Genomic DNA, 288,358 nt, shown 5'->3' with positions numbered 1-288,358 from the left:
TTATTTCAATAAGGGAAGATCGTTTTCTAAAAGGACTCAGATAGCTGTGTATTTTTTAGTTTCTCTTATACCAATCCTTCTTCAGAAGAACAGAATTCTTTAGAGGAAAAAAAAAAAGCCTGATAGACAAAACTCAAACTTCACAAAGCCCAGTGTTTCACTAAGCTTGTTATGCTTGAACGATTTAATGCGGCGTTAGCGATAAGCAATAATTGTATTCAGTCAAAAGGAAAACAAGGACCAAAGACTTGAACTCTTCATCACCATAGGTCTTAAACAAGATCAGAAGCATACCCTTGGTAGTTGCAAGAGAGTTACTCTCTCCTTGGGCAGTCACTAGAGGGCAACATCACCTACTCAATCTACCCAGCAGACAGGATCACAGCATCCACACCCTTCTCTCCCAGAGGCTCACCAGGCCCAAGCTGGCTATGCTCATGTTGCCCGTAGGATTGCCACATGCTCAGCTCTGAAAACTCAACTTTCCAGTTGCTCACTCAGCTTTAACACAGGGGCACCTGCAGGGCACCGTGAAAATAGGCTCCTTGGGATCCCAGGGGAGAGGAAAACTCAGGAGTACTTGGCTCTCCACACCCCTAAACTTTCAGCATGCAACAGAGGAGCCTGGAGGACTTGCTCTCTAGTTAGAGCTACCCAAGCCTTCTACCACACGCACAGTAAGCCAACAGTCACTATTTTATATCACTGTACCTTCACATCCTGTCCCAGCACTCAAATGCCTGTAGAGACGGTTACCTTGTTGTTAATTCTGCAGCACACTCAGGACACCCGCTCTGCATTCTTACTAGGCTGCTCACATGTCACAAGAGCACAGAGACATTCTCAAGAAGGTACTGTCTCCCAGAACAGGGGGAAACTGATGGCCACATCCACTCCCTCAGTTATACACACGAGCACAGCTTGTGGGCAGAACAATCAGTGGCCCAGGCAACCTACCTTTTCACTACCTCAGCCCCACAGCTGAGGCACTCAGCTGGACTAGCTCAGCTCATCAGTCAGCCCTGACACTGCACCAGGAGAAGAAAGTCCAACTGAAGTGGTCTTTGTTTGCATAAAGGAATTCCACAAGTTGTACTACTTCCACAGCCTCCTGTAGTTCAGGCTTTCCTGTGCTCTTCTCTCCCTGGACCCATATTGCAACAATGATGTGCTGCAGAAAATGGCACAGCACCCCAGTGTCATTTTTATTTCTGAGTCAGGAACTGGGGAGGCCAGTCTTCAAGCATATCCAGATGGAGAGTTAGGATGGGTTAGATTGCCAGCAAGCAGGAATGGTCACACATCAGAAATGTAAGAGTGATGTCCTCTCTTCACCACTCTCAATCAAGTTTTATCCACATTTTATTTTTTTCCTACTCCCTCCACCTTACAGTAGTCATTTTCAAGCAAAAATAAAGGAGAATGCTGATGCTAGCTTTCTGCAGTACAGTTTGGGGCTGGAAAATGCCTTCTGGCCATGTGGCTGAAGGAGATGCAAATTTGAAAGCAGCTGCAATCCACAGAGATTGTCTCTTCATCTGCTCCACAACAACCCCTGCACAGCAGCTCTATCTCAACTATCTCTTAAAAGTTGCACTCCTACAATAAAGATGTCCATCATCAGCCTAGTACTCTCACTTCTATGTGGGGTTATCTGTAAAAGTACTCACCTAGCGACTTCTCCAAATTGCTCTAGCAACCCAAGGACAGATGAAATGCTGAATATACCATAAAATGTTGATTAGCTTTGTCAGACCAAGGGCAGAAATCTCCTACAGTCTTCCTGAATGTGTCTACTATGCAACAGTCATACAACATCCTCATATAAAAGAGCTGGTAGCTCTTCAAGGATACCCTTCTGAGCACGAGAGCTCTTCAGCCCCAAGCATAAGAAATCAAGCAGTGAAGGTAGAAAGCCAGCGTGGCTGAGCAATGGCCTGGTTGCCAAGCTGAGGGAAAAGAATGAAAAATACAGGCAGTGGAAGCAGGGATGGGTAGCCTGGGAGGAATACAGGGATGTCCCCTGGACATGCAGAAATGGGGTTACAAAAGACAAGGCACAGATGGAACCGAACTTAGCATGGGATGTGAAAAATAACAGAAAGGGATTCTCTAGGAACACTGGTCAGAAGAGATGGGCAAAGGAGAGTGTACCCCCTCTGATAAATGAGAAGGGAGAACTGGCTTCAACAAACATGAAGAAGGCTGAGGTATTCTATGAGTTCTTTGCCTCGATCTTCACTGGCCGTCAAGTTTTCCATGCCTCTCACATCCCTGAACCCCTAGGCAGTCACTAGGGGGCAAAATGTCTCCCGCTGTAAGAGCAGAGGAACTCAGAGACCACCTCATAAGTCTGAATGTGTACAACCATACGAGGCCATATGACATACATCCCAGGATCCTGAGGGAACTGGCTGATGTGGTTGCCAGGCCATTCTCCATCATATTTGAAAAGTCATGGCTGTCAAGCAAAATCCTTGGTGACTGGAAAAAGTGAAACATTACTTTCATTTTCAAGAAAGGAAGAAAAGACCCAGGGAACTACAGGCTGGTGAGCTTCACCTCTGTGCCTGGGAAAATCGTGGAACATCAATCTAAAAGCCTTCTATGCTGGAGTGACGGTATTAGTGGAAGGGCAACTGATGTCATCTGCCTGGACTTGTGCAAGGCTTTTGACATAGTCCCACACCACATCCTTATCTCTAAATTGGAGAAATATGGATTTGAAGTCTGATTATTTGGTGGATAAATAGTGGGTTGGATGGTCGCAGCCAGAGTATTGTGATCAGTGGATCTATGTTCAGGTGGAGACTATTTATGAATAGTATCCTCCTTGGATTGGTCTTGGACAGTGCTCTTCAGCATCTTGATCAATGACATAGTGGGACTAAACATGCCCTTAGCAAGTTTGCTTATGGCAACAAGCTGAGTGGTACAGTTGATATAATAGAAGGCAGAGATGCCACCCAAAGGGATCTAGACAAGCTTGAAATGTGGCCCCACAAGAATCCGATGAGGTTCAACAGGGCCAAATGCAGTGTGTTGCACTTGGGTCATGGCAATCCCAGATACGTCTAAAGACTGGGAGAAGAACTCATTGAAAACAGTCCTGTGGAAAAGAATTTGGGCGTTCTGGTAAACAAAAAGCTGGGTGTGAGCCAGCAGCGTGCTCTTGTAGCCCAGAAGGAAAATAGTATCCTGGGCTGCATCAAAAGAGGGGTAGCCTCTCTGCTCTGCCCTCTTGAGGTCCTATGTGGAGTACTGCATGCAGACCCAGGCCCCCAGCACAAGAATATATGTCACAAAGGTCTTCCCAAAGAAGCTTTGGACGATCTCCAAAGCCTGGAGTACCATGAAAACCACCTGAAGTTCCAGGGTGGGAAACACTTGTTTTACAAGAAGCAGGTCTACAGGTCATAAAGAGTTTGGGACATTTTGAATTTTACCTGGGATTTTCCCTTCGGAGAGTGGGTACCTGGAGCTGCTCTACCCAAGTCAAATTCTTGAGTGAGAATGTATGTTTTAGTTTAGAGGGAATGAATAAGCAGTAGGTGTTTATCTGCTCTAGTAGTAATGCACTACCTACACTATTAGTAATGGTGTATCTAGTATAATGTGCTAGATAGCAATTTCATTAACTCATGAGGAATAATACTTGCATGTTGGAAGAGCCCCAGGAACTGGAGAAGGAGAATTAGAAGAAATAGTGCTGTTTATTGCTAAAAGGTGGACGGAGGAGCAATGGTATAAAAGGTAAATAAGTAGGGAATAAAATGAAAGAGAAAACATTGAAACTAAATCCCAATTAAAGAGGTAATATGTGCAAATCTAGGGCACAAATGATCTTGTTAGCTGCATTGTCCACGGCCTACATAAGGGAACACATTTGCATTAGAAAAATCAAAAAAAGCAGACTCGAATGTTTTCAAAACTTGTGAGTTGTGATAACTTTAGATCTCCAAATCTCCAGACATGGTTAGAAAATGAGGAAAAGCTCTGTGAAAATTTAACAGAACTTTCTAAGATGAAAAAAAAGTCAATTATGTTTATACAAGACGCTAAGAAAGATAAACGTTAGAGCAAAAGCTTCCTTTATGTGTTGAGAGATGATGGTCTCTCTGCACTGGAAAGAGTAGCTCTTATCTTTCTGCATACATACAACAGAAGGATACTTGGTCATTATTATTCACTAAAACTCCCATACTAGGCAAAGCTACCATCTGAGTCACTTTAACAGAAACCCACCCATTCCCAGGCCTACAGCACTTACTAACAAGCCAGCATTTAGATATGCAAATAATAACATATTGTAATCAGCAGCTTGTCCAATAATATTCCCTTTGTTTCATCAAAAAGGCGTATCAGTTTTGTACAGTTGGCAGTGAACATGCAAAGAGGAATTTGAAAAAGCAAGAACAGCCAGAACAGCAGCTCCTGCCAGTCCGATTGCAAGCATCACTGATGTCAGATGATGCATCAGAAGCTTAGGGTGCTAATGACTTGTTGATGTGTTTATCGCTATGTAGCTATTCCTTAGCAGAGATTTTCATGGTAGGTTTTGTTTTTATAGATGTTGCTATATTACTCATGAACTGGAAGGTTCAAGGGAAATTTTTGAAAACAAGATGAAAGCTTGAGGGTACTGGCACGATGGGAGAGAGAAAGTTTGTAGGAATCTACTGTAGGGAACCTGGTTTAGCAGAGGAGTTGGACTAGATGATCTCCAGAGGTCCCTTTCAATCTTTATAATTCTGTGATTCTGCAATTTTCACATATACTTTGTCCAAAACACAGAAACAATAAATATCTTGTCCCTAGTAACAAGCCTGTTACAGGATTAAGAGTACAGGACACTTGGCTTCATCTGCTTAGCTACAGTCATCTATTTATATTCATACATACATACATATAAATATATACATATATATATATATAATCAGCTGTAGTCCTTGAACAGAAGTTAAAACGTATGCAAAAAATTAAGGGAACTAAATTATCATCCTGAAATAATTCAGCTAGTTTATCTTCTTTGTGTGGGTTTTTCTTTTTCTTTTTTTTTGTGTCTGTCTTTCCTTTGGAGATTTGCAAGACAATTTTCAGAGCCTAATTAAGTTTTTTCATGAAGATGCACTCCTTTCATTTTGGAGAAGTAATCACATTTAATCTGCAGACACCTAGCCATTATAGCAAGTCTGTCTGTTCACTATGACAGATAGATTATGAGAAAATAAATGGAAAGTGACATTCATATTAGACAAAGTGTGTATTTGGCAGCCATCAACGAGCTTTTCTAGTTGCTATGACTTTAACACATCATCGCTTTCTCATTACAACCTGATTGAGTAAGTTAGGTCACCAAGTGGCTTTTGCAAACATTTATTATGACAGTAACATTGAAGTTATGGTTGAAGTTATCAAAATTCTTCAGAATGAATTATTTTCTTGAACATAGGTTATCCCTCTATCAGCTAGAGACTAGCTATTTATAGGGGAGCTTGGGATTCTAAGCTCTTCAGGCATGGAGCAGTGCAGATCCAATTGCAGATTGAGTCAAAGAAGCTTCCACAGCAGCTTATTCCAATAGAGTAGGTGCTGGAAAAGACAACATTCTTAAAGGGGCTCTGCATAAACCAAAATGTGTATACATGAGAAGACAATCAAGAATACTAATGCAGTGAAATATGTCATAAAAAAAGGCAAGAAGAAAAGGTTTCATTGTAGATAAAATGACTTAAAGTATGAAAAAGATGTTCTAAAAGATGAACTATGCCAAAGAAAAAGAGATACAGGTGTTGTTTTGCCCTTCATCCAGATGTGCAATCAGTACTTTGCAGAATACGTGCAGAAAGCAGGGCTGCTTAGGAGAGCATGCATTCTAAGGTGATTTATATCAGCTAAATAAAGGTAATTAAAGATATAAAGGACTGAAGCAGTAAAAACAAGACTGAGCTATTTAACCAAGTGTGACAGCTTTGCATGACTGATTATTCATGAACTACTTCTAGGTAGTTAGGAAACATAAAACGTGATTCATAACCTCTAGAAAGAAAACAAGCTACTTAGTAAGAAAGTTAATTTTATGATACTCCTAAAACCAGTGTAAATATTTGAATTCCTTTCTGAAAAACTTTCTGAAAAAGATGAATAAATACATCCATTCACATAGCACACAAGCATCTATATACATATATTTCATAACTAGCAATTAAAAAGTAGGCACACCTATGTATGCAGTATGCATGCATTTAAACGCATACTCCAAAAGCATTAAATAATTAGTGATCATTTCTACCAGACTGCTGTCATGTATTTTTATGGAGAACAACACTGTCTACGAAGGAATGCTAAAGTAACAAGCCTTTAAAAAGAGAAATGATCCATAGAATTATCCTCTGATCAGGCTGAAAGCTTCTCTTCACAGGTAAATAATCGAGCAGTACACTAAATGCTGATTGCAGAGTGTATTAACAGCTCTTCATTAACTCTTCACATGCAGTAATTTTACCTCATTTACTCCATCAGTTAGCTACCAACACTGACAGAGCTGCAAGTGTATACATGTAGGGGGTTAATGTGAGAGTCACTGCAGCACAGTGAATTACTAAGTCACTGCCCAGCATCTAGGAAATCCCTGGCTGCAATTCACAAATTAACTAAATATATATAATTCTGCAAAACAATCTAGTAATGAAAAAAAGTGCAAAATAATTCCTGTTTATTCATATAGTTATCATAGCAGGAAGAGAGATAAATGTTCATTTCCATAAGATTTTGGGGATTTTAAAAAAAAAACTATCCCCTTTATTTAATTTCATCTGCCTGGTCAGATACTAAGTGTGACTACTTCTCATTTCTTGCACTGATGAAATACAATGTATACATATATATTATTATAAAATTATGAGCATGCTCTATTATGAGCCAGATTTAAAGTAAACATAAAATGAACACCAAAGAATTACTAGGAAATTGGCTGGCAATGGGATGTTCAGCTTCCTCTCTTTTTAGGTTGGACATTAGGAAAAATTTATTCTCCAAAAGTGCGGTGATGCATTGGAACGTGTTGCCCAGGGAGGTGGTGGAGTCACTGTCCCTGGAGGTATTCAAGAAATGTGGAGATGTGACAGTGAGGGACATGGTCAGTGGGTATGGTTGTAATGGGTTGGTGGCTGGACTACATGCTCTTAGTTGTCTTTCCCAACCTTAATTCTATTTTATTCAATTCTATTCTATTATAAAGTTCTTCCTTCTCTTACTGTAATCGAGGGATAAATAGTTACTGAAGTCATAATAAGGGTGTATATTTACATTAAGAAGGGAAGGGAAGGGAAGGGAAGGGAAGGGAAGGGAAGGGAAGGGAAGGGAAGGGAAGGGAAGGGAAGGGAAGGGAAGGGAAGGGAAGGGAAGGGAAGGGAAGGGAAGGGGGAAGACTAATAATTTGAAAAAATCTCTGCTGAACTTTGAGTATTTCCCATTTTCATTTCAGAAAACATATCCTCAGTGCTTAAACACAGTTTTGAAGCCATGCCTCCTAATTACACTAACGTCTGTAAAACAACTCAGTAAAATAAAGCCAGACCTAGCTCCAGAAGAACATTCATAGTTAGGCAATGGGTAAATTAACAGTATGCTCATAGCATTTAGATATGAAAGATAGCCATGGAGGTTTTCTAAGCTACCTAATCCATTAGTGAAGATTTGAAAGGGTTAGGGACTAATATAACCAAATACCAGAGCTGGTAACCTTCTGCGGTATCTGTTACTTGGACAGTTGAACTTCCCCAGCACAGAGCACCTGCTCTGAATTATTTTCCAAACCTGCTTTGTTTCTAGAAGCCTTTGTAATAGCAAAACAATTAGCCTCAGTGTTTTCATACTGCAACACTGTCAGCCCAAGAGAGGAAGATACACAATGCAAATGATGACCCGAGGACTCGGGAATTTAATAAGCAAAAACACCACATGCAAACTTTGGTGGGTAGAGATTCCTCTAATATGTATGAGTGTTGGTTTTAGACTGAGATGGAGTGATCTTGCTAGAATAAATTGTTGCGTAATGGGGGAGCATCCCTTCCTTACCTGCTGGACTTGGATGGCCCAGCTCTGGGCTGGCCTGTGCAGCCCTGAGCCTGCAGCCATGCCATGGACACGCAGGAACACCCTGGAAGGAAGCCAGCAGCATGGGTTTTAGAAAGAGTCAAGGCATGCAGGCAGTATGACATAAGCATTTGTGCTGCATGATAAAAGGTGTTTGTGGCATCTAATAAACTCATTGTCTGGCTCATGAGGGTGCTCACTGTTGTTATTATTGTTATGGTTAATGGTAGTAGCGCTAAATTAGCGTAGTAACTGCTACTCTCAGTAGAGACCAGGCTCTCTGAAATATAAGCTTATAACAATTAAAAGCCAGCTGGTCTCACAGAGTTTACATTGGAAACATAGGAAATAGAGCTTCAAATTTGATCTGGCTGCAGCTGAGGGGTCACAAATTGCTGCCACATTCCAAGGCATGGTAATACAAACCAAAAGCAAAGCATCCATTCATGTGGGCTTATCAGCCTGCGCCTTGAAGAGCCTTTGGAAACTGATCCTCTGTTGCCCCGTTGCCCTCGTGACAGGGCAACAACCCCCAGCAGACAGGTGTGGCTGCCAGTTAGAGTGGCTAATCTCTTGGATCAGCCTGGTGTGAATGAGTAGAGCACATGATTCAGAGTCCAAAGGGTGGGTGTGAGCTTTATTTTGCTGCTACCCAAGTGGAGGCGTCTCTCGTGCAAGCAGGGCTGCTTCCCCAATGTGATCAGAGCATGGGGCCTCCTTGGCCAGGAAATGAGAGGAGCAGCTTAAATTTGGCACTGCCAAGGCAGGAAAGAGATTTGTACATTGTACCTTCAGCCCAAACCATACACAGTCTTTGAGGGGGAGCAGCTGGTCCCAAAATGTGTCTGGAAACCACTGGAAAGCCTGGTAAAAAGCATACTGGGAGTGTCATGTCATAAACAACACTGTTTCATTAAGTCGTTTAGACATAGCAACCGAAGCCATCACGTACACATTTACTTGCCACGAGAAGTTCAGAGAGTGTCTGTGACCTAGTACCTATCCTGTGCAGAGCTGACCACATCCACCTCTGTCATGACTCTCTTCGCTGCAGCCAAATTACAGGAGGTTGTTCTGCCAAGAGAAACGTGCTGATTTGGGATGCCCCAAACTCATGAGACTTTTTGAGAACCTCCACTGAAAGATGGCCTATTGTAGAAGTACTTGTCATTCTCTTCACTGTTCCTAGTTAGATGTGTTCTCTGAAGTGTGTCCATCCAAACATTTTTAGCTCTTTATTTCTCCTGAAGTGTTTTACTTCAACTTCAAATTGCAAAGTTGGGTTGGTTTTTGTTTTTGTTTTGTTTTGTTTTTTAAAGACTGTTTATTGAAACGGGTGAATGTATAATGCTTCAAAGGGTGAATAAATATGGTCTTTTTCCCCCATAATTAACTTGCCAAAATCAATTCTGTAGCAAAACTATTCTTCCTCCAATTCTGCCCTCACTTCTTTCATCAAGCTCACACTGAAAAAACACTGTTAATCCCCAAGAAGCATCAATATTTTTGCTGCAGAGCATTGCACAACTTGTGGTATGGACTAATGCCATGCATTAGCTGTGAAGCAAGGTTTGACGTAGCTAGAGAACATCAAGTACAATACCACATTTTATCAAAACCAAACAGCAGAACAATGCACACAAGGCTCTCGCAAATACACCAGACCCATCAGATTTCCATCAGATAAAGTCAGTACAGAGAAGAAATACAGGTACACTCTGTTTTCATTAATGCAGGAATAGGCTCAGAAACTCTACTCTTCCTCTGTACAGCGCCCTTAAGCCAACAGACCTCAGGATGAGCCTTTTGGACAGAAATATTGTCAGTCTGCACTTCAAACCACAAAGAACCATGCTTTTCCCACATGCATCGGAAAGGATTTGTCCAGCTTCTCCCCACTGTGCTTCCCAGTGGCACATTTACCTCAGCATGTCTCCCCCAAGACCTCTGAGACCCCTTCTCAGCCCTGCCTGAGGCTCCCAGGAGGCAGCACGGGGTCAGTTCCCTCATGGACATGAGGTCTACCCAGAGGGACCAGCACTTCTGCCAGACAACCAGATAGCACCACACAAGCGAGCCCAGCCACTGTGCACAGCACTGCTCAGAGCAATGAGCCACCTAACGATATCAGAGATGAGTCCTGCTAATCAGGGGGCTGCAGCAGCCCTGGCCAGCCAGTGTGGGGCCACGTGGGATGTGTATGCCAGCCATGCATCAGAGGGACTGGGCTGGTTTTGTGGCCTGGTTGCCTCCATGGATTTGGGCTGCGCTTCCCAAGGCTCCATAGGAACGGCTGGTGCTCTGGGGCAGGCCTGCAGGCAGGAGGGATGCAGAGAAATGCCCAAATATTGTGACACGCTAATCGACACCTTCAATAGAAAATGATTCATTCTCAACTATGTGCTGGGCTGATCCTGGCTGGAAAAGCCGAGTGGAGAGAGAATCTCTAGAGTAGAGATGAACAAGGAAACACACACGACTGAAACTCATGCTATAACTTGTTAACAGTAGAGCTAAGGTTTTGCTTAGTTCAGTTAGTATCCTAATTCAGACACCAATCCAAATCTCCTTTAACAAGACACTTGGAAATCTTGCAAAAAGAGCCTTCCCAAGCTCCAGACACTGGGAAGTTTGAAACCTATACTGCAGAAGTGATTTTCTCCACATTTTCTCTTTCAAGCACAACAGAAGCCAGAGAACACAAAAGGTGAGTGAAAATATTTTTAAAAGCAAATTTCTAAGCCTTTCTTGCATTTGCTGTGGGCAAAGACTCAGTCTCTCTGAACAGGTTTGTTCTATGCAGTAACAAAAATGATTTATTTTCTCTAGCCTCGTTTTAAAAGGCCATTCTGTTAGTTCATGGACATTCTGTTAGTTCATAAAAGAATAAATATACGAAGACAGTGGCTCACCTGATTTATGGCTGAGCTGTCTGGTATATGTTATGGCTTGAATTTACATTGTGACTTACAGTAAATTAAATAGAGACCATAAATGGAAAATGTTTAAAAGGCCATTACATAACTGAATAAATGGGCTGAACATGTTGCTTGCATGCCTCTCCCACACCCTGATTAGTGGAGGATGATGGCTTCATCTCAGATTGAATCTGCACTGTTGCCGCTATACGTATTGCCAGGCTACAGCAAGTATTACAAATCACATGTCATTATTTTTAAAGAACAGCAAGGGAAAACAAATACAATCAGATAAACTGACTACTTCTGCAACTGTACCATATCCTCACTGAGTTTTGTCTAGTATCACCATGTATAAAGGGACAGGAAAATGAGAAATACAAAGAAAACCGTATCTTTAGAAATAGAGGGCTAAGGAGATAAAGTTTTACACTGCAGGGGACTGTTAGCACTGACACTTCAAGGTAAACACAGGTTTGCCACCAGCCATCAACAGACAAGCCAAATGCTGCACAGCTCAGGCAGAGTGGGCATGGAGGTTCAGTATATGGGGGGGTCAGGAAGGTAAAGCTACTGGTTATGCCTCCTACTTAGGCCTCCTATTAGAGGCATAGTAGTGCTACTACTAGAGTAGTGCCCCTCCACTACCAACAACATGTGTGATCCCAGCCTGTAAATAAATGAAGGAAAACAACATCAATTTGGAAAAAAAATTCCAGCTATGTTTGGCTGCCCTATTCAAATGTAACCATGGCTGTGCATTGACAAACCAGCTCCAAGGAACGTGGATGTGCTTCTCTCATCTAGCAATAATTCTGCAGCAAATGTTATGGCACTGAATGCAGCCTCTTTCTGTTAGTCACTCTTGGGATTTTGTTCAGAGGTGTCCAAAAGGCTACAGGGATTACTATCCCTGAGCAGCTACCCAGCAAGCTGCACTCTCTTCACCAAATTCTTCCTTCTGACAAAATAGTGATTTGGTGGCATTTTCTTCTTATTTCTTAATTCTCTTCAACACTTGATGACCTGTGTTTTTTTATAAAAATCTTCCACTGCTAGTTTAAACTACCTTCTAAAATTCACTCATCTCCCAGGCTCTCCTTTTAGACTTCTTCTGTAAGATGAACAGAAATACATCAGATTGACAGAAATGAGCCAGTAACTCTCTCCCAGCCAAGCACTTTGGCACCCAAAAAGTCATCCAGGACAGCCTCTGTCCTTTCATGCAAGTGTGTCACCAGTAACAGGCAACTCCAAAGCTCAGAAAACAGATAAAAAATTATGGACCTCAAGCAGAGTGGTTGGAATCCAGAGAAGTTCCCATCAGGTTCAGCTGGGAGATCTGAGCTGCCGCTCTCTGCAAGGGAGGAAAAACTGCAGGCAAGGAGGGTCTCCTGCTCGGAAGAACGGCTGAGCACTAAGGCCATCCCCAAACAGGTCCCTGCTGTGCCACATGTTCCTTGTGTGGCCTGGGGCAAACCAGGATTCAGGCTGGCCAGCTCTCTTCTCTGCAAATCACAGATAATCTTGTTCTCTACCCCACAGGACATGATATGCAGTCAACACTGAGATGGTAGTGGGGTGCTCACATTCCAAAGACAAGACTCCTTTTGTATTTGTTTTTTGTTTGCTTGGTTTTTTTTTTTTCCTTTAAATTCAGCTATTGTAGCATGCTGACTGACATTTCTGTGCACCACTTCTTGTCTATCTTGACTATCTCATCATGTATCATTACAATTTAGTTTTACAAAAGGAAGCTAGTTTATCTGTCCATAGTTCCATAAATATGGATCTGAAGTATTTCAAAAGAATACAGATAACTGTTAAGATTTATCCCCTAACCAACTTGAAATGTTTCCTAATTGTTTTTACCAATATCTTTATTTCGGAGACAATTCAACTAAAATCAATGTTGAAAAGCAAAGTTGCAGCACATTTTAAATTTCAGGCGGTTTTTCTGAAAAAAGAGAAAATCCTTGTATAAAGAAGTTTCCAGTTTCTACGTCACAGTGAATCTGCAAACCACTCAAAACCCAGCGGGATGATTTGGTACGACAAGAGGCAATCCTATTAGTACATGATTAACAAATTGCCCAAGCCCTCTTTCCAGAATCAAGATCAAAATGTGTTTTTCTTACAAATTGAAAACCTTGGGTGTGTTGGATAGCTGAGCAGTGAGTAATTGGAATAGAAAGCCTTTCATGTGGAGCAGTCAACTCCTATTCACATCCCTTATTAGAACTGACTGCAGTTTCTTGCTTGATGGTGCCATTGCAGCACCATCAGCAGTGTGTTCATAGACAGCGACCACTGGGCTATCCCCAGTGCTGTCACTCCTAACTCCTCTCCTGCAGTGCAGGGGAGGTGAGCCAGGAGGTGACTCTAAGATGATAAAATATTTAAAAATCTGCAGAGAAATCACAAGCAAAATTTCCTCTTAATAGTTTCTGAAAATAGAATATTTTATGCCAAAATGTGGCTGCTTTTTGTCTGGAGTGGGAGAAGATGTGGGCTTTTCTCAGACCATCTGTTTTTCCCTTGAATGTCAGATTCTAGCAACAAATTCTTGAAGCTGCAAAGATTGTAATTATGAGCAGATAATTCTGCCACTCTTCCTACGTTACTAAAATCAATAGTCTATTTGTGAAGTGAAACAGCAGTGCCATGAAAAAAATTATATTTGGCAAGTGCTCTGCTTTTTCTTTTTAATGCTCCCAATTTACCTTGCAGTATTTCTGTAAGACTTTTTGGCAAGAGCAAGGATATGTAAATGTTGGGTTTTTTTCTATCGTTTCATTCACTAGTAATATCCAACTCTGCAGGCTTGTGCATTTAAATCCACATCCATAGCACAGCTTGTGGTCAAGATGCCAACTGTTCTTCCACATACATTTAATTTCCCTGGTTGAAATGCTGATTCAAGTGGACTTAATAAAGAAGTAAATCATTTAAGCATGGAAATGAAGGTGTTGCATGTGAGAGATCTTTCCCAGTCATCTCATTACTGCATACTAATGGTGCAGTTTAATCTCTACATCTTTTGTTTGGTCTGATTAGGCATATCCCAGTTCCCATTAAGCATCAGGAAGAGAGCAAGTTATCCTTAGAAGATAGCAACATGAGGCTCAGTCCTTGCTTCCTGACACACCCAACTCCCACATCATTTCATGTGCCTGAGGTTGGCAGTACCAGGTGCCAATCATTCTAGACAGCCAAGATCTTTTTTGCTGTGGCCTGGCAACATCAATAAGGCATTACCATCTTGTTAACTCAGGGTATCCTCCAGGTGTTTTCATTTTGCATTGAAATTCTCTGGACATCAAGATAGAGAGAGGTTTGTCCTAAGTAATAGGAGACAAACTCAGCAGCACTGAGTTAATTAATTGTTAGCACTTATAAATGAGTGCTACGAACTGATCAGATCTGGTTTGACACTGGAGTTTTGCATAGGTTTTTGATTCCTCCTAGAATGCCATGCAGAGAATCCACTGGCAGTTCATCTACTGATTTGTCCAACACACGAATCACATACCCTGTGTCCCCCCAGGCCCAAATCTTCCACTGACTACAGACAACCCTTAGGTGATCAGTCTCAGCAGGCTGCAGCCAACCTTTTGTGGCTACCTTCCTAAATACCAAGCATTAGTCATCTTAGAAAACTGATGCTACTGTATTTATTTCATATCAGCTGTATTCTGGATGGCCAAATCTCCTTTTCTTTCTGCTTTGTTGATGGCAACAAACATGAACTTCTCTGGAAGTTCAGGTGTTCCTAAAATTCTTTTTCTCAGCCTTGGCAGAGCATCAGGAGTACCTCTGACTTTGCTTTAAACTGAAATAAAAAGAAGTTCAACAAAGGAAATATTTCATAGCATTTAAGTTTTATAGGCTCTGTAGAAGAAAAGCTGGAACATCCTTTTAAAGCTGATTTGTGTCTAAATATCACTGTTTATTTCATTGGCTTGTTTTTTTTACAAAAAGCTGTTTTCCATCCTAGTTCTTCACTCAGCTCTTTAATTACTCATTCAAAACTTAGCTGAAGAATAAGAGAATTAAAATGTTGTAAAACTGATGCCCTGTTTTTTCCTTTCACTTGCAATGCATAGACCAAACTTATTTGACATATATATATTTTTTGTTTGGCATAGTCTCTTACCTATATCCACCTTCTAATAGGACTGTATCTCCCATTGGACAATAAGAAGAATGGGGTTGGCTAAAAGTTTGAATTTTCCTTGGAAAAAGCCAAAATAGGTGGATCTGTTTTTCTGTCAAGCTAGAAATATCCGTTATATTGTATTTACAGGTTTTTTTTCTTCACAATTTCATTATTTTTCTAAAATCTAGCACTATTCAGTTACCACAGTCCAGCTTTTGCAGCTTTGCAGGTTGCCATTAGAAATTCTTTGCAGCAAAAATATACTCAATCTTTATTTTTGTGACCATTTTAAAAAGAAACAAAAGCATTTTGTACCACTAGAATCACAGTGCCTCCTGTAGACAGCTTTGTGCTTCATGATGGGCAAATGAAAGGAAAGAACAACCCCAGAGCAGGGGCTGTTCTACAGTACCCGGCAGATGCATTCACATCCATAGAAACATCTCTGTTTCTATGACTTCAAGGAATTTGCTTCAATTCAAGTCTACATACAAGTAGATAAACATTTCAAAAGCAATGAAGAGATCTGGACTTTATCTTCTGTTTATAAGCTGCTTGTGGGAAGATGATAACAGTACTCACATTTCTGACAATAATACTATGAGGATAGGATCACAAAGTGTTTTAGGATTTTACACCAGTATAAGCTCTATAAACATTAGATGCACTAGGAAAGTCATGAAAGGGCTTGGGTTGGAAGGGACTTCAAAGATCATTTAGTTCTAAGCCCCCTGCCACAAGTAGGGTTGTCAACCACTAAATCATGAAATGAGATCAGGTTGTCTGTGGCCCTGTCCAACATGGATTTGACTATCTTCAGGAATGGGGGCATCCACAGCTTCTCTGGCCAGCCTGTTCCCACACTCTCGTGGTAACCCTCTCAGTGAAAAAGTTTCTCCCTGGCATCTAAACTAAATCTTCCTTCTTTTAGTTTTAAACTGTTCCCCCTTGTCCTATCACCATCTACCCACATAAAAAGTTGATTTCCTTCCTGTAGGGCAGTTGTTTGCAGCACACGATCCTGCTAGTGTAGAAGCATAGACCAATCTAGGTTAACACTCCCTACAATCTAATGGCATTAGCAACCTTTCTCATTTCCTTTTTAGACTTGAACTTGCTTTATCACTTACCTGCAGGGAAGAGTAAACAGTAAACAATTACCTAAGAGGCTAGATAGGTGAGACTCAGACATAATTCAGGGTATGTCAGTGTGACTTGTTCTCCCCACTGTCCTCTACAATCAGTTTTAATTTCACATGTATTCTAATTTAAGTTTTATGTCCATATGATACTCTTCTGTAAATTCTTAAACATTTATTGCAGAATGTACACCCAGGTGACAATGTAAAAGTGAAATCTTAGCACTAGGTGGCTTTAGGAATTGTCAATGCACGCAGCTAGAGGTGGCCAGAAGGCTTTTGAAGAAAATGTCTTTTCCCCCATTGAGACATTATTGTTTCATCCAAGCCTACATGACTTACAACACAAGAAGCTGTGCTAGAGGAGCTCTAAGATCATGCCAGTCCATCGCTCGCCCAAAGGAAAGATCAGCTGTGCTTATGTAATTCTAAGGAGTTGTTGGTCTAACCTGTTCTTTTTAATGTCGGCAGATGGGCCTCTTCTTCATACCATTGTAAATCTCTTGCTTGCATCTAACCTAAATTTCCTTTGCTGCAGTTAGGCTTGTTATTTCTTGTTTTGACTTACTGGAAGTAGAGAAAGATTCATCTCCTTTGTGACAGCTTTTTTTACATTTGAAGATGAGAACCACCTTTCTTTTCATTCTTGTCCTCTCCCTGTAAAATAAACCTGATATTCTAATCTTTCCTCATAAAGCATGTCTTCTAGATCTCTAGCGCTTCCTGCTGTGCTACCAAGACCATAGCGTTCCTGAAATAGTGTCCAAAGCCAGGCTTCATATTCTAGCTAAAGTTAGATTATCTGCAAGTGAGCAGGCTGGAAGAGCACTGTTATTATCTCACAGGTACCGTGCCCATGTGTTCTTGAATATTTTCTGGCACTGCCCTCTTACGCTTAACTTGTGATCCGCAGAAACATTATGTTCCTCTTTTTCTGTGAAACATCCAATAAGTCAGTTACCATCTTATTTTGTGCAACTGAGTATTGCTGTAGTGCCATTGATCTTGTTTGTGTCCGTTTAGAACATCTAGAACCTTCCACTTATTTCAGATCACACTTCTAATGTCATCGTTTTGACTTTCCATCCTGTGTTCCAAAGGGCTGGCTGTATTTTTCAGCTGTCATGACTTACAAACTCAGTAAATTGACTCTTTTCCATGAGTAAAGTCATTAATGAAAATATTAACCAGTACTTGGGCCCATGGCAGATCACAGTTGAGTCATATTAAATATAACTCAATTTGACAGCAGATCACTAATAACCACTCTTAGGGTGCAATTTTGCAACTGGTTTGAGCACAGTTTGGAGTAATTTCATTGAGGCTATGTTTCCAGACTAAAATGTCTACAAAACAGTAATAAGTCAAAAGCCTAGCACAGAATTCTCTCTTCTATTAAAGAAATGTTAACCTGACATGCTATCACAGAATAAAATTTGTTGAAACTGTACTTCAAAATCCATTTTGACTTTTGTAGGTATTTTGCAATGGCATTATCAGTACCAATTCAGAAACTGAAGTTACACTCGTTGACCTATATTTGCCTTAGCCATCTTCTGCTCACCACCCCCTGAAGTCTTTTGCGTTTAAAAACTTTATTTTACTACATTGCTGCTTTTTTATTTTATTTTATTTAACTCTTTTGTTAACAATTCAGGGTGCTCCACCCACTTTCTCGGGAAGTTTTGAACTGATCTCAAAAATCTCAGCAGATCTGAACCCCCTACCTCATATTTTTACCTTTCCAGTCTGAAGTCCTACTTCTTCTGCTAATGTTAAATTTCTTTGGCATTCTGATCAGAAGTCCAACCAAGTTTCTAGTGGGAGTGTTACTAAAGTTCATAAAGCACACAGAGTGAAAAAAGGATAAAGAAAACTAGTATTTTCCAATCTAAAATTTACCATATTTATATCCAAATGCATTTTGGAAAAAGCTTCAAGAATTTTTGTTTTTAATTTAAAACCTTAAAAATTGTAAATGATGGTTGCTTTTATTTACTTGTAACTTCTTCTGAAAAAGAATTTAAAATATTGTGATTCATTTAAGAAGAATATTATTTCTTCTGTTTTCCTCATTGACACATGCAAGAGAAAACTGATTAGCAACAATTTTCTTTTTTCATTCCATGCTACGTGCATTGAGATTTTAAAGCCGTGTTATTGCCTTCCATACTCAGTATCTAGACTACGATTTCCAAAGTAAAACTGACAGGCCCAAAAAAGGAATTGAAGGTTTGCAAGCAAACAACTCCAGACCTCCTTACCTGCAGCCTGAGCTCTCACTTGTGGATGATATAGGTTCACTGTAGCAAACTATTGCTTTCTCCATAGAGCAGAACAGTACAGCAAATAAGGCTGTGGAATAAAACAGAAAAATATTATCTACTTTATTTTCAAACTATTGCAGATCTTTTCAAACATCACACTCTAGAAATGATTTGAAAGGCTGGGTATTACAACTAGATCCCTTACGCATCACACGTATACATGTCACAGGTTAGCTTTCTGCGTGCAATACTACAGCTGTAATCACTTGAGACGTTGAGAAAGAATTGTGTCTGGAATACAACACTGATAAGCCTCTGTCTGAAGTGGCTGAGACCACTGACTGAGATCCTTCCAAGTGATCAAAACCAACACAGTACATTTTATGTCCCCATGCATGTAAACAGCCTCATAATAACCGTGTAGCACTTTTTTGTAGCTCTGAACATACTACCCTGCTCACCTACAGCCCGATCTGGTTAGGAAAAGCACATTTACAAATACTCTGAAGGAAAGAAAGCTTGAAGCCTCCAACTCCGTTACCTTAAGACAGCAGCTGAAGTAAAAAAAGATCACTAACACTACTGATGAGAAAATAAAAGGACACATGACAGAATGATTAACAAGTTAGGACTCCATCGTTAGGATAATTGGCTTTTTCTGGGAAACTGCTAATGTGTATGATCCCATGGATACATTTTCACATACTGGTGGCAATCCAGGTCATATTTTTGATTTACTCTCCATTACATTTTGTAGGTAGAAGACAATATGTTCAAGAACATCTTGAAAAAGTACAGTATAATTGCATCCATTGCTCTCCCTTTCTGTCACAAGATGCCTGCAGTGTACCTGCTTCTTTTCACCATGACATGGCGGGCACGAAAGGATGTTACTGCATTATCTCAGCCTTCTGAAGATGCTTATTTTCTGCTATCAAAATGCTTGGACCATAGGTCTCTTTAACTGCCGTGAACTTGTTGTGCAAGGCTAGATTGAAAGGATACATGCAGACATTTTGTTTGAAAGAAATCCCTCAGGACTGGTCAGTGAGGGTTGTATTTTTCTTGTTTTTCCCTGGAAGCAGGTCACACCTTTTACTCCCACCCAGAGCACTTTCTGATTCCCCTTTTCCATCTCCAAAGAAGCCCTGATGTGCTCCACCTCACCCCGCTCTAGGGATGGGGCATGGAGAAGAGAGATCTGACGCAGACATCACACCTCGAGCCACATTTGTTGTAGTTCCTCAGCATCAAGTGGAGGATGGTCTGTTCTGCCTTGCTCCTTCAGACAGGTGTGTAAACGCAGGGGATAATCTAGCTCCAAAAAATTAATTATCTGTAACCCAGTCATTGCCATGTTGTGGTGATCCACTCTGCCTGTGGTTTCTTTGTGATTTTTTTCCCTAACCAAACCCTTTGAGTAAGCTGGGGAATGAAGGTGTGGGAACTGACTGGGGAGCAGAGCTGTGTGGGTTGATCACACAGTATTATTACGATTTATTTTTTTTTAAACTAGCGTATCAGGTGAATACATACAGCCAAATCATAAAATTTTGAGATGGAAAAAAGCATAATAGGTCCCACCTACTCTATGCCTCTGCCAGTACCAGATTGTTATCTGCAGTTTATTTTCCAGCCTGATTTTTCCTGGGATAGGCAATTGCTCAGTGCTTCTGAAAATCAGGCCCTGCTGGTGCACAGATGGGGCCTCAACCACTTCCCTTAGGAGACATGAGGTAATTGTTCTCAGATATTAGCATGCAAATGCCATATCCAGAGTTCAAAAGGCCTAGACGCATCACTCTGCAATTTCAGTCATTACAGTTATAATGGTTTCTAATTCTGATCACACACTGTGAGCAAGCATGGTGCAGCCCAACCACCTCCAGCCTCGCAGCCAGCAGTTGGGAAGGACTCCCTGCACGGCCAAGAGGTTATTCCCCAAATCCTTCTCTTCGGTTCCTTCTTTTCTTAACTATATTTCCACCCCTTACCAACCATCTCTTCATTTCACAACATAAAACCCCACACCATTTATCAGCAGCTTTGATCCCCACTCACCCCTTGCTGCCCAGATGATGCAGGCTGTGCCTCACAGCGCCCTGTGACTCAACATGGCCTGCTCACCTTCATGGCAAACACCTGCTGGTGGGAGGGATCTTTCACAAACACCTTGTGCTTGCAACTCCTCAACAAGCTCATCCATGCAGTTCAGTCCAGGTTTGCAATCAGTCTGGGTCCCCCTGGTTTGCTTCAGTTCCCTAGTTTCACACCCTAGCCTCATCAGATCTGTGCTTTGCCAGACTGTAAAAGCAGACTGTAAAAGTCAAAGGAACATTGTGGTAAAAATGCAATGCAAAATCCTTTCATTGCTGTGTAAAATTTAAGGAAAGGTATCAACATGTTTGTCAAAGCATAATATACCTGCCAAATGCCCCTGCATGGCTGAGTCAGATGTCTTCTCCACAGAGCAGTTCCTTCACAGTGCTCACAAACGGCTGATGCCAACTTGACAAGTAATGGCTGCCCAAGAGACAGATCACCTCCCCCTCCTGCTCCTCTGATCACAGAGTTGTACATTCTCCTTCAAGTTGGACCCAACAACCCCACAGCCTCAGGGTGTGCAGATCCAACCAAAATCTTATCCTTTTCTACTTCAGACTAAGTTTTGGGTCCATCATCGAGCAGGGCCAGTCCACACAGCAGCAGGCATGGAGCAGAAGGGCACAGTAGCCATTCTTCCATCTGCTGTCTGAGGTCAACTTAAACAGACTGTGACTACAAACTGCAGTCAGGCTTAAGGTGTTTTGTATGGTGGCTAGGCTTAGGAGATAGGTCTCCGATAAGGCCCCTGCTTCTAGCCTTGTCTTTCTCCAAGCTGAGGAAAGACTTGTTGCTCTACATCCTTTCTGAGGCAGGGAATCAGCTTAAAAGCTTAAAGCTTCAGCTTTGCCTGCAGGTCCCTGTAATTCATAACTTTAGTGTTCAAACAAAATATTAGCTAGTAATATTTCTCCACGGTGTCGTTGGCTGCTACAGTGTGGCTTTTTCTTGACACATAAAGAGGTTTTAAAAATGCTGATGGCCCTTGGGCGTAGCTGCACAGAGTTATTATCTTGTGAAACCATTTATTAAAGGTGACAGCAAAGCTTAATAGCTGGCTTTGTACTTAACTTGACTGTAAACAAATGGGTTATCCATATGCAGTGCATTAAATTCCTTCTGCACACCAGAAGAAAGGAGCATAAGCTTCAGCACATGACTTTTCATTGTATATATATTGAAAAATTACATCTGATAGAAACATCAGATAAAGGGCAGGTCTCATCTACCACTGCTGAAAGTGACCAATCTCCATGACAGCAGAACATACTTGGGATGAGACAGTCCTTGGTTGGGTCCCAGGACACCCACAGTGGGTCTTTGTATTCTATTCCCTTAAATTCGATAGCACCAGGTTACTCCTCACCCATGCAAGCACACAGTCCAGTGTCAGTTACTTTCCTTCACTGAAGCCATGAGCTCAGGTTTCAGGGAGCCTAAAAGTGTTCTCAACCTCAACATTTATTAAGTTCCCCCAGTCCTTAACATTTTCAGCACTGACAACTCCAATTTCCGTTTTTATAGTAAAATGAATGAACAGCTGCATCTGCCACACTGCTGGAGGCAGAAGTGATGGAGCCTGGCATGACAGGATAGCTTATACTCTCATCTGGGTCAGCTTGAGGAGAGCTCTGGAGAAGTGAATCTAGAGGCAGCCCCAAAACAGGGAAGAGCTGGGAAAGAACCACACGGGTAGGTAGGAGCCATGCTATGTCAGGGATGGCTGCTGGGGTGGGAGAACAAAGTGAGTCCCTCTTCCACGGGAACGTGGTAACAGAATGGATTAACTTTACCATCTAACTAATTTCCTTGAAAGCAAATGTGCCTTTCATTACCCACAAACCTAGCAGGAAAAGAGCTGTGTGTGGCTGTATGACAGCAACTGAGCACACCATGCATCCTCAAGCAGAGTGGCCTTCTCCACTAAATGTCTTCTGGCATGCCAATGATTTCAGTCTGAACGTATTAAAGTGTCTAGCTCATGATCTGTAAAATACTGAAAAATATTGGTTTGGCATGAATAACTGGTGAATCATCAGCATTTGTAATTGTGTAGGGGCATGGAGGTAGTTCTGTTATTTGTATTCTGATTTCACATGAGAACATTGATATGAAACAGCAGTAATTGAATCTGATAAGCACCAGTGAGCCTTTCCCCAGGAGAGGAGGTACGATTCAGAGAGAGATAGAGGAGTACAGAGAGAACTCTAGAAGTAGGCATGGAGACTTGCAGGTTGCCTCATATCACTACTCATAGATTTTATACACTCCCAAAATGAGAGATCATCAGCTCAGGCAAAGCTAATTACCTGAAACATTATGATTGTATCTGCCATAAGAAGGATGAGATTCAAGGCGTTTCCCTTCCCCCTTTTTTAATTAATTGTCTGTCTATTTAAGCTTTCTTTGAAAATATAGGGCTCTTAGACAGCATAGGATTGCAGTCTGCACATCTCTGGTGGCTCGCAGTTGTCACTGGTTGTTGTTTCTCCTCCTATTGGTCGGTGGCCACACTAAAGAAAAGTACCACTGAGCAGCATCAGGTTCTGGTGTTGTCCTCCATTTCCTCCCAGATGCACTGACTGAGAATGAGAGAGCCCCTGGAAGCAGATTTGGTTTGCACATTTAAATTTCCCTGACTTGGCAAATCCAAAGCTTATAACTGTGTAAGCTAGAGCCAAAGGGCTAGTTTGTTCTTAGCCTGTGAAAGCCAGCTAAAGGCTGGTGGCTTCTGGGGAAAGGGCAATTCCCATGGGTACAGCCGGGATTAAAAGCGCCCATCTGGGAAAAGAGGGTGGAAGAAGAGAGCAGAGGCAGGATCTGACACACAGCAAGCAAGCTCGCAAGACCTGAAGGAGAGGGTGCAGTCCCCTCATCCCAGCATTCCTCATGCTCTCTACTGGAGGGCTACATCAAGCATCCTCACAGCAGCAACCCAGACCTTTTCCAGACCCATCTGTTTTCAGACCTTTCTGCAGCACTCGCTGTCACTCGCTGGCATATTAAAACACTTTGGCATACATCTTTGATCAGGCCTCAGGAGGTGAGGGCACTACAGCCCTGCACTCAGTCAATCCTACTTTCTCCAGGGGCTGCAACCTGGATCAGTTTGATGCTTCTCCTCACCTGCGGAACTATGGAGCTTTCCTCTAGCTGCCTCTGAGAGCTGAGAAGCACAGTAATCTCATCCCCACACAATCCTATAGATCACGTTATTGACCAAGATTCTCTAGGTGCAGAAAGGAGCTTTGGAAAGAAGCATGTGAGAGAGTCATGTCAGCCCCGAGGACTCTTATTTCCACCAATGGGTCCTGAGATCCTTGAGCTTTCAGTCCCTTCACTGCTCTGAAGACACATAGAGGGAGAGAATCCTCTGCAAAGCACACAAGATGTGTCATGACACTGAAATCACTTCTTGAAAAAGCAGTCACACCTCTCTGAATTACCCATAGCTTGAAATGAGGAAATCCCAGTGCATGGTTATGCAGAAACCTGGAATCAGTCACAAAACATCTGCCAATGGAAAAACAAAGTGACTTTCACAATGAATGAAAGTTGCAATAAATAGTCCACCTGTTAATCTCAGTTTGCAATCAATTCATTCGAACAATAAATCACTTGAACTAATTCACTGGAAGAAGAGACTATCTTAACATCTAGAGAGGTGTCAAGCTGCAGGCTCAGATACAAACAAACAAGTGCAATACATACATGAAATTTATAACAGTAGAGAGCAAGTGTTTATGAAGCCTTCACACCTCCCTGGGGCCCAGTAGTGCTGCATAAGGAGCAAGCTGGTTTGCAAAGGCAAAAGGCAAAAGCACATTTTGTGTAGTTCTTCTGTTCTTCTTCTTGCAGGCCCACTCTAGGAACAGAAACTGCATTTCTGGCCCATCCTGTCCTCCTGACCCTAGGCAAGATCTGAGAGGAGAAAACAATTGCAATGCTGAAAATTTGTAGATTGCATCCAGATTTTCTCACTTTTAAGTTTGAATTCAAAGCACTGCTTGAGATAAAATACTCTGATTCAAATAGGTATTAGTAACGTGCATTGAATATGACAGTGAAATTGATGGCCTGTGGTAAAAAGGACGGTAATCAAGGCAGGAGCAAGGATCCATCAGGATGTAAAATTTGTGGGACGGATCCTTAATTAGTTTGATTAGAATGAAAATATATGCTGGGTTACGCCAGATTTATCAGCAAACCAGAATACTTTAAGCAAAATGCAGTTTTACAGCTGCCATGCTGTTGACTTCTACCCAAAAAGTTTCATTAATCAGATTCTCCTAGAAACACCTTGAGCTGGAACATGCAGCTGAACAGGGAGCTTCCGATGCAACATAGCACGCGTGTGATTTTTGTGCAGCCTTGAGGTTCGTGATTAATGATACAAATCTGATGTATTTTTACCTTTGTATCCTCCAAAAAGAGGTGAATTGCTGAAGAGGTGCAAGTGTTTGGCCAACTTCTACAGAAGCAGTAACACTATCTTCATCTGTGTCTTAGAAAACACAAAATACTTTTTAAAGAATAACTCGATTAAATCAGATTCATTTCCAGTGTAATTACTACAATGTAATAGGCAAAAACAAAATGCAGAAAGTTATTACTAAGCCTTTTCTCAAAAATTAAAGTAAAATGACAAGAAAAATCTCTCCTGTTTTACTTTATGTTATTTGTTCTCCTGACATGTTGGACATCTCTTTGGTTTTCAGTTTAAAAAAAAAAATTCTCCTTCATAGGTTAAAAACTAAAAAAATAAACACTAAAATACTCCTGTGAAATACATGTTAGTGTTGGGCTTTTCATGTGGAAACAATTCCAGGTTACTTATGTCAAAATGAAAACACCTGAGGATGCTTAAAAATTCTCACAGAAATAACCAGCAATTTTCAACTAGATTTAGCTATTCAAGTCAGCAGCCTCAAGAAAAATAATCCTACCAGTACAGAAACTGCTTGGGAGAGATGCACTGGAGCTTCAATGGAAAAAAATTCAGATTTTCTATCTTGAGAAAAAATGCAATTTTCCTTTTTATTTTAGTGACATCTCATATTTGCTCTAAAAGTAATCCCCCACCACAAACAAAGTATCTCTTTTCCAGGAACATTAAAAACTGTGATCCAAAACGATCCTATAAGTCTGAGAAGAAGAAGCTGTAATTTGCCTCTTCATTTTGCAGGATGTGGTGCAGCATCACAGATCATCCCTCTCAACCTCATTCCCCATGTTGAGACTAAACTTCGTTGCTAGAAATTCAAAAGTTGATGAGAGAAAAGGAGAATATTATACCATTTTGAAGACAGAGGAGAGAAATTCTTCAGTAGAAAGCATATTTTTAGTCATTTTGCTTCCATAATTTTTTTTTTAGCCTCAGAAGATTATATCATGCATATAGGTGTATTGTTCTCATTTCTTCTCCTTACAGTTGCAATTAGACTTGTAAACACTAATTTGTATTTAATTTTTGCAACCAACCTCTGGTGGGAAGAATATAAATAGACTGATTTGGATGTCATCAACTCTTTTTCTGCCTTTGGAATTCCACACAGAAGCACTCAGTGCAGCAAGACATGGCCATGCACTAAGTCTCTTTCTCATGTTCTTTTTTTTGTTTTCCTGGCATTTTCTTGAATTTTCTCACATGTTTAAACAGTGTCTGGTGACTGAAAGAGCTAAATATCAAGGGAAAGGCAGCAAGACTGCTTGCTGGAGGAAATTCCCGACTGGCACAGAGCTCAGCCGAGTTGCCTACATCTCAGGACTTGGGCTGCCTGTGCAAAACTCCATCAGCCCAGGAGAAAACGCTGCAAACCCCAGTAGATTATCTGTCATTTAAATTGTTGTCACTGCTTGGGAATCATTGGTATTGGTAACTTTAACTGCTTCTCTTTCTGCAGTACCAGATTTCGCTTAACTGAAGCAATTCTCACTCAGTCCTGTCACAGACATTCACACAAATTTATACTGGGTTTACATGAAGCCTGGAAGACTATTTCCAGTGCATGTTTTACTTACTTTCAATTTCCATAGGATTTGCAAACAGAACATTTATTTCACATGGCCTCAGAGCGTGGCCGTAAACTGCAGTCTTGCTTTATTGTAAGTCACAAGCAGACAAGGTTACTTTTCAATATGTGTTTATTTGCATGTTTCCATGTATTCTTATTTGTCTTTGGCTCAAATATTGGCCTCAGCTTGAGTGAAACAAAAGCCCAGCCATTTTACGGAAAACTAGCTGTATGCTTATTTAAAGCAGCCTGAACCAGTGTGATATCTGGCTCCTGTTCCTCCTGAAGGCTGACGCGGGACTCCCGAGCCCTCAGACTGCAACAGCCCTGTGGGGAAGCAGCCTGGTTCTGCGGGCTGAACGTGAGGGCTGTGCCTGTGTCTGAAAATCAAACTTTTTCTCTGATACAGCCACAAGGGTGCAAACGCTGTGCGAGCCTACTCTGAATTCCTCCCAAGTATCAGGTTTTTCATTTTTTCCCTCAAACTGAAGACCGAATTAGGAGAAAGGTATTCTCTTTGTTCATGGACTGTTTTCGTAGCTGAAAAAATAGCACAAAGGAAAGGACTTTGCCACTTTAGCTGCTTTGATTCAGTGAAGGAAATGCTAAGTGCGATTAATGCCAGCTGTAATCAGACAAGCCCTTGTACGTGCTCCAAAATGCCTTGAAGTTAAATGTGCAGTGCTGAAGTAAGACTTTGTGAAGTTCAGCAGCCAAACAAGAAAGGCAGTCTGGCTCTGCTGACAGCACTGACAACAAGCCTTGTGGGACGTGCAAGACGTTTGCAAATCCAGTGGCTTCACCAGAGGAGGCTACACCACCAATCAGTTCAGCAGGCTATTGGATTCTGTGGGAGTCACATTTTTTTTCCAATACTGAAATATTCTCCAATATCAAAAAGAATTCATTGTAGCCATAATTCCAGTCTCAAGAGATAAAAAACAAAAAACCAAAAAAAACAAAGTAAATGTTCACCAGAAAATTTCTTTCACGAGTCATTTATTTGAATTTATATCATGTCCACAAAAATAGAAACAGTCTTCAGAACCATTCTGTGATACATAGTCTCCAAGTTGAGATTTACAATGGCAATAGAGAAATATCTCATGTGGGGTTTTTTCCACATGTGTATGTTGAAGAAGCTGTGAGAAGCAAGCAAGAATTATGCATTTCACCATGGAAAGAAAGACAAAAATGTAACTAAACATGTTAATGTCTCTGTAGTTCACCAGCCTACATATAGTTTCTCAGGATGTTTTAAGAGTAAGTTGCTCTAACTTTGTGCAGAAAATAGAGTTGGAGGGGTGCTCACGCTTACACCTCTGACATTCTGATTTGCATGTATCTATATAAATATAATATACTTTCCTATCTAAAGCTTTATACATATGAAAAATTATGGTACAATAAAAATCTATACACATGGTGCTACCAGTTGAGCAGCTGCTAACTTATAGGATACATCTAAAAATATGATTGCTCAGCTTCTGAAATACAAAATAAAAGAGCAATCAGAAATGCTTTTTGTTTAAATAGTAATTTACATAAACATTCATCTCTTCATTTTCTCCATTTGCTTAGGCCTTGTAAAAAGATTCCCTTTGGTTGGTTGCATCTGTCCTTGGCAAGAACTGCAGATTTAAACAGTCCTTTGTATTTGTCTTAGGCAAGGGTTAATACATTTGTGAAACAGAGTAAAAGTTGGCTGGCTCCTATTCCAGGTTTGTGCTATTGTAATGCTGAATGACAAGTACCTAGTCTGAAAAGTTCTACAGAATGGGAACATAAACTTGCATGATTTCCACTTGCTGAAAGACCTGACAGTAAAAGGCTGGCATTTGTACTGCAACCCAGCATAAATCACTATCCGGATTTATACAGTGGGCTTTAAGTGAAGCTACTTATTTTCAAAACCTTTACAAGCATGTTTAGCTGCTGCTCAGTAAAAAAGGGGTGAGACATCTATATTACAAGTTCAATGAATTTCCCAGTAAGTTGCTGAGAGATCTGGTAGAAAGCAGTTTTATGAAGGTATGTTAATCAGTAAGACATGAGTTAACCTGAGATCTAGCACAACAGCATCACTATGGCCATCAGCTATACCTTTTTGCTTCCAGAGCAAGAAAGGATGAAATCTGGGTGCCAGGGGATTTGTGACCGTGGCACTGATTTCAGGTTTTCACTGAAGGAGTGGATTGGAATGTGAAGGGGGATAAGCCTGGAGTACCGTGGTGATGGTTGGACTAGATGATCTTAGTGGTCTTTTCCAACCTTAATGATTCTATGATCCTATGAATGGACTGCAAATAACTGTGGGGTTGGGGGGGTGGAAGGTGATGATCTTTGGAACAAAGTGAAGGTTCTCTCCTCATCTGGTGGCATGGTTCTTGCTGTATGAACTACAAAATGATGGTAAATGGAGTGGAATGTAGCCAATCAAGCTGAAAAAAGAGGAAATTAGTGAGTTGCGCAAAAGCAAGCAAGGCTGGCACAGTCAGTCCACAAAAAAAAAAAAAAAAAAAAAACTGAGAAAAAAAAAAAAAAGCTTTGAAGTACAGAGGCTTATAACTTGATTTGTAAATTAGATGAACCTCTCTCCACCCAGGTTATGAAAAGTAAAAATTGTCATGTACAGGTAATTGATGGTGACAGCTTTGGCACACACACTGTAGGAGGTGGTGCTATTGTTAGACATGCCCTACATGTGTAGATAACAAGCTAAGCTCTTATGTTTGCCTACAAATTGTTGCTAAGCACATTTGATGCCATTTATATTGATACTTCTGTTGTCTCTTGGTTTCATCTGCATTTCCTTTTAAGACAAACAAAAAATGGAATAGCTTACAACCTCCAGCTGCGCCCTGCTGAATTTCTGCCTAATTTGGATTCAAATCCAAGAGATGCCTGAGGAAATGGATATTGGATGGATTTAATATTCCTTTTTCTTTTCCCCTGGATTTTTCAGCCCCTGTAATTGCCATTGCTTTCCAAATTCCCAATCCTTGAAATAGTGAATAGGAATCGATCTTTGTTTCACCTCTGTTAACATCACCAAGAAAATCCTGTTTTTCAACTCCCACATCTCACGTACTCAGTGACCTGGTGAAGAACTGCCTCCTCTAGATTTATTTCCCCATGTAGTGCCTGTGCCTGGTGCCAGCAGGAAGCATTCGTGAGTTGGAGAAAGAAAAAGCTGCCAATGAATGTTCAGTCTCTGCATGGCACAGATAGAGACAAGCCCAAAATACTGACCCAGATCCAAATACAAGTGTCCCCAATGTCTCATGGTCTTTATGTTGCTGGATTTTTCTGCAACAAAGAATGGAAAAAAAGAAAAAAAAAAAAGAAAAAAAAAAAGAGAAAAAGCAAACAAATACAAAGAGCTAGACTTGAGAAAAGCAAAGAGAACTCATATTTTACATGCAACTGAGTTTTACATTTCTCAGAGGTTATTTGAAAATAAATGTCCAAATGAGACTTGACCTGCCAGGAAGATCATATAACTTGAAGGAACTGGGGAGACTTCTCCCTCGTGCAATTGGATTAATAGATACTCTGCTTGCCCCTCTCCTCATTGCTTTATGTGTCGTGGATTTGAATGCTCTAGTTAGGAATATAAGATAGGGGAAAGTATTATCTCTACTGGGAAACTGGTGCTTTTTGGTAAGTTTGCCCAGTCAGAAAACAGTCATCTTCCTCTAATGGCTTTGGTCCCTGAGATTGACTCTCTTCCTGCAGTCCACTTCAAATACAGTTTAAGTCAGTTATAAACAAATAGCCCGTTTCATGGTGTGAGCTGAATGCCCTTTGGAGGTTAGGGAAGAAACTCAGTACCAGGCAAGGTCCAGTCCTAAACTTCTGCCTACAAAAGAAGGTCCCAGTGGTGGAGGTAGTATGGGTTCTCCAAGTAAATGCTCACACCCACCTTGATGAGCTACTGCTCTTACAGCCGGGACAAGCCAATTGAAGGGGAACCCACTGTCTGGATTAATAAAAGCAACTGGAAGCCAGCAAAGTGTTGAAACATTCAGAAATTGGAGGGAAGGAACAAGTGATATTGGCTAATGAAAGCTATAAACCAGCTGGTTATGGAAGAAGACTACTTGGCTCAGAGATGCTTTACAGTTTCTCCACTTACAGCCACCTTCCAAAGTGGATTACCATACTGCCTAAATGCCCTAGTATTTTGCTCCTTCCCTTTCTTTGCATGACTCGCAGCATTGTCATAAATCACATTATGCCTGTATGACTTAACAAAAAAAAAAAAAAAAAAAAGAAGAAAAACTTCACAAGAAGGGAAAAATAATCATAATTCTATAATGTTATCTTATATCACAGAAAACTGTGTACATTTTTTCCCCATACAGGACATACTTCAAATAAAATAATTTTAACGCCAACAATGATAATGTTCCTTCTTCCCGACAGAAGTAGAATTGTTTTTTCACCCCAGTTTGGTACATAAATATAAGAAAATAGTCTTTGAATATTTACATCCAGGTGTTTTAAGTGTTATTTCTTGAGATCCTTAATTCTCATTTTCTCTCCAGCCACGGGCATTCTTTCCAAATTTATATACTAATCTGCGACCATCCACACGCTCCAGGATTTCTCGTTTATAATAGTATCTGTTAAAGGAAACATGTAGAAAAGATTTAAACCAAATTCCTCTACAGTCTCAGAAGACCACAGTCAAATTGGGAATCACAAAGCTATCTGAAATGTCTTTAGTTTGTTTCATTTTACATTATTTTATTATATTTTATTACACCAAAGGTTGATCTAACTGAAAGACAAGGAAGAAAAAAAATCATTGTGTCTTTTTTTACTTCACATTAACCAACTTACAAATTTGAATCTCACCATTTTTCAAGTTCCACAGTATTGCCCTACTCATTACACGCTCCGATTAAATTTCATCTTGTTTTGTTTTTTTGGCGGTGTTTTTTTTTTCTTCTAAATAAGCCTGCATCTGAAATCTGACCAGGAAAGAATCTAAAATTCCATTTTGAAATACAGTTTGAACTTCTATGGATTATGGGAAATTCTGAGAATGTTAAATCAACTGGCAAAGAAGGTCCTCACAGAGGACCTGTAAGCCAGTTTTAAGATAAAGGCAGGGGAATGTTTATGTTCTGAACACTGGTGCAAAAAACAAGTTCTCTGTAATCTAAAACTTCCCAGTTCAATAGCATGTGAACTTTCAGCTTGCTGTAACCATTTTTCCTTTCTACAATCAAATATTTTTATTGGTTGGCAGTGTGGACAGAAACAGAATCTACTATGTATAAAATAAATTGTAAATGTTATATAATATGAATATTATAGTATACAGACACAGGAGGAATAAATTAAGACAAAGCAGAATGCAATGTTACAACCTCAAGATTAGTGGGAAAGACTTCGTTGTTGCAAAAAATAAAAAAAAGGAACTGCTGCTGCTTGCACTTCATTTTTAAAAGTAACCAGATTCTCCATTCAGGCAATTTCTTTATGTGCACTCACCTCATAGCCCGGCTGAGTTTCTCATAAGTCATGCTGCTGTTGTTCTTCTTCTTCCCCCAGAGCTGAGCCACAGCTTCGGATTTTAAAAATCTGAAGACACCTTCTGACCGGTCCTCCCACTTGATTAATCCTGGGTATTTCTCAGGGTTAAGAAGAATATCTCGAATAAATTCCCACAGATGAGTTCCTCGAGGGTCTGAAAGAGGGAGGGTGCAGAAGGAAGGAGTTTAAGGAGCTCTCCGGGCTATGTTCTTTATTATGCAGTTTTCTTACGGTGTGTCATCTATAAGCAAGGACCACTCAGTGAGGATGGGCCATGCTTTGTGGACTGCAGAACCACCACCTCAGAGCTACACATGTGAAAACATTGATGGCTTTTACACCAAGGCTAGAGCTGAGCATCAGCCTTTGGAAGGCTGAGCCCTGAGGCAAAAGGATGGATAAGAGCCACAACAACCAGGAGAGGTAGAGACCAAACCATCCCCTGCTGCCTGAACTAAACACCACTTTGGGACTGAACATGTTTAAGTCTTCCCCTCACCTCCTCCCTTTTTCCTGATATTTTTCCTGATATTCTTCTACGGCATGGCAGCATGTAACCTGGTGTTATTGTGCAACTCCTGAAACAGCCAGCAGAACTGTATGGAGGGCACTGAAGTGCCATGCATTTAAAACAGATAAACAGAAGGCAAATGAAATACAATGCTGTTCCACGTGTGCAAGTGTTTGGTCTCAAGTGTTCCAGGTAGACTTCAAGAAGAAGGTGTATACTGGCTAGAGGAATAGTGATAAAAATTGATAGCCAAAATTGTATAGGAAAATGGCATTAAAAGTTTGACTGCAATGGCAGAAAGGGCAAAAACAGATATCCAAGTTCAATATGGAGGCCCCATTTAAGCACAACTCTATTCCAGCTATTGCAGAGATGACACGAGAAAGCCCACGTAGGAGGAAAACAAACATACAGTCAAACAAGTGAGATGTGGTATATGAATGAAGAGTAACAGTGACAAGGTGGGCCAGGAAACAGTTGTCCTTTGGTCTGCTTTCAAATGCATGTAAGGCTTTGGACCAATGTAAGAAGGAAACAACCTCAGCAAAGATGCAGTGCTAAATAGAAACTGGTATACAGGTAACATCAGCATTTTTCAGTCAACTAATCCAGTATTTTTCTTTGCTATGATAACTGCTTTCTAGAGGCAACCAAATGTGGTGGATCTAGTCTATCTGGACATCAGCAACAGACTGTATAGATAAAGGTACAACGACTAATGATGAAACTGGAAATGTAGGGGATTAGCCCAGCATGGCAAAGTAACCTTTACTTTATGCCAAGACTATGATGGGGTTCTTCTCAGGTTCGTCTTCAAACCATTCCTACTTAATCTCTTCATTAGCAATCTTGATACACACACACAACACCACAAAAAAAAAAGTCTGTGTGCAGATAAAAGTTCTGGAGTTTTGAATGAGCAAAGTCACAGAGCAGGATAAGAAGAGAAGTCATGAAGGAAAACTAATCTGGAGACTACAGAAACAGGACTAAATTGAATACTGCAATACACATCAGAGGACAAATACTAATATGCTCTACTATAAGCACAGGATGAAAAAAAAACATATGCAAGTTGTTTTCAGGTTTGAAATCCCAGTAATATGCATTAAGAGAATGGTGTCTACGAATCACAGATATGGTAATCTGTCTTCAGACTCAGGTTGAATCAAAACTAGCAGAAAAAGAGGATGAGGGGAGCAGAAAGACCTCCGTATCAGAAGAAAAGGCAGCTGTAGGAGTAGGGGGCAGGTGTTTGCTCATGATGGCATGCATTAAAAGCTCTGGGAAGAGATGCAGAGCTGCATCTCTGGCATTGCTGCACCTAGCAGGCACAGGCGCAGCAGGGCCTGTGTACAGACCTTCCTTATTTAGTTCATCACCTCTTTTGTTATCCTATATTCCAGATCACCAGCTCAGCTCAACGAAGGGGGGAGGAAACTGAATTCTGGTGGTTTCCCTCTGGGCTCTTACTGATAAAAACAATTAGAAAAGTGCAAAACTACTGCATCAAAAATAACATGAGCAAACAGCACCAGAAACAGTGAGATCCTTGAAGAATTCTATCAGAGTAACCATCTAACTAGCTCTGCTTTCAAAATGAACTCAGAATGCTCCCTTTTCCTTCCCAATGGGTATCTACTCTTCATGCGTTTCTTTTCCCTCAATCAACCAACCATTATAAACCACGGATGTTATAACCATTATAACCATGGACTTACTGTGTTTCTTGGTGTGGGACTTTGGGGTATGATCTTGTGTTTTTTTCACATCTGAAGAATCTGTAGAGAGGAAAATGAAGCCTATTTGTAAATTTGATTAAAGGTTTTCCATTGACTAGCAGGTTGAAAGAAATAAAACCACAAAAAAGAACGAATATCTCTTTTAAAGATAATCACTTTTCAGAAGGCAATCTAAGGGAGGAGGAAGGGGGAGAGTTTTGTTTTCTGTACTGTATGGTAATCAGCACACTTCACAAAGAGACCATTGATGAATAAAGAATGAACGCAGAGGTAAACATTTGGCTTTTGAAACCTAAATTAGATTAACAAATACCTCACCCCATGCTATGTGTGAGAGAGAGAAAAATAAGAGAATCAAGTCTATAAAAGGAAGCCTGAATTGTCCCATTATGTCTTAGTCTTTGCAGAAGCATGTATCTTTGGGGGCTTATTTGTTTCCGAAGAGATGATCTAATGTGAAATATATGCGCTGGTACCGATGCACAGAACACCTACCTGACTAAAACATAATGAACTGGCAAAGCATGGTTGTTTGGGGGGCAGGGAGCGGGACTGCACTGGTAGGAGGTTTTGGCAGCTGGACGTGCATATATTGTTCCATGGCTCGCAGCCATAGAAACAAGCCATTTCTCATTGATGGTGCTTTATCACCTGCAGCCAGCCCCAGGAGGAATTGGATTTCTGGCACAAATGTTTCTTCAGAAACCAAGAAAATGAAAAGTTCTGTCTGTTCCTCGCCGTCCCCCACCTGGCAGCCTGACTGCATCCCGCTCTGCAGCTCCAAGGTCTCACAAAATCTGCGGGACCGTCCCGAGACGGAGGCCCTCCTCTATTTGCTTTTCGGCCTGCTTCGTGCCTGAATGCCACAAAGCAAAGCTGAAGGTCCCACGCACGTTTTCCCAGCTTCTATGAATGCAGGATTATCATACTTTTCATGGAAACGGGACATTTGCATGTGCAAATGACTCACAGGAAATATTCATTTGCATAGAAACTTGTTGGATTTGCACAAGCAACTGCAATAACTGCATGTGAAAAGGTAGATGCAAAGCTATTCACACAAGTCACTTTATTCATACATAACTGGATATGTACCCCGAGCAGGGCAGAAAGGATAAGTCCAACCTCCCCTGCTCTGAGCTGACATAATTACTGTCCTTGACCCCCCGAGCAGCAAATGTGCTCTGAGTCATTTTGCCTTCCCACTCCCAAAGAGCAGGAACCAGCCTGAACCTCACTCAGCTTGGGGGGAAAAAGTAAAATGAGGCCTATTTCACTGCCTTTCCTCAGATTACGATCCCCCGATGTTATTAAAAGCCTGTGGGAACTCCTGGTGAGGACAGCAGGACCAGGCCCTTTATTTGCCCTCTTATTTAAATCCTTTCCATTTTAAAATCCCACAGTTTGCTTGCAAATGTTTGTTATACTCTGTTTAGCTGGGGATTTATTCTTGGAGATTCAGTTGCCTTCTGCTTGGCTGGTGATTTACTCTGGGTTTCAGCTGTGTACACAGCCTCTCGCTCTGCCTCCCTCTCATGGAGACCGGTTTCAAACACGCTGTGTCGGGAGGCTGGGGCCTGACAGATGAAAAGAGTTACAATGCAGTTTCAACAAAGCTGCCTTGCAAAACTTGTGACAAAAGGTTGCAGGGTATTTGCATATGATTCAGGAGTGAGCCATATTCTTTACGGGATATACAAATTTAGTTTTTACAGGAGGCTGTGCCCTTGGCGTGCCACCCTTGCTCTAGGCTCAAGCAGTCAGCAGGTAAACACACCGCGCCAGGAGCTTGACAGGTCCCCAGTCCCACCAGAGCACTCTGAACTCCTGGCAGCCATCTTAGCAGAGTGGGTGGAGGCAGCGGCGAAAGCAAACATAGTGGGGGTTTTGGTGGTGGTTGGCTGTTTTTTTTTCTCTTTTTATGGTTTGGTGGTTTTCTTTCTCAAGTTAGGTTTTCTCTCTCTCTTATTAAATCGATTGCCAAATGCATGCATTTAAGCCACACGTCCCAGTAGTAAGCCCAGCGGCGCAGGGAGGCAGGGGCACGGTGGGCACAGGGGCAGTCACAGCTCGACAGCCCACAGGGCTCTGCAGAGACAGTGCCTACGAGGCCACATCCCTGCAGCACACCTCCCTCATTACTCCTCCACTTCTACCTGTCTCCCTCAGGCCTATCTGCTTGAAAGCTTTCTAAGACGACCGTGCCTTTCCTTCCCCCTTTCTTGCTGCCTCATGACCTCAGATTCCCTTTTCCCTCCACCTTGCTCTTGCCTCCATCCCGCTGCCTGCAGCAGGACGTGCCCTGCAGAGCACCCCGACATGTGTGCCCTGCCCGCAGTTTCAATGGGCGCTGCATCAAATGGGTTTGTGCACTTTTTCCTGCCCTTTAGCAGACAGATCGTATCTCTTCTGTGGCCTCGTGGAGCTCTGAGAAGGGTGAAATGGTGTGCTGGGCTTGCCTGGGGACAGGCTGGGCTGGGAGTAGGCAGGGGGTGCTGGGCCTGCCCTACAGTGCCCAGCGGCTGCCCCCAGCATGCCCCCAAACCTACTTGACATGAACGACCAGCTCAGCAGGGAACTGCAGCCGCTTCTGGGGAGGAATATGACAATTATTTGCCCACACTTGGCTACCCCACAGAAAAGCAGATGCCTGAGCTGGAACATCTTGTCTCTCTGACACTAACATCTTCCCCTTTGACTAAGTCACTTTGAAAGATATGTGGAGGCAGCAGATTGTTTGATCTTCTTTGTCTTGACAGAGGGAAGAGAGAAGCTATGGTAATGATGATAGCTAAAAGAGTTGTCAGAATCAGTACTGCTTGGTATAAAAATGACTGGAGGCTCAGATTCAATCCTACAACACAAGACCACAGAGACTATTATATGTCAGTAGCTTTGGGAGAAGCAACAATTAACAATATAATTACAAGTTCCTTACCAGGAGGCTGGTGACTCGGTGTCGACATGGAGATTTGAGCACGACAGAACGTTTTGCTGTCCAATAGCTCTGGAATTAAAAAGAAAACAGTTAAAGTAATGGTCCTCTTACAACCATAGAGCTACTTCAGAAAAGCAAGAAGTATAGTGAGGGTAGTTACCTACTGTGCTACCATAGCCACTATCATACAGGTAGTTGTCTTCTTTCCAGGACACCATTAACGATGGATCTGAAGGTGAAGGACAACGAGGGAAATTAGATCAACAAAAGGACATAAGGATGAATACAGACAGACAAAGCAGTAAGAAATGTGCAGAAGGTACAGTGAACTGAGAATTGAAGGGGCTAAGTGAAAAATTACTTTCTTTCTCTGAAATTGTGGATTAGGGCTTGCATACTCAGGCAAACATACTTACACAAAGCACTGACTTACAAAATAATGTAGCCGCCTTTTCCTTTTCCTAAGACACCATTTATACCTGCCCTGGAATGAATTTTCCTATGTCAGAACAACTCTAATTCTACCCTAATTCTCTAATTCTATGACAGTTCTTTGGTGCCATGAAAATGAAAGTGCTCTCAAATATCTAGTAGAACAAGAGAATGCTTATAATTAGTATTTATTTTTATAATAGTGGAACTCGAAAGTCCCCTCCAAGACAGAACTTCATGTGTAAGCACATAGTGAGAAACATCAAAGCAGAACCATTTTATTCTGGCACGTAAGTCCCCACCCTTAACCCAAAAGCCACTAGTAAGCTTAAAGAGTAATATGACTTAGTGACCTTCTGGTCAGGTGGATCAATACATACAGAAGTATTGTCTTTATAAGCCGTACAGTGAGCAGGAAATTACTCTTTTTACAGTGCATTTTTGAGGTTAGAAGCTTTAAACACTTATTTTTCTTTTGAACTCAAGCTCAGAAAGGATGAGATCTGAAGTTCAAATCCATGTTTTACTTTTTTTTTTTTCATGTTCACATAAATGGGGGGGGGAAAAAAAGAGTTATAGCTAAATAATCATGGTTGGCTGAGTTACCACTTATGACATAGGAATTTAGCAGGCATGCTAAGTAATAGCTGCATGTTTGGGCACCCAGAGCTTGTGTTCCTACAATAGCACACACCCTTTGCTTGTTTGGACACCTGATCTGCCCAGTGTTGCCTCTGAAAACAGGCCTTAGCCAGCCAGAACGTGGGGAGACAGCTTGTCTTCACATTTCATCCTATTTCAGTGCCTACAAGGCAGGCTTTCCCCCCTAAACCACCAGCCCACCCCTGCCAGCTCATATGGAGTCCCAGTCTGCACCAGTCCACCCTACCAGCAGGCACAGTGAGTAGCACTAGTCAATGGTGGGCTTTGATCTCTCCAGGATGTGTGGCAGAGGTACTGTGCAGAGCCCTGTGTATCTCTACTTGAAGGAGAGACTAACATTATATCAGGATCTCATAAATCAGGACTTGAAGAATTACTGTGGTTTCTTATAGGGCAAGCATCAAGGCTGCTGCATGCATGCCACCCATACCATGCGGGCACGGGCAGGGAGCCGACTGCAATGCTTGCTTGCTGCAAGGAGAAGGTGAAGAGTGTCCCTGACTGGGGAGGCTGTGCTCCTCCAGGATCACTGAATGAATTGGCTGGCAGTATTTGTCAGAGACACCTCACACTACAAGTCTGTACTCCTGCTGTCAGGAAATACTAAAATGTGGCTAATGAATATATCTACAGGCAAAGATGCTGGGACCAATGTGATAGACAGTGTTCAGATATAGACGGAGCTGTCCTGGTAAAAGCAACTGGCACAATAATTGTGCCCAGAGTGCACTGAAGTTCTTTCCCTGGAGAAACACGGCCCAGGCAGGAAAAGCATCTAGCTACAAATACAATGGAATAAGGGACTGCTGCAGGAAAAATGCAGACGTATGCTACCACGAATTTCAGTTTAACTGAAACGTGAAGAAACTGAAATGTAACATTTTAAATTTTTTACTCAAATATGTTTGGTTTGGAAATTTCCTCACATTTCAAAGCACTAACAGCACTTCTTCGCAAAATATTTTTCCTCTTTAGAAAAAAAAACCAACAACTTAAATTTCTGTGAACTGTTTTGCAATCTGCTGAATGAAGCAAAGAATGATGTTCTCTACACTCTCTGACTGCACTCTCTGACCACTGCACACTATACTAACTCTGAACATCAGTGTAGGCAGGTGGTGTTACAGTATTCTCCCAGCAAAAGTGGCCACATGAGAAGGTATTTTGGTGCTACCTGAAGCTTCAAAAAAATGATTGACTGATATCTGTGTTATCTCCTTAAATCTGTGTGAAATGCCGTTGCAATTAATGCTGTTGTGATCTCTCTCTTGCAATGGACAACTTCCCCTTTTCCCCATAAAAAGATCAGTTACCCAGCAATTACTTACCTGTTTGCTCTGTCTTCACAATGACGTTATGAGATTGGTACACGTCACTTCCACACTGACCTGCAAGAAAGCATATGGCAGATAGGACATGCAACAACAAGCAGAGAAGAATTAAAGATACAGTTCCAAGCACAAACCATTGCAGTTGAGCCAGAGAGCTAATTTTGGAGTGGAATACAAACCTTTCCCCTTGATCCTTCTGCCTTATATGTGACATAAGCAATGATACAGTAATATAGTCAGTAAGGCGTTAGCAATATAGCAAACAAAGCAAATGACATTTGCCAGGTGTGTTTCAGAAGTGGCTTCTGAAGATTCGAAAATTCAGACAATCGTATATGCGTCTCTATCCCCTGCGTAGCTTACTGTCTATTTACCATTCCATTTTAGGTGCTGAAGGTTGCTATAAAGCAACTGCCCTGCTGTCCCAGCTGCCTGCGTGAATTCCTGCAGACTCATGCTGCACAGATGTTCCCCGTTGATATCAAACTCCTGGAAGGGTATGCAGTTGGCATCTAGTTGGTTGGTATCAAGGAGATGCTGCAGCCATTCCCAGACCTGAAACTTCGTCCAGTACTGAGGATGTATTTCGTGCCACTGGGTTCCATAGAAACTGCTGGACACTGGAGAAGAAAATGAGTATTAACTGGCTCTGTTAACACCATGGGATTATTTTGAGGACAGAAAAGTTACATACATAAATTTCACGCCCTGGAAGTCCACAAACTTAGACTCTTTTCAGTCTTTAACACTAGCTCAGTACCTACGGCTGGAGAAAAACATCTTTTTGTTGTTGTTGTTTTTTTACTCAGTTTTCCAATTAAAAATGAAATATATTACTTTACACCTCTCTTAAGAAGTTGAATGAGTAGAAATGAATTTAGTAATGTTGGCTAAATATACCAAAGATTCTTTGGAGCAAGATAAACTGCAGGAGTACTGTCACAAAGGAGTGTTGATCTGTGCGTGGGAAAAGTGTATTAGTGCATAAGAAAACGATGGAAAAGCCTTGCAAAATCCACATAATGAGCAGTGGAAATTTTGTTTGTATAAAGATTGAATATGAATTGTGGAATTCAGCCAACGAACACTAAAAACAAGGCACTCTTAAATTGCTCTAACATAAAAATCTATCAGTACGGCCTACAATATCAGGGCAGAGCTGACCTTCTAACAAATGCATGTTATCTTTGTAGTCTGGTAAGATGATTTCTGAATATAATTGTAAAACTCATTTTGAAATTAAGGGAACTACCTAATTTTCTTCTTAGGATGTCTGAATCTTTTCTTGGTCAGTCTTTCAAACCACCCTCAGTTGTATGTCACTGCATGACAATAATTTATATGTACAAATGAAAGGAAACATATGCGGGGACAGGATAATTACACAAGATAAGATAAGATGTAAGATATACAAAGGTAGGACTGCCTTGATCCAGCCTCTCAGAGAAGTTAGCAAAAGGAGTTCAGTGCAATTTATTCCTTGGGAAAGGAGGACAGCGGGGAAGGCCAGGCAGAGACAGCGGCATGATAAAATGTTCAGAAGAGCAAGAAGGTTCATTTAAGGATGAAAGAATTACAGACTGCAGAGGTGGTTAAATTATGGGAAAAGGAAAGACTGCCATGCTCTGGCTCTGAGTTAGCTCCGCACCAACACATTGTTTCTCTCACTGGTACCAAATCTGGTCCTTCACAGTCTTTCCCACACAGCTGTGAGAAATACAAGTAGCAAGGGGTATGGCTAGAAGACTACAAGCTACAGAGCTGGCACATTTTAGGAAACTGTTTCAGCTAGACCTCAGGTCTCTTCAGATGAGATGCAATGCACAGTGTGAGCCCATGGATGAACACAGAATAAGCCCACAGTTACTTATGTTCCTTTATCAACGCTGGCCAGCAAAGTCTGCGTCAGTGCTTTAGGTAGATGTTACTCATCCTGCTGTTGAAGGATTAGGGGAATGAGTACAGAAATGACTAAGACTTTGGTATGTTGGCAAGTGAAGGTTTGAAGGAACCAAGAAGCGTTCCCTGAAAAGGAGGCTGAATTTATTCCCATCATTTCAGAAGAGTCAAGAATTTTCAGAGATTCTCTAATGTAAGCACAAGTCTTTAATGAGAGGAAGGAGTTAGCATGGGAAATGGACGTGAGGAGGTAGGTAACTGTAGAGGCTGGTCTATGCTTTCGGTTTCCTGTAACTTCAAACGATGTGTGAATGCTTGAGGATCTCTCAATGGGAAATCCAAATCCATATCTTTATGAGATCCTGTGCAAGATCAGTCAAGACTTTTTTTCCATTATTCTGTTACAGGCAGCTTATAGGCAGCTTGATACATTTACTCAAAGCTCACTTTTGTATTTCTTTGTATTTAGAAATTACACATTAAAAAAAAAAAAAAATCAAACACAAGTTTCACTGAATAGGAACTTTTGCTGTAAGTTTTTTGTACCACTCTGTAGATTAGAAGAACAACTGCAACACGTTTGCTTAGATTTTAAGGTTTACGCACTGATTTCAAAGCACTATTTTGGGTGAGGAAAACAAACCTAGATGAAACACTGCACGTCTATCTATGCATCTGTATCTACATTTTTATATATAGAGAGAATGTGTATCTGTGCAGCTAAATCATCACAAGAATAGAATAATAAATTTCACCCTGTGTGACACCTTGTAAGTTAATTTAGGTGCAAAAGTCATCACTAGCTCTTAGGCATTAGAAGGCATATATGGAATTAAAGAGATGGTTCTGTGCATAACAAAGAAGTTCTCAGATCACAAGCTATCTAGTGCCCTAATGCCAGTCTAATTAGATAGCTATCTAGTAATTTGAGCTGAAAAAGCAAATATAGTGAAGGAGCAAAAAGACTACTCCCCTGCAAAGCCGGAGGGGTGATTAGTGCTGAAGAGTAATGTCGGTTCAGAGAGGGCATGAGGGGTAAATGTGACAGAGAAAGAATTCTGGACTGAGGAGAGGGAACATTTGACTCTTCTGCTATCTTGAAATTCATTTTAACAAAAAGGAGCAGTAACAAAATAAACTGGACACTTTCAGAAATTTAAGTTTTGTGAGTTCAGCTCTGACAAAGAAAATACAAACGGAAATTTTCCAACATGAAGTGAAACTCCAGCAAACTAGTATCACTGAAAAGCAATACCTGTGCATATTTAAGGGTTAAGTAGTCCCTTCCACCCCTGCCTATCCTCTCCCACCAAAAAAATAAAATAAAAACACATAGCTCAGAGCTGTTGAATTCCTCCTACCATTGCACGTGGAATATCCATCTGTCCAGGAAGGCTGCTGGTGGAGTAGGTTGCTGCTGGAATTGATACTCATTCTGCCAGCTCCTTCCAAAATCATGATCTGTAAGTGAATTGAACAGCTTGCTTAGTGAGCAGTGTCTAGTCCAAAAGGTAAATGGTAAAAAAAAAAAATCCACTGAAGGTAAAGTGAGCAAGCCAATTCCATTTGTAGAAGATACAATTGAAATCAAGAACATGTTGCCACAACCCCTTTTCAGCTGCCACAAAATCTCTTTATGATAAACATTACCATGCTTGATTTGCATATGCAAGAAGCAAGTTTCTACAGCTGCCCATCCATAAATGAATAATCCGTAATCAGAAATGAAGCCGAATGAAAAGACAAGGATCCTGACAGAGCAATACAGGAAAATTGCCAAGCTTTGAGAAACGAAAAACAAAGTTGTTTGACTTTTTTTAATTTTTCTTCTTTTAGATTTAAAGCGAAAATGTGTTAAAATAGGATTTTCTTTTCTTTCTTTTTTCTTTTTTCTTTTTTTTTTTTTTTAGGAGAAAGAAAAGATTTTTCAATAACTGCAAATTAAACTATACAAGAACTCATGGTAAGAACTCAAGTTGAGAAACTCCTTCACACAGAGGGACCCACGTGTAAATGCTACAGGGAGGTAATGTTACAAGGAATATTTTTTCAGTTTGCTCAGTTTTGCTCAGTTTCTTTCTGATCTGCGTCAACAGCGTCCCTAACCTACTCTCAGCTGCAGATAGCAGAGATCCTACATTTGGAACCACTGAAGAACTGGGCAGTCAAAGATCTCAAAGATGAGACAAGTGAGACAAATTTTCCTTTCTACTTATGTTAGCTTTAGCATCATGGGCAAAACTGTTATTTTATTTGGTAAGACAAGTTTGAGCAAAATTACTTAGATGGTATTTTAAAAAAATGTCACATATTTATCACACATTAAATCATTTCAGTGAACATAGACAAAGCTCCACAACTACAGGTACTCATGACTTTTTAATTATCTTTCAATGGTTTCAAGTTGCAAGCTTATAAGTACACATTATAACCGCACAGCACGAACATTCTTCAAGAGTTTAGAAAAGTAATTTTTAACTAATACAAAGGTTTCAGAACAGTGCTGTTATATAACTGCACACAGAACAAACTGTTGTTCAAAACCTTCTAAATCAAAAGCCATGGAGGCTGTAAGAATAAAACTTTTAGAGCTCAGGAGGGCACGTGAAAGTAGCTGGATGTCACTTTGAAATTACAGAGAGGCTGAAATAAAAAAAAAATGCACCTATGAAAGTTAAAAAAGATGGTCTTGGCCTTTTCCCCACTGAGGAGGATGAGAAAACTTCCACTGAGTGCCCTGTCAGACCCTCACAAGCTCATACCAAGAACATTTTTGGTAGAAGAAGTCATTAAGAAGAGTCGCAGCCTTGAAAGAACTGCCTGAAAAAGATCTGGGCTGACACATACCTCCATCATTTGCAATAAATGACGACATTCGTAAAAGTTACTGAAGTGCACACATTTAGGAGAGCCTCTCTACGCCTTTTCCCTGACTCCACATTGATGTACATTTATAAATGGAGAGAGGTTGTTGAGAATCACTGAAAAATCCAAAGCCTTAAGAAATGTGTCACAGGGAATAATCCTTTACAGTATACCCTACTTCAGTGCTTTTTTTTTTCTGCTACATAGAATGACATAATGCTTTCTACTCTTAATTCTAACAAATCCGTGATTCAGTGACGACTGGTGAAATTTTTTTCTTGTATCAGATATGTGATGTTACAAAATGTCAGCAATTGAGTGATACCTATCGTCCCCCCATGGCTAAAATCCATGGCCAAATAAAAGATGACGGGGTATCAGTCAGTAAGTTTGTGCAGGTTAGAAAAGAAGACGTCTTTAGCCCTGTGTTAAAGTCAAGTGACTTGGTACTCTGAGATCAGGAAACATTTCATTTTCTTACACAGACTTTGTTCAGCATAAAACATGAATATCATTTATCTCATACACTTGAGATGGATGCTTTTCAGTGATAATGCATGTTTGAAAGTAAATACATACTCACTCCTCTGAGCAGATACAGACTGAAAGATTTATCAAATTATTTATTTCACTGACTCGTTTTTTAATCATTTAAGATTTAATTATGTTCTTAAGATTTTATACAAGTGAAGTATTCATGATACAAAACTTATTACATTATCAAATAAAGGTGAGGTAGAATACCAGGTATGCTGGGAAAACCATAAAGCTTGAGGATTAACAGAACTCTCTCAGGAACGTAGTTTGATGAGTTCTCTTCTTTTTAAAAAGTCCATTAGGCATTTAATATTGAATTTCAACTGATAGATCTCCAGTCAAATTTTCAGCAGAGATCATCAAGGATTCACATGTGTTATGTCATTTTAAACAGTTTCTACAGTTTATGGAACTCCACACAATTTTAATGCCTGATACTTGCTCAAATAAAAATGTCTGAGAAAATGTATGCTTACAATCTGAAATGCTTTCCATGTTCAAGGCCCTGTGTACCTTTGCTCTGAAAACTCTACTACGTAAATTCTTGTTTTATTTTCTTTCTACCTAATCAGATGAATTTCCAAACCAAAAGACACTATGACACTTTGGTTCAGAGACTAAAGCTATAGAAAGTTAAATAAACAAAAAATTAAGTCTTGCATAGTTTCCAGCATAAAGCAGAAAACGTCAGAACACCAACTAGAAGCACTCTGAAAGCCTTTTCCTTAGATTCTGATTCCTGACATGCTCCCTTGAAATCTTATTCCCCTGTCATAGTCTAGCACACAATTGCTCTTCACAGTATTCCTTACAACATTAATAGTATTTCCAGACAATGTATGTGGAACTTTGCAAATTAATCAATCAGTACATCCTCTTTCTGAAAGCTATACAAATTATTTTAACCAAAATAACTTATCTTTCCACATCACTTGTGGAAACAGCTGTTCACGAGCAGAAGAAATCATGATACAACAGTAACCACTGGCACAGGACTAGATTCAGCTTTGACCCAAACTTTCCCAAAGTTATGGGTGCTATTCAAGGTACTGGGTTGGGTTTTTTTGTAACTTGAAAATTGCCATGTCACCTCCTGTATCTTAATGCAAGAGCGTTGCTTATTTGGAAATGATTTCCAGCACTTTGTTCAGAGTGAATATAAAGTTCCACTAACATAACTTCCATGAATTTGCTTGGAAGTGTGCACATCTTGCTCAAGAATATTTTCTCTATGAAAATGAAATTGTGATTTTCTTCGTTTCATCCAGTGTATGCCTTTCTTTGATACGAGTTCATGACAGATTTATGCTTAGAGCAGTGTCTCATCTCATACTTGGAAAGATTTTGAGTCAGGATATTGGAACGGGTGTGCTCTTCATTAGTTTGGGGCCAAATCCTCAAGTCTCCCTTGTGTACAGACAAACCTGGTTAAAGGGTGTGAAGCCTCAAGGGGAAGGACACATAATATGTTCAGTTTTCTTTTAATCGTATGCCATATATCAAAGTGAACGGTGGAACTAATGAAGCCTGGTTTCCTATGAATGTGTATCTTGTGGTTGGATTCTCGAGTGTCTAGTAAGATGTGAGCGCTGATTGAAGTTTTTCCCACGGTTGGGGCATTCATAATATCTCGTTGTCTTAAAGGAGTGAGCTCAAGCTTCACTCCTTCTTTCAGACAGGGTATTAATAGATTTTTCTCCTCCACTTGGCAGCTTGTTTTCATTAATCCTGAAAGAACTTCATATCTTTCAGACTTCTACCCCATATCAAATTTAATTAAAATTGGCAATGGGACTCAAAGACTGTTACAGGCCAATTGCAAAAGCCAACAGACAGAAAAAATAACCACAAAAGCCTCATTTCCTCAGGAAACCGTGCTAAAAAGGGATTCTAACTAAGATGAGATGTTGGAAAACAAAATAAAAGTCTTAGGATATGTCTCAGTACTGAATAAGACGTGGTACATTATGAATGAAAGCGCACATGAAATGTTCTGTGTGTATGTACAAATACACATATGCGTATACACATATTTGCACACATACACTCTTGTGTGTGTGTTGCAGGTATCTGTACAGACATTCCTAGTTTCTTCCACTAGAGATGTGACACCTTTGAATTACAATCTTAAAACACTACCAGAAACATGGCACAGTTGTAAGCAGAATCCAACAATGCTCTACTCAAACAGCAAGGTTAAATATAGTTGTGCATTGGTGCTAAGCAGCACTCATTTCAGAGAGTCCTACTAGAGGGCATGAGTGCACCCAGAAAAAAAAAAAAAAAAAAGCTCTTTCACCTACATTTGATATATCAGATGGTATTCAAAGTCCAAAGCCTGAAGGCCTCTCTTAATGAAGCTCTTACTGGAGTCAGGAGGAGCTCAGACCAAGCCACAACCTGGCCACTTTGCAGCCATAAGAGCTCAGATATTCTGGTCCTCTCATCTGTCCTGGCTGCCGGACTAATCTGAGTACATGGTGGTACCAGAAACAACCATGGCTGGGCAAGGGAGCAAACCCAGCATTGCAGAAAAACATATTTACAAATCCTTGAACCTTGAACAGTGTATAGCGCACTGTATGCAAATTATTTTATTGCACTACAGGTGTGCTCTGAAAGTAAATTACCCTGATCCCCATTTCCACATTCACCCCAATGAGCCTTAACAGCCAAATAATGGATTTCTCCTTTCTTTGAACTCAAATATTTCAAGAACACCGTGTATTAAATGACAGGAAAATGCTGAACGCAACATGAAAGGAGAACGAGCAATGCAGAGAAAATGAGTGAATCCCAAAGAGCTCCAACCACAGCGATTGCACTGACATTGATTTGTACAATTGCTTACATTACAACACTGAACTGAACTAAGGGTCTCATTAATTACAAATATGAGGGGGTGTGGAGCCCATAGGGGAGAGAGGCGTACAGCTTTCTGGTTTGTAATACGCACTCTATGCAAAAGACAAAAAAATATCTAAGGCAAAACTGACTGGAACTATTAAACTATGACTCCACCCGTAAGCTATGCAAAGTCTAAAAGTGACTTCTAGCTGAGACAAGCTCAGTGCAGCTCCTCCTGGCGTGTCCAAAAGGGTGGATCTCTTTTGGCGCATTTATCTATGGGATCCTTCCCCATTTTTCCCCTTTTACCATCGTGGCTGAACTTCAAATATAGATTTCACCTGGGCCTATTTTCTTTGAAGTATGTTATGTACACAGTGAAGACACAATCCCTGCTTTTCAGGGCTTGGAGTTTATGGAACAAGTATCTACAGAGTATGTTAAATATTTTATACCATTACTTTGCCTTGGATTGCAGTCAAGCAGTTAAACAGCAATCTAAAATAAATGATACCAGATAATAACTGCAGCTGCAGAGGAACAGATTCTGGATTTTAAGCTTTTTCTTGAAATCTCAAAAGATGGCAATGGGCTGAGCTTTCAAGACATCAGAAACAAAGGAGATGCACAACAAAGCACGTGGCCCTGCTTTACACATACGGTTATTTCAGAAACACAACTGCATTGTACTTGAAACGTCTATGATCAATTAGCTGCTTTGCATTCCAACCACCTATTTTACATCTCCAGCAGCAGGCACAAACCGAATACATGAATGTCGACAGCCTGTTTGCATGTTACCATGAGCTTTCAGTCTTCTGCTGTTTTCTCCCATTTAAAGTGCATTGCTACCAGGGTACCAGAGTTTAATTCTGAGCCACCACACAAATAAATACAGTTAGGGATGACCCCAAGAGTGCTTTACAGTCTCTATCCATCTATTTTGCAAAAGTTTCACATTCACCCTCAGCATCTATGCCAAAATCCCAGATGAGATACAACTCTGTCAGAACTCACTGTGATCCTTTCCTGTTAGGATCTCTCCTAACCATGCAGATCCACATACAGTAATCACACGCCTCCTTGCTTCAAACCCATTATTTTAGTGTTCAAAAAAACAGACAGAAGCCTCCAACAAAAAACTTTTTGCAGGTTGATCCACAGGGATCCACATCACAACTCAAAGCTCAGCTGAGTGCCACCTCACTGTGACCTGTAAGTTACTGTTTCAATAACAGCCCATGCAGTTCTTGTTATATAACATACACGGTGTTTGATGCATTTCATTTTTTAGTCCATCATATGTACCCTTAGGCCACAGCAACGAAACGTGCTTACTGAACAATGCTGTGAGTGTAAAGTTCAACTATTCATTTTTATAAGAAAGTTTTCTAATCCTCCAAACTCTTTGTATTCCTGATTCTGGTTTGGAGCTTTGGGGCCTATGTTTTTCTTTCCTCTGAACTGCACATTCCTATGCTTCTACGTTTCTGGTGTATACGGCTGTGGTTCATATGCATAAAACCACCTTTGCATGTGCAAAACTGGCTCTTGGTAAGCTTTCAGAGAGTATATTGAGACCTTGATCATTTACTGTTGTGGGCTTTTGGAAAGGAAGAGTTGGGTTTATTCTTTTGTTTTCTTTGAACCTTGTTATTAAACGTATATATGAAGGTAAACTGAAAGACTAGAAAAAGGAAGATGAATAGAAAAGGAGCTTTTAGCATTTACCTGTGTTGCAGATAGGATCACAATAAACAAAGTCAAATAAAGCTTGGTTGGAATCTTTTATTACTAAAGATCTGGTTTTCATGATGCACTACAAGGCAACTTTTGTAAGAGATATGTGGTGGTTGTTTTAACATGTTCATATGGATGCTTCAAAATCTTGCATATATATTTTAACCAAAGAGAAGCCTGAGTAGAAAAGCTAGGATCTAGATCTGTATCTGAGCTACCCCTCCGCTCCAGGGTTTGGTTCTTATCTCCCTTTTAACGATGTAATTTAAAGACAAAACCATAGTTCAGCTTCCTTTCTGATTGAGAACAAAGTTCACTTTATGAATGCAAAAAACAAAAATTTACTTGATTATATGCAAAGTCTCATAGAGTATTTTTCCTCTGTCCCCCCCCTTTTTTTTTTTCTCCATAATCCACAATCTTCATATGAACTGGCTTCAATATTCAAGGTACTACTTAGTATAATGAAAATAAAAGAGAGAATTTCAACAGAGGTTTTGTTTGTTTGTTTTCCTAAATCAGAAGCAAACAGAAAGCCAACTACAAGCACACGGTCCTCAAGGCACAGATGTGCCTGACACTACTAGCTGCCAAATGTTGGCACTTTGGAAAATTTTACCCACACTTATGCTAGCTCAGCAGAGGAAACTGAACCTGCCTCTCAACAAGGATCCAGTGTTGGGATCCCTGCTTCCTCCTCACAGCACAGCCTAGATGTACATCTTCTTGCCATGCCTCTAGTTTTTGAGTAAGACAGAAAATAGCATAACCAATTTTGCTGTCAAAAAGCTCACTCTCCTCATGCAGAAAGTCCATTCACAGATTTGTATCTAAGAGGCAGTCACACGGCTAAATTAAAAGCAAGCCAAGAAAAGGTTCTATTTCTTGTGATAAATGCTCACGTCATTTCTGCACAATCATACGCTTAGAATTTTCTGAATATGTAGACATGGTTGCAAATAACTGACAAAAAAAAGTAGGATTTTTGTTGTTCTTTGGAGATGATCCTGCAAGACGTGGCTGCGACTGGCATATAGCACTCCCTTTATTGCTGTCTGCATCACCTCAGCAAGTTCATGATAATTTGGGCCAGCCATTTTTTCCTGAGTATTTAGAAGTCATTTGCAATAGATTCATCAGTCTTGCCTCAGGGGTACAGAGTCTTGGAAAACACAACAATGGGAAAAACTGCCTTTGCTCTTTATTCTTCTTTCAGCACTTAATACCACACCTCATGGAACAACTCCACACCTTCTTTCATGTCCTTCCTATCTCTCTGGTACATCCTTCCTCTAACCAGGAGCCAGCTCATCTTCCTAATCTCCTTTTACTAAACACCTTTCTTTTGCTTACAATACACTAAATATACAAATGGCCAAAAAGCACTCTAGATACCCCTGTAGCTTGACAAACTACCTACCTATAATTAGGCAAGAACCTCATCAGCTAACAAAATACTACCATCATGTTCTAACACCTTCTCTTTTCCCCTTGGCTCTAGTTCCCCAACCACTTCCCTCCACCTTTCACGACAGCTTCTCTCTGTATTGCCTTGAAGACTGAGTCTGTGTTGGGGGATCTGCTTTCTATGCTGCTAACATAGACTGTGCAACTGATCAGTTATTAGCAAATAATGACAAAAATTGTGGCTTTGTTCATACTTGGCTCTCTTTAGAAGCTGAAACACTTATGTCATAACTGCCACTCTGATGTATAGAGTCTGACATGCACTGCTGCAGCAGCCCATATTTCATAGAGAAGTATATTTTAACTACTGCCACCACCAGAACTTCTCTTTTTTTTTTAGTGGGACTAGTCTGGTTTCAGTAGTAACAACCACTAATTTGCCTACTTCCAAAATAAAAATATCCTTTTCCTCTCCTTGCTTTTTTTATTTGTTTTTTAACAGTTACAGATATTGTGTTTTTACAAAGAGCATCTGCTTGGAAGTTACAGGCTTCTTCTTTGGGGTTGATTTCTGTGCGAGGACTGCACAGAATAAGGAATGTGACTTGGGCACCACAAAAGGGAAGGTGTTCTGGAGGTCCGTGTGAGCAGCTTCTGGTGCCTGGGCAGGAGGAGGAAGGCAGAGACCTCCCCAGCAGGGATGGCAGCCCTACAGACATGGGCACAGTGAGCCCTAGGCATGATAAGGCTGAGAGCAGCTGTGCCTTCACATCCCTGTGCTGCCAGTACCCCACTCAGGACATGCAGCTAACACAGCCTAGAGATCGTTCTACATTAACATTCTTCCAGGGTGGTGCCTGTTGGTTCTATGGACATTAATCCATAATATCTTCTCACTTAGAGTTACTGGGCTTTTTGGTGTTGTCCAGAACCTGACTCAGGATACAGAAAGACATTTTCTTTTTCATTTCCCATACTACCAACTGTTAGCAAGCTGGATTTCACTTTGGAAAATTTCCTGCTTTTGATAGCAGAGATAAAATCTTGAATATAAATGTTGTCCATTTAAGATTTCATACGTAAAAGCCTTACTTATGATTAACAAATTTTCTCATTGAGACTACTATTTTTTTTTACATGAATTAATTCAGTTAACAAACTGAAAGCATTTGCTCACTAAATACATGAAAGGCATAAATGGGAGTTAGCTATGATAGAGGAGCTGGGAGTTGAGAGCAAAGTGTCCTATCCTAAATAAGGTCCAAGCACAGGCTGCTGGAGGTCTAAGCCAGTCAGCAGCAGCATTTGTACCTTTATTTCAACCCACTGGCTGCCCAGCCTGATGTCATCACACTCTTCTGCTGTCATGAAAGCAGAAGGGTGTTTCAAGGAAAAGACATAACAGGGGTAGTAGAGGGCTTGTAATGGGAAGGATTATGAGTTACAGTTGATAAGAGAGGGTTTGTACAGCTGACTGTTAACTCCTCTGTTCTAGTCAGACACATTCCCCAGTGCCAGGCTGGGGAATATTGATTCCACCAGAATGACAGTAGCTCCATCCAATACATCTGCGCCTCCAGCACTGCTCTCTAGACTATGAAATATCCCAGGGTGGGCAGATGTTTGTGAAGGAAAACATGCCCAAACGGCAGCTATCAGTGAAACAGTTCATTGGTGCTCACTGACCATTACTTTGACTGCCATATAGTCTTACGTATTTGTGCATTGAGCAAGCACTTTTATTTGGAACTCTGTTATCTCTTCGATATTTCTTCATCCTGTATTTACTGTGTTAAGAATAAGAGGTTGAGAGACCACTGCCCTGGCATTTTACTCAGCCACACGCTCCTGGCCCCACGTGGCCAGAACTTAAGGGGAAGCCAAACGTCTCCCGCAGCCACACAGCGCTGGAACACTAGTGAGGGCTCATTCAGGCTTTCTGCCTTCATTAAAAGCAGCCAGAAAAAGTAGGGAGCAAAGTTTTCATGCTCCACAGCCACCTTCTACAGGCAAAGCAAGAAGAAGTTGTGGAAAACATCTTCCTGCTTTTGTAAAAGCCCAGAGCAGCTTCCTCTGTCTCCTGGCCACAATTAGGGGAGCAACGTTTCACAGTGCCTCTCCTCAGCTGGCACAGTGAGAGCTGCCCATCCTGTTTTCATTGATTTCTCCAGTGGCTGCATTAAACAATACAATGGAGTATTTATGTGCCTGTGTTGGGAGCAGGTTGTTAAGTAAAACCCACCGTAAATAGAGCCGTTAATTCAGTTGCTGGCATGGCCCTCTGTTATCTTCTCAATACCTCCCAGAGGGTATTAGCCTTACCCTTTCGTTTGAGTTGGCAGCAGAGTTATTTTTTTGCACCTGCTGCTCTACTCCGATAACAACACAGGTCAGCTTTGATTTGTTGGAATATAAACAAAAGAGCAAAGCCAGGCATCTGCCTCAACAGCCTGGGCCGGTTTGACGATACAGCTTTTCCCATTGGGTTCTGCACAAATGTACTCTTACGATTCTTACGTGAACTCTCTCCTGCTTCATAAATAGTCCTTTGCTACAGAACAGACTGGTGTCAGGAGGACGGCTCAACACCGTACTTTTCCACTGACTGAAATCCCAACAGGGCAAAGTAACACCCTCTTCCAAGACTGACATCAGAAGAGGTGTTGCACAAAACACGTAAAGCAAAATCAGCTGGAAAAAGAGTGGTTTGAAAGTGAGCAGGAGAAACCAGCAAACTGAGTGTAAGGGGCAGAGGATCCTTGCCGAGAGAGAAAGAAAACCAGAAGCATTGGGAAGGTTTGCTTGTCTCCATTCACCTACACACACTCCACCACTCCAGCTGCTATTTACCAAAATAAATTAATAAATGAAATTCACAAGAAGCAGGCATTCAGCTAGGAACAGACTAATTTTAAGGTCTGCTGAAAACTAAGCCTGCAGGGTTCATCTTCTGTAAAAGCATCCATCTATAGCAATTGTAGAAGCACACTAAAAAAAAGTGTCCTCAGACAAGGCACTAAATAGCACAAAGCACAGAAGCGATGGAAGAAACTGGTATTGCCTCCTTATGACAAGTATGAAAATTGAGACACAGAGCTGAAATGATTTGCTAAAGTCATATAAGAAGTCAGTCCCACTCACATCCTCCAGTGCAAGCTCCATTGCATCATGTTTCCAGCAAAAAATTTCAACATGCAGATGAGCTAAGGATGATCATGTTGTTTTTTTTTTTTGTTGTTGTTGTTGTTAGGGCAAAGAGAAGACATAAAATAAGGGAAATAATTTTCTGTAGAAAAGAAACCTGTTCAGACGGAAGCAAGTCTCTTCTACGCATCATAGTTATTATGTACCTAGTAGAGATTTGAATGTTAACTTAGTCAAACAATTAAATCTACACTTGAAATATTAAATCAAAAAAGCTGCCCTTGACCTATGCATGATCCTGAAAAAGAGCTAGAAATTCCTGAGCTGGCTGAAATTCAAAATTTCTGTTATGTGGAACTGTGGCTATTTCAAGGCTTTTTTTTTTTTTTCCCCTTTTAAATCACAACGAACTTTAAAAAGCAAGTTTCCTTGCAGCAAAGAGGTAGGATTCCCATCTCTATGAGCTGGCATGTAAAAACCTATATTCAAGCTGTTCAAGTACGCAACTCAGCCTGTTACGCAAAACTGTAGAAGACAAAACATCCAAAGCCACACCACGATATCACTGCAGCAAGCAGCAATGTCACTGCGGGGCGGCTGCACTGGAAGCCCTTGCCTCGTGTGGCTCTGCCCATGTGGGCACCTGGAGACTCCCTCAGAGCTTGCCACTGTGATTCTGGAGCACATTCTCTGCGGGTACCAGATCTGACATCCCAAACACAAGCTGTGATGTGGAGCTTGCCATCCTGATCCTGCTCTTTTACCAAGTGCTGGAATATCTCTTCCTCCTTATTTCTTTTCTTTCCATTTCATTTCTTTTTACTCTTTTACTTTTGCATTCTGTTTGATCAGACTGGCTGATCTAGCTAAGGAAGCTTCTTCTTGGAGACCACCAACGGCCTGGAGCCAGTGAGACAGACAAAAACAGCATCTCCAGTTCTCTCTCTATGGCACAAAAATGCCAGGTCCTCCAGCGTCTGCGTGCTGACCTGTAGGACGGAGGCTGGAGGAGTCAGAAGCAGGGAGAAAAGCTCCTTCCCCTCAGTTCTTTTTGCTTCTCTCTATGAGTATTTATCTCACTTAGTCCTTGAGCTAGCTGGAACAGGTTCCACCTACAAAACATAAGAAAATATTTCTAGGCTCTTTCAAACAACTATTTTCTTCTAAAGAATACTTACTAACATCTGAACTATACCAACTTTAACTTTTTAAATTTTTAAATACTATCGAAGCTATACCAACTTGAACATTTTAGGGAGGGGCAGTTAGCAGAGATCCTTCTATATCCTTCTTCAGATCCTTGTAAAAGCTGTTTCTGGTTTTTCAATATCAAAGACGCACTGTATCATAAGGCAGGCTAACACTTTGATGCTAAATTCACCCAAACCTCATTAGCTTTTCACATTATATTAGCATTGATTGTGAACATCACATCCATCAACACAGTGATGCTGAACACAGCAGCACCCGATGCTGCAGTAGCTGCCGACTTCTGCTCGGGGCTCAGGGAAGGGCCGCCCTGGGCACACAGCTCATGCTCCTGCAGGAAAACCAAGCAAAGCACTGGGCAAAAGCAGAGGGAGGGAGGGAACTCATCACAGAATCACAGAACTCATAGGCAGCTCAGGCTTAGGATGTTGGCACGAGCAATCCCTCACTTAGTGCAGGACAGCACAAGTCACCCATTTCTGTCTGCTGACAAAATACACTGAACACAAGTCACTTTACATTTTAAAGGATTAAATGAAGGAATTATTCAGACTATCAGACAAAATTGGCTGAATTTCAGGCAAATATTTGAATATCTACTTTAAAAAGTTAGGCAAGAAAGCCCATGCAGGAGATAAGGGATGTGCGTGTGCATGTACTTTGTGCAGCGTGTCTGAGTGTATGCCTATCGGGAGTGGCTGCAGACAGACTGAGAAAGATTTGCTGGATTGACTACAATTTGACTATCATCCAAAAATATTTAATCATTTGTGATTTTAAAGGAAGAAGATAAGTTTCTACCTGTTCTTGCACAGTATTAGAGCTCCATCAAAAGTCTTAGGGAGGGTAAAGATATCTACCAGTCCCTAAATGAAGGAAAATCTGTATCTATTTCACTTTGTACATCACGCTTTTGATAAGTCTCTAAGGATATCTCCTTGTCTAATCACCTATTAATTCAGTCTTCTAAAATGTTTTTCATCTTCTTCTGTCAGAGCAGTTGCCTGGGAACATTAGGAGTGAAGTCTGCTTTACATGAGTGGCATGGCAGATCCCACTGCGAAAGAGATGAGAACAGCACCTTCAATGTGTCAGAATTTGACTCCCTGATAAAGCCCCTTCATGGCCATGCCAATCTATGAGACAATTGCTTAACCAAGCATACTTTAAAAGTGCATCATCAAGATGCAAGCTTCTACACTGTTGTGCAATAGTAATTATAAGCTTCAGTAAAAACCATTAAGAAAGTTTGGGGGTAATCATTATATTGTTCATTTAGTCTCATTCCTGACCATAGCATCTCGGGCAGTTTTACACAGGATCATTAATAACAGAGCAATATAAATTAGTTACTACTCACTGCCAGGTGAAAGAGAGAATCCAGAACAGTTTTGAAAAATATATTTATTTTTATGATGGTGGCACCAGAAATCTGGACAACAGAGTATATTTTTACACATAGAAGCTCAATCCTTACAGACCCGCAGGAGCTCAGGAAGCTTTTCTGGCTACAAATGATTGCAGACTGAGAAAATATCTTAAGAGGTTACACCACTGCATTTCCTCTCCAATAGGCAGGATTTTTTATTTTATTCTTCATATTTGCAGATCCTCCAAATAGAACGGCTTTCTTTTCACCACTGCAAAGCAATTCTTTTTCATTGCCCAATCTCTTTGGTCTATGACCAGCCACTACTCAGCTAGCTGTTTTTTTCTACTCGCTCTCATACTCTTTCCTGTGAAGCACATTTTACAAGATCAGCAAAGGAATAGGTAATGACAACCATGTGCAAAGTCAGCTTTTGGAAAGGGAGCCTTTCAGGGATCGTCCTCATAGAGAGACACGCAAAGTGCCAACTGCCAGTTGGTTGCTCCACTGGCTACATGACTCCATGTTTACTCATTCTCACCCATCTATAGGCCAACAACCAACAAATGTCCCAAGCATTTTAGGCATTCAGTGAGGGATTTGCTTCAAGTTGCACCCCTAATACAGCTCAAAACATCTATCATACTAAGGAAAGACAGGTAGCATCCCCAGAAAACAAATTAATCCTTACTTTTCCATATGCCAACTGTATGAACAAACCCTTCTTAGTTTATGCTTTCTATCAGTAGTTTTACTCATGAATTTTGCCTTCACCAAGTCTGCAGTGTCCCTGGTTAATCAGGGGCTGAAATACACACAAACTGCAGTATAGGCTGAAGGTTAGCACAGGGAGAAGGAGCAGCCGACACCCGAGGCACCTCTGAGGTTGGGTGGGTGACCAAAGCCAGCGGGTTTGCTGAAGATAGGGGGTCATTTTTGGTGCTCACGATGAACTTATCATTAGGAAGAGAACTCCGTAAGCTTATCCTTAAAACCTTAGCAATAGCTAAGCTGCCAGACTGGACAAAAGACTCAACAAAACATCACAAACTGCGCAAGGTAAAGAAATTGTTAGCATTTCTGTTCATTTCCTCATGTGCAGCAATGCCTTTATATTTGATTCTACCACATGCTGACATCATGTGTCATTTGCAATGACAGCAGACAATTAAGCTTGTGACCCTTTTCTTTTTATGTGCTGTTTACTGCAGGAGCGCCTAGACTTCAGCAAGAATTCCTTCTTCACAACAGAAGGAAGACTTACGAGGAGAGCACTGTAAGACCATAGGAAATCCCATAGAGGGTGGTCAAACTTCCATCAAAACAAGAAGGGGTCATTCATCTATTTGTAGTTTAGTCTCGGCACTCTGACTTAATTTTTAAGCCAGTTAGCTCCGTCTCACTGTTCCGGTACCATGGGCTATTGCTCCAGTCCATGGAGGTGGTGTTGGCTGTATCGCAGACGGAGCTCAGACAATTCTGTGCGAACTGAAGCACATCAACAGCAACAGAAAATAAGTAACTGTAGACTCCACAGAACAAACCCTGGTAAATCTGCAATCAGTGGAAAAATTGCCGGGAGAAGATTGAATGATTTGGTCCCAACATTAAGCTAGACAGAGTAAGTAAGGGGTGAGCAAAGGAGAGACGGCAAGTATTGATTCTGGAAAGGTGTCGCGGACAGCTCTCCGAGCTCACAAAGGCAAAGTCATTTAACCTCTGCTTTAAGAACTGACCATATGTACTTCTTCAGCATGTACAGAAATTAATTCTCCTAGAATTTATTTGTTTGATTTGCTGTGGGAGAGGCAACAGACTAACACAACAGTCCTGTCTGGACAGAGACACCTACAGAAATCCTTCATTTTCCTCTCTAATCTCTCTTCATCTGTGTCTCTGGATGAATTTTCCTTTTTAGTTTGATCTCTCTCCATCGCAATTTGTTACCTCGCACCTCCCAGACAGAACAAGTACTGATTTTAACAGTAAAACTCACTGGTAATGAAAAGAAGTGAAGTAAGTTCAGTTGGAGCCAAATTATTTGTCTTAGTCCAGCTCTCCAACAGTTTGTTTTCGCCACGTCTGAAAACTCGTAACAACTTGAGAATATCTGAAGTAATATAACATCGCTGTGGCAATACCACAAGCAAATAATGACAAGCAAATATTTCCCATGTTAAAAAGACCACATTCTATTAACTGAGCTCACCCTCACTGGGATAATAACAATTGTTGTCACCTTACAAACTGCTATGAAGCATTACCTAATTTCTGCTGGGGTAGAAACACAATTCTGCTCTGATACAGGTTTATTTATTACTGTGACTTGGGAGGAATATACTCTTATTTTCTTGAGGGATTTATAATAACCACTAGGACTAGGAAAATTAAAAATAAAAAAAATGCAAGCAAACAACATCAGCGCTATTAATGGTAACACTGTCCCCGCATGTAGGACCAAGACAAAGAGGTGAGAAGGGGGTCTGGAGGACAACAACTCCACAAAAATCAACCATGCTAAATAAACTTCTGATCCAGAGCTTTCAGAAGGGGGAAGGCATCACCTTTTAGGAGAAAAAAAAATTACTTCTGGGGGCAGAAACACAAATATATTGACTCATAGTTTTTATGTGCTTGGCTTTGCTGCTCCTACTGCGTGTGACCACTCCTGACATCCAAATTTTACAGAGGATATTGAAAAATTAGAGATAATCATCAAAGAGATCAAAGGACAGAAAAATGTACAGTGGAACTAACAAAGATTTTTCCATGAGATGGAAGGGCCTATGGTACTCAATGCATTTGTATAAGATAAGACTGATGGTGGACTTGTTCACAGCTACAAACAGCTACCACAGTAAGGAACAGAAATTTGTGACTCAGGGGGATTTTGTGTTGGCTATCAAAAGGTAACAGAACCCAGTGGCTGAATGTTGAAGTTAGACCAAGTCAGACTGAAAATGAGACAAAATATTTTTAGAGGAACAGTGCTTAAAAAGTTAATTTAAAAGTTCTGTTGAATTTCCCATTGTTGGACTTACAGGCTTCTATTTTTTTTTTCTTCAAGTTTGGAAGTTTTCTAAAATATAAGCTCTACTTCAAGCCCTCTACTTCTGAAAAATTCTGGGAAATCCTGCTGTTATCACAACAGTCACTTCTGGCTTTAAAACCTGTAAGGGCCAGGAATTAAAGTGTCATTAATTGCGATATTTGTTGGTAAAGTACCTTAATCCTACTGTTTTTCTAGTTTTAATTGCAGCTGTTCTCTCTGGTTTCTACATTTGCATTAAGTATAAACCTGCTCTGTTTTTCAGCTGTGGTACTTTCTACAGTGCAAAACAGATGTCAGAAAAGTGGCTTAAATTGCTACCCACAAATTTGCTATCAAAACAGTACTTAAAGGAGTGCTTTTTATTATTATTATTATCCCTCTCAAATTTTCACAAATTAGAGGAAATGTTGCTACAAGATAGCTATACTGAATGCAGTGACAAGTGTACAAGTAAAATCACTCAGTGAAACTTTAAGCTCAAGGTCCATTTCTATCTTAACAAAGCAGTTTCATTTCAAAAATGAACATGAAAACGTAGAAGAAAAGGTGACATACGTTTAGACGCAATAATCTAAAAGTTCACTTCTGATAAAATTAAATAACTCTAAAATTATGTATAACGCAAGAGCACCCGCTTAAAATGCCTCATGGATAAAATACAAATATTTATCATAATGCCCATCACATACATTTTACACAATCATTGTAGATTTCAAGTAACTCTTTCCTTATGTGCACCTCTACCATTCCTTAAGCCGAATTTTTAAAGTCTCTTTCTTACTGTGTCTATACCTTAAGGGGCCAATTCTGGTTCTATTCAAATAAAATTACCATTGGAAGAGAAGCAAATTAAACAAGAGGAGACACTGCAGGTCTCTGTTCATGCTGTATTTACCAATTCAGTACTTGAGATCCCTTCTCTGGGGTGCTTTAACTTAGATGGGACTGAGAGTGACGATTCCCCTCACCACTGGAGCTGCCAAGAGACTCCCTTGAGAACAGAGCTGGGCCAAGTTATAAACTCCTTTAGTATTTCTTTGTCATCAGTACAATCACCATCAATACCTCTTCCCTAAACACACCAGAAGTGCCATCCTAGTGAAGGGTCTCTGTTACATGGCGCTAGTGCTAGTGAGAAGGTCTACTTTCTCATCCCTTGCCTTACTGAACAGATGACCTCTCATCATTTGAACAACAAAATTGACCCCAAAATTATTATTCTTAGATATATCATAATAACAAGGGTCCTCAGAACCTTTGAGTAATTCTGAGGAAGCCAGTGGCTCAGCGTGAGGTCAGTGACATTCTGCATGAATAAAGATAGTAGATCTGGCCCCAAACATAAACACAACAAGATTATTTAAACATAAGTAAGGTTCAAGTTCAAAATAGGTAAATAGAAGTATATACTGTAATGTTACAAAAAAAAAAAAAAAAAAAAAAGCCTTTTGATCTAATGAGCTTAGCTCCTGTTCCAAACTGGGAAGGGAGGGGCTCGGTAGGGTGGGCATGAGTCCAGCAGACAGTTCTTTTTTTTTTTTTTTTTTTCATTGGTGTTAATTTAAAGGAAGCATATAAAAAATAATAACCCAAACACCTTACCTCATTTAGCTGCAGATTCTGGAGTGGAAATCCTTAACTGAGGCAATGGAAAGACAGTCTGAAGAACGGTAGGTAGGGTAAACACAGGTACTAGGTTATCTCTTCTAAAGACTCCCAGGAGTGAAGATAAATGGATGTGATATTAATTTTAAAACATTTTGCTGAACACTCAGGCAGCCAATGGGGGAATTCCTTAGGTCACTTCCTGTTCATTTGATTGGGTCTGCAACGACAACAACCTAGACGAGGTTGGGAGCATTTGCATAAGGCCAGCTCAGTCCTCAGTATTCAAAGAGAACAGGTCTAACCAGGTTACACGTGTGGCTCCAGAACAAAAGAGAAACTTGGTAATGGATGAGGGATTGATTTCTTTGTAGTTGTTTTTTTAAGACAATCCCCTTTTTTTTTTTTTTTTTTTTTTTTTTAAATGGAGGTTATTTCAGGTAGATAGGGAGATTATAATTAGAATGAGGAGAAGTGAAAAGCAGGAATGTCCTACCTTAAAAATAGGCTGGAAATAACATTAGAAGATGCATAGTAGAAAATAGCCCTGTGCTGCCTGGCAGGTGATTGGACAAGCCAATACTATGGACTTGATTCTTTTTTTTCATACTTTGAGCTTCCTGTGAAATGAATGAGTCTCCATAAGGGGGAGTCTCTTGTTCCTCCAGCTTCTCCAGGTATGTGGGAGAAGTAAGAAAAAAGGAAAAAATGCAAACAAAATCTTTAGTTTATGTGTAAATAGGGACGAGTATAAAAAGACAGCTATACAAAGATCAGCAAGGAAAAAAAAATCTGCAGGTGAGCTTCTGGTTTTATATTTATCTGCTTTAAGCTTCCTGATTTTTAGGGTTCTGACCAGCAAGGGAGAGCTAAAACTTTTCTTAAGGCACTCCACACACCATAGGAGTCAGGCAAAATCTTTTTCTTTGCTCCTCCAAGCCACAGGGAGGGCATTGGATTAGATCCTTTCACTAATCCAGTCCTGAGTTCAACTCTTGGCTGAGATGAAAAGCACAGAAAGGCTGTTTTCTCATGAAATACTTGGTCTCAAAAGACAGTTCTGAGAATCTGGCCTTGATTATGTACAAGTTACTTCTCCAGCTTGCAATCAGCAACCTGTGTGAGAAATGAGGTACCTAAAATATGAATCCTCACCTATCACAATTTACTGACATAGGAAAGTTTCAATGTTTTGTTAATTTGTATGCATAAGACAATAATAGCTGAATATTTTTATTCCATGATTTTTCAGAGGTCTATATGAAATGAATTTTCCAGCCACCTTTCATTTTTGGTTCCAGGGCCCTGGAATCTCCCTCTGAACAGACACCAACAAGCACTCTCGGTGCTAGATTCACACATCACAGGGAATGAATCGTCCTTCAACAGTCAAAGACACTATTAATTATTAATCAGGACAACTGTCAGTGTAGAGGAAACATTTCAGACACATTACTTACTCTGAACCTGATTTCAAGATTAATCTCACTCTTGAGGAATGTCACCTTTGTTCCTATCATCCACATTGAAGATATTAAAATCTAAGTTGGTTTCATTCACACTAATAAGGTGTGCCTGAACACGAGCGATGTTTAAGAAGATCCCATTGCTTTTCGCCCAAGGTAAAGTCAAGTTTCATGGCTGCTCATCTCGATTCTCACTTATCAAAGAAAGTTGACCCTGATGAAGAAGGCAGCTGTAAATTTCCATCTTGGGAGCAGTACCATCTTGGAATTACAACACCAAGGGCTAAGGATGTCCATGAAAACAGCGAGGCAACTGCTCAGAGTCTTCACAAGTAAGTCACGTATCTGTGAGGTTTTTCTAAGTACTCATGTCACCAAGTCTAAGTATTTGCATACCAGTTCATCTCTTGGGTGAGCATTCATACTAAAGCTTTCATCATTAAAATAATGCCTTATCATCATATCAGCATGAGTTGATCAATCCAGAGCAGGAGAACAGGAAAAAGTTAAGAAGTAAGCAAAGAATAAGAAAGCAATAAAGAGCATTTCCCTTCCCTGGAAAGACATCGTTAACAAGGAAGCCACCACATCTTACACCGCCCCCTTGAGTAAATGATGAAGATGAATGTCTCATCATACGCTGCAGCAGCATCACAGGAAGATATGACCACAGGATCTCAACATGGCTACAGATATCAGACTTTTCCTACTGTCAGTAAGGGCACAAGCAAAAGTGGCAGAACTTTGATTCAAATATGGTACTTAGACTGGTATGTCACTTTGTGTTTGTGTGGCTGCAAGCCTTTTCTGTCTCAGCTCCCAAGGGCAGAGACAGCTCTGGTTGCTAAGGCCCAGAATACTTCCAGACAGTCAAAAAAAAAAAGCACATTGTACCAACAGGTCTGGGCAAGGTGAGGCTAACTTGGCCAGCATACCAGCATGCATTATTTAAGTAGTGTTCTATTTTCAAAGGCAGGGTGCCACACAGGGTGGTGGCTTCTTAAATTTACTGCCCTACCAGGCCAGCTATGCTGCCCCCATGCTCCTGATTATGCTTATTGACACTTACATGTGGTTCAGCGCAGAGAGTATTACAGGTGGCTTTTGGAGACAGGCAGACTTTTCCCTCTTCATATTCTTCTGCAGCGCTAGAACCACAAAATTAGCATGATTTTGGTCCCCACACAATTCTAGGTGGCAGAGGAAACATGAAAACCTCTCTAATTAGGAGCTAAGAGGCCACGTTCACAGGATGGTTGTAGTGTCAGTACAGATTCTCAGAATTAATTTAATTGCAACCATCAAGCATGGAGGAAATTATCTAAATCAGTCTAGATCCTTAAATTGGCGTCTGACACCTGATGAAAACAGAGAACAAATGTGTGATAATTTCTACTTTTCCAGTGATACTATTCTATGCTTCATTTGTTAAATTTCAGTGGAATATCAAAAGGAAAGCATAAGAAGCTGATAGGTAGGTTAGACATGCCCAGCAATCAGAAGCAAGTGTACAATGTGTCTTCAGTCTTCTACAGCAAAATCAGAAGTGACTCATAAAATCTGCTGTAGAATAATACAATTTCTGTAAGAACTTCAGAAAGACCACAAGGAGCAGAACAGAAGCTATTTCCAAACAGATTTGATGTTACAGGCAAGCACCACCTATTACTATAGTTGCATGCTACCTAGGCTTGCAAGACAATTTTTTCTTTACAGGTTTCTGAATTCTCTGCCTTAGCTGTTTAGATAAACTGAAATTTCCCATCATGTGAGCTATATTCGTATACTTTTCATCCTTAATAGTGTATAATATATCTCCAGGAAATTTAAAAAAAAAAAAAAAAAAAAGAGAATACTTTTCCTTACATTAACAGTTAAAACTACTCCTGCCTTTTTTTTTTTTTTTTTTTTTTTTTTTGCAAAGCTCAGGAACTTGAAGCAAGGATGGATCACAGCTGGCTATTGAGTTAAAGACATGCTATTTACCACTTTCAGTAAGATCCATCCACGTTTGGAGAGCTTAAAGCTCCTCCGTCAAATCAGAACCCACATAATGGACTCCACACTGAGGAGCTGCATACCCTGCAGCTTCCTTGCACACCAAGTGTGCTCCATTTCCCATGTTCACAGCTAACAAAGGCTATTCCTGTTCACATCCACCCTTCTGAAAAGACAGATTTTCCAGTGAGTCCCCCATTTGGCCCAACAGCAACACTCAGTTCATCAGGCAGAGGTCTGAGCTGGGCTGTAGTTCATGGGTTTAACTCACAGTGATGAAACAACAGCCCTTTCACTTGACATTTAAAATAAATAATGCAGAATGCATACCGAAGAAACAGAAGTAGAAGGACGTATTAACATTGTGACAAGTTGAGCAGTACTGTACTTAAGGCAGAGACAAAATGGTACTCATATGAGGCCAAGCTAACCAACATTATATATTCAGGGAGTGGCCCTCAGCTGTATTTGCTGCACATGAATCAAAGTTGCTCTGAAAACTTGTATTCATTTCCTCATGAGTTTTCTTATAGTGTTAATCCTCATGGTATTTGAGGTATTATAGTAATACATTTATTCGTAATATAAATAAACATTTAATGCATGTACAGCAGTGTATTACATTATGTTAATGCATTAGCACTAATACTACAGTATTAGCACCAAAACACTTATTTATCTTTACGCTGCCCTAGTGAACATAATAATTTATTATCCTTATTTTAATGGGGAATTCTAAAAAGATCAAGGTGAAGGTGTTTAATAATTCAAGGTATCCATTCTGAGATGCCTAAGAATGTGTATTTAGAGTGCTTGGTTTTCAATAGCTAGGTGAAGTACTGAAAGGTCTCTCCCATTCACTTCTGTTTCAGATTTTAGTGCTCAGCAGTTTCATACATCAGATTGTCTTTCTCCCAGGAAAGGAGAACTTTTTCTGCATACGAACAAACGGTGACATCAGTCTAGAAAACAACTTAAGTATTTTGTCTGGATTTTTCCAAATGTATTCAATCTAAAGCAAAACTCCTTACAGCCCTGTTGGTCAACATTTGGATAAATTATAAGTAAAGGTAGTAACAGTGAGGAGTTATGAAATGGCCTCAGAGCATCAGCTCTGCATATGATTCTAGGAAGGTTCAATCTCTAAACCTACACAGCTACATGCAATAATATTTCTTCAGCTTCCTCACAATCCCCCATCTGTCATACCAACAACATGCTGCAAACTGGAACTGATGAACTAGAAATAGTTGAGTAACAGAGCTCTTTGGTTTTGAATGCTCTCATGATGTGAAGTTCTCCAAAACCAAGTATGCCTTGGAACAGGCGTACGCTCCAATGAAAAAAGTGATAAAGTGAACCCCCTCAAGTTCCTCCCAGCAAAGCCAATTGCCAGCCAGAGGTACCACCTAAGCACTGCTTTTTCTCCTGTTGGTACACAGCCTCTGTCTTGATTCTTCAGCCCCCTTTTCACAGAGGAGAACTGAGGGAGACGTTTTCTCAGAAAATCCACAGTGATTTCTCTTATTGTGCTAGTCCAAAGGTGAAGACAAGTCTGAGTCCAGCACCTGTTACTGTTATCTGTTACTTAAACAATTTACAGGAAAAACACGCAAGAATCTTTGCAAGGATCACTGCAATTCTGCCCGTGGTCTGCAAGAAATATTCAGGGATAAAGACCATAGAAACCTGAGCTGAGGATAGAGTAGAAAGCAAATAAAACTGCAAATAACATTAAGCTTTCCATGGAAAAGGTAAGAGTAGAAAAGGGCTAAAATAAACCAGCAGGGCAAATAGAATACCTTAGTCAAACACTGAAGGAAAAATGTAAATCCTAGAAAGAATATGAGCTTATTATTAATTACGTATTTGTTTCATTCTCCCCTGTTGTACAGGTCAAACCAACTCAGTGTAACAGCACAGTGGCATCCAGCCACTCCTTTGTGCAAGAGCTTCCATTGTTGCTCATACTGGTGGGAATAAACAGGTATGAGAAATGGGGAAGGAGAGATTTCAAATAATAAATAATGGCCGTGGCAAATAAAAATGTGTACCACTGAGGAGGTAGTTCAGTGCAGCACCTGATTTGCTTTTCACTTGGACAAAAAATTGTAAGGAGTCACTAGGATCAACTGCCAAGAAACCATTTACAAGACCTAAAAGCTGTGTTTTTCATCCATGTGAATCCATGCAGTCCCATAAACTTTTGTGAGGTTTTAACAATATATATATATCCAACAGCATTTGCGAACATAGCTCTGTGCATTGCCTGTTCAGGCGCCAAAAATCATCGCTTTAACTATCTGTTACATAAAGTCTCCTTTTCAGTGGTGCTTCTTTCTGTAGGAAATGATGGATGTATATAATCATTTATGTATATCAGAGGGCTATATGCATCAAAGGGGATGAGAAATTGTTGATTGAGTGTTTTGTCATTAAGAATTTCTAAGCCCAAATGGGGATTATTATGAGCCTAGACTATGGAATGCTTTCTCAGAGAAAAGGCATCACAACTTTGTGCAATAGCAGACATTAAGACACAACAGGCACAGCACAATGACCTAATTGGTCTTTTCTACCTGCTGTGGTTTCAATCTCTTAGCAAATACTTTGATGCTGCTGGGACCAAAACAAATCACGCTTTTGATTTTAAGAACATAAAACTATCTTTCCATGAATGCAAGCACAAAGATAAAGAGTACAAATATAGCAAGATAAACTTTTAGTTGGGCACAGATACTCTTTCTTGTACATTCACAGCCTGCAACCTGGTAAAACCACAGGGGCCAGAAGAGGCAAAGCCATTCCTATGAGCGTTGTACCTCACTCTCCCCAAATCTGGTGAATACGGAAGGATGTTTGCACTAGGACCCACTGGTAACTCTGTAGTCAGAGCCATTGATTTCTCAGACATTGGATCTGAAGCACAATTAGAGAGCTCAGAAAGAGATCTTGCATCACAGACACCTTGTTTAGGATGGCTGGACAGAGTTCAAATCCATTCTTGTGCATAGGCCCTCATCAATGACTCTACATCACAGTATTTGAGGTTGGTGTTTCATATACAGTATATAAATGTCAAGCGTCTTAGGAAATCTACTTATGCTAAGTGAATCACACCTGCAGCACTTCAATTTTAATCCAATTCTTTTTTGAGTGAAACTTTTCCTAATTTAAGAAAGCTGGATTTCGTAAGGAGTGCTCTTTGTAAACCCTCGAAGAGTATATAGGGTTTGAATATTCCAAACATCAAAAGCTGTTCAGAAGAGAGTTTGATCTGAAATAATGTCCAGCAGAGACCTAAAAGTAGCACATCATTTCTTTATGCTCTGAAAAAGCAGAAGATTAAAAAGCAAGCACAACAGGCCACTAGAGGAGCAGTTACGTATCGTAAGGACACACAAAGGAGTCTACAAAATAGGAATGAAAAGTGATAGCAGCAACACTTGAACATTTAAGTTGTTCATACCATAATCAGCTGTTTTTCAAGGCAGCCAACCTTTTAAGATGCACATAGTGACAAAATTGAAATAGAGACAAAGAATCAAGGACATCCCTAGACACAAAAACCCATGCACATACTTAGAAAAAAAAAAGCAGTTCAAGGACAGACAGCAAAACACAGGCCCCTGCAGAGTAGAGAGCAGACTGTCTGGGATGCCAGGTGTCTGACTGTGAGACTATGGATTTGATTAGTTATGAGGAATTTATGGCACCAGTGCTGCTCCCTTGGGTTGCTCAACTAGGAATACGCCCAACAGAGACCCATGGCAGCATGAATATGTGGGTGACCAAGCTTCTCACACTTCATGACATTGGAGAGTAATAATATTCTAAATAAGTGCATTTTCATGAATGCTTGCATGCATGTGGGTGAGCATTACATGGCTGAATGACTGAGGAGGGGATAAAGTAACAAACTCATTATGTATATGTCTGTCCTGGTGCATAAATGTGAGCTGAGTGCATACAGATTGGTACATTCATCTATTTGAGAAGAGGTATTAGAGGCCTCCAAGGTTTCAGCCTTCACAGACAGGGAGTGGATTTGTCTGCCATAAGGCAAGGCTGGAATAGCTGAACAGTAGCAAATGAAGGGATTTAAGACCTGCGTAGTTACAAAGGACATTAAAAGTCCAAGTCGTCGTTGTTCAGGTTGGCCTTAGGAATCATACCTGGACAGATCGTTTGGGGACATCTCAAAGCAGGCAGCTGCAAGACAGCATGACACGTGCACAGTTCGTAGGTTATCCTCCAATCTTGCAGTCACGACAGGATTTCCTTTGCCAGCATCGATGGGGGAAGTGAGGGTTAACCCTTGGACACAGCTACAGCAGGCAAACCTTTCCAAACCAGTTTATCCCAACTCCAGTATCTACACAATGCTCAATGCCCGTGAGATGCAAATATCTGGTTTATGATTAACTGTGTTAAAATTCCATGGAACTGCAAGTACTTTTATTTGTTTGTATAATGAAATTAAAACAGCGCACCCTTTCCTTACTAAACTTCAACTTTGCTAGCAGTTAAAAAGAAATATGAAACTTTCAGTAGATATACGTGCTATATCCTGGTATGCCCCGAGTTCAGCCTTTGTCCTTAGAGTTCTGCTGCATTAATCTTTGAAATGGGCTGTCCATGTCTGAAAGCTATAGTATAACCCAGACACCTTTCACTCTATGACTATCTCACTTTTCTAATGCTTAGATCTGGCAAATCATTTTGACATATAGCATGATCTCAGCTGAAAGTACACGTACATTCTTTTTGCCTGAAGAAAGGCCCATTTTATTCAGGTATGTAGCTGTTTGGCCAGCAAGCACTGAAGAGCTGCATTGCCTTTTACCAACGAGGCTGATGGATCCCAGAAAATGACCATGTGAACAGAGTCACAGGTAGTGCAGTGAGGCACACTGGCATGAAGCTGGTACTTCATCATCCCTGTACAGGGTTACTGCATTACACTGCATTACTCAGAATTAATTACTTGATTTATTTAAAAAGAAAAACCTTCTCCCAGGTTTCTCCCATGCCCTTTCTGAAATGGCTTTTAGCAGCTGGCATGGTGCATCTGTGGGAGGAAAGAATGAGAAAAATTGGAGTGACTTTAGTAGGACTCATTCTCATTCTGTGGCTTGCAAACTAGACTCAGTGACCCACAGCAACACTGCCCTGAATTTCAAAGGAGTGAGTCCCTCCTTGAGCTGCTCCCTTTTCTTCTAGTAAGCTAGCAAAAGCCTTGGAGCTGGAGTTGTGTTCTTCAGGAATCTCCACCACTGGTCTCATGCCCCGTAGCCAATCCTTCTACTGACACACAGTTTCAACAGGAAAACTCTACAAGTCTATTTTGCACAAAAATAATTCTATGTAAGTGCGAGGACACATTAACAGGCAGATGGAATCACACTAGTAGTGGGAACAGATCCTCCAAAAAGAGTGAACTGGTTGATTTAGCAGGCAGGTGGCCTCACCACACATTTACACATGTACACATCACAGAAATGCCTCAAGAACATACCTGAGAGAAACACTTATGAAGCAGCCCTATCCAGAAGAAAAAATTGACCTGGTCTTTATGGGGATTCCTGATGAGGAGATTACACAGTTGCAACTAAAATGATCTGGCTGTTCATTAGTACCAACTACATCACTTAGCTATTGGTCTTGATCTATTCAGAATGGTCATTGGCACAATGTGCTTACTTCTGAACACTTGTGAATGTGGACGAAAAGTGCACAACAAGCATGTTCTTGGATCATAACAGCTAGCATGGGAAATTTTGTTAACATGCTCCAAATTTACAAAAAGAGGAAAAAGAGCAAAGATGAGGAGAGAGGAGTGAAAAATGGGAAAATACTGGATTTTTCAACTTACAGAGTGTATAAGAAGTGGTCATTTTCTGCATTTCTTTTCTACCACTGTACACTTGGATGTATTTCATACAATAATTCAAGCTGGAATGGACCCGAGGAAGTCCTGCATCCAACCTCCTGCTGAAAACAGCGTTGGCTAAGAGATCAGACCACACTGATACAGGTTCTAGGGTTCTGTTTAACCATCTAAATCAGTTCCTCGATCAATCAGGTGTTTTTCATGAATTGAAACCACTATGTAGACACCACTGTAGTGTCAAGCATTCATAAAGGTACTTCTTGTACCACTTCTTTGTGAGAGTATTCAGTCATTTATTATAATCTGGAAATAAGTTTATTCCAGTCATTTAACTCAGTTTTGCCCTGTTCACGTTCATCCAAGTGCTCCAGATGTAATCTGTCATATTCCTTTTGCAACACTACTTGGAGTTACTTTCATCTTCAAACTATATATCACATCCATACCCACATCTCTAATAATGTGAAACTGAGGCATCTTGAAATCCAGTGCCTTTAAGGGTGCAAGTTCAAAGAAAGCAGCAAGCTATTCCTGTGCAATTGTGAATAGGAAAAAATAACAGAAGTGCATCCTGCTGAAAACAACAGTTAATGAACTGCTAAATATCACCTTTACCATTTTTTTTTTTTTTTCCATAAAACAGATTTGCATAGAACAAGCTCTGTTCCCAGCATCAGCACTCATCACTGAAAGATGCAAAGAAAAAGAAGCAGTACCGGAACTTTCAGGCACCTCAGCAGTATTGCTGTCCCAAGCATTCATCATCTTAAGACAAGAACATGACCATATGACCATAACGTGAGTTTCTAACAACTGTATTTCCAGAACTATTTTGGAACATAATTCTTCAAGAAATGTATTTTGTTTACAAAAATAAAAGCTGTGGGATGTATGCCTTAGTGTCCTAACATAACATTTTTGGTCTGCAAGTTCCAGGTCAGGAATTTAATTCTCCTAGTCGATATTGAATTATTATTATTACAAACAGAATGAAAAAGATGAAGAGAAGGAGGGAGAAAGAGAGGGTAAGAGTCTAGCAGTCATCTGTTAGGCCTCCTTTGATGACAGTCTTATTTTGAGATGCAAGTTAAAAACCACAAAGTACATATAAAACACAATACACTTTAAAAACATAATCCAGAATGGATTTAATTTAGATATGCAAATGAATATAAATATGTATGTATTATATACATACTATTTTGGCTAAAATAATCTAAATAGAAGTGACCATTTGCAGCATTTAGAAATGAACCCAAAGTACACCACATGCTTTTGTTGAGATCCGACAGCCAATAGGAAGCTTCCAACTGATGCAAAGCTTCGCAAAAAGAAATTATTTGCTGTGCGCTTCTGACAGATCTCTAACACCTACGCTGTCAGACCTCAGAGTTCAACTTCATTGCTTTTTCAGATGTCCTCTTAACACGGAATCTTATCTTATTCACACATGGGTTTCATGTCCTGATAGCATGGCAGCAGAGGAAGAACACTGTGCATACTACTCTCGCGATACACAGGTCAGCTCTGTGATTGGCTGAACCCTTGAGATCTGCCCTTTCCTATTTAAAATCAGCTCCTGCTAACTTCAGCGGCGTCTCTGCAAATAGCAACATCACTTCATATTTTCAAATTGTTTCAACTGAAATTTTTATAAAGCAGATGAGTTCCTTGGACAGAGCCGTGCGAATAACAAATCTCTTACAAGGACGGACAATAAATCATGACTCTGGTGACTCACTGCCTGTATAGAGGATGGAAAATGAAAGGGCAAGTCCTTGAATAAGAACTGACTGAGATCTGAGTGAGACCAGTTACTGAGATAATTAGCCGATGGATGCGAGATGAAAGCCGAGGTCTTTTCATTTATACATTAATTAACCAGAAGATCAAAGACCTTGGCTAGGCCTATAACCACGACTGCAACGTTGGCTTGCTATGCAATAATGAACTCATTATTACCTGCTTTCATAAATTACCTGTGGTAGACTATTTTATTTTTAATACTGTACATAAAGCATAAAAACAACTACAATGTTATTTTTGAATATTTTAATTGCTAAGCATGCACTTTTGTGTAATGAGAGCATTCATCCCTTCACCTGATCACTGTTACCAGCTCAGTTCTCCTTTCTGTCAGGAAATTTCCTAACAGGTGACAAGTCTCTCTATTTCATGGAATCAAGGGGAAAGGAGTGACCAGAACACCAATATGGACTTGAAGTGGGATGCAATGGTAAAATAAAAAGTTTAAAAAATCTGATTATCTGTCTCAGAGCAAGGAAAACAGATCAGTGTGCTACAATTTCACAGGACCAAGAAAAGTAAATATTCTGATACTTCATGCTGTCATTTTATGCCAGTATACTTCTGCCGTCATATCAGGGAAAAGTATGCATGGACCCATGATTGCAGAGCTGATTTTAGCTTGCATGATTGTATGTGGTTGATCTTAGGGAAAATTTCTCTTCCCTACAGTCCTTCTGAAAGAGCATAGGTGGGTCGTACGACAGTCGTGTTTCAGGTCCAGACCTATAAAACACTGTCATTTCTGAGACTCTACAAATGTCTACAGTCTATATTTGAGAAAAGCTTATAAACACGCATCCAATAGAAAGTTTCAGATAAAATCCCAGTGAGTTGAGAAGGAAGTTGTGAATCAACAGTAAGACACGATGTGAAGAAAAGCTTTGTTGCAAACGGGTGAGTTGTGATGTGGGCATGTTAGTATATGCCCTCTTTTAAAGGGCATAGAAAAGAAAGGTATTTTATCTGTAGGCAGAGTTTCTGATGCAAAGAAGATATAATCACATTTATTTATGATCTGCTCAGAAGACCTCACACTGCTGGTGAGAAGTGTAAGTAGAAGAGATCGAGCCATCTGTTGCTACAGCAACATAAAGCAATTACTCATTGCTCTGGGACACAGGGTAAACCTGACATCGATTTTTGTTCTCTCCTCAATTCTTTACTTAATAATTTACCTTCAAGAGGGGGACATACTGATTCACAGCTCAGATGGAAATAAGGGTTGGTGAGGTCCCCACATTGAACCATTTATAAGTAAACTCTTTACACTTGGACATTACCCACAAGCTAACATTTTTCCCAGTGCTTCATTATTTTGAACTGGTCTGCAAACTTTAGTCAACCCCCACATTTCTCACCAAGCATTCACCAAAGCTTTTGTTTCCAGCACAACTATTCATAATGCCTTATTCATCCTGTGACCTCAGTAACATGTTATGGTTGTTTTTCTCCGTAACTGGATGACTTGAAAACCCACAAAGATCCCTCAAGATGGCTGTAGGAACACTTCCACTGAAAGTACTTGAGCGTGTCAGAGCTTGTCATTGAAGAGGTGCAGCTGGATGGATGTTTATGGCTTGTCCCTATTTCACAAACACTATAGTAAACAAAATGTCAAGCCAAACACAAAGACTAGCAAGTACAATCCAGGGGTGTTATTAAAAAATACATTCCCAAAGCCCTTTGAATCACTCTTCCAGGTTCCCTTGAGAAAGGCACAGAGAGAAACTCATCACTCTTTCACTAATATTCAGGACTTGTACAGTACAGTTTTGTCGGCTCTTCTTATGCCCTAGAGAGAAAAAGGGATGTGGCCAAAAGACCTTCAGCTAGAAGCATTTCCCCAGGAAACACTCACAGCCTCCGAGAAAGGTGCATCATCCACAGCAGTCTCAGCGGGTGCTGAGGGGTAGTGTCACTGCCAGCACCAACTCCTCCTCTGCCCTTGAAAACCTTTCCTTGGGAATTCAGCAGTGGACGAAACCTTGCATTATTTTGGGGAATTAAACTGTGCGTTTACTATGGTGTTCAGGGTGGAGAAAAGGGAGGAAACAAAGCGAAGGGGAAGGGAACGGGGGGGAGGGAAGATTCCTCTAATACCCAGGATCCAGATCTGAATGCAGAGGGCATGTGCCAACAACTTCAAGACCAGCAGACAGCAATACCCCAGTGACCAATACTGCTCTGATCAGAACTGTGCTGGGAGCAGTGCCCATCTAAGCCATGCAACTGGCGGCTGTCTGGAAGCTTTGTTCTTGTTTTGTCACTTTGGCTCTGATAAAGTGAGTCACAGCAGTCCCTGGGTAACCTTTGGGAGGCAGTTTGCTCCTTGCTCCAAGGGCCCTGCCTCACCTCACCTGAGCTCTAGCTTTCATAGCTGAGATAGAAGTAAGACATCAGATCAACCTGCCACTCCCTTTGCCACTGCAAAGCTACCTTCACTGTATGAAGTGAGCAGTAACTTTTGGCCCATTAACTATCACTGGGCTATTGCTGAAACTCAGAAGTCCAAAACAAGTGCAGAAGGCCTAGCCAGGTGGCTACCCCTCCCCTGCCCCAGTTAGCTAGTGCAGGGAGGAGGCAGGTTCTCTGTATCCCTCCCAAAACTTAATGCTATCTTTGCTTTTAGCTGACCACGCCTGAGATCAATAACAAGAAAGCTGTTCCTTTCTTAGGTCTCAAAAGAAACTGTCACAGCAGCTTGCTGTCATTTTGCGTGCTAGCCTATCTGGATCCGCCTGCAGTTGTGTAAGGAAAGCAGAGAATCACAGAATCATAAGGATTTGGAAGGGACCACTGGAGACCAAGTCCAACTCCCAACTAAAGCAGGTTCCCTACAGTAGGTCACAGAGGAAAGTGTCCAGACGGGTTTTGAATATCTCCAGGGAAGGAGACACCACAGCCTTTCAGGGCAGCCTGTTCCAGTGCTCTGCCAGCCTCACAGTAAAAAAGTTTCTCACATTCAGATGGAACTTTCTGTGTTCTAGTTTGTGCCTATTACCTTAGGCTTGTCACCAGGCAGCACAGTTTCAAACAGTTAGCCTCTCTTGACAAGATAAAAAGAATTCTTTGCTGAATTAATTCTCCTGCACTCATAATTTATTAGCAATTTGCATTTCTGCATCATGAGTAAGCATTTCCCACAGCCCCACTGTCTCAGCCTCATCAGAATTCTGTTTCCAAATCAATTTTCACACTCCAGAGTATTATTGGGTCACCTCCCAGAAATCATTCCCAGTGTGGGTTGAGCCAAGCAGCTCTGAATAGGAGAGAATGAAGCAATTTAGCCACAAGTACTCTGAAGTCTTTCCTCTTAGCTAGTGGATCAAATGAGTGCTTAAATCCTTCCAATAATTTTCCTTCATTTATAAAGGCATGCTATTTGCAAGGTAGCTGGAGAGAAGCTAACGAGAAGTCCATTCCAACAGCTTAGTTCTAATAGAAAGACAAACTTTTAGAGGTAGGAGAATACCAAACTTGTCTTTTCAATCCATTCTAACAGGCTGATCTTGAACCACTGAAATTTCTGTCATTAATCCCTTAAGAATCCTTGGTACAAAGATGCAGTGGCTCTACCGGTATAGTAAGAGCTATGGGAATATATTTATTTTTCTTTCTTTTTTTCCCAAAGAATGGATTTGTAATTAAAATTATAGCACGCAGGCATTTAAATAGTAGTATCTGAAAACATAACAAGAATTGATACATCTCTAAAGCTTCACAGGATATTAAGAACAGGTTAGCTTTCAAGATCCATGCAACTGTCTGCCATTCCTGCACACAGACAATCTGTGAAGGAACTGCTTATAAAACTCAACAGCTTTTCAAGGAAGAAAATACACAAAAAAAAAGCCCCGTAACTAAATTATGTTTCCACAGTGTTGTATAAATTATAAAAATGAGAGAAGATAGGATTTGGTTATGTATCTTACACTTGTTATAGTCGTTTAGTCTCATGTTTTTCTTTCCCCTTTTGAATTTTAGTGTTGTTACAGAATGCCAAACCAGCACTGTAAAGGTGCAGTCTAAATCCCAGGCATACCTATTGAACATTGCCACTGACTCACTGTATGCCTTGGGCAAGTGCCTGTTTTGCTTCATGAAGAGGTGAACAGAGGAATGACAATTTTCAGCCTCACGAAGTACTTTAAGAACTTCCAACAAAAAAGCCTAACTCTACAGCTACAATCTCTTACCTGCTTCCCTCCCAGCTTGGTCGTGCTAGCAAAGCAAAGCACGTGAGTCCTTTAGGAAAGAGACTCTCCCTACCCACCATCTATTTAAATAAAATGTTTGAACCCACACCCATCTCCTCCTGACACTGGGTTAATCATTGAGCCACTTAGCAGGTGCATCTCCTTAACACCCCCAATAATACACTTTTGCAGGTGGCTGGAGGTAGGCTGAAGTCTGATAGCAGTTAAATACATACATGGAGAGGGAGAAAGAGATAGAGGAAAAACTTCAGAGGAAAATATATTCTTTATTATTTCATGAGTTTTCTTAACATGAACTTGATGAAGAAGGAAGAGGCTGAGGGCTATGGAGAGCAGTAGGTGGGCTGTGGCTGGCTCTGTGGCCCCACTATGTTCTGGTGCCCTTGAGGCTTGTCAGGTGCCAGGGTCAGTCAGTTTCCTTGCAGATCTGACACTTTACTGCTCAGAGCAGTGTGACTCCATACATCTAATTGTGAGAGTGTGTCATGCGATGCCGTTAACTTTTTATAGTTTTTATAGCTTTTTAGGGAGATAGCAGTATCTTTACAACTTCCTTCGCTGGCTGTTTTCCTGGCACTAGATGGAAACAGGAGCTGCCAGAGCTCCGTCAGCTGCTCTGGGAAGCACAGGGCCAAGGCTATGGGCAGCATAATGTCAGTGCTTCATCTCAGCAGATGGTGGAGCAGCCAGTGCCCACAGCACTGCTAAGACCAAGGCAGCAAGTGCTTTGGAGATCACAGGAAGGCAGACAATGTAAAATCAGATGGGTTTCCTGTGTGACTCAGCCTTTGTTTTTAATTTAGTATGTCATCCACTTGTTTACAGCGATCTAGACCTAGTCTGGAGAAACCAATAAGTGATTTCCAAAGAGCTAACGCATTCCATCACAGGTCACAATCCCATGCTTGATTCATACATCGTGACCTCTAACAGTCGTGCAGGTGTGTGGAAACACACCTCATTTCTCAGTTAGCTTGTCTCAGGCAGTGCTGTAAAGGTGAACACATACAGCAGTAAGAAAGGATTGGGAGGTATTGACGCAACGTGATCAAACTTGGTTGCAATATTGCAGTTTCGCAATGAAGAATAAGGTTTTGAAGAAATTCCAGCCTCCAAATTTCCTGTAAGGCAGTCATGCACAGCTGCAGGTCGAACAGCAAAAGCAGAGCTAAAGGCAGTCACTAGCACAGTACATCCAGAGAGACAGCAGTGCGAGAGAGACCGGCAACCCGCCGAGGTATTAATTGATGGAGGTTGAACGAAAATAACCTCAGGACAAGGGGAAGAGCACCACCTGGTGGAGAAAGAGCCCAAACTGAAAGCACTGGTTCTGATTTTTACAATCACTTAATTGCAAAGGATGAGGGAATACTATTGTTTCCGACTCCACTTTGCACTCCCAAGTTATTCTTTACAGAGTCGTATCTGTCTCACTTGGCATACACTGTCCGTGCAACCCATCACATAATGATCATGCTGATAAAAATGAGTCTGGGAAGCTCAGAACAAGGACAGTTTAAATTCCCAGTCAGAATAGGGTACATATCTTGCATGCCTCAAAAATAAATAGTTTTACTTTAATTTTAAGAAGTCCAAATTACCTGGACTCAACCTGTTGCTGGTCTGTACCAGCCAGTACACATGCACTGCTTCTTCTCAGAAATGCATCCCTGAGACTGCCTTCATTAGGCTTTTAGCAGTCCAACCTTCCCTAATCAGAGAATTCCTGTCTTCATTTGTTAAAGCAATGAATTTCTAGAAAAGGGGAAGACAGGAGTGTCTTTATAAGGAACAAGACCAAGAGATTCATGCCTGACCATATCCATGGAACCTGTGGTGTTCTTAGAACAGCTATTTTCACCTCAGATTTATTTAAAGTTAGCTGATAGCTTCAAAATAGGAGAGATACACATGCATTTTTCACGTGCACATGCATATTTCTTAGGAAACAAGGCTGTTAAGAAACATCAAATGCACATTAATCCGTATGATCACTTCTCCATGAATGGATCTCAGTCCAGCATTTGCAGAGTGCTTTTGCAACAACGTAACAGCAGAAATGGGGCAAGCATCTGAGCCTGTGCGTTACGGAGTTAATTCTTAATTCTAATGAATTAAGCACAGCATTCAGTAGAATGAACCTTATGAATTACAGATCAGGTCCAGGGTCGATTCCAATAACTCTGTAATTTGGAATTGAGAAATTTTGTAATTTAAGAAAACAATACTGGATCAACAGGGATCATTTAATGTTTCTGTAGTAGGCAAGTTCCAGGGGACACCTGGAAAGAAATTCTAAAATCTGCAGCTGTGGGAATTACACTGGAAGTAGTCTGTGCTGAGCCTTTTTTTTCCCCTCTAAAATGGGGTTACAGGTTCTTCTCCTCCATCTGATCTGAACAGTACCTCACTGCCTTTCACTAAGGGAGCATATAAGAAATCAGTCACAGAATCACGTAAGTTAGAGGGAAATCATTTAAGTTTGTGTAAAGTCATTTCTTCCATGCAATTTTATTTTTGCTCGCCTTGCTAATGAAATAAGATACAAGATTCAAGAGAGTCCAGGAAATAGCTATGGATCTTGTAGCCCTTGCAAACCAATTGGAAAGGGAGGATTAATACTCTTTTGGGAATAATCAGATGTCACTTCAAAAATGTATGGGCAAATGCTATCTCCCAATATAGCTTGTGATGTTTGTCTGTGATGAGATGACTGCTGCTGCTATCCACTGTTGAAAGTGATAATAAATGTTAAGGATATCCAACACTGGACATACAGTAGCACATCTTCGTGCAAATACAGTCACCAAAATTGCATTGACAGCTGAAATAAGTAGGTGTTTGGCTGAGCTATCTCACTGCCTTGCCTTTACTGTTTACCACGCTGGGAACCACTTACACAATAGCACAATTGCACAAGGAAACAAATGTGTACACACAGTTCAGACAACAGATAACCTGCATTCTTTCAAAGTCTGCCTTGCAGTCCATTGTAGAGATGTTTCTTTTGCATTTCTCTATTCCTTCACTACTGAATCAAAATCCCTGCTTTTTTTTTTTTTTTTTGAACATGCAAATCACTTCATTAGATGGAATAGTCCCATAACTTCAGTGCTATCTAGGACAGTCTTTTGCCCCCAGAGGTGTTTGAGAGACACGTAGGTGTAGTACTGACTGACATGGTTTAGTGGTACAGAAGTGATAAGTTGATTGCTGGACTAGATTATCTTAGTTTTCTTTTCCAACCTTAATGATTCTGTGATTGCTTGCTTTAACAAACACATGCCCATCTCAGTATTGTCACATTGCTTTGAGCTTCACATGCTTGGAACCAAGAAGTTCCTTCCAGTCTGCTTTGATCAAGATTGCCATTTCCAGTAATATGTATTCAGTGTAGTCAGTGTCTTTTCAAAAATATTGCAATTTTTTGTTTTTTTTACAAAAGGGAAATTCCTGGTGAAAAAATGCTGCCCTGGCAGATTCCTCACCAGCACCGCATGCAAGCGCTTATCAGAAAATGCAATGCCTACTATCTAAAAAAAAGATCGCCTAACCTCTGCCTAGGATCTTGGATCTTGCTTCTTAAAGAGGAGCCATAAAGAGGAGGTTAGCCCGTAAGTCACATTCCTCACTGACAGCACCTGCCTGCTTGGGAAGGCAGCGTACGCCTGTCCACGTAGCCTCCACTTCGTCCATCGAACAGCAACAGCAAATTCCACAGAGAAATTTCCAGCATGAGTCACGAACTCAGGCCTGGACCATCTCCTAAAGGAAGCACAGACTCTCAGGGGCTGTTTTATCAATCCAGCCTGCTCTTTGTTTCAGCCTATTCCCCAGGTCTGCCTACACACCAACCTAATGTGGACCAATTGTTTCCCTTGACAAGACAACATGAATGTAAAAGTAGTTCAGTATAAAAGCTGTGCCTGATATATGTTAGGGAAATAAATCACCCCATACCACTTGCCTAGAGATCAGGGTTCCAACAAGAGGACTGGAGCCTGCTCAGCTGATGAAAGATTCTCTGATACACATGGCACAAGAGAGGAAGCAACCTTTACTCAGCATTAGAAAGACTGAGAGGTACATTTAATGGATGCATCCTGCTCCCTCACACACTACTGAGAGTTCCAGACATTCCTATGTCCTTCAGTACCTCCTGCATTTTGGTTTGTATTTATGAAATTCGACTTTAAACAACTTCTTCCTCCCCACTCTGCTATCACACAAAAAGGTTTCATAACTTAAAGATCAACTCTGTCCTGGTTTAAAACTACAAAGACTGTGAGATTTGTATGTAACCATCTTATGGTCTAGAAACTACTTCCTAGCAAGCATGCTTTATTGAAAATTTTCTACTTGAGCTAAGTTTAAGGTTTCTCAGTGACTGTAATTCCTTCCTCAATCGTGCTTTCAGTCTTGTTTGTGGGTTTTGTTGTTTTTTGGTTGTTTTCCTACTGAGCTAACAAGAGGGATGGTTGCAAAATGATCGTGTGTCCTATATATGGTTACTGATGCTATTTGTAGGTAATTGATACAGATGCATAACAAATTTCAGAACTCAATGCAAATATATATAAATCCTGAGTGGAAACTCAGTGGCAATGTGAAAAACATACAGCAGTGCCTGGAGCTCTAGAATACTTCAGAGGACCTTGAGTGAGCATGAAGCAGCTCTGTCATTGAAGAGCCTCCTCCATCTTTCATTCTTGTTTTGTAAGTGAATCTAAATAGGATTTGTTTAACCCATGCAAGCAAACTGTACTATCCAAACATGGTTTATGCTGAGGTTTCTCAGCATTCATCTTTAAGTATCATCACAGATGGGTTGCTACTGTATCCCTTCTGGAATAATATTGCAATGAGAGATGAAACACTTAGATGCTACTTATCTTCCTGTAATTAGCCATGCATCTATCTTAAAAATTTCAGTTTTTCTTGAAATCACGCTCTAAAATTTACTTCATTGGATGCCTTGGTGAGGAAGGACTGCTATCAGCTTAAGTGCTGAAGACTTCTTCCAGGCAAACCAGATGAATAAAGGGACTGTTCCTCTTTGAAAACTGAAATGACCACTAATAATCCACGCAGTGCTTGAGATTGCTCCTGAAGAGAATATTCACAGTTTTATACATGAAAAAGAAATAGCACAAAAAATTACATGAAATACTGATTAAACAATGAAACAAGAAGATAGAATGGTCCTTGTGGCTATAAAGCTTCCATTACTGGTCACAGGAAAAGTACTGCCTGATAATAAGTGCATCCTCATCCCAAAAGCTGAGTCTAATCTACAGGACCACTAATGATGTTCTTTGGCTCATTCAAGAGCATGCCTAAGCTGAAGTTTTGAAAATATCACCACGATCTTCAAAAGCAAAGGTCAACATAGACACCACAGTTTCTATGCAAATGCACACACAGGAGATCATTTCCCCTTCACTCCCTGCATCTGCCCTCCCCTGGCACCTCACCTGCAGCTCTTCCATCACAGAAGTGTATAGAAACACACTGCAAACAAACATTCTCAAAGTGTGACAACTGATTACTATCTGAATCAGCTTTGGTACAGCCTGAGCATGTTAAGACCCGAAAATATTTCAGTGTCATAAATGGAACTGGATATGAAGTAAGGATGTGCCTTTTAAAGTTCTTTGCTAAAAGTTGGTTTGAGAGAGACCTGTAAGTCAACTGAATGGTAAAATATTCGGAGTAGTCACAGGAGGTGAATACCATGTTGTGATCCTAGCTGGGGCCCATACATACTGAAAAATATAGCAATGATTACAGAAACTAAGATGAGATTCACTAGCTCACAGTTCAGCTTCCTGGCTGACTTAAGACTGTCATTTACCTATCCAGAAAAGTGGAAGTGAATCACTCAAGTGTGTGAAGTCAATGTGCATATGCTAAAGCACGTTAAACTTCTAATTCAGTGCTCTCATGTATCCCTAAATCACTATAGCTTAATCCTGAAGAGTCAGCAAAAAAGTGTTTAACTTCCCTTCTCGAAAGAACCACGTGTCTTACTCTGCCTTTCAGTTCATCCGCCACCATACTTTTTGCAGCAGTGTGGTCACATAGTTGCATTCTGATCCTTTCAGATCGGTTAAACAAGACCAGATCAAACCTGGTGACTAATTGGACTTGAGAAGGCCAAACATGTGATGGCCATTGGCAAACACAGACCCAGCGCCAGGACAGACCTGCAATTCCCAGGGTTTCCAGACAGGTCTTGCTATCTCTCCTATCACTTTTCTCTCTGCCTCCTTATGTTTGCACATGTATGGTTCCACAGACCTTGATTGCTTTCTTATCCTCCCTCTCTATTCTTTGACCAGAAACAGTTCTCAGGCTCCGTTTTTAAGAACAATGTCCTCATTAGTGAGCAGCACCTCACAGATTGAGCTAATTTGATTTTCTGAATTATTATTTAGTCCTAAAATGGTGTGACTATCAACCTTCACTTCTTATCCTCATCTCCTTTGGAAATCTGTGTGACAGTAAGCATTTGCTATATTTCATAGAGTACCTAGCCAAGTCTCAACAAAATTAATCCCTTAAATTCATTGAAGTTTGAGTACTTTCATGGAGAATAAATGATAGAAAAATAAATTGACCAATTTTAAAGCAACTTAAAGTAGTTTTATAAGAAAAGAATTGTAGAGTATGTTTCTGGTTTGATGCTGCAGGGTAAAAAAAGAAAGAGTAAACCTGCAGAACTTCCAGTTTAGAACACTTTCAAAAAGATAATCTAATGCTTTTCTTGAAGAACAGAAATACGTTACTGAAAAAGAGAGAAAGGTTATTCTTATAAATAATGGATTTGCTTAACATCAAAATTCATTTCCCAGCCTCTAAGCTAAAGCAAAGGCTGGCTTCACAGCTGCCTTTGCAAAATCCTAAGCAGCACCACAGTGTTAATCATTCAAGGATGTTTCTCTGGTTGCAGTGGCCAGAAAGCCAGTTTCCCACCTACCCATTGTAAAGTGGAGCATGTAAACTCAGCAAGTTAACATTTCCTCTGATCCACTCCCTGTCATGCACACAAAGCTCTGCAGCATGCCCAATCCTGCAGCTCTTTCTCCAGCATTCACTAACATAACATTTACAGTTTTCCCACTCCATTTCCTTGAGTCCAAATGTAAATATAGACTTGTAATGATGAAAAGACGCCCCAATGTCCCCTCCCCAAATCTCTTCACTGACCATCCAGATAAGGCACGTGGCATTTTGGGAAACATGAAGGGTTAAAGATCATTCTTAGTACACAACAATGTACCATTTATTCACTAATCCTTCAAACTTAATTCCTGAAATGTCAAAAGCATTTCACAAGCTAACAACATTGGCAGCATTAAGCTTTCTGTTCTGCCCAAAGTGCCTGTGAAACAGCAGACAGTTTTCATTTCTTTCTGGAAGCCACCAAGGTAAGTGTTAGTTTCATCTGGCTGCGGCACTGATTGCTTACAAGGTCATTTGAAGGAGAAATTCAGCATGCTGAAGCACTAAGAGAAAGATCAGGTGGTCCTTGCAAATACTGATGGAAACATACTGTACTTCCATACAGAAGGACATACTGCTATTCCTGTTTTCATGATTGAACTGAAACAAGAGTTCAGATGTGCATATTTCTCCAAAGAAATACACGGCAGGACAGGAAGTCAGGCAGAGGTCCTTGTTGCTAGCTGCTTCCTTTAGTCTCTGGGCTCTACTTCCTGCCAATCTTTGCTGTTGCCTATGGGACCTCAGTACCCCACTGATATTCCAGACCATGGTTTGAAAGCATTATTGAAGCAGTGCTCTCTTCTAAGAAACCTGTATGTAAAATTAATGGTATAATAATTTAGAGAAAAGAAACTCCTCCCATGGAAGGAGGCCTACCTCTCTGACCACCACCTAGGAAACCTCATTTGAGCAGAAGCAGCATTACCCAGTTCCCATCCACATTCTCCAAAACATTTCAGTCAAGATTACTGATTCTTTCTGTGTACCAGTGAAGATGATAAACTTAAAGAAACCCAACTTGTTATTTGGTTAGTCCCATCCATTTCATAGAATCATAGAATCACCAAGGTTGGAAAAGACCTTCAAGATCATCCAGTCCAACCGTTCACCTATTCCCAATAGCTCCCACTAAACCATGTCCCTCAACACAACATCCAGCCTTTCCTTGAACACCCCCAGGGTCGGTGACTCCACCACCTCCCTGGGCAAGACATTTACATGTCTCCATGGCAGCATGGCATCTTGGAGGATTCAATCATCCTCACAACCAAATTTTCCAACTAAAGTTGTCATAAGAACATCTTTTTTATGATTCTTGTGCCTCAGGTCACCAACAACCCTTCACAGTTAGATTCGTATCCAGAAAATTTACCCTCCTCTTACCCAGGAAAGAGTTCATTTAGCTGGAACGGTGTACAGCTATTTTGTTTAGAGATGCCCACCTTTGCAAAAATACAAGTGTGCTGCCTTTGCAGGTAGTGACAAAGGCACGCACAGGTGTGTAGCAAGAGGTTACTTTAATGTGCCTTTGAGTTTCAAGGATTAAGAAACAGGCTCAAACGCTTTTTGAAGTTTCATCTTTCATTGAATCCCTTAATCCCTCCAAGCTTGGCACCATTTCTCACTCATTTGTTTATGTTTTAATCTAAAGTTTCTCACTTGAGAACCACATTGACCTTTTGATTAAACCTGAGGCTGTGAGTGATAGTGCAGCTGGGAGTTTTGTTCCAGCACTTCATGCTTCTCATGACTTGCAAAGAGAGCAGGGAGCTTGCACACCAGCACTGCACAAAGCTGATCACATCCATGGCAGATGATTTTGGCTTTGCTGGTTGTGTCACTGGACCTGAATGCTCATGAGCAAAACAGTCATAGAAAACGAAGGATCTGACACTGAAAGATCAATACCTGAGCAATGCTGTTCATTCTTGTGGGTTAATGTGGCAACCCCTACTTTGGATTGCCGTGCTTGGAGGTAACAGCAGCAGGTTAGAGTCTGACCCACAAGAGCTGTCTTAGAGGCTGTATTCCTTGGTTGGCTTCATTGAGGAGTAGTGTGTGAAAGCACAGGGATGAAAAGACTCAACTTTGCTGCTGCTACTTTAATAGGATATTACCTTCAAGATGCATCTTAGAAATGAGAATGACAGTGACCCCTAAAAAGAAGCATTGCCTACAGCAGGACTTTCAGTGGAATTTGTTTTGCAGGAGGTTGTCACAAGGCTAAAGGGGCAGCTGGGTTTCAGCCGCTGCAGCAGCATAATGAACCACTGCAATTATGCAAAGACAGACAGCAGTAAGTGTTTTTTAACCTTATGGCTCATATGATCAACTGATTGCCTGTGGAAAAAAATCCCCTCACAACATTCAGAATTGTGTGGGTGCTTTCTGCAGGGTTTCCCCTCCACAACATATATTTACTGCCTTTTCCCCTGCTTTCTTCTGCCATAGTAGATTCAGGGTAAGAGATGTGACCTGTACAAAATTCTTATGCCATGTTTTGCTTCCTTGTACTTGCCTGTAAAAATTACCCATAATTTAATCATGCAGCACCTTCCATTCAGAAATTTCACAAAGTGATTACCATAAAAATCATACATGATACCCAAAAAGAGAAAAGCTCAGATATCACTAGAAAGATATCCAAAATCCTCATTTCTGATGACTATATCTTCCAGCCAACAAAATGCCAGGCTCCCAGCACAACACTTAGCCTCAGTAGGAATTAAGGAGTCACCCTTCCTCATCCACCATGCTAGAGGCATCCAAATATGCCAGCATCTCTAGAACACAGCCATCCAAGAAGACTTCAGCCAAGCCTGCTGCAGGGCAAACAGCCTTTCAGTCCTGTGGTGCTAGTACTACAGCACTCATTCAGGACACAGGTTGCAGAATCTGACATTCTCCCTCTGCCCAAGGACCCCACATCTCTCATTGCTTATGAGTCAGCTATGCTTTATCCCACTGTTCATTTATTCAGTCTAACTGAGGGGATTTCAAACTTCATGCACTAATTCATTAAGCTGCAATAATACCCTGAGTTGAAGAATAAGGATTGCTTTACAGGCTTCTACTTAGGGCAATGACCTTCAATAAAAGAGACACCTCAAGCTAACAAAGCCACAGATTCTACAAGGTGTGAAGACAGGTATAACTTTTCATATTTACCTAAAGCACAGTTCTCATGAATGAAGGTCTTTTAGGCTCTTGTGAATAAGAAAGGAAAATTGACCCCACCTTAAAAATGATTAAATATATTGTCCAAAGACACAGAGAGATTTGTTAAGAAAAGGAATCTACTGTGTATGTGCACGTCTTCAAAACAATCTTTTCTTCCTACAGCTTTCAGTTAGAGGTGAAAAAAATTCAGGGGGGGGATCAAATGGGGAATATGTATATAACAGCTTCTAGATCAGAATAAATTTGAGATCCTGAGACAAGAGCTCCTTCAGTGCAGACCTCTACGTGAACATTGACCACTTAGACTTCTCAGAGAAACTAACATTTTTTTCTCTCCTTGCAGAAGTTTTATGGGCCCTGTTAACAAGTGGAAGGTATTTTAAAAGGGTGATAATTTTTATAGCACCGATTTGATTGCTACTATCGTTTTCCAACCATTTCTGATCTATGCCATTGTTCCCTAACTTCTCTAGGTTAAATCTGTAGAGGGAATTCCCATCATACTTTAAAGGTCAAAGACACACCGTTGATTTTTCTTCCCTTAAAAAGAAAACAACTGAAAGCTGTATGCATGTGTTGTGATTCTTAATTCTGTGGATATGAGAAAACAGCTCTCGTTCTATCTGGCATTGTTTAGGAAGAATACATCCACGTGATGTTGTTAAATGGAGCAGCTGCCTATTCATGTTATCTAAAAGTGGGAGGTGGTTAAGCAGTTAGAATAAGAACAAGAGCTGAAAAGTAGAAACATTTCATCATCCTGGTAAGCTGGATTACAACCTAAGAGACCAACACCTGTGGAAAGCCCATGTTGCTGCTTCCTTTCTGTCAAGCAATAAAGGCCAACAGGCAGAAGAGAAAGCAATAAGTTCTCCCATAGCATGGTAAATCCCAGCACTTGTACTACAACATATACAAACCCTCTTCTTCACCAAAATGAATCCGGCAAAGAAGACTTTGCTGTGGAGAAGTAAAAGCATTCTCCTGGGCTAGATAAAGAGCCAGGGCCTCCTCCCATGTACAGCTACGAACATAAACACCTATTTCTGGATCCAAACTCAAAAAGCCAGGTGCTGCCCAGTCTCTCCCACCAAAGCTTGGTTTTTCCTCAATGCTTCTTTTGCCTCCAGTTTTGATTCTAATGTTGAATACATTCAATTATGACTTCACAAAAAGAAGTCTCACAAAAGTACAGTATACAAATATTTAACATACAATGATCATCCCAACTAATGCCAAGGAGGCTGTCGGTACTACCACAGCCCTGCAACACTACCATATTTGGCAGAGAAAATCTCTAGAACATGAGGGAATTTCCAGATACACATCCCAGAAGTTTCTACGTATTCCAGGGAAAGTCTGAGAAGCCTTATTCAAGCATGCCGTTAACTGTATCATTACTAGTGGACTCCTCCATCTCTTGTCAGTAATGCTGGTTCTAGGATTAAACAAGAACATAGACAAACTGTATCTCTTCAGGAGACCGCAAAAACTGCTGCAGCTCAACGTATGCTATTGTAATGCTGGAACACAACCAAAAACACAGCATAAAAGCATAGAGGCAAAGTCCTAGGCTGCAGCAGCTGCGGACAGAGAAACAAACGAAAAAACATCCACTCACCCTTGGAAAGCCTCAGGAAGGCAAAGATCTCCAGCAAAACACCCTCACCTTCACTGCCAACCCTTAAATGAGGTCTGGTGGATCCTGGTTCCACCCCTTCCAATCAGTCAGGTACATTGCATACACCTGAGCTCCCCTGGGTTGGCCCTGCCTTCCCACCAGGTGCTCAATCACTGCTTCAAGCCTTGACTGAGCATTTCTGCTACAGCTTTAAAACCCCAAAAAATCTGGCTCCTGCTTCTGGTTGGCGCTGAGAATTGTGGTGCTATTAGCAATGAGGTGGTCTGTGCAAAGTTGGATCATAGTTTGGTTGCAGTGCTGCAAAGGGTAGGCCCATTGAAACACTGTCAGAATTACTGCAGGAAGATGTTGAGGTTTGAAGTATGTTCAGAAATGCAGAAATTCCTCTTGCTGGAAGAAGTCTGGGAGAGTCCCCTGTTCTTGCTGTTAACTGCTCTCTCCCGTGATGGCCATGGAACAAATTCACTGTCATTTTAAGGGTCTGAATAGTACTGTGCTAGCCCAGGTGCCTAAGAAATTCTGTATGCAATCACATCACAGCAGTATCTCGGGCTAGTTAAATGCCTAGACTTCCTGAGCAATGTTGCTTACCCTCACTGCAGGTGTCAGCGTGGGATCTCTGATGACAGCACACAGTGGTGTCACACACTTGAAGAAGCAGTGATGCAAAATTTCTGAATGTATTTGCTGAATGTCACTAAACCTCCAGATGTTTCTTCCTTTTATAGTCCTTCAGAAGTATATAAGGATTTGTGGAGTGATCTCTGTGAAAAAAAAAATAATGGTTAAATTCACATAGTCCATCATTTTGTTAACTAGAATGTAGTTTTCCAATAAATATGTTTCCAGATAGATGTCCCAGAAATTTCTGCATATTCGAGGGAAAGTGGAGTGATTCTTGTCTGGAGGATCTACACATCCAGTCATAAAGATGTGATGCATTTGTTGTGTGGTGCCAGTTGGTTCTGAATAGAGAAAACAGAGTTAATAATCAGTTTTTCTGCTGCTGTAGCTGGAAGAAGAAAGAGATTTGCATGTACTTTAAGTATTATTCCTTGAAAAGAGCCCTCCATGCTGTTCCAAGAAATCTCATCCATTGTGTACATTACCTATAAATGTATACTTAATACTTATCTTTAATTTTAGAGACTGCTTGTGTGGGTTTTTTTGCTAATTTATTCTCTGTTATGCTGTCATATAACCTTAATGCTGCCTCTTTTCTTAAAAGGCTGCTGGAGGCCCTTCCTCTTACCTTGCCCATTTAGTTAGTGTTCTGTAGGAAAAGACACTCAGATTAGTTTTGTATCAGGATGGAAGAGAACATGAAGACATTATGGTCTCAGACATCCTGAGATCTCGCTTTCCCCTGATACCTGGTGCTTCACTGCTCCTTGATGCTTCCGTTGACATTTTGACTGGTGCTCCAAAGGGAAAATCAGCAAAGGGAAATCTCCCTTCTCTACAGGCAGTGCAGAGCTCACTGGGATGGGCTATGCCTGGGAGATGTGTCCCCCAAGATGCACACCATTAGGCCATGTAACACAGGAATGTATTCATGGCAACCTCTGTTACGGCAGGGCATCTAGCTGGCATTGTTTGGTGTTCGTTAATTCACAGTGGAGCAAATGGTGTTATTTGAGTTTCTACTGCTGTAGCTGAAAGAAAAAAAGCCTAGATTAGTATTTGTGGTAAGTGTTATTAACCTGGCTTCACCAGCACACTCTCCAAGCCATATAATACAAGTCAAAGTCTCTTTGCAGTCACTCAGATGATTACAAGAGATAAAAAGTAATAATGGGTCATAAACTGAGGGAATATGAGACAAACACCACTTAATAGACTGTGAACGAAGTTCATTGTAGCCAGTGGAAATCTGAGCTGCATCTGAATCAGAACTGCCTCGCTGTGGAAATCCCTAGTGTCCATTTGCACTTGTCAGCAACGTTTCTCTGATCAGGCTGCAAAGCTGAGTGAGTGGCACTTTTATTAAAAATTGTGAAAGATGATGTCGCGGGCTAATCCAGTAATAACTTCTTCCTGCTACTCTCAGGAGCCCAGTCAATCTTCTTTAAACCTGCAAAGTCTTTGTTCATGTTCTGAGCACTGAGGCTCAAGCAGTTCAGTGCACATGGCACAGGCTGGTGCTATCCTGGGAATTCAGAAGTGCAGAACAATGTTCCTGTGTAGCAGAAGGTGATGAGCCTCAGGTGCATCATGCCCCTGGGCAGTCCCATTACAGCACGAGCCATGAGACCGTGCATGGCCCTGCTGCACTGGGGAGATGGAGATGCTCCTGCAATCCGCACCACACTGCAATGCCTGGTTTCAGTCTCTGCTCTGCAGGGTCACACTATGCAGCAATGTGAGATGTACACAGGAGTGGAAGCTCTCTGACACCGCAGTAATCAGGCAAGCAAACGCGTCAGCTTGGAGCAAGAGCTTAAAAGAAAAGCAGAAAACTAAGTCAAAGGGATCCTACAAGCAGATGGCTCTGCGTTTGCCTCATTTAGTATCTCCAACTCCTCCCTGAATGACAATTGCGGCTGTGGAATTTCTGAAGATAGGAAAACCTTAGTCCAAAGCCTGCCTTAGGCATATAAAGGACAAGGTATCCTCAGCGTTAGAAGCAGCACCTCTCTGGAGAACTGAGGTGTCATACATGTGCAAGTCTTTAACTTGTGCTATTTACTCAGGCATCCTCCAGAGACTACTAATTAATGTGGAGCTCTGGGGCACAAAAATATTTTGATCTAGGCTGACCAAAGCTCCTCCTCGTTTATATTAAGAACTGTTTTTTAATATTAGATGTGCTCATTTCATTTTCCAATTCATTCTCTCTACTGCCGGTGTCTCTGATCTGTTGCTTCTAATGATGCCAAGCATCATCCTCATGAAAATTCACATAATTTGGAAGTCAGTAACAACATAAAGGCAGCTGCATCTGGGCTACAACCCTGCAGGTCTGGGGGATCTCAAGCCCTGTGAGATATAAAACAGTTCTGAAAAATTTCTTCTCAGAAGGAATGGTTATGCAGTGCTATAGGCAGCCCAGGAATGCGGTAGAATCACCATCCCTGGAGGTGTTCATGGGCCATGGAGTTGTGGCACAGAGGGACATGGTCAGCAGGCATGGTGAAGATGGGGTTGTGGTTGGAGTAGATGATCTTAGTGCTCTTTTCCAACCTTAATGATTCTACGTGCAGAGTAGAGATGTCACTTGACATCAGGTGAGCACTGTACTTTCTCCCACGCTGTCAGTGTTTTGCTCCATGATTTTCACCAGTCATTTTCCTGGTCTTTGTCAGAAGTGGTGAGAATGCCACTTTCCTGGGATTTGAGGTCTCTGAATATAATTCAGTAACCATTTGTACGTACTCAGGCTTTGAAGGAAAGAGTGAAAATGCCACCTCAGTTCAAGTGCTTAAACACACTGGGTTTGCCTAAGGTGGTCCAAGAGTCAGGCTTACGTAAATGAACACTTTTCAGAGGAGGAGAAGAAAACAATGCAGGATAAAGGTAAACTTTCTGCACTTGAGAATGTTTCTCCCCCGTTCCCTCAGCTGTGTTATACTATATATTATCACTGTCATCAAAAGGGGTGTGTGTAAGAACTTGAAAAACCAAACGAACCTGTCTGCAAGGTGTTCCGTATATCACAGTCCCACAGGTGGCTTTATTTCCAAGCACCGGGCTGTGCTGCTGCTGCCTCCTGCTCCCCCTGGCTCCCAAGGCTGCTTCTGGATTTAGCTGCTGCATCGGGAGTAAGCGCCCGCCTGCAAGTAAGCTCCATTTCTTTCTTGAAGTCGCTGTTTTCAAAAGAGCTGTCAGCTGCCAAGGTGCTTTAGTTGTGATGATTTATCAGGCACTCAGCTGATGTACTGCCTGCCACTTTTGTTGTGCATCACCTCCTTTCTTAATGATAAACAATTGATTGGTTTAATGAATTAATAGAGGAGACATGCATGAACCTCAACAAATGCTTTTTAATAAATTAACTATCTAGGCCTGTCTCATTAAATCAGAAGAGAACGTTTGCAGTGTGACAGCTAATTAATTGCTTCTTCCAATCAGTCACCAGCTGGGATAAAGCCAACATTGTAAAGTTCCCCTTTTGTTTAAACAAGTGAATGCCTCTTCCCTTTCTGTTTCCCAAAAGTGGATTTAAGTGGATACCCATGTGTGTATCTAAGCAGCACCAGCTAACAGTGAAATGTCATTCGACGTGACCCAAACCAACATCCTGTTTGCATAACGTATTTGAAAAGAGATTACCTTTGTTAGTGATGTTAAGAATTAACATTATTTTCTGGAGCGTACGTAGATCTGTATAGGAGCAACTGCATATAAGCTGCATATGGGTAAAACAGGATTTTTCCTTCCTAAACGGCTTATGCTACCTGTCACAGCACACAGCCAAGCTGTTGGATGTCAGGCTGGCAGCTCTGCCCCACACCCAGGAGCCCAGGCCCAGTGCTCAGTGGGAGCTCAAGCTGACCTTCCTCTCACGGAACTGATTTCCCAGCTTGGATAAATAATTTTTCTCGCAGGGAACTACAAAATCAAGCATGTGACTCATTCAGATCTTTTCTAAAACCAATGGCTTTGGATCTGTTTCAGACCGTACTTTGCTCTCTCTAGTTCATCCATCATCCTGGGTATCATTCTACCTTGTGCAAATCTACTTTCCATCTTGGAAAAATCATCATGAAAATTCACAAGCCAGGCACTGAATCTACTAATCTGTCATTAATGTTTGCATAGCGATGATGAAAACAATAGCAACTTCATCTTCTCTCTGGGTTAAGTCTTACCCAGATGAAGAAATAATTATAGTCTTCAAAGGTAATCTATTCTTTTCTGTAAGCCATTACTATTTTCAACTTTTTTTTTTTTTTTCTACTAAAAGCACTAGCCTAAAAAAAATGCAACCAATAAATGGTTTTTACTGTAAAGAGGATGTGTCAATCTTATCGTCCTCTCATCTTTTTCATTTGTGTTTCTAGCAAGCTTGTGAAACTGTCAGAAATTATTTTCTGCTGATAAGCAAAAGAAATATACAGTAAAATTCTATCTTTGATGAATTTTAGGGGAAAATTGTTTTGAGAAGGACAGGGATTTCATTCCAGATATTCTTGTCTCTATGTGAAATCTTATTTATGGGCAGACCGGTGTCGAGAGTGGGGGAGATGCTTTTCCAGGTTAGCTTAGCAATCATTCTTAAGGCACATTTCTCCAATTACCTGCAGAGATATTTTATTCACTTTTCCAAAATTGAGTTGGCTCGGGGGGTTTTCTTTCTGCTTGTTGGGTTGGTACCAGGATGTGTGTATTCACAGCCAGGTGATCACTGTGCCATTTGGGGATGACTGTCACAGGAAAATAGAGTGTGCTGGCTGCCAAGGGAATGGTTGGGAACATTATTGTCACTGCACGTGTCCTGGATACCTCTTTCTATCCTGTATTTCCAATTTAGCACAGCTAAACTGGAATCACCTACTGCACAGATGGAGGTACTTTTCTAGCACTGTCCTGTCATTACTGAAGTGAGTTATCAGTGATTCGTAGTTCTCCCTGCCTTCTTCCCTGTTCCATGAGCTCCTATCCAGCTCTTCTGCGTGTGCCTGTCCTGCCACCCCTTGGTGATAAATGAGTGGTGAAATTCTGCTGAAGTTTACCAAAAAAAAAAAAAAAATCCCACTGATTTCAAGAGCCTCAGAAGTGTTTTTTTCTGTTGTGGCAAACAGTAATTTCCATTTGCATAGATAGTAACATGAAGTCTCAAATTTCTCACATTTAAGGTCTCAAACTGTTTTTCAGAGACAGTTGTGCCAACATGCTTGCACCATTGTACAGAGTTGAGAAAGATTTGGAAGACTTGAAAGAAATAATGAAGTGGATTTTAAAAGCACAGTGCCTTATGTCCTAGTTTCCTCTTTGGGAAAGACAGGAATTGTTCCATGGACTAACTGATGTGAAGACAAAAATGGGCCTGATTTGAACTCTTACCTTTCAAAGTTCAGAAACAACTGCTCATTCTACCCGACACTGTGAATTTCAGAATTCTATGTATAGTAAGCCAACATCATCTCATTCCAATAATACAAAAGCAATTGCAGAAAAATCTGAGTAAGCATTTTGTGCTCATTTTTGTTTGGATTATATTGTGCAGCAACTCAGATAGGAAAAAAAGCCACTGTTTTGACATTCTAAATGGTTTGTAAATATATGTGACATTAGGGACCACTCTGCCAGAGGAATAAAAGAGTCCTACAGGGAGCATCACTAGTTCTGAAAGGCAGAAGCAGCTTAGGTCTGAAGAAAAGGAGTAAATTGTCTTGAGCAGTTGAGCAGTTGTCTTGAGCCTCGGTGCTCAAAACATGAACATTTTAAAATCCACTTCATTATTTCCTTCAAGCCTTCCAAACCATCACCTTTCCTACCGCTTGTGGGAAGCTGTGGGGGTTTGGGCATTGTGAGTCTTGGCCGTGAAGAACAGCAAATTGCATGTGTGTGTACTTATATGTATGTGACATAGGCAGAAAAGAGTGGGATGGACCACAATTCTCTTCTCCGTGCCAACTTTCATTTCTACCATAGATCATGTTTTCACCAACCTCTACTATTTCATTGAAATATCACCAAGATATGCAAGAATCCCCTTCCCTGAAGCACAGAACATCTGTAATAGTTCCCTAATTTTCCACATAAATTCTTAGTTTTCCTCAGGCTTTGTTAATCTCCTCATGCTTTAGTCTGGCTGACATTTATGGCAGTGTGTTATAGACACAGTGAACATCTTTATGGCCAGAATGATATTTTCTCATACATGGGGACTTTTTTACCACAATCTCATATAGTCATAAAGTTAAACTCATCCACATGTTTCTAATTATTTTATGATTTGTTTAATAGTTTATTTGTCACTCTTATTTTTGTATGTATAGATTGCATTTTCAAATCCCTAGGAATATGTCTTTCCAATCATTTTGACTGCAAGTCTACCTATGGTGTTTTCATTCCTGCATTCCTGCTAAATGTCTTACTTCATCTTACTAGTTTTCAAAAGATCATTAACTTCAACTGAAGTTTATGTGGTGGCCGTTGGTGCATCACAGATCTATGCAATCACACCAAGGAATTAATACTGCTCTACTTAAAAGTAGCACTCAATATTTTCATCAACTAATGTATTGCTGTCTCAAGGTGATGCTGGATTCAGTAACACCCAGCACGTTTCTGTCAAACATGATGGTTTGTGATCCCCTGATGTCTTGGACAGAGATATTTGGGACAACTGAAGATGACTATTCCACCTGTGACCATCAGACAGGTATGTAGATAGAAACTGAAATTGAAAAGAATTTTCAGTAATTCAAGGTTAATTTGAATTTAATTTAGTTCAAGATAAACTGAGTGCCAAACAGGCTGAGTCCTCTCTTGTAACCTTTCTCTTAGAGTCATAGAATGAACTGGGTTTAAAAGGACCATAATAAGCATTTAATTTCAGCCCCCTTGCTATGTGCAGGGGACCTTTTCTGGTCCAATTAACTTCCTCAAGCATATTGCTAGCTTAGAAAAGATCAAGGTGCACAGAAAGAACAGTGTTTTGTGTTTAAGCAATGTTTTCCCCCCATTTAGCAAGGTGATATAAGCAATGCAGGAAGGAACCCTCAAAGGAAAGTGCAGTCAACAAGGAGAGAAAGGCAGCAATTGAAAGGCAGATTCTTGACTCCTTGTTTATCCCATCTGCCTAGAATTTAGAATTTGTCCCTGAGATCACTTCTACCGTACAGAACTTCAGCCATATACTGAGCCAGTTATTTGTGATGACTGTCAATGACCAGATCACACACGTAGCTGCCAATAACTGGGATTTCAAAAGCTATTGGAGAACTGTGTGGGTCTAAAAACACATCAAATTCTCCTCTGCAGAATTTGTCAATGTTAAGTGTGCAATTCTCTAACTGTGAATGTGGAGACCCTGCACTTCACCAGGTTGCACACCTTACACGGTCATCCCAACTCTGCAAAGGAATTCATTCTAAATCTCCCTTCCAGTCAGTCATACAGTTCCCGAACAGTCCTTCTCTCTCTGAATCATTCAACAGTTCTGTAAAGAAAGGTAACACAACCAAGTCACAATACTGACCCAACCTTGTGGTGAGATCTGGGGAAGATTTATGATTTTATGCAGTATTTTTCTCTTAGGAAGCTATTTTTGTCCTCTTAAGTGAGAACAGTGTTGGCCTTACGGAAAAGTACTTTCCTGCTAAGGCACAGTTTGAGTAATAAGGAACAAAACTTTCCACACAGCTTCTGTTGGTGCTAATCCATGGCCATTGAGGACTTAGTGTTTGTTTCCATATGGCTGAATTTGTCTGTTCCATGTTTGTATGGTATATTAGGTAGAATATAAATGTTGCTTCAACTAGAAGGCTGTTCTTTAAAGCTGTGCAGGAATTAAATTTTTACTTAAATATATATATATCTGTATACTGTTTTAATATTAGTTTTCATTCCAACTTAGAATGAAATTCTAAAGTTCACTAGACATTACAGAAGTCACAGAAAGTATTCTGTTTTAAAATTTAAGAATGCAATTTAAAAAGTCTAATGTTATTCTATTTAAAGTTAATTTGGGGTCAGTCACAGTTTTGCCTTGATTCATATTATAGATTTGCCTGCTATCCAACCTTGGTTTTGTTGTTGTTGTTGTTTAAAAAATAAAAATCCATCAAATCACTGAAATTGAAATGATCCCAAGGGCTGCCCAGGGAGGTGATGGAATCACCATCACTGGATGTGTTCAAGAAATGTGAAGAAGTGGTACTGAGGGACATGGTTTAGTGGGCAATATAGGTGGTAGATGGATAGTTGGGCTGGATAACCTTAGAGGTCTTTTCCAACCTTTGTGTTTCTATGACTCTATGAAGTAGTTCTGCTATCAGCAGATCAGCATTTGCTGAAGGCAGAGCAGCCCTTCTGAGGCATCTTGACAATTCCTAGCATTACAGCCATCTGCTCCTTGTTATCAGCGTGAGCTCTGCAGCTCAACAGTTGGGCAGCTCTGAGCTCACCCAGGTGGACAGCAATGCAGCAGTGAAGTTGAGTCAGACTCTGCTTGTAGCTAAGTGCAAAGCTCTCTCTGCTCTAGAAGCAGAATTTTGTGCAGCAATCAGGTCAGACTCCCTCTTGCCAAGCAAAGTTGAACAGAGGAAATAATTATCATTTTCTGATCATGGTGGAAGCTACATTTCCTCCTTCACAAGTTTTTATTGCTCAATTTCTGATGCTTTTAAACTTCCCATAAACCCCTCATGGTTACAATCATTTCTGAATCAAATTTAAACCAAGCTTGTAAAACCTGTGAGTTCTGTTCCTATTTCCTTCCTTTCCTTCACAGTAGCTGAGGAGCACATTTAACATGTCTAGCACCGAAAAAGAAAAAAAACACCAAAAAAGCTACTGCAGTGGTGCAGGAGCAGTGTTAGAGCAGCAATTTGAGGAGAACTTTGCACTGAAGGCAGAGGAGAATGTGGGTCAGCACAACTCATCCTGCGCTGCCTCCTGGTCACAACAACAGGCTTCAGGGCTCTGATCCCAACGCTTTCTGAAAACTTGTTTTGGATTTAATGAAAAAAAGTGTGAGGTCAAGTTCAAATTTATTCCAGATGGGAATGTATATTAATATACATAAATATATATAAAACATATGTATATATTCAGATGAACAATAGACGACAAGTCTGCCTAGAAAGAGTCAGATGCAGATCACTGATTTAAAGCTATTACTAGACTCAGCTCCTGTGCCAGACAGGGCATTAGTAGTTTTATGTACAAGCTCAAATTAATATATATGTACCAGTCCAAGTCCGATAGTTTCCCTGAAAATATGAAATTGTTCCTGCAAACCTGATCACAGAAAGGAGCCCAACTTAGTGGGACTTTCAGTCTCGGGCTCAGCCTATCCTCATGTTCCTATGAGAATTACAAGATTAATCTGCCTTTACAGTTTCCACATTAGTCATCTTAATGTTCTTACATTTTCACTTTCTGGCAATCAGAACATACCAGGATTTACATTTTAGAGGCATCTTTATTTATATACACAAAGTGGAGGAAGCTAAAATCTGTGACACTGAAATACTGTGTTATTTTCATTTCTTGTCCTCATTTTCCATCACTGGGTGCTGGAAAATTATACAGAAGTGTTAATACTGGGGAACTAATACAAGAAAATGTGTGAAAATTCTGCCTCTAAAAATCAAAACATTATGATTAAATGAGATATATTTTTTCCAGCTGACAAAAGGTGGGCATGGGCTGTCTGCCTTATATTACAGCTGGGCTATATATAGAGAGAGAGCAGACTCTATTGCATCCACCCAGATTTGTTATGGCTGATAAAAGTATTTTCCCCAACTGTAACCACACATGCAACATTGGTTTGCCGTTGCCATGCAGAAACAAGGGCATCCCAGGAAAACGTGGACAGCTGACTTTTCTTGGCCTGCATTGCTGAACCTATCTGGGACTTCATGTCTTCCTCAGCTTTGCTTGCCACTACAGATAAAGACACATCGCCTGCAAGGCAGGAGACTCATTTTCACAGTGCAGCATTAGCTGGAGGACATGAACCAGGCTTACTGACTGAAACAACAGTTGCAGCCCGGTGGGATTATGCTTACAAATGTCATTTCCCAAGGGCTGGGTACTGGGTGACATTAAAGGGTTTAAAATATTCCGGTTTCAGGAGAGGCCCAGCAAGACAATTAGTGCAATGGAATAGATGGTAGAAATCATCTAAAACCAGTGGAAAGGGCAACATCTGAATTGAGGGTCTCTTCTCCACTCTCAGCTGCCCACCACCGTCCTCCTGGGTGCCCTGTTCGTAGCTTTAGGCACACTGCTGCCCTGCCACAGGGAGCTACCTGCCCCCAGCTCCTGCCAGGTGCCTTTTTGCCTTACACTTTTGGAACAGTGCTATGAAATTCTACCTGACCTTTACTTTTTCTCTAAAAGAAGACCTGAAATCCTTTCGTAGAGCCTTTGTCTTCAGCTGATCTTTTTTTCCAGCAGGCTGTTTAAAGTGGCACGGTACCTCAGTCACGTCTATCGCCTGGAAGAAGGGGGAAGCTCCCCTGTATGTATAACCTAGATATAAGAACTAAAAGGCAAGAGCACATGCAAATGCTACACCTCGGTGTCAGCACATTTTGAGCACTCATCCTGTACATTAACATGGGGCCTTGGAATATTCCAAAAAAAAATCTGAGCCTTTCCAAAGCCAAAGCAAACAAGGAAACTAGACCGGATGAGTGCTGGTCCATGAAAAAAACATGCTGTGGCATTTGTACTGCCTGCAAAGCTGATATTTATCACTGTCAAGTCAAATTTTCAAGACCAATGGCCAATTCACTGTGAGATAATTCACTGTACCCATGGAAGGACAGAAAGCTCACAGGGCAGCTCAGGAAACATGAGGCTGGACGTGTGCCCGATCCACAGAAAGGCCTCTCTGCAGTTTGTCTGTCTAGCTGGGTACCTGGGGATGCTCCACCTTTCCTAAGGGGGCTGGAAGCTGTTGGCACAGGATTAAATAAAAATAGTCTGCCTGGTCCAAAAGAGATCGATTCAGCCTTCTGCTTTTCTTGAGCAGCCTCTGAAGTTGAGATTCCTGTAGAGCTCAAACCTAGTATTAAAGCAATTTTTTTTTCCTGGCAGAAGCCCTGTGAGCCCAGTGTTTCCAGCACTCCCATTCCCCCCAAGGAAACCTCCAGACTCTGACATAGCCAGGTGTATGCCATCTGCAAGGCTTAGAGCAGCCAACCCAATGTCAGGCTCACCAGATTTCCCTTTTAAATCAGGAGCTGAATAAAATGTCAGATTCAAATCTCCTTAAGCAATGGGCCCCAAAAGGTAGACCCAGATCTTCTGCCCACCTCTTTGCTTTACGGGGATGTCACAGCAGAGGTTCAGTATTACATTAATTCCATATGTGCATAGAGATGAAGATATTTATAGCCTGGGAATGATTCATGAAAGCAACCACAAATTCCCCTGTAAACTTTTAGGACTTCTAATTAGAAGTATTAATTATTTAACAGAAGCCCACGTTGAAAGCAGGATCCACATTTCAGTTATTCTGTCACAATTTCAAGCCCTTGGAATTCATTTTACTGTGAAACTCCCCCAGCCTATTTGCATCATTTTGCACTCTGAACTAGCTGGTTGTCTAGACAAATGACAGCTACAATTCACTTTGCTCGCAGTGCTATCATAGCCTAATTTGAATTGCCATTTCATATGAGCAGTACCTAAAATCAGATGTTCAGGATTCATTTGAAAATAAAATGGTAAAAAATGGATGACCAAACTAAGACAGTGGGAAATGTAAGTCAAGAATACAATGCTGTTAGATGTGAAAATGAACTAAATAATCTCTGCTTACATTATACTACTCTCATTCACATGCTATTTTGTTGCCCTCCTGTTGTTACTTACTTTTAAGCCACTCTAGGAATACAATAAATGATTCAGATAGATAATTAAAGCCAATTAATGAGACGTATTAAAAGTAATGCATTTTTCAGTTTCTAACATAACAAGAAGTATTTCCATCTATAGCTCTAATATCATTTTAGATGAAAATTAATGGCATTTACCCAACTGCCACAGATATCACTGAAAGAGAGTATGTCAGGTTATTTCAGCCCAGGAATACATCACTCATTGTTACCACACAGTGCTATGTTCACACAAATTCTTTAATTTTCTTGTACCTTTTTGAAATTTATTTATGTATTTTTGAGAGGTACATTGTCCTTTGTACATGTAAGCAGTTTCTCTCAGTCTAAGGTCTAAGACAATTAGCATGCATATTTGCATGGCAACAGCAGTAAGTGAAATGCACAACGTAGGGCCTGGTGTTCTTTTACGGAATAAGGAAGGAAGTCTGCAACCATAACAGAAGAAAGAAGAGGGATGAGTTTTGCTTGGAACGTGGTTATTAAAATGAAGAGCTTTGCATCACAATGTTCCTCTTTCTGGTGAAATATTTTACAGATTCTGATTCTTTCTGGACATCCATCAACCCGGAGCACTGGAGTAAGCACAACGTCTGCGAATGGCTGCAGTTTTGCTGTGACCAGTACAAGCTAGATGCCAACTGCATTTCCTTTTCCCATTTTAATATCAGTGGCTTACAGCTCTGCAACATGACCCAGGAAGAGTTCCTGGATGCTGCAGGCATTTGTGGTGAATACTTGTATTTCATCTTACAGAACATCAGGATGCACGGTGAGTGTTCCAGAAACCAAATGCAAAACAGAAAGCAGTGCTTTTTTGAGTGAAGTTTTTGCTAACAGAAAGTGTGGGATTCATGCTGTAGAACAGCAAAACAGGAGGGCACTTAGGTATTAGCCTACATAAGGACACAGCCACAGCTGTGTCCTCCACTCTTGATGTAGCTATGGGGTCAGCCACATGTCACCAGGTTCCTCCCTGGGCCACAGAAACCTTCATGCAGGCTCCAGTGCTGTTCCATCCTTGGCCTTTCTGCTGAAACTGCTCGACCTGCAGCAGTCCCAGGGTTACATCCAAACTGGATACAGAGAGACATAATACACAGTTATTCCTGTAACCCAACAGAGTGAAGACTGCTCTGCTTCCCAGAAAGTAGACCGGTTTTGTTTGATGAGATTATGAGAGCTGACGCTGAACAGCTGAGTGTAAGTTAAATACAACAGACCATGCCCATCCACCCCCTGCATTGCCCAAGGCCTGTGAGGAAAGGCAATATACACAGTCCTGTAACGAGACTGTCACAACATAGCAGGCAATGCACCCAACTGCATCTTTACAAGCAGGCCTAAGTTTATCATTTACTTACTTTGTGTGTTGGACTGCTCAGCATGGATTAAGTTCTCTGAATGCAGCTTGATATGGGCAAAGAATTCATTTATGTGCTGGGAACGTAATGGATCTTTAAATGAGGTGACACAAATCTGCTAACACAGAGTTTCAGGCCTGTGCACATCTGGTTTCCAGCAGAAAAGGTGATTGTTAGGTAGGGGAAGGATGCAGAAGTAGTTTTCAAGAGACTGAATGAGGACGGAGTGAAAAGAAGCTGCGAGTGATCTTTGGAGAGAGAAACAGAGACACGTGAGTAGATGTGATGCAAAGGCTAAGGAAAGTGGAGGATCAAGACAGATCAAGAAGTGGAAACAATAAATCAATTTAGCAGTGGAGAAGTTGAAAAATTATTTCACTGGTTTCAGTAGTTAGTCTTCTGAAGAAAAGCATTGAACACTGGGTTGTGTTTTACCTTCACAGGCACATCGTTTTTTACTGACTTAGAAGAAACAAAGTTATCCAGCAAGGACTGTAAGTAAACATGATCACGCACACTAAGTTGCACCCAATGGAAAACACATTTCAGAGAAGTTCCCCTATTTTGTTACTTTTATCCCACTACTGTTTACCCCATGAAATAAATCTGTAGGTCTTAACTGTTAATTGCTTTCACGAGGTTTCACCAATCACCCTTCTGCAAACCCCACAGTTGTGTTAATTATTCACTTGCACTTAGTTTTGTGCTGGAGTTTTATTAAAGAGATAAAGTTGCAGCTCACATACCCTCTTTGACTTAATGTTGCATGGTGTTTGCATAGGTGACCTTTTGACCAAGTTGCCATCAGACTCAGGAGTTCCTTCTTCACTTCTCACGTTATTCTGCAGTTCAGTCCCAGCGCATGATAAAGCATGCATAAAGACAGGTGGCATCAGCAGCCAAGAATGTCACAGTCATGGTAGAACAAGTAAGTACATATCTGAAACTCAAAATTCAAGATTACACAACCTACGTTGTTCTAACTCTTCAGCTCCATGCGGTTATCAAAAGAAACCTTAACGATACCACAAATAAATAAATTACAAATAAGTAAAATTGGATATTAGGAAAAATTTCTTCTCTGAAAGAGTGGTCAGGCAGCGGCACAGGCTGCCCAGGGAGGTGGTTCAGTCATTGTCCCAGAAGGTGTTCAAGAAAAGCTTAGATGTTGTGGAAAGGGACATGATTTAGTGGGAAATATTGGTGGATGGTTGGGCTGGATGATCTTGGAGGTCTTTTCCAGCTTTGGTGATCCTACGATTCTAATCTTACGTTAAGGTAATAGCTACACCTGCATTTTCTTTTTTCTTTCCTGTTTTGTTTGTTTTTCAGCTAGAGTCCCATTATTTGTGGGACATCTGGTGTGCAAACACATCTCTGAGCTAGGTGAAACAACAGGAAAAGAAACAGTCTACCAGTGCTGGGAAACTGGCACTCGTTATCTCAGTTTTAGCCAGCCCAGTCTTTGTTACAGTTTTTCCCTTGAAACACTTGAGATGAACATTAAAATTTTTTTAAAAGCACCAATTTAAACCATATGTTAAAGTTGTCAATGATAAGTGAATGAAATAAATAAAGCTGTTCTACAGTAAAATTCCTGGAGTAGAAACCAGATTCTAGCACCATAAATATTTGTAAAAGCCCTTAACTGATATTTTCTGGAGCACTTCTTATTTGCCCCTTAATTCCATTTGTAGAGAGGTAAGGCACTAACATTTGGAGAGTCTAATTGAAATAAGTGCAAACAGACAACAAGAATAACTAGCTGGTGACAAACGTAAATATAATTCTGCCTAAGTAAGAAAACATCTACTGAAGAGCTGTCTTCTTCCTGTTCAAGACCTTCAGAGTTCACATTTGTGGGAATTTGTAAGAGACCTCCTCCTTTCTCCTGAAGAAAACAGTGGCATTCTGGAATGGGAGGACAGGGGAAAAGGCATTTTTCGAGTTGTCAAATCAGAAGCTCTGGCAAAGATGTGGGGACAAAGGAAGAAAAATGACAGAATGACATATGAAAAACTGAGCAGAGCACTTCGGTGAGTTAATCGGTGGAAGGGCCCCTCATCTCACTTAACTTCTGTCTCAACATCCATATCTCATTACTATCCTGAAAACTTACAATGGGCAGACAGGAATTGGTACTTCCTGTTTATTCTAAGGCCACAAGAGAGCACTCAGTCTCCTTTGTGTCACATAGGATCATAGGGCTAGATGTAGAGCGGTAGAGTGGTGCAATCGACTCTACTGATTGCAACAAAGCTATCACATTAACTCAGCTGAGAACTTGGACTATATCTGCTAAATGACGCCTTTTATTCCAGCAGAAACATAGGCAGTTTCTGCTGAATTGTGGTAATCTTAGTTAAAAATACAGCTAAGAAAAAAGCTTTGTATTCCTTGTAATTTTCAAACAGTGGAAAGTATAATCCAAGGCACCTGGGAAAGCTGAAAGCTCTTTTAAGTCACAACAAAGCAATTTAATGGAAAGGAAGATTGGAAAGAGTACACTGACTCCCATTCTATTCTCTGGCTGTGAGGTCTATGTAAAGAACTCCAGTAATCTGAATTCTACTACTTTTTTGTTTATTTTCCCTGCAGATACTATTATAAAACAGGCATTTTGGAACGAGTAGACAGAAGGCTGGTGTACAAGTTTGGGAAGAATGCCCACGGATGGCAGGAGAACAAGATATGAACTGCTCAGTGCTCCCACACATGCCTGGCACAAAACACGCCACAATCTGGATGGTCCAGCTGCAGTGGACACTTGAGAGAGAGGCTTTCCTCTCCCTTTCTCCCCTCAGCCCATCTGGACGAATTCCTTGGAGTCTGCTACAGGAAACAGGCTACAGCATCAAAAAAAGCACCTGAATTTTGGAGTCGTTTCTGCCAAGCACTGTCTGCTAGGAAGTCTTTAGGAATATCTTTATCTGCTGCTCAAGTGACAGTTAAATCCTGCCTGTCTCCCTGCCTCAGCCAATAATGTCAATGACCAGTAGGAAATTCCTCTCTGTTCTGCTGCCATTTAAAGGGGAATATTTAGAGACATTTCCCAGTTATGTTACAGTATTTCTAAAGAAAGTAGAAAAGCTTCTTTTCCATTTGATGAGAAAAACCACACTTCTGATCCATTCCACTCTAAATCACTGCATTTCTCAGATATGCCAGAAATCCATGTGTTGTCTGAAACGTGCAGTCCAGTCTCCTCTATGTGCCTGGATTTAATATATCCAGTCAACATAGTTAACAAAAAAAAAAATCAATCTCAATTCTGAAATACATGTATCAAGTAATTACTACCTATATCTACTAATTCCATCTGTGCAAAGATGTAGAGCAACACACACTTGATGTATTTGATTTTTTTATTTTTTTTTTTCCATGAAGATGAATTCAAGTTACTTCTGCATTAGGAAGAAGCAGTTCTGGATAGGGTACAAGAATTTGCTGAAGTAGATTAGTTTTGAAATGTAAATGAATATTTGTGGAGATGTTTCTAAAGAGCTTTTGCCCACATCTATGCAGACATCAGTTGAACACTTCAGAGCAGCTTACAGCAGTGTTGTACATATACCAGTAAAATTAATGTGTGGTGTGTGCCCTCAGCTGCTCCATAGATCAACCCTACAATAAGCAAATTTGTTAGAATGAAAGGCGGTATGTGAGAATTCAGTTGCGGCTTTTGAAAGCATCATGACTATTCTGTAGTTTTACAAGGTTTGCTTCTTCAACATGCCTATAATAAATAATAAATTTATAAATTTATATTTTAAATTATAATAAATTTAAGCTACAACTGTAAATGCATCAACTACTTTAGGCTTACCGCAAGTGGCATTCAGGGAAGTTCAACGGGCTTCTAAACTTGCTTTCCAATGGACAACTCTGCACACATTACTCTACATAATCCCAGGTCACTGAGGACTTCCTTAACCCTAAAGCCTTTTTCTCGCAACTCAGAAAACCATGGTATTATTTGCAATAGGAATTAGCTTTCATGGCAAGTCTCTGTTGTAAGAATTGGGATTATCAAGTGAAGAACAGCTGCAGCAACCCCCATTACAGGCACTGCACTACATGGGATTACATGGGCAGCAGCTGGAATGGAGGATGGTGGTTACTGACTTCAGAACCTGGATCAGGCCCCAGCACTACCAACAGCCTGCAAAATTCACATTAGAGATGACTACCAATGAGGTTTCTTCCAGAAATTACGGGTATTTGTTTGGAAAGGCTCCTCTTTCTCCTATTTTTCAGCCACGTGTTTGTTTTTATCTGCATAACAGCCACAGATAATCTTTCTGGGAAATAAATTCCTTAGGGATATAAACACAGCATAAAGGGCATGCTGTGAAAAAATGCTCAACGTTTATTGCAGCTGCCTGTTTCATAATATGGGAAAACAGCTTGGCTGAAGGAAAAACAAGGCACTAAACTTGACATAGAAACACTTCTCAGACTATGACAAGATGTAGAACTGAGGGATGCAGATTTTCAAATGTATCTGACACCTGTGTAATTTAGGTAATAAAATATAGTACAAATGTTCTGTTTAGGCTTCTAAATAGATAGATAGATAAATAAATAAATAAATCAAGCTTTCAAACTCTTTAAAACCAGCAGGAATTGCCAACGTTCCACCACACTACCTGCAAAACACAGCCAGGTGGCCCTCTTGTGCCACGTCCAAAAGAGATCAACAAGCCTTTAGGCCCCAATCCAATTATGAATCATAGAATTGCTGAGGTTGGAAAAAGACTTTAAAGATCATCGAGTCCAACCATGACCACCCATACTACCCTAACTGTAACAACCCTCTGCTAAATCATGTCCCTTAGCACCACATCCAAATGGTTTTTAAACACATCCAGGAATGAAGATTTACTGTAGAGATGTTCTTAAAATGTGAACTGTAAAATAGATTTTCCTCTTAGGTTTGTAGAGTTTCCTGCCCACTGCAACTTGTTAACAACATGAACGAAGATGTATGCCTTTCTTCCTCTCGTGTTGCCATAACTCATTCCAAGAGTTCCCAGAACCACTCCATGGAGGCCAGATCTTGTAGCCTGGGCCTGTCCCACAACTTCCAGATGTGGACCAGGGCAGCCCCAGGCATCTCTCTGGCACCAGGCCCAGGGAGATCCAGCCCTGCTGGCTGTGGGGACAAGGACAGCTGGGACTGGACAGTCACTGGGGCCTTGGTGAGGATCACCACGAGGAGATGTCAGGCAGGGTCAGTCAGCTCAAAAACATACAACTTACTCTAGCTCTGCCATAAGAATGGAAATTCAGAAGACGGGATAATGCTAATCCCAAAATCTAATCCATCAACACAACTTCCCCCTTGTGCAGCCAATCTAAGCAGCGCAGATACAGCAAAGAACAAAATGCTATTTCAGATATTGTTAAGTCAGAGCACATGGCGCAGAACTCTTTGGAAGGGAGTGGCCTGTTTAAGCATAGCTTAGAAACAATCTGATAAAAATCTGGAAGTTTTTAAAAGGGTCAACTACTGTAAATTGTTAGTGTTGTAACTCTAATGGTGCTGTGATGATCCAACAGAGTCTGCAGGCAACTTCAGCCAGGAAAAAAGGTTGCCCAGCTGTTCCTTCACGCTCATGAATGCAGTATAGAAACAACAGGCAATTTAATACGCTTCTCCCAAGGCAGATAACACATCTATTTCTAAAAACTAAAGCAGAGCAGAAAAACATACAACATTATCTTTCATACATTGCCTTCCTGTGCCACTGAAGGCATCAACGGGCAACAGAATCAAGATCCTAAATGGCTACATGTGGAAACTGTTCACCTATCGACATTTACAATGCCAATGCAAATGTCCTTTTTTCAAATCTCCAAAGAGATTGAGAAAGCCATTTTATTCAGAAAGAATTAAGTCTAGCATCATTACTAAGGCTCTCAGCCAAAAAATGCACCGCCTTCTACATCCTAATGCCTACCTAGTATCATTCTAAGCTGTGAAAAGGGAGCTTCCTCTAAGGCAGGCACAAGTATTACACAGGATCATTGTATCTTCAGAAAGCATGTAATTCTGCACACCACCTTTGTCACAAGGGGTTACCTTGCGAAACATCATTTAAGATGAATCACAGCTTCTTGCTGTGTAAATCCTTGTAAATCCTGACTATCTGCATGAAATGACAGAATTTGTCATTCTCCAGCAACATCTGGGTTAAACCTGTATTCTACCTGGTTTGGAGCAAAAGTCAAACCCAGACGTCAGCCCTTCCACATGCCAGAATGGCATCTTAGCCTATTTCAACAGTAAATGATACATGTTTTACTAATTGCAGGCAAGGATTTCAGGCTGATTATGCCTCCAGACATCACATAAATTAACAAAATCAGTTCCTCTATTTAGGCATGATGATTCCCACCTCTACCTGCTTCTAGCACAGAAGAAATGCAGAGGCCAAGGACTTTGTTATGAACCATGGCAGTCACCAGTACAACTTGGAAGAGCCTTAGCTCTCACACTCTGTTCCTTAAAATCCTGCCAAATCTTAACAAAATAGAAGCCTGATTGTAAGTCAGCTAGTTTCTGTCACAAATTGAACTATATGCATTGCATATTACTACTTCAAGCTTGGGAAAATACTGTATTTCTAAACAGCAGTTTCTTTGAAGGTTCACTTTACAAGTTCAGAAGATGGCAAGTTTGAGCAGTCTGATCTTGAAGAATGTGCTTTGAAAGTTTTAACCTTGTCCTGGAGGCACAAAGTGCAAGAAGAATATGCTTTAGTTTTTATCGTAAGATCCAGTTAAATCATCTTCAAACTGAGCTACAGAAGAAGTAGGAATGATTGTGTGGAACATTTCTTACCACATTTTCCCCAATACGCAAGCTCTCATTAAACAAGAAAGGAAATCAAACATCTAATTAAACTATTATTCATAATTATTATTTATTTCTTTTGCTCTACTATTAGTAAGCAAGGACATAACCTAATTATATTACCATCTGTGCTGTCACTTCTCAGAATCAATATTTTTAAGCAAGATTTAATTCAGACTGAATGTTGAAGTTGGAGTGACATTCTCGTACTGATAATTTTCCAAATACTTACTTCTTATTATTTAAACAAAACATTAAAGTCATTAAAGGGGAAAGCCTCAGAACAAAGTTGGCTGTTTATCCAGTGAAAATCCTGTAAGGGAGGATTTTCATTCACCCTAAGGAGGCTTCTTCAGCACTATTTATTCCAAAGAGCTTGCATACAGGTTCTGCTGCCAGGCAAATATTAGAAGAATTGTCATCTGAAATGCTAAGTCAAAGCAGCATGGGAACAGGAAGAAATTTCCTTTATCAGCTCCAAACACATTCTTGGTTGTTCTGTCCCAAGCCTTCTATATGGTCGGTCAAAAAAGGAAAGCAGTGATGAACTTCATGCAGGTCCAGCTGACCAGAATTTCAGACCAAGAACAAATTTTAGACTTGGCTTTACGTCTTTGAGAGCCATGTGTTGATTTTAGCAAATCAAGATGACATTCGCATGGAAAAGAGAAGGAAGATGATGTACTTTATTTTTTCTCAGCAGCGTGCTCACTACCAATCATAGCTGCTGCTCTCATTGCCCAGGTGGGCTTTTTGGCTTCACCCAGCCAATTATTCTCCCATCCATAGGAAAGCAGGAACACAGAAGAACAGCAGTACAGGACACTGCCAACATTTTACCTTCAAACATGCAGCACCTACACATTCCTTTAGTGATCTCCAGGACATTCAATGCATTTCAGACCTACAAGAAAGCTATTCCATCCACATCCATTGGGAGGGGGGTGGTGAGGAAGGCACCAAGTGTTTCTCTATCACATTCTGCAGCAAAAAGTGCAGCTCCTGGACGAGACGTACGAGTAAGGCAATGTTTGATAGGCAGCACAGCATCAGAAATTAATTCTTTTCTACGCAAAACTGAAACGAAGCAGAATAATCATTTTTTGAGTTGCTGGTACTGAGCATTCCTTATGTTAAAAGGTTGCAGACATCTATTTTAAATTTAATTTACTCTTGTATTCCAGAACGATCACTTGTTCCTAGGAGTGCAATTTTGCATTTCAAATTCTTAACAGCTGTTTGAGACAACTGATTTGCAATGCCAGAATTCTCCATCAGAGGCCACAGTTGAGCTAAAACAGCGTTTGCTGCGGTCTCGGCCAGAGCTCCAGCACCCTGATCACTTGCAACACTTTCACACACGCTCCTACCATTTTGCTATGTGCAGTAAATTGTAATAAATGAAAACCGGGCAACCAGGTCTGCATTCATAATGATTTATATCTTGCCGCTGCTTACTGTAACAATATCACTGATGGAAAATGGTACTTTTAAGGCTAAGGAGTTTCTCAGCATTTTGCATGTTCAAAAATCCTAGGACTATCAGAAAGAATGTATGTTGCTGTTTACCTTTTTATTTTAATCACCTGAACAAAAAAGTCCCTCCACTGTTAACATTTAATAATCTTTGATTCTTGAACAGCTCTGGAAATAAACTGAGAGTTTGGACTGCAAATAAAATCAGATGAGAGAAGTAGAACAAGAAGGCAAGTAAAAGTGTAAAGTTACACAGTTGTTTATACAAGTTCTGTTTGCTCTCAGGAATGACCATCATTGAACTCGTGATGACACAGAGCTTCTCTTGGTCCTGAACATATCCTAGTTAGTTTTTAAATTGGCTACAAACAAGGTTGAGTGCCAGAATTTGGTCTTATGCACTGGCACGGAGAATAAGGGAATGCAGGATGCAGACTCAAGGTTTTAAGTGAACTGTAGAGTTGTCTCAGCATCAAGGTGAAGGCAGCTTAAAGAGCTCAAGGTGAACTTTAACTAGCTCAGAGGACTTGGACTTTGGTTCTGCCAGTCAGAAAACAAAGCAGAGAAAGGGGCTAATTTAGATACTGTGAGTCTCTGTTGAGAGGAGCCAGTGTATTTTCATGAATTAGTAACTGTTCATCCATTGTGACTTCATCCTCAGACCCTGAAATGAAAGTGCAACTTCTGAAAAAGTGAATTTGAGCTTGCTTATAACAGTGACGGAGAAGAGGTTAATACATGAAAATTTCACCTGGTGGAAAGATACAAGAAAGCCTCTGATTAGATAATGAATGGACTTTGCATTGTTTGTGCAATGATTGCCTGAATTACTTTCAACTAAGAAACACTCAGCACTGACTTTTTAAATAAAAGCCTTTAACCTGGTACGATCAGTCAGAACGTAAGAGATTTGTTATTAATTAAACTATCTTCTGCTCTGAAAAATGTGCAATCATGGTTAGAGGTTAACAGCACAAAGTGCTATTTCAGAACCACGGGAGTAAAAGAAATGATTCTTGAAAACTGTGGAAGAAAAGGAGTGGGGCAGAGAACTCACATTGTTGTCAGTTTTCTCCACTGTCGACCAACATTTACCCATAGAATCACATCATTGAGGCACAAAGCAACATTAGCATTCATCTGCAAGTTACTACTTTTAATAGCCTTTTAAAATTACTTGCAGTACTCATTTAAAATAACTTCTGATTTTGAGGAACTGCCTTTTCTTTTGACCTTGGATATTATTGGACTCCCAGTGCAATTTACAGTAAGTGGAGGTGCAATAAGAAAGAATGAGCTTCAAATGTTTCCATCCGTTGAAGACCATTTGCACAAAACAGTAGGTGGAGTAACGTTGTTATGGAGGGCTGCTGGATAACCCTGCAAGAAAGCCTTAGCAATATGGATCAGTGCCAGAACAAACAGGAGAAGCTGCCAAAGTCTTCCACAGCTATCTTCTATCAATCTTATCGGTACTTTTAAATGATAGGTAGCATAGGTTTGGAAAAAAGGCTGCCTCTATTACCTCAGTAAAATATTTAATAGCTTGGTGAGATTTTGCACGCAAGATAATCACTGCATGGGCCAAACAATAAAACAGATACAAATTACAGTTATGCAACTCAACAGAAAAACATGAAAAATGACTCTTATGTAACAAAGTTATGGCACATGAAAAAAACAGAGTGGAGATAAAATTAGCACTAGCACAAGATTGCCTTTTCTAAATGTCTGGAAAATGATGGAAGCACAATATAGTCAATGGGCAGTGTAAAATATGGCCTTTATTCCAATCAGTCTAATTTTTTTTAGTCATATCTTGAAAGGGGGAGTCCAGGACAATTTCTATTATAAATGACATCGAAAATTTATACTTAGAATTTCTTCTTCCTATAAATTTTCTCTGAAAAATATTGTTTTAAGAAATGCCAGTGTTGGTATCAAACATTCTTTATAAATGGCACCTCAGCTCAACAGCTAGAAATTAATGAAACAAGCATATTCAGTGTCTTGTGTTATAATGTTGAATGGTAAGTAATAGAAAACTTCAGTACTTGAATGCTTACTTTGAAGCAAAAAGCTGTATCTGTGAGTGTACAGACAAATCTTAGCCAGAGTAGAGTACAGCTGTACTTCCATGTGTGCTGAAACTATCCCTTACCCTGCATTCTTTATAAACTTATACATACACACACACCCATCAGATGAAGAACCAGTGGAAAAAAAAAAAAAAAAAAAAAACAACTTGTAATTTGTTTTAGGCCTCAAGAAGATCTCAGTGCCCAAAGTACCTTTGTCTGCACAACAACAAGTAATAAGTAAAGCAGGCAAAATGGCTATAAATTTCTTTCTCTTTCCTGACTTCCCTCCACAACGTTTGGAACGTTGTCCAAAAAGCTGTATACATTGTGAGAGCAATTAGGTAGAGGTATGCTGCTGTGTGGTTTCTTAATTTCCTAAGATGTGCCAATTTGGATTTTTACCGCATCTCAGGCAACCAACTTATTTAACCGGGCTTACCACCTTGTTTAACTGCATTTAACTGAAAAATCACAGGGAAAAAATGCAAGAGAGACAAAATATATTAGACTTTAGTCAAAGGTTACAGCTTTAGTCAGACTAATGGTTGCGTAATTGAAAGCAGCACAGGTTTGGCCAGCTTACTTGCCAGAGCCCAGCACCTGCTACTTCAGCAGAGCCTGCAGGGAACAGGTCGTACAGACCTCTGCCCAGACAGGGGGTTAGTCATTGCCACATCTGGGCTGACTTTCACTAAAGCAGTCAAACAAAAGGTGTTTGGTCAGGCAGCCAATTACTGTGCTTCATTTCCTTTGATCTATTATGTAAAGACAACATCGGGGTGAAGAAACAAAATGTTTCGGAGAGTTATTTAATGCTGGTGAGGAGGAACAACAAAGAAGTCTGGATATGATCTAGGAGGGTGAAGTAATAACAATAGACTGAATAAAGCAAGCTAGGGGAAGTGGAAGATCAGTGATTGGGTTCTGACCACCAGGAGACTCATCTCAGAGACTCCCATACAGTCTCACACGTCAGTGCCATCTGAACACACAGTGATACATCAGCTTCCACAAGAGCTCAGCTATCCTCTTGTCCGCACATTTTCAGTGGCCATTCTGGATGGCCATCACCCTATCTGAATCTGCAGCTGAGAGACAGATGGACTTCAAGCTGAAAACTTGCATACCTTCCACCCCTAGCACTGAGTCAGAGAAAGCTGCCTTAAGGCATTTTATATTTTCAGCCTGTTTGGGAGTGTTGCAACTTAGTTTGTGAACACTACCTTCCATCACATTATTCGGTAATCCTTACAAAATATTTGCAAAAGGTCAAACAGGTTCTTGAGATCTAAGTGGAGAGAACAAAAAAGAAATAATTCATTATTCATAATCCATTCACATGTAGACAAACATACTAACTTCTGTCAACGCTGAAACAATAATCTCATGGTGAGACAAAGGCTTATTGCATGAAAAAGATATTGGAAAAAAAATTCAAAAAACCCAACAGAATTCTCAGTAAGGGAAAAAGTCAATCAGGTTAAAAATGGTACCAACTGAGAGGAATAAAGTAAGAATAAGCACTGATGTTAACAGCCACAGCAAATCTGTTCTGAATGTTTTTTATCATATACTATCAAACAGGGCTTGCAGTTTTGCTTCTGACTTGTTTTATTACAGTTTTGCAGTATTTGAACTGAAATAAGATTGAGGTAAATGTTTCAAGGTTTGCAATAAATTATCAAGATACTGTGCCCAAGTTCCTCTGAAGAAAAGTTTGAAGTAACCTGCATCTAATGTTTCCTTTCAAGGTAAACTACCATCACATAACAAAACAGGTCAGGCTGTAATTTCTAGGAGAGAAAAAAAATAGTGTTATTCTGCTCTAGTAAGCAGGATGTAAAAAATAAATAAATAAATAAAACAGTAACATAAAATCACCTGCAAATAAGCTTCAGCACATCTCCTGAAGGCCTGTTTACTCTCAGAATGCAATGAAGCGAGACTACCAACTGTACTAGAGTTGAAGTTCAACTTTGAGTGGAACTTCACCATGACATAGTTCAAGCTTTTATCATACTACTAAATCACATCAGCCCTATACAGCAATCCAGGCTGTAAAAAATACCACCACCAGTGAATTTAACATCAAGCTACTTCACCTGCTACTTTTAACTAGTGTCTCATTGTTCAGCCTCGATTAGCTTTCAGACTATGGAAAGAGGCAATCCTTTGCACACACGGCATTTTCAGGAATCACCTTCAATCTATGAGATCCATTCCCACAAATGAAATCATCTTAAGCAAGAGGAGCTCCTCATGTGGAAAGTTTTCATAAGAAAAATATAACGGTACGTTACTAATGGGACAAAAGAGGAAGGGAATGTAACACAGACTTTGCTAGTACCTTTAAGAGTTACTTGGGAGATGATGGTTGAGCACAGATTACAAAAGCCTTTCTCTTTGACACTGGAGATCCAATATTTAATTGAGAATCTAGCTGCTACTGAGTCAAACCACTGATTTGGCAAACTTGCTTAGTTTCATTTGCAATTGCAAATTGCTGGTTACATCGTTAATGTCAGCTGGATCAAGTGCTCAAATCCAACTCTGTACATCATACTCTGGGTCATCTCAGCTTGACTACGAGCTCAAGCCTCAGTTCCAACTGAATTTTAAAATACTACCTATGAAAAAAGGCCAAGCTTTACTATGGATTGCGTATCATGTCATAACCCAGCGTCAACAAGAGATCAGAACATCCACTTCTGCAATATTGTTTTGAAGCCTCAAACCCCTCAGCAAGAAAAACCCCAAGTGCAGAATGGTTTGACTTGAGGTTAATGTGTGAATGCCTTTAAAACCTCTAGTTTTAAGGCCTTATTATGAGTTTTCCTTATTTGTATTAGCTTTCTGTGATACAGATTATATGGTGCATGTATGCATGCACATCCAAGATGGGATCCTTCAGTTCCTGTTCACTTTGCACTGAGAAAAAAAAAAGAGCACATATCTGTCTTCTTCCTCTTCTCCCTCCCTTGGACAGAAGGAGTGAAATGAAGACCACAAGCCATCCCAGAATCAGAATGAGGACTGAATAATTAGGAGACAAAAAAGGGGACAAAAAGAAGGGTTCAAGGGTAAAATTGTTTAGCATTAAGAATCATTTAAGATATTTATTACAGGAAAACAATGAGAACACTGCATTTCTTTCCAAAATGGTGGAGCCTCCTTCCCTGGAAATATTCAAAATCTACCTGAACACTTTTCTGTTTCACTTGTTCTGGGGAATGTGCTTTAGCAGGGGGTCAGATCAGGTGATCTCCAGAGGTCCCTTCCAACCCTACAGTTGTGATTCTGATCAGTGGAGGAAAAAAAAAAAAAAAATCAACGTCACTTTTTCCCCCTTCTCTTAGCACCCAAGCAAAGTGGGCTATAAAGGCCTGTTGTAACACAGTGAGCACATTTTTTCATGATTAAACATTCATTGTCTGGAATTCCTATCTGTGATGTTAAAAAGCAGCTCTTAACACACCTAAAAATACATTTTGCAAGAAGGCCCAGTCAAGCTATGTGCATCTTTGAAAATGTTTTTTTCCCCATACAAGCTTCTAGATTAAGGTCTCAAAATTAGTATTAACTACTCATACAGCCTGTTGCTTAACTTTGAAACATAGCAAATGGAAAACAGATAAATGGGTGGAAGTTCACCTCTAGTATACAACTTTGTTGCTTACAGTCAATAAAACATTTTCTTAGTATCACAAACTGACACCCATAATATTTAGTAAGAAAGTAGATATTTCTTCACATTCAACCAATTAACTTTTAAATTGCAGATAACAATGAAACAGTTAAAAAGAAGGATTAATGGAGCTCCAATGCAGAGGGTACTCAAACTCTCACAGGCAAAGTGTGGAATCAACCCACAGCAACCACTTCCTTCTGTGGCATCTCAAAAGAGAATACTCTTGCTTAGATGTAATTCTGTGGGAAGCAGCGACTTGCATGCCTGTCAGCTCACGCATCAGCTCTCCAAAAGAACAGTACACAGCCATTGTCTCTAAGACGAGCAGATGTATAAAATTACTTTGCAAACCAGAAAGACTGATTTTATGTATGCTAAGTCATAGATACCCACACCAAGATTAGCAGACAGTCCTCATGAGTGAATTTCACCAGATAATTCTCTAGTCAGTTCAATAAAGGAATTCCGGACTTACTTTTTGTAACATGCATGAAGCAATATCTGACCCAAATCTAGCTCACCCTTTTCCCAGAGAAGATGTAGCAATTCCACATACTCAGTCATCTCTTGCTATAGCTCATTTCAGCTACTATCTTCTGCAATACTAGAGTCTGCTACTTTGTTTTCCTTTTCTTAAGTGTTAGCACTCTCCCATCTAGCAACAAAGGGAAAAGGCCCTGGAGAAGCTCTAGGTTTTAAAACTGTCAAACTCATTTTTCAATCCATTGTTAGCAATGAGCATCTAAAAAAACTATGAAGTAATTCTTAATACAATTAAAAAAAAAAAAAAAAAAAAAAAAAAAAAAAAGAACTGCACTGCAATAACCTAGAAAACAAATATTTAATTTTACTTGGGCAGAAGACAAAGTCACAATACAAATACGATTGTGTCATGTCACACAAACTGTCTTAGCTTTCACAATGCATAGTCATAAATAGATCTATCACCTGGGTTACTTGTACAAATAGCATTATTGTTTGCTCAGTGCTGCCTACCTGCTAAAACCCCACTTAGAGCCTTTAAAAAAAAAAGGCAGGTTTTACTTTGTAACACCTGTCATCATTAACTTTTAGCACAGAACACTGTTCAGTCTTAAACGCAACAACAGAGAGCTGAAATAAAATATAGCTGCAACTGTTAACTATCTGGCCCATTCTACTACTACACAAGATGTTTCCTTGGTCTTTCTTATGACCCAGAACTTAGTTTTTGACTTGATGCTGTTCGAGTTTTAGCCTAACCTCTACTCTAAACTAGTACAATTTGCAGTATAATTTATTAACTACAATCATTCGTTCAGACTGCCTTTATCTGGCCATGCCACTGAAGTTAAGAAACAGTTGTTTGTGTTAAACATTTTATTAAAACCTCCAGGAGTGCTGTGAGCCCTTTCCAACTCATGATCAATAGATGTGTTCAACCACTATTTTGCAAAGGTTACATTTCAACATGCATGAGGCATGCAGTTTACAGAATCATAGGGGTTGGAAGTTCTTCTACACGTTAATACAGAATTTCCTGCATTTAAGTTCATTCAAGTTCAACAAATGAACAAACAAACAAACAAACAAACAAAAAAACCCTGAACTTGTTATCTTCTACTTCCTTTGCAAGATTTAATTCCAAGAGCATGTTGACCTTTGTTGCATCCCTACAAGCCCTGAGAAAGTTGCTATAATCTCCCCAGGTGGGCAGCCCTTTTTCCACATTTCATGGACTTTCTCCTTTCCTTTCATTTTATCCATGAGTTCCTTGCTCATCCAGCAGGCCTCTAGCCATGCCTCCCTGTATTTCTTACTCTAAAGGATGCACTGATCTTGAACATGAAATAAATGGTATTAAAGTGCCAACCATTCCTCCTGGGCCCTCTTACCTTCTAACACTCTAGTCCATGGGATACCTCCAAGTACATCTTTGAAAAAGTTGAAGTTGGCTCTCTTGAAGTTTAGGGCAGCAATTCTATTTACTGCTTTGTTTCTTCCACACGAAATCAGGAACTCCACCATCTTGCATCCTAAGCTTCCCCCAACCACCACAACACTGACCAGCCTTTCCTTGTTAGCAAAACCAAGCTCAAGTAGCACACCCCTCCTCATCAGTCCCTCCCACCACCTGTGTCAAAATTTATCAAAACATTGCAGGAACCACCTGGACCTCGTGTGCCTGGCCATCTGCAACAAATACCAGTATGGCTGAAGTCCCCCATGTGAGCCATTGCCAGGGATGGTGAGGCTACTACCAGACGTTTGTAAAAGGCCTCATCTGCTTCCTCCTCCTGATCAGGCAGCCTGTAGTACACGCAACAGTATCACCTATGTTAGCCTGCCCCTTAATTCCTACCCACAAGTTCTCCACCTGATCACCATTCCCCTCCAAGTTCTAGTTGCTGTCTTACGTAAGGAGCAACTCCCCCACCTTGTCAGCCTATCTTTCCTCAAGAGGAAATAACCATCCATTACAGCAACCCAGTTGTGTGAGCTGTCCCAAGATATCTCTGCTCCTTGCCCATGAAGAAAAAGTAACACGCACAATAAAAGAAAAGGAAAGTTGAACATTTGGGTAATATATATATTGAAGAACAACTATCTATACCGACAGCCTGTTGAAAGGCTTTATGGGAACACTGAGATATATTTCAAGTGCTTTATTTCAACTGCGTGCTCTTTATTGATAGTGTCCAACAGAATGAGTTAACTTTTATGAAAAACTGGATGAACTTATGACTGTTCTGTAAATTGAAATTGAAAATTTTAGATGAAAAATATCAAAAGGTCCCTTAGCATGTAGAGCCTTAAGGAAAACTCCATCAACAAAAGCCACAGTGAAGTTCAAAAGCAATTTTTTCCCCTTTCACAGGGTCCACAGTCTCAGGCACTGCTGTACCACAGATTCAAGCAGCATTCTCTTTTCAGAAAGCCTTACAAATTAAACAGAAGGCTTCAAACAGGTAATTTGTCATATCAGTACTGAATAGAATTCACTTATTGGCACCATCACATGAATTTGAAGTGTCAGCCTGAGTCTGCAACCTTTGTTTGCTTACGAGGTCTTCAGAGCTTGTGCAATCCAAGTAACTTGTGGTCTAAAATAAATACCAGTTCCCCAGAACTTCAACAGCTTCTGCACTATCACAACAACAACAAAAAATCCTCAAAAAAAAAAACCAAACAAATTAACAAATTCATGCTGTCATTTAAAATAAACTGATTGAATACAGGCTCACAAAAAAAGCAACGTGTAGCAAAGAAATTTTTAATTGTTTTATTTCAGAAACAAAAGAAAGGCAACATAATCCATTTACCAGAGATCATGAAAATTACAAAGTCTTGCATACTCCTTCCCAAGACTCATTAGTATTTTCTGTGTCAGCAAAACAAATTCCCACTCATTTATACAGCTCTTTCATTTCCCACCAGCCTCATCATGCAATTATCCAGACAAATCCCAGGATAAAACAGACCATCATTTGATATCATTTTACTTTATCACACAGATGTTTTTTCACAATAGGTTAGTATGTAAATGAGTTGGAATAGCTTTCTACAATGTTTCTAGTTAACAGTACTTTATCAATTTTTTTTCAGTCTATCTGTATCACTTCTCATAAAGCTAATTTGTGCTTGAAATCCAAATCAAGGAGTACCCCTACTCAAAATGCAATCCAACGTAGATCCTCAAATGCACCAACTGTTGAAACTGGTATATTTGCTTAAAAGCTAGTAGCTGGGCTCTGAAATCTTTTATCATCATTCAGTGCTTCTTTCAATCCAAATGCTAGTAAAGCAGTATTAGCAGGCAAGCAAGGAAAGTGTATATTTCAAACTGAGGGCAATGTTGTGTAACTAAGATCTGGACTGATTACATATACATGCTGATCTTTCTCTTTGGTAAGGGAAGAGGGAAAAGTAACAGGCAGAATTATTGATACTTGCTGGAATTATAGATGCATGGCAAACTGCCTATTGAGCACAGTTAGAAAACATTTTTATTCCATTAGGAACAGCTTCAATGTGTAATGGATATGACAAATTTTATTCTAAATTCCAACCATCAGCTTGAACACTAGTTACCCCATAACTGGGTGATACTTCCAAGTTAGTTAAGAAAAAATACTTGTTGGGATTTTTGGCCTCTACAAAAAATGTGGCTTAAGCCATGGCTTTGTTGTATGAACATATTGTGAAATATTCAGGCACTGACTGTAGTTTCTTAGGCCAACACCATACGTGTTCAGGTACGATAAAACCAGAATTTCTGTAATTATCATAAAACTTAAGAACTCAGGATACAGCTAAAATATAAACACTTTCATTATGTCTCAGTTCATAAGGTACTATTAAAGATTATACTCCAAAATTGTAGATAAAATATCAATATGCTAAAAAAACTCCTTTGAACTATCAGAAGAAATAACACTTCTCAATCCAAAGGGTTGCAATTTCTTTTTGTACCGATTAACTAAATTGCAAACAGTGTACAACATTCCAATATGTCTAAAATCAGGTTTTATCCCTTTTATCCCTACATAGATGAACGTGCATGCATACAAACACACCATTTCAATTAGGCTTTAATTTTGAAAACCAGCTCTGACTTAAGCAACATCAGATTACAGCAGTCAAACAACTTCACGAGCTATTGGGAATAGTTTAAGGCATCTAAGCTTGTAAATCAATGTATTTGGAGGTTAATGTTCCACATGTTTGGAAAAAAAAAAATCAAATGTTCTTCAATTTAAATACTTGTAAATGAGAAAAAAAAATTTTTTTCTCCCCCTACAGACTTGTAAGATGTAATCACTTTGGTTGTAAAGTGTACACAAGTAGAAAATAACTGCACCCGCCATCTCCCTTAAATCAGTTATCTCTGACACAGCATTAATAAGTAGAGATTTGTTATCTTCAATATGTGTTTAGAATGAAAATTACATATGTGAGATAAGCTTCCTATTCAGCTCCATTTTTTACAAAGGAATGAGAAATATCCAGTAGTTCTGGTAAAATATTGGTTATGTATTATTTTTATTCAGGAAGATAAAACAATTTCAAAAGGAAGAACCTACAAATACATTCAGGTAACTACTAGAAATACTAAGTAATATCAGCTTTTTAACATGAACAAGTTTATCCATAAGGATAATCACAGTATCATTATTTAAGTCTTATTGTGCAATTTAGCCAGAGATAGTTTGACATTTAAAAAAAAAAATGGAATAGAACATGAATTTAATGTTTCCTCTTAGAAAGGAAAACTTTTCAGTTTCCTTGAAAACACCATGTTTTTAGCGAGCAGTAAAGCACTAGTGTTGAAAGGCACTAGGATTGTTAGCTTGTGTTACTTACTGTTTCCAGTACAGATACAGGCACTTGAAAGCTTAATAAATCAAGCCTGTAAAAAATTTGTGAGGAATTCTGCCACATTCAATACATTTTCAACAGGTTGTCCCACAGTTGTATGGACGCAAAATTCATATGGTAATTCTCTGCAGCACACTTTACAAGTTGGACGTCTCTTTGGCAGACACACGAGAAGTGGCTTGTCTGTATGTCCTGATGACATCCTAAAAAGTGATACAAGAGAAATAATTAGAGTAAGTTCCATTAAAGCAGTCACAGAAATTGCAGGAAAAAAAAGTACAATTGAGCAACAATTTTTTATTCTGTGTAGTCAGAAAAGTCCCATTAAAGTGTTTTTTACTACTACTGAAAGTAGATAATTGTTTCGTATGAAGAATCAACCTGAACTCCTTGCAAAGCACTTCCACTTATTTTCCAAACCTTTGGAAAGCAATTAACTACATTAAATTAAATGTTGATTAACCAGTCTTTTTTTTTTTTTTTTTTTTTTTTTTTTTTTAAGTGAGTGATGTTCCCTCATTTTGTAATTCCACATGCATTGACTTCTCCCATTTAAAATCAAATGCAAGTTAAAATAGACTCTTCATTCTGGTAAACATATGAATAAAACTAAAATACTTGGTTCAACAAAACTGAGCAGCACAAGTCTTTAGCACACCTTTTTCCCAGTCTCAGCATTGTATTTGTCCAGCAGTGCCTGAATACGCGCACCATAGTCAGGGTGAACATCATTGAAGTTTTTCACCTAAACAAGACGACAACATAAAATGCAATGAATTTCCCCTATTCTGTGATCTATAATCAGAATATAAAAGGAAGAATAGGAGGATAGAAAAGCATTTTCAAAATTAACAGTTTGATTTTCAACGACCAGAAGGGAGCAATGAACACAATGAATCATTGCTTCTTTAAGCATACATAAAAGGCCTCTCCTGAATTTAAACAGATCATCTGATTTTTGAAGTGCAAAGATAAACATAACAACATCCCTGGTGTTCAACTTCAAATTTTTCCTCAGTAGGAACAAGTCCTTCCAGCATATTCTACATTATTTACACATATTCACACATTAAAATGTTCTGTATTTGCAATTCCTGCAAAAGAAAGAAAAGTCTGCAAGTTACCTAGAAGCAGAATTCCTCATCTTTGTCTCATAAACACAGTGTTATTTTGACAAAGTTGCTAGACATCCTGGACTGCAGAAAAAAAAAGAGCAAAGACTGAACGCAAACAGACTACTTACAGCCCTCTTTTGAATGAAAAGTTGAGCATCTTTAAGATGATCAGCAATATTTTTACACAGCCTTTGGCGTTCATCCTCCTTCAACACTTTGAGATAGAAGTCTCGCACCTTATAATTAGAAAAAAAATTGGTTTGAAATTTCCAAAAGCAAGTCATTCTACCAGCAGCAGCCCATTATTTAGGATTCATTATTATCAAAGAAATAATAGCTATCACTAGTAAGGCAGCATTTAATGCTGGCTTTCCCCCTCCCCCAAAGCAAATCTGTTAACAACCCTTTTTGTTTGTAGTTTAAGATCACTGATGCTTACCTAGTTAATGAAAACAAGTATGTACTGTTGCACTTCAAATTAAGGAACTGGAGCTCATTACATTACATGCATATTCTAGTTTTGCTATCTGCATAGACCAGTTGCAGGAAAACCGAACACCACTCTCTCTAGATATGAGTGCTCAAAATATGATGTCAGAGGTCTATGAGAATTCATTTATGGTCCTGTCAGCAAGAATTCAGTTATTAATCATTATTAAGCTGTACAGAGATCTTTCAAAATTTTACAAGCGCTTAATTTCAGGTTGGCCCAAATGCAAAGATTTTCGTGTTTGATTGATCACTATTGATATTGTTCATACAAACTATATGCTCATCTTCTGAATAAGCAGTGTAAAGTCCCTTTACGCATCATACCTGAGACACATTGTCTTCATTTGCACTGCTGAAACGCTGCACATCTCCCGAAACGGACATGCGGCTCTCCTTCAGAACATGCTCATCTGCTGGACCAGTAAAGCTATTTGGATAATAGTTTGGGGCACCACCTGAAGAGGGAACACAAGAAAATTTAAGAAAATTCAAATAAATAGATAGAAATAATCTAAAAAAAAAAAAAAAACAATCACCCAATTCTGATTCACCTTACTGAAAACAGTTATCAATATACGGTTACCAACAGCAGCATTCTTTTAGCCAGCATTTAAAAAGCACTTAGTACAATAATTTACATACATCTTGGGATAAAAAAAAAAAACCTGCTTTGTTTAAAAAATAAGGAGGCCTGGCCACTTCCTCTACACCATTGCTCAGAATTTTAATAAAATCATGGGACTCACTCAAAATTTCAGTCCAAAGGCAATGAAAACATACTTCCGTCTGCTTATTTGAAATCTCAAATTTGACCCTTCACAGCTTATTTTCAACACAATGAACTTACAAAGCTTCTTAAACGCTGCTTTCAAGTTCCTGTTTTCCAAACATTTCCACTTCCTCCTTCATGAAGTTTTTTTCATAGCCCAGAGGAATACATGCTTTTGGCATGAAATGTAGCTCAAGTACATACTTGCTTATGTTTAGATACAAGTCAGTCAACATTGGGCAAATACTGACAGAACGTATCATGCAACAGAGCTGAATTTAAAGTTCTAGTGTTGGGATTTACATTCCTGCCTTTCAGTCTCTTGGAAACTGGTGGGAAAAAATGCAGATATAGACTTATTAAAAGATTTAGGCTCTAATTTTTAGAGCAGATTTTTGCCTACAAGTACAAACAAAGAAAAAGTAATTATCTTGTGAAACCATTTCTCAGGCATACTAAGCATTAAATAATTAGCATTTTAGAACTTTTCAATTCAAGCTGTTAACATGTTTGTCCCTGGAAGTCTTTGAATTAACAAACTAGGGCCGTTAATGAACTCATTTGACTGGCCATGCTCTCCTGCAATTCCCCTCTCTGAAGATGACCTATCTGTAAACTTTTCAACCAAGTGAAGCTTAACATGCATTTTAAAGCTTCTAAATAAAACTAAATGATTTCAAATACACTTTCCACACAAACGTTCAAACAAAGTCTGATTTTCTGGATTAATGCAAGAGATATAGAGCCATTATATGTATGTATATACAGTTTGTATGCATACATACAACATACATATATTCAAATTGCAAATGAATATTTTTCACAAGTGACAATTACACACATAAAATTTGAAAACCCAATTTGGAAATAACAGCTTCTTGATACAAGACAGAAGTTATAGTAACCGCCATCTACCTACTTTTAAATAGTTAAAAAAAGACATTTATGTTCACATGCTTATGTAATGTTTCTCACAACGTAAAAAATTAGTCAAAAAAGTACTTAATAAATATCTTTAATCTGCTGCGAAAATAAAAAGCTGCAGTAGCTTTAAAGATTAAAGGATTTCTATTAATACCTTGGTTGTCAGACACACACATTGGCCCATCCCTCTGATAATTGGCCACACGAGCCCTGTAGGGGCAATTCACAGGAATCTGCAGATAGTTTGGTCCCAGACGATGTCTGTGCGTGTCAGGATATGCAAAAAGACGACCCTAAAACAGGCATCACAAACATCACTAAAGCTCTTTCAGCAAGCAGCAGTTATGCGGAGTGTCCCAATTAAAATCATTATATACTAAATAGTAAAAGGCAGAAGACTGCTTCCTTAGCATATTTATATATTCCTGACATAATTTAAAGCACCTTCAAAGTGACACAGACACAAACTAACTTCACAAAAGAAACCTGTGAAGAACAGCATGTGGAGATGTATTTACACAACTTGGCATTTCCTACCAATTACCAACAAGTTTGTTTCAGAATACTAACCCTATCCTGACACAGGAGAAGAGTTACATGCCTAGAAATTAAAAATACCACAACAGTGGTAAATATCAAGGAGTAATATAAGTATTTTCCTACTTGTAAGCAATTTTTAAATTTAAGTTTAAATTTAAGATTAGTTCTGTGCATCAGAGTGTTTCAAGTCCACTTCTCACACTCAAGCATTCTTAATTCTAAAATATTCTACAAAAGCATAAGTAAGCAAGCATTGCTGCTAAGGTCTTATATAGTTGCTCTTGTCAGGCCAATAGATTTGCTAGCAACAAGTTATTTGCAGATGTCCTCTAAATTTTGGATTTTCTATTCCTTTAGTTGTTTCCATTCTCTTAATATTTAAACACTGGATAATCATATCAACAAATTGTGATTATTTGAAGACAAAAAAATTCAGCTGCTTTCCATCTGTCCAGTTATTTTACCATTGTTACATAAAGTGATTGCAATGCTTTCACAAACAGAACATGAGATTTCACCCACGGAGTACTACAGGAACAGTAGATTACCTGCAGCATCTTATCGGGGCTGGGTTCAATACCAGGTGGCATGTTGCTAGGATCATATGCCATCTGTTCTACCTCCGTAAAGTAATTGACAGGATTCCTGTTCAAGACAATCTTGCCCACCGGAATGAGAGGATAGTCACCATGCGGCCAAATCTATATCAGAAAACGCATGCATTAAAATCCATGTGATTAGTATTATGCAGCTTAAATAACAAAACAGGCAAGTGCTGCTTAATTAAGTCTCAACTGAGAGAGAATACATTATTGAAGTAATTTCTACTTTGCTAACAGACATTTTGAGGAATGTCTTTGTCTTCTGAAATTTACACAGAGCATTCGTGCAAATAATTTCATCGTGGCATAATCCCAGCACTGGACTGCTTAAATGAAATACCCACAGGCACTTGAAGAGATGCCTAGGAATGCAGTATTGTATGTGGAACTGGTAGCATGATTGTTTTCTGCTACTAAAAAAATGCAACGAGATAAACTAGCCTTTCTTTTGTTATGCTGCAGTTTCAAAAGGTCAGAAGTATTTAAACGTTTTGGAGGTGGGCAATATTACAGAAAAAAAAAAACCACATAAGTTTACTTTACTATCTTCCAAGTGCCATTCTTTGGAACAGCAACTGGAAGTCTGATGTAACCAAAAACCAACACCAAGACCACACAACGCAACTGTTTCAGCAAGGAAGAACAACAGAGATACCTTAGTCAAATCAAAAGGATTAAATGGGAACTTCTCTGCTTGTTCAAAAGTCATAACTTGAATGTAGAAAGACCAGGAAGGATAGTTTCCATTGGCTATGGCATTGTAGAGATCACGAATTCCATAATCAGGATCAGTAGCAGCCAGTCTTCCTGCTTCTTCAACAGTAAGATTTTTGATGCCCTGATCAGTCTAAAAGCAACAAAAGCAGGAGAAACAGATATTACTTGCAGGAATTACAATAATAATAATAATAGCAATGTGTTTTAACAAGACTCAAGAACTAAGAGCATAATGTCCCAGTCTACAGTAATATTAGTTTGGGAACAATACAGTCAACAGCTGGCTTCCAGATAAGAATGAGTTCTCTTATAAAACAGAAATAAAAGTAATGCTATACCACACAAAAACAGACATGGAAATACAATCTCTACAGCACGTAAAGTGAATATATTTCTTCTTTCCCCTCACAGGATGGAGTGCTCCTTTACTGTCCCATCATCTCATTTCTTCCCACAGACCACGTGCTAAAATAAACTGATAGAAGGGTAGTGGCTCTCAATGCTGAAAGTCCAAGATTCATACAGAATCCATCTTTTCAGATATTCTGTTGAAATTTCCTTTCTTCCCCTTCAATTTCTCTGACATCTTCAGCACGAACTACACCATCATTTTAATAAGCTTCTGACAACTGAAAAACTAAAAGCTGCTATGCAATCCTTCTTAGTTCAGAATAATGGTTTCTCAAGCCTTGGTTCAAGAGTAAGCATCCAGGCTCCACTAACTGAAATTTAACAAGTTAAGCAGCTCCACTGTCTTTAAAACTGAAGGGAAGCTGTTTGCAAGCGAGATGTGCTACTGACTTATTTCCCAACAAAAGTAGGAAAGTTCTACAAGCTTCAGCCATAGAGCTCTCAGGTAGAGGATTATATTCTTTGACTTTACATAATCGATGTTGTATTTCTAAGGAACATCATCTATGTACTTTAAATGCATGCAACTGATTTGAAAACATGCACACACAACATATGTAGAGTATATACACTAAGTAATTCTCTTCTGAATTAAAGCAGAAGTTAAACACAGAGCATTCAGACAATCTTTGAGTCGATCTTTTCATTCAGTGTAAAGTCTACTTCCAATAAATAAGAGGAGAAAAAGCACACCTTAACATGGAATTTGCAGTAGACGGCTCCCCCACTAGCATTAACGAGTTTAAAAGTATGAGATCCATATCCATTCATATGGCGAAATCCATCAGGAATACCACGATCACTGTACGTGAAAGACACCTACAGGGAAGAATCCAACAACATTAGCTCATTCGGTTCAACTAAACAACCACTTGAGACTAAGGTCACTTACTACATGATATGCATCACTGTAAATACTTAACATTAAAAATTATATCAACATCCTAGAGAAATTTAAGTTTCTAAGACTTAAACCAAGACTGCTCAGGTTTTGCACATGGAACAAGGTGCCCACTTTAAGTATTAAAGGAAAAACACATCAACCTAGTGATAATGTTATGATTTTCTCTATAAGCACAGAGCAGGAAAGTATAGATATTTAAATGCAACTAAAATTTTTTTTATAAAATAAAGAAAATCAGGAAATTTAAGTCCTGAATAACTAACCCGTCAGTGCCCTTAGGCAATAAACATAGCACTGAAGTTATTCAGAATGCTGTTTTTTTTCCGATTTACAATCAGAAACAACACCTGCTGCATCTCCATTCCAAGTAACTGGAAAACTTCTACATTAATCTGTTCATTTTTAAAAACACAACTACATTTCAATTTTCTTTAGCTTTTCTAATGGCATTCTTCTTTATATGCTAACATTAATATACAGTTCGTTGTTAATCAGCTCTCCCATGGCTTTAGTATTAAAGAAACACACGAGCTTTCTTTCCATCTCCATGTAAGATATGATCACAAAAATGGGAGAAATCTAGCTTTTTCATAGTCTTTCAAAGAAAAAAAAGACAAAACTAAAAGAAAGTACTAATGGCCTTAGGAGGTATCAAAGGTATTACAGGCTTTTGACCTTTACGGTGCCTAAAAAAATCATGTAGGCTTCCAGACAAAACAGTTTCAGTTAAAAACATGCTGCTGTAACATGAAATTCAAGACGAGAAACTTACTTGATGCAAAGACTCGGGGCGAAGACTCAAGAAATCCCATACCATATCTGCATCCTTCAAGTGAGTCTGAGGGTTCCTCTTTTGGCTATGGATGAAAGATGGAAACTAATTTGTCCAGGGAGGGAAGGAAAGAGAGAAAAAAAAGTTTTATTTCATATCCCCAAATACAAGGTTTTGCTTATTATATCCCATGTACAAGATTAACAGTTTAACAGATTAACAGTTTTATTCAGTACATTTTTAGCTATGAAAGGAACAAAACACTGGAGGATTAGGAAGCTTTAAGAAAAATCTTCTGTTGTCATTTACTTCCTGCAACCAAATTTGTTATCCTAATTTTACTGATTTGACTATGAAAGCAAAATTTTAACATTAGGATTAACGGGATGTTCAAAGACAGAAAATGCTTTCAACTTCTGTCCAATAAAATGAGAGGCAAATGCTCTTAAATTTGCATATAAACACTAGTGAAGCTGATCAAGCTGGAAGTTTAAAGCCACTATATATTTACTTGTTGGCTGCTATCCTGTAGCATGTGCACTAGCAAATAACTAGGCACGTGTGCTATTGAAGTAGCAATGTAAGTAATCAAGTATTAGCTCTTAATTTTTTATTTTTATTTTTTTATTTTTATTATTATTATTTTTTTTTTTTTAAGTATCACCTTGTCAAGTTAAAACCAGTTAGAACACCTATGGACAGAATTTAAAAGCATGTCAAAACGACTCTTGCTTATCAGTAGAGCAAGAACAATGTTTGAAATAACTTTTGGACTCTTCCACACAATACTATCATCCTCAGTTACTCACCAACATTGCATCCCGGATAAAGAAGATGGGTGTATTATTTCCCACGAGATCCCAGTTACCTTCTTCTGTATAGAATTTCATTGCAAAGCCTCGAGGGTCACGAACTGTGTCAGCTGACCCAGATTCTCCAGCTTGAAGAAACACAAACACATACAAGTGTTATGATAAGAAACCAAAGTAGAAAACTATGAAACTTGAGAATATGCCATAAGATCCTAAGAGAATTGTTTATGTTGTTGTTTATTTCTAATTAAAATCTATTACATTCAAAGAATTTTCTGCATGTTTGCAATAATACTTCAGGGAGTGCCTGAAGCGGCTTAATTACCTAGAAATACATTATTTTCTGTGCATCAAATCCCATTGTGAAAGCTCTCACTTGGAGAACAGCAATCTAAGTTGCGTACCCAGTGAAAGCACAACTTCTTACAGAAGAGTTGCAACACTTAATTAATCCCTTGCTTTATCCAAAGTAATCTTTTCAGCAGGTGAATTTATACCACAGCAAAAGTATCCTCCACCATATGTCAGCAAGTGTTCTGGAGGCATTCAGCAACTATTAACGTTAGCCGTCATTAAGAAACAACCAGGACACCCATTATCTCTTGTAAAATGATTCTGTCTGCTACAAAATAGCTCAGAAGAAACACGTTCAAAAACAGCAGGAAAAGGAAAGCTAACACTGCAACCTTCCTCTTCAGCACTATCTACTTACCAAGCTCAGCTACATGCCTTTTCTCTCCAATAGAATATTCCAGAGAAAGACCAGTAAGCTAAAAACTAGAGGTCCTTGAGTTGTTTTTTTTTTCCTTCCCTTTTCCAGTGCAATTCCCAGAATTAAATATTCATTAGAATTTATTTTAAGTATAATAAACATGTCTAGTAATACACACCTTTCAGAAGATCCTTTTTCTATCAGGTATACTCTACAGCTTTACAACACATACTTAACATAGCCAATCCATGCATTCACTTCTTTAGCAAAAGAAGCAAGATTGTTTAGAATACTGACTATTCCTACTTGCCTAAAATACACTTAGCAGCGTTCTTCTCCAGAGCGTTCCTACAGCATAAGAGATTTCAGGTCTTCAAATTTAAAGAGTAAAACCACAGTTTGCAAGTGTTGACTGTGACCCTTCCAGAAACAAAGCTTTCCATCAGAACTAAAAACAGACTAGAAGTGGTACAGACCACCCTTTCTTTCACATTCCAGGGGAGAAACAGGGCTGGAGCCACAAGGCGTAGAACTAGTTCACTGTTGTTTAAGGTCTTAAAAATTAAATAAAATATACAGAGAAGGAAACATTTCAAATATCTTAAAGACAACATAAGTGTTCTGCAACTCAAACACTGATATCAGCGTTAACTATGAGATTGTATATGTATGTATGTATGTATGTATGTATGAAGATACACAATTTTAGAGCCTTACCAACAGTGGAGAACCGTATAGCAATTGGAGTTCTTTTTCCAATGTGTTCAAACACTTTTGCCTTGCAGTACTGGGTAATATCATGAGTCACTTCAAAATAGCCAAAGGCACCTGAAGAAATATAATTTCAAAACATCAGATCTACATAATTTCCTTCCACTCATAGCACATATATTATTCAATTATGGTTAAACATACAACATTAAGTTAAAAAAAACAAAACCAAAAACATGAAAATACACTTTAAATCTATGCACTAAACCACCAATTTGTTTTTACAGATTAAAATTTACATCACACAATCTAGTATTTGCACTGTGCTCCCCCACCCCCATCTTAACAGACTGCTAACAGTTCCTGGCAGCAATACAGATCTCACTCCTACTCTACAAAATAATAAACAGTAACTCTCTTTGGGTGCTTTTCTGCCAAGATTTTATATTTACCTCTGAGGAAGATAAGTATTTCTTTGATCTTAGTAAATGTTGTCTTTAAACAAGACAAAGCAACCAGTTCTCCCCACCCTCCAAAGACGACCTTTTCTACAGATCTATATATATTACAATAAAATTCAGTCCCATATTTTATTGCTTAAGAGCAACGTGTAACAGAAACCAGTGGTGCTAGTTCTATGTGACATTTTTCTAGTTTAAGTATTAAAGATCATCTCTCTTTGGCAGACTGACACGTCAGGAATTAGAGAGTGAAGTTTTTAATCAAAAAACACAGAAACAAGTATTAAAACACAGATGGTTAAGACATCCTATCAGAGAAGAGGGGTAGTAAGAAGCAACAGACAGATGAAACAGAGTACAGTGAATAGTACAATATTTAAAATAAATCAAAGGGCTATAATTACATTTCTATATTTTTTAATAGTTTCACTGCTTTAAATTTCAGCTTTGACCCTTGGCATAATAACTGGTATAAATTTAATCAAGAACTGCAGATTCATAGCACATTAACTGTTTATTACAATTGAATTATTACAGGTTTTTTTGTGGTTGGTTGGGTTTGTGGTTTCTTGTTTGTTTTTAAATTTCACACACTTGATCCATTTACCTTTGGATCAAAGACCTACACACAGTTTTTCTAAACCAGGCCTCACCTGCCGCTCTGTTGTTAACTGAATTATAGACTACAATACAATTCAATCCAACTGTACTGATATGCCACCTCAAAAGCTTCTTAAACCTGATCCCCAGAGAAAAAAAGTGCATTTATAAAACATACCTGTTCCTTTTGCATGCACAACTCTTTCAGGAATCCTCTCTCTGTCAAAATGAGCCATTTCATCAGTGAAAACAACGTCTTGAACAAGAAGAGGTCCACGTGGCCCAACTGTCATAATATTAAGTTTATCCCCTATTGGATTGCCAGCAGCAGTGGTCAAGGCATCTGGCTTCTGAAAGTAAGAAAAAGACTATTAACACTAGAAATTGAAAGCCCTCTATCTAAACCACAGGACACACAAAAAAGTATGTATCATGGTTTCAGCTGAGATAGTTTTCTTCATAGGGGCTTATATGATGCCACAGTCTGGATTTTTGAGGAAAGCAGTGGTGATAGCAGGTTGATGTTTCAGTTGTTGAACAGCAGTGCTTACACAGAGCAAGCACTTTCTAAAAAACAAACTTCTCATGCTGCTCTGCCAGCAGGCTGTGGTGCACAAGGAGCTGGGAAGGGACCCAGCCAGCACAGATGATCCTGACTGACCAAGGAGATATCTCATACCACACAGCATTATGCTCTGCAATTTAAGCCAGCATAAAAGTGGAAGTGAAGCCGTTTGTCCTCCCAGAGGGCGAACCATTATACACAAGCAAATTAATTCCTTGTTTTGCTTTGCTCACACGCATGGCTTTTGCTTTACCTAGCAAACTGACAACACGCAAGTTCTCAAGTTTACTTCTCCAGTTTCCTCTCCCATCCTATGCAGGGAGAGCGAGCAAGTGGCTTTGTGGTGCAGAGCTGCTCACTTGTGACTTCTGGCCATCCAAAGTAGGGCATAAAGGGTTCAAGATGATGACAGATTTGATACAAGTGGGGACTGCACTAGAACCAGATGTATAAAAGTTTCAGCTGTTTAGCTGCTAACAGGGCTTACTTGACTTACTGCATGGTAGGAGTTTGGTGCTTACTAGTGGCTGCTTTTGCTCTGCCATTTGCTCTACTCTTTATCAGCTTGTTTTACTGTGCCTATGAACATTCTGATAACAGCTACAGCCTGGGCTGGACAGGGTGGGACTCCAGACTGAACTCCAGTCAGAGGGATTGTGCCCTGCAGGTAAGCCCACATGAGAGGATGTATAACCCAAAACATTGGTGGCCATGAGGAAGCCTGCACCATAGCAGGTACACCTTGCAATGTCTGTGAATAAGACCATGTGAAAGTACCTCAAAGCATCTGTGGATAAGAACGCAATGCAGCAGGCATGTCAGAAGCAACCTCTGAAGGAACTGAGGCTCACTGAAAAGGCCACACTACAGCAGGTACACCTCAAAGTGACTGTGAATAAGTCACTGCCACAGGTTGTATGCTCCTGAAGAGGCTACGTCCTGTTAATAAGCTCACACCAGAACAGGCAGACCTTAAAGCATCTATGGTCGTGGATAAGTCTACAACTTAGCAGACAGGCATCTAAAGAGATTGTGGCTCACAGTAAGGCCAGGTAGAAGCAGGTACAGCTCCAAAGAACTACAGCCAATAGGCAAACCCAGGCTTGAGCAAAAGCAAGAGTTCTTTACATGTTACAACTTATAGACTGGAATGAAAGGACCGAAGGTAGAAACTGTAACTGACACAGCCTTAAAGAGTTGTAATCTATGGGTTGAGTTGTGTGTTACAGTTAAGTCCGACAAGCAGAGCTGCCATTGGCACACAGAAACACCACACAACACCACTCCTATCCTCAGAGCTACTGTAACAGATAGAAGCTAAATCACAGTCATTCTACAGGAGTGGTCCACAGACCAAAGGAAGGGTATCTTCATATTACCAAAGGGTGGTCATTAATGAAGATGCATTAGAAAAAGCGTGGGACTTGAGCATGATACGCAAGAAGCGGTTCTTACATCATGGTTTTGACTGGGATAGAATTCATTTTCTTTGTAGATATTCACACAATACCAATATTTGGATTTTTAATGAAAACAGTGATGGCAGCACCACCCATGTTTCAGTTGTAGCAGAGCTGTGCTTGCTCAGAGCCATAGACTTTCCTCCTTCTCATGTTGCCTTGACAGCAGGAGCTGGAGAGACACAGCCAGGACAGTTTCCACACTGACCAAAAGGATGTCACACACCATCTGCTTGCCAAAGGGAAGCTAAAGAACGAATTCCTTGTTCTGCTTTGCTTGCACACACAGCTTCTGCTTTACCCAGTAAGCTGTCTTCACGCCAACCCATGAGTTCTTCACCCAATCACAGAATGGCTAGGGTTGGAAGGGACCTCAAGGATCATGAATCTCCAACCCCCTGCCACATGAAGGGCCATCAACCTCCACATTTAATACTAGACCAGGCTGCCCAAGGCCCCATCCAACCTGGCCTTGAACACCTCCAGGGATGGGGCACTCACAACCTCTCTGGGCAGCCTGTTCCAGCACCTCACCACTCTTTCTGTAAAGAATTTCCCCCTGACATCCAATCCAAATTTTCCCTCCCTCAACTTAAAAACCATTTCCCCTCATCCTGCAGTTACCAACCTTTCAAAGAGTTGATTCCCCAATCTTATTGTTCTTGCACTTTTACCTTTCCAATTCTCTCTCCCATATCACCTGCAGAGTGAACAAGTGGTCACACGGCGCTGAGCTGCCTGCCAGGGTTAAGCCACAACTACATGCAAGAAAATTGCATAAGATTCTGGAACTACTTACAGAAATCATAGGGGCGTAAATATCAACAGCATTATACCTAAGGCCACTTCAGAACGGGAGTTAAAGCCATATACAATGATAGAATGCTTTCTATCTTCAGAAGTATTTATCATGGCTTCACTTTCCTTCAAGTAAAATATGATGAGATGATTTTAAAACGCAAGTTTCATTTTGACCCTTCTGCTGCTCCTGTGACAAGAGGGGATATGGGAGAAAAAGCATGAAAGAGGGTAACTACTGAAAAGTAGTGAGGAAAAAGGGGAAAGTAACGTCAGTGCAGGGATGAAGTCACAAGGAAAGATTTGCAGTCACAGAAAAGACTAGAAGGTACTCATGAATGCCTTTACTAGTTTGGAAGAGCTGTGCTAATAATAAGCAAGAACAAATCCAAGGAATGATCAATCCCAGACTCATAAGCTACTGAAGGACTAGGATTACCAGAAGCACTGCTGTCAACAAACACCCCATCAAAAGAACAGGAAATAAGAACTTTTTGCCTTTTTAAATCAATTGCCTGAAATAGACCATATTTCTCCTCATTTCCCCCCTTCCTTCCATACAGTTCCTGTAGCTCATTCCAAAGCACTGCTTGTTCATACGGTAGGAGCGACTCTGTACCAGGGGAGAAAAAACAGCCACTCTGAGATAACTTCAAGAAACATCTGCTGGAATTCTACAGCACTATTCAGTCTATATTTCCACTTTCCTAAATACATACATATGAACTCTTTTCTACTGGTGTGTATATCTGCACTGTGTATTAATACGCTACTCTAAAGGTGACAGTGCTATTTTACTGGGTAATGCATTAAAACACACACACACAGAGAAAAGAAAAAAAAAAGGAACAGTAAGCCAAAGGAATAGGTGCTTTAATTAAAACATTAGTTTGTCAGGGGAAAAAACAGAAAAGCAGAAGCTGTTGTCAATATTATTTCTACTAATTCTGTGTCACATGCTTATATTTTGATCAGTTTTGAATCAAATAAAGGGATTTTACTGTTCACTTTGAGAAGCCTGACTGCATAGGAAGTTCTCCCATCCTGAATTATTCTAAGGGTTTAGTTTCTTAACATGATATTCTAACATGCAGACCCCATACAATGTAGCACCCCTAAAAATAAACATGATAAAGCAAATTTATAATTTGAGGTGATTGTTTAAGTTGTCATTACAGCTGATTTTTTTTTTTAATGACAATTTTGATATACTAAAGTAAGTAGAAGGACACTACCATATTCAAGGCATTTCAGGAAAAATTCACTTATCTATTCCAGTCATTCAGCCCAGTAAATGTAAAATACTGTGCTTCAAAATATTCACCTTGCACAAATTAGTACAATGTGATTTTTCAGCTCATTATCCTGAGCCACTTTCCATACTAGGAAGCTTCATGCAGCCCATTTTTAAATCCATTCTAAGCCTCTGCTTTGAAAAGCCCTTTCTTCAAACACGGAATGGTCTGCAGATATGACTATAAAAAGCTCACACATCTTGACATTTTTAAATGAACTTTTTGGTCAAGAAAATTTCAGTTTGCATAAGGAAAAACTTTCTCCCTCCTTTGGAAACCTAACTACCTGCAATGTTTTTTCTTTGATTTTTGTTAATTTTGTCAACTGAAAATTAATCAATTTTTTGTTGATGACTACAAAACTCATTTAAGACAGGAAAAGTTTGTAATGTGATAAAAAGAAATCCCAAAAGTTGCACCATGTCCATCAAGGCACAGAGAAGTCATGTCGACATAAGAGCCCCGCTTATCCTTTCAAAACTGTATACAAATTCTAAGCTCAGCAGTAGGACTACAAGCCATATACCTACAACCTTCTGCTCCACAATGCCCTTGCAAGACATCGGTAATGGTCATTAAGGATATACACATGCTGGCTCTTTTCCCAGCCTTAAAAAGAAGTTTTTGATTCATCTATGGTTTCATAATACAGAACAATTACCTGAAAAGGAGAAAAAACTGTATGTCAGTTGGAAGCTATGTATGCTGTAAAATATAAAAGGTTTGTAGAGACAGTACAGCCCTTTTCAAATGGACAGGTTACCTCATTATCTGTTTCTTCCATGATGCAAACATAAGACCAGTAGAAACGGCTAGAAATACATTCTTTTGAAACAAATCATATTAAAAAAAACTGAAGATTTTCATGACCGAAAGATCTTTTTGTGAAGGCAAACTTTCTGAGAGGTTCTTTCTAATATTGACACTAGAAGTACAAACGCTTCCAACTGGCAGGATATATATAGTCGCCTTAGTTTCAGGATAATGGCATGAAGGGCACACAAAGCAACTTCCATCTCTATGAGGGGAGAGAAGGAAAACCATGTTAGTTTTAAGAGAACTCTCAGACTACTTTTGGAGTTGAGTTTGTTTGATGCCTTTATTTTCAAATGGTTGGGAGCTGCATACAGTCAAAGCCATATAAGATAAACACTCAGATTTGAAGCCAATGTCGCAGAAAGGAAGGAAGTAAAGCCAGGAGGATTTTAGTCACACTTGTTGTAAACACCATACATCAAAGTACATTCTTCCAGGCATTACTGATACTTTGCACCTTACATATGTCGCTTTAAAATTCAAATAAGTCACCCCTACTTTCTCTCTTGAGGTCTCGTGACTCCTTATGGAACACAGACTCCGTGTTAACTCCCAATCTTCACATTAACCTTGGCCTATATTTAAATGCTGTTTCACTACAGAAGAGCTGGCACTAACACAAACAGCATTAGCTGCAGTACATGAAAATGCTGTAAGACATGGTGGAATATGTTGAAGCCACAACCGATCGTCAGAACACTGCTTACACAGAGTGCTGTGTAGACTGGACAAAGTCGAGGGCTAACTATGAGCAGTGTGAACTATGGCAGCCACCCACGTTTAGTAAGGCTGCCGTTCTATTCTATTCAAGTAGAAGGAGCGTTTAGCGCCATATACGTATTCCTGTCAGCAGATTCCGAGCAGCAAACTGGCACAGGGGTTCGCTGAAAAGGAATGGCAGCCAACCGGTGCGGCATTTACACCCTCAGCCAAGCACTCTGGCACACACTCCGTCTTTGGAAGGCAGAGCCCTATATTGTTGTTTACGCGATTTCAACCAACCTCTCACCCCAATCCAACCAGGTAAACACATCTCTGTTCCTCGCTGTCTATACCGTTCCCTAATCCGATTTTCACCGATTTCTACCGCTGCGATAACAGGACAGCCGATCCCAGCCAGCCCCCCGCGGGAGCGGCTTCCCACAGCCCGTCGCCGGGCACGGCCCAGCCCCAGCCCTGCCCAGCAAAGGCGGACAAGGCTGAGCCGCGAGATGCCCGTGCCAGTGGCACCGCCGCCCGCCTAGCAGCCGCTGCTTTTGGCCGAAGGCAGTTCGCCCTCGCCGCGCCCCGCACACAGCGGCTCGCGGGCCGGCTAACAGCTCTCTGCCGGCGGCGAACTGCCCGAGAGCTCGCCCCCATCACAGACCGCGGCGGTACCTGCGAGCCCCGCTGGCTTTGCCACCGCTTCAGCTGTTCCGAGGCGACGTCCTGTCTGTCAGCCATCTTGCAAGCTTAGGAGACCCCCGGGCAGGAAGGGCGCTGCAGAGCGAGAAAAGCACGCGCAGGGCGGGCTACTGAGACAAGACTCGCTACCGCCAAACTCGGAGAGGAAACCCTACCGAGCTCCACTGCGCCAGCGAGTAGCGGGAGCGACCGCACCCACGGTACCTACTCCAGTGCTGCGCCCACCCCCTCGCCGCCGTGACCAATAGCCCCGCGTCGAGCGGGCAGCGCGAGCTCTGAATGGCTGAGAGGAATGTCAGTCAGGGCATAAGGACCCCCCCCCCCCCCCCCACACACACACACACCCCACCCCCTGGGTGAGGCGCTGTGTGCGGACGCCGGCGGCGCCCTGCGACTCAGCCTGGGGGCGGCGGGGGTCACGTGGCTTCTCCCTGTGGGCTGCGGAGTGCCGCCTCGTTAGAGCTGGAGTGCGTGTAATGAGCTGTACGCAGCTACGGTTTTGTTCGGCGTTTTTAATCTCGAGGTCCCCCAGCTCTGTAGAGTCACCGTCCCTGGAGGTGTTAAGGAAAAGGCAGATGTGGTTTTGCGGGACGTGGTTTGGAGTGGTTATAATCATGGGCTGGCTGCTAGGCTACATGATTTTAGTGGTCCATCCAACCTTAGTGATTCTATGATCCTATGAAACGAGGAAAAGGCTTTTCTGCAAGGCTAGCGTGACTCCTTAACAGATACAAAAGGTAGCTTAACTCATTATTTCAGTAAGATAATTCTCTATCAAGCAGATAGTTATTTAAGGCCTCCAATTACAGGTCTGGATACTGCTAAGGGATTATCATTAATGGTTCTCCATTTTCTCAGTGGTGAGAACAGCAAACTGCTCTCTTCAGTCTCACTTGGGATGGTTTTTGTTGCTGTCTCAGCATCTCATAATCCTTTCTACCTCAACATCATGAAGCATTAGAAAGGACACCCATATTTCTAATATTTCTTGTTGTAAATACACGCCAGCCTACTGCATCTTCTTTGTAAGTACCGATCAACTGCATGTGTAAGAATTCTGCTGCATTCAGAACAGATTTGGTAAAAATAAGCAGAAGTAAATCCACGCAGATTTAAGAACTCTTTGTACAGAGCAGAATATCCATATAATATCTGCCAAAAGAAAACAAAACAAATCTAAGCTTCAGAACAAGGTCTTAATTCACAGTAAACTTAATTTTCAAGACTTTAGGTCCCATTCTGCAACTATGCTTGTAGGCCTCACCATCAGCCATTTCTGAGAACATACAGTGATCATTTCAGGTACTCATTTAGACTTCAGTACCATTCTCCTTAACAGCTTTTATGTTTTTAAGATGGCTTCTTCATATTAAAAACAAAGGTCTTCACACAGAGACTTTATATTAGGAGTGCATCTACGCATTTGTTAAAATCAAGCAACTTAAAAATGATTTTGCTTAACCAGCAAAATGAGGGAAATGTGTTTCATTAAAAGCTTTTGTTTGCTTTTCCTTTAAAGTTTAACATTCCCTGTCAACAAATGTGTGTATATAAGCTTGCCTGATACAAACCTGCTTCGAAATAAGAGTAACTTTAAAAAAATTCTCCTCTCTCCAATAAAACCTTCTTGTTACAGTTGTAATGCTAGAGAAAAACGTGTATGTATACATACTTGTATGTGTACAAAAAGAACAGGAGGAGATTAATTATTGGCTAGTAAAATATGCTAAAATACAAGAGAAAGCAGTAGTAACATCAATGGCACATATTTTCATAAATTTTTGTTCTTTAGTTTTATCAAAACTAAGTAAACACATTTGAGAAGAAAGGTTACATCCAGCACTAAGTTAAACATAAAGCAAATACTTTTATCTCATGTTATGGAAAAATGATCTGTATCTTCAGTAAGGAAAGTGGTGAATGCTGGTTTAAATTCCACAAGCATCTTGCTGTGGATATGTTAATTTATTTCCTCCCCCTTCTATTATGATATATGATTCCTGAGGCATTTCATTTGCCTGGGAAAGCCTCCTGTTATATATATGTATTATGTAAACAAACTTCAAACAATTCCAAATTAATCATCTCTTATTTACCTGGGGAGACTGGTTCTCTGTTGTGTGTCTTTCTCTTATGTCTTTCTGAGACATAATCCAAACCACATTTCATCCTTAATGGAAATTTTCTGAGATTAAAACTCATAATAGTTTAACATTTGTATTTTTTTTTTTTTTTTATAAAGTGGATTTAAGCATGAACTACAGGGTCAGCTTCACACATGCAGTCGTATCGTACATAAACAATTTGTAGTGCAGTCCTTTAAACTGAAGAGAATGATCTAGAGTTAGTTTCACAGATCACAGAAGGTTGGAGTTGGAAGAATAAAAGGTCAATAGTATCAGTTGATTTCCTACTTAAGTTATGTAAGTTCCTAAAGTTTTTGTTTCACAAGTATCATCCACCTTGAATGACTGACTTGGCACCTACCTCTTATTTGAATTTTAATCAGATTCACAAATGTTCCCACATTCCATACATCTTCTGAGTAGGTATACTCTGAGTACCTCTGCTACATGGCAAAACATTTAACTTCAGCACAAAGCATGGTGGCCATTTGGACTTCAGTCTAGTGACTGAAAGATGAGCAGGACAAGATTTCTCTTTTTTAATGCTCATTTTTAACAAAACTAATTATAACCTAGTACACTCATCTCATACTTAATTTCTTTGCCCATCTACTAATGATATTTGAACTTAACATCTTCTGGGGAATCCAAACCATCATCTAGAGATGAGGCTTGGTTTTGTTTTCCACCTGAACTTATTTCACACATCTTTGTGTTTTGCAATTTCTTAATTTGCATAAGCAATACTTCTGATCATCACTGTCAAGAACTTGTTTCATATTTAGTGCTGAAAAGAGAACTGCAGTATAACTAAAATAAACTCGGTTGTAGAATAAGAAATTCAGCCCTTTTCACACGGTGAGGCTCTCAAACACATATTTATGTGGATATCTCAGTTTCCTTTTTTTATTCTTAGAAACTTAATAAAATTATTATTTTATTAAATTTTTAGCATTAATAAAATTATTTCACATCATATAAGTCATATAAATACAATTTTATTGTATTAATGTGTTTTATTTTCTTTGAGTTAAACATCAAAGAGTAAGCATACGAATATTTGCCTGCATTTGTTCTCTGTATTGTTAGCAGGACTGTATGAAGCATTTAGCTAACAACAATTAAACATGTATTTTTAAACTTGCTTTTGCCCATTGATATTTCATTCTTCATAAGACTTAAAGCGAAACACAGTAATGATTTTTACTATTGTTAAAATCAGAAGCTCTTAATCTTTTAAATGGGTCACCCATCCAGAATGACTTGTGCTTTGAATTAGTCAAGTGCTTAATTGGTATGCTGGTTATTTGCAGGTATTAATATAGATATTTGATGTCAGAGATATGGTCTAATTCTGTAGCAAGAAGAGGACATTTTGTACTAGGAATAATATAAATTAAGTGTGACTCATGGAAGTTTTGAGAAACTCAAGCAATTGTATATATTTACCAAAATTCCTCGTAAAACTGAGTAGTTCTGGTTAAGATACTAAAATTGAAATGTTGTTATATAAGCATAGTTATTTAAAACAGAAAATGGTTGTAATATTCTAAAAGCTTTAGCTACCTACCTTTATCACTCGACTCTGAGTACTGCTGTGAAAAATGTATTTACGTGTGTACCATTAATTAATCAAATTCATCATGTGTTATTTAACTAGGGAGCTCTTCTGAATTCATCCTAATCTGAGGACCAATGATGATCCAAAGGGCCTTAAAAGTGCCTGTAAAAAGACTGCAAAAACCAGCCAGCAAATCATATTTTTACATTGTTGTGTGTAAAATTAAGCAAATAGCATGTAGGAAATAAAAATGGACACTGAACGTTTGGTCTTATTTGGTTGTTATACTGCATTAAATGGTCCAATGGTCTTTTCCTGCCAGTGAAAATTAGATAAACGACTGTGGAAAATTTTGGATACATGTCTGCAGCTAAATTCATCACTACCACTCTCTCTCTGTATACTTATACACAGGAATTATTTGTACAATTCATTAATATACTAAAGACTCAAACTGAAGCTTCTACTTGGATGTACAAACAGTTTTTATGTCATTATATGTTGCATTCTATAATAAGCAAGCTACAAAAATAATGGTTTGATGTTGTGCTGAAAAATATTAGCGCAATATTTGCACACTACAAGTGGGAAAGTGTACCTGATAAAGTCTAAGTTGTGTGTGCATAACTTTATAAAACTCTACAGTTTTATATGCATGTATGTATACACGTAAATATGTAGTGACACATCTACATTATGTGAACCAAATGAAAGAAGTTACATATATACCTAATAAACTCAACACTACTTATTATTTGAGCATTCTATTTGGAAAGAAAGTCAACTGGTATTCTGAGTGACTGATGTTAACATTGCGAGGTAACACCACTAATGATGACTGTAGGCATAGTTAATATATCTAATATGTAAGTTTTCAGTAAATTTTGGTACTAAAACAATGTTGAAATTTATCCTTTGATTACATGACCCCTGACAGCGATTTCTGATTTTTTTCTGTGAATAGTCATTATTATGACAAAGCACTGTGATCACATGAAGTTTATGAGGAAAAAAAAAGATAATAAACCAGCCAGTGGAATGCCAGCAAGTGACTGAGATTTGCTGTAACAGCATCAACACCAGAAAACAAGAGGGATCTAAGGGGAAGATACATAGAATTTGTAAGGTATGAACAAGTAAATGTGACTGTCTTTAAAACCAACAGGGAAGTAGCTAGAAATTATGTATGATCTAGTCACCAAGTCAAAATTATCACACCTCAGAGATCTACATTAGAAATCTAAGTAACATTTAGGTGTCTAAATAAAGCCTGGATTAATTTCCTTTTTTTCTTTAAGCAAGCTGTGAAAGTTGAGAGTCTCTGTGAGCAGAGATGCACCAAAAGATTTCCATTGCACATGACAAGCACAATAGGGATATGTGCTTTGTTTGCTAGAGTATCATGCACACATTTTACATATGTAATAATCTGATGTGCTGGCTTGATGGTTCCGTTTCTCATGGAATCACCTGGAGGTAATTGCTGCAGATTTCTAGAGCAGAGAGTACACATCATGGTTCCATTACAGATAATTCTAACATGCATATAATCCACTTGTATTTGTATTTTTAGGACAAAAGTTGAAAGAGAAGAATACATTTTAAGATATTTCATGGAAGCCAGCTGGCCACTCTGATTCATTTTCATCACCTTTAAAGTAGCTCATCAGTAGATGCTGAGCATAACTCATTTTTTAAGGTAATTTCAATGAATTGTGGAAGAGATGCACTTTTAAAAATCTGCTTTATTGTAGGGAAAGAATTGTGATGTCTCTTCAGTTGCCCTATTCAAAAGGGCTAAGAGCAATAGATGCAAGACTGTGAGGTTTGCCCCTTTGAGATGGTTGCAAATAAGAACCAAGGGAATAATTAATCCTAGGGTGCTAACACACTAATTAGTGTTCTTTGAACTGATAGGAGTTCTAGGTTCTCAGTTCCTTTGAAAAATCTGTTTTTATTTTGGTGTGAATTTTTTAGTCTTTTCCCCCCCATCTTAAGTAGCTGTCATTCTCAGTATATTTTGCATAATAATAGGAGGAAGCTAAGGATGGAATGCTGGGAAAAAAGTCTGCATACCATCTGCTTACATATCTTAATTTTGACAATAAAATAGAACAAAAAAATTACAAGGTTCTTATGAGATTCAAAGAAGCAATACACACAAAGCAAAACACAGCAGTGTTAGTAGCATATAAGATAAAAATAAAATGGCTCTTCTAACCTGGAATAATGGGTTCATCACAGTGTCTGCCATATGGCCAGCAGCTTGCTGATACCCTTTGCTCCAGCTGTCTTGTGTAATGACAGCATTTGAGTCATTCTCATAAAAGCAGCTTTTCATATTGGCTAGTTACGTGTCATTATGACTTGCCAAGATAGCCTTCTTTGTTGTTGTTTAAGATTCAAACAATTGCCAGGGGCTACTTCTGATATCTGCTGAAGTAGAATAAAAGGCTTAATAAAAGTAGAATAAAAGCCTTTGACTGTTTAGGCTACAGATAAATGCATGCAAAATGAACAGAGGTGGTTGTTTGATTTCCTTTGAGTTTAGTTCTCTTCCATATGACTGACCAGAGTTATTCATGGTTTTCTGTACTTCTCTATAAGGAAAACTTCTCTATAGGGAAAATTCATTGCCTCAAACAGGTAAGTTGAATTAGAATTAGAGAAGCAACCAATAAACTAAAAAATAAATAAATAAATAAATAAATAGAAAATGCTTCAGTAACTATAGCAGCCTTTACAGCATTCACTTAAGCATTGGGATCAAGTTTAGACATCCAAAAAGTTTTCAGGTACTGAATTATATGGAGAGTTATGTTTTAAAAGCACGATCCTGTTTTATAAAATTAAATTATTGGAAGGTAGAATAATTACTTTGACATAAGCACAGAACTTGATTGTTTCATAACATCCAAGCAGCAGTGGAAAGTACCTTGTAATTATAATAAAGAATTAGTCAGAGGTTGTGTTTACTGTTCCCCCCAGTAGTTGCATCTAAGACACCAGTGGGATTATACTGATATATTTCTAGCTACTAATTCTTTCTGTGCACCACAGAAACACATTTAGAGGATATTTCGATGAGTTTACAAGCAGTTTACATTACCAGGAGAATTACCATGTAGAGATAAAAATGAAATGCATGTTAACTGTTACAAACCATTGTTTGTTTATTTACAACAAAAAGTGGAGAAAGATTTCAGGGTGAGAAGGCTGAAATAAAATTTTAAATTGCACTACCTACATTAATTTTCACACTGAAAGGAAAGTTTTGTTAGAAAGCATCAGAGCTTCAGCTCAGCTACATAAGCTTGTGTCTAGTTATAGCAAAAGGATGTAGTATCTTCAAATGCTCAAAAACTTCAAAAAAGCAACACTGGGGATGTGTGTGTAACATCTATTCAGTACTTCATATGCATTATAGTAATGAAATACGTTTATTATCGCATATGTACATACATGTATGTACATATACATTATGTCTTATAGTCATCATTAATTATATGATCACATCTCTCTTTCTCCCATTATTTTGAAAACTTGGAGATAAATTCTCCCCTCTTCGGTTCTGACATGTCTTGCCAGGGTGCAGCCTGCTGGAGGAAATCAGGAAATTCAACTGAAGTTCTATTTACCCACAGCATCCCTCAGATCATACATTCTCTGAAGAGCCTGTCTTTCAGGACTGAGTTCACCAAGTATTGGCTTCTGGCCACAAGCTGGAAACCAAAAGAATTCCAAAGACGAAGGACTGACAATAAATGAACCCTGCTAAAAAAATGAACTATTCAATACAGCAAATAAATTACAGTAATGCAGTACACACACACAAAGAATGTGAATTATCCTCTTTATGTTTTTAACAGAAAGAAGGACATCTTAGTACTGTGAGTGGATAAGATATAAAATAATAAACATCAGCCAGTGACTAGCATGCAGATAAGTCTCATCAAGTTTCAGATTGTAAATTGCAAAGAAACTGATATATCACCAGGGGCACTGGCACACTGTTGCAAAGTCTAGCCTGTTACCACAGAGACACTACATCAGTAATATTTTTTTATTACCTAATTTTCTTAGATGTAATTATAGAATTATAATAAATAGAGGTATGTAACTTTTCATCCTGTCTCCTGTGCTATAGTACAAGAGCCTGTTTGCTGTTTTATCAGTCACTGGCACAAGCTACTACTGCTGAATTTCACTATTTCTAGAGCTACTAGTACTTCCGCCCCCCCCTCCCTTCATGTTTCCTTCTCACCTAATGTAACAAATTATAAACAATCATCTTCTAACACCCTGAAACTGTCTAAAAGATCTTCAGGGGTCTACCAGCATTCCTATCCAGCTACATCTGTACACTATTTCTATTTCGGCTAAGAGCAATTTTTAATCTGTGCTTAACCAGCATAATGGCATACACATTTTTTTAACTGAAAACATTGCTTTCTTTTATTTAAAGAGTTAAAATCTAGAAGCATTTGATTAAATTTCATAGCTGAGAGAAAGATGACTATTGATAGCAACTGTGCAAATTCAGACAGGCTTTGACTACCGACTACTTTCAATTCACTAACTAACAGTGAAAACGCTATTTTTCAGTAGTCTTTTTATCCTCTGGCTGAGGAGATTAATGGTTACTAGGTTGTTTGTTTGTGGGGTTTGTTTGTTTTTTTTTTTCCTTTTTTGATATTATTGCTGGATGTTGTTTGTTTTTATGTGCTAGCATTTCTTCTGTTTGTTATTGTTTTACTGAAAACTTGAAGTAGGCTTCAAGATACAGAAGGCTGAAGTATTGTAATTTTCTGGCTGCATGGCAGATTCTAGAGGCTTTTCACCATCCTCTTCTGAATTGATTTTTAATTTTTTTTTCTTCTCACCCTCATAGGGATTATAACCAATATATTCTATTTATAAAAACACGATGATATACTTAAAAGCTAACTTACAAGCATCTTCCTATAGATAGGAGAATCATATTTTTAAGCATTTGAACAAGGATTTTGTTGTAATCCAGTTCTAATGAGTTACCCTAAGACATCCACCCAACAGTCATTCAATTTCATCATTTTGCCAGCCTCTGATACATCTCTTGTTCATCCTTTTGTTGGCTTCTTATGGGTCCCATAACACAGCGCCCTGGCACCAGCCCCACTCTTACTGAATCATGGAGACTATTCTCCTGTGTGTTTTTTTTTCAGGGCCAGTTAACTGAGATGTGCTATGCATATAGGACATTATACAGCACTGTCAGACTTCTATTACAGATGGTGTGTCACAGGTATATCCTCCCAGTGACGCAGGTGGAAAGAAAAAAAGGGAGTTGGTAATTATCTACCTATTGTCTACATACAGTATGTATTTCAACCTGAGTGGCAATAACTAATTGGCTGATGTCAGTGGTCTCCTTGCTGGAAAAATGTTCCTGTGCTATTATAAAGTGATATAGAGTAAAAAGATTTTCTGAAACTGTTACAGGATCTTTGAGGGAGAAACAACTCTGTAAGCAGTGGTGAGAAGTGACATTTCAAATTTAAGAAAATGAAAGGAGCATATACATGAATTTCTGCAGCATGAGTTAAAGAACTTGTGTGATTTAATATATGAGTACAGTATGCCCTTCTCTCAAGATTGTCAGCTGCAAGAATAAGGCAGCTATTAACATAGAGGAGACGAGCACCACAGAAAGGAAAGAGACCAAACCTTTGCAGCCTCCTAGGCTCTCTTAAGTTGCATCACAATTTTAATCAGCCAAAAGGAGAGAATGTGACTGCACAAGACACAGCAGAATGCACGCTCTGGAAAGAAAGGGTTCTGACAAGTGTCCATACATTTCCATGCACATATGTGCTTCATTGAAAACTTTTCTGTACAGATCACAGAATATAGTGCTGCCTGGGTACAACCCTCATTTCATCTTAAGGAACAAACACCATGGAATGAAGTTTATAGAAACTATGTAACAACATCAGTGTGGTGAAGTGCCAGTCATTGCTCCTCCTCTCTTTTTCCACTGATGTTTTCCTGTACACTTCCTATCAAAACCCTATCCCTCCCTTTACAAGGTTCTTAATTTCAGAAGATATATTTCCATGCTCCTACCACTCCATCAGGCTCCCTAAGCCACACATGGCATACCAGCATGGATGGGAGAGAGAAAAATCCAGGCATTAGAGAATATGTAGTGCCTGTTTTACACTATTGACATTTTAGTGGAGGGCAGCCTCAGAACACAAAGGGAAATGGGGCAGTTTAGCACAGCAGTGTCTTCACTCATTAACCTTCAGCCCAGGATTTCCATTTCTGATTGGGATACTATTTACCAGTTGTCAGATATGCTCACACAGCATAGAAGATTCTAGTTTACTCCTTTTACAGCGGACAAAGTACCTGCATACACAAGTTAATCAACAGTGAGCACAGGAAGGCTCATGGGACACTGTATTAGACACACTTCATTGTCAGTGGACAGTGCAGTGACTACCAGCTGCACAATAGACAAGAATGTATGCTGCTAGTCACCTCAAAAGCATGCTCCAATTCAAAACAAAACACCTGAAAGTATCACTAAGTTTTTAATTCACTCTTCATTGAAGACAGGTCAAGCAATAAATAAGTTCCATTACCACATTGTACATCTCATAATATGCATCAGCATGCTTTTCCTTACCTTTACTCCATTTTCCTGTACCTGTCTCTCTTAGTTTACTTGTCTCTTGCAGGTGTTTTCTCTTCCCCTGGAATGTGATACCGAGCTCTGTAGACATCATGTCTTGTTGCGATGAGCCATCTGGCTCTACTCCAGGAACACGATCTATAAGAAGGTTTTAAGAGTCCCATAAGACTCTCATATAAAAAAAACGCAGGCTTTGTCTTTGTGAAGCAGATGTCTGCGGAAAGATGGGCAGCAGTGCACAATGTTTTTTTGTTTTTTTTTTTTCCCCACCAATATATTTTTAACTGAAAGAGGTGCTACCTCATCCAGAAGTAGGGAATAGGGAAAGAAACCAGATCTCTATCAAGTTTTATAAATAGAAAGTCAGAGTCTTCATCACTATGCAGTTCAAATGTTATTCCAGGCAGTCCGTCAACTGTTCTAAGCAGCTACATATGCAAGGTACTGTACACTTGTTGACTACTCTGTGAGGCAAGGCATGTTGTGCTTATAGTGCCATATCAGTGAATGTGATCTGTTTGAAACTGTGCCACATGCACTGCCTCATCAGCGTTCATGGGCAGCCCCATTATGTGGGGTGTGTCAAACAGCAATTGTTCACATATCAGTGGGAAACCTGGTATGCATCTTTCTCATAAGCGAATATGTAGGTATTTGGTGGACATCCTGGAACACAACACTATTGTTCTGTTATTTCCATACAACCAACATGGGGTAAGTGGGTTGCTGTGACACAGTGAACCCTCCGGCTACTAAGTTTGTTACTCCTGAGAAAAATAAGGCTCTAAACCCATATCAGTGGGTATCATATATATCAGTGCCATAATAAATACTTAGCTATTGTGCTAAGGATATAAATTGTTCCATGCAAAGTAGTCTTAAGGTTTTGCCCTTGCATTTCACCTTGATTTGCCTTTAATTTTTTTTTTTTTTTTTGCCACTATATCTAAACACTACTCTCAGCTGTATCATGAACTGATACAGTCTAGGGCATCCATTTTATTGCAGAGTTAGAAGATGAAGTATTCTGCCAGGGGACAGTGACAAATTCAATATTTAACTGTCTACATGGCTATTCTTCCAATTGACTCAGTGATCATAGTTACAGGCTTTTGATAAATGTTATTTTCAACACTGTATTACTGACTAGTAAGAGAGACATCAGGATATAAACATTATTTCAGTAAACATGTGCCAGGAAGCATGACACGCATCCGTTCCAATCTGTATGTGATTTGTTCTATCAGGTGTCTAGTGAGACATTAATATTACAGCCAGTGAATGGCTACAGTAATTACTGTAATTTTGACACCCAGAGTTCTTCCAAATACGCAAGTACTCTGGCACATGGGATTGTAGCATGTTTCTACATGTACAGGGTACAGTAGTGGAAACATGATGCATGACCCCATTGTTACTGCAAGTGCCTCAAACTCATGATTTCCACTGGCAACTAATCACATGCAGACTCATAAGATCTGGTATTATAGCAGAGCTAGGTATCCAGTAGCTATAAAAATTTATCCTGGTTAAGTCTATAGCTGGATGTTATATTAATAGCTGATAAAGAGCTGGAAAAATAGCATATTTGCAGCTATTTTGGTGAAGAAAATAATCTGTCTCCTCCCCTTCACCTGGTTACAAATTGCACAGTATGATTGCCTGCCACCAACCCTTGCTGTTAAGAGACCTTGCTGCTAGTAAATGAGAAATATTACTGATATTGCACCAAGTAATTATCCAAGAATTTAATGCATGGTTAAAATGCTACTCTTTTATTCTAAGAGCTTTTTCCCCCACCCTTGTCATCATAATCATCTTGTTGTGCAATTCATGGAACAAAAGGATGAAACAGATCCTTAATTTTCATGTTTTCCACATCCTAGAATCATCTACAGTAATCTCACTATAACACTTTTTCAGTTGTGTTGTGCACTTAGAGATGAAAACTTTTTAATGTCAGATACTGTATTCATTCACTATGAATGTATAAAACATACCATTTCTGGACAGAATTTTTGTCTGTTGAGACTTATATTTTAAATTAGATGAGATCTTACTGGCTGTTTCCAAGATTAGTTTGCTTTTCCTAAATGTACAAGTGGAACAAGTGTCTTCAGCATTCCTCTCATTCTTAGAAAGTAATTGAATTTTGGAAGGCACCTCTTGAGGTCATCAAATCCAACTCGCAAAGCAGGGTCAAGTACAACATTATCCAGGGCTACATCCAGTTAGATTTAGAATGTATCAAGGATGGGAGGTCCCCAGGCGACCTGTTCCAGAGTTTGACTGCCTTCCACAGGAAAAGAGTTTCACATGCTTCAATTGAAATATCCATATATTGATTTGTGCCTTTTACTGAGCACTACTGAGAAGAGCCTACCTAACTCTGCATCTTCTACTCTGCTTCCTATCAGATGTTTATTCACAAACACCCACCCCTGCCTTCTTAAGGCTAATCACACCAGCTCTCTCACCTCTTCTCATACAACAGAAGTTCCACTCCCTTAATCATCTGTGTGTCCTGTCGTTGGACTCTCGCCTGTATGTTGGTGTCGTTGCTGTTCTGGAAAGCCCAGAACTGAACCCAGTGCTCCATGTATGCCTCATCAGTGCTGAGTAGATGTGAAGGGTTCTCTCTCTGTCTCTCTGTCTCTCTCTCTCTCTCTCCACCTGCTGGTAGTTCTCTTATGCAGCTTTAGTATGCTGTTGGCCTTCATCACCACAAGGATGCACTGCTGGCTCATATTGAATGTGCTGTCCAGTGGGACTCTATTTCCTTTAATGCAAGTTTTCCTTTCCCAGATGGTCCCAGAACATACAGAGGCCTGGAATTATTCATCCCTAGATGCAGCACTTGGCACTTACTTTTGATGAACTTCAAGGGACTCCTTTCTGACCATTTCTTTAGCCTGTTAAAGATCCCCTGATTTTATTATTATTTTTTTAATCAATAACTTCTTGTTTTAATCCATCCCTGCAGTTTTTTTTTTTTTTTTTTTTTTTTTTTTTTTTTTAAATCACCTGCAAACTTACATGGGCACCACTGGTAACCAGCCTCCAGCAGAAGGTTTTCAATGCTGATCACAACTCTTTAAGTGCAGCAGCTCAGGCAGCTTTCAGTCTACCTCCCTGACCACTAATCTAAGCCATACTTCTTCAGTTTGCCCATCATGATGTTATGGAACAATTGGTAAAAATGAAGATCAACAATATTATCTGCTCTTCTCTCATCCACCATGAAAGTGGTTTCTTCATAGAAGGCTGTCAGGTTAGCCAGGCACTGTTTCCCTTTCATAAATCAGTGCTAGCCATTCTAGAGTATTTTTGCCTCCTAGTGCATTTGCAAATTATTTCCAGGACTGCTGGTTGTACCCGGTTTCCAAGGATAAAGATGGGAATGATTAGCCTGTGTTTTATTCCAATCCTCCTTCTTACCTTTTTAGGGATAGAAATTACATTTGTTTCCTTCCAGTCCTCAAGAATCTTCCCCCAACATCTGTGACTTTCTAAAGATGTTGAATAGTGGTCTTGTAGTGACATCAGCTAGCTCCCTCAGCACTCATATTCTCAGACCCCAAAAACCTTTGTATGTCTAATCTGTTAAATGCTCCTTAACCTTATCATTTCAAGTGATAAAGAAATGAATTAGTACTAATTCCTAGACAAAGGTAACTCACAGGAAAAAAAAAAAAATAATAGTGAAGAGAAATTAAAAAATGGAAGTTCTGCTTTGACAGCTTTATGGATTTCCATGAGACAAGAGCTGTAAGGGCAGTTGCAGCAATTAGACAGATCAATACAATGGGAAAGGTACTGCAACAAAGATGCAACGACAAAAAAAGCCACCATGAGAGAAAGGTGCCATAAAGGAAGGAAAGAAAAAAGATCCCTCACCTGTATCAGAAAACACCAGGTTTGCAGGGGAAAGCTTCACCAAGGGGGAATCTCCTACTGGAGATCCTTCCCTGTGGCAGTCAGCCCTTAAATGAGGTCTAAGAGAGGTGCAGCCAGGCTCCACCCCTTCCTGTCACACAGCTGAACTGCCTTCACCTGTGCTCCCAGGGCTGACCGCTCCTTTCCCCAGGTGCTCAATCAGTTGTTCTTAGTGGACTTAACAGCTCCCGTACAGTAGCAAACTTCCATTATTAGACCAATTGGAGAGAAAAATAAGCAGAAAACTTTCTGTGGAATTATTAATAGCAAAATATAGTTTTATTTTCTGCTGAATCACAGATAAAACTTTGGGAGAAAGTAAAATCACTGTTTGTTACTAAAAAGCCTGGAGATTTCTTCAGTACGTTCTCTGTAGAAAATTCCAGTGCGTTTTAAGTACCTGAAGAGTTTACACAGGGATAGTATGATTTTCTGAGGATTTTGAAGGGCATGAGATTGATTCTATGCTCTCATTTTAAAATGTAATTACTGCTATGTGGTAAATTTACCTATAAATTATCAACTACCATATTCTGCAATTTTAATGCCATAAGCTTTAGAAATATATTCTGCACCAAGATGAGTGTAGAAGAAACTGACCTCATTACATATCAGGAAGAAGTCTCCCCTTGGGAGGGTGCAGTTGGTGCCTCCATTATTACTTGCTAGCTGGTGAGATCAGCAACCAGTATTTGGTAATTTGCTGAAACAGACCCTCGACTCGTGTTAGACAGGAAAATGAAGACCTTTGCTGTATGGAGATTTTGCAGTACAGTAGAAAACGCACCAGATAAACGTTACATATTCTTACAGCACTAAAAACAGAATTAGCACTTGCTCAAATTAAGAAAAAAAAAGTTCTAGTGGTAACCATCACAGGTGCAAAAATAAGGCTTCAAACAGCTCCTCTGCCAGGTGCTTTGGATGTACTAATTTAGGGGTTTGGTTGCACTGTTCGAATAGTTTTTCTGATTGCTGTGCTGGGGATGTTTTGCTGTTGTTTTTACTTTTTCTCATGGAACTAACTGATTCTTCTTTACTTCAGAATGATTGAAGTTAGCTCACGTGGGACTTGCAGGTAAGGGATGTTTTTGTTGCTTACTACAGCAAGTGTGAATGTTGTATTCCAGGAATATGTTAAAATTTCTGATTGCAGAGGGTGATATTAATATAATTATTGGCCACTTAAATGTATTAATTTGGAGTCTTTTGTACAAGTTAAATTTATAGGGGTTTTACATTTGCTTTTTCTATTTCCTTAAAAGTGGGTTTGATGTTATTTGTCTAGTTGCTATTTGTAAGTCAGAGAATGATGATGCTTTTTAATTCCAATTAATTTTGATGTGCTTCTGAATTATAGTCTTAAGACTTTTTTATAATCTGTAGTGCATTTGAGCTTGGAATAACACCTGGCTCTGAGGCCTTTAAATGAAGGAAAATGGGACTTCTAAAGCATGAAGATTTTGTTTATGATGGGATTTCTGCTGTTACATACTTGGAGCCTCTGATCCTGGAAGTCTTTCAATAGCTTTTCCATTCTTAACTCTTCTGTTCCAAAGCAAAAGTTGACTCTCAGTGTTTAAACACGTGATCCCTAATGGCTCCAGTCAAAAGCATAAAGACAGCATGATGCTTGTTTTGTCTTTTTAAAGCAAGAAATATCAACTTGTTATCAGTGCTTTGATTTTTTGGGGGCTGGCAATTTTGTGTGAGCTGGAATAATAATTGCATTCTGAAAACATGCCTTGGTTTTCATAATGTAGTCTGTAGCTCAGTTACAAATACACATGTCTGGTCTGAAAGCAAACAAATTCCTTCCATAAAGGAAAATATTTTGAAGGAAATAATTTGATTGCTTCTGTCCACGCCCTATTCTTCATTTAGCTGTTCTATGATAGAGACAGTGAAGTAACACTGGAGAACACCAGCAACACGATGAATTTGTTCCTCTGTGGATAAATAACCTGTGGGAAATTAGGAAGTGCTGGTAAAAAAACAAATATGTCTCATTTTCATTTCTCTTTTCCCTTCTTCCCATGTCCCGGAAAGTTTTGCTTTTATCACATGGTTTGCCTTCAGGTTTAGATCTCCAGTAAGGAATATCTCTTCTGCCCTCGAGGGGCTTCTGCTGTGTGGTTTGTCTGCTTTGGGGGAAGGTTGGTGGTCTCGTTTCATTGAAGGGAGAGAAAGATTTACCAGGCGGTGTATTGTCCCCTAAGAAAACGTTGCCTGTGTAATTCTAAAAATGGCAAGGAGTTTAACTTCTAACTGTGAGGAAATACTGCTTGAGGGAGTTAAGAAAGCAGATAGTGCTGTTAAGTTGGGTGATTTTTGTGGTGTTAAATTACTTGGCGTTGTAGGAATAACAAAATGTACAGGAGGAGAGGGGACGTGATAGTGAGAATACTAGATATGACATGTAGAAATGTAAAGCTGTATACAAACACACTGCTGCATTTTCTTTAAATAATAAAGTTTCTGCTGGTCAACCAGGTAGCAATTCTCAGCAATTCATGTTTCATTTTGTAATAGTGTGACTCAGCGGAAGCAGGCAGAACCTTAGAAATTTAGAGCAAGCTTTGTGAATGGGCATCACAGGACAAAGCACAAAGGCCTTTTAGTGTGAGAGATGACAGATTGTTCTCCCTGTCTGATTTTTATTCCTACAGGGTTTAGCATGAAGATGGGGGTGGAGGGGAAAGGAGGATGTGTACAATCTGATGTGTTAGGCAAGGAATTAAAGCATAGTGCTCGTGCTTTCAGGACATAGGGGACACGTAGGGGGGCATGAAGGGGGTGGAAGTGAACAAGAGGACTTCGGCAGCTGTGTTCCAGATGGGCCTGGGCACTATGTAAGAACAAAGCAAATTTAAGGGGAAGAACTTGGCAGTATTCTGTACCTAACATACAGGATTAAATATGGATGTGAAAGAGGGAAGGCAGTGTTTTGCAAAACAAGCATACTGACTGAATGCACAGGACCTGCAACAGCTTACTTTGAATCAGTAATGCCTCGTCTTACATTTAGGTGCTTATTGTTTGGCCAGCTCTGGTGTCTTTATTGGTCTTGCTCTTAAACACAGCGCTCAGGCCTGAAAAGTCCAACAAAATGGAGAAGTTTGGATTGATAACTGAGGTACTAGAAAGATGCAGGGGAAAAAAAATCCTATTTCTGAACCACCCGTGGAGCACAAATAAAGTGCTGAGGTGCTTTATTTTCAAGTGACTGGAAGAAGGTTAAGGACCGCGTTCCGCCCGGCTCGCGGTCCTCGGTGGGGGGAAGCTGCAGCGCTGCTCGAGGTGGGGCAGCCGCGCACGTGGCGCCGTGCTGCAGCCAGGTGGCGCCCTCGTCCCGCGCTGCAGCTGCCGACCCGAAGGGGCTGGGGGGCGCTGCCGGACGCCGCTCGCACTGCGCGGTTCAAGGTCGGGGCTGTGTAAACGGCCGCACAAAGGCTCCTTTCAGAGCCCGGCATGCCGCAGCCCGCACAATCCCCCATTCAGCCGCTGGTCCCGGCGGAGGAGCGGGGGGGTGCGAACCGGGCGTGCGCGACCCTCGATCCGAGAAAGCGGGGAAACACCGGGAGCCGCTTCGGATGGCTCTCGAAGAGGGGCTGGCGAAGGCGGAAGACGACCGCCACAAAGGCGGCTTTCTCTCGCGGCTCGGCCAGCCCCAGCGCTGTGCTGGCGGCACCGGGGAGGCACGCGCCGCCCGGCCGAGAGCGGCGCAAAGCAGCGCTGCGCTCTCGCGGATCCGCAGCCGCGCGCCCGGCTGTCCTCGCGTCCCCTCCGCGCCCCGCCCACCCGCCCGCTTTGCATACTAGCCGCCCAGCTCGGCTTCCACTGGCGGAGACGATCCCCGTCGGCGCCGCCGATTGGTGCCTCTCCCCTCAGCTCGTTTGCATGCGGCCGTGCGGGGCGCCCGGCGGAGGCGCGGCGGAGAAGTTGACTCGGAGCCGCCGCAAGTGTCCCGCCGAGCGGCTCGCGCGCAGCCCGCCTCGCGCCCGCTCCGGGGCCTCGCGAGCCGCCCTGTCCGCCGCCGCCCCTCCGTCCGCCGCCGCCAGCCGCTCTGGGACGGAAGATGGCCGAGCGCAGCCGGCCCGCGGCATGGAGGTAGCCGGCCCTCGGCGGAGCCGGCGTGCCGAGGGAGCTCCCGCCCGCTACGCCGCTGCTCGGCCGGCGGCTCCGGATCGCTGAGCGCAGGAGGGATCCGCTCCGGCCTCACCTTTCGCGCGCCTCGCGTTTGGCCCGCCCGACTTTCCTATGGCTGGGATATACAGCTCTACTCTGAAGACCCTGGAGGATCTGACTCTGGACTCTGGTTATGGGGCAGGGGATTCCTGCAGGTCCCTCAGCCTCTCCTCGTCCAAGTCCAACTCCCAAGCCTTCACCTCTTCTCAGCACAGGGGCAACTGGTGGTACTACTCGGGCTCCATGAACAGTAGGAATAACAGCTGGGATACGGTGAACACGGTGCTGCCGGAGGACCCCGAGGTCGCCGATATCTTTTCCAAGTGCCCGAGGCTGCCGGATCTGGAGGAGTACCCTTGGAGCGATGAAGACATCGGAAGAATACTCCGAAAGGCGAAGGGGGACGGGAGCGGCAGGCCCTTCTCCGTCGAGGCCGTCCGGCGGCTCTCCCAGCTGCTGAGACGCGCTCTGATCCGCGTCTCCAGGGAGGCCCAGCGCCTGAGCGTCATGCACTCCAAGTGCACCCGCTTCGAGGTGCAGAGCGCCGTCAAGCTCATCCAGAGCTGGGCGCTGGCCGAGAGCTGCGTGCTGGCCGCCGTCAGGGCGCTCTCCCTCTACAGCATGAGCGCCGGGGACGGGCTGAGGAAGGGCAAATCGGCCAGGTGCGGGCTGACCTTCTCGGTGGGGAGGTTCTTCAGGTGGATGGTGGACACCAGGATCTCGGTCAGGATCCACGAATACGCGGCCATCTCCTTGACCGCTTGCATGGAGAACCTGGTAGAAGAGATCAAGGGCAGGGTTCTGGCGAGTCAGAGCCCGGACGGCGGTGGAGGGGAGATCTCGGCTGAAATCCTGGAGATGGTGATCAACAACGATGCTGAGCTCTGGGGAGTGCTGCAGCCGTACGAGCACCTCATCTGTGGGAAGAACGCTAACGGTAAGGGCCAGCCTTCATCTCAGCAAATGTCACGTTAAAATAGATGCTTTCCATGGGCTTGGGTTTTTTTTAGGTTGTTTTTTGTTTATTTGTTTTGCTTTTCATCAGAATTGTGCCCAGATAGCGTCCTGTGCACACACAAAGTGGATGTCTACCAGACTGGAATGACACCGCTTTCTTAGGGCATACCAGTTTATATGAGGTGCGGAGGTGGTGGGAAGCCAAGCCCTGCTGACTTAACAGATGTCTTCTGACTTTCTACCAGCTGCTGCTGGGAGTGTTCCTGCTCAAACTGGCATGTGAGCGTTGCTTCTTGGCGCTCAGAGGGTGAAATGTGCGTTGCGAGATGCTCTTCTGAAAAATACTCTCAGTGTTTTGAACAAAGTTTACTTTGGTCTCCCGCCAGTGTGTAATAAGTCACACTGACAGTTTCGCAGTTTTGTCTTAAAGATGCTGTTCCCACATACAGCCTGGAGAGGGAAAACAACATTGAGGTCTTTTTTTCCTTTGCGGTAGTGAAATTTAGTTTCTGAACAGAAATGTCTAACTGCTTCTCACTTAGACTTGCTTCTTGCTCACCAGAAGTCTGTTATAATTGCACTCATGTCATAAATGAGCTTGAGCTTGGCTTGCCAAAATGAGTATGTGGGATGGTGCCTTGGTAATGAGAATAACATAGCATTAAGGTACGTCTGTAACTTGTTCAGAAAGCAGTTGGTGTTTTTTTTTGTTTTTTTTTTTTTTTTTGAACAGTTGAGGAAATAACCAGACAGAGGAATGTTGACCTCCACTTAAGAGAATGAGGAGCAATTTGAAAGGCTTAAGTCTTGACAGTTCTGTTGAGAACCTGTACTGTTTGTTTTGCATTGTCACATTGAGGAGCACCATATTTTATTTATTTATTTATTTATTTTTGTGGAAAATTTAGGGAAACATTTAATTTGGACAAGTAGTCTATCCACACACAGTTTCATGGCCTTTGCTGGCCTCATTGTTACAATTAGGTGTTCCATGCAGAATGCCTTCCTGTTTTGACTGTGTATAAAACCAAGTGTCTAGATCCTCTGCAAAAGGTAATCTCACAGCAAGAGACAAGGAGCAGATTTTCTGAGGAACAGAGATACGTTGGGTGAATGTTGCTAATGAAATGCTTTAAAAGGGAAAGGTTGGCTCCCTTGACTTCTGCTCCATGGGTGCATTGACAGCCCACTGTTACTTGGTGTCCAAACAGTAACGGTGATTCAGATCCATAGTGCAGAGGTGCAGTGCTGCAGCATCTCCACATCAGGTCAGCCTGCTTCGTTCTTGCTTTGTAAGAGGATGGCTGCTCACAAACCCTCTCATGCGCTCTATCTGCACTCTGTCCAGTGATTATACTACTAAATGCATGTGAAATAAATTCCAGGAGCCTGGGCTGTGCTCCTGGTGCTGGTACAATATGTAACCATATCAGACAGGCAGACATCTAGTTTTTGAACTACGAATTCTTTGCTACAAGTCTATAAAGGTATGGGGATGTCTTGTCTTCTGCCAAAATGTTTATCATAATCCTGTGGGAGTATTTGTCTCCAGGCACAAAAATAGGACTCAGTTCCCTCTCTTGTTCATTGTAAGGTAGAATAAAATACTGCGATTCTATTTGTGCACTCGAGATGTTCTGAGTTCAGTGCTCCTGTCTATTTCTGTGTGTAAAAGGAAGTCAGTCCTTTGCAGAGATTTTTTTCTTATATTTTTTTTTTTTCCTCCTTCCTAAGAGAGATCTTTCTTGGAAAAAGGGCAGTGAATGCTTGGAAGCTGGTGCTCAGTGAAAGTTGGAGTGACTGTGCAGGGAATGCTTATAAATATTCAAAACAGCAAATGGTCAGTTACGATAACACTTGTGTAGTGCAATACCAAGCAGTCATTGGCCATGGGGGGGTTGGCTTCTCTCTTTGTTGCTCTTGTCTTTCAGATCAATTCTGTCAATAATTGAATGCATTTTTTTTTTAAGTCTGGAAATTGAATGAAGTGCATATGAAGGTACACTGTGATTTCCTGTGACAGTCTGTCACAAGTATTTCACCTGACACAAGTCAGTGAATCTTCTAAATGGCTTTCCTTGCAATTGTAAGGTCACAGTGTGGATGCAAAAAGCTTGAAATACCTTGCTTATTCTTTCTCCCCATAGGAATTGTAAATTACTAGTATTCACATCGCTCTCCACAGCACTCTCAAATGATTTTGTCTTTAATTTACATCTGAGGTAGATCTAGTGGTAAAATAACTGGATTTATTCCAGAGTAAGGAACAGTCTTCACTGCTTTACTGTTGTCTTGGTTTCTTTTTACAGTAAGAACATTTTAATGGAGTACTTGTAAATTCCAAACTTGGCACAGGTTTGTTGGGTTTTGTCTTATAGTACTGAGTTTGATGCTAGAGATAAAAAGCTCTTAGAGGTTAAGTTCCAACTCCAGTCAAGCATTGCAATCTCTGTATGAAATCCTTGGCAGTGTACTGTGCAGAAGATTGCACTGGATTATCATAATGGACCTTTATGGCATTAAGATCTATTGAATACGGTTTTCATTATTAGATCAGGATAGCATGCTTCCTTGGAGTCTAAGAAACAGTAAGTGAACACATGAATCTTTCTAAGTTCCTGAGAGACTGGTATTTAGACCTGTTCTCCTTCTGCAGCTAATCTCCCATCAAATAAAGTAGTCCAGTAGGTATTCTTATGGCTTTGGAGGCTGGAAGCTTAGTGTTTATTATAACAAACATTTTAATTAACACCTGGTGTGTGAAGAGTGAAGCTTAAAGCTCTCCAGATGCTTAAGGGGGATTTCAGTTTTATTTTTAAATAAACAATAATCTATGGTTTGTTTATTTATTTGTTTTACCCTCTCTATGAAGCTGTTCTTTAATCAACAATCCGTAGTATCTGTGAGGTAGTTTCTGTTTCTGTCAGTTCTGTCCTTGAAGCAGGAATGCCACCTGAGCTTGTGGGCTCTGTGGAGCTCCCTGGGTATGTTAACATGTCCCAGGGCTAAGTGTTCTTGGAGTCTGGGTGGGATGTTGCAAAATAATGCAGTGCAAGTTGGAAGAAAAGTGAAACATCTTTAAAGGCAACAGAAGTCATTAGCAGCTGCTGAACAGCATAGCAACTGGAATGTTTTTTGTTGGTTCTTTCTTTTTCCAAGTCTCATAACTTGGCATACGTGTTTCTTTTTCCATTTTAAACTAGGTGGAGATGTATGATATCCCTTGGATTGATAAAACAAAAGTAGAGAATGCATCTGGTAGTTTCACAGGGAATTTTACACATTCTATCTTGGAATATCAGAGTCAACTCCTTTAAAACATTTGCTGGGAGACTAGAAGAAATATGAACTGACCTTGGAAATGTGATTCTTCTACTTGATTTGACTGATGTGTAATTGGTTAGAATCTGAACTGTCAATGCTTCAGGTATGTTTTGGTATTACTGTGCTATTAACAACAGCACTTAGGTTGTACTGAAGTCTCTGGTTATTGCTGAATGCTCCTGTGGCAGCCGATACACCTGCTGTGCGATTTTATGCATCAGCACATCCTGATGTTCTGGAGATGTAAGTGTTGACAGATGTTCCTGCAGAAAAAGAAAAAGAATTTAACTCAGTAATGCTGTTTCTTCATGTACTTCTTAGCTGAGACACTTTAGGGTCTCTGTTGATGAACTAATCAATGAGTTAGCATGTTAATTGTTTAGCCAGCAAGCAGTAAAAACAGAGTCTGAAATAAATTCATTTTTCTTTGAAAAGATGCTCTTTTTTTTTTTTTTTTGATAGAGTTATTCCACAGATGAGGTTTTTACTCTGCGATAGTCAACACTGCAGGACTGTCTACCAAGAGTCAAGCATGGCTGTAGGGTTTAGTCTCACTTACTAGCCTGATTTTCTTCCATGTATCTCATTGTGCCTATATAGGTTAAAATTTAGTGCTGATTTTGGCATTGAGAATTTTTTTTCTTTAGAGCAACACCATTCTTAAAAATTACTTTTGTAGTTATTTAGCTGGTGTGAAATGTGTTTTATTTCAGTGTAGTCTTGTGCTGTACTGAGATCCAGCACTGAAATAATACATTTGTGACTTCTCAGTGAATGTCCTTTTGTTATCTGAACTGAACAAACCGGTGTGCTCATAAAGAGCCTCATCAATTTTAATAAGCTATCAGCTTCACAAGTACTGAGCAAAGCTGCATGCTGGGAGGGCGTTATTTTGGGGAAGGGAGCTGCAACTGCCATCAATAAGCTACGCTGAGAAGAAATGCAGCTGTACCTCAGCTTGTGTACAAATCATTTAAAATAAATAAACCACCACATCTGTCTTCTGTGTCATATCATGGTCTAACAGAAATGCATACATCTTAAGCAGTGGTTTGAAGCTCCTTGGTTATAGCTGTGAATCACACAGCTGTGTCTAATCTCTGCTCTGGGCTCCCCTAATACCTGATCAGCTTGCTTGGTAGACATGGGACAGGATTTCATTTGCACCTGCTGGCAAGCTAAGCCATCTTCTGTTAACACTGCACTGGCTGAAAGCTTCCTGTGGGCTGGGGAACATCTCCTGCCCTTGCTAATGTGAATAAATGTCTTTGGGCTGGAATGGTCTTGGATCGTGCCTCTTATTGTGTGGGGGCAGGCTCAGGTACATTGATGGGAGAGTGGATAAAAGGCCATCCATCCCTCCATTGAAGTGGATAGGAAGGTGTCCTTTGAGTTCCTGGCTGTCTGGCAGCCTCATCAGTGCATTGGCTGAAAATCCAGAAGCCTACAGAAAAGATCATAAGTGGTAGGATGAGGGAAAATAGTCTCAAGGTGACCAGGGGAAGTTCAGATTGTTGCCAGGAATATTTTGTTCACAAGATGGTGATCAAGCATTGGGGCAGCTGCCCAGGGAAGTGGGGGAGTCTTGGCAACTGGAGGTATTTGAGACATGGATGTGGCACTGAGGGACGTGCTTTAGTGATGGGACTTGGTTGCTCAGGCTGATGGTTGGACTTGGTGACCTTGAAGGGCTTTTCCAACTTACCTGATGCTGTGATTTAAAAATGGCTGCTGATTTTTCAGCCTGTATACAGCATAACTGATGCATTGGCCTCGCTATGCAACTTCTGTTTATTGGGTCAGGTTGAGTGCATTTTGCTGTGCTTACATATTCCTTACCAGGCTTCCTAGGCAGGAAGATGTTAGATCCTCACGCATGTTTCCATGGCAAATGAGATGGCTGTAGCCATGATCTTGTTTGAATTACAGCTTGTTCACCTCTGTACAAACATACTTCAGCATATCTTGTGTGCTTCTACTCCCACAAGTACCTGGATTTGTATCCACAAACCCACAGGGACAAATTCTCTGAGCCTAATGTTAGTGCTTGTATATACATGTTTGTGTCTGTTATAAATGCAAACCACTAGATATAAAAATCTGCAGATATGAATCTTAGGAGGAAGATCAAGTAAAGCTAAAATACCTATTACTTCTTTCTTTATAGTGGGTTTATATGTGCATACGTATTTTTCAGGTAGTAAAACAAACAATGTAGTTATGCTGGCTTAAATTATTCTTTCAAATTGCTGATATTACACAGTGGCAATAAAATTTGGATCCGTTCAGTTCATTTGGTTTCAGATCAAGCATTGAAACTCCCTTGGTATGTAACTGCTATCTGCAAATGCTGGCATTTGGATTATTTCAAGTGGAATCAATGTTGGTGACAACTTATTCCTGTGAAACTGAGGAGCCAGGTCTGTGCAGAAGGAACTTCTGGAGTGGAGAGAAAAAAAAAAAAAAAGTTTATGTCCTGTGGTATTCAGACTGATGTCTATTGCTGTTTGGATTGCTGCTAAAGCTACAAGTATGAACTGCGTACCTGCTCTTGAGACCAAGACAGAATTTTCTTAATCCAGGGAGTGCTGATGATTGTCAGTGAACTTCCCTAACTGATTACTGTCATTACAGATTTCCTTCTCTTTCTTGAGCTCTCACCCAGTGCACAGATGTTATATATATTAGAATTGTTCAGAAATCTTAATTCTACTTGATTTGGAGTTTTTCCTAAGCCAGTTTCAGCACTACCATAGGAGGAAGTGCATTTTGAATAAATTATGTTAATGGCATTGAGGTGAGATTTCACTATTAATGTTGTAACACTTTCCTGCCTTAATAATTGATTTGTGTGCCTATACCTAGTATGATTTGGTATCATACTATCTGGCCCATCTAGAGCTTCCTGCCTTCTCTCTTTCGTTTTTCTATCACCCTCACTAGCCAGGTGTTGCAATGCATGAGTATACGATGCTGATGTTTAAACTTATAAAGCCTTGTGTTACATGAAATGTAAAAAGTGAAGTACTGAAAATGCCTACATACAATAGACTGAGTAAAATTCACTTATGCAATTACCGAGTTGCAGAGGGGCATGTGCTTAGGACTGAAGTACCTAAGTTACTTCTGAAGGAAAGGAGGCCCAAAAAATACTCGTGCTTGGAAACTTCAACCAAAGATCTTAAGGTTGAACTAAAAGTGAGTTTGTGTTTAAAGACACTTATGGCAGTGTAAGAAAATGGAACAATAAGGCTAAAGGTATTATTGTTTTGCTGTGGTGTCCTTAATATAAAATGCAAAATGAGTAGGTGTTTATCTTGACCAACTATCTCGAGCCATTGAAATGAAAAGAAGATTCTAAATAAGAAAAACAAAACTAAGAACTCTCTAGCTGCTCAGAAGTGCCCAGCAAATTCCTCACCAATCTGTATTCCCTTGAATGTTTGGAAACAAGCTCTTATGTAGTAAATGTTAAACTTTTCAAGTTAGTACATGTGGTCAGTGTTTATAAATATCTTCACACCCTTACAGGCTGAGTAGTTTTGCTTTGCAGTCTTACACTCAGGACAGTGAGTGGAAAACAACCTTGCATGGTAAGTTCTACTCCACCATTAGGCAGCGTGAGAGAATGTCTGCTTACATTCAACTCTTAGGATGCTGGCTGATAAACAATCAATTATTTCTTATGCTCTTGTTTTAGTGGGACTAATTTCCATGTTGTTTTGAATATATAAGTGCCTGACACTTGACATCTGCTTAAATCTAAGCAAGTTTGTGATAGTAGTAAAAGCAGGAGTATGGTGACTTCATGATTTCTTAATTTGTTTGATTCCTTCTTTTGATTCGTCTGATTGCTTCCCTTAGAGAACATGAGTTTAAAGAAATACTATTGCTAGACATAGTTAGGAGTATCAGTGTCGATTTAAGGACAAAGCTGTGCATTTGTGAGCAAGGAAAGCCTTTAAAATGAAGTCTTGTTGACAGTCAAGGCCTTATCAAGGGAAGGTAACAATAGAGGAGAAGATGCGCAAATGCTGATAGATGAAGTTAAGGTTTGTTCCTTCCACCCAAGCGCATCCAGACTTGCCTTCTGACTTAGGTCACAAATAAAGCTGGCGTTGTGATCTCATCCTAGTACTTAGGAAGTCTTTGGCTTCAGTCGGTATGATTTGGTATGGTTGGCACGTTGAGTGAGGAGAGCTCAGTGTTGGGACTGGCCAGCTACGGGCAGGGCATGGCTGAGTCTCTAATTAAAGTGTCTGCCTGTGTTATACCTGCCTGTAACCTGCTGGGTTGTTGCAGCTTTTGTGGGCGTGGAGTGTGTGGAATAGAATTAATAGTTTGAAAATAGCTTCTGAGGGAAGGGTGTGCTGTAACTGCTGTCATTTTCATGACTGGAAACTAAGGCTCAGGCCTTTAAATACAAGTTAAATGAAATTGCAAACTATTAAGTCCTTCTCTTTTAAAATCTACCTGCTGACATGCTATGTGCAGACGAAAGTCATTTAGAATTGTTAGCTTCCTCCTCATTTGCTCGAAACCTATTACTTGTGTGCTTTCCAGAGCTATAGTCTGGCTGACAGTTTTTGTGGTGGTGGTCCTCTAAGAGGCAGTTGCTTGGAATTGATCTTTTTTATGCTCTTATCTCTGAAGTAGGCTCTCAGCAAAGCCCAGATTGTGGGTTGTAATCCATGAAAATAATTAACTTGGGTCACATGAGTTGTGAATTTATTTAATTTCCTGTTGAATAAACAAAAACTGTCTGGTGTTGTATATGCATTTAATTCAGATAACTCAGGTTAGTTGTAAGCCAGAGCACTTGTAGGTCTTGTACTTGTCCTATTATTGCACCTGAACCATTTTTTAAAAAAAATTGTCTGATGTTCACTAGGCTACTTTACCTGCTTTATGCCTCAGTTCACGTCACCACCTTCTGGAACATGCTGTAAGGTGTCATTCATTCAGTTTGCAAAGAGTTTTCAGGAACGGTAAGGCCAGTAAATGGGAAAACATCTTAATCATCTTAGGTTGGTGTACATCACTCCCATTTCATATCAAGCTTTCCCTCTTACGGTGTGCAAACTATGCTGTCTTCCACTGAGAAGATGCATCTTGGCTATTAACAGGTGTTCTGCTGGGTGTGTAGAAGTGAAATTAAAGTCTAAGCGTTGCTTTTGTGGAATTTTTGTGGTGTTTGTTTTTAGGGGAGAGCTTAAAAAAACAAAGCTAAAGCTGATGCTTTTTTGTAACATTGCAATCAATCAGGAGACTGCATTTCTCTCTTCCATTGCAGAAATGAAGAAGTCTTGATATAAACAACAACAACAACAAAAAAAGTGCCTTAGTAATTGCTGTAGCTCTCCTGGAGTGACACCAAAATGCTTGTGATGGTTAAGGACATCTATGGTATAATCGTGAGCTGAGGACTAAGCTGGAGCCAAATAAACATTTCAGACAAGCTTTTCAGTTGATGCATGGAGACTTATAACAACTGGTGAATTTGCTAGGGGGTTATGTAAGATCAAAGTAAATGTTGTTTATGATATTACAGGGATGAGAGGGAAGAAACACCATGAAAGACATAATCCGCTTGTCCTTTTCTGTAGTGCTTACAATCTTGCAGTTCGTGTTGGATCCTTTTATCACTTTTTATTCTAGACCAATCTACAGACTTGTGACTGGGACCTGAAGAATAAAAAAGAAAATGTAACTGTATGTTTATGCTGGAACTTCTTATACGTTAAAAAGCTAAACAGAGACTTAATTATTATTTTCTTGGCTCTGTATAGCTCTGGATTTATTTTATTTCTTAATTCCAAAATGACAGTGAATTGATTTTTCCTCTAGTATTTACATTTTAGTGCTGTTGAGAAAAGCACATTACTCTTTCAGCTGAAGGTCAGGAGTTGAGTATTGGCAAATTGCTGAGACAGGGAAGTGGGCCAGTTTAGCCTCTTAGTCTTTCTTCAAAGTTTTTTTTTTTGCTTCTTGTTGTTTTAATAGAACTTATGGATTTATTATAAATACAGTTTTGTTTGGTTTGCTTTAATTAAATGGCTGTCTAATACACCATACAGTACAGCCTGATGACAAAGCAAACAGATTAAAGCAAAAAATCCCCAAAAAACAACAGTTGTCTAGCTGCATCGGTACAGTTCACTCATCTTTAACTTTGACTCTGGGTAAGCCACTGGCAGTCCTGCAGTCTCTTTTAACCTCTCTCTTCCACTTGAAATAGTGCAACTATTGAAATAGTGCACTCAGCTGCCCCTTATGGCTGGGGAAGCAGCGTGCTTCTGTAGCTTGTGAGGAACAGAGGTGTGAGGACACGTTTCTGCTGTAGGTATGCGTAAGTGAAGGAAGGCACAGAGCACCTGTCTGCATACGGTCACTTTGGAGTGCTGTCTTTGAGGGTATCCTTTGGTCACTTGTGAGTCTGACTCTTGCTGGAATTAATGTGCAAACCCTTACTGCCTTCTGAAAATGTTGTCACAGCCTGGGTAACTTTCTCTTGATGCTAAGAGGGAACCTTGCCTGTACAGTGTATAGAGTGCTTGGTCTTTTCAGGTATCTGAGAGGATTATTTGATTAAAGATGGGGAGATGATTTTAGCTCCATTGGCTTCACATCCCTTTCAATTCTTCAGAATTTGTTGAAGAAACCTTAGGAGGAGATCAGTAGGAACATGCCAAATGCCTTGGATTTTACGTGCGTTTTTGTGACAGATAATATTTTGGAGTGTTTTACTGTATGCTGAGATTGGGAAGAATCATTAATGTGAACCATGAGAAACATTATTGTTGCACACCATAAATTTGTCCTCAGAAATACTCGTCTGTTTATGCATCACAAATGGTTGAGAGGTTTCCTTTCTTCCTTCGTTTTTTTTTTTCAATTTCCTGAGTTAATACCACAGATCTAAGCAAAATGTTGAGGATGTATAATAATACAAGGATAATATATAACAAAAATTATTTCCTTTTAAGGGGTTGCATATAATGTCTGGTTAATTGCATTCTGAATTTCTGCTCTTTAATTCTGAATGTTATCTTTCCTTTCAATGTACGTGCCCTGTTCTTGTGCTGAGCTTAGACTAAACAAAACTGCCAGGATAAGGATCATAAAAATCTCTCCAGATTTGAACTGGTACAGCTTTGTTATGGTCTTAGTATGGATCCTAGTACTTGTAAGTTGTTATTTCAAATTTATAAGGTGTCTTTGGATGCCTACACTGAAGTGATTGTTTAATTTAGAGTGGGAGGAAGAAGATAGAAAGCTATAATAGGAAGCAACCAAGTATTAAAAACAACTAATAAAGATAAACCATTTCCTTCTGTTATCAATATATGAAGACATCTAAAGCTTGTCTATGGTTTTATGGATTTTCTTCCAAGAAGTGTCATGCAAAGTTCTCTTATGTTTTGACAGTACGTGTAGAAGTCTTGGCTTTAGTGAATATTACTTTATCAGTTTTGTCTAAACTGATGTGATACTTGAGGGTGATGACAATAAGACCAACAAGTAGGAAAACTGACAGAATTGTTCACAAGGAGCTACTACTGAAAGCAGGCTCAGAGTGTCTGAGAAGTACCGCTTACCTTAAAGTTTAGTTTTGACAGAGAGAAAGGAATCACTTCCATTAGCTTGAATGCACCTTTGACCAGAATCCAGAGTAGCAAATACTGCTTCTTTTCTCCCAATTATTACTGGGGTTGTTCTTCTTTTGAGGTAGTACATCTGTAATTAGGGGGGAAAAAAACAACACAGCACAACCCTTTGGAAATGCTCTATTCATTCTTGCTTCTTGTTTCATGCTTCTTTTGATTTCAGTGGTAAGTATTCAGGACATGATTAAATCAAATTCTTGTTACTTGTGAAAATGAATTGAGATTTGCAGGAAAAAAAAAATCTGACTTTTTCTTAAGAATGATCAACTAAATTGATGATAAATCTGAATTTGGGAGGCTAATTGATCTTGCTATGACTCCGTATGCTGTGTTGAAAATGCAGAGAATTTTCAGTTCAAGCATTTGGCAGGGATATAGTTAACCTGGTTCCCTGCACAAATACAGGTCTTCAAACATACACTCTCAAATCTCTTGTCAGTGTACATAATTGCACTTATGACTACATTATGACACACTGAAATGTTTGTTTCCTGCACTGCATGTCATGAGTAGAAGGAAGAAGGAAGGATGGTTGATTTGATTGCTTTTCTGTGATTGCTTGGTGCAAGGGGTATGTCTAACTTAAACTGAGGAGAAACAGGCATTTGGGAAGATGCTGTGAACCTTGCATTTTTCTCCCAGAACATAGGTTTGTGAATCTCTTAGTTCCTAATAATGATTATATCTTTAGTGGTGTAAGTAGAAGAAAGCGAAGGCAAGAAGTCAAGAATATGGATAAGAGTTGAGAACTAGGCTTGATGGAATCATACAGAGTAAAAGCTGGATCAGAGTACTATGTTTGCTTACCAGTGTACTATGTTTACCAGTGCTGTGAGATCAGAGACTTTCATTATGGAATATGGCAGTGGCTCATCAGTTTTAGTCTGTGATTCACTGTAATGGCAAAGGTATGATTTTACTCATCAGAAAAGAGTAGATTGTTTCCTAAGCAGTTGCTTGGGATCTTCCACTGAAATCACTTGGATTGAGGCCACCTGTCTGCATGAGGTAGTTTTGTTTCAGCACTTTGCATCGAAAGCTGCTGGGCTTTACATGTTAAAGTGGGAGAAGCTTTGGTCTCATGAGTAATACTTCCTACTGTGCCAGGGGCCGACAGGATTTATTGCATCTACATGCTGATGTGGTTCTGTAGATTCACCAGTGAGCAGGTGACTCCAACAGTGCGTGCTTTTCCAATATCGCTCCTTGAAAAACGTGTGTGGTTTTCCATACACCCCCCCCAGAGAGTGTCAGAGCAGGGCAATACAAAGTCTTTTATGAAAGCCACTCAAGGAAGATTCATGCTAACACTAGATTTCCTGTTGGAAAACAGCTCCAGAGTTGTTTCTGGCACCTTTTCCCCGTGTGTATAATCTTGGCTCTCAAAGTTTTGTTGCTGATGTGAAATTGCAGTTTTCGTCACAGGCTGTTTTGTGGGATGATGTATGTGCTGTATGTCAATAAATCTGGGGAGGGGGCTGTATTGTTTTGTTTTTAAACAGTCCCAGTGAGCTGTCACCTGCCGGGATGAAGTGATAAAACCACGAGTTTACTTATTCCTTGACAGCAGTTCAGAATATCATTTTCCTTTTATAGCATGATGATATATATGTAAGGCTGTGTGTTCCTGAATTGTTTTGATATTTTCTTTTCTTATGTGCACTGCAAAAGGCCAGAGCTTCCCTAAGGCAAGCACAGTTTATAAATAAAAATTAATATAATTTATTAGCCGGAAGGTAACCCTTCCCTGTAGCTAAGACTTAGATAACACACATGTTATGGAAGAAGATACTAAATTGGCACAGGGTGTTGGGCCTACCACCATCTGCAGAGCCTGCTCTCCAATTTTCTGCTGTTGCCATGGGCTGCAGACTCAGACAGGAAATCATGGTAGGATGGGAAAGGGTCCAAAATATACAGAGCTAGTATAAGGTTTGCAGTTAAAAGAGAGTCAGAGAACAGGCTATCTGTTCTACTGAACAGGCAGGGTAAAGTAAAACTGGCTTGTGTGTGCATGCGCGTGTGTACTTTAAATGTCTTTTTATATTTTATATGCTTATTTTTTTGAAAGCTGGAATTTTTTCCGTGTAAAGTAATGTGTATAATTTCAAATGATCCATTTACATATGAGGGGCCTGATTCAACCAGCAGTTAATTGGCCACGTTGGCCTGACAGAAGAGTAAAGCAGTGGAGAATCAGGCCTCCAAAGTATATGAAGTAACCACGGGGGCTTGTCTCTGCACATCAAACAAATGAGCAGTCACCCACCACTGCTTCCTCTCTGCACGTGGTCTGTGAAGACACACAGGGGGTATTAGCTTAGCAGAGCTGAATCTCTCCCTGATGCTATCTGTCTTACTATGGACTCCCCAAGAAGCCCAGAGAAGCTTGTTGCCTCACCTGGTGTCTGCACAAATGTTTGTCCTCAGCCTTAATGTTAGGAGCTGCTGCACAGTGCGCAGAAAAAATCTTTTGTGTGAGTTCTGCCAGGGATTCTGCTCACCTGGAGTTGCAGTTGGTCATTTGGACTCACCACGTGCCAAACATAATGAAGTGAGCTCAGAACTCTGTTTGCATTCTCGATAGAATTTGTTTGACAGCACAGACAAGGACTAGCACTGAGCATCCCAGCAGACTCCAAATCTTATGGAATTATTGTTCTTATGTGGATCTCTTTTTTTTTTTTTTTTTTTTTTTTAAGCTTTTTAGCCACATAGCAGCAGTTCAAATACATAGCAAGTCTCCTATCTCCTGATCAGTTTGTCACTCTGCATGCTTAACATCAACAACTGCATAAGCAAGATTCAGTGGGCAGTGTTGCTTTATTCTGTTAGACAGTTCTTCTGTATATGCAGTATGTGTGGAGTGAAGAGGAATAACTCCTTACCTTCCTTAAAAGCACAATAGTTTCAATGTAAATGTATTTGGAAACAAATAGCTAGGTTTAGTCATAAACATACCTTTTCTTGCTGCAAGAGTTGCTAGGTGAAAGTGGAAGCAAAGGAGATACTAAGCAATACTTATGTTCAAGAGATGTAGCTAAGAAGTAGTCAAAGACTCCTGTGAGAGTAGTTTCCAGTACATGATACCAGTGTGATTTTATTAATCTTGTTTCGTATATTTTTCAGTATTTTTGTCTATCCTTAGAGACTGTATTTCAACTAAAGCTTTCTAGGGCCTGATCCTGAAGTGGCACTGTGAGATACCTTATTTTTACTTTTTGTGGCAGTTGATGTTGAGGAGCCATTTAGCGTGAACTTGAGCACCTAACTCTTTAATTCTTAACAAATCTGTTCAAGGTTGGTTTAAAGCATAGTTTCAGATAAATAGTTTAGGGTGGAAACTTAGAGTGTTTCTAGCTGGATTATAGGTCAATAGTAGACACAAGTATATTTTTTTAAAAATGAACTTTAGATCAGAATTTTAACTCCTAAGTTCTCCTATGTCTCAGGCCCGCTGTAGAGAAGTACTATTTGGAAGGAAAGTGCAGGACTTTGTAATTATACATAATGTGACCACTTTAGAGCTTGTTTAAAGTTTCCGGTGTAATTTTGAGAATTTTTGGGTCTGGATGATCACTTAATATCACTCTGAAATATTTTTTTCATTATGTAAGTTGCCAGAGGCGATGACGAGCTTTTCATCTGAAACAATTTTCATTTAATGGCAATTTCACATTCTTGAAAGAAAGAAAACTTAGGGGAAAATCAGCAAGCAGGAGAATAGTGTGCAATATCTGCCAATATAACAAGAATATCCCTGCTTACATGTGAAACTTGATTATTGGTAGAGATATGAAGTAATTACCAGATGAAAATAAAAGTGGACACTTAAGAGAAAAGCAATACTTAATCCATATCAGATCATTTAAAATTCAGAGCTGCTGATTGGCTTCAGCAAGGCTGTTTTGTGTTGTGTGCAGCTTCTTCTAAACATCCTTCCAAATTTGTCTGAGTTTATATAATGCGCAATTGATGCCACATTTGTCTTCAGCAGACCATATGTTTCTGACATCTGAGTGTCATGAATCTTGATTAATTCTAGTTTTGCCTCCTTATAACCCTGAACAGACAGTGGAATAGTTAATAAAAATTCTATGACTACTTCACTGCCGTTTAATGTTGAGGAAAATGAGAGTTCTGATATCAGCCCTGATGGTCTGCAGTTTCAGATAGTTTCAGCCATAGCTTAAATTTTGGCCTGATAAAAAAAGCAGGGTTGATGATAGTAACTGAACTTGGCTGAATGGAATCCCAAAGAAGGCATCTGGATAGATCATAGTGTCAGAGATAGCAATGTGTTTTCTTTGCAGGTTGAATATTGGTATGACTTGCTTTGGAAAGCATGGTTTTCATATCTAGCATTGAGAAAATAAGCAGAATAACCTAAAAGTAATTTATTGCACTGATAGCAAAGCTGCCAGCAGCTTGAAGAACAGAGCACAACTCTTCAGCTTGTATTCCCTTAGCAGATGATGGGAGAGAATAATTTCTTCTTCAGTTTTTAATTTAATCTTTGAAAATATGATGTTTCTTAACTGAAAAAAACAATAACACACAGTGACATGCTAGTGGCATGTTCTGGATTGGCAGAACAGAAGCTCAGCAAACTTGTGATAAAAAACATGAACTAATATTTCTCACAGACCCGTACACATTTCGTAATTCTAACAGAAGGGCACGATACATGAGGCTGGTTCATTTTCCAGGCTCTTTCCAGCAAGTTTTCCTCTGGCTGTCAGAACTGCTTCCTGCTTGCCTTAGCCTTATATGTGGTCTCTTTTCAGCTTCAGGACAGAAGTATGGTGAGTTCTGCATGTTACAGTGCCAGACATTGCACTGAAAGAAAAGAGACTGAGTCTACCAATTAATCCCTCTTAGAAATAAAAGCAGACCTAGTCAGGGTATAACCCTGTGGCTGGGATCAGTGAAGAAGTCTGCTTCATGACCCTGTTCTTTCTAGCTGATGTATTTTTGAAAGCGTTGACTTTTGTTGTTGTTGTTTGGTTGGCTTTTTTGTGTGTATGTGATATAATTTGGAAAAGACTCACTGACTTTTTTCTGTTGTTTTTTTTTTTTCAAATTGCAAACTGTCTCAGCCAAGCCATCTGCCTGAGCCTTCAGCAGCGTATTGCATTGCTGAAAAGCGTTCTAGTGAAGCATCGTAATACTGAAGAGTTTGAGCTGATTCTGCATTAAGAGAAATGATCCAAAAAGCTGCCAATGATTTATATGTGAATGCTGCCAAGTATCTCTCTGATGAGAGTACATAACAAAGAAGTGCTTGAGTGATTGAGTAAGGCTGATTTGAACAATCTGCTGTGTATTATAGCTCCCTCTGATATTCCACAATTGTGAGAAGCTACTGTCACTTGTATTTTCAATCTGTGTTTTGCTTAGGGGGGCAAGATCTTTTGTTCTCAAGTCCCTTGAGCCAGCTGGATGGGAGCACACAATACTTCTTGCTTAAAAATATTCATGAAGCTGGCCTAGGCTTTGTCTGACTTTGTCACCCATAGCGATTTCCACAAGAAGACAGTAAAGTTGTGCTTGATATTTGTCCTAGCTAGGGATTGCAAGACAAATTCTGATTTGAATTTTGTGTCTGATTGTGTCTATGAATTACTAATCTGTTCCTTTCCTGGCCTGAATACTTTCCTAGATGTCTGTGAGGAGATTGCTCAGTGAACATCTGTAAAAATGTGTAATATTCGTTGTTTGAAACTGGTTCATCTGAGGACACTTTTCTGTTATTCAGGGGCAACAGGTTACTTTTTGTGCCTGCTAAGTGATGAACAGTGTGAGCTTTAAAGGACTCGTGTGGGAGTGATTTCTTTCACTTGTGATTTGCTGTTGAGGAGGAATGAAGCCGTTTATATAAAGCAGCTGCTTTCTTTGGAAGAAAATCAGCATAACACATTAAGGAACCCATTAATCACTTAGTTTGACCTTCATTTATTATTTAAAATACTTTTTGCATCAGTTGTTCAGATCAGAATGCCAGGGATGCTAAGAAATACATTATGTATTCAGGTCTGTAGGTTAAGAGCATTAAGTTAGGATATGATTGGTAGCAAACCCAAAAGGAGCTCCTTTTGAAATACTGATTTTCCTTTTACTCATTGTAGGAGTAGAAGAAGGCTGTATAAATACCTGCCCTAATAGAGCTGCTGTGAGTTCTCATTGTGTTCTAGAGCTGTCATGTCTACATTTTTGTCCTGGGATAGCAGCTTCTCTTTGTTCAGTCCTTGCCAACACAAAATTCCCCTCTTTCTGTCAAGTATTTCAGTGCGGAAGGTAAGAGGAGTAAACTGTATTTTACCTCTCCTCTCCTCAAAATCCCTGCTTTCTATTTACCAGCGAGTTTATTCTGTATTTAGACTCCAAGTTTTGCAGGGCAGTGTCTTTCTTATCGCTAGGTCTACTCAGGGAATACATATCACAAGAGCTTACTACCTTGTAATTATGTTAACTTGTTGCAGAGATATTTTTTTTAATACTGTGGGTAAATGCTAGATGTTCGACTATTAAAACGCAGATTAGTTTTGAGATGGGGGAAGGAGTCAGTGGGCAATTTTAAAAAGATTGAATGGTTTGTTCAGAAACCTGTGCTATGATTGTATAGGAGTATGATACAATCTGCTATTCCTGCAAATCAAACTGTAATCACAACCACGGGATCAAGCTTCATTCACCTCCAAAGGTACTCAGCATTTTCATCTTATTGGGAAGGCACAGTCAGCTTTCTGGTGGTGTTTAATATATAGTAGTTCGTGAAACTGACAGCCCGAATTGGATGCAACAGTTAGTAGAAGCTTATGGAGTGAACCAGAATGACATCTCTTGGGGTCTGAATTGCCTCTTCTCTTAAAATACTTATGGCTTGTTGCAGTTAGTAGCTGAGGTTAAGACCAACATGGCAACGATTTTGTTTGAATATTGGCACAATGTAGCCATGCTAATGAGCTGTAGTTTGCCGTCTGTGCTACACATCATGGACTGGACTCTGAGTTTATTTTACATTTAGGATGGCTTCTGTCTGCAGTAGAGGTTGTCTCAATCTACAGTGATGTAGTAGATCAGAATCTGCCCTTATAGTACAGCTTTCCCACAGCTGTAGTGCAGAAATAACACAGCTGTTGGGGCATTTTTTTTTCCAACTGGCCGTTTTGGGAGACATTATTCTTTGGCCTCAACTTCCTAATGCAAGTAATCAGCCACTCTTTGATAACAATACTCAGACAGAGAGGGCTGTGGTGTTGAAAGCATTAAGCGTTGCTTAAGTATGAGTTTCTGCTCCAACTGTTCAGGCTTTTAATGAATATTAGGCTTATTTTTATGGACACTGAATGCTGTACTTTCTCCCTCTCTTCACCCCATCTTTTTCTCAGCTTATGATAAGCTAAAACAAAAACAGCACTTGGAGAAGGAATGAAGTGTTTCATTTTTATATGTTTTGTGGGTTTTTTCCTTTAATGTCATTGATACATGCTGTTACATCCTACATCCCCACAAACATCAGAGAAGTTGTGTGAACGGGCAGTTAGCACCTTTGATTTGTTCGTTGTGAAACTGTGAGCTTCTGAATTACACCCAACAAAGAGTAGGAAGAATATAAATGAATATATTGGGAGATGGCAGTTGTGACTGTGCTGTGTAACTACTTGGTCACATTAGAATCACTGGAATGCTGATTAGGAGGAACTCCTGCAGGTCATCTAGTCTAACTTCCTACCTAGAGCTGCACTCTTACCAGAAGAAGATTATGTAAGGAGTGGCTTAGCCTTGTTAAACCTTGAAAATTCCGTATGGAAGATTCCACATTCCCTGAGCAACCAACTCACTTTTTAGAGAAGTTTATCTGAGTTCAGCCTGAGCCTCCCAAGCCAGAGATGGTGGCTAATGCCCCCCTGTGCAGCATTTGGCACTCCTGAGAAGAATTTGACTGCCCTGATTTTTGTAGCTGCCCTTCTGGTAGCTGTAGGCTGCTTTTAATCACCTCTTAGTGTCATCATACCCAGCTTGTACAAGCTCAGCTCCCTCATCCTCCCCTTGTGGGCCTCTCTAGGTCCCTGGCCATCTTCAGGAAGAAGCCTCTGCTCATCTCTCTGCAGCTTACCTGCATCCCTCTTGATGCTGGCAGCCTAAGCCAGTCATGTACTGAATGCCTCATATAATGTGTTAGTGTCACGTCATCTATGTTAATTTGGCATGCTGTTGTTTGTACCGGAGGAACACCCAGTAACCTTGGCTGCAGAGCATGCTTGCCCTGACTTGGACACCAGCCTTTCATTAGGCATCATCTTAGGACCAAAGAATTTCCAGTGCAGTCAGACAGAAACAAGTGTGGGAGGATGAAGTGTTACATGACAGCTCTGTGGCAAGGTGAGACTGAGTCTGGGCTGATTGGGTCCATGCCTGCTGCTTGCAGCCTACTCCAGAGCTGGGATGTGGCATTTATGGTGCTGCTGAGTTCTTAGACTTGATGGGCTGCGGTGGGCCAGGTTATGGGGTTGTGCTCAGTGTGGCAAAAAAGCAAGAAGAACTGTCTGTCTGCCTGAGCACAAAATTGAGACAGCGCTCTAGGGAGTCTCCTGAGAGAAATGAAATCATCACTGAAGTGAGCATACATTTGGTATGAGCAGTGTTTCCTCAGTTTTCTTGTAGCCTTTCATTTAATTGAAACTATTTCTGCTATTCAAAATCTAAGGTTTTCTCAACAGCAGTCAAATCCTATTACAGACTCCTTTACCTCTTTCAACTGAGTACAGCTATATTGTCAGTTTATTGCAGCGTATCAGAGTATCAGTATTTTTCACTGTCTGGATGCTTTCAAAATCAATAGTTTTGAAATCTGGCCATGAGGTCTCAATGGGCTGAGATCTAGTTTCAGTTGACAGTGTCTCTTCCCTTACCTTCCTGTCCATCACAGTGTTGAAGGCATGACCTTATTTCATTTAAACATAATTTTCAACTTAAGAGATAGGCAAAGTGCGTTCTATGTAACTGAAGCACTAAGAAGCAGATAATTTAGTTTCATTACTTGCTGCTTTATGATGAAGAGCATTCATGCACCAGAGATTCACTCAGTATTTTTTTTTTTTTTTTTTAGAAAAAGTGGCTTCAATATTTGCCAATTTATACCAGTTGCTGACAAAAGGAGGTATTGGTTTGTCTTACCCTTGTGTGATCCTACACACAGAATATCATTCACAGAAATGAAGTTGTTAATATATGGATAAGCAGCTGCAGAGAATTTTATGTCAATTGAAACAGCAGTACTGTGAGCATGCAAGTTACAGTGTGCTCAGGCCTCTCTTTTTCCATCTTTTCATTGTTTTGTTTCTCAATTATTAATGTTTGGAGAGAGAGTGGTGTGGAGACCAGAGCACAGAATCCCATGAGCCGAACATCCTGGTTCTGGATGTGGGGATCTCGTGGTAGTACTGGTGAGGGGAAAAAAGTAAAGACATCTTTTCATCACGCTTAAAAACTAGGAAGTGTCAACAGAGATAATTCTGACTAACACATTTTGTTTACCAGTGAGTTATGGACTGCAAACATTGACATAACTGATGAACTGTTTTTCTCTTGAGGAGTGCAACTAAGTCGAGTTTCCAGGTAGCAAGAGAATTGTGCTCCCTACTTATAAACTCATGCTCATCTTTCTCTAAATGAGGTAAACCTTCTGTGAAATTGCTACTCAGAAATGACCTCACTGAGGTTGTTTGCTCAAGCTCTTGGCAGTTGGTTTTGAATACTGAATGCGGTAGGCAGAGTGTAGCAAAAAAAAACCCTATAAGCTAGGAAATAAATGAGGTGGCGATGTCCATCATTCCAAAACATTCTCTAGTTTTTCTCTGCTTTTGATTCAAAAAAATGATTGAAATGGTATTTTAATGTTGCTTTTATTAGTTGCACTCTACCATCCGACGGCCAAAGAAATGGCTCTGTGTAGAATGTTAAAATGTTATGAGGTTAACTATTTCACTATTCTATATTAACCAAATAACTGTAGTAGGCTACTTAAATACAAACATTAGGGAAAAAAAAAAAAACTGTTCTAAGTCTGCTGCCAGAGAGTCTTTGAATTTAGGTAATTTCATGAATCCAGAGGTAGAATTTATTTTTCCTTCATCAGCTAGAATAACAATAAAGCTGAACTTGGTGTATTTATTTAACGAAACGCAGGATCTCTGCCTGATGGTTTTAATCAGTTCCCTTGCTATGTGGTAATTAGGGGTTCTCTCACATGGTTCTGTTTTTACTTAACTCTCAGAATGTGTAGCCGGTTTAAGTTCCCAGAGATGCTTGCAACTAATGTTGTCTCATTTACATACAGATTATCCAGAGGGGACTCTTAAACACACTCACATTACAGAAACACAGACTTTTTCGTCACTTTCGTATTCAGAGAATAATGTTTCTGAGTAAAATGCTGTCTTTTGTGAGCAGCTAATTCATTCCACTTGGTGGATGTGACCAACTCTTTCATTTCTTGCTCACAAGGATTCAGAAGCTGGAGAGGGCTGAGAGCCAGGATCGGCTCTTTGGTGTGCCACTGGATGCAGCTTTGCTATTTGAAAACTACATCCCTGAAATCAGATTCAGACTGTAGATTTGCTATGGAGAAACCCATGTGCAGTATAGGTCAAGAAACGGTCCTCCACTTTCTCTGACAACCTGCACATCAGTAGAGTAGATGTTGTAGCAGGCTTCTCATCTTTATGCTTAATAGATAATTCTCTCAAAGTGCCTGAGAAACATTCACATGTGTGTACAGCTGGTACCGTTTGCTCCTGGCAGTTGTGGAGTCACTGAGGAGACCTGAGGAGGTAGAACAAATACATATGGTTTCAGGCTTGCTAAAACTGTTTCCTTGCATAGTATGTAATGCTAAAATACTAGGTGGTAGATTGGTCCGATATAAAAGTTTTATTGGTATGAATTCGGGCTTGCCACATTACCCGGGAAGCCACTACTGAGTTTTCAAGTCATCTGAAGTGTGTGCTTGTAAAAGGTTTATAAAGCAATACAACATCATGCAGTCTCCCTGAATGACTAGTCATCTGTGTCCTGGGATTGAGCTAGTGGAATGTTTGTGATTTGAGTCTCAGTTGCTGGTTTATGCAGGTATATTGCTCATAAAACCAGAAGGAGTAAGCTTTTCCCAGTCTTTCCAGACTTAAGCAGAGGGATTAGAGAAACCACCTTTGTATAATGCTGAAACCTACTAATTAAACATTTATTGTTGAAGAACTGAGACTTGGTGCTAATTCCTATCCCCTCACTAGCATTAAGACTTAAGGAGAACTTAGAGTTTATGCAGCGTGTTGTGTGCTTTAAACTTCTGTGGAATCAGAAGCATGTCTCACTGTAGGCATCTCGTGCCTCTTTCCGTTGAGCAGAAATACCAGACTGCCTTCCCCAAACATGACCACTGAAGTGATGAAACTGAGATTGGGTAGGGCTTGAGTGTGACCATTTGAACTTCTGGGTTATGAAGAAAAATTATTTGACTGTGCCCTGTGCACATGTTAGAATAAACTAATCTGAGAGATGTAAACATTTTGGTTGCAAACAAATGCAAGTCAGCACCTAAAGTGAATTTAGGTCAGGACAGAAGGTGGCTAGCCTGCGTAACTGGCATGTCAGAACTGCTTCCTGAATGCGAGTGTGTGCTTAAATGGCTTTAGAGGTCTCTGAAACCAGCCATGGGACGGTGGGTAGAATTTGGCTTTGCTGTTCTTTAGGAATATTGGTAAATGGGCGAATGCCATCATTATAGAAATACAGTGTTAGGTATGTTATGTTTGGATTGTAATGGGATCTCTTATTATTTGTCTGAAAAGCTATTTAGATTGCTATTCAAATGAGTCTCTTTCCAAGCTTTTCCCCTCACTTCTTTGATCTGGCTTGGCATGTTTTTATTCCGTTGTCATTTTTGTTTTTCTTTGCAGTTCTTAGGCATAACTACTTGCAAACTTTGATACCTGTTTTAGCTCTGACTTTGAAAATGAGGGGTTTCATTTTGACGTTTTTACCATAAATAGCAAAATTAAGAATTCTGTGGTAAAAAATGTACATACGTGCGCACACACAAGTAAATGGGAGAGCTTATTACAGTGTATTGGAGGAAACCTGCCTGACTGGTACCAATAACAGTCTACAGTCAACTAACAGCAGCTTAACTTTAAACCAGGGTTTACTGTGGACACATACAAAAAAAAGAAAAACAACAAACCCTGAATACATACACACATAACAAATTCAGTTTTCTTTAGTGAAGTATGGATATGATGGCCTTCTAAAAATGCTTTGTTCTTGAAGAGCTGATGTGTGAATATAGATTGTTGTTTGGAAACCCATAACAAGCTAGAGATTTGGAGGGGGGAAAAAAACTCGAATTCTTCTCTGCTTTCATGCTCCTCACTAGAAAAAGAGATGAACGAGTGAGGATGAGAATTATTACAAGCAAAGAGTAAGCAACCACCCACTGTAAGGATTTGCTGTGTAGCACTGTACTGTGCTCTCTGTAGTGACTTCTGTAGTACCGTTCCATGAAAAGCACAGAACTGAGGGAGAGGATATGAATCGTTTCTCACTTCACAAAGTAAAGGTACTATTTCCACTTTTCTTTTGTTTGCTGGTCATTGGAAGCAATTAAAATATTTGCAGATATCTCCAGGCTTGGCCATATTGTTTCTCTATGCATGTATGTGGAAAGCTATGTGCGGTAATAAATGTGACAGGTTACAGTCAAGACTTGAAAATGTGGGACCTGTATTCCCTGATAGGGCTGTGCTATTGAAGAAATGAGATAGAAAGTAGATCTGTTTGAGAGGCTGATAGAACTCATTAAAAGAGAAAGGGAAGTGAAAATAAGGCCGCTTAATGGGGTACCTCTGGTTGGTGTTAGCATTTTTTTCTGGAGGGGCTTGTCTTCATTTGAGTATTGTAGCTAATGGCACAGCATCATGCCTATTTTACTGATATGGCACAGAAAGTTTCCAAGGCTACCATTCAAGTCAGTGTTAGAGCTGGGATTGGATTCTGGATGTCCTGCCTGTTTTTAAAAGTTTGGAGCTTTTGTGCTCTCTGAGTTCTTACTGCCCAGCTGTAATTTTGCAATTACAGAGTGTAAGATGCACTTGGCACGGCACCAGTTGGCATTGACTTTCTTCAGTGATGGAGTGAACTTTGAGCCTTCAGTGATACTTCAAGACTTCAGTGAAGTTTAAAATTGTTGGTGTTTGGAATACCTTCTGCAAGCTCTTTTAACTGCTGGTTTATCTGACAGCTTTTTCTCTAGGCTTGTGGTTGGAACAGTTAACTCAGGGAGCAGTGAAAATGCTAGCAGTCAGTAAACTCAAAGAATTTACGTTCTGCTCAGCAGTGGCATTTTGTCAGAAATGAATTCTGTGTATCATGATGAAATGTTTTGAGGAATAGTTCTCACTGTGCTGTCACCCACATTTGAGTAATATTCCCATGTTGCAGGAAGGCAAACCACTGTGCATACTCATTACAGAAACTTGTTTGTGCAGCTCACTATAGATCGTATCCAGCAACAACTTACACATACCCGTCTGGTGACAAATGATTCCTCAGCCCTGCAGCAATCTGACTTTGTTTTATGATAAACTAAGGTGGCTTCCTTATTTCACATTATGGGAAGGTCTCTTTCTCTTTCTTTCTGAAGTACATAGACGTCTATTTTTGGATTTGGCTTGTGTCACAATAATGATGACTCTTGCTGGGTACGTCAGAAGGCTTGTCATCATTCTTTTTTTAAATATTATACAGCTGAGTAGAATTAGGGCATACCACACGCATGATCAAACCCTCTCTCTTTTCCCTTTCAGCTCTACTGAAAAAAAACCAGTATTAGTTCACTGTTTTTATACAGGTCACCAAGCATTGTAGGTAGTGTAATAAGAGGTGGACAAGTTCTTGTGAAGATGACACATGAGTTTTGGTATGCTGTTTTCTAGTTCACACCCTGCTTACAAAATACTCAAGCCAGAAGCTATAAAGCTTATTGTCACTTTATAAACATCTCAACTTATTCATTAAAATACCTTCTGTTAGTATCTTACAAATACTAGTATGCCTTATAGCAACTTAGGCAGAAAAATATAATGCAGTTAAAATAAAAAAGAATAACTGTGCAGGTGAAGGGATTTCTTTCAAGTCACATTAAAACAAAACAAAATATGCTAAAACTTGTGTCAACTGATAATACCGAATGGACAAATGTGTTGTTTGGGGCTTTTGCCTGGCTTTACCATGAGCTCATCATAAGTTGAAGTAAATGCAACCTGATTGTGTCATATTCTCTGTCCCTGACCAGCACAGCAGCCAATGTGAAACTGTGGCAAGGAGGAAGATCAACTCCAGGGCTGCTTGAATTTGCAGCCCAATGAATGAGAGTTGGGGGTCATAGCAAAGCATCTTCAGCATTTTGTTACAGTTCCAAACAAGAAATGGGATGATGTCTTCCTGGAATGACTTATGTTACTGAGTAGTTATTAGAGGGTAGTCTCTCTGAGACTTATGGCAAAAGACTGTGTTGAGCCCAGTGCATAGAGTGTGCACAATCTATTCTGAGGAATTATTATGATTAGAGGAGACAGACATGCTCTTGCAGGTGAGTTAAGAATGGAGTTCATCTTCTCAGAGTAAGCAAATTCCTGGTGCATCACATGTAAATTGGTTACTTCTTTCTGCGTTGAAAATGAAAAGTTGTTTCTGTTCAGTTTCTTCTAGAAGCAAACATTGTATGATAATGATTCTGCATTGTGTTTACAGCTGCTTCTAGGACTGGAATGCAATTTAGTGTTATGTTAAATGAGAACCATTATAAAAAAATTATAAATGAGAACCAATATGAAAAAATCCAAAGGCCTGAGAAGTTCACTAATATAATGTAAATATGTATTAAAAAAAAAAAAAAAAGGTGCGATTTATTACTTCCAAATCAGTCTTGAACTTCAGGAAGAGGTTCAGATGTTCATCTTAGTTGCAGCAGTGTATCTAAAATCTGAACTCACATCTCTTGTCTGCACTGAAACTTGTTTTAAGCAATGGTTCTTGAGACCAGTACAAAATAGCTGCTTAATAATGTTGATTATTTAAGGTAAAGGACAAGTTTTGCTTCACAGAAACAGAGCAATGGCAGCATAGTGAGAAATTATTTCAGCTACCACAACTTGTGAAGGAATAAACGCTTTTGAAATGGTGTAGTTGAAAAAGACAAAGAGAAGTGACCATCTTCATGGGGAGTATGGAGTGAGCCCTGTTAAGAAATAGGGAAATTTAGTCTGATTCCAATGTGTGTGACTGTAAATTTACCTGGTTTAGTGAATTTATTTCAAAAGTCACATATGAGATATTTTAAAGAACAGATTTTAATTACAGTATTCTCAACCTCTGGCAATTTGATTTACAAGTGGCAGAATTGATTTGTTACTAAGTTTGCCTTTTCAGGAGAAAAATGATTGTGTCATTTGAAATTGTAGGTCTTACTGGTTATTCATAAGCTGTGTGGTGGATTTACTCCTCAGTGTGCCTTGCAGATCTCGTCTAACACCATGCTCTTGTTCGTATTGCAAGGCAGGACAAGACTTGAGTGCATGCCTCTCTTCCTTTCTACTCTGCCTGACTGTCTGGGTGCTTCAGTTTTCTGCTAAGGAAAACAGGAGTTTCCAGTTGCTTTGTGCCTTTGTAACTTGGGAAATTAGACTCCAGAAGGCAGTGGAATGGATTTGTTTTGAAGACTGGGCTTGCTTTTTTTTTTTTTTTAAGAACAAATTGGGCCGTAGCTCAGTAGGGTAGTGGCTGAACTAGGCAGGTGAAAAACTTCCTGTATATTTGGGTAGATGCGGTTTGGGACATCCAGATTCAAAGTTTCATTTTAATTCTGCAAGGAAGTGAGACAATTATTTATAAAGGAGGAATTTCTGAAGGAGATCCTAAAAATTATATGAACAGCTTAATGAAAGGTAATTCTGTTTTTTGGAGGAAAACATTTCAGCTTAATCGCTGTAAGTAGAAGTGCGGTGTAAGTGGCTGCTTGCTGCAGAGTCCAGACTTGGCTCTGTCTCTTGACTCTAAGAACTGAGGTGGGTTCATCCTTTCTTAAGAAAATTCCTTGAGTGGAAATTATGCCTGTCTAATGTGAGCTGCAACTCTGTTGTGTTGTTTATGCTGCTGCTGATGCGTTTGCAGTCCCAAAGCAAGCAACGCTCTGTTTAGGTGGAGTAGGTTAGAACTTGGTAAGTACAGTCACATCCTCCTTGCACATCTATGATCCACAGTATTACTGTCTCATAGTCTGTATCTGGGGGAATGCTCTTCCTAGTGGAAGTTTCTGGTGGGATTTCTTTCAGTGGCTTATGTATTGAGCAATTAAAAACCTAGGTGAAGTTGAAGTAATAGGATAACAGGTACTACTATTCCTCTGCTGTATTGGAGGAGTTATTCTAAAGTAACGTAATACAATGCTGGTCTAGAAGGACTTATGTTGTCTGTCAGTGTAATTGATGGTATATGTAAGTTGCTCTGGAAGTAATGCCTCCTATTTATTTCTATGGAAACAACAGATACAAAGAGCACAGTAACAGTATTAAGTCTGATTAGCATAAACATGTTCTCAGTTGAGTTGTTCTTTGAACTGCTAACACAACAGAAAAGCAAGAAATGCTTGATCTGTCATAACTGATGGTCTGGCTCAGTACATAGTATGAGAATGAATGGAACCATTGAGTAAGAGCTTATTTCTTTGCAGTAAATTTTCAAGGTAAAATGCTCTTCCAACCGACACTTCAAGAGTCAAATGCCAGTGGAATCAAAACTAAAAGGCTTTAAAAAAAAAAAACACCCAACAAGTTAACTGCACTACAAGTTGAACCTCACTTTGAAATTAGTGAATAGTAGGTTTTGTCCTTGTAATATAAGTTCAGTATGAGTATTGGTGAAATCTTTATCAGTGTTCATCATTGTTCAGAGTTCTTTCCATGTAGAGATTTTAATGCTAGGTAAGCAGCAGTGAGACACTAAATCACATCAGGTTATCATAAAGCAGTCTAAGTGAAGCTGCTCTGCATTTGTTAGGGCTGTCCCCAGGAAGAAAATAATGTACAGGTTACCTATATTTAGGCAGTGGCTCCATGATGAGTACTATACTGTTTATGCAGTGTAAGCCTGAAATAAAAGTGAACTCTGTGGTTGAGGCAAAAAAAAAAAAAAAAAAAAAAAAAAAGTCTTTCAGAATATTCTTAATAACAGTGAACAAAGAGAAAAGATCAAAGCCAACCAATCAACCCTATTTTTTGTTTTATTCAATTGATTTCTAAAGACCCTTGTTACTATAGTAACTCCAGTAGGTCTTTTAATTACAAAATTTGTAAAACGCATCAATTATTCAGAACTGCTAGGGGGGAAGAATGGTAGCAGAAAACCTACCACTGCTAGTATTGCAAACAAAGCTTGACAGACTTCCCATTAAGCATGACAGGGAATAACACACCATCAGCATAAACACACTGGGTTCAAGTTCTCAGAAAGCAATCCCCTGGTAGAGGGTTCCCCCTTTGGCTAAAGAGAAAAAAATCCCCATCATTATCCAAATAAAATACTTCCCTCTTCACATATGCAGATGGTAAAGGTTGTTCTTCATAGACCCGAATGTAATTACAGTGTATCTGAGAGGGTTGTGTAATCACGTTAATTAGCAATATAGAGAACTGTTCACTACTGGAAGCACTGAATACCAGTGTGTGTTGCAGGTACTAGTTCTATCAAAGAGGAATCAGTTAGCTGTAATGAGCACCTTTCAAAGAATAATTGCATTCAAAGTAGACGCTGTCATCATTTGTAGTCAGATACGTTTCCAGAATGGATTTATAGTCAGACATATATTGCAGTACCACAGTAGAAGAACTAGAGGTATATCGTGTGTGTGGCTTCAAAATGCCATCTCTTGACTTGAGGATGTGTGCTGAGTTGGTTTATTTGGCAGACCTGGTGTAGCAGTGTGGGAGCCATTGTGCTGCGACTCCCCAAAGGAATACAGTAGTGAAATTTTCACTGTGATTCTTTCGTTTGTGAAAAATGAGACGTTCTTAATGCCATTTCAAATCTATACTTTTTCTCTGCAAGAAAGAACTGTTATTGACATTTGTTTTAATCCTTACTCCAGTATGTCGCACATCCCAATCTTGATTTCATCTTCTGACAAAGATTTTAATTGTACGTCCAAGTAGTAAGCTTGTCTCTGGTTGTAACTTGAGTTGTAGCCCAAATCTAAATGGCTTTACCTGTACTATTGATAGGAAATTTAACTCTGGGCTGAGGAGTATAAATAATGCTTCAGTCTGTGCCAGTGAAGGAAAAAAAGCATCTGAAAACTTTTCTTCAAGTGACCAGTTAATGTCTTGTGCTAAAACACGACTGCCAATGCCTTGCTAAATAGTAATGCATGTAGATACTGTTCTGACCATGCAAATTGGCACTTAACAAGGTCTTCATTGACCCTGAGAGTTCTCCCACACCTTTGTCATGGTTAGCACTGTGGCGTAAAGTTCTTGTGTGGCCGTAGGACGTGGTTGGGCTGTAAGGAGGTTTGGTAAGGTTTGTATCTGTATCTTTGGAAGCCTACCCTAATCTCTGCTGCACGCAACAGTTCAGGCTCTGGATAGGTTCTTCACAGGATTTTTGGTGTGTGAGTGGGAGATGAAGTTGAATTTTCCCTTGGTTGTGAAGCAAGCCCTTTGAATATCTCAGGACAACTACCCCCCTCTTTGTTCTTTCAACACACTGTATTAATGAAACTGCAATACACAATGTGTCTTCCAGAATCTCAGTTACATTAAATTCATCAGGCTGATCCTCGCTTCATAAAACAAGCAGAGCTCAGTTTTTAGTGTTGTGCAAGTATTATGTTTTTTCCTACTATGGTAGATGCTACTGCTAGAAAGGGAACATTCCATTCCTACTATTAACTAAACCTATTTTTATATAAAATAGGACAACACAAAGTGTTTCAGTAACACTTCAGAATGTTTCTGCGTGTGGTGTATTACCTGCCAGAAGGAAAACACCCCAGAAGCTCCTTAAGACAGGTCTATTTATACAAGTTACAAAATGATTCCTTTGAGACACTTCCGCAAGCATCATCCTGATACATTCAACACTTTTTCATATTTCACAGTCTGTGATAGCGTAGGTCTGTCACGTTAACAACGTTTCACTGTTGGTGAATTCCTGGAATACGTTTGTTCCTCCCTTAAAAATCTTGCGTTATGATGTAAAAATTAAATTGCAAAGCACCACTTGCATGTACAGGATGGTCAACAGTGGCATCCAGCTGCATGCAGAGGTTTCACAGGACAGCATGGGTCCTAGCATCACAGAAAGAAATGTAATGGTTAATGCTCCCATTTCAATGAGAGAGTTGTAACTTGATGGATTGAAAGTAAAAGAAAGCAGCAAATTTTATATTGCCATTGAGTACGTATTTTTGAAGAAAGGAAAATGTACCTTATCTTAAAAGTATTCAGCATGAGCACACGTACACACACACAAAATAATTGCTATCTAACCTATCTTGTAATGTTTAGCCACCAAGGTTCTGTTGCTCTGAATTTCAGTTGACTTTCTGAAGGCCCTGAGGATCTGAATTCTCTGGGTCGTTCACAGAGGCCGTGGGAAGCAAGGCACATTGCAGAACACTCCTTTTCTTCTGGGGCTGGGGCAACCACATGAGGTCTTCATTATTAACATCAGGGAAGCAGTGTGCCCTGGCAAAGCTGTGAAACAGTAGTAGCCTAGTTTTGGTGCCACTTCAAGGTGGCAACGTCCTATTTTTATGGTATTGCGTTAGTATGTGTCTGTATGATTGTTTTGACTTTGCTTTTACTGTCTCGCTAGCACTTTCTGTTGGGTGACAGGAAGGTCTTTTGTTTTTCTCTATGCATGACATAGTGAGCAAACAAACACTGCCCCTCAGAATGGAGGAAGCAGGTGGTTCTGAGGATAGTTCCAAGTAGCTGCAGGAAAAATCCTTCTGTTTTCATAGGCCTATTTTAGGCCCAGGAAGCTACAGATACATGTTGATTTGGAAGATGCTGGAATAATTACTATCCTTTTTTTAATTGTTTTAAATCCTGTGTTCTTTCCTTTATGGCTGTAAAAATCCCTTTGAAAGCAATTTGGGTATCTTGTGTTCCTCATGAAGTTCAGCACAAGGAAGTGCACAGTCCTGCACCTGCCCCAGTACATGCTGGAGACTAAGCAGCTGGAAAGCAGGTCTGCAGAAAAGGACCTGTGGTTCTGATAGACAGCAAGCTGACTGTGAGCCAGCAATGTGTCTTTGAGGCGAAGAAGACTGATGGCACCCTGGGATGCATTAGGGGAGGAGTGTTGCGAGCAGATGGAGGTGATGCTGTCCCTCTCTACTTAGCTGTGGTGAGACATGCATGGAGGGGCAAGAGAGATGCGGAAATACCGGGGATAGCCCAGCAAAAGGCCGTAAAGATGATGAAAGGTCTGAGGCATCTGTCCTATGAGGAAAGACAGGGCTGGGACCTGGAGGAAACTCGAGGAAGGGAGGTCTGATCTGTGTCCATAAATACCTAAACAGAGGGTGCAAAATGCATGGAGGCACACTCTTGTTAGTGATGCCCAGTGTCAGGACAAGAGGCCATGGGTGCAAACTGGAGCACAGCTTCTCTCTGAAAGTTAGTAGCGTTTTGGTGCTGTGTGGGTGCTGGAACAGTGTTCCAGCATAGGTTTTTCAGAGAGGTTGTGGAATCTCCTTTTTGGAAAGATACTGTGAAGGCATTTGGATGTGGTCCTAGGACAGTGGCTCCACTTGAACAGGGAGCTGGACTTGATATCTCCAGATGTCCCTTCTCACCTCAACCACTGTGTGATTCTTAATTATTTAAATTGAGTGTAGGTATTTAATACCAGAAAGTTAGGTTCTAAGTTTTAGTACACGTAGTTCTGGTTATCAAGATTAGGAGTTTAATTAGTCTTCGTGTCCGAGTGATTTATATGACTAATAACCTATTTGAATCCTTGGGGAAAGGGAAGAGACAAGGAGAGAATTTTAGCTCGTGTTACTCACCTGCAAAACTGTGAAATTGAATTTATTAGTACGTGAAAGTTTGTAGTTGATTCAAATTGAAAAGTAATTTATTATTATATAGAATTTCTTAACAGATAGACAACACTGACCTGAGACTTAAAAGCAATATTCAAAGAGGTTAATTTGAACATGGAGAGAGACTTTTTGGTCAGGTTGATGCTCTGAACCATTTTCTAGAGAAGCTGCAATTTTAAATGTAGGTCTTTATTAGGTTGCAGATATTAATTCTCAGTGTGTGAGGTGGAGCTACCAATACTAAGTTTCTGGATTAATTGCTGAAAACTGCTTGTCTTCCCTTTGTCTTTAAAAATGATATTTTTTCCCTAAATGGTTTCTGTGTGAGGGCTGTCGTTGTTCTTGCAATGAAAGGAATGTACAAGAAGAAAGCAGTCACAATACATCCAGAACAGTGAAAACAGCAGCTGGAATTGTAACTTTTTACAGTTGAAAGGAGCATATCTGTTGTGTCTAATAGCGTGACCTCCTTAGGTTCTAAACTGCCATTAATGATGAAGCTTCCGTTAAAGGATAATGAAGTCTGGATGTCAGTGTGACAAGAGAACTCTCTTATCTCTATGAAGTAAGAATCTTATTTGAAGAGCCTCATAAAGGACTGCAGCATGAAATAAGTCAAGTCGATTGTTATTTTGAACCTTCTAAAGGCTGAAGATTGGCAAAGTAAGAAAGCATCAAAGGTGAATGCTTTCCTTCTGTGTAGAGAATGATGTCTATTTAGAAAGCACAGGTGTAAGTTGTTCCTCCTAGCGATAGTTCTAATGAGGTATGATTCATTGAAATTAGTGGAGCTTTTCAGATCTAAGTGGTGCATCTGCAGCTGAAGGTATCAGATGTAAGTAGGTGATCCTGACTGAGCATATCTGCTACTGGGATTGGAACGTCTTCCTCTGAGCTCTGTCAATATTTTTAGGTGATTCGAAGTGACCAGGAACACGACTGGATGAGAATAAGCATATCCATACATGGATTTAAGGATTGCTCTCCATAAACTAACTCAGAGTTTGTGAACTTTAAAATTTAAATTGGTGTGTTAATGTTCATGATTTAGCTAATAAACAAGCTTTTACTCAGAGGCAGAGATTCCAGTGATCTCTGAGTAGCTTAGTGAGGCTGAGAAGAGAATACAGTTTTGCTCACTATCAACCATATGTAAAATTGAGTGCGTATCTAACTGGAAATGAGAAATTACTTTATTGCTTTTAAGATCTGGTGCATTAACCATTTGATGACTAGGGACATATGTTCCTTTTTTTGGGGGGGGGAGGAATTAAATATGTTTGGTTTTTTTTTTCCTGTTGTTTGGGAGAATTTGTTTCCTTTTCATCATATCATTTAGGCAACAGAAGCTCTTTTAAGAATGAACAGTTTGGCCAGTGAGCAGTATTGTAGGTCTGATGAATGGCTGAGTTTTGTGCTGGCTAGTAACAGGCCAACAGTGAAACAGGGCTTTATCTGAGAAGCAGCGTGTTATATGTAATGAAGATGATGGGAGGAAAATTTTTACACTGCGCACAAGAAGGCAATAGAAGCAAAACCAAAAAGCTTTGGAAATAACTGCCAAACACTGTGCTTTTATGAAGTGTGTATCCAGTGGAAATCAAAAGGAATGTAAAACTTTCCTTGGGCTAAATGGCTTCTGTCATCTCTGATGAGAGTCTGTATCTTTGCTTACTGCTCTGGAGCTCCTTTATCTTCTAATCGCCTTAGCAAAAAGCAGGCTTGGTTTAGCAAGCGAGAGGCTTAAGCACAAAAAAAAAGCCTCTGGAAATGAGCAGAAAGGGAACAGAGATGGGTGGCACTGGTGGATTGCCAGAGCTCAAAGGTATTAAAATATTTGGATGCTTCTGGTGCTATTTCATTCATGAAATGCCAGGGCTGTAAGGAAAAAATAAAAGAATGTGGGTGAAAGCTGCTGCAACTCAGATGTACAAGCTCCTGTTGTAACCAACTATGTTTGGCAAATTGTGGAATAATACAAACGATGCCAAATTATGTCTACACATTGTGTGATAGCTTAACTATTTTAGCTATTTCAGTGTTGTAAATTATGACACTGATAGCACACTAATGTGATCCTTTCAGGTTTCTCGTTTATATTAATGAGTTTTAGTCATCTAAGGCAAACTGATAACTACTGATTAATAGCTCAGCAACTTTCAGACTAACATCAAACACTTCTTTCCCTCTTCTAACTCATTGATGTCTTATGAGTTAAGACAGTTAACAATTAACTCCCAGCTTAATTGAAATCCAGATGTTAAGTACTTGAATTTAATTTTGATCATAGCTGTAGCTGATTTCGGTCTGATTTTTTCTTTAAGTAGCTTTGAACTTCAAGAACAAGAGCATGATTTGTTTCACTTTTTTTTTTTTTTTTTTAGCATTTGCAGTCTGAAGAAGAGGAATTGCTAGGCTAATACTGAACAAAGATAAATTATCACAGGAACATCAAATAGCTGCTAGCCAAAGCAATTAAAATCCCTCAGAAAAAAACTCAGTGATCAAGAAAAAGCAAATTATGAAGTCTTTTAGCTGTTTTTAAATTCTGTAGATATTTTCAGGAAGAACAGATATGAAATTTTTTGTGCAATTAGCACAGTGGAGATCAAAAAAAGAGCTCCAGGTATGCACGTGTAAGAAGTCAAGTAACCATCTCTTGTTTAAGAAGATGGGTTGAGAGAGTTTGGGAAAAAACAAATGACAAGATTGAAATCACAAATACAAAGGCAGTCTCTGGATTGTTGTATGCAGGCAGCTGCTCACAGGTGAGATCTTCTGATCATTGTGTGGTATTTCAGTCTTTGTTTTCTGTCATGGACGGTCCAAACCTGTTGGAACAGTCAGTCACCACGTTAAAACGGGATAGACTACGTTAATATGTACATGCAGCTTCAAAGCATTCCAGTTCTGGAGCAGAAGTTTTCAAAGAGCGAGCAGACAACAAGTTAGTAGAGTGGTTGTCAAGGTCAGTTTCTGCTTTTCAAACAACTGCTTTCATTGTTTTCCAGAAGGAATATATTGTGATAGATTTCTAAATAAGCCATTTCTCCAAATATAGAAACCTGATCTGCTGAGAAATCTTGGCCTAGAGATCAGAAGGTCTGCTCAGTAAGCAGGATGACTTTAGAATATACAATAGCATTGACACTTCCTCCTGGTGCTGTTTAAGCTTTAAGGCTGTCCCACAAATGGCTCCACGCATTTAGTGTGCATCGTGACTGGAACTAGATTTGTGAAAAACCAATGTCACTGGAGAAAGAAAGATGCATTTACTTTTCATTTTTGATGAGTACATTTTATAGTCTCTAGATACTCCAAGCAACATCTGCTAGAAAGATAAATCTATTGTAGGGGTAATTAAATGCATATTTTAAATGCAGACAGTTTTCTGTTGTTGGTGATGGGTAGGGAAAAATTAATTTTAAAGCCTTTTAAAAAGGTTGTGTAAAAGTTACAGGTTTGTTGCAGGATGTTGGGCATTAGATGCTAAATCAGGCTTTCTTGTCAGTTTGACTGATTTATTTCTCATCTTGAGAGGAATTTTCAGCTTTAGAAACTGAGTTTGAAAAGGACTTTCATATATTGCAACATAATGATGCTTCTAAACAATGAGCATCTGCTACAGTTTAAGATTCCCACTTTGCCATAAGAGAGTGCTAAAGTTGGCCTGCTTGACAATACTCTGTTCAGACTCTAGCCTTCAGACTAGTGCTTCATATTGCTTGTAGTTGCTGTGGCATCCCTACCAAATTCCAGCTTAGCTTTCAGAAATGGTGCAAAACTGCTGTCTTTACTCTGTTCTCTACCAGTTTACCCATTGCTCAGTTTTGAAGAGATCAACCCAAGTTTATCATATCACTTAACTCAAGCTCTGGAGAGTTTTTGCTTGACCAGAAGTCAGATACATTAGTTTTGTTGAGAAATGTTAAGTGAAGATCTGCCTACCCAAATAAGGGAACTGCAAAGTGAATTCATGAATTCCAACGTTTCTCCTCAGAACTGACAAAAGATGCAGAAACTAAAGCAATAAAATAACAAATAGGTGGTAGGATAAAATAATTGTCAGTACTCAGAAGAAAGGAGTCAGAAGAGAGGAGCAGTAATATAAGGAGCTTAATGTAAGTCTCTGAAGCGTTTCAAACCCAGTTAATTTAGAAGGGCTTTTCTAGCGGGGAGTACATTTCAATATTTATCAATTAGATAAGACCAATTGGAATTTGCTTGAATTTGTTGGGGTAAAAACTCTTCTTTCCAGAGCTTTTAATCTTCCAAAATCCTAAACTGGTTATTAAAAATTAAGTGCTTGTTAGTTAGTTAAAGTAAAATAACTTAATAATAATAATTAAAAAAATATAAAACAGTTTTAGCTAGGTTTGCTTTTCCTTTCTGGTATTTTTAACTTACATTGTGTAGTTATTTTTCTCAAATGTAAAGAATGGAAGGATGTTTTTTTTGTTTTGTTTTAAGGAACATTGTTCTAAATTAATGCAAAAGTCTGGGAGATGTACTTGAAAAAATCACCAACTTCCTGATTTACAACAGAATGACAAGAATTGAGAAAACTACTGTACTGAATCTTGACTTTGGAGGATGTTAACATGTCCCATCCATAATAATACATACTTCATTCATTTATTTACTTTACTGATTGTTAGCCTATATGAGAAAGATGCTATTTTTACAGTATATTTAACTGCTTACATACCAAAGCTCTTCTAGCAAATTATTTCACACGCATTTAGGTTTTTGTTCCAATGGAGAGGAAAAGGGATCGGCAACACACAAACAGCTACTTCTTTATAGCAGTCTTGAGATATAATTCTGTGAGTCACAGAATACAGCTAGGAAATGCAAGTTCAACATGCAAGTTCGTGTTATGCAGAATTCAGTCTAAGTCTGTGTTGCCAATGAAATGAGATCCTGCTCTCCTCAAGCCAGCCATGTGCTTCCACTGTTTATGTTTGCTCTGGCAATTGGTGTGACTGTGGGCTAGTTGGATCAGTTTGCTGACTTAATGGAAAACTTGCTTTCAGTCGTAAAAGATAGCTTTCCATTGGGTGAATTGCTGACCTGACCGAGGCATAAGGCTGCATAATCCTGTGCAAAACCAAGGGTGAGAATACGTACCTTAGAACTTCTAACTGTGCTAAAGTGTGCGCTTAGATTGTAAACTCTGATTCCATCTAGCTTAAATGTACTGAATGCTTAAGATCTTTTTAAAGCATCAGTTGGTACCTACAGGGTATGGTCCTAATCTTGTGTTACTGGATGTGAACTACCCTGTGTATTTACAGCATTGCTTGGCGAAACACTGAATTGAGCAGAATGTGAATAGCCAGATGTAACATCCCTGGTATCACTGACTCAGGCATTGGTGATGCGTTACTTGCAGTACTGAGTATCTGTCACACCATGGGTATTTCCCAAAGAAAAGGAGATAAACACAAAACTTCCCTTAACCTCTTATCAGAGGGCGTGGAACTAATCTTTAAACACTTCTATTTGACTCAGACAAGCAGGAAGACCTGTCATGGTCTGGGTTACTGTTCTGGGTGAATGCTTCTCTTTTCAAGTTGATGACTGACTTAACCAGTAGGAATGAACTGAAGGCAGTGACTTTGCATGGCTGTGTAGATGATGTGACAGTGTTGCTAAAGGATACTTTACAGGTTTAGCAAACTAAAAAAAAAAAAAAAATTGGTGTGTATTATTTCTTCCTCAGGTTGTAAATAGTGCTTTCCTATGCAGGTGCTTCAAAAGTCATCTTTGCTCTTTTATCTAGCAAGGGTAGCAGGGGGTTTCAATAGGAGAGTTTTATGCCCTTTTTCCAGTTAGAGTTCTCTAGATAACAAATGTGGTTGATTTTTGTACGATAATGGTAGTTATTTTATTTTTATTTATATTTATCATTATTTTATGTTGTGTTGTTTTATGTCCGTTATTTTATGTGTGTTGCTCCCATGCAACAAGGCTTCAGCAACCAATCTGAGTGTAATAACTTACTGTCTTTCCCAGTCTCACTCCTGCTTTGTAGCTTTTGCTTCTAGCATCTCATTCTGTTCTGTCTTCTCTGCTTCTCCACTTAGTCATTACTTGCAGGCAGTTGCATTTGCTGTAGTACTGACAGATGATAGTGTGATTTCCTCTACGACAGTATTTTAGTGTTCTGTATCGTAGTTCTTTTAAAACTATTTCTCTGATAATCTCTGATTTTATTCCACAAGCATCAGTTGTTTGCTGGAAAAAAAAAAAGGTGGGTTATCTGGGTCCAGTGTGGTGAGGATCAGGTGTGGATTGGTTTTAGACATCTGTACTCCATCAGCCTGGAGTGCCACGTCTTTGAAATTGTCGCATAGCTTCCCTTATCTATTTCTACTGGTCTCTGCAGGAGGGGAATGTAAGCTTGGTGGTGTCTGGGGGAGTGGGGGGTTGGCAGTGAGCACAGTGCTTTGTGTAGATTTCACGTGGCTTATTATCCTTCAGCTTTATTCATAGAACCTTCCAGGTTACATGGTGGGATATGCACTGCACAATCAAATCTTGAGTCAGTGAAAGCTAAGGTTTGTTGGATTGAGATGTATTTGTGGCCAACAGAAATACCACAAAAAGAGTATGCTGCTACTACCCTGTTATAGTACTTGAAATTGTTGCCTATCGTAAATACTCTGCATCATTCTCCTGCCCCTTGACAGTGGAAAATAAAATAGAGAAATTCATTTTTCCACATTCAGGACAGGAATGGCCTTGCTTCCATCACTGACCTGTTCCCAGAGCCAGGCTGGTATGGCTCTCCAGGGAAAATCTTATCACTGTGAGGAGCAAAGCCGTCCTTGCCAGATTTTGTTTTTTCAGGAGGACTGTTAGAGAAATTCACTGTTTTGTGCATTCAAGAGCTGGAGCGCTGCAGATCAATGTTCTTTATTACAGTAGCTAATAAAAAGAGCTTTATCAGGTTACTTGCTTCGTGGCTGGTTCTTCCATCCGTCTCTGTTAAGTGTTTCCCCATTTTCTGCAAGGGCAGACCAGTCATGTGTCTCTGAGGGCAGTTGTGTAGCAACAGAAGTATAGATGCGTCATGCAGACTGAAGTTTGCATTGAACAATATAGCGAGAGCTCTTCAGTAAATCCTCTACTCCGCTTTTCAAGTGAGATTGCAAATTTGCTGTGCCAAAGCATTCATTTTAGCCAGCCTGGACACATAAATCTCTGTACAAAAGAGTTGTCAAAAATGTCAAAATCATGATATTAAATAGGAGCTGACTGTGAAATCAGAATATGCAATCTAGTTTGGTGTGTGTCTTTGCAAAAGTTTATTACGCTGATGGTTTAAAACAAAACAACAACAAAAAACCAAACCACAGCCTTGTACTTAACTGCTTACCTTAATCACTAGAATCAAGGGATCACAATAATAAACTGCCTCTTATGTTATTAATGTACATAGGCACATTTTTCAGGCTACACTTTAATGCTGTGGTGTAGTATAATTCACTATTGCTACACGGGGAACAGATATAAATATGAAAGCCAAACTCCAGGCATTTTTATGAGTTTTAAACAGAGAGGAATCAGACGCGACAGTGTAAACATAAGCAGCATGTGTGCTTTTTCTCTTGAAAGAGAATAGTAAATTCAAATGGATAATTTTATTCTTTTTTTTTTTTTTAATCTGCTCACCAGAATATTGGCAGTACTGAATTTTACTGTACCATTCAGAAAATTTAACAATTGCATAAAACTATAGTTTTCCCTATTGCATCTATTTTGTGAGTCTTTTTCCTTTCAATTGGAAGATTTCATTTTTCCATTCTCGTCAATGAAAAGAGTAGAAAATATAGAAGTTGTTCTGATTTCTTTTAGTATAACCTCAAAAATGTGTGATGTTGCAAAATAGGAATTAAAAAAACGAGAGAAACGTGAAAGCTATTGATGTTCTGTGTGGGATCCCTGCTCCCTGAAGAATAAAGCTATTTCACATTCCCCTTTTCACATGGAGCACTGCAGCATATAATGCAGCAATTATTTTGGGGGGTAGGTGTTTCATTACCAACCTGGACCTTGGAGGTGATGGGAGAAAATTTGTCTTGACCTTCCAGGGAAGACATAATAGAGAAGCGATGTCTAAATAATAAATGTCTAAGAGAAACATGAAATGCCTAATGGTGTTGCACTTAGATTTTATGACGTGTGCATTGTAGTATAAAGAGCTGGTATATGGCTCATTTCAAAACCAGAAATATTTTCATCATTTCTTTGCATTTTTGACCTTTCCTCTTCTTCTGGTTCAGTCCCTCCCAAATGTGGTTTAATTCTTTTCCTACAGAGCGCACCTTTTTCTGATTGTCACTTGAGATTGGAGCAAATCACAGAAAGCAGATTTGGAAACAACACTGATTCCAAACAGAGCGTGATGAGATCAGGATTTTATTAATTGTACTTTGTCATATGTGCAGCACTTGGTATTGGTAGTCACACGAGCAAATCTTGCCTTCTCTCTTTGATCTTACGACAATATGGCTGATAATAGTGTGGATGAAAACAGGCGGGAGTAGCTGCTGTGTCAGTGTGGCCCTGCTTTGTACTGCTGCTCAGGATTTGGGGGCATAAGTGCCAGGTTATGGTGTTGTAGTGATGTGTTTCCCCCTTCCCAATCCCCCCCTTCGCTTTCCTCATTTAGATTTTTAGCTCTCAAGACTAATGGTTGAGACTGCTGTCAATCCAAAGTTCTGAAACGTTTAGTTGTGTTGATGCTTTCTATGCTCCTGTTATTTCCAGTTGCTTTGCAAAAAGATGGGTTTTTTCCTTCCTGAAAAATCTAAAATAAAACTGATTTTAATACAAAAATAAATTGCTCTGGAATAAACATACTATTAATTGATCATCCCATTTAAAAATCTTTCCTTCCAAGCAAGTGTGAGTGTTTCCATGTGTTGATGTCCTTATTTTATGTTCATTTAGATCTGATGGAGATTCCCTTTTGCCAAGTGAGTGTAGTGCTTCTAGAGAATTGCTGATCTTCTGAGAATTGCTGAACAGACAAATGATCATAACATTGAGCTTTATTAATATTCTGAAGAACCCTCGTGTAGCATCACCTGTCATGCCAGAGCATTACTTCTGATTCTATCTTATTTGAGTGATTTGTCTCATTTTCTCTGAAATCTTACATCCTCAAGAATTTCAGATACTGATTAATCAGCTGTTGTTTTTCTGTATGTGTGTGTGTGTGTGTGTGTTTGACAGTGTTTCTTTTACTCCTAACTTAATTGTTCCTATTCATGGATAGAGGCAGTCTTTTTACCAAGGTAAATGCTGAACAATTCATGTGTGCTTTGTTGTACCCTTGTGTCTACTCAGGTCTCTTCGACTTTGTAAGGTTTGTAAAGGTATCTCTGAGGCAGGGGCTCTTTGCTGTTGGCTTCAGAATGTACCAACAACTAAGAGCTACTCTCTCTTGCAAAGACAAAGAACTGTTGATAAGGAAATGAGCAGGATTTCAACTGTTTTTGAAGTCAGCATTTGCCATTTTATTTCCTTTGGGAAAGAAAAATCTAATCTGATACACTGGTCCCAAAATGTTACTTGCACTTATTCTAGCTCAGAAGCTGTGCTCTGAGGAGCACAGCTGATGCTAAACATTGCCCCAAAGCCTCTCTTTGACACAGAAGCTAGACATCCTTTTTGTCACGCGTGTTGTGATTTTAAGGTTCCCTCCTGCAAAAGTTGGTATTCTCCTGCTTTCCTCTCTCTTATCAATCTCACTTCTGTAGCTAGTAGTCTGTCGTGTCTTCCCTCTCAGCAGAATTACAAGCCCATTGCATTCTGAAGAAGTTTCAAGCTCTGTACCCTTAGTCTGAGCTGATCTTGGAGACCTTACCAAAGTTCTCTCCTTAAGACTTGCTGAGATGCAGCTTTCCTTCTCTTGTAGGCTTCCTTTCTTCACTAAATTCTAACTTTTTCATAGCTCTTTTCCACATATTATTGCTGTTGTTTGTCTCTTCCCTCATGGATTCTCTTGCCAATAAAGAGCCCTTGTCATTTGTGTGCACTCTAAAAACACCTTCTGGTAGATGTTGCGTGCCTACCAGCGTAAATGGGTAGAGATGATGTGCTCCTATGATTTCAGCCGTAGCTGACAAGTGCTTGGTTTTGTACTGTTGGCCCAGTGCTGTGCTATTTCAATCTTCTGATCATTTAATTGAGAAAAAAAATATCTAAAGTGATTTAATGAGTATTGGTTCATTGGAGATTTCAGATGATTCAGTGTAAAAGGCAGATCTATGAAGATGCAGAAACATGATGAGTTGAAAGGATGGTAAGCATGATTCCTTTTTCAGTTCATGTCATTATTGTAAACCTAGAAAAATACTCAAGGAGCACCTGTAGCTTTAATTGATCTCAACTTGGAATGGGTTTTGATCTATATATATTAATAAGTACACATATATGTATGTATTTAATATTTTTTGCATGCATGTAGGCAAGTTTAAAACTTCTCTTAAGATCCTTTATCTCAACAGATTTGCCTTGCCTTACTATGTCTCAGGGGAGTGGTATTGCTGTTGGAATATTTTCTCTGCTCTCTTCACTGCCTAGCAGTGTCTCAGTTCTGCCATAAAGAGGTGTCTTAAAAAATTCTACCAGTATCTGTGTTTAGATGCTCACATCTATGCATGTTTCCTGTCAGCAGATGGTTGGGACAGCAGATGAATGCTCCTTACAGCTCATGATTTTTGGAACATGCACAGCTGTCTTTCAGCATTACAGTGGCTGTATGGATCATAACAGCAGTTGGTTAGATCCTATTCTGTCAAATTGGCTATGACAATATTACATCAAGTTTCTTCATTCAGCTTCCCATGAAGTTACAAGAAGTTTCAAGCTATGCCATATATGTACTTTACTGGTGACAGAAACAAAAGAGCATGATAAACATGTGGAGTATGGCCCAAGCATAGTCCCCTGAAGAAGGGGAGAGGTGCAAAACCAGAGAACAGGATGGGGCGTAGGTCTGGTGGCTGTTCTCTGGTCTATAATGAGAACTGTCCCTAGCCATGCAGGTTGTATAAGGCTGTAGCTGTGGTTGTGTCACTCCACACTTGCCTTATCATTTGCCTATATCTGTACCAAACAACATGTGGCCTAGAATTCATGTCAAGGGTCTGTGCTATGTCTGGAAGTTGTTAAGGAAAAAGAAAGTGCTGCCTTTGGTGAAAAAGGGAGACTATAAAACTGCGTGATGATTAACCTAGGAACAACTCCTCACGCTTTTGGGAACTGAAAATGAGGTCTTAAGAAACCAACAGAAGTTTCTCTGCTTTTCTGTAAAGTCATGTGTTTTTCATACCCCTGCTTAAATCTTACTTTGCATACCTTGTAATAGTTTAACCCCCCCCAGCCCCCCTTTGGTGTATAGGTACAACTGATAATAGTCATATAGTAATAGTAAATTGTACGTGTGTGTGTGTGTGTGTGTGTGTGAATATATATGGCATACCTTATCCAACCTAATTTACCTAATTTATCTCCCCCCACCTTCACCCTGGAATACTGATTAATCATAGACTAATACATTGTTTGCTCAGAACACATGTGATTATAAATTATACACACCACTGCTTGCTCAGAATACATTTAATACATTGTGTTGGTGGATCTGTGTCAGTGAGGTGCACCGTTGTCATTGTCGTCTTGCTGGGTGAAACAAACCAGGGAGTGGGGTGGGACAACAAGCCATATAGTTTCCTAAAATGTTGGTCTCTATTTTATGAGGCCGTTCAATAGTGTTTGTATATAACACACATATTCTTGATAATAAAAATGCTTAAGATACAAAGATGTTATTCAACTTTAATACTGACTTACTTAGAGCTGAGGAAGAATTAGATTATTCTGTGGGAGTGACTCATGTATAGATAGACAGGAAGACATGGCTATATAGCTATAAGTATGCTGTCTGTTATCTTCTAACTAGGTAACGTGGAAGTTAATGCTGGGAGTCCAACAGTCAAATACATTGTTCTTAGAAGTTCTCTGTCTCATGGTAAGAGTCACCATAGCTCAGCTGGGCTCATAGCCTTGCTTTACTGAACTTCCTGAACAAACTGAAACTGCCTTGGTGTACATACACCTCTTCTTGAAAATAATTTTCTGCTAAGGTTTAATGTTAGAGTTCTCTTGCAGCATTATTCAGTAGCAGTTGTGGACTCAGGTGCTGGGAACAATTGGTTATTTTCAGATGAGTGTCATGGAGTGTATTTGAGTTGTGGTCTCTGTTTTGATATAATAGCAGAATTTGACCCAGGAAGAGGGGAATGTGTGGAGTCAATCCATCTAGAGATAGGAGGGGTTCAGGAAGCTATTGTGAGTAAAAATACAATTGCAAGGAAGAATGGAGAAAAGATGAGAACTGGTTTTTATCTCTGGTGTCTGGCTACCTCATGGGTGAAGACTTGGGATTTTCCAAGTTCTGCTTCTCAGAAATGCAGATTTCAGAGTCCCGTGTAGTCCTGAGGAAAGAATTATCCATCCCTGCAAAGCCCTTCAAATGCTGTCTTGTTGCAGACTAAGTCAAGATTTGTTCTTAATAGATACAATAAGTGCTGGTTGCATGCAGGATTTCTGTTACGAGTTTGTCCCACCTGTAAGGCTAATCAGCACTATACTAGAGTTAAACATATGTTGTGAATTAAGCTGCTTCATGCAGGCCAGCCCTCTGACTTTTACTTCTTTTTTCGTTATTTCTCCTAGCTGTGTATGTACTTCTGTTTGTTGATGGTAAGCGCCTTCCACAGTATGTATCTCTGAAATGCACTGTCAGCACAAAAGCCACCCTGAAGGATAAGATTAAAAAAAAATAATAATAAAAAATCCTGTGTAGGCAGGAAGCATCTTCAAAGGAATGCTATGAAGAGCATCCCTTAAGACCTAACTGCCCTGATCAGCGAAGCAAGCATGGGATCAGCCAATTTTTCTGATTGGAGTTCACAATGTCTTTGTGAAGTTTCTGTCTGAGTGCAAGTAGGGATCCTTGAAAGATGCATTAGATGTAGACTATCTAGTGTGTTTACTGTTGATTTCTGATTCAAACAGCAAAAAGTACTAGTGCTTCAACTACTGTCTACTCCTCATCTGATGTTTGGCTTCCTACTGTAGGAGTCTGATGGCCTACTGGGGTGGTAGCCAGCACAATTTATGTATTTATATCATATTGCCAGTTACCTTTTTAGCAGGCTGGTCTGTCAGGACTGGTGCTGCTCTCTTGGAGGGGTTAATTTGTCTCACTTTTTGAACACAAGGAAGTAAACCTTGCCTCTTAATTCTTTCGTCCCTTCTCTATTGCCCGTGTTAATTTAATTTGACAGCCTGGCGAATAGGATTTGTCAAATACTGTAACCTTAAGCAATGCAGATATTGAAAACTGTGCCTTAAGTTTATATAATCCAGATGTGAGAACTAATAAAACAGTGTGATGAAATGAAACGTCAGGCTTTACTGGGAGAGAAAGGGAGCAATAGTATTTGCTGTTTATTTTTCCAAATGGCATGAAGTACAGAGCAGAGTTCAGTCAGTGATATTAGCCTCCAATAATAGAAGTAATTTTTTGTCATCACATTGCTATTAGTGAGCTTCAGGTTTTTTAATCAATCGTATCTGTAAGACTAGTTAAGTAAAAACAAGTTATGTTTGGGCAGTGAAAAGCCTACTCTTGCTAAGTACTTGCTGCTAAGTTGCTGAAATGATCTGCAGCTCAAACTTGTAAAGATTAATTGTGCAGACCCTGTAGTATCACGTGTGAAACTGATTACCTTACTCTTCCTATCAATGTAATGCACCACTTGAAGAGAAGATGTTCTTTGTCTTACTAGTCTTAAATAATAATTTAAAAAAAAAAAAAAAAAAGCAATGGATGTAATGATTTTGGATCTGCTGGAGTTACCCAGGTGAATTAAAGCAAAAAGCTCCTAAAAAGTGGACGAAAGAGAGAAACCTTGTAAGCATCTGCTCCATGTGCTCAAAGTGAGTAAGCTCTAGCATCCTGTTTAGGAATTTCACTGCTACAAAAATATGTTCACAAACTGTGTATGTAAAACAAAGCATATAATGACAAATTATGATTTTGTGATTCTGTGAAATTATGTGTATAGAACAAGCTCCGTTCCTACAGTATTTCTTCTTTTCTGTGTTGGAAGAGATTGAAATGTAATAGTTAAATAGTTAAAATAGTTATAATAGTTAAAATAATTTTTGCCTGAATCTTTTCACACTCTCTGGTTACCATTCTTTTGGCAGAAGGGAAGAAATACTGACAATATTATTCAAGTAGTTTATTCCCCAAAAGTGAAATTCCATGTTAGCTTAGAAATGGGTATTAGAATTAATGTTCATCAAATTCAGAGCATAGGCCTAATATATAGGTCAAAAAGTTAGAAAATATAAAACATTTCCGTTTGATATTTAAAATACACTTTTATTTACTTTACTTCAGTTAATACAAAAGCTGAATAAACTTGCAATCAAAATCACAATTATTTTTTTTTAATAAATATTCAGAGAGTAAAGCCAGAAGAATCATGCATATAACTCAGACAAGAAGTGATCTCAACACCAGTATTGGCTAACTTGATTTGACAGCACCATACTGTTGCGATATGATGAAATGAAATAGGACTGTTCTTAGATTTCTGTACCATCTGAATTAGGTGTCCAGAAATAAGCTAGAAATTGAATTGTATTTAAATGTCACCCTGAATTCCATTCTGAGAAAAGCACTTTTCCTATTTAACTAAAGCTAGATTGAATCCAGACCATCTCTGGCTTTGATTACACAAAATCAAAACATATATAATAAGATTTTATGAAACAAACCCAACCACTGGCTTTGTGCACCTCTGATTTCCTTAAGACAAAAGCTATAGGAAAAAAGCCCTCAGAAGTTATAGTGGGATTTATTTTATTTTATTTTATTTTATTTTGAAGTATGAGATATGAACAAGTGCATGCATTCTTTATTGTCAAGGCTTCAAGTTAGAACTGCTGTGGGATGCAGCCCCTAATGTCACCTCAGTTAATGAAATAATTGCTCACATGGGAGCCTTGTATATTATGAACTGAGTCATGTGAAGCTAGTGGATTAGTTAGGAGGCTGAGATGCAGCAAACCTTAGCTATTATTGCATTTTCCATTGAAACACTTTTTTTTGTAGCAGTACAGAACTATCTGTTATTCTGTATCTGTAATGTATGAGTACTACTTCTTACATCTGAAGGGACGTTTATTATTCTGAGCCCTTAGGTATGCTTGTGGAAGATCATCTTCAGGCTGATATAAAGGTAACGTTTTTTTTTTATCATCGTGCAAATGTTGGAATGCTGGCTTAGGCCAATTGCAGTTTCTGCCGGAATATCCAGGTGTGTCACCTTTTCCAAGCCATGCTTTTGGGTACACTCTGTATGCAGCCAACTTAGATATTCGGGGTGATATTATTATTAAAAGGGCAACATTTGAACAGATAAAATTTTACAGCTATGGATATTTTCCAAGAGAAGTATTCTGCACCTTGGACTTTCAACAACAGCTATATTTCAGAGAGAGAATTCTCTCCAAGTTATTTTGTCCAAAATTTTGTGTATGCCATCAAAGAGAGTTTTCTGCATCAATCACAGCTAATTCGGATGGAGACAACACTGCTGAAAGATGTCAGGGAAGACAGATCCATGCTGAAGATCTCATGTTTTTTAGACAATGCAGTAACTGTCTGGATTGTAGCTCTTTGAAACCTTAGTATAACCAAGTGCAAAGACATAAGTAATAGAAGTTCCATTTAACAAACTCCATCCTGTTCAGCTGATCATATGATCTAGCCTCTTGGGTTTGTTTGATTCATTCATTAGCTGTGTAATCCATTTGTTTCTGCTTTGGTTCCATAAATCACATGCTTGCCAGAGTAGAGAGAATTATTTGAAAGAGTGGAAGAGCCATTAAGCAGAAATGAGAATGTGTGTAAAGCACTCACCCAGCGTAGCTTGGGGGAATGAATGCTGGCCTCTCTACAGTATGGAGCTGAAAGACCAGCTAAACCTCAGCCATTTCCCCTCTTTCTGGTTAACGTACTAAACATAGTACTAGGCTATTCCCAATGGGGACATACTGCAGCTTCCAAGACTGGGGATAGCTTTCTTCTGTCATGCTCAGCCATGGCTTTGTATGTTTTTACTCCAAATTACAACATGGTTTTAATCTAAACAGACATCAGCTCTCTACGCCAAGCACATCAAATATATATTGCGAGGATAACAGAATGGAAGAAAGTAGTGTGGCTCACAGAGCGGCTGTGTGATAGTGAGAGGCAGAGGAGGGAGCTGTGGAGGAAAGGATTGAGCAGAGAATGGACCCCCTAAAGCAAAGCAACTAATGGAAAAAGTGGTGAATGAATAGAGGTATTGTATTCAACTTAGTGAAACAGATTCCCCAGGGATAGGTTAGGTTCCAGGATAAATGAAATCTCCCTTCAAATAGCATTCTACCTGATCCAGATATAAGCATGACGATAACCTGTGAAGAAACAGAATTCAGAGAATTTATCACTTCTATTCTAATTTACTTGCATTTTACCTACATTGGAAGTGGTGTACAACCAGGAAATTGTGTCTTTCTGGAATATACTTTGTTCTAGGATTTCTCAAGCGTCTCCTCCATTGTTGTTATTTCAATTCCAACTTTTTATACTTAATATTGTTTGGAAGGTGTAGACTCTTTCCACAGTTGCTGTGAAACGCAAGTCTCCATAGCTTGGTACTTATCTGTCTTCTAGGAGAACCAAATAGCAACCAAAGCAGACTGAAAGGTCTGTCATTTTTTGCTTTTTTTTTTTTTTTTTTTTTCCCCACCTTCTTGGGGTTTCTTGTTGTAAGCATGAGAAAGATAAGGAGTGGGGCTTCCCACAGTTGGAGACTGAAGGGTGTTTGCTTCTTCCAGCAGGATTGTAGTTGTTGAATGGGAAGCACTGATGTGACAGCACTGCAGCAAGGAAACACTGCTTTAGAAACGGAACGTGAACGGAGAATGATGGTTTAGGAAGCCTTGAAATTATTTACTTCGTTCTGAGGTCACAAATAAGAGCAGGTAGATGATATACAAATGCTCAAGAAAACTACTTGAGACTGAGGAGGGAAGACAGATGGGACTCTTGTGAACTCCTCCAAGGCCAGAAAGCTGTACGAAGTTACAGCACCGTTCTTGTGATGTTGTGTTACACTCTGCTTCTTTGAGAGTTGTGCTCCTTTTTATTTAAGTGATTCCTGCCATAGTTAGTCACAGGACAATTTCAATTTTTATTGCAAAAATGTGTTGGGTTTTACTTCTTGTGATAGTGATAAAAAGTTTTAAAAACACAGAGTGTAGTCTAAAAATGCAGAAACCTGCAAGAACCTGAATCTTATTTAGAATAATAATAATTATTATTATTATTTTCTATCATGATTTTTCAACTCCTGACTGTGAACACTTTGCAGTAATGAAATACATGTTAGGCGGACAGGGGTGTATCAGATACTCATTGAAACTGTGTCATCTTCAGCCTTGGTGTTTGTTGTCATAGTTCTTCAGAAACTTGTGGCACACTTGTGACTTACGGAGTGCTTCTGAGTATTCCATTTCTATTTAATTATCAAACATATGGATGTGATCATCTGCTTAGGAAGTATGCAATTGTACCTAATATGGTGATATAGAACTATGATATTTCTCTTGTTACTATAAAGTTTTGTTAACTTTTTGGAGAAAAGACATGTTGCAGAAGTAGTCGTATGTGAAACAGGCACAAAAAATATTCATTGTTTGAGTGAGCGAGAGCGCGAAGGAAACAAACTGTGTGGAAGTGTGGAAATGGCTTTAAAAAAAACAAAAAAAGTCAAGGTAAGACTTGTTCTCTTTAGTGCATAGTTTTATGCTACAGCTGCTACTTCTCCAGCCAGGCATGCGTGGCATGTTCCACTGCTGTGCCTCCTGAGGACTTGCTATTGCTTAGGCTGTAAAGATCAACAACAACACAGCACTGCTGAAAGTATGAACCACTACTTGAATAGTGCCAGCACTTCATAAGGTTACAGTTATTACTGAAATAGAAGGATTTTGCTTTTATGTTTGGTCTTTTTACAAATCTGCACATCTAATTTCCAGTTTTTGAAAAACATATTTATTTGCTGTGGCTTTTCAGAGATGCTGCATGTTCTCAGTCTTATGCTTTGATGTACTGTATTTTGACAGTTGCTTCAAAGCTTAAGTGGATTGGGCTCCAGAGGATTGTAGGTTCAGAGTACATGTTCAGATGGATGGGGATGAGGGAAAGAAGTGTCATAACAGCATCTGAACCCTGGGAAGCAAAATGGTACTCAGTAGCAGAGCCAATATGATAATATAAATGTAGAATTACAGAACGATTAGAATTAGGTCACTACTTCATCAATAAAAAAAAAATTTCTCTGAAATTGCTTGTGTTTATAGAGCAACAAAAATGATGTAAAGTCAAGACTCGGGTAAATGCTGGATTTCAACACAACTCTCACACTGACTCTCTCACCTTGTGGCCATAGGTAGAATGTTTTGTTCCCAGTCTGTAAAACAGGTTATGTGCTTACCATCCTTTGTCAGAAAGGTGATGTGGGAATTAGTTTTCAGTTATGAAGTTCTTTAATATGCTTTATTTCTTTATGGCTCAGAATGGACTTGAGCCATACGGATTTTCCATGGCTCAGAAAAGACTCTCCTCCTGTTGTGCTCTCAGCTTTATTCATTTGAATTGCCAGAAAAAAAGCTAACAAATTGGCGTGAGCTCCAAGGAGAGTAGCAAATGACTCTGGATCTGGCTGGAGGCATTAAATTAACAATGTAAGATAAAAAAAAGATAAATATGTGTAGCTTGGTGAGAGCTGTTTCCCTGGAGCTAATTATGCCATATTATTTTAAAGATGTAAATGTTGATGGATTTGGTTAGTGTGCTCCAGAGAGGTAATTGGCAGAGAATAGAGGAAGCAAAAAGGAATTTCAAGTTGAATACCAAGGGAAAAGGATTTCCTGACAGTATATCTCTTGCTCTGTCAAATAGGCTTGCAGGGGTGCTGAAAACCCCACTGCTTGGAACATGAAAATCTGCACATAGAGGAAGAAGTGCTGAACTGGGATAAAGATGTAACCTGCTGAGTCTTTTCTGTCTCAATTCTTGTGATTAGAGAGATTCAGATACCATTATTGATACAGCAGTAATGTCCAGAAACTCAAATCTGAGAGGAGTGCTGTAGGAACATACAAACAAGCTTTCTGTATCTATTACAAAATATGTGGAGCAGTCAGGAAGGTTGAAAACAATTCAAAGCTGAGTACTGAGGAGCCACAGCCAAGATGGCTGTAGATATTCTACCCTTTTCTGCTCCATACCCAGCAGAGACATGAAGGCAGCCCCCTGCACATCCATTGTTGCATGGCCACCCTTGGAGTACCCAAGAAAGCAGTAGTGAGCAGCTTCTACTGGGCTCTCCAGTGCTACAAGAGTATCAACTTTTGAGTTCACAAACATGAAAATGCTCCCTGAGGCTTTCAAGGTTCCCCTGATGTACTATTGTAGGAATAACTTTTGGAAAGTTCAGCAACTACAGTGAAACTTCAGTTCTTAACTCAATTGAAAACAGCAGTTCAAATTCTGTGTTAATTATGAGCGTATTCTCTCTTAAATCTTTTTTGTTGCTCGTAGATGGCAGGTGTTCCTATGCTGCAACACATACCAGAGCTGACTTGAATATTTGAGGCAGTACCTTGGAGTTCCTTGCAGGCAAATTTATCTTGGTAGTCCTAGCAATAGCACAGCACTAAATATGGGTTAACACATGCTGCAATTACCGTGCTTCCAGTCATCAGAGTAACTTGTTAGACTTACCACAAGTATCTCTACAGTGCTCAACAGTCAGCTAAGCATTTTGCCTGGAAAACATCATCAGCAAAAACAGCAGAAGTAATGGATGTGTCTGTTAGTTGAGACTGAGACCTAAAACCAAAATGTCTGTCTTAAATCAGCCGAATTCAGAATTCTGGTCTGTAAACTTAAGAAATAAGTCAAGTTGATCATGGCACTTGGTTTGATCAGAGAACTGGGTCAGCTGTCTTTTGTAAACAAACCAGTGCATTCGGAAACCTCAAATGAGAAATTATAGTTAGGAGTCCTTGATTCTGTTAAATAGGAAGTACCTATGCTATTCCCTTAATTAGGAACACTTATTTTTCTAAAAAATGACTGAAGATAGGACTTGAAGTCAAAATTATGTCAAGAATGTGTTTGGTAGCTTGTTGGCAAGTTGCTGCTTTGCTAAATAAGAGGCCTCTTTAACACTTGTTCTCAATGAAGGAGCAATCTCCTTCAGAAATTATCATACATAGGAGATCTGTGGGCTTGTCAGACTGTGCTTTTCACACCTGTGATTATAGCCATGCATGAGGTCACATAAATAATGCTTCTGTCAAGCTTCGCTAATGAACCCTGTAGGATTTTATTCCCCACCTGTAATATAGTGATACCAAGAAAGGCCAGTTCCATTCCTTTCCTCTATCACCATTTAATTGCTTGCCTACACCATTTTGCCATAGCAAGCTGTAGCCATAGTAGAGCAGCTCTTAACATCCTCGTCAATAACGTCTGTTAAGCGGCATATTTTATTTATGACAGTATACAAAGCCCACACCATACAACTTTGGGACTTTGGGGTATCTCAGAATTAGAATCTACTCGTGTGAAATTTTGACGTTTTCGTGTCATCTTTTTTGAGGCTGCTTCTGAGTCATTAAAGTGAGATAACTAATTTCCAGGAGACAACTCCAATGAAATTAAAAGTGAAGTTGTTATCATTGCTGTAAATTGCAGAATCCCTGCTGTTCTTGTGCTGGGCAATTGCAGTATTTGAACACTTGCCACCCTCAATGGGCAGCATTTTTATTAGGATGTGTGCTGCCACAATTAACCAAATATAGAAAAAGATGTGATCTGACTTTGAGTGCATTTGCTCTACCCTTTCAAAAAATATCTAGTCCTTATAAAGGCTCCCAGGATACTGTTGTCAATAGAAACAGATCAAAAATTTGAAAGCTATACTATTTTGTTTTTAATGAACTCTGTTTCAGACTTGCTTCTTATAAGGAGAAAGTGTGGTGTAGACATCGTACAAATTAAAGATAACACAAAAGTTCTATTTCCAGGAGCAGCTCTGGAAGTCAGGCAGAGGAGCTGGTTTATCTGGGCTGTTTTAGCTTTCCTTATCCACACACTGCCACCCGTGCATAAGAATGTGCTCTCTGCATCCCATCAGTAACACTGCTCCAAAGAGAAATGCTGTGATAATAAGTAGTAATGTGTCTGTTTCATTCATTAGATATATTGTGACTTAATGATAACGTTAATTGAATTGGCTGAATAAGTGCTGTTTGGGCATTATGCCAGTATTTCTGGGAGTGTGTGTGACAGGCATGCTTCTGAGGAAATGAATGAATCCATCTTATGGTAGGCACCGATTTAGTGTCTGTTCCTGTGATTCTCATCATCTTACAGCTCTGAAGTGATATGTAAAAAATAAAATTATATGGTTGCCTGTTCAATGCTCACCAGCACTGTTTTTTGTCACAGTGATGATGACTGGAATTAGCAGATGATGTTCCCTTCCCTGTTGGCGTATTCACCACCAGCTAAACTCTTCTTATTTGGTTCCTCATCACTGTGTGCTTCAGGCCTTGGCCCAGAGAGATCAGCAGCTCTTACTTGTACCTCTGTCTTTACTTTCTGCCTGCTTCAGGGCTCTGACATAAGAGAAATTACAAGGCAGAAAATCTTTTTTTCTCTCAGGCTTTCCTGACAGCAGGAGCTACCAATCTTCCTTTTCATTTATTAGTCCTGTGCATGGTCCCCTGCTCCTTCTCTGAGTGGTTATAAGAGAGTCCTGCAGGGCTCAGCCTTTCCCTCCCGCTGCTATATCAGTAAAGGATACATTAACGTAATTGTTGATGCTGTCGTCGTTTAAGTTAAGAAAGCTCTCTGGTCCGTATAAGTGCACAGTCTGTGTGTCTTTTAGCAAAATCTGAGTTCTTTCATTATTTAACCATTATTCTTACTTAAGTGTGTGTGTATATACAGTGAGATGTTTCAATTATTGATGCTGCTTTATTTGGATACATTTTACTTGGCCTCAAGACAATGAGTAGATGGAGGAAAGGAGTGGTGGAAGTGTCTTTTAAGGTAATCTATTGTGTTAGAACACAATTCCCCCCTAACCCCTTTGGTCAAACTTGGAGCTTCAGCCAGCTGCCTCTAACTACTAGCATATGTCTGAGGAAGGGAGAGAGGTGCAGGAGGGAATACTCTGAGTACGATAGTATTTCTGCTTTCTATAAGCTAGTGATCAGCTGCTTCAGTTGTAAAGGCAAAAGAATAAAATAAATGATCTGTAAAGGAGCTGCAAATCTGAGACAGAAAGATTGTCCCATCCATCTAATGATTTTATAGTAGATTATAGTGACTGTATTTTTCCTAGTGTTTTCATTAGGAAGGAGGATCTCAAAGTACTTCAGTGATTTGTAGCAGTGATTCAGCAATGGAGTGGGAGCTGAAACTGTATCAAAAACCAGGACTATGATCTTTTCTTCTTAATTTATTCTTTGAGCTCTGGTGCCACATTCAGTTTTGTATTCAAAGAGAAACCACTCTGTCAACAAACAGCGGTGCTTGTTGCCACCAGACAGAAGTTATTCTCAGTTGAACTTGCCTTGACGATGATCTCAATCAGGTGTCAGTGTTTTTGTTCTATTGCTTCTGTCTCTGACTGTGCAAAGCACTACCTGACTACCTGTGGGCCACCTTACCAGCTTATTTTCCTGCCTTTACATTTGAATACTCAAGAATATTCTCCCTGTTTATACCCTCCCCAAACAGGTATTTTTTTCTTTTTCCTACTTTACATGTGATAAGCACATAGCTATTTGTATTAACCTTGAGAGGCGTAGAATTCTGATTTAACTCTTGTCCCCTGGCTACATCAGGAGAAGACAAATTGCTATAGAAATAAGAATATTAATAGCTTTAAAATCAAATTACTTTAACATATGGTGTGTGTGCAGTCAGTATCTCTATTAATTTTTGCTTGATCTTCTGTGTGAGATGCCTGTAGCAGCTCTATGACTATTGTTGGGAGTGAAATGTGAGAAACAACGTCTATAAGGAATAGACATAAATCTTCCAGATAATTGCAATCGAGTTTGAAGTCCACTTCTACTGCAAAATTTAACTTACTGCTTCTGTGCATTGCTTCATTATGCATTGATGTCAGCACTGCATGGGAACTGACTGAGGCTTTAGTTCAGGTCTCATTTTGAACATGTGCTCTGTTCTCTTCCCACCCCTATTGTTTGCTTAGCCCTCCACCCTCTTTAAAAAAATGAATAACGGGAAAAAAACTCAAGAAAATGGGGGGGGGGAAATAAATAAATAAATAAAAGCATAACACTTCAGTCGCAAATCTCAGTGAGCAAGTCCTTAGAGCTATGCTAATTGCTTCTGGAAGCTAATTATTGTATGTTAGTAAACGAACCAGTTAGAAAGAATGTTAAATATACTAGACTTGTAACAACAAGTCTCCTGTCAAAAGAGAGAACACTAACTTCCCTCTAGTTCCACATGAGATATCAGCAGCTACAGCCAGCAGCTGACAGGAAGGTGAGAAATAAAGTAATCCAGGAATACATTTTTAAGTGTTAACAGTGAGCTTCTTCATTGTATGAGCTTTCCATACCGCATGCTTTCTTTTGTGCTATTGGTACAGTAAAGAAAGCCTCTTTCCCCTTGCTGTTCCCCCAACCCATTCCAGACTTGGTGAATGCTGAAACAAAACAGGAATTTGAATGCTGACTCACAGGCATCCCCATATATTCTGTCCTGGTTGCTTTAATTCCTGCTTTTCCAGCTATAGCAGGATTTCTACAAATGAAGTTTCAGGCTCTCAAAATGCATTCACTTGTCCAGAGGGAAGTAATGAAATCCAGAATGTACCAATTCAAAATGTTCCTGATTCCAAACCAGTCTCCTGGGTCATTCAGTGCAAAGAACGCAATTGAAGAGTGAGCTCAGTTCAAAACAAACCTGGAGTTCATTATCAATTTGGGTTGATTTAAGCTTGTGGTCTTCCCCCCTCCTTCCTCCCCTTTCTGGGACTCTGAGGTGAAAGTTGTATCTTCTACTGAAGAGAAAGCGTCTCATGTCATGACATGCTGAATAGCCTGCTCACATTTCTCTGACAAACTCCAGGGCTTTGCAGTCCCGAGAGGAAACTCTTGTTAAGAATAGGGCACTGGAAATGGTTTCTCAAAAGTCAGAAAGCTTCTTGTGCCTTATTGTTTTTAATCATAAAATGGATGTGATCAAATATGAAGTGCATGACTTTGAAATTAAATACACTCCTCCCTTCCCTCTTTTTTTCTTCTGTAACTTGCCATGTGAGGTTTTGGCTTTATTAGGCAGATACTATGCCAAGGTAACAGATGTTAAGATGGTATCAGGTATCCACAAAGTTCTCTCTTCTTTAAGAGCCTGGTCTTGTAAGAGTATAGCTGATACTGAATAGATCTCAGGTGTCAACGGCTGTACTGCATAATTAATTATATCTTTATATGGCAGAGAGAGAGCAGTGCTGTCTGAGTGTATCAATGGTAATGAATGGATCTGTTTACTAGAGATCTAGTTTAAATGGTTTTAATCTTTCCACTGGCTTACCATTTTATTCAGGCCTTTTCCATTAATTAATTAGATGATAGTTAATCCTTGTTGCTATTCAAATATCTGTTCCACCTGAGAAAATTTGTCTTACTAAGCTGACTAAAGAACCAAGGTGTTTCTGAGCACCTATCTGTGCAAAAAGTCGTACTTTCAATCCTATGGGTGTCAGACATTTCTGCTACCATGAAGTACATACACCGATGTTTCCGCAGTACGTCTTCATCTTTACATACATACTGCACGTCTGTTTTCAGTGCATGCTTTGTGCAGCCTGGCTGAGGTAATGTTAGTGTCAGCGAGAAGCAGGTGCTGTGAATTTGGCATGCCACCTGCTCTTTGGCTGGAGCATTGGCAATGAGTTAGAGGTTTCCCCTGCAGGTTTACCCTCAGTGTAAACTGGAAAACCAGAGGACAGCACTCTCATTCCTGCAGGCACTGGGTGCTCTTCTCAGCCATGGGTTTATGCCAGATCCCTGTGCATGGGGCTGGTGGTGAGATGTCATCTGCTGATGCAGTGTGGTGGTTCTTGCACATGAGCAGCAAGTGACAAACTGTGTACGTGGGGAGCTTTGATCCTAAACTGTGGCCCTAAGAGTTTGGAAAGTAGGGGTTATCATGAGCTTTGGATTAGGTTGTCTCTCAAGAATGTGATATATCCTTGCTTTAACCTGTCCTTCATTGGACAATGAATGTCTTTTGCATACAACCCAAGCTTTTCTAAGACTGGGAGACAGCTAAAATATGAAGTTTTCATAAAACCATGTGTGTTTCCCAGTTGTAACCTAAGGATGTTACTTAATCTTTTGACTCACCAGGTGCACAGTTAGCCATGAAAGCTCAAGTGAGAGTTTTATTTTCAGTTCAGAGGGAGATGTATGTATTATTCATGGTGCCAAATGTAATGTGGTAAATGGTATTTCTGTTTTCATTCAGGTCAGTTATTTGCCTCTCAAAAACATAACATGTAGTAGGTTGGGTTTTTTCCCCCTCTGCTGATTCTGCTTTATCCTCTTTCCTTGTACCCTTCTTATCTATTCCTAATTCTCTACAGAAATGCTTAACTGAGTATCAGATTTTTAATATTCAGGTTCTGTGCATGGGCTCTGACATTTTAAGCGGTTGCTTTGGAAGATCTACAAATTGATTTACGTATAGCAATAATCTCACCTTAAACTATTCTTCTTTATCGAGAATAAAAGCATAAGAATTGTAAAGAAAAGTTCTTGTTGAAAATTTGAATGTGAATCATAAATTACTTCTAAGGATGTCTTAGTTTTCATTGTTTCTAGCAGTGCTGTGTAGTCAAATTTTGATCTGATTTAAAACTCTGGTAAGCCTTTGATGTCACTGAGGTTATGCGAGGCTTACTTTGCCAGCCTCTCACCATTTCCTCCTGCCAATACAACCCAGACTCTCAGTCTCTTCAAGAGGAGCAAATGATTTACTGGGAAATTTTCTTAGTTTCATCAGGGTTTTGTGTCATACAAGGGAGAAAGGAACACAAGCCGTTAAAAGCAAGTCTGATGTGTTAATTCACCCCTAGCTGGTCTGGAAGTGTAGTGCTGGCTGAATGCCCAATGAGTGAGAGATGGACAGGTGTATCTTTACACCTTCTCCCCACTGCCATCTAACAGTGCATTTAGGGAGATTCTCCAGTTTTGAGAAGCAAGAAAAGTGCATTTTTGCTTACCCTTATTTTGGTTCTTTAGGGTAAAGTATTTAGAAGTTGCTAAAGCTTTAACAAGCGTGCCTGCAGATAGTGGAATGACAGCATAGTGCAGCTACTACCTGTGCTTTTTTGCAAAGCCTTTCATCTACCAGAGTAGTGTGTGAGCAGTAGTCTCATTTTTCTCATTCTGAAGTTGATATGTAATCCATGTAAGTTAATGGCATCACAGCATCCTGGTGCACACATGAGGAGGAGCGGGTCTTTTATTCCTGTGTTAAACATGGGTCTTCATTTCTCAGCACTGCTGGCAGGTAGTCTTGTTACAGTGGTCTGTCTTAAATGCGGTAATCCCTAGTGCAATTTGTAGGCTGCTTAAATACATCTGTGTTTCCGTTTTGGGTAGGTTAGGCAACATGTTTAGCAGTGCAGTGTGTTCTGCTGTTGCAGTGGAGACAGGGCCATTGATGGTGTAGCAAAGTGTGGCAGAACCTTGTTAAAACGTGAACTGTTCTACTCCATAAGCAGGAGCATCGCAAGTTCTTCACCAAATCCAAAGCTTGCTTCAGGACACTGTTGCTATATATCAGGTCCCACAGTGCAAAGCATTGTTATTTCTCCCAAAGAGCTCTTGGTGTCAGCTGAGCTCTGACACTCCAGCTCTGACAACCACAGAAGAGGGTAAGAGTAAAGAAGTAGGTTGCAGATGGCATTGGGGGGAGAAAGGGGCTGCATATATGGAAAAGCAGAATTCAGAGTGCTTGTTTGGGCAAAATAACAGAACAAATTGTTAGTAGAAATTAGTCTTGCTTTTTTCCCAGGTAACACTTTAGCTGTAGAACTAGAGGTATGCTCTAGCTGGTGTATACCCCGTGATTTTCTCAGTGCTTGTACTGTAGAAATGTGGTCAGTATCTTTAATCAACCTCTAGCTTGTGCTGCAACCTCTCACAGGACTGCGGTTAAAAAGTGTAACAATTTGAGATTTATTTGCTTTTGTAGCTTCTGGATACGTCCTTTCCTGTAGGACCCCCCGTGACTCTTGAATGTTCTAATAAGAAAGCCTCAGGGGCTGCTGATCACACTAGCCTTATAGTATGAGCTAACAGTGGTGGAGCATGTATGTGGTTTTGCTTGTAAAAAGAAGTAGAGCATGTTTTTAAGGAGCATATTTCCTCTCTGCCTCCCCTCAGTGCATACAAATGTTATTTTAGAGAAAAACTGCTTCTATGCTGGTTTCTAGAAATCGGGCTGTACTGTTGACTAAAACTTTCTTCTGTGTCTCGTGCATCTGTCCATGTATATACTTCTGTAACTTAGGGCTGTTCTTATAGGTTCCACGGTGAGATTTATTTTCTGGGGCTTACTGGAAACATTATCAGAGAAAAATAAACACCATAGAGAACTCATAGCTGGTGACCCAGCTACGTTGTGTTTTTTCTGTCTGTTTTTTATTATACTTGTGGTTTTCACCAGATTTGCTTCAGCTGTGATTTATTTTAATCTTGTGCTCTGGCATTTGCAGTTTAAGTGTGTATGTTCCTTGCATTTTGTTGAGTGTTACTGCTTTTCTGTTCCCCAAGTTGTGGGATAGTTTTGAGGTGACATCCAGGCCTTTGTCCTTCCTTGGTACAAGCCTGCTTGGGCAGGTCTTGTTCAGAGGAGGAGCCTAAGTAGGGTGTTTGGGCTTTTACTTATCCTAATAAGTAACTTTTTGGGGGCACTCAAAAGTATTCAAGATCTCTGCAGCTTTTTTATTTACTTTATTATGTATAAATTCTGGGCCCACGTCGCAGAATCGAAGGGGTCTTTATGGACCTCTGGCTCTCACTCAGTCGAGCCCAATGCTGAAGTAGGCTCTCTAAAGTGGGTTGCACAGGAAGGCATCCAGGCAGGTTTTAATATCTCCAAAGAAGATGACTTCAGCACCTCTTTGGGCTGCCTGTTCCAGTGCTCTGTTATCCTCAAAGTAAGAAACTTTTTCCTCATGTTTGTATGAAACTTTCTGAGTTCTGGTTTGTGCCAATTGCCCCTTGTCCTGTCACTGGACACGACTGAAAAGAGCCTGGTGGGGCTTGGTAAGGCAAAAGAGCCTGGCCTGCCTTTCAGCAGCGAGATTGTGGGGTGAAAGGGGTGCAAGATTTCTCCATAGATTTTAGTTTCTTCTAGTTCTCAGGGTCAGCTAAAATGTAACCACCACAGAGCCCAGCATGTCCTTTGAGTTTTACTGTTAGATGCGTCTCCTAGGGGCTTCCATAATGCCAGTGATGTTGGCTTTTTCTACCTCTCAATCTATGAGTTTAGAGCTGCTGCCTACAAGACCTGTAGTCTAACACTGTGTGTATTGTTTGAGCAGGAACTTCTCATTTGATTACCATATGATTCACAGGCATGCTGTGATACTGGCTGATCTCATGTGTCCTGCTCCCACGCCCACAGAGCCCATACAAATCCTCTGCTTGTATTTACTTTGCTTCTTTTGTAGTAAAAAGAGTGGCTGCAAACCTCAGTTGTGGAAAACAAGTGCGGTCAACTACAGCAAGGTTTTCTGGCTTTCCTTCCTCTCTTCCTTTCATGTGCGTATGCTTTGAGAACGCAGCCTTGTCTTCCCTTCCTGTGCTGGGACCTCATTATGCTGTATTCTCTCTGTTCCCTCTCTCTCTTAGCTGCTAATGCAAAACCAGTTATTAATATAAGCTTTGAGAGTGTTCTCTAACTTGCTGCAATCTCATCTATGAAACTTGTGCAAAAGATGCTGTCCCTCAATGCCAGTGCTTCAAAAGCAAACATGCAGCCATTTAGCTGGCACTGCAAATTGGTGACATTGTTTGTTTAAACAGCCTGTGCTACTCTTGTATCCAAGCTTAATAGCTTTATCCTCAGTCATTCCTATGCAGCAGGGAAGTGCAGTGTTTCACAGAATCAAATATTGCCTGCCAAGCCCTGTTATCTTGGAGCTTGAGCTTGTACATGTTGCCTGCTTGTCGGATGGGATCCTGCTTCTTATCTTCAGTGAGCCAGCTGGCTGTCATTTAGGGCAACTTTAAACTGAAGCCATAGCCCTGGGAATGGTATTGTTGCAATTGGCACAAGTCACGTGGCCATGGAGCATAAGCCTGCTACTGGGGGGGCTCTGGGTACAGTCGGTGTCATCGGTCACAACTCCAGGAGTCTCAGCTGCTGACCAACTTCCATGTCAAATTCTGGATTCAGTGTCAAATATAAAGAATATTGGTGTAAATAGCAGGATTCCTCATCAGGAATGAGCAGCATGCCAGGGATAGGTTATCATCTGCTTCATCAGCCACGGACCACCCATAAGGAGATCCAGGCTTAGAGCTCTAGTAATGAACTTAAGGACAAACCTCAAGTACAGATTTAATTGGCCTTACCATTTGCCTAGTGCAAACTCTCATTGGCGTTTTATGGTTTTCTTATTTACGATGAAACTCTGTGTACCCATTTAGAGCACTTTGTTTGCAAGGATCTGTATCCAAGTATAAGCACAAGAAGCTAAGTGTTAAACAGAAAAATGTGACTGGCAAGCCACAAAAAACTGGAAAAGAATTAAGAGTGTGAATAACACTTTCCTTTACTTTCCGTGAGGCTGCAGTTCGATACAATCTGTTTAGCAAAATACAGCAAGCAGTTTTTCAACAGGAGGGTTTCCCTCAATTCTTTTGAAGCTGTACTGCTTTATTTCAGAGTCAGTCTGATGTGGTATTAGGACAGACTCCCAGGTAGGCTTTTGTTGTCTTAAGGAACTTGAAGGGAACTGCTTATATTGGGGCTTGTTTTTCTGAAGATACAAGGCGATGTCCAAGAAACAGTTTCACTCCTAGTTTCTGTATAAATAGAGCTGAGCCACACAACTCCAACCCATTATGGCTTAGTTGTGAAAGAACTTTAAGAACATGATATAGCTTTTTTGTGTTTAGTGTGCAGCAGAAGCATTTCAGTGAAGCTGATGTAATGAGTTGAGAGTGGTAGCAAGTGGAATGCATAGTTGTAAGACTTGCACTGCTGGTGTGCAGCATCTTGGGAAAGTGACAGGTTAAATGCAAAGCCTCCAGAGTAAAGCATCAGGAAAGGGAGATTGACATTCCTTGTGCCAAACAGAGGAAGACTGACATCTATTCTGTTCGCCTAAATATTTGCTATGACAGAGACCAGTAATTGAACATGCAGGAGGTCAGTGTTATGATTTGTAAGTAGTTCTGATTATGGTTGTTATTTTGGGGGAGGAAGGCATAACTCGACAGAGAATTGATCTCTTTATGTTGTAGGAAATGTGATGTTTAAAATGTTACTGTTATTTTGAAACACTGCAAATATGATAATAGCTGCAAGGACTTTCTTCTTGTCATTCCTTTACCCTTGGCTTCCAATGGTATGAGCTGCAGCTAGTACTTGTTCTTTTTTCTTCTATTCGTTTACAGATAGCAATCCAGATGTTATACGTGGCTGGCTAAGCTGGTTGCGGTGATAGGCTGTAAAACAAATCAACAATAAGAAGAAGTTATTTCAGACTATTTTATGTGTTGTGATTTATGGGTGTTCCAAAGTCATTCTGCTTCCATCATGCAGGATCAGACAGATGATGCTGGATAACAAAATGAACAGAGACGTTTATTTAAAAAAAAAAAAAAAAAAAAAAAAAAAAAAAGATGACTGCAACAGCAGCAATTGCTTTCTAGTTGGATGGGAGAATATATGAATGTTGAAAAGAGATTAGAGGCATTAGGATGAGCCAAGATGTTGTGTTTTTTATAAGAGCAAGGAGGGGAAATTCATCCATTTCAGAGTCTGGCTGTGAGCCTGCCAGCCCTTAGTCATGGCCTTGTGAAAGGCAGCAGAGAGGCTGAACTGACCACTTGCTTGCCTTTTATCCTTGGAAGGGACGAGCTTGGAATAAAAAAATAAAAATCAGCCTCTCTTACATGATGAAACAAACCATTTTATTTTGGCTACTATTTGAGAAAACATGTCTCATTTCAAAGATGGGGAAATGTCTCCCTGGAAGTCCCTCTGAGCCAAAGACCCCCCATGGGATATGATGTGAGAAATCCAACGCCCTGCTGCTGTGCCTGGAGCAGCATCCTTCCATAGCTCACCTTGTGCACATCCGGCCTCGTGCTCCTGCTGCTGCAGGACCGGGCATTCCAAACAAAGTGAAGCTTTGTGTAAAATGTGGTGTGACGATGGCTGCTGAAGCTGTGTCTTCTGGTTTAACCACAGTGGATTTTTTCTCTAGTCACATGCTGGCAATGAGAATTTCCCTTAAATGTAACTGGTGACATTACAGATGTATTGCCTGCTCTCATTGCTTGCCCAGACTTGCCTTTCATCTTCTGTCAGACTTCCAAAGGCCAGTAGAGCAATGAGGGGTTTTAGCCTTATCTCCTAACTCATTGTAAAAAGACTTATTTGTTGAATTAAGTGGTTTTGGAAATGTTTTCAATCATATGAAAAGGTGGTGCTTTCATGAGGCCATAAACGTTATCACGAGTCCAGAGGCAACGCTCAGCCACAGCGCTCTCATGGTGGATCTGGCCACAGGGCTTCTGGGCCCTTCTCTTACTTGGCCCTGTGATCTGCACAGGTTAGGAATTAGTGTTCCAGTTGTGAATACAAAAATCTGCAATTGCAACAATACCTGCCTTGTAGTGAACTGCTTGCTTTGCAGTCTAACATTTCCTTTGGAAAAGCTGCTAACTGTCTGACATGACCGTGTTTGCTAAAGGTGGTCTTGCTGTTTTGGTTGTTTTTTCTAAGAATACTTTCTGGAGAAAGAATGGAGTTATGAAGTAGCCTTACTTTGAGGCTGATACACAATGCTGTGTTTTATATAAAGCAGTGACTTGGCACTTGACTTTTCCTATTGGTGGACTGTGAATTCAGTGTTTATAACAATAGGATCTCACCTCTGTGAAGACTGCAATGAGAGCTTTTGTCTGCCATATTGCTTCCTTCCTCTGCCTCTCAGAGCATATTCCAGGCATCTCTGAGGCCTCATAAGTGGGAAGCAGTATTGTTAACTGTTTAACAGATGAGAAAACTGAGGGAAATGCCTTAGTCACATGATTGAACAGCAGACTGGAATAAATTCAGTATTTTTGCTGCTGTGTCCCATGAGCTATGTACTAAGCTTAATGTTGCCTTCCCAGCCTACTAACTCTTTTCCCACTGTAGCATCTGTTTCAGCACGGCAGGATGGTTTATAATGCTACTTCAAAATAGTTTTCCTTTTTGATTGGGAATAGTGAAGTTTTCCTTAAAGATCCACCCTCCCCCAGGTTTTATTTTTATCATCCCCTGCTGAAAAACTCTACATCAGTCTGATCTCAGCTTGTCCTTCCAGCAGGCGAGAGAGGGGTTTGCATAGGCCCCATTGAGAGCAGGGAATGTCAGCGCCTCTCTGAGTTACTTAAGATACATCCACAATCTAATAAATCTCATGTTGTCATTCTGATGGTACAATAACTTGGAAGTGAAAGAAGTCAGCTGGGGGAATATGTGTGCACTGGAAAAATCATCCAGAGGACTGTGCTGGGTTTGGATACTGTTGTGGAAAAATCTTAGAAGCTGTTAGTCTGGTGCACAGAAGCAATGAGGAAAAACAGTGACGTTCCTTTAAACAAAGGGAGAGAATAGGAGAAATGGCATACTTCATGTTTCAGTTCTTTCTAAACTCTTTCGTTCTCTTTATGTAATGAGGCAGTTTGTGAAAGCTCTGTCCCTTAGAAGAAAGTGAACATAAAGTAAGCCAGGCGGTAACTAAATTAATACTGAAATAGACTTGAGATTTGAATGACTTTTAATTATTATTGATCTTCGTTTTTCCTTGTGGCTTCAAGCTGTAGATGCTGAATAAACTACATACACATAGAATTGTCCTGATCTTTTATGCTGGATAACTGGTACAATGTAGCATACTGTGTACGCTGTGCTCTGCAGAGGTGCATTTCTCCTGGATACTGCATAGATGTTCAGTTAATTACTCTGGCAGTTAATACTGCAAATAGGAAAAGAGCTGTTGATAACCCCTTCTGTGTTCCCACTTTCTTTTGTGGAGTGCTCCTGACTTGCAGAGCACTGGATTTCCTGCTCTGCCTCAGTCCTGACAAGTGATGTCAGACAAAGTCTTTGATGCCTGTGCCTCCTTTTCTACAACAGCAAAACAAAGATCCCATTCTCAGATTTGAGGCAGTATGCATGTGTGGGCAAAAAAACGTATTTTCTTTCTCAATACTAGGGAGAAGGGAAATACAAATATATCTAACAGCACTTCCTTTCATTAGAAAATACAGTGGTCAAATTTGGGAATAAAATCTGACGTAAAAAGAGTCATTTGACTTCTATTTCTTCACAGGATGTTTGGCAGCACAAATCAAAAAGTCTAAATTAAAAATATATAGCATCTTTGAGATAAGTGACCTGTATATAGTACAGGGCTCACATATATATATGCGCATGCACATACACAGTATGAGCTATGGTATGATTTAGACTTGACATGGACCTTAGGGATGGTGAGATCAACCTTGTAAGTGACAAACTCTTTCTAGTCTCTTCACTCAAGTCAGAGCATGTGATCGCTTAACTGAAATTGGTGAAGGCCCAACAATTTCTGTAAGTCTGGCTGAAAAGCTCTCCCATGCATACTTAGCAGTTGTATTTTTTCACCTGGAGATGCTGTTGGTATTCATGGAGGTATCTGATGGAGGGAGAACTTGCTGATAGCTTGAAGGGATCCTCTTCATCCTCAGCAGATTTCTGATGATTTAATGAAAACTTAAGCTCAGATGTTAAGCTTCAGTGTTGTATGCCCAAAAGGATTAAGAGGTGATTATATTTTTTTGCAAAATGTCGGCTCTCATGGGAGATTATTGCGTGATTACTGGAGCTTTATAAGAGGATTCACCATTGTAGCAAGTGAACCTTCATGAGATGAGCTCTCCTTTCATCAGAATGCTCCAGAGTGCACGAAATGTGGGGAAGAGAGAGGAAAGGTAGAAAAAATTTATCAGAAAATCCATTTTACTGTTGCCCGAAGATCTTCTTTCTGAAGAATGACATATTACCAAATATAACTTACATATAAGCAGAAATATTTGGGGAAGAAAAAAATGGACAATGGGTGCCATTAAGTTTCATGGGAACAAGTATTCCGTTATCCTGGCATTTACATTGTGCTAGGGAACAGAAAAACCCTCTGTTGTGTGAACAGAGGATTCCCTACCTCCTTTTCCTTAATTGCAGATTTTTTGTTTGTTTGTTTCTGTGATGTAACCAGTGGTGTTTATACTTGCAAAGCTTTTTACCCAAGTATTGCAACATATTTTAAGATGATGAATGCGTCTATGTGAGTAATGTGAAAGGTATGTTTTTTGCAATGTGCTGGGTAGTAACAGGGCTTAATATAGCAGTTGTTAAAATGCATACAGGAGCAACTTAACCCAACCGTTCAGGCCAGGAAGTAATGGAAGCTGTAAACTACATATGTCACAAGTGAGTTAAAGCAGTTGGAAAGGTGCTGTTGCTGTTAAATTATACCAGGATGCTTCATTAAAACTTCAGTTTTCGTAACATAAGTGACAGGAGCTGAAGAGTTGGACATCTGAGAATGTGGTATTCAAGTTTACTACATTAATAAAATAAACATAACTTTGAGTGATTAGAAAAATTAAGCTCAGTTGTAAATCTTATGTCTGTGCAATTACATGAAAGTTTTGACTTTCATATGAAAATGATGCTATGAGAATATGCTTCAAACATTAAATGCTGTAGGAACATCTGCCTAACTGAAGGCTGTGAAATAATTGCTCTCTCCCAAGCACCAAGGCCAACTGTAAGATCCTTAGAGCATCATCAACACATTTAAGTGATGCTGGACTACATGTGGTAGCCAAGCCTGTCTTGTTACTAGATGCACTGACCGTCCACTGAACAGAGACACTTCCATACTGCCATCTCTCTGACTGTCTTTGTGGGGAAGGAGAGAGGAGAAGTCCTGAACAGAGCTAGGGCTTTAATGAGTTGTGACCCTGGGATATTGTTTGGATTTGCCATCTCTGATTTCTCAACATTCCCAGTATCAGTTCTTAAAAATGGCAGAACAGTTTATATGCCCATAGGATAGCAGTTTTCCTTTCTAGGCTGGTAAGACATAATTGCTGTGTGTGTGCAGCTACTGTTTGTTGTTTTTTTTTTATTTCAGCAGTGGCTGTATTTCCTTTTTCCAGGAAATACTGCCTATGCCTATATGTAAAGGTGCTATAGAATTAATTCTCTCCTACCAGCTCCTTCAGAAACTTTATGATTCTTGGCAACTTAGGCTTTCATAAAATAGGTAATCTATCAATTGTGCTAAATGAGAGAAATCGCCCTGTAGCTTAAATCAGGAACGTGCATGCTTTAATTGCATTGACAGGGGAAGAACATTTGTGCATAGCTGTAACTAGCTCAGCACAGTATTTTGTTTTGATGTTACTTTGTCTGAATGTTGAAAAAGTGTGCTCTAATTATGATCTTCAAAATATTCAAGTATCAGCTGCCCTTTTTGCATGTGTTACGTTGTGTTTTCCTTTTAAACACAGCACCACCATAGAATTCCTTTGCACACTAACACCGATGAGTCTAACTTGTCATCAGCGCCAGCTAAAATGGCCACTATAGCTTCTGGATTTGCAAGCACCTTGCATTTATCAATCTTCAAGCAGGAAACAAGAAAGTTCACCTCCAATTTCATGTTTTTATGCACCTCCAAGTATTGGAGTTGTAACTACAAGTTAAAGTGGAAGTCCTGAACAGGATAAAATTCTGGAAGTGGTAGCAAGATATATTACCTGTCCTGAATCTTTTAAGACCTCTTAAAATAAATAAATAAGGAGTAAAGAGAAAAATGTCTTTTTTGCTGGCTACAGATAATAAGTTGATGAACACTTGCCCTTGGTCCATAACAGATCTAGGGAGGGAAAACCAGACCTCCTGCAAAACCATTTCTCCCTGCATGGTGTACCAAGCAACTTCCTAATTTGAGAGTAATATTGTTCCAGTTCTCAGGCTATCTAGGCTGATGTAATATTTTGGCTGCAGTCAGGTGGATCATAATAAATTTTCTGGAACTATTTCTAGTTCTCTGTTTCTTTTGTTATAAACAACTTCTTGTACTTGGCAAATTCAATTTGTCTCAGACTGCCAGAACTATGGATAAATTTTCTACTATTTTCTCGAAGTAAATCTTTTCCTATTTTTTTCCTAAAAACAAAAACCAATAAATTTAAAGGACTCTGATTTTGTCTCATTATTTTGGCAGATTATATGGCTTCTGCAAAACATGGTAGCAGTATAGGGTTGGGCATTCACAGCAGCTGAAGACAAACTAAATTGGGGTTGCAGCAGTTTCACCTATCCCCTTTTGTCCCAGGTGTGTTAGGCCTGCACTGGCATTTGTGTGTTTATACAGTGCCTGTAACAATGCAGGGAATCGATGTGACTAAAGCTAAGTGTCCTGAGAGAGGGGGGATAAGAAGAGAGACATCTCTGTGTTTCCTGAAGCATCTTGTGAAACAACTGCACAAATGCAGGTTCCGACAAAAGCGGGTGGCAGGAACACAAAGCTCAGGGTCAGGAGAGAGAGCAGTGCAGCTCCATTACTGGAGGTGGTTCAGTGGAAGTTTAAAACAGTGTAGGTTGTAATGAGAGTACCAAGCCTTCGGCTCATTTTTAATGCCGTGGCTGTCTTTGAGATGCTACCTTTTATTTGTGGCAGTCTGCATGGAATGAGTAATGCAGAGACACATGGATGCAATCTGGCCTGAAGGATGTTATAACAATGATCTTTCGTCGGGTCAGCTCTTCAGAGGGGGTGAAAGGTGATCCAGTCTCCAGACAAAGATAGCAGGTTATGAGTGCCAGTTACCTTTGGGGTGGGTTGATGTGAGAGCTGTGATGTGAGTCTCCCATGCTGTTTGTTTGTACTGCAGATCCTGTCTTGGCTGAGAGAACAGCTGAGGGGTAAAAAGCTTGTTTTTACTGACTCCAGTGTCCAGGCACCTCATCCAAGACATAACACAGAGGCTTATGTTGCGAACACAAACATAAGGGAAGCATGGCTCTTTTCTGCTCTTGACAATTTTGGACAACTCTTATATCTTGGAAATGAGAATAGTAGAACATATGATAGCAGCAAGACTTTTGATGTATTTTCTGTTTCTGAAAGCTGCAGCTTTTCCCACCTGTCAGTTCAATAATGGTTTTTAAGAACAACATAATGCAGTTCTAGATGCTGCATATTTCTACAGAAGTAGAGCTTTGGACTTGAATTCAACGGAATTATTTTCTTTCTGTGTTTACCAGATTTTTGCTCACACCTGAGTGAAACACCCAGCAACATACAGATAGAGTAACAGTGAGCAGATCAGCATTCCTCCTGGCTTAACTGAGCACAGATATTTGCACATTAGTTGCTGTCAGCACAGAGACCTCTTGACTTTATTAGGTCAAAGAAAGGTGCTAATCCATCACAGAAAATAGCTCAGCACTTGATTTATATTAATTCATCTTTGCTCTGCACAAATGCTTTGTTCCTTATCCTTCTTTGAATCTGGGCAGCCTAATATATTGGCATCTCAATCATCATTTGGCTCCCACTGAGATGAAGCAGCAGCGGTCAGGCCTGGAGGGCCGTAACAGTAGATCAGTGATTTATTAGCAAGAATAGGGCAGGAAGGTGATAAGAATGTTGAAGAAAATAGGTAGTAAGGAGACTGGAGCATTTTTCTGTTAGTATTTCACTAATTATTTTGCCCTGAACTGTAAAACAGTAAATGAATATTAAAAAAAAAAACAAAAACAAAAACAAAAAAACAGGTATATTCAAGGCCCAAAGCAGAATATAAAAAATTGATTTCTTTATCTTTGTGTCATCTTAAGCTGATCTTGAAATTAGCCCACAAGAGATGCATCTGGAAACTGAATGAATTTGCCCAGACAGCTTCAGTGGTTACCAGACTCCATCAATATTAAGAGGCATAAGTTCAAGCTCTGCTATATCACCCTTTATTTATTATGTCACTTTTCAGGGAGTGATGTGAGGGGAAAGGAATCAAATGATACTGATTGTTAAAGGTTAGAGAGTATTATGAGTTATGCAGGATCCTGAAAAACTTAGGAAAAAAATAGAATATTTTTAAGATATATGCTAAGAAATATATATGTTAAGATATATGCTAAAGCAGTGGCTCTTTGTTATTGACCTCCTTTCCAGTGCTCTCCTATTCTTTCACCAATTCTTTCATCAAGGAATGGTTTGTTTGTTTTTTTCTCAGTTCCTTTCCCACTGCTTTTCTTCCTCACATCTATTTTCAGCCTCTTTGAGTTTCCTTTGCATTCCATTTCTTTACTCATCTCTATCTTATTTCTGCTTTGGAGAGGTGAGTCTAAAACGAGATGTCAATCCGCATACACTGAGTAGCACCAAGGCTTTGGGGCCAAATGATGTGTTCTTTATTCTGTTCTCTCATTCCATGTCTGCATTTTTGAGTGCCCTAAATGGAATGACAGTGGATTACAGTTACAGTTTCTTTCTAGCTTCTCCTGCTTTAAAAGAACAGTCTCTTACTCAGATTGTTGCTTTACTAATTTGGTGAAAAAAGCGGAGTGCTGTTTGAGGAGAACATTCTTCAGAAGCTGAGCTTCCCCACACATGCATCTCCTACAGTTGTAGCTTCTGCTTTTCCTCCATGACAAATTTTAAAAGCATTCTAAGATATTTTCTTGGCAATAGTCAAAGCCATTAATGTTAGTAGAATATAGTGCTTACACATAAACATCTGGATCCAAAAGTGCTTGTTATGTAGTATGGGATTGTTTATGTGGTATGGACCTTTGCTTTTCAAGTATTTCCGTTTTGCACACCTCTGCTACACAGCAGTAGAGATGCTGCACATTGCTGTCTGAGAGAGATTTGCATTGTGGAGCAGTATAGCCTAGCTTCAGCAGAGAAGCAACAAAATAAAGAATATCAATTTTATCTTATGGTCTGATGAGTACAGAAGTTTTATAGGCAGTGAAATTATTTTGTCAGTGAGATTATCAAAGTGTCTTCTGAGATGTAGTGTTCTATTACTTTCCTAAGAATTGTTGGAAGGTTCTCTGTAATCTGAATGCCAGGCACTGTCACAGAATGTCTCCACAGGAATTTAGGAGCATCCCTGTTCATTGTTGGAGCACCTGTGCTAACTGAAAAAGGAAGGAGCTCTGCACAGTGAAGCATGTCTGCCTGCTAGCTGGTAGCTGCCAGTTTGTGTCCTTGCTCAGATCGTCCCTATTATTGTGATTCTGCAAGCTATTTTATCTTACAGTGTAATTCAAGAATGCTCAACAGATTAATTCGGTTTTCCTGACTTTGCAAGGTGTGTAGAAGAATGGGCCTCACAGTCTCAGGTAACCTGTAGGCACTCCAGAGGTTGCCTCCTGCCATGTGGATCCCTCAGAATTTGCCAGCAGTGATAGGCATGGCACTGAACTGCTCTTGTGGAAAAAGCACAAGAAATGCCACTTTATTTTGCAGCTAGCAGCAGGGATTCCACAGCACTTAAAGAAAATGATTTTGGTTCTCTCTCTCATAGAAATCACTGAATTATTTTTTCTTACTGTCTGTGAGAACAGCCACTTCTGTATTGGGAATGCTGGCAGCACTCTTGCCAGAGCTGCTGTGGCACATGTGCACTCATTCTGAGAGCTGTTCAGTGTTGCTGCTTCTGGGGACACAGTCAGTGTCCTTCGATGAATGCAGTTGTGTTAAGTAATGATCTGTCTTCTACTAAAAAATACTTTTACTTCTGCAGTAAGGCAGGTTTTCCTGTTTGTTATCATCTTATCTGAAGGAGGTGGGTCACCTCTACAAATCATTTTGTTACAAGTGTCAAGAAAATAATTGCTGGCAATGGCCTGATTCTTCTCCCTGTTGCCGAATTTGACTTTTTCGGATGCTGCACGGTGTAAAATGGCACGATTGGAATTACTGTGTTCAAGAAGCTGTGGAAGATAGCACACCGGCAGAATGAATTTTTACATGGCTGAATCTGTTACAGATACGGCACATTTTGTGTAATAAAGATATAAACATGCCTTCTCCTTATTTAAAAACATCAGAACATGGAGGTTCTAAATTTCATCCTCTACGCAGATGCCATATTTAAGAAAAAAACAAAGGAACATGTGGCAGTGTTTTGAGATTCTTGAGGGAACCATGCCCACCCCATCTGAGAACTGTAAACAGTGCTGCTATTTATGCTTATGCAAAAAAGATGCTGTTCTATAATAAAAGCACAGGCAACCTGCTTTTCTTCAGAGCTATTTCAAGTTTTAAAACAATGCTGGGGATCCATTAATCTGAGCAGTTTCTAAACCAAGATCTTAATGTAAATTTCTATAAATAATACAATGGCAACAGCATTCCTTTGAAAACAAAATTCAAAGACGTACTGTTTGAGAAGTGAATACTTGCTTGGGGCAGTTATATTTAGGGCTCTAATGGAAGTGTACAAGTTATGCTTTTTATACAAACTATAAATGGCTGCAACCAAGAGACTTTGAAATGCATTTGGCATTTATACAATGTGAGATACAGGACAGAGCCTTGTAGTGGAGATATTTTTCCCCCCTTTTTTTTCCCTGCATGCTTTAAAACTGTCGCCGAATTCTTATGTTGTTGCTACCCCAAAGAGTACTTTCAAAAATAGGTTTTGTATCTACCCTTGTTTGTAATTGGTGCTGAGCTGTAGAAAGCTGCAAACATAGTGATGATGAATAGATGATGGATGAGCAAGAAAGAAGGATACAGGCAGCAAAGTAGAGAATAGAACAGGTACTGGAAGCTGGACCAAGTGGGATACAGCAATGAAGAAAGTCATGGATGTAGATGGTAAGAGCTGGTTCTTCAATACTACAGACAATGTGTGGAACAGTTGAACTTGAAAAGACAGAGAAGAAAATTCAGCAGCTGGTGAATAAGTAGAATTCCTCAACTGCACTTCTGCTGTTGGCGTGTAGTGCTAAACTTCTGGTAACGCTACCAAAACACTCTTAGAAAATAAGCCCTGTCTAATGGCACATGTCTAACGCAAAAATTGTTATCTGTGTGGTGGAGGTCTGTGTTTACACTTGTCCTAAAAACTTTGGCTGACCAAAGCTAATGTTGGGCAAAACTGGTTAAAAAATTGGGGTAAAAATGGCGAAATGCTTCATGCAATTTAATGCTGATTTGAGTAGTAAATTATTGTAGCTGTGGTGATGACAGCATTGGAGATGAGGTATTAAGTCTGTGCTTTCCTGTCTACTTTGCTGCAAACTAGCAAAGATACCCACCCAAGTTTTGTGTTGTCTGCTCAGTGAGTCAAACCCTGAATCATTACCAGCTACAAGCACTGTGCATCTGGAGTCCTGCTCACATACCCATGCCCTCTGGAGGCCAGACTTCATGGTCTTAGGACCGGGCTGTGTTCCCCTTAGGTAAAATGTCAGTGTAGAACTGAGAAGCTTGCTTCAACCTGGTAAAAGTCAAAACTGATCAGATGTGCACCAAAGGACCTCTGCTGCTGACAGCTGATGGAGACAGCTCTTGACTCGTGTAAAAAGTCCTGTCCTTTAGAGCAGTAGTTTGTTTACTGTTGGGTTCCTGTTTCCTCATGGCTTCTTTAAAATGCACATAGAATAAGTGGCTCTTATATTTTAAGTCATTGACTCATATAATTGCAGTCTGGATGTTTATTAGCAAGTAACCACAGTACCTAGAATTTTATTTTAATGACATGTTTACTACAGCCAGGAGAGTCTAATGGAGGTAGACTTTAATCAAGCCATTGGCTTACATGTACAAAGAAGTTTATGGGCAGGGGCCATGTAGAGTCATACTTTGAAAAGATGATCCTGTGTGGGCTGGTGGAGCACCAGGGCCTCCCTGTCACCACCCTGCCAGGGGAGGCCTGCTGTGGCCTGGGCACATGCACTGTGCCCTACTCACACAGCATAATGTTTCGCTCTGCTCCTAGGGCACTGACATCTGCACTGTGCTCTGCTCTGGAGAAAGCATCCTCCTACTCCAGAAGGAGTGCTTGGTGCCAGTGGTAGATAGACTGGAAGGGTTATTCTGGAGGACTGTCCTGGTCAGATTATCTATCTAGATATTTCCTGAGAAAAGGAACTGGGGGTGACAGAGGATGTAAGTTTACTATCTTCCTTGTGTTTGGCAAGCACACAGATCATGTAATGTATAAATAGAAGAATTGAAGGCAAGTAAAGAGGGGTCATTATGGCATGTACAAAGAGCTTAGTCAGACCACATCTGGAGAACTGGGCATGATTCAAAGACCATATTTCAGGAAGGACAGTGAACAATAAGGAGTGGTTTAGAAGGGAGCATTGTAAGAGGATATTGGGGCACTAGCTAGTGCCTGCAATTTTATTAGGCATAAGCTATAATCCTCCTGGTTAATCCAATTGAAGCTGTTTTTATGGCAGAAGGAACTAAATTGGAGACATCTAAGGAATTCCAAGGTGATTGAGGAGATGATAGTTAACTCTTCTCACTGATCCTCATAGTAATGATACTAAAGGATTCAGTGTTTGAGGAGATGCCATTGTGTATATAAATATTTATATATTCTTGTTTATACCTTTCATATATTCATACAACATTTTTTTGCCGTGTTTGTCAGAATAACTGTCCCACCGTTGTATCCACACCAGAATCCATTTTGCCTTTCTTAACCCCATCATCTGGATAAAGCTTCTCTTCTTGTATCATAAGCCCCATTGATGTGGAATTACACATTGCCTTACTACTGTGTTCTTTCATCTCGGTAGCTGTTGTGTCTCAGAGCACTGTGGGATTGTTGAAGGTAAAAAGGGCTACGTAAATGAAAGATGTACTGTTGCTAAGGGACCAAAAAAAAAAAAAAAGTCCTATTGACATGTACAGGAAATGGTGACGATGCTGTTAAACAGCATAAAAGAGTAAAATCAGAAAGAACTGAAACAATAAAGTTGTTCTGTCAGAGTGCCCTTAACAGGAATAAAGCGATATCCCCATTTTACAGAAAAGCGAACTAGGACACTGAGTAAATTGGTTGGTTGGAGTTTACACAGCCAGCTAATGGTATGTCCTCTCTTCCTGTTGGACTGTGCTCATTTTTTGGCACAGCATTCTGGTTTTGTATTCCTTCTTTGGCTCAGTGTTGGCTGGTTTCATGCAGGAAAGGTCTAATGCCAAAGAGTTTCTGAACTGGGTGATTTGGACTTTTTGCAAAGATTTGGTTCTGATGCATGAGCTTTGAAAGTTGCTTCTCCTTTTGTCTCTGTTTCCCCATTGAAGAAATGGAAATGAGGATAATCACCAGCTCATAAAACCACTGATACCTTTTATCTTGCAAAGTATGCTGCTGCTGCTAATGATAAAATTTGCAATGTTTTTTGGCAGTTATTACAATATAAACTCTGGACATATTCCCTTGAGCTCTTGTTCAATTAAGCACTTGAGTCCAAGCCAGGCTAGTGGTTGTCCAGAAGACCACAGGGATATGAAAGTGGGATTAATGACTCAATAAGTACTGACTCAGTACTAAACCCAGGCCTTTGTCCTACATTTATATTCATTTTCAGTCCTGTCTGTCACAGATGAATTCGAATGCAGTTGTTCTTATAGATACTTCCTGCCTTCTCCACTCCAGCATTCAGCCCAATTCCATCATTTTCCTAGCAAAAATGGGGCAGGTATTCATCATGTTTGTAGGTGTGGTTATGAATACACAGTTACTTAGGAGAAAAGAAACATTTAAAGGTTTGTAATACCTGTAATAATAGTCTTTTGCTCTTCCTCTGGTGGTGTATATAGAGCAGTGATTTCCTAACTCTTGTAATACTGAGAGTTCTACTGCTCTGACCTGCTTTTGGAACATGATGTACTGCAGTGCCCTGGACTGCAGCAAAGGGGTAGTGGCTTGTGAGGGTGCTTTAAAACTCTGTTTTGGGGTGTTCTGGTATTTCAGTCAAGTAGTGCCTGCTGACACTGAAGAGCAGCAAGGACCAGAGTGTAGGCTTTGAGACAGTGTATCTCTAGTAACGGTCCTGATGTTCAGGCAGATAGTGAGTGGGCATATTGTGTTTCAAGCCCAGTGGCTGTGTGAGGCTGTTGTACAAATTTCTGCACATTCTTCTGCCCAATCCCTAAGCTTTTGTTTTCGCCTCTTAACTGCTTGCTGCCGGTAGGGCTCATGCTGTGTATCAGGGCATATGGGGCAGCTGGGTTGGTCTCATTCCATGACTTGGTATGCCACGGTGCACCTGAAATCCTGGTCCTCACAGATGGCATCACAACTCTGAGATTTCCTTTAAGGTAAACTGATAATTATGTCTAGTTGTGTTTGTGAATAAAGACATGGAAAAATTGATTTGAAGGAGACATTGTCTTTCCAGGCACTTAGACCAAGAGCAGGGAACTTGTGTTAATGGCTGTGTGAATGAGTCCCTTGGATCCATCTATGATGCAGTTAGGAAAGCAGCCCTTCAGCAGGGAGATTCAGCTCAGCAGTTGCAGGATACTTAAAAATCTTCTTTCTATGTTCTGAAGTTTTCTGTTCTTCTGCTTTTTCTCCTGTTTTCAATTCAGTACTGCTGTTTAGTGTGTATGCAGATACAAGGAACTGTTTGATTTTTCATACTGCTGACAGAGACAAACTGAAAGAGTTTCCTGCCTGCTTTATAGCAGCATATTATTTTCCTATATGTTAGCAATTATATGTATTGTTTCCTGATCACAAGTCTTTCTCACAATCCGTAGCATGACTGTACTTGATTATATAGCCTGATGTGTTTAGATTTCAGTTTGCTATATCAGGAACACTTTAGTTGCCTGTTATTTCAAGCTTTTTGTTTGTTTCTTTAGTTTTTCTCAGAATAAGCCTGTCTTATTTCATAAAGTAAGAGGGTCGATCGTAGCAGTGCACGATAGTAATTTGGCAAGGAGAAAACACAGAGTATCAGGAGTTGGCATTAATTCTAGGTGGTACTGTATGCCCTAGGTCTGTACTGGGTTGATTGGCAAGAGGAAACTACATGGCATTGTGTTGCTTGGTAGAATGGGAAACAAAAAAACCGAAGAAAAGCCTTGAATGCTCCTTGCCATGAAGAATGGTAGGACTTTGTGCTAGGTGACAGCCATCCTGGTGTCACGGCCAAATTCCAATGTGGGAACTGCAATCGCAGTTGGGTGCATTGAAATGAGTGGGATTTGTTCAGTGTAGTCAGGTCATTGCTGTCTGCCTTCAAAATTCCGAATCACAGCTCAGCTCATTGGGAACAGTTATCATTCTCACCTCTGAGAATGTTTCTTACAGATTTTATCACAAGCCAAATGTTGCAGAAATATGTTGATGCTGAAAACTGAAGCCATATTTTTTTCCTTGTATTTAAGTTCCTAAGACGCTTCTGTGGCACAGCAGTTCTGGTCGTACTGACAGCAGTTCTGACTTCATGTATGTGATTTTTTTGCATTAGGGGCATTTAGAAATGGTCTGTAAGCTTTGAAGAGGAACCCAAATGTTCCAATGGCTTTCATTTCTAATTGGTTTTGTCAAATAGAAATGTCTCCTGTTTGTATTGTGGTAGCATTCAGTAAAGATCCCCACTGTTAGATGCAGTGCACACACAGTTCACAAAGAGAATGCTTGCCTGTGGAACTCACTTCTGTTCTGGCCAAAGGCAAAAATCAATGGACATCGTATTGTCTCATAGACTCTATTATGTTTATCATAGGGGGAAAAAAAATGTGTACTTTTCTGGCTTGGTAGTTTGCAGTGTGAGCTCCATCCTAATTATATTTCTGATTCTTTGCCTAAGCTGTCATGAATACAGCCAGCTCCTGAGATGTTAAGTTTTACATTTCTGAAATAATGGAGTTAGTACCCTGGGCAATTTCTGTGAGGAATCCCAGACAGCAGAATTGGAGTGCTTTGCAGACAAGCCTCATTGGCCCTTTGCCACTTGTGAGTGGCCCCATCTTAACCTCCAGACATCTTGCAAGTGTTTGAAAGTCCTCAAACAGCTGACATGTTAATCTTTAGGAAGTTGTGTCCCAGCATGAAGGATTTAGATTAAAGTAGAGAAAGCACAGGGAAAATGATTACAGCAAGGTAAAAATGATGGATAGTTTTTTTTTCATGAAACAAACAGCAAGGTGTGAAGATGACATGGGTACTTTAAAAGTTAATTGAAAAAAGGTTTTTAAACATTCCAATTATAAAGGTAAAAGTGTTTGCATTTCTTTGTATTTTGATATCAAAAGAGCAAAAGTTGATGCCAGGCTCTTAATCTCCAGAGAGCATTGGGCTTGATGCAGGGCACCTTACCAAAAGTTCCTTGCTTGAGGGTTGGACCAATTGCCCAACTTGAGGAAACTAAGCAACAGTGTGTGCAGCCCTGGTCATCTCATGAGCTGTCACCTTACAGCCAAAGCTCTCAGCAGAGCTGCTGTACTTCTTAAAGTAGAAAGATGTCCAAGGGTGTGAACACTCTTTTTCCCTGGACCTTGCTCAGACTTTGGAAACATTGTCAGTTATTGTTAAAAAGCATCAGATTACAGACAGTAATTTCAAAATCTGTGGGCAAGCAGAATAATTTCATTTTAAAGAACTGTTTAGCTGGAATTTCACCCAGTTGTGAAGCCTTTTAAGATCACTGGCAGCAAATGCCCATGAACAGGTTTCCTATATTAACTGAGTTAGAATAAATATGCCTTTATTTCCAGCTGCTATTTCAAAGGCTATGGAAATATCAGCAGCAAATTGTTAGCCAGCTGTGCCTTCATCACAGCACTATGAACGTGCTTTCAATTGGGCTGTTATGGGGTGTTGCCTCACACCATCCTAGAGAAGTGACTTCTCAACTCATTCTGCTCTTTAGGCTTAATGTAAGCCATGCTAAAATTAATACCTCTCACTAACTTTTCTTGGGCTCAGATCCTTATTTAAAATCTTGAGTAATTAAAATTTGTAACCAGAGTGCCAGGATACAGCCAGAGAAATGTATAAAGCTCAACATAGCCCACATTAGATAATTGAAGAAGGGGGGTGTACACGTCTGAATGGCTCATTCTGCACAGTAATTAGGTGCTGTTCCACACTGTTGTTTTGTGGGGAAAAAAACATTCTTGAACGTTGGGATATAAATCAGCAGTTCTGCCATGATTTCAAACATTAAGAGTGGTTAGATATTAATTGGTGTGTTTCAATTAGAGTTTTCCATATTTAGTTAGCCAAGATTGAAATCAGTGTTGCTGCAAATATTTAGAAAATAAAAATAAATACAGAAATGCAAATGCCAGGTATAGAAACCGTCTCTACCTTCATAATATCTTTTATCTACAAATTGTTTGGTTTCAGTGGGAGGAGAGCTGATATCACCATTTGGGGGGACAAGAAGACGTTGCAATGCAGTTGTTTCTACTGTCAAATAATTTTTAATACCAATTAGGAAAAAAAAAAAAAGAAAAAAAAAGTTGTGTTCCTAATTATAATACCAGTAGTCCAGGCTTGACTGCAGATGTTCTTGAGCCTGAATTTCTGATCTAAAGAATGACTGTGATGCTTTTCCAACTCTACACTTAGTGGAAATATATGGAAAGAGAAATAATCATCAGCGCACTGCAAGATGAGGGCCAGAAAGCTCTTCAGTAATAATTGTGGATTAAGTTTCTGCTTTGCCGCCTGTCCCTTGTCTGCTCTTAGTCAGTCTCAATTGCAGCACTGAGATGTAATTTCCACTTCCTGGGTTTGCTCAGAACCTAATGAGACCTGCCAGACCAGGTGAGCCTTTGGGAAACCTCCTGTAAAGAGGGCCTGATTCATCCTCTACCATGATCCTGTGAAAATCCCAGGTGACGTCGCAGGGCCAGAGGCTTAGTAACTTCCTTCTTTCTCTTTGGTACACTGAGGATATTCCTCAACTGTAACACAGCAGGTGAGAGCATAAATCTTGTCCACAACTATCTTGTACGAGCAATTTCTCCAAAAGTAAATAAATCATCTCTGTTTCCTCTTACCCACGGCACCTGGTGAACAAATAACCAAATAACTGAGGGTGTACTTTCACTTTTGGGCCAATCTAAATCATTCTACAAATATGTACTTTAAATTCCTTTTTAGAAAACGGAACCAACTGAAACTGGCTGGCAGGGGAAATAACACCCCATTTTTTTGCTCTGAGTGGTTTAATAATGTAACTGCCAGTTTCTGTTTTCGCCTCTGTAGAATTATATGCCTCTATTTGAAACTTTTGACAAATCAGTCTATTTTTGTTCTCCCTCTGCCATAAATCCAATCCATGTGTCTTAAAACATCCTCTCATAGCTCTAACGCGGAAAAGGAAGTGGCTTAGGCTCTGTATAGGCGGGCTACAGTGTAGTTAGCAAGCTCTTGTAGTTTGAATGTATTGCTTCTGCTAGCTCATGAGCCTTGAATTCCTAATTATTCAAGTTACAGAGGGCATTCGCAGAGTTTTTCCCATTAACTAACAGTGGTGCACAGTGAAGAAACACAACGGAATAAATCATTCCCTTATCCTCAGATTGTCCAGGAAGTTTTTGATGCAGTCCTTGGCTTTACCACCAAGCAGGATGCGAAGAGGATGTGAAAAGAATAGGAGAGATCAATTCAGCATACAGTTTCAAAAGAAAACCTCAAGACAAAGAAACAAAGGTCTTGCCCAATACACTGCAGTTCAGCTGGCGAGGGCTTTGTTTGACAAGCACAGCACCTACGTGACAGGAGGTCACTGCAATATGAGCAAAGTGTCTCCACATCTGAGACTTAACTGGGGTCGGAAGGTGAGACGGGAAAGAAATGTGGATTGAAACTGAAATATATTGGTTTGGCTGTTCATGGATCGAAGTTGAAAAACCAAAAATACAGGATGTGCCAGGGTAAGAGTGCAGGCAGAAGTAGCTATAAGCCCCTTTGCCTAAAATCACAGAAAATTTAGACTGAGGATATGCTACAGCTGGAGTTGTGGATTGATTCATAATTAGCAGTATGGCTGCAACTGAACACACTGTATTACAAGAACACTGGCTGAGTTGACTGCAAAAAGCTTTTGCTCTACTGTGGATGCAGTGTCGTGCTGGGTGTCATTGGATCACACTGCAGGGTGCCTCCAGAGGAATCGTGTTCCCTCTCCCATCCTGCCATGGTCACATATCCCTGCTCCCTTTCTCCCATTAGATGTAGAGGTCACAGTCCCCCTTTCCCTCTGTGCTACACACAGCAGTTCTGTGGCCACAGGGCAAAGCAATTCAGCTCACTAATTTGAAGAAAAGCCAATCAACTGATGTTGTTTTGGTGGGTTTTTTTGGAGTACAGTAGGCAATATATTTTGGATATATTTGGCTATCTGTGTGGGCGCTGACTTGCAATGTGGCTGCAGATTTGCCATGCTCGAGCAAAGATATAAGGCAGAAAGAGTGACTGGGAGAAGGAAAATGCTGCCCATTTTAGAGACAACTTGCAAATTAGCTTGAAACTGCCTCATAGTTTTGTTTTCAGTATCTCCAGTCATTGCTACCCTTCCCAACCTGTTCATCTAAATAATCTAATTTGTCAACAATTCAAATGAGTTGTAATGGCAGACATGGTCCAGGTGGGATGAGGTCCCAGTAACATCTACACAGAACTGCTTGTAAAGCCTTAGTTCCATTCAGTTGCTGTGCATTAACTGTCTTGTATGCAAGGTGAAATCCTTCAGAATGGAAGGAGTGTGTGTGCAGTGAAGGCGTGCACACAATGTAACTGCCTTTCTAATCTCTCTCTCTAATATAGGGTCATTTATAGAGAATATAGTCAACCTCAAAACTTGTGGGCGTAGTTTGGCAAAGCCAAAGGTTCACGCTTATAGAAACCACAGTCTGCATATTTGAAACTGCATGCAGGTTCAAAGAGCTGGCATGGCCTATGGCTTTATTTTTAGAGTTACAAAGATTACAGCTACCATTTACCCCAGATGGACTTGAGGTTATCTTCTACACCTTTTAAAATTAGGCCCTTATATCTAGCAATCTGCATGCAGCTGTTCAAAGGCAACTTGTATGTGCACGGCTGAGTTTTTATATAAACAATACGAGGGACTTCATTAAAGCTTTTCATGTAGCTTTATCTCAACTGCAGTTTCTAGTTTTTACAAGCTATAGAAACTTCCAGCCTTGCTCCCTAGATCCCAGTTGCGCTGTTTCATCCGTTTCAATGGTATTTATAGCACTACTGGATTTTGTTTGAACTGTTCTAAAGACCTCACGTGCTCTGACTAAAGAAGGTGAAGAGATATGTTTGAGCTCTGCTTCACTGCTGTCGGTACGGATGGAGACTTGCTTTTCTACTCCCAGAAGTTCACTTGTAACAGCTCTGTTTCTTACTCTCTTCCCTAGGTGTGCTGTCTCTGCCTGCTTACTTCAGCCCATACAACGACGGCGCTGTGTGCAGCGATGGACGAGCTGATGCTTACGCCCAGCTGGAACTCCGAACTTTAGAGCAGTCTCTGTTGGCAACTTGTGTTGGAAGCATCTCTGAATTGAGTAAGTTTCAGTTGTAACTGACTGTGCGTTCCTTTCCATTCCTTTCCACGAAGCAGGAGAGCCGGTCCCTCTGCTATTGAGGTCAGTGGGAGTGTTGCCACTGTTGACAGTGTGAGGAGTATTTGGCCAATGTTATGTAAGGTTTAATTGTTTTGTGGTGTGGTTTATGAAAATCAGGTTGTTTCGTTAGGCTTCTTTATATTTAATTCACCTCGGAGATTCATAAGATGTGGCTTTGCCAGCTTCTTGGTAATTAGTGGTGCTAGTACCAATAGAAGATGGATGCTTTTGCTTAGATACCTCTAGAGGCTTTCTTGTACTTTTGTGGAACATAGCAGTGGCACCTCCTTTTGTGGCAAGAAGGGTTCTCTTTTCTTACTGTTCATGCAGTGGAAATGTCAAGAGCGCAAGTTATTCAAGGAGAAGCTTTTTGGTTAATTAAAAAACAAAAAGTGGAGGGGAAAAAAAAAAGTTGAGAGCACTTCAGTAATAAAAACCTCTTCGAAACTTTTTTTTTAAATGCTAACCAAATGAAATGTTTCATTCCTAGACTACTCACAAAGCTCTTTTAAAGTAAACAAAAATGATTTGTGTTTTCCTAGTCTACTTCTTGCAACGTTTCTGCCGGCATCGTTTTCTTAGTTTCTACCATGTGAATGCTAATGAATGTCAGGGGCCAGTAAGGAGTTTGTGGGTTTCACCATTTATTTTGCAACCTGCCTTAATTTGAGGTTTTCAAATTCCTTTAACACACCTCTATTTATCCTGAAACACAAGAGAACATTTGTAGCTCGGGTCTGTGATTGAATACAGCTTCCTCTCTCTCTTCCCCCAGCCTTGCTTTGGCCAACTTAGTCATTACACCTAGTGAATGGATCTCCTGATACAGTTGCCTGCTGATATTTTTTATTTTTTTTTAAATTTTGCTGAACATTGCCAAAAAAATAAAGAGAGTGAGTGTGCAAAGGAGAAGGAACGTTATTCTGAGCTGAAAATTTGAATTCCAAATGCATTTCTTCTGTAATGTGCAGGTTTCTGTGTTAGTAGCAGTGCTAAAGCATTCACAATTTTCTTGTAAGATTAGAGTGCAAAGAGTCTGGAGCTGCTGAAGTGCAAAGGCAGAGACATTAGAAGGTTTTGACGTTCAGAAATGGGTCCTTAACTCTGAATGTACTATGCAGTGAAGAAGTGATAAAACTGCAAGTGGAGATTTTTTTAGTATTGCATTGATCTGAACCACTGAATAAAGTTGTATAGGCGTACAGAACATTTGTGGTGATTACCCCCTCCCCTGTGCAACACTACAACTTGATGGGTTCAGCTGGAGGTTGGTTGGCAGATTCAGGGTCTTGCTGTGATATAAAAGAACAAATGACTTCCTAAGAATTTTAGAGAGAGGTGAGAATAATTCATATTTCACATTAGTAAGTTCAAGGCATTTTCTCAGGATTTGGCTTTGAGATGGGGTAACTATTTCAGTTCCATCCTTTCCCAGTATTGTAACTGTAGGGCACAATGGAGTAACATTTCCTGTGAGAGTCGTAGGGGACTGTAAAGCAACAGAGGATTCTCTCAAGGAAAAAAAATAGACTCTAGCTATGTATAGTAATCGTTCAGACCAGTGGTATGGTAGTCACACTAGTCAAAGATGTAGTGTTTGAAGCCTTTGTTGCAAAGCTGATGTTGTTTGTAACATACCACAATAAAAGGAGAGTAAACAGGGTGTGTCCAAAGCAAATATATTGCACAAATGTCAGCTTTATGTGACTAAAGAGTTTCTACATAGCTGCTATCTTGGGGTCACTGCTCTGTGAAATTTTATAAATCTGCAGCCTTCAAGTCTTTTCCTGGTACTCTGAAACAGAGGCAGGTTGGCTCAAATTCAAAGGCTGAGAGGACTCAGCAGCTCAGAAAACTTCTAGACTGCGCTTCTTACAAGGCTCAGGGGCAAATTCATGGTACAGCTTGTGACAGTCAGCATGATATAGTTCAGCTTCTTAATAGGGGGTTCATGTCTTATTGTTCAGGAGGAAGCTGCAGGTAGAGTGAGGAGGAGAGAATCAGACTCCTAAAAGAAGAGGTTTCTTTATGAATGTATCATTAATTTGTCACAAGTGCCTGAACCTCAGAGCCCAGCTGAAAGAAATAGGAATAATCTCCTAACATAAAATAGTGATTGTGGAGATTAGAAAAAAAAGTGTTTGTACTGGTAATGCTGGCTTTGCCATGTGTAAGCTATGCTTATGATAATAAGCAATAATGATTTTACAGAAATATAAACAGGCTTTGTGGGCAGGCAAGAAACTTTTTTTACATGGTGGGGAAAAGGAGAAAGCATTAAAGCAGGATGGAAAAATCGGTGGAAGGCTATTATTCTGAATGCATGGTGTCTGAAAGGAGTTTCATTTTCTATTTCCTAACTCGTAGATTTTTGTTTGAAAGAAAGCTAAATTCCTTTTAGAGCAAACTGCAAGAAGCAGCATCTTGGGGGCAATTTTTGGCTTAGTGAAATAAAAAGAATTTTTTACACAAAGGGCATTTCTCTCAGCAGTGAGAGATTCGATTTAGCTGAAAGAGTGTATTAAAGGAGCAGTGTGAATGAATAATAGAGACTTTTGCACTCTTTCTCTTTTTGCAGGTGACTTGGTATCACGGGCAATGCACCACATGCAGTGCTTGAACACCATTCGCCCAGGCATGAGCCCCATTCGGCAAACTCGGCAGCAGCAACCCATCTCTTGGTCCCCTGATGCTCTCCACACTCTCTACTACTTCCTACGTTGTCCTCAAATGGAGTCTATGGAGAATCCCAACCTCGATCCTCCAAGAATGACCCTGAACAATGAACGGTATGTAGGCTGGTGAACTGTTAGTAGATGGGGAGTTAGGCTAAGAAGGTCTCTTTTTGTTGAGGAACTGTGTGTGCCTGAGCAGCCCTGGCAGTTTTGCAGGATGCTACCTATCAGGCATCAGTTATTCCTGCAGTCAGGCCAGATTATGCTGTTAGCCTTGCCAAGTTTACTAAGCCTTGGAATTGGAACTGGAAAGTGAGCTGTTTTTTCATGCGATCTTTCCGAGCGAGGCATATACTGAATGCTGCCAACAAGGCTCGTCTGGAGGCACTGCCAAAAGTACATGTGGTTGCCTAAAGCAGTAAAGACCTTATCAAAGAAAATTTTACCTTCTGAATAGCACCAATTAACAATTGTCATCATTCTCAGGAAAAGGAATGTCATTTGCTGTGCAGAATTTCAAAAGGATTTATGACCAAACTTACTTAAAGATTACTTCAGTTGATGCTGTGTGTCCGGTATAGAAGGAAATTTATATAGGAAGCCAGTAACTAAATAAAAAATGCAGTAGGTTGCCATGCCTTCTGCCAGCATCATACCAGACTGTGAAAGTAGGCTCAGTATTAGAGTGGGTCAGAAATTTTCCAGTGGGATGTTTTTTTCTGTTAGAAACCTCCCCAGTTTCCTTCCTGAATGGCTCCTTGGCAGACTGCCTGACAGGCAAGTGGCAGCACAGAGCCTAGGAGCCCTCAGAGCCCTCACCACAAGTTCCTTGACAGGTCAGGCAGATTCTGCTCTTGTGCTCTTCAGCTCAAAGGCAGACAGGTAACTGGTTAATTTGCAGTTGTTTCCTGCAGAGAGACCTAAGTCTTTCAGGGCATAAGTTTCCCCAGTTTGAAATGTATATGATACGTAAATGCAATTTTTGGTTTCCAACGAACAGTAGCCAATACTTAAGCTAAGCTACCTTTTGGATTTCTTTTGGCCTGCTGGACATCAGGCAGGTGGTTGTTTCCAGCTCCATCCCAAAAGCAGCCTATGGTTGTGAAGTTTTATAGGATAGTGATGAAGTCTGGGATATGGACCACATTCACAAACCAAGAAAGCAGGGCATCTGTTGCATGGGTGAGCAGATAGAGAACATCTCTGCAGATGTACGAATAGTGCAGCTTCTTTGCACCCTATGCTTTACCAATGGCCTCTGCATTTAAAGTTGATTTGAAATCGAGGTAACATATGTCATCCTTAAAATTTATTCTAAAAAAATTAAACCACCTTTTTCTTCTTTCTCTATTCTGTGTACATGGGGATTATAATACTTTTTCCTTTCCTCCTTGCTGGGTGGATGTGGTTGTTTGTTTGTTTTTTAATTATTATTTTTAACTTATATTGAACATACTGAATATTTTATTGAACCAATTTGTTTTTGCTGTCAGTCTGCACTGTCCTCAGACAGTATGTTTCTGATGCTTCAGGTCAGTCCTGTCTCCTACTTTGACCTTTACCAAGCCTGCCTCCTATAGCTGCATTCCTCACAGCAGAGCTGTGGTTGATGGCTTAAGGTTCAGAGCCTGATTGCTTAGGAGTGAGATGATTTTTGAGAATAGCAGTAGACTGAACTATCTTCCTTTAAGGCTCTGATTTTACAGACTGAGATGCAGAAAAACCTGCTGGATGAAAGGCAGCTTCTATAACTGCAGTCTCAGTGTTACTTTAGTTAAGGAGAAAAGCACAAAGCTGTCATTGCTAGGTTGCCTATTCCAATAAAGTATTTTGCATGTTACTAGTCTGTGTAGTTACGTCCACTGTTTACTTGCTTTTATTTTCCTTTGGATGCTGAACTATCTTTCTGTACTTTATCACTGTTCATAGTGGCCTGACTTCTTTGAGGTCTCATCTGGAAGCTCAACTGTTTTGCAAAGTAAGAAAGATTTTTTTTCTGTTTGTCTGATCATTCCCCAAAAGAGAATGCAGACTGAAAAAGATCTGTGGGCATAACTGCAGCATGAGAGAGGGAACTGATTACTTGTTTGAAAACCAAGGAGAATTAAATAAATTTAAATAAAATAGATACAGGAAGACGTCTGGCTGCACGATGTACAGCCCCTGGGTAGCTCTGTTTTCAGGAGTTCACTGATCAAATGCTCTCTCTCATGCTAAACAGCTTATTTTGCATTTCATGTTAGCATGCTGCAAAAAATGAGCTTTCATGGGGCCACATTCTGTCTAGTTGTACCACTAGTTTTCACAGTTGTACAGCTGAATCTGTCAAGCACCTTGTAGCAGAAATGTAGGTTAAGCTTTCTAATTTGTGTTGTTTTTTTTTTGATACTCTCATTATAATGATGATGCAGCTACCTGTTTTGTACACTGGTAATAAACCAGCTCAATCAGAAGTGCAGTCTTTTCTCCAACTGCTCCCAAGAATTTCTCTTTGCATGGTGTACTGGAGTTTTTTTGGAATTCAAGTTGCAACTCTATTCTATTTTAAAATCTGCACTAGATCCTGTAACAGCTGCTGTCAGAGAAACTTCTGCAATTTTTTTCTGACCAGTACTGAGCTGTAAAGGAAATTAAAGGGGATATATTAAAAGGGAGCAAAAACTGGCATCAGGGAAGGAAAAAAAACAGAATCTGAGGTTGAACAATTGGCTATGAGAAGTTTGTTAAACTTGAAAATGAAATTAATACTGCTTGGTATGTTAGAAAATAATTTTCAGCCTTAACTTTCACGTGCTTCAGGGCATATTTGTGCATGACTTAATGTATTGATCTCTGTGAACATTTAATATAGCCAGTGGTAAAAATATTGCTGGTGCACTTTATACAGGAGATAGTTTACTCATTCCTAGCTTAAGAGGAAAGATAGTTGAGGCTGCATGTAAGATACCTGACTTATGGCTTAATAGATGAGAGCACTGATTCACCTAATGTGGGTTGGCAAAGCTGTGCAGTTCTTTTATTCTTTATTGAGCTGTGCTACATCAGCTGCAAACTCTGCAAACTCTTTTGTGCATTTATGCTCCCTCTCTGGAATATTCTTGTGACGTACATTGAATCCTAGTTTGTTTTCTAACTGAAAAAAATCTCTGTCACAAACAGGGGCCACTAATGCTGACCTATTCTGTATTTGCATGTGCTTCAGTTTGCAGCCTGCTGTATAAAACTTGTTGAATATTAATCTGAAGTTTAGCGAAGAGAGGGACGGCTCTTAGAGCTACAGACTTGGTGAAACCCCATCTTTATCTTGGAAAGGTCTGTGAGCCATGTAGATTCAGCAGGAGCTGCAGTTCTGCAATACATCTACGGACATGACAGCCTACTATCCATTTTGTTTGACAGTTGTCTGTGAGCCTTCTGTGTGTCACACTGTGACGCTGTGGTGCAGAGTGCTATAAAAATCATAATGCTGTAAAGTCTAGAAGGAAGGTTTCTACTATGCTTCCCTGCAACATGAAAGGAAATATGGATTTCAAGTTCAGAAACTGTGCCCAGTGGAGGCTGTCATGCCTGGACTTCCATACAGGGCTTTTAAAAAACAGGCCAAGCTTCTGAACGTATCATGCAGCAAACTGTACAAGGTATGAAAACATACATACTTGTAGTTAGGTATGCAAGGCACCCCACTGAACAGATTCAGCTTACATTGATGCGTTTCTTACCCATGCTGAATACCTCCTCAGCCAAAGTACTGAGGACAGTAAACTACAGAGTCCAGCAGGATTGGGGTAGATGTAGTTGTCTCTCTACAGCTTGGCAGGTAGAGGATCCTTCTTGTTTGGCCTCCAGTATGTGAATGATTTGGGACACCAGTAGACTGAAGCTGTGGTAAGTTTGTTGATTCTGACACTATGTCTGGTTCTCATACTTACCTCCAGGTAAAGGCACCAAAGTGGAAGGAGAAGAATAGAGGCAAAATTAGACAGAAAGCACCTAAATATCCATAGCAAAAGTTTTGAAATATTTCCTCAGTTCATGTAGCTGCTCACTCTATGACCACGAGGAACCCCAAGCTGACTGCATCTGCTGCATGGGCAGTAAACTATCTGCTGTTTGGTGTCAAAGAAGTTACCCAAGGAAGCATTTTGCAAGTAGTATGCTACTTGTGCAATATGTTGGCCAACAGATTAGACCCTAAGGTTGAGATCAGGATGCTTTATTCACTGTCCCAACTGCCTGAAAGCTAAAGAACTTGTCTGTACCATTAGAGAGTACATCTGTCTTTACTGCTGTAAAATGTCTCTCTGCTGGGTGATGCTCTGTTTATTTATTTAATGATTTATTTTTAGTTTCTCAGGGGTCTTAGAGTATATTGTATAAGAGATCAGACATTGTGCTTCTGGGCCACGGAGAGTTACCAGCCATGTGGCATTCCGTCTCTCCCTGCTCTGTTTCTGCTGTGCTTTTCCCTTACTGCTTATGTCAAACTAGCTGAGCTTGGGAGTACTCTGCAGTGTGAGATCATGTCCCAGAGCAGCAGAGCATGTTTGCTGGCATTCTTTATGGGATACTATGACTTGAGAAGGGCCATCCAAAGGTAAGCTAAGTTTTTTCTTCCCTCTTCATTTTTTCCCCATGTGGAATATAAAGCTTTTGTCTTACTTTTAACAGTGTGTCCAGACAAGATTACTCTCTGATTGATACTTATCTCATGGAGTATTTGCTCCCTGTAGAGCACAAATTGAGGTCAGTGTTCTAGTCTCATTTTACAGCTGGATGGAGTAGCCTACCTAAGATTAATTGACAGCTAGGGCAGTGGAGCAGACTTAAAGCTAGAAATAGAAGCCATTGACTGTCTTCATCCTATCTCTGTTTGGATACGAGATCCCAGAAGTACAGATTATTGTGTGTGTACAGCATTTATAGTAGGAATGTTAGTATAACCTGAAACCTAAGAAAAGATTTAAAAAAGAAAAAATTGGATCCTGCATCCTATTGTGTAGCTGATTGTCTTATAAATCATTTTTCCATAGCCAACATTGTTGATCTGTAGAAGGTTCTAGAAGTAATACTAGGCTTGTCTATCAGTACTCGTGCAGCCAGTCACATCAGTTGAAGCAGGTCCAGAGGAGGGCTGTGAGGATGATTGGAGGGCTGGAGCACTTCTGCTATGAGGACAGGCTGGGAGAGCTGAGGCTTCTCAGCGTGGAGAAGAAAAGGCTCCAGGGGGACCTTATAGCAGCCTTCCTGTACCTGAAAGGGGCCTATAGGAAAGCTGGGAAGGGATTTTTCATAAGGGCAGATTGAGGAAAAATGGTTTTAAACTGGAAGAGGGTAGATTTAGACTATGTCTTAAGAAGAAATTCTTTACTGTGAGGGTGGTGAAACACTGGCACACGTTGCCCAGTGAGGTTGTGAATGCCCCCTCCCTGTGAGCATTCAGGCTGAATGGGACGTTGAGCAACCTGGGCTGGAGGGAGGTGTCTCTGCCTATAGCAGAGGAGTTGGAATTAGGTGATCATAAAGATCCTTTCCAACCCAAACCACTCCATGATTCTATGATCGGAATTTTCTGTGCTCTCCGGTTTTCTGGCATGCCAAGTTTTACATGTCTGACTTTAGTGGTGTATCATTTTAATCCAAAAGTCTGTGAACAAAAAACAATTTACATCAGCAGAAGCATGCAGACAGTACCCATCTGACTGTCAGAGAAAATCCAGCGAAACACTAGCGAAATTCCAGAGCCAATGTAGAATTCATCAGCCACCAACAGTAAAATTCAAGGCTTGCCAATTTGATGGAAACCCAGATGGAAAAGTCATGGACATTGCAGGAAGCCAACTGCAATCACAGACTGCATGCATACCATATCTTTTAGGAAGGGTCAGGCAGAAGCAGTAGGCTATTTCTTGCTTTCCTGTGTTGTGTTAGCAGGGTAGAAAGAAGGAGCGGAGCAATCTATTTGTGTTCCATGGAGTATTTCCAGAAATGCCTTCTCTAAAACATTATTTATTGGGAAGGGATCTGATGCTGCCAGGAGAATGACTGTAGTTCTTTCATGCTATTTTTGAGTGCTATTTACTCAAAGGCTATATTCTTCCAGTATTTGACCTATTGATTTAAATAAAAACATTTGATATTTGTCTTGTGGCATACAGTCCAAATTTACTCTGGCTAGCATGGAAACCAGAGATAGATCTACATTAAGAGTTCCTGATAGAACATCAAAATCCTGTCCAAGCATCCCTGAAATTGATCGTGTTCAAGTTTGTATCTCAGCCTGCTATGCTTGCAGATTCAAGCACTCAGACTCAAATCAGACAGATCAAATCAGATATGACCCTGTTTTATTTTTCTCTTTGTAAAATGCAGTCTGTCTTCAGATACCTCAGAGATGTGCCACTGACTTTTACTGAGGGGAAAAAAAAGTAATCTCTAAGTAGCTTGTATCTGTGCTTTTCTAGAACACTCTTTTCAAGTGTTGTCTTGTTTAGGTTCCTTATCAAGAGTCTTGAATGTTTGATAAAGACATCCCATGCTATGGCTATTTCTAAATCCTCAGTGACTACCTGGTGAAGATGGTCTCCTCATATAATTTTTTACAAAATTCTTAATTTGAAAAAACATTGCTTTGATCTTAGTATGTTTTTTCTTGATGATCTTTAGGTGCATCATTAGAAATAATTATAGCCCTTGGATATTTCCCTCACAATTAGCTGCTTTCTTCCCCTCTGCTTAGAAAAGGCCTGAAACATTAAATGTTAATTCTGCGATGGCTTGAGACAAGAGTGATTTCACATGGATCAATTTTTACAGAGGCTATCAATTCACATTAAAGAGCATACTAGCAACCCAATTGTTAATGCCAGAAAGTCTTGCTTGCTGTTGCATGCACATCCAACTAGCAGAAAAAGAAGGAGAATCAGGAATAACCTGCAGAGCCTGCTGCTGAGACCTGTGATTCCTTGAAATGCATCATTGAAATCACTGGGAAGTATCACTGCTTTCAGGGCTAGTTAAGAGCAAATCTTTTCTCCAGATGGATGTTTCCAGACTCTGAGTGGTCTGTCATGAGGCTTTTTTCCCTCTACTCTTTTAAAGTGTAGGTTTATGGAATTTTATTAAGTGGAATGGCTACATCATTGTCTGTCTTTTAGATTTATCTGCAGCCTAGCCTTTCTTAATTCAAATTTTATGTATTTATGTCTGAATTCCTTTCTTTTACTGCCGTATCCTATTGTTACCGTGATTGATCAGGAAGAGAACTTGATATACCTAGTTCAATGAGCTGTGCTTTTGAAAAAGCCTGCAGTAAAATAAATTCTGGAATCTCTTGTCTGAGAGATCTTAGTATCTTTCTGCTCTTTCTACAGCTGCATAACTAAACACCTGAAAGACTTTTTGCAATTCTTCTGTAAATCCAGCTTGTTGATAAATGATCCTTCATGTTGTTTTCAAGCCCAGTATCCTCCATTAAGACTGGGGGCAGCATCCTGCTTTGCACTGTGCACCATTGGGTCCTCATCTCAGGGACTGTCATGGCTACAAACTGTTAGCCATGCAGAACTGTGTGGGTCTGCCTTGTCAGCGGTACTGTCTGGACTTTACTTTGTCATTGTGATTGTTCAGAAACACAGAGGTCACTTTTTTTTTTCTTTTCCTGGCCCAAGAAATTGATGGGATTTTGTTTTTACTCTTTAAAACAAACAGATAAGCCAACTTGTTATTGATGAAGGGCTTAATTTGGTAGATTTAGAAGAAGAATAAGAGTTTATAAATGTTTCCTTCATCTTTACTGCAGAAAGAGGCTGCTAGCATCCATTTTTGCCTGTTTGAGACATAGAGCAGCTAGTGTTGGATTCAGTTGTGATTTTGAGATATTCATTTACATGGAAGAGAGAGTGAATGGTCATGTTTCAGAGGTTCATAACCTACAGTCAGTGTGCATCTATTGACTAAACTTGATTATACATCAGTAGTGCTGTTTCTGGCCCACACTAAATAGTTGCACAATATATTTTGACATTTTCTACAGCTTTGAGAATTGAAAATGTGAGCATTTTATCAGGAGGAGTCAGTCATTTTGTTGTGCTTTTGGTGAGTAATTTTCACCTTCCCGTTTTGTATGGTTACATCTCAGCACATTCTATAGCAGTAATATCTAGAAAGGAGAGGAGAGGAGAGGAGAGGAAACACAAAACACTCTGAAACTACTGACTTCTTAGGAGAGTTGTATCCCATGCAAATGGGACACTTGAATATGAGCTCCTGACATCTGAATGAAAGACTGAAGAGAAATTCATGGTGAAATCCTGGATCATCGTGGGTTTTTTCTTTTTTTCTTTTTTTTTATAGATCATTTCCTCGTGTTCAAAGATTATAAAATTGAGAAGTGAGGGGTGACCTTGCCAGTAGTGATGGGAATTAATTGCAAACCCTGAGGATCAAATTAATCCAAGTGTAACTGCTGAAACTGGCGATGCAGTCTACCAGATTCTTCTGCTGTCTTTTATGTTGTCCGTAAAAACAAACACTGCTCCTTTTTTAAACTTTGTTTGCACCTGGAACAGACTAGCCTTTCTCCCATACTGCTGTCTGTAAGCAATTTGTAACATTAACTAGAGTGTTTCTAAGGTAGCTTGTATCTTCTGATCTTCTGAATTGAAATGGGGGTGTGGTACAAACAATGGTTATTTAAACTCTTTGCAGCATTGCAAGGAGACGAATATCACTGTAATACCAAATCAAACAGTACAGAACAGACTTGATAGAGAGTAAAGGGACTGCCTTCCCATGCCAGCCATGGCACACAGGGAAAGCATTACGGGTGAACAAGAACTTGCACAGTGAAACTAATATTTGCTTCTAATAACTGTATCTGAAGCCATGCACCAAAAAGTTGGCCTCTTGAGTCCTTACTACTGAATGTGTATTGGATTCTGTGAACAGCAGTTAAAGATTAATGTATGAAGTCTCAGATGTCAGATATGAATGTGCAGGGGGACAGATCACCTAGAAGATTAGAAGGTGTGAATATGTGACTTGATATTTAAACACCTGTAAGCAGATAATCTGACTTGCCTGGTCCTCTGACTGGAGGGGCACTGTATCTCTGAGGCCCAAGGGGTGGATGTATAAGTACTACAGCAATAGCTGGTGCTGGTTTCAAGCCAGCCAAGCATTTATATTTCTTGTCATAAATAATCCATCTCATCTCTGAGCTTGTTTGCAGCAATTCTTAATTCTCTTCCTTTGATCCTGAAAGGATTCAGTTCATCTGGCACAATAAGGATGCAGGAGGTAAATAAGGAGCACTCCAGTAGGGATTACTGGCAGACTGTGAGAGTCACGTGAACTGCATTTGCTGATCATATCTTAAAATTGTTGGTAAATTATCAAGGCGCCTACTTTATATTAAAATGTGAATAAAAATATCTGATCTGTTTTGTGCAGCTGCAAGTGATACGAAAATATTATATTAGTATATGAACTGAATGAGTGTTGGAGCTGTGAATATCCAGGGTATAACTGGACAGTTTCCAGAAGTCTATTTCAGATTAAATGGGTCCCTCTCTCAGAACACAGCAAAGCTTTAACAGAGCACCTGTGCTTACTAAGTGCTATGAAACTATCAGTGATGACGTACTGGTAAGGAAACAGTAGTTTCTTGCATAAAGATCTAGCATCCCTGGGAGCTCTTCCTGGAGTTAATTTTCTTCATCAATATAACTTACACTGAAATGCAAACCTATCAATTTGCTGATCTGAAATAATGAACAAGTTGGATAGAGCAGTAGAGGGAAAATGTAAGTTACATATCTACAAGATACCAGGCAAACAAAGGGAAAGTAAAATGGAAGGATCTTCATGTCATTCCATGCTGCATTTCAGACCCTGGGTAGGAGGAAATAATCATGGAAACTATTTCAAAACATGCTGATGCCAAAGGAGTGTGTGGGAGTACTCAGTAAGGATTGCAGAGGGGAAACCTTCTGTGATAAGTTGGTGAATGAGAGGAGAACAGCAGGCAATGTATATCTTTTACTTAGCAAAGCTGTCAACACCGTCTCCCATAACACTCTTACAGACAAATTTGATGAGGTATGGGCTAGATGAGTGTGAAGGGAGCTGCTGGGCTCAAAGATTTGTGATGAGCATCACAAAGTCAGCTGGCTGTCGGTCACTGGTGATATGTCCCAGGGTCAGTAGTGGGATCAGTACTGTTTAACAACTTAATTAATGACCTGGATAATAAGACAGAGTGCATCCTTAGCGGGTTTGCAGGTGATATGAAACTGGGAGAATGGGAGAATCTTTGATGCATCTAATGGCTGGGCTGCTGTTCAGAGGGACCTTAGTAGGTTGAAGAACTGGTCAAACAGGAATCTCAATTAGGATAAGCAAATGGAAATGCTCAGTCCCTGTCTGGAAAGGAATAACCCCAGGCACCAGTACATGCTGAAGGCTGATGAGCTGAGCAGCTTTGCAGAAAAGGAGCTGGAGGTTCAATCAAACAGCATATCAAACGTAAGCCAGCAGTGTACTCTTGCTGCAAAGGTGGCTGATATTATCCTGGGCTGAATTAGAGAATTTACAGCAGGTGGAGAGGGAGATCCTTCCACTGCTCAGCCCTGTACAGGTACAGTTCTGGGCTCCCAGTATAGAAGAGAGATGGATATACTGGAGAGAATCCAGCAAAGAGCCACAAAGATGATGAAAATGGAATGCAGTTTCTGTCATTTGAGGTGTGGCTGAGAGAGCTGGGGTTTCTTTGGCTAAGAGAAGGCTCAGGGAGATCTTATCAGTCTTTATAAATATTTCCCTCCCAGTAGGGAGGTAAACAAAGATGAAGCCAGACCGTTCTAATTGGTGCACAGTGAAAGAACAAAAGCACAAACTGGATTACAGAAAATTCTACTTCAATACAATAAAACTATACTTAACCTAATAAGAACACTGTAACGGGTTGCCACTGTTATTTGTGTAGTCTCTGACCTTGGAAGTAATCAGAATCCCACTGGACATGGTCCTGAGCAACCTGCTCTAGCTCACCCTGGTTTGAACAAAACCATCTCCAGGGATGCTGTGCAACCTCAGCTGTTCTGTGGTTCGAATGGCAGTTTTTGTCCCTTGAAGTTTGTGTGTGTCACCTGGTAACTTCCCAGTCGCTAGGTGTGAAGAGGTAGTTTTGGAGAACTGGCTGTTCTCTTAGCAGGCAAGTAACTATTCCTTTCCACCTACCTGGAGAAACAGTACCAACTTTTAACAGTCTTTGTTCTGGCGGTTACAAAAGTTTCTTCTGAAAAACACTGTTAGAGTAGATGTCAGTGCTTGCATTGTGTCTTTGACCCAAGCCTTTTCTGGCAAATGTCCCCTCCTTGTAAAAATGTTTGAAAACTATGTAGCCAATTGTTGGCTCATTTCTTTAGTAACGAAGAGATGATAGCCACTATGTGTGTGTGTACTACCACTCTGCAATTACTGTAACTACAGCTACAGTAATTACTGCAACTGCTGTGAAGATTTCAGTGTTAAGTTCTTGGCTTCTGCACTTAAGTTTCCATCTGTTCAGATCAAAAAGAAGGTAGGAGAAAATAAAAGCCTGTTAAATGAGTTGCCTGTATTCTCCAGGCTAGTACAAGCAGAAATGCCCAGTGCCTGTAGACCCTCTATGTTGTGTATTGTTTATTGTTTGCTATTTCATCATCAGAAGATTAAGCAGCAAAGTAGCATTAAAAAAGGAAAGAAGAGTAATGCAGAAAAAGTTATAACAGAACTGTTATAGCAAGCGTTATGGGAAAGGTATTTTACAAACACAGAGGTGAATAAAGGTCTTCTGGCTTCATTTTTTCAGCTTTGGGACAGCAGCTACCTGTTAAAGTAGTAGAGGACTGACTGAGTCTCTATTTATCTACTTGCTGTTGGCTGTTATTTAATATCAGTCTGTCTCCATTTTTTCCCAGAGATAGTTCTTCAAAGATAACCACAGTGCTCCCGTAAGTAATGTAAGTAAAAAGTAGTTACTCTGTGGATGAAAGATTCTGAAAATACTGCAAAGCATGATGGTAAAAAGCCAGCAAGTTTCTTCTTTTTCAGTAATTGCTGTTTCCAATTGAAGTTAATATTGTTTCCTGTTGGACTAAATTACAGGCGTGCAGAATTTGCCTGTTTCCTGAGGAAGGAGTTAGCATGGCCCTGGTTAAAGCATCAGCTAAATAAAGACACTGTTAGGAGTTTTTGCAGCACAGCAGCCATGGTTGGCAGATTGTTGGGTTTTTCTCTCTTATTGCTCCTGACATCTTTGTTACAGAGACCTGAGAGCTAAGCTCTTCTGAAGAGTAAACGTTTCTGGGTATAATTTATGATAATAGCAACAATCATTCTTTCTCTTTGACCTTGTGGGGATTAGAAACTAAGCTTTCCCTGGGGTAATCCTAGATTGTATGTCTCTGCTTTGTCTCCTTTTAAAGGAGACTCTGGAAGTTTGTGTTTCCTGGTCCCCTACCTACAAGTGCATGTACAGCCATGACCTGATTGTCACCTAGGATGCTAAATTGTGCTGTCTTCATCTAGTGTTCTTACAGTAAATGCTGAGCTGACTGTTTTTAAAAGTATGTCTGCTCTGCAATACAAATCCTATTCAAATGAGTTACATGTCTAAGCAGATTCAGCTCTGATTTGTGGATTCTTCTGGGGCTAAACAACCACGTGCTGATACAATGCATGCTGGTCTGATGTGTTTGCTCAGAGAGGAATGACAATGAACTGTATTTTACTCTCTCTGCTTATCAGTATAAATCTGAAGTGATGCTGCTGAAAGGGGTCCTCTAAGTCAAACTGCTGGGATCTTCAGTTCAACTGAAGACTTTGTACCTAAAGTTCTTTCTTGCATGAATTAGAAAGTATATCTCAAAGGCTAGAGAACAGGGCAGAGAAACAGAGGCTGTAAGTATTTATTTCTAACCTTGCTGGAAAACTCTGCTACTATAAGCAATTCAATTAGCCATTCTTCACCTCTTCAGCTTCCTTCAGAGACAAAACAGTTCCAAAAAGGTATAGGGTCTTCTGATACAAGTGCTTTAGAACTGCTAAGATTTTTCAGTACAAAAGGATGAGTTATTCACAAGATAGACAAGCTATTTGAGAGGAGTGTAAGTAGTTCAGCGTGAAATTATAACAGGACTTTTACAAGCTGCTCAGAATGCATCTTGTTGCAATTATATTACTTTCAGTATCCAGATTGTGTGATTAAGAGTTACCTCTGTGCCAGGTAGCTGTGCTGAGTTCCCTGATGTGGCTGCCAAACTTTTTGGGAAGGTTCTCTCTGAAGAATTTTGATGCATTGGAACACCACAGAAACACATGTTCCTTAACTGACTTTCCATCTGGGTATCCCATTATTCCTTATACAAGAAATGCTGCAATAGTTTAATTAACTTGCTTTGGAACCTCTTTTTGTCTGTTGAAATCTCTATGCTGAGATGCTTATTATGCTTAATCTTTGCTCAAGCATAGGTGACCAAACTAACTTAGTTTGACTACCTATAGAAAAGGCATTCACCCAGGTGTAGTGATGCATTGTCATTCTCATTATGTACAGTTCCAGCCATATACTCAGGACTTAGAGGTAACTAAGGTGAAGAAAGGCAAGTAGAAACTACTTTATTTCTGAAAAAATTTTGCTGCTTCAGTTTTCTTTCAGGTAAAAGCTCTGGGAAGAAAGATTTTGGTTTCTCATCTTCCACATGCATCTTATTGTTCCTTTGCATTTGAAATGCAGAGCACTGGGTGTTGATAAGGAAGGCTTATTCAAGCAACAGGTAACGATGGAGAGCAGACAGATTTTGAACTACATTTTTCAACAAGCTGAAGAAAAATAATTGTGCACTTTGTACTTGGCATTAGAATTGATGCAATGCCATTCATCGATGTTTCTGTAGTTTTAAATCTGCTTTTTGACAGCAGAATTTTAACAGTGTTGAAAGGAAAAGAATATCCTTCCAGTTTGGTATTAGAAACAAAATATTCTGATATTGGAATACCAGCCATTAGCTGTAGTAGCCACAGAGCTGTACACTTGGCAATGGTCAAAATGAAGCAGGTTAAACCTATTGCAAGAGTGAATTTTAGCTGTGTATAAGAAAACTCCATTCTCCAGACCTGCATTAGAACATAAATCTAATCTCTTGTTGTAAGATTATCAAAGTGTCCCTTTTTAGAGAGAGATGGGATAAAAAAAGAATAGTCTTGACATAAATCCAATGTTGGATGACAGTTGTTTTTTAATCTGCTTCCTATCCTGTACTGCACCACTGCACTCAGTCATTTGCAAACTCAGCATAAAATATGCAACTCTGTAGTTCAGAGTATACAAGATGCAAAACTTTGGTAGCAAGATGTTGCTTTTTAGACGTTATTGCTTGAGCCACAGTGCATGCTTCTGGCTGCTTATTTGTGCTAGCAGTCCTAGCAACTACACGTATGATCATATCAGGACTTTGAAGGTAAGTGCCTTTACACTTTTCTGGTTTGCAAGGTTGTCATTTGTGAAGATTCCCGCAGTTTGTGATGTAGAAATGCATGTGCTCTGAGAACTGGTGCAGGTTACCTGCTAGATTCTGCAGTGCATGTATGGACAACCGTCTTGGAGAATCTGGAAAAGCAGTTGGGTGAGTTATCTTTATGGACTGATAGTGTTTGAGAGTAGAGATTAGCCTTGTCAGAGTTCCTGATATTTTGTCAATTGTGGCTATTGTGTGCAGCACATAATTTCATTCTAATGGGAACATTAGATTTATGGACCTCTTCCTAAGAGGAAGGAACACTTTTTACAATTCAGTAGAGATGACAGGAGGCTACTGATACCCAAGTTGGCAAAAGATTTTTGTTTTAACTTTACGTGTATCCTGTCGAAGTTGTTCTTGATTGCAGCAGGCAGGTATATTTTGAAGCATTGAAACCTAGAATTAAAATTGACATTCACTAAGAGTGTATATACTCAATTTCTGTACAGCAGCAGCTCGAGGAACAAAATGGAAGATCTTTGAAGGCATGAAATGAATATGTTCATTGAACAGCTTGCTAGTAAGGCTCAATTTGTGTTCTATTGCAAAATAATTTAAGAAATGCTGCAATTGCATCTATTTTAACTAGCAGTGATGTAACTCCTCGTCATAATCTTTCATTAATGATATATGTTATGTCTTACCTGGCGCTGGCTTAGAGAGATGAGTACTGCCTATTCATTCACAAATGCTACACCCTGTGGGCTTGATTGCCTTTTATTCAAGAAAATGGATTCTAAAATTTTGGTTATTTAGTGAGATCTTCCATGATTATAGTACAGGAGCCAGAACCCAAGTTAAGTAATTACACCACAGGCTGGAGTGAATGCCTGATTTTAGTTTGTATCTAAGAGAGCTCCAAAATCAGTTCTCTTCATCTGCACGTAGGTGTTTTTCATGACTTTATGCTAAACTTGCATGAGTGTAAAAAGCCAAAATATTATTTAGATTTTCATTAGGAATACCTTGATATCAGCATCAGATGAGATTAATCTACACGGAGGCCATGCTCACAGTCGTGTGACATGGCTCAGAAGTATGATATCAGTCAAGCAGTGAAAATAGAAATTTCATCTAGCTTTTTGCTGTTCTGAAATATGAAAGAAACATTTTTTAGTCTTCAAATGTTTAGCTTCTATCTACCATTGTTTAATGTTTGAAAAATTGTCTTACAAAACATTAATTAGATTTTGGCTTGTGCTGTAAAATAAATGGAAATGTTTCCTTATTTATTGTTAAAAATGTGCTTTGCTCAGGATGGTCTTTGTTCAGCAGAGCAAACTTTTGCAGTTATAATCAAACAGTTCTGAGTTTTCCAGAACCGCACAAAAATATTTCTCTGACTGGTTCTTTGTTCTCACAATTACAACTCAGGAGCTTCAGGCAATTTTCATAAGCGTGGCAATGCTCTGCATTCAAGATTTTACAACTGGGCCCTGAAAATTAGTTCTGTGATTGAATCTGGCAGATTGGTTTTGGCTTGAGAATCAGCATATGTTTTTAACGTATGCACGTTGGCATGGTGGAAGTCATAACTAACAGGCCTGTTATCTCAATCCGACTAGTGTTTGCAGGAGTTAGCTATAATGGGCAAAAAAAGTGATGGAGGAGGAGTTGCAGCAGTGGATAGTGAAGAATCACACTGACCCCAGATATATCTTCTTGCAGGTAGCACGCTGTGGTTTGCTTTCATTTTGCTAGCCTAGCACCTGGAATGAAGCATAAGAATACCTCTTGGTTTTTCTGGCCACAAGATCAAGGTTAATCCAGGAATAATAGACAACCTTTTCTGGCTTTCTGCCTGTGTTTATTTCTGCCTATCACGTAGCATGTTGTTACAGGCTTTTTCAGTTAATGCTTGTAGTTTGCATTCATGTTTTACTCCAGACTGGATCAGTGTTTTCTTTTGCAGCAGGAATTGTGCTTGTAGCACATGGCAACATCTCTTCAGTCAGTTCGTTTGGGGTGCTCCTAGTTATGGAGCCCTAAATGTCAAACTGGTTCAGGTTGGAACAAACCATGCCTGCCTCTTCTGGTCATTCTGCAAACTCTCAGGGGCCCTTTTGACTGAATTACCCAGAAAATCCACAATAATTAACTTTCTCCTTTCTCATTTTTTGTTAGTCAGTGCTGATGACTTAAAAACATAAGTACGAGGCTTGCAACAATGCCACAAAGGGAATTTTTAAGATTTTCCACATAAATTGTGGAAATTTTTAGTGACAACTGAAAAGTTGGGGCAGATTAAGACCAGTTGTGTAACTGAGGACAAGCTCTATGGGCTTCAGAAACTTGAACTGTAACGCCACAAACAACAGAGTGATGTGTGAGAGGCACGCAAAAGTGAGACGTCCTTGCTGCTGGCCACAGCTGGCCTGAGAGGCAGCAGGGGGGAGTAAGCATCCTTCAGAGCAGCTACAGTGGCAAAATGGGGGGACTTGGAAGCCAGCACGGTCACCTTTTTTATACAGGAAAGGCTCAAGAGATGTGATGCAAATGAGCAGTTCATTATGAAGTCCAGACCTGACCAGAGCTTCTATTGTGTGATATGAAGAGCTAGGGAAGCTCACAGCTACTGAGATGCTGCATTTGAAACCCAGGGCCCTCAGAGACATACAGAATTGACCTCTGCATGTCTGGCGTTTGGAGCTCACACACGTGTCATTGATAAGTGCTGTTTTCAGTGCGTAGCGTGAGATTCAGCGAATCTGTCTTCAGAGTTGCATCTCATCTTCATGTAAGTGAGTTAAGCATGCAGCTGTCTATTGATTAGAGCTTAAAACTGCACTTAGGTCCAGATTTTAATTTGCCCCTCAGTTTACTTGTCTGGTTGTTTGCAGTAGTGCCTTTTAGCATACGGAGAACTTTAGGATGTCAGAGAGTGGGGAGAAGCAGAAGAGCAAATCCAATGGTATTCCATTCCCTGATGTCTCGTCTGTTGAGGTGGTTACTCACAGTGACAAGGATCAAATGGCTCTGTGTTCTTGAGGCAGATGGAAGCAAGTCACATCCTTGACCACATCACTGTGGCCATGTTGCTATACTTAAAGCTATCGTGTGTATTTATCTGACTCTTATCATCGCCTACAAACAGTTTGTTGGTTTTAATTATTTTACATCTGCCTATAGTTCATTCTGCCACATCACACAGATGTTATAAATGTGTTTCTAGAGTATACATGGCACGTTCTAGAACAACAGAAGTATTTGCTTTCAGTCTGAAAATTGTTTTTCCCTGTTGCTAAAACAATAAAGAAATCATAGACTGAAGTATCTTTTTAAGATTCTTAGTGAATCCCCAGTGATTTCTTCATGCTTTTTTTTTAGCGAGCTTTTTTTAGTGAGTTTTTATTTTGATTTGTAGCTAACATAGAATAAAACTTGTCTCATTTCTCTGTGAAGTTTGCAGACAAGAACAGAAAAAAATGATTTCTGTGGTTGCTAGTAAAGATCAGAGCTGCCATTTCTAGATTAAAACTACTCTTGTACCGTTTTATGCTCTATCAGCAGAGGAAATTATGAAGGCAGACTCAGTGCAGAAAGGATCCGAATAAATGTAATTTTATCCAGATGTTTTTCATCTTGTTAGTGTCCCACTGAAGGAAAACTCACTAAACTCCTCTGGAAGCTAGTGTTGTGGCAGAACCAAGCCAAGACCTTAGCAGATTGATAATGATCCACTAAAATCTGAGAACTCTTTATCTTCTAAGACATGAGCCAATCATTGTTTCAAGGGAATTCAGAAGAAAACTTTCCCTTTAGGCCAGTTGGCTGTGATTAGATTTCTTTTTTCCATTTCTGTGAAGAGCTGGGACTGTTTGCTTTGAAAGACGTGGCATTAGTTGAGATGATCTCTGGATCAGAACCAGAATGGCAGTTCCTATCTTTCCTTTGTAAATGTAGCAGGTTTTTGCAAATTCACTAAAATATCTTGATTCTGAAAGGAATGGCTCCAGGCTTAAGCTGGTTGTGTTTTGGAGTAAAGATTTTGTGTTTGTCTTGTTACTTTATTCACATATAATTACATACCCAGTGAACTTTCTTTGCTGCAACTTCCAGAATGGTTTAGTGTTTGAGAATCCAAGCTTTAAGTATGCCTCTGTTTTCTACTTTGACGTTAAATGATTTGGTTTTGGATACTCTGTCTTGCCTCAGAGTCTTTTCCTTCTCTAACTCATTGCTCTATTTTCTTTTTGACTCTGTTGCCATACTTTTTTTCTGTCTTGCTGTAAAGTTGAAACAGTGCATCTTCTAGCTGTCTTCCTACACAAATCACCATTTACTTGTCACTCCTGAAGCTGAAGCTCTGTGAGCATTTTCTCAGCATTCAGTGGTGAATGGCATACCAATGCCATCATCTTCTGACTGCTGTGGAGGTCTTGCCTCCTCTGCATACAATTAACTTCCCTCTGCCAAAAATGCCTTGGCCTTAGGGTTCTTAAAAAATCCTGAGAAGAGCTTACTTTGGAGAGCAGTTTCTTTGTGATGAATGACCTGACACTGAAAGTCTGTGATCTCACAGCGTAGCCTCAGAGACTGCCACACATGATCCCCACATGCCAGTCGTGTCCTAGGCAATTGTAATCAGTTAAGTGCAGCACATATCCAGGGAAAAGCTACAACCCCTTTCAGCAAATGAACTTGCTGTAAGTTCTCTGCCAAGTGTGGCTGCCACCATCCTTCTTGATTATGTCTACATAGAATAATGCATTTTTGTTCAAATGAGGGGAAAACAACAACAATAGATTCCATTCTTTCTCAGAGCACTTCTCCAACCTGATCCCTTGGCAATGGTGGGGCTGTCTGGTTCAAAGTGGAGAAAATGTTGAACAACTGATGGATAAAATATTGATAGCTCGTGGTGTTCTCAGACATTATTGTGTTTCTTTACAAGGCATGTAGTAAGCGAGGAGTGTTCATTTTACTTTTTTTGCTGTATACTATCCCAGCTTACATGTAAAATTGCTCTCTTGTAAGGCAAGATGACAAGAAACTGAACAAAGCAGTGGTGGCATTCTTCATAGAAAACACAGTATGTGTGCCCCCAGTGAACTACTGCTGGGAATACGACAGTTTCCCAGGGCTGGATTGCTTCATGTGCAGAATTTAATGAGCTGCCAAATGCTTCTAAATGTCAGAAAATCATGAGGAAAATGCACTGCCCAGAACATGGCACAGACAGAAATGCACAGATAGAAATTCGTTTTTCAGCTTGCGGCATCTTCCCGGTTAATTTTCCATGGAGGTTTCACTCCTCCATCCTCCTCTGGTGTTTTTCAGACTGTGAAATGATCGGTGTTTCCCTAGAGGCAGACGGAATCTCAGGTTAAGAGCCATAGGAATGACAATTGCATTTATTTTCTAGAAAAAAGAGTAAGTGCATTTATTAGTGCAGTGCAACCCAGCGTTGGCATTTACTTCAGCTGAACTGCATCTCTCTCTGCTTAGATCATGCAGTAGTGTGTCTTATGTAATGTGTTGTCAGGGAGAAAATGAGTGAAGTGCTGCTGCTAGCATGCCTACAAGCATACTGTGAAGAAAGGAAAGAGTTGGGTGGAAGGGGGGGAACAAGAGGAAGAACAGAAATTCCATCCTCAAGCTTGAAATTTTCTGAGGAAATAGAGCCTTTACAGCAAAATAGAGATTGTGGTCATCATAGTCACTGCTGATAGAATAATGATTTATTTGCTTGCACAGTAATGTGAGTGGTGGGAGTGGGACAGTTTAGGACAGCAGCAAGAGAAAGTCATCCTTCCTGACACTTAATGCAATCTGAAGACTGCTCTCCTTTGACGCAGGGTAACTAAGTAGTGTACTGAGATGAGTTTTAAAGCCTTTGGAAAAGTCTATTGTGATTTAAAACAAACAAGCAAACACCTCTTCCTTCCCTTTCCTCCCCAGCCAAGCTTTTCTTGTTCAAGATCTGCTTGTGCATGCAATCCATTTAGGATCCTGGCACATGCCAGTTTTTAGAGAATGGAAATTTATTCCTAGTCTGTGTTATTTCTGGTACAGACTCAATGGTATTTTCTGCTGGCTGAGCACAGCTATTGCAGCAGCATGACAGTAACCCAGGTCTGGCTCACTACCTGGGAAGACGATCTGGTCTCTGCTGGACTGGCACAGTTCTCTGTCCAGTGATGATCCCAATGTGAAAGCTTCAGGGATGCTGCAACGTGGCCTAAATACCAAAATTGTGCTTGGCCACAAAAGGTTCCAGATACGGTTACTTGTAAGATGGGTGTTAAATTAATCACTCTTGAGTTCTTCATTCTAGTGCTTTTAAGCACATCTTTCTGTGTTCACCATTTTGGGAGGAGGCCAGGGGCTCTGCTAAACAAAGAACGAGTCTGGATACTGAATTTAGGCTCCTCCCTTCGATGCCTGAAGCTGAAAGGTGTAAATGCTGGCTCTGTTGTAGGCCAGAAAGAAGTTCTCTGGAGCCAACTGCTGAATACATCTCCCAAACACGAGTTGTCTGGATTGCTGCTCTTGCCTCAGGGCAGTCAGTCAACTCTGAGCTGGCTGTGCTGCAGATTGGCTGCAGCGATCATCCCACGGATCTGGAGTGAGTTAGTAAGCTTAAATGGGCTGGGGAATTAAAGCTGAACTTCAAGAAGGTGTCTCAGCTGGTGAGCTACTGCGTGGTTTTCAAAGTGAAGGATGTAGGAGCCCTAATGTAGTAGTTGATTGATGTAGAAGCATACTGGTTAAAGCAGCAAGTCACGTTAAGAACACTCTTGCACTGGCAGTCCAGGATTGATCAGATATTTAGACAGACCTGTGATTTTGTAGATATTTCTTTGCCACTCAGGAGAAGGAAAGGAGCAGAGGGAAAATAAGCAGGCTTGTTTGCAAGCAGAAAATGGCAACTTATTAGAGTGTGCTTTGTAACTGGTAAAATTGAAAGAGCTAGCACATATTTGATGGGATAGAATTATTCCAGCCTGAAGGATGTTCAAAGCCATCCAAAGGCAGTTCTGCTTACAAATCTCATTATTGATAAAATGATTTCTAATGGGATCGGCGCTGCTCGCTCTTACTGTGATGGCAGATGTGCGCACACATATACGTGTGCTGCTTTGAAAATGCCTTTCATGGGTTCAGCCGCTTTCATTAATATCGCTTCATATTTTCTGGTGTGCATCTTTCTTCCTTTAACTTTATAAAGAAACTGATACCTTATTCCCTCGGTTATTTTCTTTTGAATGCTTAAATGCAAAGGGTTTGGGTTTTTTTTTGTTTTTGTTTTTTTTGTTTTTGTTTTTTTTTTCAGCATGAGTAAATTCATTACTAGAAATGGGAGAGGTGTTTCCAATTACAGCTGGCACTTCTGAGCCTCGCGTCACGGTGGCAGGTATCCCTGGGGGAAAATCAAGCAAATAACAGATCACTCTGGCTGTGTACTGGGAGGAGAGATATGTTGTGTATGAGTGTTATGATACCCATATATTATTGTATAATTTCAGTGTTGTGTTCATTCATAGGAGTAAGGGAGAGGCTGTTCATAAGCTAGCCTAAAATGGCTTTTGGCTCTGTTGTTACTGCCGTATTTATGTTGCTTTATTGGCTTGCAATTCCTTGTACAGACTAAAACCTCTCTGTGTGCTGCTCTGGGTACTGTACAAATTAGGATCAAGTAAATTGTTTTTTCTGCAAGTTGCTTACAGTTTGTTGTTTGTTATATGTGTTTTCTTCCTCAGAGTTGTCTCTGTGTTGCTTATCTCTTTGATTGTACTCATTCATCCCCAAGTCCAAAGTATGGCAAGTTTTGCTGGGGAAAATGACAGAAGAGCAAAGCTGCAGCAGTTCTGCAGCGGTCTCAAATGGTCAGTTGTGCACAAATGGTCTCTCACCTGCTGACCTGCCACCTTGCCGAGCAGGAGAACAGATCTACCTTTGCAGGATGGACTTTATTTGTCTGCCTGTCACAAGCAGGCAGGGGAAGCGATGAAATGTGCCGAGTCCTAGTAGAAGACAGCAGACCCATGTTAACCATGGCATGTTTTTTCCTTGTTTGCCCAGGCCCTTCATGCTTCTGCCGCCGCTGATGGAGTGGATGCGAGTGGCTATCACCTATGCCGAGCACCGGCGCAGCTTAACAGTGGACAGTGATGACATCAGGCAGACAGCCAGGCTGCTCTTACCTGGGTTGGACTGCGAGCCCAGGCAGCTCAAGTAGGTGGACTCAGTCCTTTGCTTTCCTTGTTTCATGGGAATGGGACTCAATATACTGTATTGGCAATGTGTGCTCAAGGTTTTAGGAGGAGATAAAGAACCTTTGGCCAGACACCACAGTTGGGATGGAAGGATTTTTTTCTTGCCAGAAGTTGTACAGGAAGAATGAGACAGAAAGATTGTAATATAAATATTCAGTCATTTATGCTTCAGTCTTAATTACAAGATAATCTTTTGCTTTCTCAGATGCCCTGACAAAAAGTATAAGTACCTATTAATATCCTCCTCTCACACGTATATTGAACAGGGATTTATAATTAGCTCAGTTCATTAGCACATCGTAGGTATTTTACTCAGTATTTGCTGTCTTTCAAAGTTGCTGTCATTAGCACTACTTTTGATACCAGAGTTATATCCTGAACAGTACTGCAAGTTTTCTTGAATTAATTTTATCCCCCATATTGATTATGGGTTACATGAGTGGGCTGGACACATAAATAACAATGAACACCACCTCTGTCATGCTCTGCAAGCGATCAAGTGTTGTATATGTATCCTTTCTGATAATCATTACTCTTAGAATTCTTTTTTTTGTGAATGAGAGAAGCAACAGGAAACTTTTAATGATGATTCTTTGATCTATTTTTGTTGCTCTTTACTTTTTCCTTCTGGCAGCCAGGAAGGCTCTTGCTTTTTTCCTATATCCCTGTCTCCCTTTTTGTGCAACAACGGATACTCCTTGCTATCCGTCAAACCTAATGCAAAGCTAAATTAGTTGGCAAGCGTGCTGGAGCAGAGTTCAGTCATTGAATTGCACCGAGCTTATTGGTGGCATGTCTGCTATTTCCTAACTCTGCCTGATATGATTATGATTATACAGGCTAAGTCTGTTCTACATAGCTGCACCTTAAGGGGACATAGCTATGGAAGCTCAGAGGTGGCACCCTTTTAAGCTTTATATGTGCTGCATCTGCTCACATAGCACTTCTCCCCATGCTCTGCCAGTGTATATGTGCTCTGCAACTGAAGCACACTTTTCTCAGGCTTGTGTGTATCCAAGTAGGTATGTGTGTATCTCAGGTAGGTGCTAGCATAGGATAATTCCTATGGGCTAAGCTAATTTTACCCATATCCCTCGTGCATGTCAAAAGCTTTGAAATTCTTTGTTGAGCAGTGCCAATGGAAGACATAATGAGTGCTTTCAGTCAGTTTCCTAAGTTTCCTTTCAATCTCTCCTTTTGAAAGGCTTTCTCTTTCAAAACTGAATCCAAACTTTGCACCTCAAAGGCATCCCCCTTTAGCTCTGCACTAGTTGTTTTTGTACACGTTGGCATACAAAACACAAGCGGTCCCTTACTTTATAGATCATACATCTTAATAAGGCAGGGATTTGGGTGCTTGTTTTTGCTTCTGATGTGAGGTCAAACACTTAGAGACAGTTTCTGTGCCCCCAGGTCTGTCCATCCCCAGGTGGGGGGGAAGCCAAGCGTACACAGGAGCTGCCATCTGGGCATTGCACGGGTGCAAGCTTTATCCTAGGAAGCGTGCGAGAGTTTGACTCTCTCTGACAGGGTAACAACTCACGCATGGAAAACCTGCTGTGGGTACAGCTGCTGCACAGCAGTTGTGTGTGTGCGAGCTCTTTCCCTGGCTCATGGAGGATGCTGTAGCTTTTATCACACTCTGAAAGAAAAAGCTGCTTTGCCTCTATCATAGAAGCACATGCTGTCAAGCAATTACTAGACTGGCGTGTGTACACTATTTTTCTGTTGGGAAGTTTTGCATGGGCTGAGCTTGCAGGTCCCCCAGGAGCAAAGCCCATAAATAGTAACTTCAGATCGTTGCCTCCAGATGTGCTCCCGGCAGCTCTACGCCAAGAACTGCAGCCCACCTCTTTGCTCTGTCCCTCGGACAGCTCTGCACAATGCTCTGCTTTGCTCTTTGCACTGCAGGGCTCAGCAGTGCATGGTGCCCCCATCACCCTCCCCTTGCTCCAGCAGCGCAGGGTGCATTGTGCCTGTTAGCAAAATGGAATCAGAGTGCAAAGGTAGATACCTGTATTTCAATAAATGTCATTTATTCTCTGAGGTTCAACAGCTTTCAAGTTTATAATACCCTATTTCACTGGTTTGCATAGGATAATAATAGTGAATATATATAGAATATGATACCATTACTATATAATAATGTTATTGCATTGTGACACTGTGCCAATTTCCTTACTAGAGCAAGATGATTTATTGCTTAGGCTCTGTTTAGGATTCACATATGTCTAACAGTAAGCGTTACCTTAATGTCATCCTGTGCTCTGTACTGCACGTGTCCTAACCCAGGATCTGGATGCTTGGAAGATCTCTTCTGATCAGATATCTGCACTCATTGCCTGGGAGCTGCATTTTATTTATGGATGTATCTCCAAAGAGCGGGTGACTCCAAGGCTGTCACTCTGCTTCCCTGCTGACTGCTCCTCATATTTCATCCTGATGCAGCTGCAGTGATGCTGCTTTCCCACAAGCAATGGGACTGCTCACCAGGCTGAGGAGTGAGTTTTGTGAACTCAGCATATTTTTATTGCAGCTGAGCCCCATTTGTCTTCAACGCTGATGCAGTTCAGGAACATACAAAATGTCCAGCTGAATTAATACTTGAGTATGATTCATCCTGAGTCTAAGTGATGAGTGTTTTACTTATCTGGCCGCCTATATACAGAGTTTCCAGGTTAGCCTCCTTGAAAGAATCTCGCTTTTCAAAGGAACTTGGCAAACTACTATCTCACTCACCGACAGTTTGCACAAGAGCTTGTGCTGAAACCAGACAGCTAGTAGAGAAGGCACTCAGCCTAAAATAGCATCAAAGGGCTGAGCATATCAGTGCTCACCTCCAATTTGGGAATGTTTGGTCAGTGAGGGAGATAGGCCTCCAGCTCTGGAACTCAGAGCTCTCAGCACAACCAGGGGGATTTACAGTAATTTCTGGACTACCTCCAAATGAGATAAAGGCTATCTGATAGTTATCTGGAGGATAAGGAGTTAATAGAGCCTCACAGGAACGTTACCTCATTTCCTTTGAGGCACTGGAGAAGAGTTGAGATTTGAATTTTTTTGGTTTTTTGGGGCTTTTTTTGAAATTTGATGGTTTTTTTTTTTCTTCAGAAAACAATCTGAAATGTAAGAATCGTCTTTCAGAATAACTGACTAGCAGTCAGACAGCCTAATGGTCTCATCATAGTACTACTGCTTGGCTGGTGTTTTGTATATGTGTAACTTTCTCTATATCTCTTTTTCCTCTTTGGAACATGTTTTTGTCTATGTAGGATGCATTCTCCTATGACAGCCACATCATATTATGTGATAGCATCTCACGAAAAATGCAGAGTTAACTACTTAACACATGTTTTTTTTTTTCCAGTAAGCAGTAGAATAAGTGATAACTCAGTTGCTGCATGTTTGTACCCTGTGAGCCTTCTCCTGCCACAGTAACCTCACTGCTGCAGTAGCCTGGTCCAGACGTGCCCTTGAAGTGTGAGGCTGAGTGACAGGGAGTAAGGATTTCTTTCTACCCTTCACACAGAAGGCACCAATGACATTCTTCTACCTGGCACCATTTTTTCCTGTAATATTCATATGAATTTACTGTTTGTCCCTAACAACTAAAACTTCTATCTCCAGTATGATTGAAGTTTAGCCAGATTTCTTCAGAAATGATTGCGTGCTGGAGAAGGTATGCAGTAGGTAAAGCCATGACATTTCATAAACATCATCTCCTACATAAATCAGGCTTAAAAAAAGAAAAGAAAAGAAAAGAAAAAATCCATAAATTGTTTTGTCCTCCACAGACCTGAATGCTGTTTTAGTTCCTTCCGGAGACTGGATGCTAAGGCTGCTACTGAAAAATTCCAGCAGGATCTGGGTTTCCGAATGCTGAACTGCGGAAGGACAGATCTGATCAATCAAGCAATAGATGCACTGGGAGCTGATGGAGTTAACACCATGGACGATCAGGTATGCCATATGTATGCTTATACACACACAAAATTTTAGCATCGAGTTGTGTGTTCCTTTCTTTGTAGGTCTTAAGCATTAGTTGCCTCTCCAAAACTTCTCTTATTCTAGCTGATGTTTTAGAAAAAAAGAATAGAAATCCCCCACTCATGCAACCCTCACAAGTCAGTCAGAGCCTTGAGTGAATTGTTTCTTTATGAGCTGGAATGCAGGTTTGCTCCTTGGATGGTCTGTCTCAGGTACTGAATGAAGACAGGTTAACATGCTGGCAGCAAATGCAAAGTCTGATGTTACCTTAATGTTAAGACAATGTCAAAACAAAGTTAATTTTGCCAATGCCAATCTTCTCTGGTTTAACAGGCAAAATCCCATCTGGGTGAGTGATGAGCGACCAAAAGGTGTTGCTGTGTCATGGCTCTCAGGTTGCCTGTTTGAAGTGGACTGTCTGTTCTCAGTGCATTGTGGTAGATGAAACAGCACAGAGAATCCCAGTGGCACTGGTATCAGTCAGTATTAGCTTTGCTAAAAGCTCTCATGCTTTATTTTTACCTATCCCTGCTCATCTGCATTTAAGCATAAAGACTGCGCGGAGTAATAAGTCCCTGTTTGTGCTGTCAATTCTATCAAGTCAGTCTGCTCTCTGGGGCATCATTCAATGCACTGATTTACCTTCTAATTAAAAAAAAAAAAAAAATTAAACAACCATCCACCTCCCACAAATAAACATTCATTACAGATGTCACAGCAATGAGAAAGACCTGTCATGTTTCAGAAACGATAGGATACTTATCAGTAGGAAGGATTTACATTCAAGTAAAGAGGTTTTCAGACCCATTTGTGAAATGAGTGAGTCTTCCATGGTACTTTCTGCAATTTAAAAGGTATATGAAAATGCATACAAACATGGGCAGAACTGTTCCTGCAGAAGGCTACATTTAACTACGCCTTATTTACATATCCCATATAAGTTTTGTGGTCACAGACATGTATCATTTCACAGATGCCCTTGACATTGACTTTGTTAAAGTGACACTGGTGGCAGATTTATATTATGAAAATCTGCCATTTACTTCCTTGATTTTTTTTCTTAAGTTTTTGTAATTTCTGTTCACGTAGCCCTCGGGACTTTTGTTCTTCCAAAGCACAACTGCTCTGTTCTCTGATATTTTGCCCTGTGAAGAAGTACTGTAGTATCATGGCACTCCTTTGCAGCCAACCAGCAAATTGGGAGAAGTTTTGCTTTTTTTCCTATGTAAGGACCCTGCTTTGTAGGCAACTTTGGAAAGGTTGAGGACTTACTGCTGTCATTTATTTATGATCTTGTTATAATCCTGTTGATGTCTTCCTCTAGCCAGTCCCCCTGTGAACAAGGGGACCAGACAGTGCTGGCAGCTCTGCTGTGTTTGCAGAGTACTCTTCCCATGTTTTTAACCAGAATCTCTTCTTCCCCATGAATACTGAGCAGCAAGCAGGGAATGCAAAACTGAGTTGGGGAAATAAGTATGTATGTATTTCTATAGAAACCTGGTAGTTTTAGAACCCTGACTGTGTGGCAATAAATATGAGCTCATTTTTGAATTCTCAGTGGAGTTTACTTGTCTGTATTAAAGAATTGGTCTCCCTTGCAAAGCCCCAGTAAGCTAACCCTACTCTGCCCCTCAGCCCTGAACATCTTTGCAAATGGTATAACTTCCTTATGTGTAGGAAGACTGGAATTGTGTCTGTTCTGAAAAGATGCCTTTGCAGATTCAAAACCAGAACTCCTCTATTTGAGATTTGCTTCTATTTTGATAAAGCTATCTAAAGATGAACCTGTATTACTACACAATGAACAGCAGAAATAGTACCTATGAAAGAGTTAAACATCCAAAGTCATTAAAAGGGGACAAAATACTACAGGATATGAGCAGAAATTGATTTGACTGGCCCATTTTCCTTTCTGTCCTTAGCTACTTCTGGAGTTAACTGTCTAAGTAAGGCTCATTTCTCTCAGTTCACTTCTGAGCCATCACAGTTTGTTGGTTAAACAGAGACAGACTTATGGGACTGAAATGCTGAAATACTGTGGCAAGTAACATTTTAGTAATAGGGATATGTTGCCAAGTAGATTCCTGTGATTGAACTGCTTTCAGTTCATCTGGCTAGAAATGATACAGAAAAAAATGCTATTTCTTTTTTGCAGCCTATGAAGCTCAATAATTGTAGCAGTCTTGACCTCTAACTTTTGACCACAGCGCCTTTCCATGTTTGCACATTGAGCCAGCCCTACACTGAAACCAAAACGTTTTTAACATATGCACACACACTCACACTCTGTGCCTGAGATTCAAACTCTGTCTCTGTGACAGATCTGCCATTGCTATAGAAAGGTAACTCTTTTTTTTTTTTCCTCCCTTAAAGGGTATGACCCCGCTGATGTATGCCTGTGCTGCTGGAGATGAAGCAATGGTCCAAATGCTTATAGATGCTGGAGCAAATTTAGATATACCAGTAAGTAATGGAGTACCCCATCATTCATCCTTAGTCTGTAAACTAACAAGAGCAGTTATTAAACCACTATCAAATTTCTCCTACCAACTGAAGTCTTTGTTTCTGGAAGGTTCTGTCCCAATCTCAGGGCAAGGCACTTCTTTCAGAAGTCACTGCTTCATAAGTTTGGGAGAGGGGAAAATACCTTCAGGACTTCTTGGAGTGCTCGCTAGCAAGTCTAATAGGCATGGTGGAGGTGAAGGGGCCTCCTTCCTTAAAGGGCTGCTGCCAGGAGAAACGAACAAGCCGATTAAAAAGGCCCAGAGGACTGGACAGCGAGTAGTACTGGCAGTGTATTTGTTACCGTTCCCTGGGGCCAACACTTACAAAGGGAAAGCCAGTTATATGGAAGTCTAAAGATTATGGAAGACAGATGCTGCAGTGATTAATAACTACCTGGTTTCCTTGCCCAGGTTCCCAGTACCTCTCCACGATACCCTTCAGTCCATCCTGACAGCCGGCACTGGACTGCTCTCACCTTTGCTGTGTTACATGGGCATATATCCGTTGTTCAGGTAAGCAGAAGAAAGTCTTTAGTCAGGAATCTTTGCCCAAGATACTGAGGGACTGAAGTGCTTAAGCATTCACCCGCCCTGCTCCCTCTTCCATGGAATGAATGCCAGAGGCAGCAGAATAGAGCAGAATCTTGGAAATTCTGCTCAAACTTCAAGGGGAACTCAAAACCAATACCAAAACAAGACAGCAACTGCTGAATTTAATTTACCTTCTGCTCAAAGGGGAAAAAAAAAAAGACGTAAGTAAATGGAGGTCGCATACAGTCATATTCTGTGTACATTTGTAAATAATTACAAAGACTAGATCCCACCTGGCAAATTGCCAGCACAGCCTTTGGTACTGGACAGCCTTAATTTACATGAGAGAGAAGTGTGACTCTCCCAGGAGCTGTAGCCAGATAAATCCTACTGGATCTATGCCAAAGTTCCTACTGGACTGTATACCCACTGTGTCTGCTCGCTTTAAAACTTTTGAAGATTTTATATAATCTTTCCTTTGGCAACCATCCTTTAAAGCGTAGATGTGAGCTTTCTGTGGATTCTGTGTATGAAATCACTGTTCCAGGTAAGGCCTGCCATAGGATAGTTACCTGGAATTGTTGGCATCTCAACTATTCACCAGCAAACCAGTCAATGAGCCAGTTGTCATGCTCTATGGACAGTTTTAGTTTTATAATAAAAATGTGAATGTATATGCTGTGCCCAGGCCAGTACCATTAATCAGGGATGGCTGAAACTGCTTAATTGTGACAGCATTACCCATTGCAGCCATCTGGACACTCACACTGAGAGGAAGAACCTCTGCTGCTGGCTGGAGGACAGCGCTCACTGTTGCTGCAGTGGTGCTGCTCTGGATGCCCCTCTGCTGCTGACTGCCAGCACTGCTTGGCCATAAGAGATGCATAACCTCCCCTTTGTCTAGGAGACATGCAGTTGCCTTTTGAGTAGCTTGGTGTGTTCAAAGAAAGCCACTTCTGTGCATGGCAAATCACTAAGGGCCTTCTTATACAAGCTCCACAGGGCTTGGGAGAGATCAAGGGCTACGTTTGGCCTCCAGGGCTAATTCCCTGAAGGTGTAGCATGCTTCCTGCACACATCATGAAACTAAATAAGATTAACTTCCTATGCTCGAGACACTCTGACTGCAGAGCTCTTTGGGGCTGGGAAATCACAAGTAGCAAAATCAAGTTCATAATAAGAGATTAAAAGAAGAGTAGATATTCTCCAGTCTATCAGCTGAGAACGTTTTTTAGCATAAGTTCACTGCTGAAAGTACAGTAAAGCAAAAGAAAATAAATCTCTGACATTTTTGTAAGGCTTTAGCCCTAGGCTGATCAAAGACACACATGAGAAACTTGACCTGCAAAAGGTATCTTGCTTTAGCCTTTAAGATGTTCCCTTCATCATGAATCTTCTCATTTTCCTTCCTAGCACTGCTGAACTGCTGTTTTCTCAACTCCTTGTTTTTAAATGTGTCTGTTGCAGCTACTCTTGGATGCTGGTGCTCACGTTGAGGGCTCTGCTGTTAACAGTGGAGAAGATAACTATGCTGAGACCCCACTTCAACTGGCTTCAGCAGCAGGTAAGTTACACGCAACCATGGCACACTCTGTCTCTTGCTATCACAAAATAAGCACAACTAATTGATGCCTGGGTCAGGGATCTGTAAAATATGTTAGGATTTGCTCTGCATTGTGGTCTGCAGGTATTGCAGATACAGCAAAGATACCTAATGGGCAACACCAGGAGCTAGATAGTCAGCACTTCTTTTCATTTCTAAACCACTAATGTGAACTCAGCCTGAGTTGGCAGTGACTGACAGCAATCATGTGCAACAGCTGATGGGCACTAAATGAGTGCCTACTTCTGCCAGGAGTACCAACTATTATCTCCTGCCAGCAGCCTCCATACTTAAGCTGAAATGGCTCCTCCTTTGCATGGGGCTCTGTGAAGAAACATAAAACAGCTACTGTCTAGCCTAGGCATGTCTTGGATCTAAATAACTTCCAGATGCAAAAATTAACAAGTTTAAATTCAGCCTGAGGAAAGAAGAACTGCTATATCGAGACATTTGTTTTATTAATTTATTAAATACGAGTAAAATTCTGCATTTCTTCTACCTAGCTCTGTAAAGATTTTAGCATTCTATAAACAAGTCTGCGCTAGTATAAAAGTTGTTTTTCAGCATGTCAGTTCTAGCCCTTTTTTCCCCCTTTCATTTCCTTCTGCTTTATTTTTGTGCCTTCACAAACACAAATCTCTGCCTTATCTGCTCCAAGTTTTACTGAGAGGATAAAAAAAAAAAAAGCCTCCTCCCCCACATGCCACAGTGAAAGATGCACATTGTGCAAGGTCTGTGCCACCACTCACTGCTGTATGTTATGAAAAGTGTGGAAGAGAGCCCAGGTGAATGTGAACTGTACCAATATACCTGTCTGCAAGGTGGCTCGATGGAAGCCATGGTCAGCAACTCCCTTCTGGCCTTCTCTGTTACCTCACCCACCAACTGAACAGCTTTTCTTTCTGCCTGTAGCTAGCTGTGCATTCTTGTGTAGTTCAGCTGCTCGGCGACTCCATTCTTCTGAGAGGTGTCATGAAGCCTAACACATGCTTACAGGATGCTTTGAAAACCTTAGTTAGCAGCTTAAAAGCTGCTGGTACGCTTTGCCTGATAACATCCTGAGTTACGTTTCAAAAAAGAAAGACACACGATATTTCTCTTAATTGTTTCCTAGGGAACTATGAGTTGGTCAGCCTATTGCTAAGCAGGGGCGCCGACCCCCTCCTGAGTATGCTGGAAGTCAATGGCATGTCATCTTCACTTCATGAAGATATGAATTGTTTTAGTCACTCAGCTGCGCACGGACACAGGTAAAGCTCCACTCATGTTCAGAAGAGTTTTTTGCCTAAGGCTTACACACTGTAGGTGTATTGCTTATCTTCTGCCCAAATCCCTGGGTGTGCAGTTCAGAAGATGGTGTTAATGCTGACAGTAACCATTTTTTAGCGCTGCTTAGTTTCTCTGATTATTCTAATTGTGATGTAGGTAGTGCTGGGGGGAACTGACTGATTCTGTAAGCCAGTAGCTGCTTTCTGTTGCATCCTTCTGAGGGGAAAAAAATCATGCAAGATTTTCATTATTCAGTAATAGTACCTTTAAAAAAAGCAAAGGATTAAATTTTGGTCAAAAGCACAAAATGTAACAGAAAGGTCACTTGTTTTTTCTCTCATTTGCTGGTCTAGCTCTGCAGCACTGAGAGGGTAGAGAGGAGCTGGTTCTAGCCCTCCTTTAGCAGATTAAGTTCCACCTATGGGCTAGCTGCAAAGATAGCAGTTCATGATATTGAGACAGATTCCCATCACATTAAGAAGTGGCAAAAATAGACAGCTACAGAATTCAATTGAATGTATCACTGGTTTCTGGGTGACCGACCAAGAGATTGCTCATTAATACACTGAAAAGCTAGACTAGGCCTCCTAACCCTGCTTGCAGGGTGGTTATTTAGAAATAAGATGTTATGTACAAACTCATCCAGAAATTCTTCAATTCCCAGAAAAATGTCAACATAACGAGCCAATTAAAACAGGCCCACACCACCCACAGAGATGGGCTGAGTGGTATCCAGGGGGTCTCCTGCAGCGTTACCACACGCCTTTATGGCAACGTGCTCAGTAGCAGCTACCTAGTTGGCACACAGATGTGTGTTACAGCAGAGCCAAAAGCACACCTCCCGGCACACCACGCATCTGGCTACACCAGGGAAAACATCTCAAGTTCAAATGAGGCCCAAACACAGCAGAGCTGGAACAGCCTAATGCTGTTATTTACAGTGTAAAACTACAGAAACGCTGTTCTGATCCCAACTCTGTTCCCCTCCCACAACCTGCTGTGACATCCAACCATGCAAACTGAAATTCAAGGCTTATTCTCCAGTCTGCTAGGGGAGGGTGATGGAAAGCCTGCAGTTCCCCTGTTCTAGTCACATGGAGTCGTGGGGGTGCAAGGAGAGCACCAGCTAGTGGCAGTGTGGTGCTACAGCTGCGTGGACTCCCGGGGATGAGAATGTCTGTTGCAGATGGCTGCAGCTGTCTGCAGGGAGACCAAATGATGCAAGCTGCCTACAGTGTTTGTCTGGACACAAGAAAACCTCTTTCTTGTAACTGCTCTCTGAAATTCCAAACCAGAAAATTCTCCCTGGATTTAGTGAGGCAGAACTGTCATTTTTTATGGTTTTTATTTGCTGGTACAGAAAGCAAGGCTAACTAAAACAGCAGTGCTAAAGTTGGTCAGTCAGGGAAACAGCAAGGGTTCTAACAGATGCTTTGTAATTCTTACTTCAGAGCTTTAGGTGTTACCATAGATAGAGCTGGCAGAAGGAAGTGTGCTTCTAGAAGTGTGGTAAAGTATAGGCTGCAATAAAAATCAGTTTGCTCCAGCACTCTGAAATGTGTCCTAGTACTGCTAGGGTACAAGAGCATACTGCATTAATTTGTCCCTTCTATAAGGGCATCAATTTCTATCTTGCAGTAGGGGGAAAGGAGGAGTCTTAAATGCTGCTCTGTATCTGCAAGATGTCTGTCAAAGCCCAACTCCATCTTTGGGAATTAAGTCATTTGCTAACCCAAATTATAAACCCAAATCACAACAGTCCTGCCTGAATTGCTGCTCTTTCATTTATTAATAAGCAATACTACTTGTTCTTCCTCAGGAATGTTCTGCGCAAGCTCCTGACCCAGCCCCAGCAAATGAAGGGAGATGTCCTCTCACTGGAGGAGATTTTGGCTGAGGGAGTGGAGAGTGACACCTCCAGCCAGGGCAGCTCCACAGAGGGACAAGTCAAGCTATGTAAAACAAGAACGAAAGCCCTGCAAGAGGCCATGTATTACAGTGCTGAGCATGGCTACGTAGATATCACCATGGAGCTCAGAGGACTTGGTAAGGTGTTTTCTCTTCGTTTATTTTTTAAGTCTGGTGCACATTCAGGGAACACAAAGCTTTTTCCCATTTCATTTGGACAAATGCCTGCAACCCCAACTGGAAATCTATCCTAAGTTTCTGGGAAACAGCTATACCTAATAATCAAAAGCAAGGGCCATCTCTCCCCCTCACGTACTCTGTTTATAAGGCTAGCCCCTTTAACACAAAGGTAACATCAGGGGTTAAAGTGGGTTTGCTCTAGAGGTGAAAGAACAGATTTGATCTGAAAGCAGAAAAGAAAAGCTTTGAAATGAGTGTCTATTGTCAACAACAAGAAGAAGACCTCATGCTATGTGTAGGGTCAGGTATTCAAACAAGTTTAGTATAAACTTACTCTGTTCTGACCATTGATGAAGCTAAGTACACAACAAGGAGTCTCTGGTCCTTACCACTCAGCAGAAGGTCCTGGACCAGTTTACCAGTCCTCTGCTACTGTAGACAAGTTGCTTAATCTGTCAGTGACCCAGCTCAGTCACCTTTAATGACAAGACAACAATGTATCTGCTGTAAAGAAATAAAAGATCTACTTCAGCACTAACGCTTCTGTGTTATTACGTACTAACAGAGGTATCCACTCACTGTTATTTCTGTATTCATCACCTTTCTTTTGTTCTGGCTGCAGGAGTCCCATGGAAGCTCCACGTGTGGATTGAATCACTACGGACAACCTTCTACCAGTGTCGCTACTCGGTTGTACAGACCCTCTTACGGGAATTTGTCACCATTAAGGAAGAAGACTATAATGAGGAACTGGTTAACGAAGGGCTTCAGCTCATGTTCGATATCCTCAAAACCAGCAAAGTAAGCATTAGTTTTATAACAGCATCAAAATCAAGTGTTTGAGCCAGGTCTTTTGCAACTGTATAAACCAGGGCACATCAAAAACAACTGAGTGCATACACCGAGTCCCTGTGACTGCGGTGTGAAGATGACCCCAATAGCATTTATCTAAATTCATACACAGCCCAATGATAGGGAATCAAAAAAGCAGCCCTCACAATACTGATATTCATTTCTTTATCAGTGAAAGCTATTCTGTTAAAAGTTCAGTTCAGCAACTGGATTTTGAAACTGTGCAAATGTAACAGGAAGCGTTATCATTACACTACTGGGCAATTCAGGCTACTTCAGCAGTATCTTCTAGGAGCTTTCTGAACAAAGTTTTTGTTCAGCAACATTTTCCTTCTTTTCTCTCATTTAAAGATTACCTATGGCTATTTCATGACAGAGGGTTGGCCTGTAAACTGTTGCTGAGAGCGTTCTTTCAGAGTGCACCGTTAGATCATGTGGCTGGTCCTTCTGTTTTGAGGTTGCTCTTATAAGGAGCAGTTACCTTGAAAGAACTGTTACAGAATGTTTGAAACTCTCTCAGAGCAAAGTGCTGATTGATATCTGTTCTATTCTCCTCACAGAATGATTCTATCAATCAGCAGCTTGCATCCATCTTCACCCATTGCTACGGCAGCAGTCCTATACCCAGTATTCCCGAAATCCACAAGACATTGCCAGCACGGCTCGGTAAGATGTTCACCCAAACACTGAAGCTTTTGTAATATTTCTCTGAAAGCATATGTTGTTTAAAAAAAAAAAAAAAAAACACCACCAAAACTCATCCTCATTTTCTTTTCTTGCTTTAACAGATCCTCACTTTCTAAATAATAAAGAAATGTCTGATGTGACTTTCTTAGTAGAAGGAAAGCTGTTTTATGCACACAAAGTCCTGCTGGTTACTGCATCTAACAGGTAAATAAGTCACTTTCTACAGCTCTGTACATAATATAAAAGGAAGCTCTGACCCTTCTCTATTGTTTGTGACTAATTCTTCATCACTCACTACAGTAATGCAGCTGCTGAGGATATGGCCTGCAGACATAATTCAGAGCTGCAGGATCAGTCCACATCATCTTTGCTAATGTTAAGAACACAGCATAAGGATGAGTTTTTCTAGCCATTCAATTGTTCCTAGTCATTCTTAGTACATGTTAAAGAAATCTTGGGCTGCACTGACACGAACTGATCAGTAATAACCCCTAGAAACCTGTGCAGTAGTTGGGAGTGCACAGACCAAGGCATTCCAGGCCTTTTTCATTCCCCCTCTCGGTTTGCTATCTAGAGGCACAATTGTTCCACACTTCACCTGTGGCTGGTACACATGCATCTCTCTCTCACTGGCAAAATAAGTGTTTTCAACTATTACGATGTGAGTTTGAATGAATCTCATGCAATTTACCTGTTAATTTGCCCCTGAAGTTCCAAAGCAATTATCTTAGGATTAAAAGGAATGTTTTGGTTGTCAACTTAAAAATGGTAACAAAGGAAGATCTTTCACCTTGCTTAGACTCTTTGCCAACAGGCAGTGAGTGTGTGAAGTAATAATACAGAAATCTATTAAAATTATTCTCAGGTTTAAGACTCTAATGACCAATAAAACGGAACACGACAGCCATGGAAGCAAGACTGTTGAAATTAGCGATATGAAATACAATATTTTCAAGGTATGTTGCATAATCCACCTTTTCTCTACTCATCATCTTCTCAATTACTTTGAGGCTGTGAGGGCCGAGACTTAATATTGCTGATAATCTACAACTAGATATGAGCTTAAATTCAACCTCTATTCCATGAATCTGAAGTCTGGCTCTAGCCTTTCACTAGGACCAAATTCAAACAAAAACTTACAGCTTATTTGTTTATAACCTTGCTAGACAGTTGTTTCTTATATAAGGTAGGTGAAACAGTCTTATACTTAACATACTTCTAAAAGGCTTCCAGGCAGATCTCAGTTTCTGTTAACCAAAAGGTAAGCTTACTTGCAGGCAGATTACCCTGATTACCCAGACTACTATTGCACGCTTCAAAATGAATTCAAATCACATTATCAGAAATTAGTGACACTGTTTTCAAGAAAGGCTCACAATCGAGAATTTCACTCCATTTTTATGACATCTCTGGATTTAATGGGCCTAAAATTCGTGATGTAGATGAAGTTGGTTACTTAGCACATACCCAAGGACAAAAACAAGCAGTGAAGTGTGCCAGTTAGTTATTCCAGCTTTCCAGGTCTGCACCTCAAATTTCAAAGAAAGGTACAGAACAAAAATCTAAAGTCCAGAATGGGTTGTGTAATTGCTTCACTACAGTGCTGGGGCTCTTTCTATGATGCATACAAAGCTGCCATCAAACTTCACATTGAGAGAATGGAAATTGCCTGTTGGGACATCTTGATCCTACTTGAAAGGGGCTATATAAGTTTGGATGTCATCCATCCAACACCAAACTATGCAACTCAGGAAGCGACAAAAAGTAAAATAGAATCAAGTGGAATTAAACCTCCCTAGCAAGATTTTTTACATCAAAAGGTTTCAGAAGATAAACTTTTGCTTCACTGAAGAATGCAACTAATTAAAAAGTAAAACAGTGGCAATACTTCCTGGAACTAGATGATTTGATGGTAAACAAAATCAGGCTAGTTAAAGAGGTTCTGACATTCTACAGTAATCTCAATTACAGCACTCAGAGGATGGGGCAGCAAACTGAATCACTGGAGCTCTAGGTTCTGCTTGAGGCTCTGCTGGAAAGATGCTTGCCTTCCCTGTGCTTGCTCAAATAGGAAAACTTTACAAGTACAAGCTTAATTTTGTTACCACTACTGTTAGAAGTGGTAAGCACAGCATGCATCCATACCTGCTTCCACAGTATAAGAACAGCGGAGTGACTTCCCTTTCCAATACCAAACTGAGCTGTTCCCTAGATATGGCAATCCTGGTTTAGCTGGGGTGCACACATGGAGATCAAAGAGACTCAACTGCCATTGCTGCAAACAATTAGGCTTTTTCCTCCTGCCCCAATGGCAGTGGGGGGAGGCTGGAAGCTGATTAGAAGCACAGCAGGAGAGGCAAGAGGCTGGGGGGTCCCCACAACACACATGCTCATGGCATGGCAGACTCAGTGCTCCAGCTAGCTGGCAGCTGTGTGTGACCAGCCTGTGGGGCTTTACCAAACAAGAATGTTTTTACAAGGATATTCATATCAGAGACACACTGGTCACTCTCTCAGCTTAAAATCTTCAGCAGGGCCCTCTTCAAAGCCCGAGAAGAAATAAGTATTAGAAAGCAGCAAACTTGCAACAAGAGAAAAAAAAAAAAAAGCCAAGTGGAGATGGGAGCCAGTATATTATGTGATCCTTGTCTGCTCAGGAAGGGGAGTGCAGTCATTCACAGCCCCCTGTGACTTCAGTGATAACAGCTTCATGGCTGGCCTTCTTCCCATTCCAGATGCTGATGCAGTACTTATACTATGGAGGAACAGAATCCATGGAAATTCCCACCACTGACATCTTAGAGGTGAGAGTATTTTCTTCTTATCTTGTTAAGTGCACTGGAGCATAAACAGGGTTTGAAAGGCAAAAACTAGGAGCTAACAGCAAGCTTGCAATCCAAGAGTACAGAAGTTCAAAGTTGCAATGCAGTTGCTTGGAAATGAGAATTAGCAATTATTTGATATTATGTCCATGAGATACAAGGGGAAAAAAAAAAAAAAAAAAAAAACAACAATACACCACTGCAGTGTTTTTGGTACTAGAGCTGTGTGAAAGCTTCCTCTATGAAGCTGGGAGAAGTAAGACCTCAGAGATGGTGTAGCTGATTCCACAGCAGCCAAACAGCAAAGGGCTTAAAAATCACAAAGAAACAACTGAAACAAGCTGAACTTCTGCAGCACTAGTTACAATTCAGCAAAAATCAGACTAAGAGCACTTCCCTGTTACAAACAAGTCCTCTTACAATAATGCTGTTTAGTCACAAGCGGTCTGCTGAGATTGAAGTTTGCTGCTGAAGACTACACACAGCTGTTCTGCTTTCTTTTGAGAAAAGGGGCTGTTCAGCAGCCTAAGAATTGTCTGTCATAGTGACAAAAGGCAGCACAGATGCAGGAGAAGCAAGCCTGTACTAGTGGCCTTCCTGCTCCGTCGTGAGGACTGAGCTGTTAAACGAGGCAGTCTCATACTGTTCAGAGAAGAGATCGTCAGTTCTGTCTGTCCACGTTCCCTAGCTCTGTCAAGGCTCACGAGCTTCTCTCCTCCTAATAGCTGTTGTCGGCTGCCAGCCTGTTTCAACTGGACGGCCTCCAGAGACACTGTGAAATCCTCTGTGCCCAGACGATCAGCATGGAAAACTCTGTTAGCATCTATAAATATGCAAAGGTATGCGCCAAACTGCCTTATTTAGGAATCACAATGAAGCAGCAGTCTCATCTCAGTGAGTAAATATAATGAGCGTAGAACAGGTACCTGGTATGCTGGTAACTGCCCCAGCCACAACCGCAAGTGAGATGACGTGTTATGTTTCAGCCTGTAAAGTCCTACACAACACTAGTATGTTTTTCCATCCAAAGCAATCATGTATGAAATCGATGAGAGATCCCTATAGAGCTGTGTAGAGGTGACTGGGGGCGCTGAAACAGCAACATCATCCAGCAAAGCCCGAGAGATTCACATCCTTACAGCAGCAGAGGCACTTGATCATACAGTACAGCAATTAAGCAGCAAACCCTTTCCCTGCACTCTTGCTGAAATATCTTTTTTATAGCTCCAGAGCTAGCAGAAACCTTTATATCAAACAACCCAACAACTGTTATCAATAAAATCATTGAGGAAACAGCCTGCCATTCCCAGAAGTTTGTCAGACACAGCATCAGATCCCTTAAAAGACAAGCAGAAGTATTAGGGGCAGATGTGCACCCTTACTTTGCCCGTAATGGTGCATTGATTTTTTTTTTGCTGCCTGGCTATCAGACTTGAGCCTTTTTTTTTTTTTTTTATCCTGTGGAACTCAGGCTGGTCCATTTTAGCAATTTAACCTCATGCAACAGTAGAGGTGGAAAGGATCATTCTTCCTTTGCCTTCAGTACTTTTCATTAAATAACTATTTGCACAAAACTCCCAGGACCCTAGTGTATGCACACAGTGCTTCTAAGTACTGAACACTTCATTTTTCTTCCGTTACCTAGCTGCCCAGAGCAGTTCTGAAGGACAGGGAACTGGATCACAGCCAGACTGCCCCCCACCATGTTTCAGAAATGCAAAATCCCTGTTTTCCTACATTCACCTCCATTCTCTAGCAGAAACATATTTCCTATTGCTATGAGTTGTACACACCATCTGGCAACGCATTACTTTATGTTGTGGCACCACTCCCTGCCTGCACAGCAGAACAGGTACCTTGGCCACTTCATCAGCCAGCTGCTCTCTTCAAGAGGAAGCAACTGGCCTGCAGGCCCCATGGCTCTGCCAGCAGCAGCCCACCAGAGGAAGAAATTAAAAAAAGCTTAAATGCCTCTTTGCTCACACCTGTGCCTGCAAAAAGCATCAATAGAAATCACCAGTCATCACTGGTCCTACCAGAGTTCTTTTCCATAGTCATTACTGTTTTGTTTTTTTTTTTTAATCTCAGAAAACACTGGAAATGAAATTAGGCCCAGGCACGTCCATAGGTCTGTGACATAGCGAAAGAGCTAACTGACTGTACTCTTCTGCAGATACACAACGCACCTGAACTAGCGGCTTTTTGTGAAGGCTTCTTCCTTAAACACATGAGCTCTCTTCTAGAGCAGGACTCATTCAGACAGCTGATCTACGGCAGGAACAGCAAAGTGCAAGGCTTGGACCCTCTGCGGGACTTGCAGACAGCCCTGGCTGGCCGCCTGCATTCTGTGTACGTCACCTCAAGGGTGTGAAGCAGGAACAAGGCAGTGGCAGAAGCACTGGTTCAAACTGCACGGGGACACGGCTTCAGGCAGAGCTGAGGCTTTCCTGTCTGCCTTCTGGAGTCATCAGTTCTCGCTGGAAGTCCCCTGCATCAGATACCCCATCAGCAAGGGGGGGGGTGCCTCATCCCACCGAAGAAGGGGAGCTGGCTTCTCTGTGCTACTACTGTCAGAGCTACGCTGTGTGAACAGTGTGATCAAGAGCTGGGCAGGCAAGCAAAGAACCCCAAACGAAGAGATCAATACTGCCATCCAAACAACGTACAATGTGGGCCTGCAGAGAAGTGAAGCAACTTACCTAGATCTAACACCTCATATCTAGTCTTAAGTGTCCGTCTACACACCATAATGGCCACCTAGTTCATACGTGTAGATATTTTACTTGTAAAAAGGCTGCATAGAAGGAGTTTTCTAATCGTGTGGACCACTGCCCATTCAACAAGTCATCAGTCTGAACACAGAAGCTGATGTATGCAGACCCCTTCACTGCAGTTAACAAGCACCAGTTTCCACACACGGCAAGAGACTCCGGCATAAGTTTTCCCCTGAACTGTTTGCACCTTGAGGGAGAAATTGTGTAGATGTACGAGGCTGAGTAGGAGCTACTAACTCTGGAATTACTCGCTCTTCACGCATAATATGAAGAACTGAGCTGGGGCAGGGAGGGAAGAAAACTTTTTTAAAATACGGTTTCACTGTGCTAATTGTTTAATCTGGATCCAATTTGAGAGGAAAAAGTACTGTCTACCCTTTCACTACAGAGGTTTGATAGCCCAATTCACTTTTAACTTAAAAACATGTTTGCGAACATTATCTGTGAGATCTGACATCATAAGAGAGACTTTCTAAAAGACTCAGGCGTAGAAGCAGCTATCGCTAAGCTGAAAAACTGTCTGATAGCATAAACAAGCAATAAAAATCTCCGTAAGACCATGAGAAACATACAGCTTGATGCTTTGTTTTCTCTCTGGAGAGAAGCTGGGGGTACAAGCTCTGAAATCAAGTCTTTGCCTCCACATCCTCATCCATGGGGTGATGTTTCCACTACCTCAGGGAAGACCGTGCACAGCACGCTGCTGACTGCTGCCTCGAGGTAGGCTGCACTCTGACATTTGGGCTGCAGCACTTACACAAGATGCCTCAACTGAAATACTCAAGATTCACGTTTTTCCTTGCTTGCAGTAGATGGACGTTTCTATATAGAAAGGACTTGTGCTAGACATTCTCCTAGCTGACTTAAGTCAGGAAACAGCTCAAGATACAGTTTTGTGTCTGAGGCCATTTACCTTTCCCTTTTTAAATAAGCCCAAGCTTAAGAAGCTGGTTAATCATACACAGCCGCACACCTTGCTCTCACCAACCTTCAGCTGTTCCCCTGAACTATGTAAGCAACCTCCAAAAGCATATGCTAAGATGTGCTCACTGGCTACAGATGGATGAAGGAGAAGGAAAAGCAATAGTTTAGGTGGGAAACTGCCACTTAAAAAAATCCAACAAATAATACTGTAACTAAGCATACTGGTAGAGGTAGGCTTAGCTGAGCATAAGCTCCAGTGCAAGATATAGACATGGTTTAAATAGAGAAGGAAAGGAGAATGAATTACAGCACCCTTCAACAAAAATCACCGAAACCTGCCATACCTTCTTTCCTGAAGGGTTTGCATCACAGGCACACTGCATGCAAGGAGAACAATCAGCCTAGGATCAGTCATCTGACAGACACGTTGGTCAGAGCACACACAGCAATTTGTGTACACATCCACTTTTGAAGATCACCAGCTTCAGTAACTCTATTTATTATCAGAAAGCCATAGAGATGCTACAAAATTATTACTGTTCTGCCAGAAAACCACCACAAAAGGCTCTATCTTGGAAGGTATTTTCAAGCAGCTGCTCCAGCTATTTGTACAAAAATGTAGGTCCTCTTTTATTGCTGTAATATTACAATGCTTTGTTAATTGTACATTAATGTTGTCATTTATGTAAATGTACCGGGATTTTATTAACAACGTAATTTTAAAATACACAGCTGCTGTTATTTATTCTGCTTCTCTAACAATGACAAAGACATATTTAAAATCTTCTGTGGAAAAGGTAGTTGCAGTTTCACCACCTTGCATCGTTTCGGTATATGTACCTAATTTAATGCTTCAAAGCAAGGGATAAAAAGGCATTCATTTCCCTGTCCCGTGTTCACACTTTTTTTTTTTTTTGCATAATAAATGAAACTTGCATTTTTCCTAGCTCAAGTGAAGTTTACCTAGGCACCCTTCATTGAAAAGAAACCGATGCGAAAGAAAAATCCTAGTTCTGGGATTCTTTTCCTATGTGTATCAGGCAGACCTCAGGAGTTAAAGGTCAAACCCACTCCACTCTAATAGTAACAAAGAAGAGGTGACAGAGCAGAAAGCACTTCTGTCAT

The 288,358-nt window shown here is 40.2% G+C and overlaps 4 protein-coding genes and 2 long non-coding RNA genes across 8 annotated transcripts; 3 read left to right on the top strand and 3 right to left on the bottom strand.

Moving 5' to 3' along the window:
* Positions 1 to 27,692: 27,692 nt before the first annotated feature.
* EHF (ETS homologous factor) lies at positions 27,693 to 89,462 on the bottom strand. 2 transcript variants are annotated; one of them, XM_042871770.1, is made up of 10 exons: positions 61,533 to 61,636; positions 43,122 to 43,221; positions 40,236 to 40,481; positions 39,859 to 39,918; positions 37,596 to 37,664; positions 37,436 to 37,504; positions 34,477 to 34,536; positions 32,203 to 32,398; positions 31,192 to 31,325; positions 27,693 to 29,138 (listed from the first exon to the last, which is right to left on the bottom strand). In XM_042871770.1, exons 2-9 carry the CDS (start codon positions 43,216 to 43,218, stop codon positions 31,226 to 31,228), a joined length of 897 nt encoding a protein of 298 aa, XP_042727704.1. In that variant the 5' UTR covers positions 43,219 to 43,221; positions 61,533 to 61,636; the 3' UTR covers positions 27,693 to 29,138; positions 31,192 to 31,225. The 2 variants fall into 2 exon arrangements, with proteins under 2 accessions (XP_042727704.1, XP_042727711.1); XM_042871777.1 differs by lacking the exon at positions 61,533 to 61,636 and adding an exon at positions 89,340 to 89,462 and having other exon boundaries at positions 27,693 to 31,325.
* On the top strand, positions 71,660 to 72,574 carry LOC122180252. The gene is made up of 3 exons (XR_006178971.1): positions 71,660 to 71,690; positions 72,364 to 72,412; positions 72,555 to 72,574. It is a non-coding gene; the product is annotated as an uncharacterized LOC122180252 (long non-coding RNA).
* A 2,987-nt stretch (positions 89,463 to 92,449) lies between the features above and the next one.
* Positions 92,450 to 105,334, top strand: ELF5 (E74 like ETS transcription factor 5). The gene is made up of 6 exons (XM_042871788.1): positions 92,450 to 92,527; positions 95,952 to 96,078; positions 103,083 to 103,133; positions 103,499 to 103,567; positions 104,480 to 104,675; positions 105,238 to 105,334. Exons 2-6 carry the CDS (start codon positions 95,955 to 95,957, stop codon positions 105,332 to 105,334), a joined length of 537 nt encoding a protein of 178 aa, XP_042727722.1. The 5' UTR covers positions 92,450 to 92,527; positions 95,952 to 95,954.
* A 14,648-nt stretch (positions 105,335 to 119,982) lies between these two features.
* Positions 119,983 to 139,170, bottom strand: CAT (catalase). The gene is made up of 13 exons (XM_042863835.1): positions 138,955 to 139,170; positions 132,822 to 132,993; positions 131,589 to 131,699; positions 130,157 to 130,287; positions 129,348 to 129,452; positions 128,365 to 128,490; positions 127,199 to 127,390; positions 126,490 to 126,642; positions 125,556 to 125,694; positions 124,033 to 124,163; positions 123,345 to 123,452; positions 122,760 to 122,846; positions 119,983 to 122,304 (listed from the first exon to the last, which is right to left on the bottom strand). Exons 1-13 carry the CDS (start codon positions 139,018 to 139,020, stop codon positions 122,239 to 122,241), a joined length of 1,587 nt encoding a protein of 528 aa, XP_042719769.1. The 5' UTR covers positions 139,021 to 139,170; the 3' UTR covers positions 119,983 to 122,238.
* A 6,897-nt stretch (positions 139,171 to 146,067) lies between these two features.
* LOC122180803 lies at positions 146,068 to 153,324 on the bottom strand. Of its 2 annotated transcripts, none has more exons than XR_006179231.1 (3): positions 153,245 to 153,324; positions 149,342 to 149,485; positions 146,068 to 146,442 (listed from the first exon to the last, which is right to left on the bottom strand). It is a non-coding gene; the product is annotated as an uncharacterized LOC122180803 (long non-coding RNA). The 2 variants fall into 2 exon arrangements; XR_006179232.1 differs by lacking the exon at positions 153,245 to 153,324 and adding an exon at positions 151,825 to 151,865.
* Positions 153,325 to 157,473: 4,149 nt separating this feature from the next.
* Positions 157,474 to 287,962, top strand: ABTB2 (ankyrin repeat and BTB domain containing 2). Its single transcript, XM_042872342.1, has 17 exons — positions 157,474 to 158,408; positions 241,531 to 241,677; positions 244,316 to 244,526; positions 266,999 to 267,151; positions 270,987 to 271,152; positions 273,553 to 273,642; positions 274,095 to 274,196; positions 275,682 to 275,778; positions 276,932 to 277,067; positions 278,906 to 279,132; positions 279,797 to 279,975; positions 280,587 to 280,692; positions 280,815 to 280,917; positions 281,579 to 281,669; positions 283,449 to 283,517; positions 284,261 to 284,374; positions 285,709 to 287,962. Exons 1-17 carry the CDS (start codon positions 157,544 to 157,546, stop codon positions 285,904 to 285,906), a joined length of 3,054 nt encoding a protein of 1,017 aa, XP_042728276.1. The 5' UTR covers positions 157,474 to 157,543; the 3' UTR covers positions 285,907 to 287,962.
* Positions 287,963 to 288,358: the final 396 nt, after the last annotated feature.

This window comes from Lagopus leucura, unplaced genomic scaffold (genome assembly GCF_019238085.1).
Source record: "Lagopus leucura isolate 7727_CA_CO unplaced genomic scaffold, USGS_WTPT01 Super-Scaffold_1, whole genome shotgun sequence".
Lineage (NCBI taxonomy): Eukaryota > Metazoa > Chordata > Aves > Galliformes > Phasianidae > Lagopus > Lagopus leucura.
Note: the sequence above shows the minus strand (reverse complement) of the source record. Positions and strands in the feature narration are given on the sequence as shown.

Bases quoted from the DNA above. Each gene is read 5' to 3' on its own strand.
- EHF (XM_042871777.1), bottom strand. From the start codon at position 43,218: ATGATTTTGGAAGGAGCTGGCAGAATGAGTATCAATTCCAGCAGCAAC. The intron at 37,665-39,858 runs GTAAGTAATTGC...CTTCACCTTCAG, and splicing joins TGTGAAGACAGAGCAAACAG to ATCCATCGTTAATGGTGTCC. The intron at 34,537-37,435 runs GTAAGGAACTTG...TCCTCTCTACAG, and splicing joins ACCGAGTCACCAGCCTCCTG to ATTCTTCAGATGTGAAAAAA.
- ELF5 (XM_042871788.1), top strand. From the start codon at position 95,955: ATGCTGGATTCAGTAACACCCAGCACGTTTCTGTCAAACATGATGGTT. The intron at 96,079-103,082 runs GTATGTAGATAG...TTACCTTCACAG, and splicing joins CACCTGTGACCATCAGACAG to GCACATCGTTTTTTACTGAC. The intron at 103,134-103,498 runs GTAAGTAAACAT...GTTCAGTCCCAG, and splicing joins AAAGTTATCCAGCAAGGACT to CGCATGATAAAGCATGCATA.
- CAT (XM_042863835.1), bottom strand. From the start codon at position 139,020: ATGGCTGACAGACAGGACGTCGCCTCGGAACAGCTGAAGCGGTGGCAA. The intron at 130,288-131,588 runs GTAAGGCTCTAA...TGTTTCTTCAAG, and splicing joins TATACGGTTCTCCACTGTTG to CTGGAGAATCTGGGTCAGCT. The intron at 128,491-129,347 runs GTAAGTTTCTCG...TCTTCCCTGTAG, and splicing joins GCCCCGAGTCTTTGCATCAA to GTGTCTTTCACGTACAGTGA.
- ABTB2 (XM_042872342.1), top strand. From the start codon at position 157,544: ATGGCTGGGATATACAGCTCTACTCTGAAGACCCTGGAGGATCTGACT. The intron at 279,133-279,796 runs GTAAGGTGTTTT...TTCTGGCTGCAG, and splicing joins CATGGAGCTCAGAGGACTTG to GAGTCCCATGGAAGCTCCAC. The intron at 281,670-283,448 runs GTATGTTGCATA...TTCCCATTCCAG, and splicing joins TGAAATACAATATTTTCAAG to ATGCTGATGCAGTACTTATA.